This window comes from Miniopterus natalensis, chromosome 5 (assembly GCF_054644295.1).
Source record: "Miniopterus natalensis isolate mMinNat1 chromosome 5, mMinNat1.hap1, whole genome shotgun sequence".
NCBI classification, from domain to species: domain Eukaryota; kingdom Metazoa; phylum Chordata; class Mammalia; order Chiroptera; family Miniopteridae; genus Miniopterus; species Miniopterus natalensis.
In genome coordinates this window covers 83,365,885-83,609,677 of record NC_142085.1, presented here as the reverse complement: position 1 = coordinate 83,609,677, position 243,793 = coordinate 83,365,885, and the positions used below count along the sequence as shown (strand labels likewise).

The window sequence follows — 243,793 nt, the reverse complement described above, 5'->3', positions numbered from 1 at the left end:
GATATAAAAGTTGATATGAAATGTGATCTTCATTTAAATGAATAATCACCAGGCCTTAGGTATCAATGACTACATACAAAAAAACTGAATATTTTTGTTGGTTTTGCAGGTTAACCCAGTCAGATCAAATCCAGAACAGAATTACTACATTCAATTGTCTGATAAACAAGTATTGCAATTTCAAAAATATATATATTATACTATATAAGGTGCTTATTAAACAAAACAACAACAAAAGAATTATGTTCTAAACATATTCTTAATGACAATACATAAAATTGCCCCAAAATTTAGATGCACATATACGGAAAAACCTTTTTTTTTTTCCTTTGTTTTAGGCCCTCCCTGTTTCCCAGTCCTTTGGTGACCACTGACTGGGAATTAGAAATGAGTGAAATCCACTTTGTGAAATAGGCATCCCCACAGAAACCCTAGGAGTTTGGCTGAGTTATTGGCTAACATATCACCTCTCAATGGGGTTCAAATTGTAGACAGTGAGGTCACCGGAAAAACCAGACTTTCTTTTTAGCTGAGAAGAGGAAACCCACAATTGGTCTTGGAGAAGGCTGCCCTTGGCTGGAGGGAGACTTTCGTTTTTAGTCTATAGGTCAATAGAGTCCTATGGCTCAAATCTAGTCTCACTCTCCTGGCTTATGGAGTTTAATGAAATGAGCTCTGAAAAAAGTTTTGTGGGTTTTTCCCCCCAAGGCCAAACCCTTATTTTTGGGTGATCTCTAAATAACCAAGGGCATGTGTAGTCTGAGCAGGCCCCAGGCACCCGAGCAGGGAGTGCTCCTCTCCTCGGCCCGCGCCCTGGCTTCAGAGTGTGCTCCGCCAACTGTAGGGACACAGCTGTCCACTGCTGCTGCTTCCACTCAGGGCCACGTGGGGAAGAGAAGAGGACAGCCCCATGGGTCCCAGGGCAGCCCCCCAGTGCACAGTGGCACTCCTGGGGAGCTGCGGCCTGTGGCAGCGCCGCCCTGAGCCTCACGGTTTTATCCAGTGTCTACCCTGCTTTCCTCCCTGTTCTCATGCACATGTACTGTTTTAGCCCAGTACCCCAGGGCTTAAAGTGTCCCCAGGGTGCCCCCTCATTTAAAGCGCTTTTGGTCATAGGCTGGGCACTGCACACGCCCGATTCTCCTTGGGTTTAAGCTGCACACCAGGAAGCGCCAAGGAGCGCCCTCTGCTGCGCGAGACCACGCAGTCCTGAAGGCTGCTGACAGCCAGCCCTGGGGAGGGCTCTCTTTATAAACCAAAACCAAAAATAACAAGAATCTATCCCTCACAGGGACACTGGTGTATGTGGAGGTGACCTAACTGGGATCAACTTGCTGCTCTCCACAGATCCATGGGAAGCAAGAACTAACCTAACCGTAGCCCAGGACCTGTGCAGGGTGCGCTCAGCCTACAGAAGAGCATTCGGCAAATCTGAAGGCGCAGTGTTCTCAGCTGGTAACCGGGGGCCTTCCTTCCCGGGCATCTTGTATTCCTATAGGGGAAATAAATAGACAATCGCCGAATATTCAGCTATGGCCAAGCAACAGAGCAAAAGCTTGAAGGGGTTACTTTAATAAAATGACACGTTTCTATAGGAATACAAGAGGACGCTCTGGTAAACCCTCGAGCTAGCTTTCTCCGAGTCAGCAGTTAAAGGAGCCACTTCCAATTCTTTCCCGTGGCTTAGATTCATTAAAAAGTGCTTTGCAGAGGTGAAAAGTCCACTCTCCAGTCCTGGCTCTCGACAAGTAGCTTAAATGCACAGACTCAGCTGAGCCCCAGCACACAGACCGAGTTCAGTCATGAAAAGCTACAGGAATCCCCATGCTTAGTGATGTAGCAGAGGGAGGAAGAGAGCCCTTACAAAGAAGGTAGCCCTGGAACCCCTCTGGCCGTTCCCAAAAGAAGGCGTGCCACTAAGAGCTGAGCAAGCAGACGAACGGCCACTCAGAGTATAAAGCATGTGGTGGTTGCAAGCCGGAGTGTGTTCAGGAGCAGAATTTTGTTATGGTGGTTTATGAGGTGGGTAGAATGCTGCGGGGATTCTCAGAAACTTGGGGGAGCCAGGGAGCTCTCAGACTGTGTTGGGGAAACCCTCTGCCTCCCCACCGATGTAATATGTCTGCAAGGAATGCGGTAAAGTTGGGCCGGTGGCGGCCATCTGGTCCTGGTGCGGCTCCTCCATGGGGGTGCCCCCGCGGTTGGCCGGGGCGTGTAGGCGGTGGGCATCCAGCATCTCCAGCAGCAGATCATAGAAGGGCACCACGTTCTTGCACTTCATGTTGTACAGGTGCTCCATGCCTTTGTTACTGGGGGAAGACACAGAGAGGGCCGCTTTAGAACAGCGCAAACCCCGGCCCTCGAAACTCCCAGGCAGCGCGAGCAGAAACTCCAAAGACACGCGCCGACCTGCCTTCCTGTTCAAAGAGCCGTCTTAGGATGTGCTGTGCAGGTGGCCTCTGCCCGACTCGAGTGGGATCCTAATCCCTTCTAGTAGCATCACATCTCAACAGAGCACGTGAGAGAACAGCCCAAGCAGAGCGAGATTTTTAAATGTGGAAAACAGCTCAAGAAGTTCCCTTGCTTAGAACTTTCAGATGGCTTCCCATTTGACTCAGAATAAAATCTAAGTTTCTTTCCAGGCTCTACAGGGTCCAGCTAATGTGGCTTCCCCCTACCTGTCAGTGCTCCTCCCCTCTCTCTCCCCAAACGCGCACTGTTCAGCCAACTGGTTCTCGTGCTGTCCCTTAAAGACACTAAGTGCTGTCTACTTCCAGAATCAAGGTATCTGCACCTGCTGTTTCTGCTGCCTGGACTGCACCTCCCTCAGAACTTCAAATGCCACCCCCTCTGACAGGCTTTCTGCCACCCCGAAGGCAAAGGCCTCAAGTCCCTGGGGCTCCAACCCTCCCCTTTGATGTTACCCTACTTTCCTACCCGAAAGTCTTCTTTTCATGTATGTCTGTATTTATATTGATTCTTGATCACCCAAGCACACAGACACACACAGCATACATGCTGCAAGTTCCACGAGGGCAGCAGTGGCTCATCCTGTAGGCTGGCCGTGCTGAGGAGGTGGGAAATGCCCAGAAAAGAGGGAGTAAATGGACGTAGGGAGATGTAGGCACAAAGCATTTCTCCTTTTACCATGCTCCTCCTCTGTCTACCAGCCCCAACTCTGCTCTGTCCCCACCACACTACCAGGAAAAAATAGGACAGCTACTATCTATCTTGAAATTTTAAAAACTATCATGAGTAGACAAGACCGAGAGAATGTCCGAGAATATACTTGCATTTTCAGTAGGGGAAAGGTCAGCACAAGTTGGAGACTCGCCATGGAAACAGCATACAAGCTATTCAGGCCTTACAACTCAACACCCTAAAAAATGGGTTGAAGTGGCATTTGCTTGCCTTTTTTGTTTGTTTTCATTTAAAATGCCTTTAAAGTGAAATGCTCCTCAGCTCTGACACTGTCTTGCTCATGCAACCTAATGAATCACATTTACAATCAGATGAAATCTGGTGTCACAGTCTGAATAACAATATATGGCTGGGCTCAAGCTGAACAAAACAGAGTTCTGTGATTTAGATAGATTGTAATGAGGCACCAAAATGTGTGTGTGTGCACGCGTGTGCATGTGTACCAGCGAGAGAGAATGCTCACAGCTTTCAACCGAATAGCAACTTCTCCCCAGTGGTCCACACAATTCAAACAAGCTCTGAAGAGCTCTCTCGCTGCTGCTCCCTCAGCCACACGTTTCCAGTGAAACCAGCAAGGCCTGTACATTTAGTGCAGATATGTCTGTATTAATTAATTAAGCTTGCTAATGCTGAAAGGCAGTCAATAGATTTGAAAATTCGGCAATTTCTACTAACATAAAAATCCTCATCTACAATATATGGTTTCTACAACGTCTTTGAAATCCCTAGCTCAGAGTATAACCCAATACATTTCTTCAAGGAGACAGTTATGGTCTCAGCCAGGAAATCTGGCAGAGGGTCATGTGACTCTGGTACATTGCCTACTCCCCTCTTGGTAATATTCACCCAAAGAGACAGCTGGGAAAGGTATGGAAGTGTGTACTCCAAATGCAGTTGCCCACTCTACCTGGCGAACGCAGTCACCTGGCCGAACGCAGTCGCCCACTCTACCTGGCCGAACGCAGTCACCTACTCTACCTGGCCAAGGTGAGTCCCTCATCTGTGACACAGGGATTCGGCGGAAGTCCCTGAAAACAGGGACTACAATCGCTTTCTCCCAAACTTTGCCCAGGGGAAGCTATTATTTGGGAATTTCAAATTCATAGGGTAGGGGAAATACTCAAGTAATTTGTTCATTCACTTGTTCACTTAGTAATAATGCTGTGAGCATATATGACGTATAAGACTTCATATAGGGCACTGTGAGGGATACAAAAAAAGAAAGATACATTTATGTTCTCAAGAAGCTAACAATTTGCAAAGTTGTCTCCCAAAAGGGAGGCACCCGGGGCTTTACTGAACAAACTTCTTGTCATTTGACCCACAGTCTCAAGGTTCGAAAGCCCTTTAAAATTTAATCTGACCCTTTCAGGCCCTTCCCTCACAGCCCCTAAGGAAAGGAATCTCTTTCTTATTCCTAAGGTCCTGCCCAAGGCCATACATGGGTCCCTGTCCCCTTACTGTCATCACTTCATCTCATTTCTGCAGAGTGAAAACTCCACCACTTTCTTCATCTCTTCCCTGCAGGCCGAGTTTTTTCATGAGAACAGCATCCACTAAGCCTCTGACCAGCCAACTTACATGTCTATTTAGAATGAAAATGAGGCCACCTGCACCTTTTGTACCAGAGAGGCTCTATTTCCTCTGGTAAGGTCCTTCCTTAGCTCCAACAGAAAGTATTTATTGAGTAGTTACAGTGGGCCACGCCCTATGCTAGATGGTGCAGGGTACCCAGGGGACACAAGATGCACTGTGATAGCTGCCTCACAGGATTACAGTCTGATGGGGAAGAAAGAGAATGCAATGGCCAGTGACAACCAGGAAGAACAGATATAAGTCCCAGCGAGGTCGTAAGGGTCAGGAGATGCTTCTTGCAAGGAGCCATATCTAAGATATGACAGGTTAGCTTACTGTTCAGAAATATGCACTCCCTGTGCCATGTGTCCATGATCTTGACTTTGGGTTTCACCACGTGACTTGTTTGACCAATAGAGTGTCAGTAGGCATGACTTAATAAAAATATTAAAATGCACTTGTCCCACTTGGCTTGCTTTCTTACGCCTCTGCCACTGCTATGAAAACAGCATGTCCCCATCAACCTGTGACCTGTGGGTACAGGAGGGTAAGGAACAGAGGCAGCCGGCCAGCCTGCAGGCCTGCAGCTCGAAGCCGCCTCCCCGCTGGGCCCAGCCTCAGTCGGGCGACTCACAGAGGTGTGAGGGAGCCCAGTGGAGGTCAGCAGAGCTGCCCAGCCGACCTGCAGCCTGAAATAGACTCCCCCATGACTCAAGAACATAAACAGTTGTTTATGGCGAGAGCTCGGACTATGCAGGAAGCCCTACAAAGTTAAGGAGGGGCTAGAGCATAAAAAAGCAACGTAACAAAACAGAGATTTCTGCTTTTATCTAAAAGCAACAGGAAGCCATTTCAAGGTTTTAAGTAAGGAAACAACGTGGCCAGATTTGCTCTTAGGATGGTCACTCTCCATCCTGGGGACTGGATTTGAAAGGACCAAGACTGGAGGCAGGGAGAAGCGTTCGGTGGCTGGTGCAGAAACCCAGAAGGAAATGACGGTGGCTTGGACTAAGGTAGCAGCAGCGGGGGTGACAAGAAGAGATCTGAAAGGGATGAAGGCGTCAACACTGGCCTCCACGAGGCTTCCGGGCAGAGTCTCCCGCTTGGGATTTCTAAGCGCAGTCAGGAGATGACCCAGGAACTGCACTGGACGTGCGCAGTGCCTTCAGGGGATGGGACCCTCACCGACTGCCCCTGATTAGGCGGACACAGTGCAAGGCCAGCCTGCTCCCTCCTGACGTGCACACCGCACTCTCCCCCGTCAGGCCTCGCACACACCTCAAACTGAGCGTAAGCATCGCTCTCTCGGACACGAGCTGACGCCCGCACAGGCCTGAAGCCGCCCTGTCCAGCCTCCCAAGCACATGCCCAGTACATGCCAGGAACCGTCCACGTGCGCTCTCCGCGTCCAGCACCAGCCCTTCCTGAGCCGCCCTAAAGCCTAACGCCGTGCGGGGCTCGCTCTTTAGGCCTGTCCCGCGGGGAACCAGGACGCCTCACCTCATGTGCCTGATGTGGGAGAGGATGAGGAGGAGCTGGGCCAGGCGCCGGTGCTGCTGCTGCAGGGTCAGGCCTGCCTTGGCCATCAGATGGATCAGGGTGTCAGTGATCTTGTCCAGGACACGGTGGATATGGTCCTTCTCTTCCAGAGACTTCAGAGTGCTTGACAGAAAGGTGTAAACTCCTGAATGTGCAGAGAGAGAGAAACGCAGAGCCGATGAAATCTAGGCGCCAGATGGTGTGTGCGGAACATAGCGCTGAGCCAGCACCTTTCCCTCGCCCAGCAAGAGGGGCCTTCGGGGCCCATTTGACCCAAGAGCTATAAAACCCCTATGCGCACGCCTGTTTCCAGGGCTCCTCATCAAGGGTCCCGGGAAAGGCACCGTCAGCCTTGGGGCCCTAATGGTTCCATAGCCACCCTTCTCTAACTGGTTTGACCCCACACAAACTATTCTGTTAATGCTGAGGACAACCTGTGAGAGGGGCATCATCACTCCTTTTCAAATGAAGAAACCGAGCGCAGAGAGATGCATTAACCAAATAACTCAATAGGAGAGAGCAGAGCTGAGAATGGAGCCCAGCAAGCTGACTCCACGTCTGCTCGTTATAATGGAGACGCTCAGGAGACATGTGACCTCTCGATTTGCTAAGGGATTGACAGGTGATTTTTCCAGGTAGCACTTAACTCGCTGTTACATTGCAGGTCAGGTTTAGGGCCCCAGTGCTTTCCATCCTCAGCTGATTTATGATGGGCGGTGTAAAGGATGTTGGCAGCTGTTTTTCGCTGCCAGGCAGGTTTTCTCCCTCTTGCCTTTCGTCTGGCACTAGACCCTACTCCCTGGACCACACAGAGACTCAACCTATAGCCCACTCTAGTCTTCTGGACTAACAGCCCCGTCTCACAACGTCCACATACAATTCCAGATCTTTTTCTTTCCACTAGGATTGCTGAACTGAGAGGATGAGCATGTGGGACTTTGATGTAGTGGCAACTTCCTATAGCACATAGAGCTCCCATCTGCAGAACAGAGCATTCCAGCAACAAGCAGATAGTTGGGGGGGACGGGGAGGCGGGGATCCTGGTTCCAGTTACACGGTGCTGCTTCTTCCTACCTTTTTTATTTGACCTTGGAGCTTTCATAGTATCCTTCTAACACATGAATCCATAAGTTCCCTTTTTGCTTAAGATAGTGTGAGTTGGGTTTCTGTCGCTTGCAACGGAAAGAATTTGACTATTCAACTAAATTGTAAGCTCGGCCCAAGGATCAGAAGAAGGAGACCGGCAAAGAGGTGGGAAGAACGAGAGCAGGAGGAGGTCAGGATGGATCAGTCTTGTCTTGGGACCACAGGACAGATTTTCTATCAAGTAAATACGCCAGAAGATGCTCCATTCTGCCCAATGATCCCATCTTGCAGGAAACAGATGAGGTGATGTTTTCTCCCAATGATACGTGCTTAGCAATGTTTTCTCAGTCTTATTTCTATTCAGCCCACTGGCCCTCTCATAAATAGATTTCTTCTTCCCCTCCCCCCCTTGGTACCTTCAAGTTAAGGCTCCCAAGTTCATCATCCCTGACGTCGTAGTGCTAATGTGGGAATGAGTTATGGCTCACACAGCAGCCTGTAGGTTGGGAGCGGGGAAAACATTTACAAGAGGAACTCATAGTAAACAGAGTTGTAATTGCCCAGAATGGAAAATGGCTAAGGGTTAAACAAATACAGCAATGACAAAACCAGAATGGTCAGGATCTTGGCTTACATGCCATTGAATAGAATAATGTAGCTCTTGGTACCCAGAGGGACTTTGATCCAAAGTAAAGAGAGCACAGAATAAATAAGCAGCAGACATGCAGCAGGATAGAAAGGAAACTGCTGGATTGCTTCACTTATGTTCCATGTGGACAGTTGATAGAGAAAGAATGTGTCCATTAAAAAAGTAGGCAGATGTCCAGTGGCCTTGGGATTGGCCCAGATATAACGATGGCAGGGAAAGTGTGCACCACTGGTTTGGGGGTCCGGGGTGGCCTCTGCTGAGTCCCCATGACCCTGCCTCTCACCACACTCTATGTCATTACACACATTCTAGCCTCATGTCTTCCAAAGGCCCTATGTCTGGCTGATATCCTGGGACTCTGCCCAGGCCACAGAGCTGAGTTAATCCAACTTGAATGATGCATTTTCTATCAATTTCCTTTTTTTGTTAACCCAGGATGCTGGCTTCATTCACCAATAATCCCATTCTTGTTCAAGGAGCAAATGGCTTTGATGTCCCTGCCTGGGAAGGTGACTTGGGAAGGTACAGCACTTGGCTTTCCCACTCATGCGCACAGGGTTAGAGCAGAATGTGCTAGAATCTCAGACGTCCAGAGGGCCAGCATTGCACTGTGCCCTTTGCAAGGGAGTCAGTGCCTTGGCATCAGACTCCAGGGGGTGAAGCTTCCTTTTGGGCTGTTGATCCCCCCTTCCTCAATGTGAGTGCATGAGCACATCGATGCCTTCAGCACGCTATCCTGGAGGACCCACTGTGTGCGTGCACTGTGTTATACGATAAAGGTTCCAAGCCTCATTTTCTTCTGAGTGTTAATGTCTTAAGAGTAGATATTGCCTGTGGAGAAAGAATTTTCTTAACAACGACTCTTGGGACTCAAGCCATTCTCAGAAGGAGCCTGTTTTTCTAGTACAGTTTTGGCACCAATACAGCTTATTATCTCAGCCTCATCAGCAGATGCTCCCTAGCTGTGCAAATAAATATACTTAGAAATAGAAATACGGCCCTATCAAAATGCCAATAATTAACAACTGCAGCCACCATCCTTTTGGACTGTTGTGGCCAAATGTGGTCCACGGTTGCCCCTGAAAGAAAGAACAGAAACCCAAATTCCCAAAATGCTTCAGGCACTCTGGCAAGAGCAGAAAAGGAGCTGCTGGTCAATTCCACAACCCAGGTGGTCTCTGCCACCCTGGACGGCTGAGCCAGTGTTCCCAGAAGCACAGAGCCAGGAGCAGACACGGAGGACCTTCAGGAACATTCTTGCAACAGGCAAGCTTTCGCAACTCTCAAGATTGCTCCAAATCCCAAAGATGGAAAAAAACAAGCTGCATATCATTATCCAGTCTTCAAGTGCTGTTGGCAGATCTGAGCCTCTACTTCTTGTGAACCTCACAGCGGACATTGGGAGCTGTAGGAAGGGTCCGTGGAGGAGTCTGGTGGCGAGGAATGGGGCAGCGAGATCGCAGGGACACCCCATGCGTGAGATCTCAATTCCATTTCTCTCACTCTCTTGGCCTCACTGACACCTCTCATTCTGCTTGGACGCTCTCCTTCCTTTTTGCTCTCCACTCTACAGGAAGCCCCTCTCCACCCCTTATCAGTCTCCCAGGTAGTAGACTCTTCCAGAAGTGGGAGGAATGCAGGCCTGGACACTGCGGTGCACAGATGCACCTGGCGTGCCTGGAAGGAAGCGGCAGCACAACCAAGGGCGTCCAGCAGGCCCCGCCACTGACCTCCCCTGGGAGGGACAGCTAACTGCTCCTAGAGAGGTGGGGACTGCAGGCCCATGGCTTCCCAGATGCTCGAGGGCACGTTCTTCAAGCAAGGCCGCAGTGTTTCTTTACAGAAGGAGGAATGCGACTGTGGACCCAGGGGGAGTCCTTCAGGCTATGGCAGCTTGCCCAAAACGAAAGGAAATGGCTCCAAGGAAAAAGTGGTGATGAAAGCTCAAGTCCATAGCTGTGATCAGCCTGGACCAGAAAGCTGTCACTCAGCTGGTTCACCCAGTGACTCATGGGCAGGTCAGCCTTGCAGATTTCCTGGGAATGGCTTCCACAACCAAACAGTGTGTTTTTTGCTCAGAAGCACGATCAAGGTTGACAGTTCAATGAGCACCACATTTGCTTTGTGGTTCTCCTGTGACTGCTGTTCTTGGGGCCGGTACTGGCCCTGTGGGGTGTCGAACAGCTCATGGTCACCACAGCCACTTAGTGGGAGAGGCGGTACTGGGTGTCCTACAATGTGCGGGACAGTCCCAAACAGTGAAATGAAAGATTTTTTATTGAATGTCCTATTGCACCCACCCTATGACCAACAAACATTTGTAATGAAAAGTTTTGAAAAGCTTTTACAAGGCTGTACACAAAAGGCCCAGCATGCAAGTTGGCTATAGAGAGGGAAGCTTAAATGGAATGCATTTTTTCAAAATTCAGTAATTTATTAACTTCTGCAGGCTGCCAATTGAATGTATTACATAAGCGTCTCCACTATGCACTCAGTTGAAATCACTTCAGTGCAGTTGTGCTAGAAAAGCAACATGCCTGGTTGCAAATACAGAGGAGAGATGCAGGCTCTTCTAAACAAAATTAGAATCAACCACTATCCAACTGCAGACATCAATGAAATACTGTGTTCTGGCCTCCTACGTGGTTTTAAATAATTTTATATCATGCTAAGAAATCCACTTTGTGAAAACTGCACATTAAAATTGTTTGAGGGCTCTTGTCCATCTGCTTTATACTGACACTGTCTCCAGAAGTTTCCAGCACACTCCTTGATCACTCTTATGTCTATAATTGGTTGTTTTTTCCCAATCCATCATCTCTTCTCCATTGTTTATCTAAAGGATATGACTTTTATAAGTTCCAGAGAATGAATATTTGCCTTGAATACCATAGGCTATCTTTTTCCAAGATTTGTGATTCTCAAATCTGGTTCTCTCTCAGAACCTCCCGTGGAGTTCCATCCAAACCCGCTGACTGGCAGTTAAGAGTGGAGCTCTGTTATCTGTGTTTTCAGAAAATTCCCCATTGAGGATTCTGAGGCACAGCGGGGATCATGAATCACATGACCACCATGGTCCTTTACATCGTGGCCACTAAAATGTAAAATCTTGAAAACACAGACTGTGTCGTCTGTGAAAAGTGCCCTGCCGTGATGCAAAAAGACTCTGAGGATGTCTTCTCCATGCATTTCTTCATCCGTGTGGTCCTCTATGCTCTCCCCCCTTCCTGCTGACTGGCTAGAATGGAAGACCATGGGAGCCACCCAATTCAGAATCAGAGCCCTCATCACCCTGAGTCCCGAATGTCACATGGAAGAGGTTCTGACACTAACCTGTTCACGCACCCAGCACTGTTAAGTAAACAAGAAATAAACCTCTGTGTCTGAGCCTTTATACATTTTGGAACTTATTTGTTATAGCAGTAGTCTCACTTTTACAGAAGACAAGAAAGATTTTATGGTTTACTAATTGAATAAATAAATCAAGTTGTATAAGGAGAGATAAAAGTCGCAGGGATGTTTCGCATGCCTCCTTTGTTGCCATTTTCCACATTTATAAGCCCTTTTCCCCATTTCTAAGGCTTTAGGTTGCCTAGTTGACTTAGAAGTTATTTCCCTCCCCAAATATCAATGTTGTCACATTTTGTTAAAGAAACCATGATCTAGATTTTAGAACCGCCTCACATCCCCAGTCATGTTACAATTCATTCCAAATACTAACGTACTTAATAGCAACAGGATGTCGGAATGTTTAGTCAGTCATGATTCAAAGATGCAGCTCCCTGAGGATTTCAAGGGATTGCTCTCTGCCATGCAGGAGCTGACTTCTCATTTTTATGAACTGAACAAAAAGAGTGTTGCTTTCAGCAATATTTGTCCCTAGGTAGGAAACTTCTATTCTTCTATGGGTGTGTGACTATTTACCTGGAAGGCCAAGAACCTGTCCATAACCCAATCCTTGAACAATGTCTACTGTCACACTAGTATCTTTAAGACCACAAACTCATCCAAGTCCTCTTCTAAGTGGTCTCAGAGTGAGAGGGGTCATAGAGAAGATAAGAGCTCTTGCCAGACCCTACATGGGAACATGGTGGTTCTGTTTATTTCACTTCACCATATCCCCATGAGCATCCTCTTGGCACAGATGACGATGAAATCATACACTAATGATTCAGTGACATTTATCAATTTAGTACATTTTTTTAGCAAAATCTGCTAGATGTTCCAGAAGATAAATACTTGATACATCAATACATTCAAATTGACTCAAAGAAAAAAATCTCTTAATGATGATTTCAGGTCATGAAACAGATGAACTAATTCAACTGACTTGAGAAGAAATCTTAAATATGCACTTTGAAACAAATAACTTAAGTGGCTGCCATGTGTCTCACTTTTCTATATGAAATTGCAGATTTTCATTTTTGCAATAAATAGTATCCTAGCCTTTGACCTTTTAGGAAGCCATCATGAATCCATAGTTTGCTCAGGAGACTTATTTGTGCTCATTATACACAAAGAAACAGCCAGGGCTTTGATTTTTCCTGTTCCTTAAACAGGAGAACCCTTAGTAGGGTTCTGAGGTCAAGAAGGAGACACTCTAAAGGTTCACTGATGGGAAATGTGTGGCTTGTCTATTGCAGAGGAGTCTGTTGACAAGTTTTTATGGGGAACTCTTAGTTCCAGGGAGCTGGCCTGGTCTCAGGAGATCTTGAGGGTTGCATTTGTTCAGAAAAGGCAGGCCAAACCAGCCTGGGCGAATTCATGTCCCTGAGTCTCACCTTTTCTTGCCTAGCATTTCAAGGACAATAGAGCAGCATCACAGAGCAGGAAGCAGCTGACACTTTGGAGCAGATTGTATTCTTCTGAGATGACAACAAGATCACCCGTCCAATATGATTCTCTACCATCTACACTCTTCCCTGGCATCTGGGTGGACCCGTGACTTGCTTGTATTATAAAAAAGGGTCTGGAAGTGATGCTTCTATGCTTCTAATGGCCTGTCACACAAAGCCATGCAGCTTCTGCCTTGTCAACTTGGGCACTTGGTTCTGGAGCCTTCACCTCTTTCTAAGAGGGATAGTGGCCGAGGCTGTGTGGAAGCCCAGGCCACAAGGAGAGGCCACAGGCAAGCATCCCAGCTGACAGTTCCAGCTGATGCCCTAGCCAACAGCCAGTCAGCATCCATCACCAGCATGTAAATAAAGATGCTCCAAGATGACTCCAGCACACGACTATCAAATTACCCCTAATTGACGAGTCTCCTTATCTGAGGCCCCAGGCATTATGGAGAAGACACAAGCCACGCCCTCTGTGCCCTATCCCAATTCATGACCAACAGAGTCCAAACCTTTTCTCTTTTTTTGAGCTATTAAGTGTTGGGGTGATTCATTACACAGCAGCAGTGAGCAGAATACACCTGGACATCAGCACCGGACACTTAGAGAGGAAAATGATCCAGAACAGACGGACTGGAGATTAGACTCCTGATGTGCGGATGAAATCACATTTGGATGCTCCCTGCTCCACATGACGCACTCTCCTGCCTGCAGCGCCTTAGCCCGCCCCTGACCTTCACCCCTGATGCCATGGTAAGGGCTTGAGCCCATCCTGCCAATACCATGCGTAGTTAACAGTTCTCTTAAGAGGCCTTTAGCCTTAACCACTGCCCAGCTGATCATCAAAACACACAGATCTTCCCGCAGCTGGCAACCCAAAATATCTGCCCTCCCATTTCTCACCAGAGAATAAAGCACTTTGAATGTTCAGTTGCACAATCCTTATCAAGTCCCATTAGTGAGAAATAGACTTTGTAGAGATTTCCCTAAGAAAGTTTTTACGTTGAACAACTGGTCTAGTTATTTTTTTATTTTTTTTGAAAGCCTGTGAACCTTATAACGGAATGTGTTTTTCTCTTTACTTTGGCCAAGCAGAGGAAATTGAGAGCCAAATCTGTGGCCCACTCCTAGGAACTCTGCAGATGTACTTCTGTGTGCTAATCTGACTCTTGGATTTATTACTTTATTCATATTATTTTCACTTTTTACAGATTTTGTCAATTACTGGTTTACTTAGTAAGCCATTTCAAAGCCTTTGTGGGATAGGCAACATATTAATAAAATAATGAAAAAGACATCCTTCTAAGTCACTAAACAGTGTTAGTATAAATATAAATGTTTACAAACATTATTAAACATTCATTTGATTTAACCTCAAATCCAGGGGAAAAGATGACATAATATCTAAGAACATGGAATTGGCCTAAGTGCACGTGGTCACGTCGTCCTGAGTGGCATGGCACCGCTGAAATACCGTGATGTACAGTCCTTATCTCTAATATGTGAAGGCTACACCTTCTTTGTCCTGATTTGCATGTTTATCACCAGAGCCACAAAGTTTCAGACTTATTTTCCCCCTTTTCCCTAGATATAGAGTTGAAATGGCTGATAGTTCTGATTATTTTGAAAAATATAATTAGTGTCAACAATTGCTATTTCAGAGAGATAAGTGGGCATGTAGATTGCACATATATTATTTAGATATATCAGTTCTGTCATCTCAAGTAAGCACTGCAGTGCATGAAAACTTTGGAGCACAAGACTGTGACGAGTTTATCTCATTTTTCCTTAAGGAGAGAAAGGTTTTATTATATTATAATATACTATTATATTGCAAAAAGTGCACACAGAATCCCAGGATTATGGTTTTAAAGGGGGCCTTTAATTCATCTAGTGGTTTTCAAACCATATGGAGAATCCAAACCCCTTTCAAAAAGGAAGTGAACCGCATGTGAGACCCTCACCTATAAACTGGACCAAGTCAAACTTCTCTGATTAAAGCGTTCTGGCTGGAGTGGCTCAGTTGGTCGAGCATCATCCCATGCACCAAAAGGTTGCCGGTTCAATTCCCAGTCAGGGTATATGCCCGGGTTGTGGGCTCGATCCCCAGTGCGAGGTATGCAGGAGGCAGCCCATTGATGTTTTGCTCTCACATCAATGTTTTCCTCTCTCTCTAAAAATCAATAAAAAATATTAAGTAAAATAAAGAAGGAGAAATGGGAGTAGCTAGAGCCTGCTTACTTGGCCTCTCCCCCTCTGTCCCATGTCCCCACCTTTTGTTGACTTTGAGGCTCCTCTGGAACACAAGCCTTAGGCAGAAGAAGGTTTTAAAAGCCATTGATCTCCAGAGAATGAGAAGACAAGCCATAGACTGGGAGAAATATTTCCAAAGAGACATAATTGATAAAGGGTCATTATGCAAAACATACAAAGAACTCTCAATAGTCAACAATAAGCCCAGCCGGGCATGGCTCAGCGGTTCGATTCCCAATCGGGGCACATGCCCGGGTTGCGGCTCAATCCTCAGTCGAGGGCGTGCAGGGGGCAGCCGATCAATGACTCTCCCATCATTGACGTTTCTATCTCTCTCCCTCTCCCTTCCTCTTTCTGAAATCAATATATATTTTTTTAAAAAGTCAACAGTAAGAAATAGAAACAACTCAATTAAAAAATGGGCAAAAGACCTGAATAGACACGTCAGCAAAGAAAAAATATACAGGTGTGAAACAAGCATATTAAAAGATGCTCTACGTCATATGTCATTAAGAAATTGCAAATCAGAAACCACAGTGCGATATCACAACACACCTATGAGAATGGCCAAAATCTAGAACACTGACAACAATAAATGCTGGAGAGGGTGTAGAGAAGCAGGAAAGCTCATTCATTGCTTGCAGGACTGAAAAACTGAACAGCCACTTTGGGAGACAGTTTGGTAGATTCTTACCAAACTAAACATACTCTTACCATACGATCCAGCAATCATGCTCCTTGGTATTTATCCAAAGCAGTTGAAAATTTACTCTAAAACCCGAACGTGAATGTTGACAGCACCAATCTTTATAACTGCCAGAACGTGGAAGCAGCCAACACGTCCTGCAGGAGGTGAAGGGACATGAGTGGAGATCCAGTCCCTGGCATCTCACTCAGCACTAAGAAGAAAGGGGCTATCGCGCCGTCAAAAGACGCAGAGGAACCTTAAATGCACATTACTAGAAGAAAGCAGCCAATCTGGAACAAACCTATATACTGTATGATTCCACCTACCTGACATTCTGGAGAAGCAAAGGTACGGGGACAGTAAAAAAGGTCAGTGAAGGAGGAAGAACAGTGTGCGCAGAACAGAGGACTGGGGGGCAGTGACGCTGCTCTGTGTGATGCTGTAGTCACCGGTTCATGTCATTATCCACTTGGCAAAACCCACAGAATGTACACCACCAATGGTGACCCCTAAGGTAATCGGTGGACTTTGGACAGAAATCGATTTTTTAAATGTAGGTCCATTGATTGTAACAAACGTACCACTCTGGTACGGGTTTTTGACAGAGAGGCCTGCATGGGGGGGTAGGAGGAGATACAGGGAAACTCTCTGTACCTTTCACTCAGTTTTTCTATGAACCTAAAACTGCTCTAAAGAAATTAAGTCTATTAATAAAGTAATTAAAGTTAAAAACTTTTAATTAAAAAAAAACACACACCACCCCTGCTGATCCACTCCACAGTTTACCTCAGAGGGCCAGTGGATTCCAGAACTGGGCAGGGTTTCAGGCAGGGCAGCTGGGCTAGACTGGCCCGAGGTCACCCATGGTCAGTAAATAAGTGGCAGAACTGGAACCAGAACCCAAATATACCCCACTCCTGGCCCAGTGTTCAAGAGCTCCATGAAGAATTTCCTAACTTCAAAGTTTGTGAGAAACTAGAAATGACTGCCAATGGACTCGCCTCCCGAGATATTTGAGAAAACTAATAATTTTCCTGGAATGATTTAGGAGCAATCCAGCTTTTCAAAACAGGGCACAAGCTGGTGTACAGAACAGGCGTTCTGGTGTGTGCAGGCACCTTCTGAGAGTTTAATTACGAGCTTTCACCGAAATGTTGACCATGATTACTATTGTGTGGTGAGATTATGACTCCTTGGGACATTATTTATCTTGGTGATTTTCCTGTAATTTACAAGTTCTCTGACTTGGGCATGTATGGGTTTCATAATTTGGTCGAGGAAAATGTTATTAAAAATACAAAATCACATATGTGGAATCTAATGAACAAAATACACTGATGAACAAAATAGATCCAGAGATACAGAAGCATGGAACAGACTGAGGGATCTGAGGGAGGGAGGAGGGGGGACAGGAAGAGATTAACCAAAAAACTTATGTGAATATGCATAACCCATGGACACAGACAATAGTGTGATAGGCCTGGGGTGGGGGGGGCACTGAAAGGGGGGAAAAGGGACATGTATAATACTTTGAACAATAAAGATAAATTTTTAAAAATACACAAAGTCCCTTTAGTTCCCATCATTTCACGAGCTTTGTTAATGCCTGGACTGTTGGAAACGTAGTTAGTAAATGGCTAGTCCAAGGAACAGGAGCTTGCTTAGGGATATTAATTATTACTATTTTCATAACAATTATGTCATCGCTCAGGCTTTTCACATTGCTGAAACTCTTCACGGCTTCGAGTGTCGGCAGGAAATGGAGCTAACAAATTTGTTACTAAAGCTTCTGAGAATAATTTTCTTAGCTGGAGATACCTCTGACATGTCATCCACAACCTGAGCTACATATCTAAGTACAAAAGACCAGCTTCAGAGACTGACAATATATTGTCCCCACAGGACTTGCAGGTGGGATGCGAAGAAAGCCTTGAGGTTTCACTGGAAGGTGCTGAGTGTTTGGCTCTCACTCAAGGTGAAGTTTGTTTTCTCACTCAAAGAGCAGCATTTGCTGCACCAAGAGAAAGGGCAGATGCCTCACCCGTCAGGGTGAAAAGGAACTTTACACTCTGGGTTTAATTCATCACTGCTGTTGATGCCAACTTTAAAGAATAAATAAACCGCTCTTGCCCGTTCCCTCCTGAAGTCACGCTCAGCCATCCTCAGAGCTGCTTACTGTCCTGAGCTGGACCACGAAGCCCAGTGTCCGACTGCTCCCGACTGGGAGGATCTGGAGACTAGACTGCACTTGATCCCTGGGGCCTCTGTGGCACTAAACAGGATGCTCTTTGAGCCAGCAGCTCCTTGAACACTGGTCAAGGGCAAGGATGGAGCAGTGTCAGGTCACATGGTAAGGTGCTTCTTCCTGGCTCAGGATTGACTAGGAAAAGTCAAGTCAATCACACAAAGAACCCAGAGCAGAGGAGATCACAGGAGGAGCCAGGCTGTCCTTCCCTGGGTGAGCCTTTAAAGGGGGGTGCACTTCCAGCCATTCAACCTCTCGTCTGTCCTTTTGTAAATATCACCTTAAAAAAATCATCGGCAAAGGGCCTAAAGGCAGAAGGTAAGACAGAAAGTGCCAACCCACTGTGCCCCCTGACTGCTTGGAATCAGAGCATTCACCAACACAGTGTCTGTACAAGTCATAAAAGTTAAAATTAATATGACAAGCACCTATAAAGATAAAATAAAATTCTCAGGTGATAATTTGCTTCAAAAGGGTGTTTATAAAATGTTTATAATGTGGCCTGTGTAGAAATTCCTGCCGGTGGCTCTTCAGCTGAGGGCAGTGGGGGTCGGAGGAAGCTGTCTGCTCTCCCCTCTGCCGGCAGCAGGCTCCCTCCTCTGCCTTCCCCTGGCCATGATAAGCTTCCATTTATGCGAAGGCGTAGCCTGAAAAAGCTTTCTGGAGCAGTAAGCAATATGTATCAGGAGCCTTAAAGATATTTATACCTTTCACCCAGAAAATCTAGGAATCATATCCAAAATAATATCAAAAGTGAAGAAAAGGCATATAAAAGAATGCAAAACAAGCATTATTTCTAGTAAAAAAGGAAATCACTTGTGTTCAACAATATCAGATTTGTTATATACATGATGTTATACCCTCATGAATAATTATGGAGCTATTTAAAATCTTATCTTTAAAAAAGGTACATGTGTATAATCTTAATTAAAATGAATAAATACAAAGATGAATACATGCACACACGGCATGGAAAATAAAGGAAATAGAACCTAATAGGAACAGAGTGTTGAGCTAAGCAGGCACTGTTGTAAGAGCTGACTCCTGTTAGCAGGTAGGCACCGTAACATCCTCCATTCCACAGGCCAGGAAACAGAGCACAAAGTGTTCAAGCAACTCATACAAAGTCACACAACGCAAAAGTAGCAGAAAGAAAACATGAACTTGGCACTAGAGGCCCTTACGCTTATTCCTCACACCCTACTGCAGTAAGCTGCATCGAAACGTCCACCGGCTTGTTGTTCATTTCTTTAATAATGTATTCTGTGTTCTTAAATGATCTAGATTGTTGTTTGAAATCACAACTTCATTTTTTAAAAGAATAATTCCCTCTTTATACTTTCTTTATCTTCAGGCCATGAAGTCCTTGAGTAGACGCTGCCTTCCTAATCAATAACATTATCACTATTGGTATGACGGCTGGGTCCCCTGGACGGAGCAGCCCCTAGGCTCCAGGGGGCAGCCCATGTGCCTCACTTCATGTAAAACAATGCAGGAATCCTGCTGCCTCCCATTTCACAGATGAGGCAATTAAGACAACTTCAAGTTTCCAGCACTTAACACAATGCCTGGAAAGCAGTAAGTCCTTAATAAATGGTGGCTAAGCTAACACATAGTAGCTTATAAAGCCACGGCTGTCACTCAGTTCAACAGAGTATTACTCTCTTTCTCATATACCAGAGAAAAATAAAATCTGAAAAGTAGGTATCAAGTAAAAACTCAGAGAATAGAGCTGAGGCAGCCTCAACCTACAGCAACATGAGTCACCATGTGCCCTCTGGGGGAAGGTACTGAAGCTGATGCTGTACTCAGAGACACCCTGGGAGGGACAGGGGCAGGGGAAGATGGGACTCGGAGCAGGGAGTTTGTTTATGCACCTTTCTTTCCATCCGAGAACAGTCCGACGCAGCCACGAGCGGGAGGCCGGGCCCAGGGGTAGGTCTTCCAAGTGCAGGGGGATTTGGTTTGGACTCAAAACCTCACAGGACAGCCTGATGTTCCTGTAAGTGTTTCAGGAAACCATACATACTCTTTTACTTGTTCAATGAGTATCTTGTGGGGAAAAGAAAACACCATTAAAAACCAGTATTTTATTTCATGTCTGAGCTCAAGAAATGGGCGATATTCTGTTGTTGTTTGCCTATGGTTTTCTTTGGTGCAAGTGTCAACACACTTTTGAATGAAAGTTTAGTCTGCTGGGCTTCAGGACAGAGGAAGGGTGTCTAAGGCCCTTCCAAATATAGGGCCTGAGTGTAGTTCTGGTCTTTTTATTAGAACAGGGAGATCTTGACACCCACATCTTGGTAGAATATTAGACCGTTAAATATTTTCCCTTAAAAAAAAAAGAAGAGGCCATACTAGAGATGTAATATTAGCCTATGTTTTTAAGCTGCCTTGTTATGTCATAACACGCCGATCTGGTTGACAGGACTATTTAGAATTATTGTTTCCGTTTGAGGAAACAGGTGAAGACAGGCCCAGTGACTTGATGAGACCCTCACATGAGATCCAGGCGGAGTCAGAACTTCCTCCCTTGCCTGTCTCCTGACTCAAGCTAAGTCCCCCTGATCCTCCAGACTCAGCCGGCCATCAGTCCCCGTATTAGGACCGACTGCTGTGCCTGTGCCACACTCACTGCTCACCTTTACCACAGCCCTTACCGGGAGTAACCAAGGTGCCTGCTGAAGGTCGCGCAGGGGTCCAGCAGGCGCAGCAGAGGCTCCTAGGTATTTGGGGTTGATCCATGAGCCAGGGGAGGAAAGGGGATCTACTGTTAGACAGAGATGCTGAATCAGGGGTCCCACACGCTCTCCAGGGAGCCGGCTGGGCAAAGTTACTGGGGAGTGAAGTGTGTGAGACTCTTCAGAATTATTGGGAGATATAAAGAATTGTGGTCAGAAAAAGGTTCAGAAAAGGGGCAGATGTAAATATTCAATCCAGTTTGGAGGCCAAACCATTTACTAGAGATTATAGGTTTATCTTACTAAGCTCTGACTTGTGAATTTTTTTGAGTCATGAAAAACACTCACTAGGAGGTTGGTTCTGAACAGAGCAGATGCCGATGGCTTCATGAGGATCACATTCGGGTGTGAGGATGAGAAGCGGCAGCCATCTGAGGGCGGGGTGACTGCCACAGGTTCACCCCAGTTTTCCTTGAACTCAGACAATATTAAGGTTCAAATAACAATCACTTATTACCCACAAGATAAATCCTGCGCTAAAATATCTCTGTATGTAATTAAACGCAAAATAATAAAGTCTCAGAGGAACAGTCACAATCTGTATTGTCAGCATTACCCTGGAGTCCCCGCATATTTGTTGGTCCCAGCAGGAAACCTTTAAACTAAAAGCACTTCATTATATTGAAAAAAGGCATGAACTGACTGCATTTAAGCCAGAGCTTCTCAGGAGCTACGGCGACAGCCGTCACTGACTGACTCTCTGCTGTGTTCCATGAACCACATTAGACAGCCTAGACAGTTTCCCTTTAGCTCACAAAAACCCAAGGAGATGGGCATTGTTTCCCAGTGAATAGCTGGACAGTATCTAGATCTACAGTACACTGGAGAGGACAGCAGAACAGCCTGGGGACATGCAGACTTGCCAGGTCCCCCTGGTCATTTCTAGCAAATAAGCATCTGTTAAGAGACCGAATGGCATAATACTTGTTGACAGTCCACAGGCTAAAGCCTTCCAGAAATACAAAGAAAGCTTTAATGGTTTACAGGGAAATCAGGACATCCAAGCATAGAGAGCCAAAGCAGGTTAAAGGAAAACACGAGAAAACGAAAAACCCAGCTGTCATATATTTGCATATATTGGAATAAAGTCTGCAGTAGGGGTTCAACAAATGATGAATTATTAAGTAAATAAATGAAATCAGGCAACCAACTGGCCAAATGCTAGATCGTCTGGTACTGAGTGTAAGAACTACACCAGTGTAGAGAAGAAAAGCTCATCCTGGACTTGGGTAGCAGATTTCCTGAATGAGATGAGATCTGAGAGGGACCTCTTCCATGGCTCCAGCTCCCTGCCACACCCCCCCCCCCCAGCCTTCTCTATTGCGCTCATCAGCTCCATTCTCATTTGCCCTCCCCTTGAGCTCTGTCCAGCCCGTTCTGGGTGGCTTGAGGCTGGCACTGACTTTGCTACGGCATTTCTGGATCAACCAGGAATGCCTCTGTCCTTTGGTGGTGAGTGGAAACCAAACAGATTTTGTCCTATGGATGATTCTAGGCCTTCGCAAGCAAAGTGATAAACTATTCTTAATGAGGCAGAACTCATGACGAGTGCCTCCCACTCCCAAACAGCTGGGGAAGGGGCTTCCATGGAGATTTTGGCATTTAGGAGGCCCTCCCAAGACTTCCAGAAAAACATTCCTAGCAGATCCTCACAACTATCTTTTAACTCTAGTGCCTCTGCCCCAAAGCCAAGGCCTACGGGAACACACCCTTCTTAGACTCCAGTGACAAGGGGTCCACACAAACCCAAGGTTCTTCCATTCACTGATCTGGTTTCCCAGGGATCAGAAGCGTCTTCCAGCTCAGGCTTCCTGGATCATTTCCAGCCTGGCTTCTGTCAGAGATCCCTGGAATCAGGGCCACTTTGTACTGTGTCATGAGAGGTGATGATGGCAACCTCATCTGACTGCTTGCTTTTTTTCACTCTGAAGAAGGCTCTAGTGCCACACCATTCTGTTCCAGCCAGGTCCTCTTTATTCCATTTCTTAGGAACAATGTGAGATGCTAGGAGCTGTGCCCAGCGGCAGATGTGCCTTTGGGAGACACAGCTCACTTTGGGAGCGGGAGAAGCGACTTCGCTTTTTAGGGCCTGAGAGACAGCCTCTGTGTTGTTACTGCTCTCGAGCCAGCAGCACCGTCCTTGATAGAAAAGACCAGCAGCCTCCCGATGTCTCACGGAAAAGGCAGCTATTCAACTTTGTCAGTACAATGCCTTGTATTTCCAAAATAGTGTTCCAACCCTTCAAGTGCAAAGGAGCTCACAACAGATCCCGAGAACGGGCGGAACGAGGGAGGACCCCGCAGGAACGCTGAACTGATGTGCGGGAGTCACGTGGAGGGCCACATTCTGTAGGGGGGAACCCCGTTTTGAGATTCTGGTGCCAATCTTTAATAACAGCCCTCACTTTCTTGTGAGGGCTGAATGTTCCTTTCCTTTGGGGGTTAAAAGACACGGGTCTACAAATCCAAAATTTTGATGGCAAAAGTCTTCCCCTTTTTACATAATATTTAAAAAACACCCAATCATAGGGAGAGAACAACAATGTAGGAAAAAGCTATATGGATCCGAAGGAAATATTTTTGGTTACTAAGATCGCAGCATCTCCTTGTGTTGATTATACACCTCTGGCTAATTTCACTTCCTGCCTGGGGTATTATTTCCTGGAAACAGCGGGGAAACTGTCCCAGCTCTTGAAGGGCCAGCTTTCCCTGGAGTTAACAGACTGCCCACATGAAAGCCATCTGCATGTGCCAGCCTCCCCCCGCCCGCAGGGAGGAGCAGGTTCAGGACCTGGCACCAGGCAGCCGAGTGGCACTGCTCCCAGAATGCTCATCCAGTAAAGAGCCATTGAGGGGTCTGGACCTTTCAATGTACAGGACAAGTGACTAAAATGAAAAGCACAATGCGTGTGAGTGGAACCAGAAACTTGAATGGAGTCGCAATCACTTCCTTAGTGTAGCTCACACTATTTTTTTATGTAACTCCATTCCGTAATTCAGTCCTTGTCTAGTGTAATAGTACAGATTCCCATTTATCTGTTGGAAAGTGAGAATGGTTACTACGATGGCCACTGAGTGACACAGGTTACTAGCACTGGTGGGGGAGAGAAGTGGGAAATTGTTAGGGGAGGTGGGAAGGGACAGGCAATCGTCAGGAAGAGAGGAGGCATCTGAAAAGAGAAAGAAGTGCTGATTCTCTACACGAGATTAATACAAACTGTTGGTTCAGTTATTGGACACTTGAGATGGTACCTAATAGCATAGGAAAGGAAATCTAAATCAGGCCCTGGCTTTAGGCTTTAGAATAGCTATGACTTCCATGTAAGAATGAGGTCGGAGGCATGAAGTAGGGCCATGCATGGGGGTAAAGGCCCCGGTTAAGGGCATCTACAGTGCAGGTGACACCCAGTTGTTGAGTTTCCGGTCCCACAGACTGGAGATCTAGTGCTTAGGCCCCAATGCTGAGGGGACTGGGAGGACTCAGGGCCCTAGTTCAGGCTGAGTCATGGTTTCCCTCTGGGTGACCCGGAGTGACTCTTTATAAAACAGCCAACCTCATTACATAAAAATAAAATAAAAAGAGGCTACTCTCAGCTAAGCTCTCTCCAATGAATAAATAGGAGGGGACAGTTGAATTAGACACCAAAGACCAATGAAAATCTCCCTTTCAGCTGGACCAATTTCCTGCATTCCATCTTCCTAATTTTAGGACCAGGATTTGCTATCTCTGAGCCAATTATATTTTTCAGCTAATCAGTTTTGACCAAAAACATGGTCTGTCTCAAATAAACTTCTTTCCTTATGATCTTAACCTTGGAATTGGTCACAATTTCTCAACAGGGTCACTTGGTCTACTTGTTAATTATTAACAGACATATGCCTATATACATGAAACACTTTTAAAAAATCCTCAATATCTATGAAAAGATGCCATTTGATTCAATGCCCAGTTTTTGGTTTTCATTCATCCTATATGACCAGTGAGTAGTCTATAATGGCAATAGGTTATTTTAAATGTCTGTCAGTTGTTTCCTTCAATTTATGATTATGCCTTTATAGCAGGTAGTTTGTATCTGATTGAAAATACAAAGACATATTTATTTCAGTATTAAATTCTCCCATGTTATCAACTCACCGGAATTAAGCAAAATGATGGATTTGAGGCACACAAACTCCTCTCCCTGGAGATTCATCATGCGAAACCGAGACGATGTAGCCAGCAACATGTCAAAGATCTCCACCATGCCCTCTACACACTTTCCCTGGTTCCTATGAAAACACAGAAAAAAAGTATTAAAGGACAGAGAATCTTCCAGAAGGCATGATAAGATTCACATTCATAAAAATCTACTGGCTCTAAATATGTGTCAAAAAACCATAGCAATTCTGTTATGAAGCATGAACATTCATTTGAATTCTAGAAGGCAGGGAAAAAACATTCCCCATCAATAAATCATTTTCATTTCAAATTTTTAGAAAAGATGTACTGTTCAATGCTAATATGTTAATAGCATTCTTCAACCTATGGGTAATCAAAAATGATTAAGATTCAGGTAAATGATTTTGCTAATAAATATTTATTGATCTGCTACTATATTCTAGATATTGTGCTAGTTATGGGAATAAAAACAGGGCCTCTGCTTTCAGTATGTTCATGGCCTTGAAATAACACTTTATTGAGATATAACCACTTATTATATAATGCATTTAAGTGTACAATACATACAATTGATTTTAGTAAATTCCCAGAGTTGTGCAACTATCATTTGGTATTGACTTTGATGTAAGACGTGAGACAGGGATTCAGGTTACTATTCTTACCAGGCAGCTAGTTAGTTTTCTTAACACCTTTATGGGCTAAATCATCTTTTACACACCGACCTGAAATACGCTAGGTACTTCTGATAAGTGTATTTACTTCTTGCAACTGCCCTGTAAGGTTGATATTATTATTCCCATTTTCCAAATGAGGGATTAGGTCTCAAAACTATTACGTCAAACCACATCGCCTACAGCAGAAGAAAGAATCCCAGTGCTAAGATTTTCTTTGTCTTCTTTCCTCACTTCACTTTAATTCACCCAAAAAGACTTACTGAGGGCCCGTTATATACCAGGCTTTGTGCTAGGCGTTAGGCACAGAGAAGAAAGCCACGGCCTTGTTAATAAGGAGATCCAGGGCAGAGACAAGGCAGACAAAGAGAAAGACACGTGCAACACAGCGGGCTACATTCCCAGAAGGGGCCTAGAGAGTCTCCTCCAAGTAATGTCACTCTCTCTGGATTTAACCCACATCAATACTGAAGCAACTCTCATCACATTCTTAGATAAAGGTAAATGAGGTTTTATGTAAAGTGCTTAGAACAGTATGTGGCACACAGCAAGGTCTATATTTTACTATTAGTTACAGACACTGATAAATAGATCGATCCACAGATGCCGAGGGAGAGGTTGGCCTTTTTACCTGATGTATCCAGAAAGCAACTGCCATGGTATATTTTGCTTTGACTGTGGACATTCGGGTGCATGGAAGCTCTACATAAGCAGAGGGACATATTCAACGCCGTGTCACTCAAAAAGAGGAGTGAGACAGTGGTCATACCAAGGGGTAAGTTGGCCTTAATCAGAAAGAGAATACTAGAAGTGAGTTTTTCTTGGCCTGTAATTGAGTTGTGTTTTTTGGTGTGTTTTTTTGCAGTGGCGCATTTTCTTTCTAGTGAAAAAATAAACAAGGATAGGGGAAAATGTTTGGAGTATAAAGCTTTAAAAATAACAACTCACAGCCAAAATAGAGAAATGTTCCTTTCTCAGTGTAAAGTCGCTACTCACCCAACAGGCTGCACATCGGCAGGGGAGCAACTCTCAGTGTGGGAGGGAGCCTGCGCTCACCCGCTGGGAGCGAAAGGGCAGTTCGGAAACAGAGTGGAGTCTTCCCAGCTCCCCGCTCTTCTGGTCCCTTTTCAACAGCCCCTCACATTTTCTCACGAGAAGCTTGTTCTTAACCCTTCCTGCAAGAGCGTATTCTTCTCAGCCTCTCCTGCCTGGACTATTTCTCGCCAGCAGTCGTTACCTGCCCACAACACAATGCTTGCTCTTCAGCACAACCCGGGAGCCACAGACCGAGCCCGCAGGCATGGCGCATGCCCACAGCACTCGATTCGGTTCGCGGGGTGTGTGTGGACATGTGCGTGGGGGGGGCTCCTGTAGAGGATGCTGAGGGAGCGGACGTTAGGTATAGGTCACTGAGACATGGGGATAGGACGCTGGGGCTTGCTTCCAGGCAGAGAAGTGCTTCATGTTCGCTGCTGGGACTCAACTTCGAGGGCTCCTGGGGAATATGTATTCCCCTGAAGTGCTCTAAAAGTCCAGACGAACTTTATGCTGAGTCCATAAGAATGAACTCACTGCCCTGTCCATGGGAAAAATTCAAGTGGTCTAAACACTTCAGGCCATCCAATTCTGTTATTATAAATAAAAACTATGTTCTTGGTTTAACCTGATGATATTTTCGGTAAATCGCAGGCATGTTGCCTGCATGGAAATGACTGGCTGATTACCTGGTATCAGTAGGTCTCTCAGTAGAATGGTCACAGGGGAAAGCGCTTGCCATGTGAGCCAGTGAACAGATGGCTGGCACCGTAAGATTAGGGACAAATCTACATAGACCTTGCGGGTTGGACAAACACTTGATACCTGCCCAACACAATGAAACCCTTTACTGTCCACTGAGGTCATCACATATTAGGGTCAGGGATTCCTTTGCAAAGTGCTGCCAAAATAGTCTATTCTAACCTCAGGGAGCCAATCAGACTAGAGCATTAACTCAATTTCAGATGGAACGGACGAATCAACAGCATCAGAAATGGGTTGACTACTAAGAATCTGGCAGTAACATTACTAAGTAATGTTAAGATTTGTCCAAATCCGTGAGGTGCTCCTGGGGCTGAGAAACACATGGGGTGTGGAAGAGCAAGATTTATTTTTGAAGGAAACACAGCTTTAGTCATAGATCGGATTCGTTTAGCAAGCAGCCCAGCCCTGGACTCCCACTGTGAGACGTGACAGCCTGCAGACATGGACTCCTCCACCAATTACATCTGGTGTTCAGAGCACCTCAGAATCCCCTTGTGGGGAAACCTTGTTCTGCTCCTGGCCCTCTTCAAATGCAGTCCATTTGCACTTAAGCGATGGGGGGCAAGCAGGGTTTGCAAGAGCATTTGTTCATGCAATATCCAGGAAGTTTCTCCTCCACAGAAATGAAAGTGTGTTTTTCAATAAAGCGCTCTAATGAAAGTGTGCAGATAAAACCTGCCCTTGTATATCTTCAAAAATAATCTTACAAAATGTAAAGTTACCCCTTGGCCTCTCCTTATGGAAACAGGCAAACAAACAAAAAGCCCAGGAGATCAATATAATACATTTAATTTAGCTATCCTGAGAAAAGTACAGCATGGTTAGAAAAAAGGTTACAAATTAAGATGCTGTTTAAAATCAACAGTGGCAGGTTGAGTTGTATGTAAAGAGCTTCTGTATCTTTGCTACAGAATCTCTCAGCAAACACTCTGCAATGCTGTGAGTCCATAAATATCTGTATGATCAAGAGGTTTACATATATAACTCTTTGACATGTGGAACAAAATAACCGACTTTTGTTCCATAGATCGTCACCCTTGACAATGGAAAATTGTAAGCAGTATATCTTGAAAGATGCAAAATTTCCATGGCTGTGTCTCAAAGCTGTTTACTTGAGATAAAAGTGGTTGGTTGAGACTCTGGCACCCAACTGCCTGGGTTCAAATCCTAATGCATCTATTTAGCAATTATGTGACCTTAAGCCAATTCCTTAACTCTGTGCCTGAATGACCATGTAGACAGAACAACTGACATTGATTTGTAAGCTGAATAAGAAATAATTAAGCCATTAGAATATGGTGGTTGGTTGATTCAGCCGTTAACTTATTTGGATCAATAAAGAAGTGGTGCTGGAAGAAGGGGATTTCCATAAAAAACATTTACTCCCTTTATGTCAAATAGCAAGAAAGAGATATATATGGCAAGCTAGAGAGCTCTGTTACAACAATGCAAAATATCTGGTAAAACTGTGGTCTGAGTTAACTTGGACAGCTGACCATGGACCTGGAGAAGTGAATGGGAAGAGCGATAGTGGGCAGTGGACACTATGGCTGCCTTTAGTGAGGATTACAAGAAAGGGGTGAGCTCAAGCAAGAACTGAATGGTTCCCAAGCAGAAACTGAAGGGAATGGAAACATCCCAAAGATAAACAGTCTTCCACATTTGGAAAGCCAACTGCTTCTGGCCATGAACTATTAAGAGATGAAACAGAAAAGGGTACTCAGTATGAAAGGTTAGTAAGACTTCTCAGTTTACAAATTCCCTGTGTCCGGAGCCTCAGGTGCTAAAGGGTGACACCAACAGTGGGTAACATTCCCAGCTGAGCCTATTGTTTCAAATAGTCTCAAGATAGTCACCAATAAATCATGAGGGAGCGCCCACATGACAAAGAAGCAAACAAGAACGTCAGACTTGAGAACTGTGTCTAGGAAATGACTTTATTGTGTTTGTTTTGTTTTTTTAGAGAGAGAGAGGCAGAGAGAGAGAGAGAGAGAGAGAGAGAAACATCAATGTGAGAGAGAAACATCGATCAGCTGCCTCCTGGATGCACCCAACCAGGGATCAAATCAGCAACCTAGGTATGTTCCCTGACCCAGAATCAAACCTGAAAGCTTTTGGTGTACGAGATGACCCTCCAACCAACTGAGCCACCAGGCTAGGGCAAAGCTTACTATTTTTTTGAGACAATTATACTTCCAAAGAAATTATAAGGCTGAACTAAAAAACAAAACCTATGATTGTTCAAGCATCAAACTCTAAAATTTCAGCTGCTCAACACAACAAAAGTTTGTTCCTTACTCAGGTCAATGTCCAATGTAGGCACCTTCCTATTTAGGGACCCAAGGTCCTTCTGGCCTCTAGCTCTGCTCCATGTAGGTCCCTGAAGTGCTCTTCATTCAGACAGCAGGCTGGTAAAGGACTGAGCAGGCTCAGAATGTGACCAGCAGGAAGGGCTATGGACACTGGAGAGCTCACCAAAAGGACAGGCTTCCCACCACTCATTTCAGATGCAGCCAACGAGAATGGAAAGGAAGAGTGTCCCAGAGGTGAGTCCAAGGTTCATGGAGGAAAACAGAAAGTCCTTTCCCCGCAGACAGCTGATGTATGGACTAATGGGAGAAGCTTCAGGCCCCCCAGAGTGGACGCCTCTTCCCTCCGCCCAGCTGCAGTTCATAACAGCTATGAAAAGCGATGCAGCTCTTCCATGTTCCTTTTTATTGCAGCTATTCTACCCTAACTCCAACACTGGATATTAATTATACTTGTGAGTGGAGGCTGCCAGGCCAGGAAAGCCACATCCATGCCGGATGGAGTGCACCACACATCCCTGAGAAATCTGTGAGCCGATGGACTTGGAGCTGGGCGCAGTGACTGGATGCAACTTTGGACTCGTTCCCTTGGGGAAGAAATTGTGTGTGTTCTGTGTGAGGGAAATCGATATTTGCCCACCAGAAGTGAAGACTGTGGCAAAGACTGTTGTAAAACACATTTCCTTTACCTCCCAGGTGTCCTCTAGACATTTCCCAGCTTTCCCGCCGTGAAGGGTGGATATGTGATTGGATTCTGCCTAACACACAGTAAGTGCATATCTCTCATGCCCACCCTTTCCTCTGTGCACCTCATCAGCATGTAAACTTCGTGACATTGGACTAAGTTATTTGCTTTACATGCTAGTGTTCTTTAAAAATCATGAGCTATATGTCAAGGAGAATGAGCTAAAAGTATAAAAATAACAATAATAATAATAATTCACTCCTCTTTGAAAAGGTAGTGTTTAGATAAAGAATTATATGGAATATGGAATGAAATAAAAACCAATAGGAGAAATTTTAAGAATATTATCAGAAGATCTTCTTAGAGTTATTCTGACAAAAGGGAGATAAAAACCATGTTGTATGATTCATTTAGAAGGACTGGACTTCAAGTGGAAATGGCTTTTGGTCCATTACCTTGAGAAGAATTGCTATGAGGCTGAAAGCCGATGCTATCTTCGCTGAGAGTTTGAGGAATAAATGCATGGAGCAATTTAGAAGCATTTTAGAAATGTAAAATTCTCAGAAGGCACATCCCAAGTCAAGCAGACCTTGCTGAAGAAGTTGGGAAGCGTGACTGTGGGAAAAAAGTTTTCAGCTCTCTGCTTTTCTTAGCTTAAACCATGTTTGGCTTTGTTGTTGTTGTTGTTGTTGTCACTTGACACATAGAGGACTCAACCAAGAAAAGCCAATCAATATCAGTGGCCAGTAAATGGACTTCCAATAAAAGGAAGGAAAAGCTAAAAAGATTTTTTTCATATAAGAAGTTCATGCTCATTGAAATCAAAGAAAGGAGTGAACATTTCTCTCAGGCAGTGTCCTCAGGATACTTTCAGCTCAAGGAAAATGACTCTCCTTCAGAGACTTACCTTACTAACACACTAACTCACTGACTACTAAAGTGTGGGAGTGGCTGCCATAGGTTACCAGGCCATCACACATAGCAAAGTCCATACCCAACCCCTTTCCGAATGAAGGCCCTACCCATGCCCCTTCCCCGCAATCATGTCCAAATACAAGGCCAGAGGACTCTCATTTCCTCTTTCCCTCTCTCTACTGCAATCTCCAAGGGTGGACTTCAGCTTTGCAAAAATCATTGTAAGCCTACTTTCAATCCCAGCAACAGAATATAGATAATTGATACACCTTTTACTCACCCAGAAGGATTCAGACCCTCTTTGTTCACGCTGGTGCAAATAAAAATCACACAGGAAATGCTAGATTGGCCCATCAATGATTTGTCTGGATATTAGTGTCAAACATTTAGTCATCTGCTGGTCAATTACCTTTATTAAGCTACCTGTCGTACAGGAGTAAGACTCTAGGGAGCTCTTTGCTATTTACTTTTCTCACATCAGATGGTTAAGAGTCAAAACAGTTTTAAGCCAAGAGATATTTTATAATAAGTAGAAACAAGCCTTAATGTGCACTCCTTTCATATACTTTTGGGTGCTAAAGTGGTGAAAAAAGGAGGTTAGAGTTAGTTATTACAGACACTTCTGTCAGAATGCGTAAAACACACTTCTAGGTTTGAATGGTTTTGCCAAAGGGAGATGGAATTCTGCACTTCTATAGATAACAATGCACTTGAGGTTGCTTGTACAGTGTATATAGTTTAAGAGCTAAAGTCCCTAGAGGAAAATTGTCTAACGGTTGTGTTTACTCAAATATCCAACTGAAAAGAGATTTGATTGATCTTTTAAGATACATCAGATAGGTAAGACACAAGGAAGAGTGTCTCAGTTATTTGTTTTTCACTTGAAGGTTCTAGAATTATACACACAACGCAATTAAGTAGGTTTTCTTTACTACTTAGATAAGCAGATTCTGTTAACTGGAATGAAGACGAATGCACGAAGAGAGTGTTATGTTTATATATGAGAGCTGGGTTCTCACTTTTAATGATCAACCAGTGTTTCCCTGTAACAGACATGATTAATGCTTTCTCTATTCATTAACTCAATTTTAGTTATACACTATTTTTGAGTCAATTATATATGCCAGCCTCTGTGCTAGACACTAGGAACTCAAAGACCAGTTTTATTTGTTCATTCTGATATTCATTCAGTATCTATTTAGTGAGTGAGAATATACTATACTCCAGGCACTGAGTTAAGTCTTGGAAGTACAATGACCAAAGCATTTACTCCTGCTGTGTCCAGTTTAGTAGACAAACATTAACTATACTCACACGCACAAATGCACACACCCCAGTAAAATAAACTAAAACTATTAATTACGACAAATATCAAGAAGGAAGAGTACAGGTCTTACAAGACAGTTTAGTATATCGGGGGGACTATCTTAGAAATGGGGGAAGATGGTTTTCAGAGAAGGCCAAATTGAAGAGGTGCCATTTAATCAGAAACCGAAAGAACTAGGAATTAGCCAGGAAAATAACTAGAAAGAGTTTACCAAGGAGAGAAACAAATGTAGGTTTTGGAAGCAAGAAACTACTAGATAAGTTTGAAAAAGTAAAAGGTCAACATCCCAGAACTCCGGACCTTGCTGACCCAGGCACAAGTGGTCCTGGACGAGACTGAAGGCAGCAGCAGAAACAGGGCGGCCAAGCTTTGCTCAGGAAGGTGGACTTCATCCCCAATCCAGCAGAAGCCATTGCACTTTTCAGAGAATTCCTAGGAAAATTTAAGGGCAGAGTGACCAAGATTTGTGTTTTTCAAAGATCAGACTCAAGTCTCTATAGCAGGAAGAAAATAAAATTCACATTTCTTAACCTGGCCATTCCAATTGCAAAAATTTTTATGCACACAAAATCCAGAACAAAATGCACCATAAAAGTTGGTTTTATGGTACGGGAACAAAATGCACCATAATTAATGATGGCCATTGAAATGCCTAAAACAAACAAACCAAAAACACCACCACCACCTTCATTTCCCTCTCCTTTTACATAAAACCTTAATTCATTCCCTCTCCTCTGAGAGGATTGACACACATCCCACAGAGAGTATTAGAAGTCTAATCACCAAGCTAATGACCTAGGAATTCTTACAGGGATTTGAGAGCTACTCATTCAAGTAGGGTTTATCCAGCTCTGATTAGATCCCAAGCACTTTGCAGGTTAGTCAAGGTCCTTACTTTTCCTGGTACTTCCATTCAAGTGACTGTGACAGATAACAGACAAGTAATACATGAGCAAGATCGTCTCCGATTGGGATAGTGCCTTTGGGAAATAAAACAGAGCAGCAGGCAAGCTGGTAGAAGGGAAATTTCAGCTAACTTGTCCTTGAGGGAGGTGACACTCGAACTGAGGCCTGAGTGACAAGATATTCTGAGGCCATTTGGACTCCATTTGTAGAAGAAACATTTTAAGTGTTTTGTTTGTTTTTTTAACTAGGATAAGAAATTGATTGAGGTAGTTACTTCAATGGGTGGTTTAAGGCTAGGAAAAAAGTATTCTGGCTTTGAAATCCACTAAGGAAAACCAAGAAACGCATAGCCTCGAGCCAAACAGCCCAAGGAACTGGACTTGAAAACTGGAAGTCACCTGAACACTGCCTGCCTCTTAGAATCCCCAGGCTTTCCATGCTGAAGTTGGAACTACAGCCATTATGAGAATGACAGCTTTCCCTGGAAGAGATGCTTGAGAGTAGAGTCAGCAGAAGATGGCAGGATTTCTTGGGTTGCCCGGGAAACAATGCTACTTTATTGAATGCATCTTTCTGTACTGGGCACGACTCTTCTAGGGCTCTTTTGTTCCTCACTCTTTTTGTCTTTTCTTTGATTATGGGCAATCTTTGCCTTGAGCTAGCCATATAATTTTTGCTTTCTAACTTCATTTCATGCTTCTCAATCTAAGTTTTAATCAAATGAAACTGTGGATATAAAACATATTTATCTGAAGAGGAACAAACAATACTGAAAGCTGTTTCCAAGTGGATATGTATCTATTGAGTTATTGGCAGTTGCTTTTTGTAGTTCTTATATTTAGGTGCTGATATAAAAGTCTATTTTGAAATGTTTCTTTTGATTACGCTGACATCTGAATAGTGCAGTAATCTCGCACTTTGTAGCAACTGGTAGAATTATGTAATTTAAAGGACACTGTACCAGGAGGGGACTTGTCTTCCTGGCCCCGCTCTGTCAGGAGACAGCTGTGCAACCTTGGGCAAATCACTTAACCTTTCTGGAATTCCATTTTCTCATCTATAAACAAGGAGGCTTGGTCAAATCAATGGTATTTTTGGAAGTGGTATTCTTATGAAATGACATATGAACCAAGTGCACCCATGAGGGTGAGCAAAGGACTCTGAGGGTGTTCCAAAGACCCACACACCATCTTTTTTCCTTCAAGGCCACCCCTTAGTCACCTACCTGGAAGGACCCATAGAAGACAATGTGAAAATCACTGCCCTAAGTCTTAAATGCTATTTCAGCTCTAAAATAATGACTCAGTGACTTTATAAGTGCAAAAAGGCTAAGTCTCCAAAATAATACTTCACACGATCAACATTTTGTAGACTTACTAACATCTACAAGAAGGTAAAAGTATTCACTCATTACATTGAATTACTAAGCTCCGCTTTGGTGAACAAACTTCTTAAAATAATGTTACTCTTTTCTTAGCTCCAACAAAATCTCATAGGCTACGCTATGATACAGCTTAGCTCCACTACCAACCCTAACAATAACAGTGCTATGATCACAATGAAAGCTTATCCTTATTCAGTTCTCACTGTGTGCTTATAAATATGGTCTCAGCACTTGACACCTACTCGTTGAATCCTTACAAAACTCCATGAGAAGGAGGCTATTATGCTAGAGAAAGAAATCAAGGCAAAGAGAAGTTAAGTGCTGTGTGCTCCCACCCTCAGCCTGCCTAAAGGCCTCTCTGGGCCTCCCCTTGCACCCATGTATCAAACATGAGTGTAGAGATCTACGCCCTGGCTCATTTCCAAGCTGCTACTGCACTGGCTCTTTTAAAAGTCCTACAACTCTCTTTTCAATAAGTTCCAAAGTTTGTTCAATGGTCAAGTGCATGATGCCAGTCCTGGTACAAGATTCATGGACTGAAATTTCCACTGCATTTCCTTCCGTCTTCTTCCTATGCTCTGGGAGTAAACCATTCATCTGTGACAGTAATTATCCCTCCTGCTTCTCCACCCCCCCCACTGCCACTTCTAAGATGAGGCCTGAACTAAGTATGCCCCCATAGACAGCAGTTACCACCCCTACCCCCCACTTGTCACTTACCTATTTTTATTGACATAGTGAGCCATTACATTCATACAACTGTCTTCCCCACACCCCTCCAATACGCTCTCAGAGGACAGAACTGTATCTGATTTTTCCCTATATTCCTAATGCCTAGGAAAATGTTGATAATAATCACTTATTAATGGTGGAATGATTAAGCATTGAAATTGGAGCGCGGAGTCTCGATCCTGCCACTAACCAGCTTCATGATTGTAAGCAAACCCTTTTAAGGTTTAACAGCAATACACCTCACTTTCTCAGAGGAAATATGAACCTTACAATATCCATCTTAATATCCTCAAAAAGCTGTTCCGGGGATAAATGTGAGGAAGTGTAGGGTAGCACCTATAAACCACAGCATGACCATATTGTGGAATTATCTCGTCACTTAAAACTCGCCCTTCTCTACAAGTGCAGACTCTAAGGCTTTTTAAAAGAAATTCAGTATGAGAGGGGAAAGTAATAATAGCTCATACATGCTTATTAGAAACTGAAATAAAAATGGAGAAATAGTCACTGAGTTTCATTAACCTCAAAGGCCACGTGAATGTGCTCTACTCCACCCAGAGTCACGTGTCCCAGCATTTTCAGGAGAGAAAGAAGAGAGCATCTATGTGTTCTCTGTGGATAAATGTGTGTTTCTCATCACTCTTACCATGAAGGGCAATGTTTTGATTTTGGTTTTGCTGTTCATTTGATTTTATGCTCTCTCTCTTTCCAAGGCTTCAGGTCACAATAAGTACATATAGAAATTATAAATTTAGTCTAACAGAATAACACTATACTGGGCAAATGCCATTGCTCTAATTTACCAGAAACTTCTTTAAGAAATTAAAGTAGGGATCAAAGTATAATCCTACCATTTCATCAGGGATTGGCACTAGGACATATTATTCTGGAAACAACTGATGAACAAAACTTGAACCCATTTCTGGGCTTTAAGAAAAATATGTTTATCCTTTCTTACCCAACCCAGTGTTATTCCCAAGGACTTCATGCTGCACTCTGACCCCAGGCCTCAAGGATAGTTCAAGTTGATTCTGAACCAAGGTAAACAGGGTTCCTCCCCACGACCTGGAGAGCTCCAGTCTGCAGAAAGCTAATGAAGCTCTTGAAGCAGCCTGCGCCTCTTCCACCCACAGCTTATTGAAATGCTTTTGAGTCTTTTTGCGTTGCAATTACGTACTACAGAAAACTCAACCAACATCTATGTCAAGGATTGGGTCCATGACTCTTACTAAAACATTTCAATTCCATTTTCCTGAACATACAAACTCTAAATGCATCTGTGAGGGCCCTCCACAGTATTTCCATTTCACATTTCAGAAAACTTAAAGTGATGCAGGTTCCTGACTTGGCTGATGATGGATGTGAAGGGAAGGCCATTGTGAGATGAGTTGTTCTCTTTCATGACTGTATTTTCAGTGTAATATTTGGTTCATATAAAATAATTTTTTTCTCAAATAGAAATTTATTTCTGTTCATCTCTACTTAGAGAATTAATATTAAAACATTCAAAATTTTGAAACAAGGGACTTTTCCAGTCAATCCTGATAAAACAGGAATTTCTATTTATTAGAAGCAATATTTTTTGAATATTTCATCTAAATGGGAGCTCCAAAGTCCCCAAGCCAATTATGTTATATGAAAGCAGAGACATCTCCTCCCCGGGACATGCTCTGCTTTTCAGTGTTATTAGCATACTTTGAGGGATCAAGTTTCAAGTTTTTTTGATAATAAATATGTACTTTATAAAGCATAATAAAAATATCCACTTCTCCATCAACCTGCCTTTGTTTTACTTTCTTTATAAACATTTTTAATTTGAGAGAGATCAACTTTAAGTTTTTTTATACCTGTTTAAGACATAATTCCCAACCCTGAAATATACTTTCTTATCAAAGTTTTAGCTTTGCCTCTCAAGTGAGTCCGTAATTCACCTGGAATTAATTTTTTTACGTGCTATGAAGTAGGATCAGGTGGGGTTGTTTTCCTATGTAGATAACCAGTTGTCTCAGGACCAGTAATGTAATGGCTCTTCCTTTCCCTTGAAATCTCAGCACTCTCTACCATAGGTTAGATGCTACTAAATGTCAGTTTCTGAACTCTCTTTTCTATTTCATTAGTCAATATGCTTATTTCTATGCCAATACCACACTGTCTTACTTACAATAGCCTTATGACCACATAACTTAATTATTATTTTTTTACCCAATCTCTCTATTTTAATTTCAGTCTTCAGAAGCATTTGGCTATATATTTGGTTTTTTACCTCTACCATATAAATTTTAGAACAAACTCAGGATTTTGATTGGAAATGCACTGAATTCATAGATAAATTTGTGGAGAAAAAATTGATGTATTTTGAATAATGAATCTTCCTAGCCATAAACATGGCATAGCTTTCTTTTTAATGTTTTATGTTCTTAATGTCTTTCAATAAGGTTTCTAATTGTTTCTATAGAGCTCCTGCAATTTCTTTATTACATTTATTCCAAAATACATTATAGTTTTTGTTACCACTGTAAAAATATACATAATTATAAAAGTATACATACTTATATATATGTTCATTTATGTTCAGCATTTGTTGCTAACATAAAGACAGATTTGGTTTTTATATATTGATTAACTAGAACTTGTAAACATTCTAATGGGATTGAATATCAGAAAGATAATAAGGGAAGTTCTTACCTAAGAATGTTTTTTAATATTTTTTTATCTTTCAAGTACAGTTGACATACAATATTGCATGTTTCAGGTAAACAACACAGCAATAAGACATCTATACAACTCACAAAGTGACCACCTATAAGTCTAGTACCACCTGACACCACACATCATTACAATAGTGCGGACTCTATTCCCTAGGCTGTACATTATATCCCCATGACTATTTTTATAACTGGCGACTTGCACCTCTTAATCCCTTCCCCTTTTTCACCCATCCCCCCAACTCCCCTCCCATCTGGCAACCATCCAAAACGTTCTCTGTAGCTATGAGTTTGTTTCTGTTCTGTTTGTCCATTTCTTTTGTTTTTTAGATTTCACATGTTAAGTAAAATCATATATTTGTCTTGCTCTGTCTGAGCCACTTCACTCAACCAAAATACTCTCTAGGTCCATCCACGCTGCCACAGATGGCAAGATTTCCTTCCTTTTCATGGCTGAGTAATATTCCACTGTGTATATCTACCACTTCTTCTCTATCCATTTGTCTATCGATGGACACGTAGGTTGCTTTCATATCTTGGCTACTGCAAATAATGCTGCAATAAACACAGGGATGCATATGTTCTTTCCAATTAGTGTTTTGGGTTGCTTTGTATAACTACCCAGAAGTGGAATTGCTGGGTACTTCTTTGTCTCTTGTTATATACTATATAGTCTTTGTTTTAAGATCTATTTTGTCTAATACAAGTATTGCTACCTCAGCTCTTTTTCCACTTCCATGTGCATGAAATATCTGTTTCTATCCCTTTCAGTCTGTGTTTGTCTTTTGATCTGAAGTGAGTCTCCTATAGGCAGCATATGTAAGCGTCTTGCTTTCTTATCCATTCAGCCATCCTGTCTTTTGATTAGAGCATTTAATCTATTTACATTTAAAATAATTATTGATACGTATGTAGTTATTGCGACTTTATTTTTCATATTTTTTATCTTTTTTCTTCTTCTTAAAGAAGTCCCTTTAACATTTCTTATAATACTGGTTTGGTGGTGATGAACTTCTTTAGCTTTTACTTGTCTGGGATCTAAAAATGTTTTTAAATGGCAATATCAAGTCTGCCTAAATTGCTCATGGTAAAAAGAAAAGAAAACAAAACAAACAATAAAAACCCTTGAATTTTCTTATTTCATGGGACACAGCTGCTAAAGAATGAAAGTTAATCTCATGGGCTTTCTATGTGCATGACTAACAAAATGTAAAAACTGAGTAGATGATACCTAAATGGCTTCTTCTGAGTGAACTTTTACCACATACATAGCAATTGTCTATCGCTCCAAGAATCAAAATGCGTTTCAGTGAAAGAAAAGGGTCTTTTAGGGGAGATTAAAGATGACAATGGATTGAGTAGAAGCTACACTGACACTCTCCCAGGACCAAACTGGAATTACAACTAAAATATAGAAAAACCATCCTGAATATCAACTGCAACTGAAGACTAGCTGGAGAGCACCCTCATAACCAAGGAGGAAAAGTGGAGACCCCATAGAGACCGGTAGGAAGCCGGAGGCGAGAGGGCTGGCTGGGCTCCCACAGGCAGCAGCTGAAGGTCCGGAGGGATATCTCAGCTGTGGGGGTTCCAACTGAGGACCCTGGGGCCTAAACCCCAGGCTGGGTTTCCCAGCCCAGAGCACCAGAACTGAGAAAGGTGCCCACATAACATCTGGCTGTGAAAAGCAGCCAGGTTTCTGTCTGCCAGGGAGAGACGGGTGGAAATACAAACACCCTCTTAAAGAGTCAACGCACAATGTTTTTGTGTGCAGCTACTCACCTTGGGCTCCAGCAGAGGGAGGGCAGACTGGCCTGGAGCTGTGTGAGAAGAACCTAGGTTAGGGCTCTGGAGATAGAGCTCAGAGGGCACCCTTCTGGATTCCTGTGCCGAGTCACTCCCCCATACTGCAGAGGACATCTTTCTTAGGCAGACAATTTGCTGCTTTTGCCTGGTGGGGGAAGTAATTGCCCCACCCTGCTGGAAAACCTCTTGCCCTACGCAGTGGAGTTTCTAAAGCCTGAGGCTCATTAAGAGACTAATAACAACCACCCGCCCCACCCTGTGGAGTTTCTACAGCCTGAGGCTCATTAAGAGAATCAGATTAATCAGCCTGCAGCCAGAGGCAGACCTCAGGGTGCTTTGAATCTTTGTCTGATCTGCTTCGGGACCTGGGCCTTGGAAAAGCAGACTTTGGTGTGCATCTTGGTCCTGTCCAACCACACCCAGTCCCAGCAGAAGAGACCTTAAGCTGAGGGTTGTTGATAGCTCCAAACAGGGTACTCAGGGCCAGTCACAAACTGCATCTGACATTGGCCTGCACCAGAGACCCTCCAAAAATACTGAGTGTCCTAGAAGATCTACCTAATATATAGAAACGAACCCAAATAGGCCACCAAAATGGGGAGACAAAAAAGCCCCAAATGAAAGAACAAGAGAAGTCTCCAGAAAAGGAGTTAATGAAATGGAAATAAGGAATCTATCAGATATAGAGTTCAGAATACTGATTGTAAGGATGTTCAACAGCATGAAAAATGATATGGAAACTATGAAGGAAATTAAAAATGACATAGCAGAAATAAAGAATACATTGGAAGGAATAAACAGCAGATTAGAGGAAGCTGAGGATCGCATCAGTGAATTAGAAGGCCGGGTTTAGAAAAAATCACTCAATCAGAGAACCAAAAAGAAAAAACAATTAAAAAACAAGAGGACAGTTTAAGGGAGCTGTGGGACAACATAAAACATGACAATATTCACGTTACAGGAGTGCCAGAAGAGGTCAAAAGTAAGCAAGGGTTAAAGAACCTGTTTGAATAAATAATGGCCGAAAACTTCCCTAACCTTGCAAAGGAAAAAGTCACACAAGCTCAGGAAGCAGAGTCCCAAGCAAGAAGAATCCAAAGAGGTCCACGCCCAGACATATCATAATTAAAATGCCAAGAATTCAAGACGAAGAGAGAATATTAAAGGCAGCTAGAGAAAAGCAATCTGTTACCTACAAAGGAGCTCCCATAAGGCTGTCAGCTGATTTCTCATCAGAAACTCTACAAGCCAGAAAGGAATGGCATGAAGTATTCAAGGTAATGCAAAACAAGGATCTGAAACCAAGACTACTCTATCGAGCATGATTATCATTCAAGAGATGGTGAAATAAAGAGCTTCCCAAACAAAAAGAGGCTAAAGGAATTTAACATTACAAAACCAGCATTACAGGAAATGTTAATTAGAAGTAGAAATAGAGAGAATGAGAAACATAGGCATAAAGAAAGAAAATGGCAGTAGATAAGTATCTTTCAATAATAACCTTAAATGTAAATGGATTAAATCCCCCAATAAAAAGATATAGGGTGGCTGAATGCATAAGAAAATATGACCCAAATATATGCTCAAATATATGCTGTCTACAAGAGACCCACCTCAGAACAAAAGACACACACAGGATGAGAGTGACAGGATGGAAAAAAAGTTTTCCATGCAAATGGAAATGAAAAAAAAGCTGGGTAAATTTCAAAAAGAAAAAGGAAAGGAAAGAAAAAAGGAAAAGAAAAGAAAAGAAAAGAAAAGAAAAGAAAAGAAAAGAAAAGAAAAGAAAAGAAAAGAAAAGAAAAGAAAAGAAAAGAAAAGAAAAGAAAAAAAGAGAAAAGAAGAGAAAAGAGAAAAGAAAAGAGAAAAGAAAAAAGAAAAGGAAAAAAGAAAAGGAAAAAAGAAAAGAAAAAAGGGTCTTTTAGAAGTTCCGTCTGATGGCTCAGTCTTTCCAGTGAGGGATGACGCTGTGTTTATTTATGCCCATTTTCAGTTTAATTCTTTGTTGGTTGTTAGTAAAAACTTGGTGTGGCTGAGATCTGTGGTTCACTTGCATCTGCTTTGACAACTCAGCCTTTGAGGTACTTCTATCTACAAACAGATGACAGCTGTAGACTAATATTTCGGAATGAATTACAGATACCAAAGAAAATCGTCAAAGCTTTGGAAGAGTTGCACATTTCAGATATGGAAAATTCAGAAATGATATGGTCAGGAGCAGAAAAAAACAAAACAGGAACTGAGGTTTTTAGAAATAAACTTGAAAATAAAGGAAAAAGGTTCAGAAACATGGACTAAAATAGACAGGATATAACATCAAATAGACTCAATGGACAGCATGGTGAGGAAATAAAGGATGGAAGGACAAAGAGTAAAGGAATAAAAGGATTTAAGAGAAAGTCATAAATACAGAGAACAATAAAGGGTATCCTTTGTGTATATAAGTGGACACCTAAAGACTCAAATCACAGCAGTATAGCAAAACAATTATTTAAAACTATAAATCAAGAGATTTCAATCTATGTATTCAAAAGACATACCATGTACCTAGGGAAATGGACATAAAATGGTCAACACAGAGACATAGCTTAATTAAATTATGGCAATTTAAGTCTATAAAAAAAATAGACCTGTAGGCATTCAGACAAAAAGTCTAAATCTCTAGTAAGAGAAAGAAAATCAGACTGCCAACCAACTTCTTGACAGCAACATTTCATACTAAAAAAAGTGGAGCAATCATTTAAAAATACTTGAGAAAAAATGTGAGCCAACAATTTTGTATATAGCCAAATTTTCACATAAGGATATGAAAACATTTAGACTAAAAAAAAAAGTGTCCTCATGAACCTCTCCTGATAAAAGAAGCTCCAGACACCAACCAAAAAAGAGAGGGGAGGGGGGAGATCATCAGCATATGGCTGAGCAGGTAAACATTAAACAAATTTAATGATAGAGTTAACTCTAAAAACTGCACTTAGGGGTGACAAACTTTCTTATGAATTTTGATGCAAAAAATGACAATAACCTTCATTCACAATAGAAACTCCTAATACTACAGAAATCCATAGAAATTCTTGTGACATGAATATATAGAAACAAAAAAATGGTGACCACCATTTGTGATTATTTTTATAAGGTACTTGAGGTATCTTTCAATGCAATTAGATTAAAAACACATTTCGATGCTTAGGGATAGAAAGGAAGAAGTTAAACAGTCTCCACTGCCAGATGATAAGATTGTGTATTAGGAAATCCCAAAATTAATAAACTAAACAACAAGAGGATTTAGCAAAGTAGTTGTCTATACAACAACATGCAAACAGCAATTATTACCTACATACAAGATGTGCACTTATATATGTATATATATAAAATATGTAGGCTTAATCTTTAAAATACATGCAAAATATAAGGACACCTGAAAAGGCTTCTAAAAGACACAAAAAAAGATTTGAACAAACGAAAAGGCACATCTTATTCTTGGATAGAAGATTCAATGTAGTAAAGATAATAATGGTCTCTAAGCCAATTTATATTTAACATGATCCCAAGAAAATTACCAACAAACTTTCTTATGGAGTTAATTCTAAAGACCTCATGGCAAAAGAAACAAAGAACCTGTATAACCCTAAAAAATCAAAAGGCAGTACTGGAGAAATATGTGGAAAATAAATATCTGTCCCATTAATTAACACACAATTTAAAGCTGCTATAAATAAAGCTCTGCAGTGTTGATGCATAAATAAACCTTAGCAAATAATTAAAATTTCATAGAAAGACTTAAGGTTATAAAGAAATTTAGTATATGATTAAAGATACATTTTAAATCACTTGAGAAAATATTGACTTTTTAGAAATGGCTTTGGGAAACACAAAAGCCACCTGGAAAAATATATGTCAATCATTATTGCACACAGTATATCTAGATAAATTTCAAATATACCCAAAATATAAGAGTAAAAAGTAGTAGAAGCAAACAGAAGTGACTATAGTTATAACTTGGGGACAAACAAAAACCCTTCTAATAAAAGGTTAATATACTTCTGCTATAAAACTTAATTTACAAAAGCTTTCTCCATGGCAAAAGTCTCCATAAACAGTTTAAATGCAAATGAGAAATTGAGAAAGATATTGGCAATTTATATTGAGAAAAGTTAGTCTACACAGAGCTCCTAAAAGTCAAGGGGGAGAAACCCAGAAGTTAGACGATATATTTTGTTATCGTCATAGGACAAGACTGAACAAACCCACATGCCATCAATAAGGGATTCTACCCAGTGGAATAAAAAATAATCATGCAAAGGAATAAGGGAGATCTTTACACACATGTGTGTAGTAATCTTCAAAACAATATACAGAATATTGTATATAATATATTACTTTTGTATATGGGTGGGGATATGACTACATACAAGCATACACCCATACTTCTATCCACCATATATAGCCAATCTTAGTTGAAGTGTGACATTGTAGGGGGCAGCCAGTGGAGAGTAATGAAAGTTAGACTCTCTGAGTACATCTGGTCATAAAGTTTTGACGACTTTGGAAACAAATATTTTACATGTTCAAAAAAATTAAGTAAAAACTATAAAAATGGAAGGCAAGTTAGAAAGAATGATTCTTACTCTGTATCAAGTTGGTGACATAAGCTCAGAGGGAAGGCAGTATTTGAACCCTATTTTCAGTGGGATATAGTGAAAGACAAATGGAGCTACTTAGAAATCTTGAATTATATTCGATGGTCTGCTTGTTAGTAGAAAGACTGGTATTATTTTTAAAATGTTTTCATACAATGTAAGATAATCAGAGTAATTATGGTGTTAGAAACCAATGTTTGAACTGCAAATATTAGTACAAAATAATATGGGTTTGTGTGTTTTAAAAGTGTTTATACCCTAATTTAGCCCATTAAAAAGGACAAGAAGCAATGGCAACTCTAAAGTAGTGAAAACACCAAGTGCCACGAGTGAGTTCTAAATACTAGTTTCTCTGAAATAAATGAGTACCCCTTGTAGAAGTGGCTGGTTCCAGCTCTGGGGGAGGAAATTTACAATACGAGGGTGGGAGATGCCACTGTGCTCTTTAGCAAGGAGGCATCGGGGACTAAAAGGCTTATATCCAAATGACATGGAAGTCGACATGAAGGAACTCTCATTAGCCAAGGATGGAACAACTTGGGCATCCAAAAAGGATAATAAATCGATTGATACACACTAAATAGACAAAAATCCATGAGCTCATAAAGCCACTAAAAATATTCTCCCTGGATACCTCTGGATGGAACTAGGGCATCCCTCCCCTTTACACAGCTGCTCTCAAGGACTAGAACTCCACTGCTGGCTACTGGAGATCTCAGAAAGCCACTTTATATTTCCTTTCTCTGGTTTCCCTACCTATTTTCTCTTTCATACAGTATGTTTTTATTCAACACATTTACACTCTTTTTTCCCCCCTACCTATTTACTAAAAATGTTATTTTTAGGGACAACAAGAATCTCCTTATTAACAAATCCCTTTCATCTCACTCCTGCCCACCTCTCCGTAGTGTTTGTTATAATTCACTGTCCTTTTTCTTTTGAAAGCTAACTCTTCCTTGGAATCAGATATGTTGTGCTCCTGCTTTTCAAACAACTCTGCCTTAACCCCAAGCTGGGAATCTTTTCTACTTATAACTCCCACGGGTCAACCATCTTCTCTCAGCCCTTTGGATGCCTCTTTCTCCACTGCCTACTTATCGCATTCATTGCACACTTTGAACTCTGGAAATGACTCACATCTTTTATTTCCAGATTTTATCTACATCTCTGTTCTGAGCTCCAACGTTCTGCTGGACAGAGCCTTCAGCAGATCCTCCGTGTAGCTTAAGAACAACTTGCATGAGGAAAAACTCATCGGATTTGCCCAGTATCCGCTTTCTCCTGTCTTCTTAATTCTTATCTGTAGCACTGCCATCCACTCAAGACCACAGACCTTGAGACCCGGACCCCACACCCTACCCATAGTGAATTATGCGCTCACTCAGGCTCTGATCCTCCCAGAGCCTAGGGTGGACCGCGTGCAGTCTCACCTGCACGTGGTATTAATCTTGTCCCCATCAAATCTGGAGATACAAAAGAAGCCCTTTCCTTACCAGGGGTATGCAGAAATCTTATCATCATAACGTGTTTGCTGCATCCTATTTTCCAACAGTAAAGTCATGATGGAGCTTAGACTCTGTGCCAATGATGGATGGTAAATATTTCAACAAGTTAAAAAACAGATTCTCTGTTTTGGCATAAAACCAAAAATAAAACTGAAAGTGTGTTGCTTACATCTCCTTTCAATTTTATACAATGAAAACACAGGTAAAATAAAAATAAGAATATTTAATGACTTAAAAATGCCTCTAAAATCATCAGAATTCCAATGGCATTTTTCATAGAAATAAAACAAACAGTAACGAAATGTATATGGAACCACAAAAGACCCTGAAGCACCAAAGCAAGCTTAGAAAGAAGAACAAAGCTGGAGGGGCCATGCTCAGGGAGGCATAACACTCAAAATCTATAGCTTTGATTACTATTACAAAGCTATAGTAATCAAAACACTACAGTATTGACATAAAAACAGCCACATAAATCAATGTAACAGAATAGAGATCCCAAAATTAAACCCTCATATCTTGCCATGTAATTTACTACAAAGGAGTCAAGAATATACAATGAGGAAAGGACAGTATCTTATATATATGTGTGTGTGTGTGTGTGTGTGTGTGTGTGTGTATGTTTCTAAAATTGATTTCAGAAAGAAGGGAGAGAGAGAGATAGAAACATCAATGATAAGAGAGAGTCATTGATCGGCTGCCTTCTGCACGCCCCTGCTGGGGATCAAGCCTGAAACCAGGGCCTGTGCCCTGACCAGGAATCAAACCTCCATATCCTGGATCCTAGGTTGATGCTCAACTATTGAGCCATGCCGGCCGGGCAAAGGACAGTATCTTTAATAAATGATGTTGGGAAAATTGGGCAGCCATATATAAAAAAAGAAAGAAAGAAAGAAAAAGAAACTAGACCACTATCTAATACGATTCACAAAACTTACTCAAAATTGAGTAAAGACTAGACCATAAGACTCCTAGAAGAAAACATAGGCAGGGAGCTCCTTGACATTGGTCTTGGCAATGATTTTGTGAGTTTGATATCAAACGCAAAGGCAACAAAAGCAAAAATAAACAAGTGGAACTACATGAAACTGAAAAGCATCTGCACAGCAAAGAAAACCATCAACAAAATGAAAAGGCAACCTGCGGATGAGAGAAAATATCAGCAAACCATATATCTGATAAGGGGTTAATATTTAAAATATATAAAGAATTCATGCACTTCAATAGCAAAAAAAGAAGAAAACACAGAGGATCTGAAGAGATATTTTTCCGCAGAAGAAATACAGATGGCCAACAGGTACATGGAAAGATGCTCAACATCACTAATCACCAGGGAGCTGTAAATCAAAACCACCATGAGGTATCACCGCACACGTTAGAATGGCTATTTTCAAAAAAGACAAGAAATAGAAGTGTTGGCGAGAATGTGGAGCAAAGGGAAGTCTTGCCCACTGTTGGTGGGAATATAAATTGGTGCAGCCACTGTGGAAAACACTATGAAGGTCCCTCAAAAAATTAAAAATAGAACTATCATATGGTCCAGCAATCCCACTTCTGGGTGTTTATCCAAAGAAAACAAAAACACTAATGTGAAAAGATCTATGCACTCCGTGTTCACTGCAGCATTATTTACATTAGCCAATACATGAAAACAGCCTAAGTGTCTGCCAAGGAATCTACACATCAATCAGACGCGGTGTATACGAGATACAATGGAATATTATTCAGCTATAAAGCAGCAAATCCAGCCATCTGCACAACACGGACGGATGGACCTGGAGGGCGTTATGCTAAGTGAAACAAGTTGGGCAGAGAAAGACAAATAACGACCTCACTTATATGTGGAATCTGAAAGCAAACAAAACAAGATGAACTCATAAACACAGAGAAAAGACTGGTTCGAAAGAGGCAGGGGTTAGGTTATTTTATAACTTCTGGTTATAAAATAAATACGTCCCGGGGATATAATGTACAGCATGGTGCCTATCATTAATAATACTTTATTGTGTATTTGGAAGTTGCTAAGACAGCAGATCTCGCAAGTCCTCATCACAGGAAAAAGAAACTGTAGCTATTTATGGTTGTTAACGAGACTTAGTGTGGTGACCACTCTGCAATATATATACAAATACAGAATCATTATGCTGTATGCCTGCAACTAATATGACGTTATATGTCAATGATATCTCAATTTTTAAAAGGAAAGTGACAGAGAAAGATAAACCAGACATGAGTGATGTGGGAACAGTGCTTCTGCTTGAGTTCATTTGTATGCTGATTTTCCTTTACCGCTGGACAGTAAATTCCCTGGGGACAGGCCTGCCTCCTACACATCACTCCCCGTGCCCTTCAGTATCATGCAGAAGCCTAGAGGTACGAGAGCACTCAATAAATAACTGTTGAGTTGACTGAAACTGAATCCTGACTAACACGGGCTTGAAGGTGGCCATCTCCCTTTAGCGCTGATTTTGATGGCACTCAGGAAAACCAGGGAAGATTTTTCCAATGCCAATGTGGACAAGCGGCTATGATTAAAGCAGATACGCAAGGTAGGTTTCTTGATTATCCCTGCGTAGCATGTGTGACTAAAATAATATTATTTTAGAATTAAACTGTCAAAATATTATTTTGATTATATTTTAAATTAAGCTGATGGCTCACTGTGAATATCAGGGCAAACACAATAATAATGTGGTGCATAAAAATGTAAGAAAAGTCAAATTAACCTCCTACACAGGACTAATTCTTCACTTGGAATCATGCCTTTTCCTCTGGAGCAATTTTATGTTGAGTGGATCCTTACTGTTCACAGGCTTATTGCTCTTGAGGAGTTAAAGACCTGTGGCTTACCAAGCTTTATAAAATAATGCTACCTAATTGCTTTGGTTTTTAAGGAGAAACCTTGGTTTTGATGTTTTGTTTTTCACTTTTTCCAGTAGATCCCCTACAAGCGTTTCACGACTGATGGTCTTCTTGGTCAAATTGATTTTTGCTGAAATTCCAATATGTGTGTCTGTGTGTGCTTGTGTGTGTGGGGGGGGGGGGGCGGGGTATTTAATATATTTGTTGATATATAATTCACATAGCACAGAACTCAACCATTTAAAGTGTACAACACAATTGGGGTTGGGTCCAATAGATATTTGGATTCATTTTCAATCAGAGGAAGCAGCAATAATGGCAGCTTGGCTAATTTTTCCCTTCCTCGGGCCTCGGTTTTTCTCTATGGCTTCTGGTTTCATTTTCCCAAGCTTTGTCAGGACGCTAAACCAAACGCTTGTAGGCATCACTCAGCTGGCACCCGCCGTTGGGTCACTAGGGCTCAGCAGCAGGGGGAACCAGTGGAATACACAGCAGCGACACCCCCTCCCTGCCGCCTTCTGCTCCTGCAGGGGCGGACAGAAGCATGGAAGAAAGCCGGCGTGACCGCATGCGCCGAAGGGATGGAAAGCGCTGCCTTCCGGCTCTTCTTCACCCATGTCTATTCGGCAGGAGGAAAGAGGTTAGGAACAAGGTCCCTGAGGTATGAACGGGGTGAACCAAAGCGCCTCTGCGACCTTATGGAGGGGCTCCAGCAATGCTACTGAAGTAAAGAAAGTGTCCCCTGCCCGGGGCTGAATGGGGTAACCCCCCCCCGCTCCCCCAGCTACTGCGACGCTCCCTTCCAATGGGCACGCGTTTCTCCAAGGGGAGAGGCCTGAAAGGCAGTGTGAAGGGAGGGCCTTCTCTTCACGCCTGAAACCTCTGGGGGGACCGCAGTCCGAATTCAGCAGCTTCCTGCGGAACCTGATTGCTTTACTCTGCCAGGTGAAGAAGTCTGCAAAGAATTTGCATCCAGTTTTACACAGAAAAAAAAAAAGGTCAATTAAAAAAGAAAAGCCAAGCTCTGGCCGGTGTGGCTCCTTTGGTTGGGTGTCGTCTTGAGCACCAAAAGGTTGCCGGTTGCATTTCCAGTCGGGGCACATGCCCGGGTTGCGGGCTCCATCCCCAGTGGGGGCGTGCAGGAGGCAGCCGATCGACGCATCCCTCTTGCATCGATGTTTCTCTCTCTCTCTCCCCCTTCCTCTCTCTCTAAAAAATCAATAAAAAATCTTTTTAAAAAAAGAAAAGAAAAGCCAATAAAAGCACTGCTAGAATCATGGTTTTATTTTCATGTTTTTATCCTCATGTTTTTTTCTGAAATATTGACAATAAATAACCTAAAATGACAATGCCCTTTCTTCTAGAAAATGACTCTTTTAATACAAAGTAAATGTATCATCTGAAAACAGTCTGCTACATGGTGGGAGAGTAGTAAGAGAGGCGAAAGATTTGCCATGCAGCCACCCGTTTCCCTCTTGGGGGGCACCTTTTCCTCTTACATACCCACAAGTTCAAGAACTGTCTGCCGTCCAATTCCATTTCCCACAGGCAGAGCCCCCCCGGGGGGGTGATGCCCTCAGCCAGACTAGGCAGAGGGAATGTTCTGCTTGTCGAATCCAGCCCTGCCTGTCAAATGGATAGGCCTTCCTCTTCCGAGAGTGAATGGGGGTCTAGAGTGGTTGGCCTTTACCGAGAAATCCGCAAATACTTCTCAGAACTTGCTAGCACGGACGGTGCCTACCAAACAGAATTAGACCCTTGCAAACCGGGTCATTTTACTGAACAGGCCATTTACAGTATTTCCTCCAGCATCACCTCTGCCTTCCAGCGATAGCAAACTTCACTCCTGCAAAAACGGAGACCCCCACGAGGAACGATCTAAGTGGAGCATTTTCGCTTCTGTTTTCCGTCTATGTTTTTCCAGTGTGAGCACTCAAGCAGGACTGAATGAGGAGGCGTGTTCGGAGTTGACACAGAGGACAGATTTTCTGTTTTCTGTGCCAAAACACACCAAAGAATTAGGTGCTAGGATGGAAAAATAAGTTCTCTCCGCTTCCTGATTGCTTTCACAGGCCTTCTTATTGTCTTTAACTTTCCTCTTGTAAAACACACACACATATTAAGAGAAATTACTGGTTTCTTTATTTATGCCTTATAATAACCTTTATTTCTCGGCTGTCACCGGAAGACATGACTGCCTTACTTGACTGGAACTCACTGCCCCGGGACACAAGAAAGAACTGGAAATTGTGGGTAGACCAAGCATGGCGAGGGTAAAATTAGCTTTCAAGCATGTGACTACCAGGAAAGTTATAAGCTGCCAGAATCAAGATATCATGGGTTGTCATCAGGGAGTACATCAAGCAATAATTCTTTTCAAATGGGCTCAAGATAGAAATTATGTCCGCTGCTCACAGTTGTGGAATGGCAACCCAGGAGGCTTTTCTGTTCCTGTAATCACTAAGCCTCACTCGCCAGTGCTAACATTTGAGTAATTACAAGGAAAGGCTGGGGTAAATCTGGTTCTTCTGATGGCCTTGGTAGGAACAAACGCCTGGATTTGCAAAGGTTTGAGAGAACAGGACAACATTATATTTATTGATCTTTGAGAGAGAGAGAAAGGAAGGGGGAGAGGGAAAGAGACATTGATCTGTTGTTCTACTCACTCATGTATTCATTGGTTGCTTCTTGTATGTGCCCTGACCGGGCACTGAACCTATAACCTTGGCATACTGGATAGTGTGCCAACCAACTGAGCTACCCTGCCAGGGCTGAGCAGAACTTCATAATAATTAATCACAGATAAAGCATAAAGCTCTGTCTCCAGTCAGCAACATCGGTAATCGTGGATGACAGGACTATTTGACTACTTCTATGCAGATGTAAACAGTGACCAACACTTGTACAGTTCTCGTGTACTTAAATAAATGTTGTTGTGACTCTGCTCCATGGGGGCTGGCAGGCGTAGGGAAGGCCAGAGAGGGGCAGGAGATGGGGAGGTGGTGTGGCACTCTCAAGTGAGGGAATGCACGATGTCTCCAGACATTTCATCGTGGGCAGCCGGGCAGTCCTGGACTGCTGAGCAGAGGGAAAAAAGTTAGCAAGAAACAATCAGAAGATAGTCATCTCCCATTCCAGTTGCCATGTGGCCCCAAAGATAAGGTACAGCTGGAAACAAAAGGCTGCAGAGGCAAACCAAGAAAGGCATCGCGGGACTGGAAAGAGTGCGAAGGACATGTGCACAGGATAGGACGCAACATGAGTGTGCCACAGCCGGGTAGAGCTTGAGTTGCAATCCTGGCTCCACCATTATTAGTCAGCTTGATGCTTTCTGCAAGTAGCAGAAACTTAGCTTCCTTTCTGGTGAAATGTGAATGGCAAGCTTCCGAGGAGCGCTATGCTGGTCGATGAGATCATGTATGCAAAGCAGTTAGCGCAGTAGCTGGTGCCGGGCAGGGGCACAGCCGCTAGTAGCTGCTGGTGAGTACCGTCTAATTCTATCACCCTGAGCAATGACTGAAAGACAGAGGACAGTGGGACTCACATCCCAAGCAACCCAAATAGGATACGTTAAATAAGGCAGCACGTTTGAGAAGTGAATTCATTTTCTAAAATACACAAGCAGCCTCTATGAATTCACAGAACTGGAGAGGCTTTCAGAAGCTTGGTCAAACTTCCTCATTTACGGATGGGAAAATTGGAGAAGGAAATGAAAAGGCTATTGCTGTTTGGATGTACAGGGGCCAAAAATATCTTTTAATTAAAGGAAGGTTAGTCATCATTTCTTTTATATAACACAAGGTGAAGGTGGCGTTAGAAAATTACAGTTCATAGTTTTATAAGCACACACACATATATATACACATACATACATACATATACATACAAACAGGTTCTAAGTATTTTCGCCGTAAAAATAGTAGACTCTGTATAAATATACAAATGCATATATACCCATATTTCAGAAATAATAGAGCTAATCTGGAAAGACGCCTAGCAGAAAGTTATTCATAGCCTCCACTACCCAAGTTCACCCATTTGTAGAGTAAGCATACCCGATAAAATTCTTGGAAGCTTCATGGAGTCCTGAATGGAAGAGCTTCAGGAATAATACAGGGACTATAAAGGTTGTGCTTTCCCCAAACTACCACCGGGTCACTCACCTGTCCAAGAGCAAGTTGGGAGCAAACAGCAGCTTCCCCGGGTGCTCCATGGAGCGCCAGACAAGACCAATCATCAGGATCTCTAGCCAGGCACATTCCAAAAGGTGGACCTGGTCATGGAGGGTCAGATCCACAAAGCCTGAAACAAGACAAGAAAGACCCTGCTGACTTAGAATACAAAGTAGTCACTGCTGGTGAAAGGAACACAACCAGGGATTTGAACTGTTATGGTCTATTTTCTATGAGCCCTCACTATGAGCCAGAAGCAATGCTAAGTGCTTCTTGTGCACAATTTCTTTTAATCTCTTATTAACACAACAACTCTAAGAGGTAGGAACTGATGGGGTTACCATTTTACAGATAAGGAAATACATGTTCAGAGAGCTTATATAGTTGCTAAAGTCAGAAATGGGAATATCATCTCCAGAAGCTATGCCCTTGAGCACAATTCACACTATCTCTATGAGCTGCAATTAATTATAGACTTTGGATCACAAGACCTAGTAAATCCAACCACACAAATTAAGATATGCCAGAATCGCAGAGGCATTAAATTAACAAGATGTCCACAAAGTTGGCTGCTTTTAAATAAGTTCCCTTGCTCTTTTCCCCTGAGGCATCCCAGAGAGTCTATTTCCTTCCTCGCTCTCTCTGCCCTCAACCTTTGCTCTCTCTGGTCCATGAGACTGGCTCTAGGAATAATCCCAACTTTCTGTGCCCTCGTCTTCATTTTCTCTTCCTAATATTATACTTTTATTAGCTACCTATGCTTATTTTTATTAAAAAGCCAAAATATAAGTTTATTTTCCCTAAGCAATCAAGTATTGATAGTTTGCCTACTGGGTGTTTCTTTTGGGGGAGTGTCTTGGGGCTATCACAGGATCAGCATTAAACAATTAGCTCATCATTTCTTATATATTTAAATGCCATCTTTTACATAATCCTTACTGCCAAACAGGTGATGTTCCACGTAGGCAAACATATATAATGTAAGCTAGAGAAAGGCCTTAGAATCTGTGACCCCTCCAGCTCTTATCCCATAATCAAGCCTCTTCAATTCTATTTTTGAAGAAATGCTGAAGTTCTTCTTCTCCTTCCTATATTCCCACTGTTACCATATTAATTCAATTCACAAGAGTCTCTCACTTTTTTGTCTGACTTCTTTAACTCAGCAAAATTATTCTGAGACTTATCCATGTTGTTGCACAGATGAATAGTTGACTCTTTTCATTGCTGAGTGATAGTCCACTGCATGGATATATCTAATACATAAATACAATTTGCTTAATTTTTCATGGAACATTTGGGTTGTTTCCAGTTTGGGGTTATTATAAATATAGCTGCTAAGAGCAATCTATGTACAACTTTTGTATGGACATGTCTTCATGTCTCGAGTAAATACAGGGTGGGACAAAAGCAAGTTTACAGTTATGAGAATGCAAAATGGAGTTTATTCTTGTATTATTATTTATTAATTATTGTATTATTTTCCATATGAACTACTGTAAGCCTACTTTTGCCCCACCCTGTATTTAAGAGTATGATAGCTGGATCATAAAGCAGGTGTATGTTTTTAACTTTCTAAGAAACTGCTAAACTGTTTGCAAAAGTGACTGTTGGGTCGAAATGGACTAGCCTGGCTCTGGAGGAAACACTGCTGGAGGCAGGAGGAAATGCTTGGTACCCAATGTCCACTGGGATAAACCCCTCCAGGGAGCAGTACTGATCGGGAAAGCTCTCAGGGAAGCTTTAATTCTCTAATATTTCACCCCAGTCTTTCGGGTGAAGTCTCATAATAACAATGTAAATTCACCCTGTAAATTAAATTCATTTTCAGAAATGTTAACATTCAAAAGTGAGGTCTTTTCTTTCATGACATTCACTGTTTGGGGTGGAAAAAATGTAACCATGTGATCATTTCACCCCTGATCAAACCCACATAGTGTCTCTCAACACCCTCCATACACCTGGAATAATCACACAGGATGAGATCTGGGGTTGTCACTCGAGAGAACTGCAGCTGGCCATGGAGCCAATCGGTTTGGGAAAACCAAAGAAGCACTTTCTGGTGGCAACCTCAATATTACACTGAATCATACTTTTAATTCCCACTTCAAAACTTCAGTGCTGTTTCAGCCAGACAGTTTTAGTGGTCTTTGGATAGCCTCAGGAGCTCACCATGACCATTGCCCCATGCAAGTCTGGCGATTATGAAATCTGTCTGAAGTACGTCTGTTGGTAATAATTTTCAGTCTGAGTCCAGCAGAACTGCCGATCCTTCTGATGCAGACCTCTCAGAAAGAAATAGTCTGATTACCTTCCCTATCTGTGCATATTGTCTGCAGACAAGCGTTAGTGTGTCTTACGACAGCGTCCTCTTTAAGTTCCTAGGGGGAGCAAAGGAGACTGTCAACCTCGATGAATGTGAGGGTGACTGACGGAAGTTAATAGAGGGAGTGTCTGCTTTCTTCCAATGTAAGAAAGGCCTCAATATTATTTTCACCACACAGGAGCTAAATACCCTTTAGGTGTGGAAGAAATATCCATTAATCCTCCCAATTTATAACCAATGAAGACAAATAATACAATAAATTTCAAACAAAATTATATTGGGCCAACTAACTACCTATAGACATCAAGTTTCAATCCCTTGACTGATTTTCCTTACAAACAGAAAGAGATCTAATATGCAATTTCAACTGATCCGCTGTGATAACTTAGAGATAGTCAACAATGCCTCCCTCGTACACTTGAAAGTGTTGCCAGTATAAAGGTGGGAGCTAGCAGCATCTATAGGGTATGAATAGAGGCATCAGTGACAGGTGACACAGTGAGAAGTGACTCATCCCCCTATCACTTAGGGACTCCCATCTTAGACAGTGACAAGGGGGCTGTATGGCTGTGGAACCCACACCAGTGGGACAGAACACATACCTAAAAAGTAGTAATAATAGTTGATTGAAACCAAGTGAAATCAGATACAAGGAAATCTCACTTTCTAAAACTTTTTTTTTTTAAAAAGTGAACATGGGTATTTTTTTCTAGTCTTACTTACAGGTCCAGTAATAGAGTATCCAGAGATAGAATATTCTGGAAACAACAGACATGCCTCAAATCCTACTTCCCACCCCGTGTGGGCAGCGATCGTCCACAGAAAAGACCCTCTGTGTACATACAACCACTCATTCCCAGCCTCATCACCAAGGAAAGGCATCCTGCTTCTGTCCTCCATTAAAGAATAATTGTACTTCCTTAAAGATTTTTAACTAAGTTTTAACTTGAAAGGAGCTCATGTCACGTCTTCCCCCTCCCCTTGGGCTTGGCCAGGCCCTCAGCCCTCTTCCTCCCTCTGCCAGGGGCTGCCATACAAACTGCTCAGTTGGCCTGGGCCCAGGGAAGATCCTTAAAGCCTCACCCTCTCTTGCTGGGTGTGGTAAGGGGCTTAGAAACGATGTCGAAAGGTGTGCAGAGATCCTTAAGCAAAGTGACTAACATAATGTAAAAGCCTGTAAAGTTCTGCACTGCTGTGGAGTAAGAGATAAACCAGAGTGGCTCTTCAATAGAGGCATGAAAAAAATAGGCACTACAGTAATGATATTTCTTGTTTGCGTGACATCCAATCCATAGAGATGCAAACCAAAGTAGAAACCCTGTAAATAAAAAAAAAAAAAAACTCTCCTCAGGGAGTGCTATCTACAAAACTAGATGCCAGGTGGTTGGTTCCCTTAGTAAATCCACTGGGGGAAAAATACTAGTTTCCTGACCTTCAAAAAAATTAATTGTGTTCTGTCTAAAGATGACCCCAATGTTCTCCAAAATGTCATTTATGAAATTGCCCAGTGCATTCCTACTGCGTTGCCTTAACTCAATGGAAGACGTAAATAATTCAGCTTTTTCCCCAGATGTCTAAGACTCTGCAAAGGTAGAACAAGTTTAAAAGAAGGAAGGAGGGAAGGAAGGAGGGGAGGGAGAGAGGGGGGACGGACATGAGATTATAGCATTGTCGGCTACAAGCTGACTGAAGTGTGGGATCCCTGGGAGAAAGCCTACCGAAGAGAGAATATCAGAACCACCTAGAACCCAGTTCAAATGCTAAGCAGCCTTCTTAGCCTCCATTTTGTAATTTTTTCCTTTTTCTACAGAAAATAGGAACTTAATGCCATACTACAGACCATGCATTCCATGATGTAGTGGAATATGACCTTCCCCCATCAAATAAATCTTGGATTTTCGTTTCTTTTCTTTTTTGATCTTTATTATTGAGAGTATTACAGATGTCCCCTTTTTCCCCATTGCCCCGCTCTACCCGGTTCCCGCCCCCCCACACCATTGCCTGTGTCTGTGGACAGTGCGTGTATGCATGTAAGTTCTTTGGCTAATCTCTTCCCGCACCCCGTCCCTCTGAGATTTTCTTTCATATGCAAGTCCCATTGCAGAGAGACCCATTAAAACCTCGATTCCCACTCTGTAAGACTTACAGATGTCTCCAATAACGTAAGAGCATCAAAATATTCTTCTTCAAGAAACAAGTTTAACCCATTTAAACAAATAATGTCATGTACTACTCTTACCAAGTATGTACCACCGCTACAAAATAAAATAATGGTAATAGGGTATCACTAGTTTAGAAATATTGTGAGTCACAGCGCAGGAGCCGTGTCTATCCCGGCGTCCCTCTACTGTAGTGACGGGCAGTGTGCGCAGGCTCCCTTCTGGCACAACACCGCCCAGCCCAGGCTCTTAACTAAATATCCACCTTGCCAATACCAAGCAGATGCTTTCTTGAGGCTACAACAGTCCCCATCCTCAGGCTTTATTACACAAATACCCCTTAGAAAGATGATCGTGTGTTGAAACAATTACAGGTATGTTCAAGTCACCTCCCAAAGTAGGACTTTTTGATTGTCTGCAGGGCACCTCCCCCCAAAAGGAATGAGAAGGGTGGAAATATGAAAAGACTATGAACTGATAAGTCAAGCAGACCCCGCCTGAAATTCTCCTCTGGCCCGTGACCAGTTACTTAAGATTTCTGAAAGCCCTTCCATCTGTACAATGCAGATGGACTGACCTCTCACTAGGGTTACTGTAAAAATAAAGCCGTTAGCAGATGTCCCTGAGTACCAGAGTCACTACTCAATGAATATTAGTTCTCAGCTCTCCTTCATCCAAACAGCCTCCCTGCCGCCCAATAGAAGAAAGCACTGCTTTTGCAAACCAAAAAGGGAAACGTTGTGTTTTAAAATATTTTTGATCTAGAACTTCAAACTGGAATTGGCACACTGTTTGCCCTGACTGAGTCATGACTCCACGTTGTTTTTTCTGTTTACTGTTTTCTTTTTATTTATATATAAGAATAACCCAATAAAAGGATAAAAGACTTCCTGGACATCAAACAGCTCTTACAAAACAACATTTTAATGATTTAAAGTGGAGAGAACAAGAGCATGTGGATTATATTTCTCCTAAAATACATACGTGAAAAAACGAGGAAAAAGGCACGTTTGGAGTTTTATTACACTCAAGCATTTCAAGATGTTTAGCAAATCCAGAATGCAGCTGTAGGCTTCCACCCCCAGGATAAATGATTGACAGTTTTCTACTAAACTCAGCAGAATTGCACACGTTCGCTGCCTCTTACTGCCTTGGGGCAGAGAGGAAACTTGCCCTGTGGCGACCACCGGCCTTGGGAAATAAAGCTGGGTTCTCAAGATGAGTGCTCAGCACTGAAAACCAGGCGTAAGTGAAGAACTGAATGTGACAATATTCAATGGTTTAAAAATATGTCACATTTAGTATAGTTCACAGCCAGCTAACTGAGTCAAGACTGAAGAATTCAGTATAAAGGTTTTAAAATAAACAAAGGTACCGATTTTTACAATGAATGGAGCACACCACAAATACCCTCAGAAGGATGAATCTGTGTTGAAACCATTGCAGGTGATGAAAGTCCTGATAGCTATACGGATCCACAACTTGACTGCCAGTCTTGACTGTGCACCAGGGTACCGTGTCTGGTGTATATTATGGAGACGTTTCTGCCATCATTACCAATTTCTCCAGACCAATGCAACAGAGCTTCATCCACCTTACCCTGAGAATTATTTTTCCCTAGACAGCTTCAATGGTGCTGTTTCTATGGCACATCCAAAATAAAAACTAACACGCTGTCTGCGGTCATTCTACTTCCCCATTTTTATCCAAATGAAAGAGAAAAACCAGCAGAGAGCTTTCTCGGAAGGGGCTGAGAGAGATCCCGTGTCTCTCTTATCATGCATACAGGAGGTATAATCTAAATGCTGACGACCGTCTTCCCTCTGAAAGGGTCTTAGAGACAATGACTGGCCTACTCATTGCAGGCTTACTCATGAGGAAGGAAATCCAAAGCCAAACTCGTTTCAAGTTTATTCAACTGTTGCTTGGTTTTAAAACCCCTCCCAGGACTACATTAAAAAACCAGACTCCTGATAATATTCCTGTAAAAAATTATTAGACTAACCCACAGAAATGTATTCAGACTCCACTTCATAAACTTCCCAGCAGTTTTTCCTGTTCTAGACATCAGCCCACAAGCATTGTTTAGTCACCCTACATGTACTTGTGTGTGTGATATATTGCCCATCCGTCAGTATTTAATTATGTTTACACATCAATGCATAGGACATAAAAAGAGTGAATGGAAATAAATTTTCTCTGATTCACAGAAATAATTATAGAATGTCTCTGACTAGAAACTAAAAAACAGAGCTACTGTATATTATTAAAGCACCTCAAGATTTTAAGGTTTAGAATTATGGATTATAGCATAAGTAAAATAATTATAATACGAAGGAGGAAATTATTCTTGACTTTAAATATGAACTTCATGAAATGTTTCCTTAACCTTTATTCAGTGCTTCGATTTACTGGACACCTTTAATGGTTAGATATGTATTTTCTTATTTTTCAAAGTCTGGATAGATCTTAATTCCAATCACAGCATGTATAAACTTGTGAAGTGCTAAATAACTTTCTTTAAAATATATGTTCTCAGTCCTGGCCAGGTGGCTCAGGTGGTTGGAGCATCGTCCTGTGCACTGAAGGGTTGCAGGTTTAATTCCCAGTCAGGGTATATACCTGGGTTGTGGGTTCAATCCCCAGTCAGCACATGTAACTGATCGATGTTTCTCCCCCTCTCTCCATCTCTCTCTCTCTCCCTAAAATCAATGAATACATCCCTGGGTGAAGATGGAAAAAAAAAAAGGAAAAAAATATGTTCTCAGTTTTTGTAGTAAATTCATGAGAATATGCTACTGCATCTTTTGTAAAGGGGCAGATGAAGGCATTAGGTTTCATCTCTCATATACGCCTTCATTTATTTGGCAAATTTCTCCCCAGATTTAGTAGCAGGAAACGGTTTTCTTCTCCTAAAGAATGCATGTGCTCCTTTTTGTTGGAAAGTAAAAACAACAGAGCTTACTGAGCACAGATCCTGATAGTGTTCAAAAGGAGTAACCATTTTACCTGTTTCCTGGAAAATTACTGCCTTCCGCCTACATTTTCCTGACCTCACTTTTGACTGTACTGTTGAATGGCAAGGCCCCGCCTATCAGGCTTTGCCAAGTAGATGGGGGATAAATTATTAAAATGTACCTATTTGTGCGCATGCATAAGTATCCTTTCTTCCCCCCTAACAACAAGGAAGGTATGTGACGACAGGTGAGGAAGTACTTTGTCAGGAGAAAAGAAATGATCCCCCAGCTATATGTGACTCTAGAAGGGAAAATCGGTCAGGACTTTCATATATGAGGACAAGGCTTGGGGATGAAACAAAAGTCCCTCAGAGAAAACAAAGCAGATGGCAACTCCACCTTGTTACCAACCCCATCTGTATTTCCCTCGGAGCCGGGCTTATGAAGACATGGTTGTCATGACGATAAGCATTTGAGAAGAGCTCTGGAGAAGCTGATTAATTTGAGAGTGTCTCCTGCTTCCTCATTTTCCAAACACACAAAAATACCCAGCACCCCTACCCATCAAATAAGCAATTCTATTCCTCCTTGTATTGGCTACAATTACCCTATATTGATATTATAAGATCTGCACACTCTCACGTCAAAACCCCCCTTTACTCCGATACAGCAAGCTCGAGGGTAAACTAGTCCTTTATTTTTAATCAGCAAAGGCAATATTTCTGTGTGAGAGCTCAGAAAGAAAACAATTTCAGCTTGAATAAGAAAGGGGGGGAAAGCAAAAGAAATTATTTTTCAGTTTCTGAGAGTAGATTGGCAACTACAGAAGGAAAGAAATTATTAAGCTATAAAGTACTTAAGATTGCCCTTCGACGTGCTCATCAAATGGGCAGGAAGGCCAGCCCTGCGGAGCCATTTGGGTCCCCTGATAAAGAGCATGGACCAGCTGCATTTGAAAAGTCAACAAGCACTTGTACCTTGGAACATACATTTTTTCCTGTCTACCTAGAATCATACCTACAGAAGCATTTCAAATACTATTGTCATCAGTCTGAATTTTCCAGATAACTGTATGCTCCCAGTAAACACTACAAATGTCATCATCGACACAAAGACCTAGAGGGGAGCAGACAATCCCCTTTTTAGAGCACGACCCCCAAACCAATGGACAAGGATGCTTTCCTCCTACCTCGACCCAGCTCAAGTCCCTCAGTACAAGGAAAATGGATGACTATCTTACAGTTTTAGGGAGTGTTTCCTGAAACACACACACACACACCACACACACACATTTTATTTTAAAGCTACAGGAACACCCACCATTGCCAATGACCCCGGGACACCTAGTTCCAGAATGAATTAGGAGCTTTTAAAAGAGAGGCATATCCTCCCATTGTCTTATTTAAATTCAGAATGTTACAATGTGAGTTCTACAAGGCAAAATCACCAAGATGTAAAAGAAATGCTGAGTATTCAATACTTAACACTTCCGCTGAGAGGGCAAGGTCCAGGGCCCTATAGCAAAAAGGGGTAGGGCAGTCGGTCTGGGGTTGGTGGGGGCCTGAGGGTCTCACCAGTGCTGAGGTTTATTTGGAAAAGTCTGCACCCTGTCTTCTGGTCTCCCCACAACTCCCCACTTCCCACACTCCTCCCTCTTCTACCTCAGATCTGAAGTCAGTGAACATTGACCTTATATATACCATTGCAGAGAGAGGCCATAGGGTTAGAAAGCCACAGAGTATTTTCCCTTCACCCCTGGTAGAACCTTTCATAGGCACAGCTAATTCTGCCAGGACATTAAATAACCACTCTAAAAATAGAGTAGGTAGCTAGGTGAGCCTGGAAGAGAGATTCCCTAAATGCCTATTACCTTCAAAACAAGAACTAGTCCATTTCTTGCCAGCTCAGCTTGGCTTGAGTCCCCTCAATAATGTTGACTTCCTAAGGATTACAACAGGAACTACAAGAATGTTTCTTAATAAAAATTAAAAGTAACTACATTGGTTTTGTAGGGCAGCTATAACAAAGAACCACAAACTGGGAGACTTAAAAAGAAAAGAAGTAGTTTGGAAGCTAGAAGTCTGAAATCAAAGAGTCAGGGGAACATGCTCTCTGAAGATGCCAGAGGAGATTCTGTTCCATGGCTTTCTCTCAGTTGCTGGTGTGCTGGCCACCCTTGGCATTTCTTGGCTTATAGATGCATCATTCCAATTTCTGCCTCCATCATCACATGAAGTCCTCCATGTGTCCCTGTGTCTCTTCTCTCTTTGTTAGGACACCAGTCATATCAGATTAGGGCCCACACTAATCAAGTATGACCTCATCTTAACTTGATTATATCTGCAAAGTCTCTATTCCCAAATGTGGTCACAGTCACAGGTACTAGGGACTTCGAGATAGCTTTGAGGGGATGTAACTCAACCCATGATATTAAGTAACTATAAACATTTTACCACTTATGTGGCCATGTTCAATATTCATCAAATATTTATTGAGCATCTTCAATATATACAAACCTGGCATGAAGCTGGGTACAGTGAGTACAGAGATAGAACAATGTTCTGATGCTCAACAAGCTCATGACACATAAGAGGAGAAAGGAAAATAAATGTATGATAAAAATGACATGTGTTGAGTGTCAAAACACAGGGAAGTGTCTGAAGAGCAGGCACTTAAGAAGAGGTTACTCCTTGGGGGATTATATATGCCTTTCCCTCTTCCCAGGACACTCTTCCAAGGACTTCAACTCTCAGCATCAAGATCAAGTTCTGATTCCCTTGGTAGCTCTTATCTGTGTCTTTTTGGTTATTAGTATTTCTCACAAGATTGGAAGCAGACTGAGCACAGGGGCTATGTCTTGATAACACTGTATCTGCAGTACTTTTATCTGGCTGATAAAAGGCTCTTAATAAATATTTGTCTAATGAATGGGGGGGGCGCTAAATTAACAAATGAGTTGAAGATGGTATAAATGAGTCATCTGCTGGAGTTGAGTGCAGCAATTTGAAGAGCTTCCTGAAAGAAGGTCTCCAGTTTCTCAGTGAAGGAGGTAAGGTCCTCCACTGAGAAGGGTAAGGCGGTGATAAGATAGGGTGTTAGGGTAGCATAGTGCAGGATTAAAGTAGTTGCTGTGGGAATGGGAAGAAAGCAAGAGTGAGAGAGAGATTGAGAGAGTCAGTGCATCAGAGAGGCAAGTAGAAAATTGGGAAACTGAACTCTTAGACTTTCCAGCCTTTCTAAAAATGTCTAAATATGGTCACAGATTAAATATTAATGTATCTTTCCCTTTAACTGAAAAATTGTCCTTTTGAGTATATTGTCATTTATCTTAAAAACTCAGTATCATCTAGGCATAGATCCATTTTTTATAAAGCAAGAATTAAAATTTAAATACCCAATACATTTGTTCCTTACATAGAATAATATTTAACAACACTCATAAATACAGTACTCTTTGGAGTACTTTGAAGCATAAATTACAGGAAAATTAGTTGCTTCTCTATTCTGAACATCTACTATGTGCGGGCGCTGGATGTTAGGGACAAAAACTTAATATGTCTTGGTCTCTGACTTCAAAGCTAAGAGAAAAAGCAGTCCAATTAAAAGAGGATTGGAAAATAGTATCTAAGACCACACTGTTGGACTACACTGGGCTCACTGGCAACTTACAGGACTGGCACCTAATCTGAGTGGAAAGACTTTCTCAGACCTCCAATCTGAGTCTTGCTGGCATACTCAACGGAAAGAGAGGCAAAGCGCCTGACCAGCGTGGCTCAGCAGTTGGGTATTGACCTAGGATCCAGGAGATCGCGGTTCGATGCCTGGTCAGGGCACATGCCCGGGTTTCGGGCTCAATCCCCCAGCAGGGGGCGTGCAGGAGGCAGCCGATCCATGACTCTCATCGTTGATGTTTCTCTCTCTCTCCCTCTCCTTTCCTCTCTCTGAAATCAATAAAGATGTATTTTTAAAAAAAATAAAGAAAGAGAGGCAAAGCTACAGAGGGACCAGAGAGTACAGCAGGCAGCTGAGACATGCAGGGGAAGGTGGGGCGGGGAGTGGGCAGAGGAAGGAAGTGGGAGCCAGGTGGCGCTAAGCTTAGACCTCACCCTTGAGACGACCAGAAGCCACTGAAGGATTATCAAGCTGCGAGTCTTAACCAGAGTGGAGGCAAGGAGAGTGAAGAGAGAGACCCACTGATGAGGCAGTAAAGAAGGTGAATTCATCCGATTTGGCAACTGGTGAGACGGAAAGAGAAGAGAAGCCCAAGGTCCCCGAAGTATCTGGGTGGTGGGCTCCCCTCAGAAGAGGTTGCTGGGGGACGGCAGTGAGCGCTGGGTTGAACACGTTTAGTCTCAGCTCCGAGGGCATGACCATCTAGAGAAGTTCAGCCGATTGCTGAGCCAAGGCTATGAAGCTGAGCGCCTTTGGGGGTTCGGAGGAAGTAGGTAAGAACTGACACTATGGGGACAGGGAGTATCAATTAGAAGGTGTATATCTACAGAAAAGACAAAAATGTCACATGAAAAATGCCATTGCATCAAAACAATAACCACTTTTTCCGTACTGAAAGCAAGGAAGCGATAACTTAAAAACAAAACAAAACTAAACAAAAAACCTTTTCCCCCCCAAAGGCACTATTTCTGACATTAAAAAAAAAAAAATACAGCATGAGGCTGGCATATGCTTTTCCTTCTTTGTACTCATTATGTCCAAAGTTGTTAAACAGATGTCCTGGAAGGGAAAAATAAACATCTGTTATTTACTATTCTGAAAAAGAGCAACTCTGACCATGTATGTGATTTTTTTTTACCAAAAGCACTTCCAACAGTAAGACTTCGTAAGCGGCCTAAAAAGCACAGCTTCCTGGCCGTTTCTGACTGAGGGGCCACAACCCGTCTGCTGGCTCACACTCAGGGACGAGCATGGAAAGGTGGCCTGTGTTCTTCTTCTTCAGTCCAAAGGGGCTGCTGCCTGCTGTGGGGAGAAAGGGCCCAGCCCCCAGGAGCCTTCCGACTCCTACTCTCCCTCCCCACTCGCCTCCTGAGGGTGCCAGCTTGGGGCTGTCCACCGCTGTGCCCAGAGGGGGCCCCACAGGGCCACGGGGACAGTTTTCCCCACAAACTGGTAAGCAAGGTGTCAACCTGGAATGAAATTTGAGGAAAATAAAACTCAAAATTATTTTGAGTTTTCAGAAGTAAAAGAATTTTGAACATACTTATTTTTTTCTTTATTTTTACAAATTAAAATTAAAAAGAATATCCATGTACACTAATTTTGAGTTCCCCTAGTTTCCAACCTGTATTCCAGTCATAAGCCCACAGGGAAAGGTTTGGGTTGTCGGCGTTTAGTCTCTCTCTCCCCATCACCCCTGAAGCAGTTAGGAAACCCAGCAGGGAGCAACGGGCCGACATCCCTTGCCGCACTTTCAGCGTCTCTAGTGTCAATGGTCAGGTTCTCCAATCAGCCTCCAATCCAGGAGGAGGGGGTAAGCCAGGACTGGAGATGGGCATGGAAGTGGCTCTTCTGGTTCCAAGAAATTGTGCTTATCAGCACAGACCTGGCTGACATTTACTAAGGAAAATATAGTCTACCTTCAAGATTGTAAAGTCTCTTGTTCTAAATATTTCCAGTCACAAAGGAGAAAATCTTGGGATCACTAACAAAAACAAAACAAACCTCTCTCACACACACACACACACACGCACCCACACACACAAACCAGTGGCACATACGCCAAATTAAAAGCAAGGTTTGTGCCCGGCCGGGCGTGGCTCAGTGGTTGAGCATCGACCTAGGATCCAGGCAATCAGGGTTCGATTACCGGTCAGGGCACATGCCCGGGTTGCGGGCTGCAGCTGGTCAGTGACTCTCTCATCATTGATGTTTCTAACTCTCTCTCTCCCTCTCCTCTCTCTCTGAAATCAATAAAGATATATTTAAATAAATAAATAAATAAATAAATAAATAAATAAATAAATAAATAAATAAATAAAATAAAATAAAATAAATAAAAGCAAGGTTTGTGAATATGACATTTTCACAAGTGAGCCAGAGAGGAGTGGCTATCTTTCTTGGGTGCGAGGACATACAGATGCCATCCCTAAAGCGGCATATGCTCCAATTCTTTCCGTGATGACAAGACTAGTGATGGTCCTGGAAGAGAATGGGCTGATTCCAGGGAATCCCGGATCGTGCTGTTTTGCTCAGGCAACGTTGGAAGGAGGAAAAGCATGAGCAGAATCACTACTTTTGAGGGAGACCTAACTATGTCCCATATCTATATAAAGAGAAAAAGGGTTGTTGGCTACCTTCTTAAAGTTCTACCCGACTCAATGGGATTTTTAACTTTTGTAATGTAGAATGAGATACAAAGAAGATGCAGAGTGTGGTGGAAGGGACGCTGGGCTTAGCTGAGGCTGGCTTTGCCACTTAGAAGTTATGTGACATTGGGTGAATTATTTCATCTCTGGTCCCTAGCACAGTGCCTGCTCTCAATGTACGCTCTAAGAATATTTTCAAATGAATGAATAAATTCTCTGGGCTTCAGTTATTTCATCTGCAAAATGGAAGTGATAATAATATCCTTGCAGTATGTTATGGTGAAAACTAAAAAGTATATAAAACTACAAATTACATAAATAGCCTAGCATGTTGCCCGAAAAATACTGGAGGTCAACAAATAAATGGTAGTTATCACTGCTTTAGTTCCTTTTCATGATAAAAAGTGCCCAATATTATGCCGATGACCAATTTTCTTCTCACATCCTCACCATGAATTTCACCACCTAAAATTTATGGGTTGAAATACATTCATGACCCGGCTCTTAAACATTTTTGTTCCATTTGGAAGTCTGGTTAAATCTATGGACTCCTTCTCATAATAAGAATCTAAGTGCATCAAATAAATTTTTTAAATCACAAAAATGACACCAATTATACTGAAGTCCAGTTCCCTTTAAGAACTCCGTATGTTCAGGAACCCCAGGTTAAGAACCACTGATATGGGAGGCAGAGTCAGCGACCTCCAGGTGATCAAAGGCTGCTGGTAATTTCACACACACCACATTACAATACGGAAATCCTCTCCGCCTCCCCACTCCGTTTGGAATGCTTTCACAAACTCACTGAAGAACAAAGAGAATATTGTTAACTGTCGGAATGCTTTGTACATAGGAGACAAAGAGATTTGGGGGGTAATTCAGATCTAATAAAACACTGCTATTTAAGAGCAGGTACAGGAGTTGGCCTTAATGACTCACCTTCAATGATTCACTTCATACGCTATTAAGGGAAATGGCTAATATCCTTACTTAACTAAAGCATGCCTGTGAAAATCCATTAGGATTTGAAGACCAAAAGTAAATGGCAAGTCTTAGAAATAAAGAGATTATTAATTTAATGAATTATAAAAGGACTTTGAAATATCAAAAAACACATTTATTTACCTTTAAGAGATTGTAAGAACTGTTCATGAGAAGTTATGCATGAAATAGGTAAAACCTCAAAAATATACACTTCTATCTTTCAAATTTCTCATAAAGATTTACAGATTGTGAGGTTTTTCTCCGGTGGCTGAATATAAACGGCCAGCTGAGAACTGGCCAGGAGGACTGGGACACCCACCCACTCGGTCATTCGTTAACTTTGACATTATGAGGGGTGGTCAGAATGGAAGAGGTAAGAACTGTCTACGCAGCCCACTTCCAAGAACTTCTATACATTCTGACCAAGGCATCTCAGATATCAGTAAAAGTCAAATTTTAAGACTAGAAATTGATAGCAAAACCAAATAATCTAAAAGGCGCATGGCTGCGTGAAAGGAGCCTGCCAGGGGTGGAATAAGAAAGTAAAGAACACCTAAACTTCAGACCGGAAGCCGCTAGGAAGAAAGCAGGTCTCAGTCACAAAGGCATGAAGCGTCCTCCCTCGTCTAAGAATTCACTGTGCTTGGCCAAGCTGACCATTATAGTCTCTATCTAGAACCCGCAAGACTGTACGTGGGTAATGACACACTTTCAGAAAAGACGCAATTGGTAGACGGAACAAGGGCCCTGCCCCTTTGTCAGACTCTCCCTAGTTCTAGAAGATGCCACAGGCCCCGTGCGTGACTTACTAGGTCCTCTCCAGTTCTGGACTCACTGGAGAGGAGAACCCGGCCTCACCCGTCATCGCTTTCCTCAGAGGCCAGGAGCTGTGCTTTTCAAGAAACTGAGATTCAGAAACGTTCTGAGTGAATGTTTGCAAGGAGCTAAGAATAAAGAGAAGAAAGGGGCAGGTTAATGCTGATTTTATCAGCGCCTAAAACATCCGAAGGGTGTAGCTTGCTAGGCTGGGCTCATTGCTTCCCACCGTGTGTAAATGGTATACGTTTGCACATCAATTTTACCCAACCATGTAATATCCCCCAAATCAGGCTGCTTCAGAAAAATAATAAAGGTAAAGAGATAAATAACCCTACACAGAAAGCCTAAAAGAAATGCATCTGAAAGTAAGTAATTTTCCTAATAAAACACTAACAAGGGACAAGAAAAGCTGGGAGTCCTCACATCACTTCTGGGAGACCTCAGGGACACCTCCCAGCGCTCCATCCCTCCCCTTGGCTCTCAGTGACTCATTGTCCAGTCTTTCAGGAGCATGGCACCTCTAGGGTTTTTTCATTCCCTTTACTGCTTTTATTTCTTTGGTTTTTCCTGTCTGATGCTCCATCCAATATAGTTTTAGCAAAGTGAACCTGATTTAAATTTTGAATGCTAACAAAAATTTCAAATCACTTCAGCCCTGCTAAAAGCACAGTCAATGTCAAGAAAGAGGCAGAAAGTGGAGTGATGGTTTGTTGAGAAATAGCGGAGCTTCTTGGATCCATCAGCTTCCAGCAATCATAGCTATTCTGCACATTACTTCTCAGGGTGCCTTTTTCTCTGATGCATCAGTATTAACAGTCATAACGGGTCAGACTTGTCCATTTGAAGTTAACCCTCTGGGATACTTTGTGTCTTCTGCCTCATTCTGCAAGACTGGGACTGAGACTGAAAAATCATTTTTTTTATATCAGTATAAAAAGCATTCTAAATTTCCTAAGGTTGCCACAAAGAAAATATCATGTAACTTGAGCACAACAGTTTGCAGTTACCTAATGGCTCAATTTCTGTTTCCTGAATGGTCTACCATAGATCATTTCATTGATTAGTAAATTAGATGTTACTTGAATGGATAAAAAAATAAGTAAATACATGTTGAGAAAACTGAGAAGCCAGATAAACAGTAGCCCTCTTTATCCACGGGGGGCATTCCCAGGAGCCCAGTGGATGCCTGAAACCACAGGTAGTACAAAAGCATATACACAGTTTTTTCCTGTATATACACACCTATGATAAAGTCCAATTTATAAATTATGCACAGTAAGAGATTAACAAAAGCAACTCATAACAAAATAAAACAATTATAACAACATACCGTAATAAAAGTTATGCGAACGTTGTCACTGATTTCAGGGAATCCCTTGCCGAAGCCTTCGCTGAGGCTCAATGATTTCTGGCACAGCATGTTGTTGTCCATCAGATGTTTCTGTTGATGTTTCCCACCCACGAACTAAATGCCTTTTCCAGCCTAACTAAGTGCTTATCACACACTGTGGCTATAACTGTCGCAGTTCAAGGAGGGACAACAAGACTGGCACGAATTTCTTTTTCCTTCACAGCGTCACGGACATAAGATTCATTCTCACCAAAGATCTCACCAACCTCAGCATACAACTGTTTTTCTTTCCTTATGGAGTCGAGAACTTTCACCTTTTCACTAAGGAAGCACTTTAGGCTTCTCTTCGGCATATCCGAGCTGTTAGCACCACTACTCTTGGGCTTTGGGGCCGTTAGTAAGTGAAATAAGGGTCACTTGAACACAAGCACTGAGACCCTGCAACAGTCCCCCTGATAACCAAGACGACTACGTGAGTAAGGGGCAGGAGTGTCCACGCCATGGATACGCTGGACAAAGGGATGATTCATATCGTGGGGGGGACAGAGCTGGACGGCTCAAAGTTTCACCATACTGCTCAGAATGGCACACGATTTAAAACATACGAATGGTTTATTTCTGGAATTCTTCATATAATATTTTCAGACCATGGTTGGCCATGGGTAACTATAATTGCAGAAAGCAAAGCTGCAGATAAGGGGGATACTGTATATCAATACTGATTACCCCCAGAGACTGACCAAAGGTAGTACTATCCACTAAGCTTGGGCAAATCAATAAACAGTGAAATGCTCTTCGCATTGCACGTTTGTTTTATTTTGTCATTTTGTCAGGCCTGGGAAGGGCATTTATAGAGAGAGAGACTGTGCTTGATTGTCACAGTTTCTTACAGCCCATTTTGCCAGCAGGGATCAAGTATTAGAATAACACCTTTTGATGGGCTGGAAACTTCTTGTCACTTTCATCTCCTTTGTCCTTAATAGGTCATGAATGGCTCCCTACCTGTTTGAAAAGACCCAAAACATCAGTTTTTCTGTACTTTAGTCTGAGTGTGATACTTAGGGATTTGCTCAGACAAACCAATACATCATCCCTCAAATATTTACTGAAGAACAAGGCACTGTGTTAGGGACTAAAATCAATGCACTTTATTTTGTATATTGAGATGGACCTCAAAGTTCTAAATTTGCCTTCTATGTGCATGTATTTTACTCTATTGTTAGAAAGTAAATGATATATAAGAGTTATTTAACACAATCTCATATTACAGTTATCAAAATAAGGCACTAGAAGACTTGGCACCCCATCCAGAGGCACAGCCTACAAACTTAAAGAGTTTTGGAGAGAAAAATCAGTGGGGGACAAGTGTATAAGGCAGAGGGGTTTGGCACAGCCCATTAGACATGGTGAAAACATAAGGACATAAATGAAGGCAACAGGGCAGAGGAGGGATGCATTTTCTGCAGAGGTGGAAACATGGAAGCCACACAAGTAGAGACATGTGTCTGGGCAGAATACATCTAGAGGACAGAGATGGTTGCTCTGGCTGAAGCACAGGGGGTGTAAGAGAAGGAAACATTTGCCCAGGTGGAGTGGAGTCTACCTGGGGAGAGTCTTACTGCCTCGCTGAGAAGCTTGAATGTAACTCCGTGGCAATCCAGCCATGGAGAGCCGTGCATAGGCTTATGTGGAGTTAGGTTTTATTTGTTTAGTACTTTATGGTGTGATGTTTATAGATACAATGATATACTATTTCATATCAGCCTCATGAGGTCAGAGTTATATCATCTCCCATTTTAATGATGAAGAAATGAAAGAGGAGCGAGTTTAAATTACTGTTGCAAAATTACATAAGGGACTAGGCCTTGAGTTCAGGTTTCAGGGTCAATGTTGTTTCCTCAACTATTGTCTCAAAATATCTAAGTATGGTGAGCTAATGTAAGATAAAAGAAAAGAACTTAAAATTTTCTAAATATTTGTTTAAAATGTCTGAAATTTCATCATGAATGTGCATTAATTTGTAAGAACAAAAGTGATACAAACAGTATATTTCCATAAGAAATGACGTGTCTTATTTAATAAAGAAAAGCATCCCCAACTCTGAGATAAAGAAGCTGAATCATAGGAATAATCCTTGGAACAGGAGCCCACCAGGGCTCAGGTTGTACGACCAAAGGTAGACTGCAGGTACTGGAGTCAGACTGTCTACCCAGCACAGATTAAATATCATTTTGTGTAAAAAATTCTGCATTTCTACATACAGATTTTAGCCTGGCTTCAAGTGTCAAAATTGATTACCAAATTTGTTATTTCTAGTCTTTTGGTTCTAAAATTGAATTCTGCTGATATTATTAATTATTTCTTCATAGTTGAGTCTGAAGGCCTTGTTAGCATTCTATGAAAAGTTTATTTCATCTTAACTCATATTTCTCAGAAGACAAGAGAATTTTATGACTAAGGATAAGTAGCCTTATTAAAGACATCCAATGAGGAGACAGACACACAGATTAGATTTAGGAAAAGCTTCCTATAACTGGAAGGATGAAGAGACATTGAAAAACATAATCAAGGATGGCAGTGAAAGTCTCCTTTACTGAATATTTTACATAGACAATTATCTGATAGAGAATAGCCTTGAGAATCTTTCTAAATACACCAGGCTTTTCTTGTCTGTGTTTTTGTTCTGTTTTTTCGTTTGATTGTTTCTTTTTATGCCTAATCTTCAGGGAGCGTAAGTGTAGATAGGGAAAATCTACAGAGTCAAATGAGCAGAAATCAGCAGGTGTGGGAGTTTACTTAATCCTTAGTAAGGGCTCAGAACTGCAAAATAAGCAATACACTGAGGACTCTATAAGGGTCTCAGCCAGCAGCTGAAATGAGTCATCTGAAAGTAAATTATCTTCTGTTTGTCTCAGGGTGGACAGGTCTAACATCCCAGAGAGGTGACAGAACAGCAGCCACTCCCAACATCACCCAAGGTGTTCCAGTAAAAGAGCCAAAGGCAGGAATAGAATTTGGCTCAATCCTGACGGACAGATGACCAGATGCCAAAGGAAACCTTGTATGGGCCGTGCCACCTTTGCCAATCACGGGCAATGATAAACAAAACAACAACAAACAACAGTTTTTTACTTTGAAAACAACAATTTTTTACTTTGCTTACAGCTTAAAAAAAGTCTTATTCACAGGAAATCTTGAAGCTGACAAGCTGAGATCTGAGCTAGAGAAGCAACAGCATGTTGGCTCGCCCAGGAGCACATCCACATCCACCCCTCTGACGTGGTGAAGACGTAAACGAAAACATAAGGACATAAATGAAGGCAGCAGGGTGAGGAGGGGTGCATTCTGATATAAGGAGTGGGTTTGAACCAGGTCTCCGTGGCTTCTAATCCCAGCTCTCGCCCCCTCTTTTTCTCTGGTGTCTACACGTCAGCTTGTCCTTATGCATCCCTTGTATGGGCCCAGGAATGATATTTACACTCTAAGCTACTTGAGCTCAGGGACCATATCTATCTAACTGAAGCCCAACACACAGCCCATGCACCACATATAATGTGCATTCAATAAGTTGCTGCTGCACGATTAAATGAGTGTACTCTTGCTATTTCACATACTTTCAAGAGATCAAACTGGAATGTCCTCCTTCCACCCCTCTACTTAGCAAATTCCTACTGGTTTTTCAAGATCCACTTCAATGATTCCTTTCTGAACTCCCCAGAGCTCTCTGCTCATGCCTCTATTATAACATTTATCACACTGAGCTTTAATTCCAGAGCAGCACTGTCCAATATGACAGCTGCTGGTCACCCATGGCTACTGAGCACCTAACTGGTTAGTGTGACTAATGAACATAATTTTACATCTTACTTAGTTTTCATTAGCTTAAGTTTAAATAATAATACTTTTAAGTGTATATGGAACAACTTGGGAATGTAAATCTTCTTTTTCAACCCTAAAATTTATGAAATCTAAATACAGATCAAATATCCTCCATGAAATTTTAACATCCAAATTGAGATTATTTGTATTGTAAGTGTAAAATACAAACCAGATTTCAACAACTTAGTACAAAACAAAGAATGAAAAATAACTGATTAATAATGTTTTATATTGATTACATGTTGAAATGCTGATATTTTGCATATAGCAAATTTAAAAAATCATTAAATTTAATTCCACTTGTTTCTTTTTACTTCTTTAGCATGGCTACTAGATAATTTTAAGTGGCCCAGGTGAACTGAATGATTTCTTTATTGGGTAAGCACTGTTCTAGGCATTCTATGAACACGAACACTTTCTAAATGCTACTCATGGAGTTAAGCATTTTATGTTAAACCTACCTTATCAGTAAGAAAACAGAGAAGCCTTAAAAAAAAAAAAAAAAGTCATGTTGCATGCCCAGGAGTAGGTTCGAACCAGGTCTCAGCAGCTTCCAAGTCCCAGCTCTCACCCTCTCTTTTTCTCTGGTGTCTACATGTCAGCTTGCCCATTAGACTGTGAGCTCCTCTAGGCCCTGCCTTTGTCATATTTATTTCTTCACCAACTTTGACACTGTAAGCAGTCAATAAATTTTTATTGAATGAATTGAACAGGATTACCTATGTAAATATATTTGTAACACATAAAGGAATTCATATAATGTTAAACTTAAGTTCAACAATATATAGAGCATAAAAACACTTCTGGTTTGCTGGAAAACACTACCAAACCCCTTAGTTGTGGTGTGTACGTTGAAGAAAACGTGTTCATTATGACCATGAAGATTTTAATGACAAAGGGTCAGGCTCCTGAGAAACCAAATGGGGCAAAGAACAATGTCTGCCAAGGGAGGAAGGAATATCAACTAATTGATTAGTTAGTTAATTCATATTTTTACAGGCATCTAAGTTTTTGAAGTTCAATATTATTGAAGTTGCTCAAATTAGAGCAGCAATAACTTTGTGGGAACAATTAGAATAATTTTATATCCTTGGGTTTATAGTTCACAATAGGCTTTTTAATAGATGTAATAGACACATATTTCTCAACTCCATTCTACTGGCCCTGGCCTGTCACTAAGGAATGTCTTATGTTAAAACATGGATTTGTTTTATGAGGAAAAAAACAAGCTCAGGCTATATGGAAAAAGGAGACTATTAAAAACAATAATCTTGATATTTCCCTTAGATTGAAAGTTTCTGTCATACTCTTTTCTTTATTGTCATTTACCTATGAATAAATTCAACTCAACTCCACCCAAACCGGCCACTTACTGAGCGAGGTGACAGTTATTAAAAAGGGAATAAGACTATCACGTACATTACAAAGTGTCCTCCTGACATTTCCGGTACCCAACTGGCACCATACACAGTTATTACAATATTATCAACTATGTTTGTTTAACCACTATGCTGTATGCCTGAAACTAATACAAAAATATTAAATGTAAACTACAATTGAAAATATTTAAAAATAATTTGGGGGCAAGAGAAACAAAGGAGAAAATAAACAAAAGGGACTGCATCAAAATTAAAAGTTTCTGCACAGCAAAAGAAACCATCAACAAAACAAAAAGGGAGCCCACTGTCTGGGAGAACATATTTGCCAATGACACACTAATAAGGGGTTAATATCCAAAATATATAAGGAACTCATACAATTTAACAAAAGGAAGACAAACAATCCACTTAAAAAATGGGCAAAGGGCCTAAATGGACACTTCTCCAAGGAGGACATACAGGTGGCCTAGAGACGTATGAAAAAATGCTCAACCATCGCTAATCATCACAGGGATGCAAATTAAAACCACACTGAGGTACCACCTCACACCTGTCAGAATGGCTCCATCAACAAATCAATGAACAACTTGTGCTGGCGAGGGTGTGGGGAAAGGGGAACCTGGTGCACTGCTGGTGGGAATGCAGACTGGGGAAGCCACTATGGAAAACAGTATAGAGGTTCCTCAAAAAATTAAAAATTGAACTGCCATTTGACCCAGTGATCCCACTCCTAGGAATATATCCTAAGAATCCTGAGACACTAATCAGAAGGAATGTATGCACCCCGATGTTCATAGCAGCACAATTTACAATAGCTAAGATCTGGAAACAGCCCAAGTGCCCATCAGTAGGTGAGTGGATGAAAAAGCTGTGGGGGAGAGAGAAACAAGATGGGGGCGCAGGTAACAGCTGCACCCGCCGCCCCCCGCAACCACATCAAAATCACAACTGAAACACAGAACCACCATCACTCAGAGCCTCCTGAAATCTGGCTGCACAGAAGCCCCACAACCAGGGAGCTGAAGCAGCACCGAGACCGGGAGGAGGGGCGGAGACGCAGGCGGATCGGGGCTGGATCCCGGAGACTGGGCCGCAGGCCCACACCCGGTGCCACGGGTTAAACCGGGGAGGGAATCTCGGTGGCGGAGGTTTCCCAGAGGAGCGAGGGGTCCCAGCCCCATAGCAGACCCCCAGCCCAGGGCTCCAGGGCTGGGAAGAGATGTCCCCACAACTCCGGGCTGTGAAACCAGCGGGGACTGCGGCTGAGGGTCGCGGAGGCTGCGGGAGCCCCAGCAGCTCCTCCTAAAGGGCCCGCGCACGGACTCACTCGGACGCTCCCTCTGAGCCCAGCGCCGGGCAGCGGCCTGAAAGGACCTGGGACACTCGGGGGGGAACTAACCTGCCTGAGATCCCGGCGAGAGGTGAAGGGGCGGCTTCCTCCCAGGCAGAAGGGCTGGCAGAGGCCATGGCTCCTTTGGCGAGTCCTCCCCACACAGCCGGCAGGCAGGCGCCATGTTTGAGTCGCCAGCGCCTGACGCACACCCTTGGCCCCGCCCCGTGATTCCCGGAGGCCCCGCCCCTCCCCACCTGCAGCTCATCCAGGCCATTTCCAGGGGCTTTTCTGTGCAAGTGGCCTCTGGAGCCTCATGCTTAGGACTTTCCTAAAATCTCTCAAACAAGCAGCAGCTGCCCCATACGGCTTGATAAGCGGCCCCAGGCCTGGCACTAGCGGCAGCCTGCACTGGCTCATAGCTTGGCCTCTCCTGGGCACCTCCAAGCCCAGCACAAGGAGCAGCCAACTACAGTTTGCTGTGTAGCTCATGCTGGGTGGCCCTGGGCAGGGCACTGGCACAGGCTGACTTTGCACCTCCCAGGAGGCCCCAGAGACAGTGCACCTGGTGGTTAGATACAACCACACTGGATTACAGCCCTACCACATCCATGAGGGACACTCAAGGGGCGCACTCGGTGAACACCAAAGCTCCACTGAAGTAAATCCTGCTCCACAGGGGTGTCTCCAGCACAGCAGCTCTTCAGCTGTAGCTGCAGCTGGTCCTCACAGCTGATTGGCCTGGGGGTCAATTCCTCCCAGGGATGCCAACAGCAACCAAGGCTCAACCTCAACAGGACAGTGCACACAGCCCACACAGGGGAGCACCTAGAAGGCCCAGCTCAGGTGACTGGGGAGGCTGAGCCACTGGGCCCTACAGGACACCTACTACACAAAGCCACTCTACAAATTCCAGGAGACACAGCACCTCTACCTAATACATAGAAACAAACACCAGGAAGCAGCCAAAATGTGGAGGCAAAGAAACATGTCACAAAGGGAAGAACAGAAGAAATCTCCAGAAAAAGCAACTAAATGAAATAGAACCAAGCAAGCTACTAGACACAGAGTTCAGAATAATGGTTATGAGGATGCTTAAGGATATTAATAAGACTATTAAGAAAACAAGTGAGACCACCGATGACATAATAAAGTACCAATCAGAAATGAAGGCTACACAAACTGAAATGAAGAATAATTTACAGGGAATCAACAGTAGAGTAGAGGACACTGAGAATCAAATCAGCAATTTGGAACATGAGGAAACAAAAGACACCCAACCAGAAGAGCAAAAAGAAAAAATCCAGAAATATTAAAGTAGTATAAGGAGCCTCTGGGACAACTTCAAGAGGCCCAACATTCGTATTATTGGGAAGACAGGAGGGGAAGAAAGAAACCAAGAAATTGAAAACCTATTTGAAAAAATAATTACAGAAAACTTCCCCTACCTGGGGAAAGAAATAGACTTACAAGTCCAGGAAGCACAGAGGGTCCCAAACAAGAGGAACCCAAAGGGGACCACAGCAAGACACATCATAATTAAAATGCCAAAGGTTAAAAACAAAGAGAGAATCTTAAAAGCAGCAAGAGAAAAGCAATTAGTTACCTGCAAGGGAGCACCCAAAAGACTGTCAGCTGATTGATTGCTCAACAGAAACCTTGTAGGCCAGAAGGGAATGGCAAGAAATATTCAAAGTGATGAAAAACATGGAACTACAACCAACATTGCTCTACCCAGCAAAGCTATCATTTAGAATTGAAGGTCAAATAAAGAGCTTCACAGATAAGAAAAAGCTAAAGGAGTTAGTTCATCACCACCAGACCAGCACTACAGGAAAAGCTGAAGGGTCTTCTTTAAGAAGAAGCTAATGAACAAAAGAATCTGACAAACTAAATAGATCCAGAGACATCGACGCATGCAACAGACGATCCTATTTCAGAGGAAAGAGGGAAGGGGGGTGGAGGGTGGGAAGAGATTAACCAAAGAAGTTATATGCATGTGTGCATAACCCATGGACACAGTTAATAACTGGGTGAAGGCCTGGGGAGGGGGTGGGAGAAAAGTGGAGGGGGTCAATTGGGGGGGGAAAAATGGGACACCTGTAATACTCTCAACAATAAAGATAAATTTAAAAAAAAAAAAGCTGTGGGACATACACACCATGGAATATTATGCAGCTGTAAGAAATAAGGATCTCTTATCCTTTGGGACAGTATGGATGGACCTGAAGAGTATTATGCTAAGTGAAATAACCCAGGCAGAGAAAGACAAGTATCCCAGGATCGCACTTATATGTGGAATCTAATGAACAAAATAAACTGATGAACAAAATGGATCCAGAGACATAGAAGCATGGAACAGACCGAGGGATCTCAGAGGGAAGGTGGGGGTTGGGGAGTGGGTGGGAAGGAAAAAAGAAAATAAATAAATAATAAAAATAATTTTTAAGAATAAATTAATTTTAAAAAAGTGAATAAGAAACTCCTCCAGATCACTGTTTAATCATTTCTTTTCCTTCTTTCCCAGTCCTGAAAATGAGTCATTTCTTTAGAAATGGCAATATGGGGGAAAAAACCAAGTTTGTAAAGAAGCAACCTTAAATGCGAGGATAGAGTAAACAAGAAGACTAGAATTACTGTACAACTACAAATAGAAACTAGAACATGCTGTGCAGGACATGAGAAACGAAGCATAATTCTAGAGTTCATGGGCTGGTCATTCTTTCTAATCATTAGAAAACAAAATTAGTCTCCTGCTAAGACACCTGCAGCCATTTTAAAACTTCAGATGGTTCCAGTTTGCAAAGTTCATCTATCTGAATTTCTTTTGGGCAAGATAACCTAGACATGTTGGATAGACAGACTGTTGGTCTAATTCTGTCCTTAATGCCTATCGCAAAGGGAAAAGATCTCAATAGTAGTTAACTGTGCCAATTAATTATCTATTTTTGTCACCTATCTAGAAAAATATTTTAGACTATTTAGACAAAAATAGTTTTTGTCTCCTATTTAAGAAAAAATACATATATTCTTTCCTTCATTGCTTCTCGCCCTCCTCAAAGTCAAGAAATTGTCCTTGAACAGAGGCCAGAGTGAAAATTATTCAAATCATTATCGTGGCACATCAAAGAGAGAAGAGACTGGGAAACTAATTGCAACAATTTCTTTTGAACCCTCTAACAAGTGCTTTAACTGGTGCGTAGGAGTGTCAAAATCCAAGAATGCAAAAGGGGAGGACTTTGAAGAAAGAATACAAATTGGAATATGGCTGACCACTTGAATTTATTTTCTTGTCTAGTAAAATTAGCTAGCAGTGTATTCCAGGAAAACCCATCACTTACCAACCAAAGGGCTTCCTCACATGCCCCCTCCCTCCAAGAACCCTTTTCAAACGTGACAGCTAAAAGTATAGTATTTGAATATTTCAGCTTCAGGCAAGCAAATAGTGAATAAAATAGCTGTCATAAAAAGAATTATGAGAATTCAAAAATCCTCAACAAATTAGTTATAAAAGAAATGTGCCTCAACATAATTAAGGCCATATATGACAATTCTAGAGCTAATATTATACTCAACATGAAAGGTTAAAAGCTTTTCCTCTAACATCAGAAATAAGATAGAGGTCCAGCTTCATCCTTTGGAATGTGGATATCCAATTTTCCCAGAACCATCAATTGAAGAGACTATCTTTTATCTATTGAGTATTTTTGGCTCTCTTGTCAAACATTAGTTCACCAAATATGCATGGTTTATTTCTGGGCTCATTCTCACCACTAATTCAACATTGTACTGAAAGTCCTAACCAGAACAATCAGGCAAGTCAAAGAAATTAAAAGCACCCAAGTCAGAAAGGAAGAAACAAAATTGTTTCTATTTGCAGATGATATGATTTTACATAAAGAAAATCCTAAAGGCTTTGCCTAAAAACTGTTAGAAATAATAAACAAATTCAGTAAGATTGCAAGATACAAAGTCAACATACAAAAATCAATTGCATTTCTATACATAGACAACAAACTATATAAAAAATAAATAAAATAAACCTATTTTAAATGGCATTAAAAACTTAAAATACTTAGAAATAAATTTGGCCAAGGAGGTGAAATATCTCCACACTGAAAACTATAAGACATTGATGACAGAACCTGAAGAAAGTAAAAGAAATGAAAAGATACCTCATGTTCATGAATTAGAAGAATTAATATTGTTAAAATGTACATACTACCTGAGCTATAGAGAGGTTTAATGCAATCCTTATCAAGATTCCAGTGGCATTTTTTAAAGAAATAGAAAAAACAATTCTAAAATGTACATACAACCACAAAAGATCCCCAATAGCCCAAGCGAACTTGAGAAAGAAAAACAAGGCTGGAGACAGTCCTGATTTCACTTCCTGATTTCAAACTATAATACAAATCAAAACAGTAATTAAAACTGTTACATAGACTAATGTAACAGAATTAAGAGCCCAGAAATAAACCCATGCATATTTGGTCAACTAATATTTGACAGAAAAGCCAAGAATGCTCAACGAAGAAAGAATAGTCTCTTTGATTAATGGTGCTGGGAAAACTGGATATCCATATACAAAAGAATGAAACTGGATCCCTACCATACATCATTCACAAAAGAAGTTAACTCACAGTGCTCAAAACGGATTAAAGGCAATATGTGTGTATACATACACATGTGTATATGTATATATAACACACATGTATACATATATAATTTAATATTATTCATCCTATAAAAAGAGGAAATCCTGACATTTGAACAACATGGATAAGCTTTAAGGCATTATGGTAAGTGAAATAAGACAGAAAAAGACATATACTATATAATCTGACTTATATGTGGAATCTAAAAAAGTTGAATTCATAAAAACAAGCAATACAATGGTGGTTAGCAGGGGCCAAGGAGTGGGGAAGTAAGGAAATATTGGAAGGTTGGATATACAACCTCCCAATTCTAAGATGAATAAGTTCTGGGGATCTAACATACAGTATGGTGACTACAGTTAACAATACTGCATTGTATACTTGAAAGTTACTAAGACAGTACATCTTTTTTTTAATTAAATTTTGTGGGAAGACAGTAGATCTTAAATGTGCCCCCCCCACACACAAAGTAATTATATAAAGTAATAGAAGTGTTAACTAACCTTATTATGGTAATCATTTCACAATATTTCAAATCATCATATCATACACCTTAAGCTTATACAAGGCTGTATATGTCATTTATATCTCAATAAAGCTGGAAAAAATAATCCAATTTTTAAAAGATGGGTAGATTTTATACTTTTCTGAAGTTATATAAAAAGGGGGAAATTTTATTCACATGAAAGTAATTTGGAACAGTTTTTCATTTTATATCTCAAATTACTGCCGTTTATTTTCTGCTCAATTGTGTATCTGAAAAGATGAACCTTTAGCTAATATTGTTAGAGTTATTACGCATATAGGAGTATACATTCAAATCGTGTAGAAGGTATAAATAAAAAGCTAATATCTCCGAGCCCTACTCCTCAGAGGTATCACATGTGACCATGACTAGTTCTGGTTCTGGGAGTTATTCACAATGCATCTAAGTTGTTTATTTAGCTCAGAAAGGGCACACGCTCTGAATGCTTATTAAAAGCTTGAACTGGGTATAAAATGGTGTGGTGAACTGTGTTACCTTAACTAAGAGGAACTGCCCCATCAAACCTTTTGGAAACAGGCTTTATTGAAATTTTCCACGGAGAGCTCTAAAATGCTGATCTTTATATAAAAGTTGTTTTTAGTACTGGACACAACCATAATAAACAGCTTCACTGCAACCATCACTAGACATACATTAAAATATTCAGGGAAATCTATGTGAATAAACTTCATGCCTTGTAAAACCTGAAGAACCTTTTAAATCAATGTGATGTTAGGATGTTTCAAGAAATAAATTTGCATTAAGGCCAGCTCTATCAGAATTCATGAGGGTTAGATTGTGGCATAAATGTGCATACTATAAATGCTGCAGGAACACCGAGAAAAAACATCTCAGAACGGATAAATTCCTTGGATGTACTGTTACCGCCTCATTATTCTGGGATCATCATGAAAGCATTCATTAGCACTGTCCTCTCTTACCTTTCAAGCACATAGCTGAACTCAATCAGAGCATGTTTCCTGGCATTAAAAGTAAGAATTCAAGTAAGAAAAAAAAAAGTTCTATGAGGATGAGGCAAAAAATAAATAAATAAAAATCAGCAACTGATTAAACTAAGCCACTGTGAAAATGTTAAGTTGAATAGCTGGCTTAGTGTTGGATTCAACTCCCCGTCCCCACTAAAATACAACTGACTGGTTGACTCAACTGTTTTACTTTTCAATTAATATAGATAGTAATTCAACTTGGCCAACCATCTAACCAGCAGAACAGAATCTCTCAGCCTCGGGTTATGACGCTATCAAATAACAGGCAACCACTCTTCTGTGGGCTACCCTCTTTTTCCCATTTTTTTAAAATAAAAGAATGACGTTTATTTTATTGAGCATTAAAAATTCAAAATCTTTAAAAAAAGAAAGAACTCTTTACAATCCTTAGGCTGGTGAAAATAATATACAGATCATCCCCATGCTTGAAACTACTCAGTGTAATGTTATGCCCATGAGGCCAAACTGGGAGAACTTACTAGAGACTGAACTATAGAGCCAAGCACACTGCAAATTTTCACCGTGCCTTTGGAGTTAAGAAGAGGCTCTTTGGTCTCTGCATTATTCAAAAAGACCAGATTTCTCTCTACTTCAGATTACAGATAGGATATAATGACAGGTTATCAATATCAAGTGTGATAGCTAATTTTACGTGTCAACTGACTTAAACCAAAGCGCCTAGTTGTTTGGTCAAACACTAGTGTAGATGTTGCTGTGAAAGTATTTTTTAGATGTGATTCACATTTTTAATCAGTAGACTCTGAGTAAAGCAGATCATACTTCATAGTGTGGGTGGGGCTGGTCCAATCAGTTGAAGGCCTTTTGAGCAAAGACTGAGCTTTCCCTAAAGAGGAAGTCTGTCTCAAGACCACAACATAGAAACCCCCTCTGAGTTCCCAGTCTGCTGGCCTGTCCACAGATTTTGGAATTCTAGCACCTACAATCCTGTGGGCCAAATTCCTTAAAAATAAGAAACGCTCAACAGGTAAGTAGGTAGGTAGGTAGATGACAGAGAATAAATACATCCCGCTGGTTCATTTCTCCAGAGAATCCTGAGTAATATACCAAATTGGTATAGACTTATTACCTCTTAGATAAAGACTTTTATTACCTAAGGGGATACTAAAAGGGAGCTGTGGAAAAAGTCAAGGGGGAATTGACTGAGCACGGTGATTAAAGGAGCTCCAGGGGGGAAAGGAGCAGCAGTGGAAGCGGCCCCCATCCTGTGTGTCCCCTTCAGCCGGGAGCTGTGTGCCCTTCAGTCCCGTGGGTGAGCTTCTAACGCTGGGCCAGAGGCTGTGCGGAGGGGGTGCGAGGGATCGGGGGGTGGGTGCCTCACAACCGTGCCAGCCGAGTCAATCATCCACGAGACTTGGTTAAATTAGCATCATACACTGGAACTTTGTGAAAACCTAACTACGCTTTACGTGCCCTTTGACCTCACCTCTGCCCTCCCCCACGGCCACCCAGCCCAAGTGATCTAGAAAAAGCCCTTGTAAAAAGTCTCGCTCAGCAGAGCAGAGGAGAGAAAGAAAGACTGGTACATCTTTCCTTTACAGAAGGAATGAGCCTGCACCCAGAAAACAAGCACCCAGAAAAGGGCAGTGCCCCAGGACAGGGCGCAAAGAGAAAGCAGTGAAGTTGGCATGGAGTGTAGACACCCTTACACACCTCTTCGAGTTTCACCAAGTCCACTGCTTCTCTTAAAAATTTTTTATTTCACATGGAAACAAAGACTAAGATGTTCCCAAATGACGGACTCATAACTAACAGCTGCACAGTGATTACAGTTTGTAAAGCACATTCATACAACCTTTATCCACACAGCAGTCTCTAAGGTTGACAGGTCAAGTCCTATTGGTAGTCCCCCTTCATCGCTGGGAAAACTGAGGCTCAGTGTGAATTTAATTTGCCACAAAACGGAGCTGGAATGTGAACCCAGATTTCTGATTGCAAGTCCCAGGTTTTTCACTCTCAGTTTAATATTGTTACTATCAACATTGGTGTTCACTTCTATCAGTATATCGGTGACATGTGAACTCCGGCAGGCTAAGCTCTCTGTGACTCAGTTCCCTTAGCGTAAATGGAGATAATAACCGTGCTTGCTTTATAAGTAATATAAAGCATTGAAAGTGCTTAGCAAAGGGCCTGACACATAAAAAACACTCAATCAGTGTTAGCCACTATTATCTCAGTGACTAAACGCAATGGTTGTGTCATCAGTTTAGCCATTTCCTGCCCAGTAAGTTTTAGAAAAATATAGAAAACACAGTAGCATCTAATAGACACAGCACGTTGTGTTTGCTTCAAATCAGGCGTCAGAAAACTACAGCTCAGACCAGCCTCACACTTTCTCAATAAAGTTGACTTGAACACAGGCCTCCCCATTCCTGGACATATCATCCATGGCTGCTTTTGTGTCTATAGCAGAGTTGAGTAGATACGACAGAGGCTGTGTGGCCCCATGAGACCTAAAATATTTACTATCTGGCCCTTACAGAAAAGGTTTGCCAACCTCCGCTTTAAATCAGTGATGAAAATGGAAACCAAACAAACGAACAACCCCACAAGGTGAGGGAGAGGGAAGTGGGGACACCGGAAGGGTCTCTGAGCCATCTGTGAATCAAGGAAGCCACAGAGCTGGTTTTCCAGTTCTGTTTTCCAATCAGGAAACATTCCCTGAGTATTTACAGCATGCAAAGCTTCACTTTCTACCAACAAGATGCACTCATTAGCCCTCCTACAAAATTTTGTTTTGTTTCCAAAAGCATTTGGAAAGTTATAGCAACTTACACAATGACTTTCTGAGCACCTGTTTCTTAAAGAGTGGAGAAGAGAGGACCAGGGGTGCTGGAAGCAGAGTAGGTACTCAGGAAATGATAACACTGACAGCACAGTAAGAGCTTTGTGTATCCTAACACTCAGTGCGGGGAACCACTTGGGGGAATTCCCTGCTGCCCCCCAGAGCAAGGTAGCTAGTTCACCCTGCTGACCCTGCAGTATGGTTAGCCAAGTCATCCAAATGAGAGCAGTCTGAAAATCCAGATGTATTCTTTAGCTTGTTTACAACCCAGGCAATAGTAAACCAGCATACACTCAAACCCAGACAGAACCCAGCAGCTCTACCACGTCCTGCCAGCTGCGTATTCTTGGCAAATTATTCAAATTCTCTAAGCCTGTTTCCTTTTGAGAAAAATGAAAATAAATACCTACCTCACAGAGTTGTTTAAAGATTAAATGAGGTAATATGATGGTTGTTATTACCATCTGTTTTTCCATGAAGACTATTACCGGCACTTACAATTTAGCTAACCATACTCACCCCCAGATTAGAGTCTCTACTGGACAGGACAAACAAATGATGTCACTTCAATATAAATCTAGTCAACAGGCATCTATGGATTATCTATGGTGTATGAGACACTAAGGTAGGCACTACATGGAGCACATAATGAATGAAATGCGCGCAGGAGGAAATAAGGCATATCCACACAAAAATCTGGTTCAAGTGAACTATCTTATAATAAAAAATAAGCAAACAGCTAAACGGAACTAAAGATTCTTATCAGGGTGAGGAATGTCATAAAAAAGTAGCATTTAAGCTTGCTTTGGAGAATCTAAAAGCAGAGATGGACACTCTAGGGGCAGGGAATGGTGTGGGTGAAGACAGAAAAAGAGAAACAGAGTGAGTTCAACAGAACAGGAGGTGGTACCATTGGGAGGGACCTGAGGGCGAGGAGACCAGAAGAGCATCGCTAAGCCAACACAAAGGGCCGGCTGCCGGGCCAAGGGCAGGAATGCAGGGTCTCTGGTCAGCTGGTCCGTGGTTCCCCATGTAATCCGTTACTGATAATAACCTGTGAACGATTCCCTCTTACATATAACTTAGAGGAGATCCAAGGCACCCTCCGACATAACATTTCTCTCATTAACTTGGATCTTCTTTCTAGAGTGGGAGAGAAAGGGGACAACTCCCTGTAGGTACCAGGGCCGGGCCTGCCCCATCACCAGGCCTATCTTCAGGAAGCCCAGAAAGAAAACGCCTTGAATGGATTGGCTTCCCTACAAATTTTGGTCTGTTTTCATAACATTTAAGAATGCATGGACATGGAAGCGCTTCTTACACGTGAGTGTGCTTGGCCACACATGTTATGACAGAGAGCCTGAAAGATGAGGGGGGACAGCAGAGTGCAGGGACAGGGCAGGGACAGAAGGAAGCAAGCCTTCGTCAACTTCCACTTCTCACTAGCTGCCTGTCACTGGCCTTCCTCCCCCTTACTGACGGGGATGCCGAGCCTTGTGGGGCGCATGCAGAGGACAGGGGAGCCCAGGCGGGGAGTCAGCCTTCGAGAAGCATCCAATCCAGCCAGCATCAGAGCCGTGTCCTGGAACGGCCTCTCTGGGGCACAGGGGTAACTAATGAGAGGCAGAAACCAACCAGAGGCAGAGGGCCGACAAGAGCCTAGTACAAGAGCCCAGGACTGTGGGGGCTGAACAGCAGCAGTGTGACTAGAAAGAGGGGAACTGTAGGAGAGAAAAAGAATAAATTAGTTTAAAATTAGGGAAAACAATTAGAAATTTTATTACAAAGCCAAGTAAGGAGGAAAAGTGCCACTAACAAAGCAGAGAACAGGACTGGGGGAGCGGGGAGAGACAATGAGTTTAGTTCAGTTTCATTGAGTGCCAGCAGCCTGAAAGGAGAGGCTGTCTCCCCTGGAAACAGCCAGAGCTGCCCCCTGCTGTCTGGGGAGCTGGGGCTGGGCGGAGAGGTAAGGGGGAGGGCGAGTCACTTCCCGCTGAGTCAACATTTTAGTGCTACTGTTGACATGACTGGCCCTGCACAGATTCCTGCCACAGCCGCTGGCACGGCTGCCACCACCCACCACTTTGCTGCCTGAGTCTGCTGGCACAGTTAGAGGAGGGGAGCCATGGAGAAGTTCTGCGTGTGTGCGCGCGGGCGTGAACGCGTGAGTGCACATTCCCTTGCAGGGGCCCATGCCTGCTGTGTATCTGAGCCGCTCACTTACAAAAACATTTCAAAGCATCTTGGAACATAGAGCTTCATGTCGTTCCTTCCTTCCACATGAAAATATAGTCTGGTTTTTGATAATAGGTTTATAAAGGCTTGACTCTAGACCTAAACATTAATTATCTAGAATAATAAAGTTCATGAGTCTTTATAAATATTAAATCATATTGAAAATAAATCAGAGGGGCCCTGGTTTAAGAAGAGGAACAAAACACACCCATGTGCCCCCCTTCTCCCCCAAGGTAGACAGCAGATGGGATGGACTGGCACACAAATTAGAGCAGAAGAAATCACAACCCAACACACCAGAGGAACCTGGGTTCTTTCTAGAAGCCCAAAATTCACAAACTCAAAGACGCCTGCAGTGATTATCAGGGTAGTTCATTAAAGAACTGCATTCAGAACAGCTTGGAAAACCATGTCCCTCCCCCCGCCCCCAATAACCTTTAAGCTTCCACCCAAAGCCTGAACTCTGCTTGCTAAAAATGTGAGTGACCTGAATGAAAAAGGTTCCTGTCAGGAGTTTTGATGCCAGAGAGAGACTAAGAAACTCTAGATCTCATCTGCAGACAGAGAAAAGAAGTCAAGAAGGCAGCTCTGACCAGGACCTCACAAAGAGGAAGTCTTCTCTAACATGACCTGGTCCCAGCCTGTCCCCCTGAGCACTCCCACCCATCAGCCTGGAGGTTTGCCAGAGCAGGAATGATCCATCCCTAACCCAGAAACAGAGCGTGGCCCCTCGTGTGGAGAAGCATTGCAAGGAAACAGATCCCCACAACCACGATAAAATCACTGACCAGCTGCCTGTTCCAACCTTGACTCATGCTAATAAATATGAACATTACAAACAGACCACAGTGGACCACGTGGATGTTTGAAGAAAACCCAGAGCCAAAAAGCGATGACAAAAGATGACCAAACAGAATTAATGAGCCATGAAAAAAATAAAATATAGATCATTCTGAGAATAGAAGAGTACTTGAAAAATTCTCCATTCTCAAAAAGATCTATATCCATAAAACAGGAGAAGATTGCAAGGAAAAAGGAGTATAGTGGGATTGGATTTTTCCCCCTTCACAGCCTTTATTTTTCTCATCACTCTTGAAATAAGGGAGTACAAAGCAAGACTGAGAATGCAGAGCTGAGTGATGACAATATGAAATAGGGGACTGCTGATCCTACTACAAAGAGCGATAGCAAAATGAAGTTGGACCTTCAGGGTGGTGATGAGAGTAAGTGTGGAGAGAGTAGGCGATGTTGAGGGAGGTGATGATTCTGAGCATCTAGGGGACTTGAGGAGGACAATAACAAAATGTTTGCCCCATCACATTCTGTGCTCAGAGTGCACTCATAATCAGCTATGGATAAGAGTGAGTTAATTCTAGGTATAGCAAGATATAAAAATAGGGTTTCAAAAAAATAGAATAAAGCAACAAATTCTTAAAAATTAAAAGTATGGTTACCAAAATTGAAAATTAAACAGATTAATAAAGTTGACATGACAAAGATCTAAGAAGTGGCGTCCTTATGTTTAAATGTAGTGTTAAAAGGTACAAAATAGGAGAGAACCTCAAAGACATGGAAGATAGAGCAGTAATCCAATGTCTATCAAAAAAATTCAAGAAGGAGAGACTTGAGACAATAAGGGGAAGAAGAAAACCAAAACTGAACATTCTACCAAGCTGAAGAAAGATGAGACTTTAATGAAAAGGCCTACTGAAGACTTTTGGAATTAAACAAAGGAAATGCTCACACCAAGAGACATGTTAGAGAAGTTTTATCATTCAGAGGAGAAATAATAGAAGGAAAAGCCAGGTGACTTCAAAAAAATAAGACTCAGACTGAAAACAGAACTTCTCTTTAGCAGCAACTAAGTCTAAAACACAGTAGAGTAGTATCTTCAAAGTTCTGAGGGGGAAGGAATTCAAACCTAGAATTTGATACTTAGTCAAAATATTAACAAATATGAAGGCAAACTTTTTGGACATATGAGAGATCAGAAAATGTAGAACCCTCCTACCCATTCCAAAAAATTACCCAAGGATATACTCCAATCAAAAGAAAAAAGAAAAAAAAAAAACACAGGAGAGATTGATCCAAAATAAAAGTCGTCTATGCTTTGTAAAGTCTTCTTTGAGATTCATTGTATAATTCTAGTAAGTAGTATTTTACACAATATTTTTGTGCATGCTAGTTGTATAGTCAACTTTTATTTAAAACATGAATACATTTTATAACTATAGAGTAGTAACTGCAAATCTTAACAATCTTAAAGCTAAAATATAACAAAAAATTAGAAGGTGGAAAAAATAAACAAATAAGTAAATCAATTTACAGAGACACATATATTTAAAGGAATAAAAATGTTTAAAAACTATAGCAATTTAGAAAAGTTCTTAGAGATATATATCATGGCTTGGAAAGACAGTCATAGTAGATTATGTGAAAAACAGCAAGTTGTAGATCAGGTGATATATGATCCCAATTGTATAAAAGTAAATTATGTGCATATGTGAACATGCCCAGAAAATATCTAGATTCGTGAAACTGTTTAACAATGTTTATCTACTGGGGAGTGGTTTTAGAGAAGTAAAACAGCATAGTTTTTGCTTCTTAATTTATAAACTTCCTTATCATTTAGATTTTTTAAACAAGCCTGTTTACCATAAAATTAAGAAAATAGACTATCATCTGTTACTCCTAAACGAGAATTCAATCTCTGCATCTTTATAGAAAGTCCTACAACAGTGTATGATTTAATTATTAGGTTGACTTTTAACAGAGTGCTTGCCAAGGCAACATTTATCTCTAAATGGAAGTACTGACTGCACACTATCAAGCACCCTAACAATTTCATAATGAATGAGCTATTCTGTTTATTTTAGGGAAAAAAACTAAACTGTATCTGTAAAGGAATTATCTTCTTTGCATGTTATTTACACACTTCTTGTCCTACCGTCTAAAATTCCTAGCCTGAATTGACACATCCAGTGGTTTAATTGGGTAGGGATTGAAAGAGAATGTGTCTAATTCATTTCATGTTGCTTTTCAAACTAGCCATTAATGATTGGAGGATCCTGTCTGCATCCAGGGAAACAGTACATCTGCCTTTTACTACGAGTATAGTCAAGAGATCATCCGAGACTATCTAGAGGGACTATCAGGTACCACAACTTTGATTTCTGAAAATCAAAACTCAAAAGCCTGCCTGAAAAGAAAACGGCAATATGTTGATTTCAAAATTTGTCTTGAACAAAAGTAATTATGATAAAATGTTATGTTCAGTATTATATAAATTGGCTGGGGTGGGAAAAAGTGTAGCAGAAATGGAGTTAGTGATAATTCAGCTAAAAATGCCTCAAAAGAACTTTGAACAAATAGCCACAATGAGTTGTTCTAAATATCACTAAACTACAATGAGTTATCCTAAAAAATGCTCAAGACAATAGGATTCTCTGCACTGACTCTGATGAATATCAGAATTCTCCACAGATTCTATTTGCTTAAACTCACCTAGGTTATTGGCTACTAAATCATGTGGTAAAAATGACAATTTAAACTTGAAGTAGTTATTAAGATCATTTATGTATACACAGTAGAGCAAAAAATGAAAGATATATTTTATCACAGTCCATTGTTATGCAAATGAAAATCTGGTTAATTAGGTCCCTTATTTTGAGGATCATAAAAATAGCAACATAATGATGTGTGAGGCTCCCAAGCCTGGTCTAAGACAAATTTTAGAATGTTTTCTACAATATTTTGAGAAATGCAGCATCATTGACTCAGGTAGAGAGAGTCAAGTAGAGTTAAAGGACAACTTTCATTTGAAAGCATAGTTTTGACATTTGTTTTTTAAAAATCCAAGTTTCTTCACTTTATTGTAAGGATTCATGTATGAAAGCAAGCATTGAAACTTAAAATTTTACTCTGCCAATGAAAACCATTATCAGGTGGAGGCACTTTGGCACATAATACATTTTGAACTTGTAGCATTTTTTAAACTTGAAAACAGAAACCAAAAGGATGTGGAAACCCTGTGGCCAGTGCCCCTGCCGGGGTCCAGTCATAAGAGAATTCTTCCAGCAGAAAGTGGGAGGAATTTCCCAAGGAAACGTGGAGAACGCTTTCATCAGAGAAAAAATATCTAAAAGGAAACTATGTTCCTTTTACCTCTTGTGGAAGAGTCTAATATTCAACTTCCAAAAGAGTTGCATCTTTTTAAAGATAACACAGGGGGGAGAGGGCAGAAAAGAGTATTAGTGAGAATCAAGGCAATGGCCCCTCAGGACCCCAGGATGGCCCAGAGGGGCCAAGTACCACACAGGCACTGGCCGTGATGTCAGGGCTTCGTTCCAGGTACCGCTCCAGATCCTGGAGGTGTCATAGTGAACAAAACTGATAAAAACGCCTGCCCCAGGAGAACTCACAGTCTGCCCGCTCCATGGATTGATAAACATTTGAAAACATAGTTCATACATGTGTAAGACATATAATTCAATGTTTTGTGCTCACACAAAGTAGTGGACAGCTTATATTAATGCATGTTTTCTAATCAGGGGCAATTATCATCTCTTAGGGGCAAAACTTAGTTGTAGGGGATCAGAAACGCTTAGATATTACATGGTTTGTGGTCTTCCAAAGCTCAAGCTACCAGATGAAAACTTCTCCTTTTTAAAAATGTATCTTTATTGTTGAAGGTATTACAGATGTCCCCCTTTCCCCCATCGACCCCCTTCTACCCCTCCCCCGCCCCCCAGGCCTTCAGCTTAGAATTTAATTGTTCTCACCAAACTGAATTAAATTAAATTGAATTTTTCTACTGGGGGACAATAATAAAAAACATAAAATAAACCATTGAGACACCTAGTGAGACGGTGCCGAGCGCCCTGGGAGCATGGGTCTCAGCCCCGCCGCTCGCGGCCCAGGAACTCGCGCGGCCGACTGTGCGCCCTCTGAGGGCTGCGGCCCCCAGAGCCGGTCACTGGGCCGGGCCGCCCACAGCGCAGCGGGGCGGGGCCCTTCCGAGCGGGCAGGCCGGGGGGCGGGAGGGCTGCAAGGAGCCTGCGATGCTTTCGCCCAAGAAACGTTTTTTGCAAAAGGAGCAGCTCAGGGGGAAGCCCGCGCCGAGCGGCGGGCGGGCAGGGCGCGTGCCCGCAGCAGCGCCCCCGCAGCCCAGAGGCGGCGCTGGCACCGGCGCCCGGGCCTGGCTGAGTGAAGGCCCCGCCCCGGGCACGGCTGGGGCACCGCCCGCGCCACCGAGCAGGGAGGGCCCGAGGGGCCTTTCCGCTGCCTCGGTGCCCAGGCCCGGCTCCCCGGGGCGTTTACACGGACACGCAGGGGAGGGTTCCCCAGCCCTGAGACTCGCTCCTGGCCCGCGAGCCCCCTCGCGCTCCTCTGCACCCCCTTCCGCCGCCCCGCCGACGGGGCGCCCCTGCCATGCGTGGGGATGCTCTAGCCACACGCTCACACCCACTCACACCCACACCCACTCACACCCACTCACACCCACACTCACACCCACTCACACCCACACCCACTCACACCCACACCCACACCCACCCACACCCACTCACACCCACTCACACCCACACCCACTCACACCCACCCACACCCACTCACACCCACCCACACCCACTCACACCCACACCCACTCACACCCACACCCACACCCACTCACACCCACACTCACACCCACTCACACCCACCCACACCCACTCACACCCACCCACACCCACTCACACCCACCCACACCCACTCACACCCACACTCACACCCACTCACACTCACACCCACTCACACCCACCCACACCCACTCACACCCACCCACACCCACACCCACTCACACCCACTCACACCCACTCACACCCACTCACACCCACTCACACCCACACCCACACTCACACCCACTCACACTCACACCCACTCACACCCACCCACACCCACTCACACCCACCCACACCCACACCCACACTCACACCCACTCACACCCACACCCACTCACACCCACACCCACTCACACCCACACCCACTCACACCCACACCCACACTCACACCCACATTCACACCCACACCCACTCACATCCACACACACCCATGCTCACACCCACGCCCACACTCCCACGCCCACACTCACACCCACATTCACACTCCCACACCCACACTCACACCCACACACACTCCCACTCACACCCACACCCCCACACTCCCACTCACACCCACACCCACACTCCCACACTCCCACTCACACCCACACTCCCACACTCCCACTCACACTCAACCACTGTGTGTGCCCTCGGTGAACAGCAGTTCTCCCCAGTGTGGCTTTTGTGTGACTTTCATTTTCCGGGATTCTGAGTGATTTTTCAAACGATGATCTATCTGTGACATATGTGTTGACATGTATTAAGCCAGAATATTCATTAAAGAGAGTTTCCAATTCTCTAATTATGATTTGAAGCGTATTATTACAGCAGAGACTCTTATTTGCCCACCAAATTTCTATTTTTTGTTATTATTATTATTATTATTATTATTATTATTATTATAGCTCAGATTTTATTTTAGGTGCAGTGTGCCTAGAGTCCAGCTGTTTCCCAGAGCCCCCTGCAGCCAGATGGAGCCCATGCTCTGACCTTGGAGACATAAGAGAAAGTGCTGAGCAAGGTTTCCGGGAAGGCGCTGACAGGGGCTGTGTCAGCAGGCGGTGTCCCCGCTGACTTTCCCCCTCGCACTCGCCGTGGCCTGTGCAGCTGCGGCTCCTGAACTCCCGCAGCCACCCTGGGCCAGGGGCCGGCCTTGAGCACGCAAGCCCTGGGCTAGGGCAGGGGCAGAAAGTCAGGAGGCGCTCGGACCGCTTTGCTTGCGGAGCTGCTATCCTGCTGTACAAATTTATCTTATGTGAGGGCAAGATAAGCTTTGTCCTGTTTAAACCGCTACTCTTTGGGGGTTTGTTGTTATATGTGGTTGATTCTAATCCTAAGATAGTTATGTTTGAAATAGGATTTCTTCCCAACAGACACTGTTTCTTATGGCTATATTCTTTCTTATTTCATTAAAATATTCGTATGTATAAATACTTGAAGCTTGTAGGATAGCTTAAAACATTTAAGTGTAGCCAAAATCTCTAGTTTTTAATTAACTCAGAAAAATTGGCAGGAGCCGATATAACTCAAGAATATTTTTTCTTAATTGCAACAACATATAAAAACAAAAGCAAAGAAATGACAATCAAATCTCAATTAATTTAGATTAGTGGCAATAAGATTATTTGAGAAAAAAGATATAAAAGCATAAAGACATCACATAACACAAGTAAAAAGAAATACATGTGCTGAATGTTTAAAATGCATTTTAAATAGTTGTGTTTAGCCTAGTTTTGCAAAATGCCAGGTTATCTCATGATTTTGTTGTATAGTTATATAATGGTCATAAAAGTTAAACTCAAAATTAATTATATCAATAACTTCAAACTAAAAATGTATAAATCAAACTATAAAGCAAATAATATTAGCCAATACTTATTGAAAGCTGATTATGGGCCAAGGTTGTCCAAAGACAGAGATCATGTTCTTAATCATTCTAATATACAGACCCTCTCAATGTCTATGTCATATGGCAGGAGAGGGGGAGGAGAGGTTTTTTTAAAGTTCTAACAGTGATAAAATACTACAGCTCTTTTAAAATGCACAATCACTTTTTTAGCCTACTTTAAGAGCTTCACATAGGAAAGCGCTCTAGAACTGAACGTTTCCCTAATACTAAACTACTCTATTATTAACTTCCCTCTGCCTCAGTTTACTCATCCACAAAAGGGGACCAAAAAAGCACTCAGCTGAGTCCATACAGGCAAAATGCTCGCAACAGTGTCCGACTTAGTTAGCCACTATCTGCCAAATGGGCCAAGCATCGCAGCTGCGCTCGCATTCCTCTTGCGACAGCTCGTATGGTAGAATGGCAGTTCCTTGAAGGCAGGGACTTTGTCAGTCTTGTTCTAGAGTATATTCCCACTCATGGAACAGTACTCAACATGTAGGAAGAACTCATTAAATAACTGCTAAATGAATGAAACTCTTTGTGCTCTTAATATAAAGGACTATAGGAGCCTAAGGTAAACCTGTTTCTATTTCATTATTCCACAGCACTTCATTGATTTATCGATTTACCTTCTTATAATATGTTTATGTTTATAATCTTACCTAAAAGTCAAATTTAAAGTTTTAGATAAGAGAAATGACCTCTGAATTTAGTCACTTTATCTATTACTTTTTTGCCATGCAATGCCTATTTCTTTTTCATATATCTTACATAAAGCATCATACTCCCTCTTTTATTGTAGTGAAATATAGATAACATGAAATTACCCTTTTCACCACGTTTAAATGTACAGTTTAGTAGCATTAAATACATTAGGACTGTTGTGTAGCTATCGCCACGGGCCATCTCTGGAATGTACTTCCTTTAGAAAAATTTGGTTAACTAGGCCAATAATAACCATTGCTCCAGTTTTCCTGATCACTTTTATACTAAAGATTGTTTTTCAAGCTTTCTTTTCTGCAAAGCCGACCCACAAGTGTTGGAGGGGAAAGTGCAAAAGTTCTTCTTGTGTATTTGGGAACAGCAAACCTTAAAACAGCTGATCAAAGGCAATACCCCTCAACTCTGGGAAGAGAGGGAAGGGAAGCCTGGTATTTCCTCTTTCTGTCCTATTAACGTTGAATAATAATTCACTCTTACCAGCATTGGTTTTTCAAATCTTAGAAATAAGAAGCAAAACATATATGTGTGTGTGTTATATGTGTATGTGTGTGTATATATATATATATATATATATGTATACAGGACAGATTAATCATATTATATAGTCACTAATATAGATCAGGCAATTCTATAATGAGAATAAATTACTAATTTTCTTTTTGATTTCAGAATTGGGCAGAATAGCCAAAAATATAATCAATGGTCATATCTATCACTCTACTCTAAAAGCTCTTAATAAGTAGTGAACCTGGAAGGTTAACTATACAAGATGTCTTAAAAGTACTTCTGTAGGATGCTGTTCAATGAAAGGACTGAAACAGCTCTGCAGCCATCTGTACAAAACAACATTGGAACCACACCTCATACTGTAAACCAGGTTGAATTCAAATGGATCAAAGATATAAACGGAAAAAGGGAAACTATTAACCTGCCAGATGAAAACATTCCTTGGTGAGTTACAATTTTTTATAGGATACCTGCCAGGTAGATGTGTGGAACTGTTGACATTCTAAATCAACTTCAAAGCCAGGAGTTCAGTGAACCACTTGGGCTGGCAAAGGAGACAATATTCAGGAGTAAATGATTAGCCCAGCCTATATTAGGTGAGCCAAACTTTCCTCTTTAAATCAAAAGCTCCTGATTTCTTTTGCCTCGAAAATACAAGCACTTTTTATTTTTGGTATAATTTGTATTAGTTTCCCAGGGCTTTCATACAAGGTACAAACACTGCTTCAGAACAACAGAAATGTATTCTCACAGTTCTGGATGCCAGAAGTCTGAAATCAGGGTGCCAGCAGACCCATGCCCTCCCAGAAGGCTCTAGGGAGCTCCTTCCTTGTCTCTTCCAGCTTCCAGTATTTGCTGGCCATCCTTGGTGTCCTTTGGCCTAGAGATGGATCACTCCAGTCCATGACTGCCTTCTCCCTGTGTTCTCACATCATCTTCTCTGTGTGTGTGTCTGTCTTTGTGTCCAAATTTCCCCTTTTAATAAGGATTAGGCTCCACCTTAATGACCGAATTTTACCTTGATGACCTCTATAAAGACCCTATGTCCAAACAAGATCACATTCTGAAGTACTAGGGGTTAGGAGTTCAGCACAATTTGGGGGGTGGGACACAACTCAACACACTTCAATAGTAATATGTCTGTTTAACACATACATAGTTACAAAATCACTGGCATTCTCCATGCCAAATTCCTCCTGAAAGTAGCAGAGCCACAGGCCAATGTTCTCCGGGGGACACCCAGCACCACACACTGTCCACTACACTCAAGATGAACATGCAGATTCTGAGGCCCATACCAGACTCACTGAAACAGAACCCTGAGGGGGCAGGGCAAAGAAGCCCAAATGGGGTATTTTTCTCAAACGCTCTCAAGATTAGAAAAGAATTATTAATAGTCTTTGGGCCAACAAGCATCTAAGGGCTTCAAAGTTTCATGGGAAAGAAATATCAAGTAAGTATCGGCTTTCCCTGAGTTTCAACCAGAGCTTCCCCAGGAGCTGACTTGGAAACAGAACACACCAAAGACATTCTGCATGGCCATCCCGGGGGGACTGCCACCACTGCTCTAGGGTAATTCTACCCCAGTCTCAAGGCTCTCATTATAAAATGGTGGCAAAATCTAAACTGCTAATCTGACCCTTAAACATACACATCTGTCATCTCTTCAGGATGCCCCCCAGGCTTTCATGTCACATTCTCTTTCATCACCATGCCGCACTGAAACAGGCTGGGACACCACAACAGCCTGAGAGCAGGGTTGGCTGGTCTCATTACAGGTTGGGAATCAGAGTACTGGGTAGGCTTGCCAAGTCCCTGAAATCTGCAGGAACCTCCCAGAATAGCATGTGTTCCTTGAAGATGCTCCCAATTCCCACATTGAGGCATGGTGCCCTCTCTCTGCCCCCTTGTCCCTACCCATTCTAAGTTTCAAATTACACTCACTAAGTGAAACTAACTTGCAGCCAGCCAGCTAAAACCTTTTAAAGTCCTCAGAACTCAAGCTCTGTACATGCCTCTGGATATTGTTCTGTCCCTTACAAAAGAAAGTTTGGAAATGAGCCTCACTAAGGCAACGGCTGGAGAGGTCAGAGCAGCAGGTAGATTCTGAAGAGAGGTGAAAAGGAGTAACAGTGCAGCCTTGAAGAACACTTATACTTTATAGAAAAATTGAGCTCTGGCAGGGCTCAGAGATTTCTTAAAATCAGGAGATCCAAAAGTCACCTTTCACTTATTCATTCATTCAACAAGCCTTTCCTGGCTTGGCTCACTGTTCATTTGAATGGGGACGAGTAGTGGAGTCAGGAAGCTAATTACTGGATTCCTGGGAAACAAGGGAACAGAAGAAGCTTGAGCCCTGAATGACTAAGACAAACACAAACCCTCAAAGTCAACGCGAGACACTTCTGAGCAACCTGAGCGTGGGCCTAGTAGGAGGCATGTCCAGCAAACAGGGGTCCTCTCCTCCTGGGGCCAGCGCTGAGCAAGGAGGGAACCCAAAGCCGCACAGTGGGGAGTCGGGGTTAAGAAGGAGGGGGGCCCTTCCAGCGTTGAGTGGAGAGGGACTTGGGCAGGAGAGGGGAGGAAGGTCATCGAGTTTGCCACTAAGAGAGTGAGGAAGTGGTTACAGTAGCACGCTTCTCGTGACACTGAGCTCAACTGTCCCTTTCCCTTGATTTCCCTTCCTGGGCCAGCAGCCTCAGCGCACCCTTGCAGATCTGCACCAGTAGCCACTGAGGCCGCCAGGCTTCCACTTATCAGTGTTTAAAAGGCAATATGGGTCCCAGGGCTAGATATTTATCCAAATATTTACTTAAATAGGTAGACCTTGAACACAAACTTAAAGCATGAAATTGACCTTGAGGTATGTAAAATTATGGTGAATTTTGGAAAAGGCATAATTTTTCATAAGTCAAGTAATAGTTTTGTGACAATTCAAACTTCTGGGGGGAAAAATCAAATGTACTTTCATTACCCCGAAACTGAAAATCGGCCAGTCAATGATTCAATTGAGTATGACGTAGAAATTAAAAGTATAACAACTTTGGTGTCATATATGCTTCCCCTTTTGACCTTCAGCTAAATGATGTTACATTTATTGAAGAGTTTCACCATGTATAGTTTAATAGTATATTAAGATTTAGGAATCTAACTCCTTTAAAACTCAATCTCCATTCATGGATCGATTATGTAAAGTGCTTTTAAATATTAACAAATTTCAGAACAAACAATAAAGAGAAAAGCCTTCTCTATAGCTAGATATCACATAGCAGATACGTAACAGATCTTATAAAAAAAACACCCTTACTATACTTTAATTAAAAAGAGCTTTACTGCCCAGCCAGGTGTGGCTCAGCGGTTGAGCGTCGACCTAGATCTAGGCGATCGGGGTTCGATTCTCGGTCAGGGCACATGCCCAGGTTGCGGGCTCGATCAATAACTCTATCATCATTGATGTTTCTGTCTGTCTGTCTCTCCCTCTCCTTTCCTCTCTCTGAAATCAATAAAGATATATTAAAAATAAATTAATTAATTAAATAAATAAATAAATAAAATAAAAATAAAAAGAGCTTTACATTCCAGAATTGGAAAAAAAAATCCCTTGTCAGAGCTGGGTAGGCAAGTTTTAGCATTCTTATTGCTGCTGTTATTTGTAAATTGCAAAGGAGGAAAAATTAATTTCTTGATGGGATCTTTAACCAGGTCAAATATAAGTACTTTACAATTGGAACTTGACTATCACACTTGCATAATATATTTTATCATAATGCTCTCCACATCTTGATTTAAGTAAAGAGATATATCAAGTCAAAACATATGCCCCAGGTATTAAGAGATTAAAAAATTCAACTTATAATCATCAACATTTGAAAATTCTGACAAAACTCTATTAGTAAAAACAAGATACTTTTAGAGCTACTGAAATAGTCCAATGTGTTATTTTTATTAAAATTCATCACGCAAAATGAAGTCAATTAGGGGCTCCAGCCCAAGGTGGAGACATAGGAGACTTCTGAATTCACATCCTCCCACAGACATAATCAAATCTATAGCTATTTGCCAAGAAATTCCCTCTTTAAAAAATCCAAGAAACTAGGTAAGAAATTTCTAAATATTGGGCAAGTGAGAAAATAGCTACGTCGAAATGGGTAGGAAAGACTATAAAACACACTCTTGCCATAAACTCCATCCCTGGTACAGTGACATACGATCAGGAAAGAACTCACAAACCCTAGCTTCTTCCTAAAATGAAGGTTTTGAGCCCAACATCTAGCACCTAAATTTTTAAGACTTCCACTCCTAAAACACTTAGCTCCAAAAACCAATGGGGCTTGCACCCATGAGACCCATAGGACTATAGTGAACTATAGTGTAGTAATTTTGGTGGGGAAATCACTTATAAAGGTGGAGCAGATGTAACTGAAAGAAGTATACAAAACATTTCATCTAACAGCAGCAGAATATACAATCTTCTGAAGCACACAGGAAGCATTCTTCAGTATAGATCACATGTTGGGATACAAAAAAAGTCCTAAAATTTAAGACTGAAGTCATATCAATTTCTTTTCCTATCATAATGGCATGAAACTAGAAATCAATTACAAGAAGAACTGAAAATTTTATACGTGTGGAGATTTCTGAACAGCCAATGAGTCAAAATGGATTAAGCATTTTTATGTAAGACTTGAAACTATAAAACTCCTAGGAAAAACATTGGGAGTCAGCTTCTTGATGTTAGTCTTGGAAATACTTGTTTGGATTTGATACCAAAAGTGAAGGCAACAGAAGCAAAAATAAACAAATGGGACTACATCGAACTAAAAATCTTCTAAACAGCAAAGAAAACCATCTACAAAAGGAAGAGGTAACCTAAAGAATGAGAGAAAATATTTTCAAATCATATATCTGATGATGGATTAATATCCAAAATATATAAAGACCTCATACAGTTCAATAGCAAAAAAGAAATAAATGAATTTTAAAAACTGATTAAGAAATTGGCAAAGAAAATGAATAGACAGTTTCCCAAAGGAGATATACAAATGGCCAATATGTACACGAAAAGGTGCTCAATATCACTAATCATTAGGGAAATACAAATCAAAACTACAATGAGATAACACCTCACACCTGTACAATGGCTATTATCAAAAAGACAAATAACAAGTGTTGGCAAGGGTGTAGAAAAAGGGGAACCTTGTATGCTGTTGGTGGGAATGTAAACCGATGCGGCCACTATGGAAAACAGTATAGAGGTTCCTCAAAAATTAAAAGTAGAATTACTGTATTACCCAGAAACCCCACTTCTGGGTATGTATCCAAAGGAAATGAAAAGGGAATATCAAAGAGATATCTGCACTCCCATGTTCATAGAGGCATATTCACAACATCCAAGACATGGAAACAACCCGTGTCCGTCAACAAGTGAGTGGGTAAGGAAGCCATGGCATATATACATAGAATGGAATATTATTCAGCCATGAAAAGGAAGGAAATCCTGCCATTTGCGACAACATAGATGGGCGCTGAGGGCATTACACGGACTGACATAAATACTGCATGGCATCACCTACATGTGAAATCTTTTTTAAAATCCAACTCATAGAAATAAAGAAGAGAAAAGTGGTTGCCAGGGGTTCTGTGATGGGGCAAACAGGGAGAGATTGGCAAAAGAGTGCAAACTTGCAGCTGCCAGATGGAAACAGGCTAATGCAAAACACCGCAACTATAGTTGATGACCCTGTATTGTATCACTGAAATTTGTTAAAGAGTATAACTTAGCTGTTCCCTCTCTCACACACGCACAAAAAGATAAATGGGTTTCATTAACTAGGTGAGGGAAATCCTCTTACAGTATATATATGATGTACACTTTAAATATCTTATAATTTTGTCAATTACACCTCAATATTGCTGAACTTCCTAAAAAATGAAGTTAATTCACAATTTCTGTTATATTGACAGACATTCTGAGGATTATCTAAATGTCCAATGCAGGTTTTGTACCCTATAGCTAATTCCAGGTTCTTCTAGAATTGACTTTCTTGCTACTCTTGTTAACTAATGTTATTTTCTATTCCTTCTTTTTAAAATGACTATTATTGTTCTCAAATTATTACCACATAAATGTACTATTGTCTATATTAGATTTTCAGTGTGGGCTATTTTTTAAATGGCAGATGGTGTCTGAATGTAGAAAAGCTTTTCAAAATGTGACTTCAGCAGTTTTTCTGAAAAGTTTAACAATCATCTTCAAATTTTGACAGAAGACTTTCTTCTCTCTCATTTTTCACCCTTTTAAAATCAATGACTATTTTTATTCTGCTTGGTCGGACAAATAGGCTTTTGATTTACAACAGCTGTATCCTAACAGTACACACACACATATATTTTCTTTTTGCCTTTATAAGTGCTTTAAAACCATCAAGTAACAAGATGTAGCTTGGTCCAAGGATTTTGAAATCATTCAGGTCTTTCAAGCTACAATAATGAAGTTATAGAGTGGTTTTACTACACGTCTCATTACTACAAATTTGCTTAGTTCTAGGTTTAACGATGAGATGGCTAAGCATGGACATAATATTTTCCTTCCCTTTATTTCTGTCTCCATTTTATTTTTAAACTCAGAAGATTATTGTCATAAATTCTTTATCCACTGGCAATGTATTTGAATTTAATTTCAGCTGTTCCAAATACCCTTCAAATTTTTGTAATTATAAAAATGTCCTGATGGGAATCAACTGATAACTATAAAAAATATATATTTGCTTTCAGCAGTGCTCTGGAACTAATATTGCTAAGGCTTCAGGAGGGAAAATATATGCTCTTGTGCAATAAAACTAACAGTAACCAAAAGCTGACTCTCAGGGATAAGGCCAGTATTATTATTTATTAATTTTTCTCTTCTCCCAAAGTATGTAAAAAGGCAATAATGAATGTTAGGATAAAATCTATAAACACACTACATTAAGATTCCAGGATCTGCTTATTACAGATCTGCTTCACGCGAGAAGGCTACAGTAGGCAGGTGCTTAATAAAACCCTTAATTCAAAGCTGGCTGGAGCTTTTGTTAGCCAATCGGACCGACTTTACATACTAAACATGCCTGTTAACCCCACGCTGCTATATGCCCAGACTCTACGTGGGTGCCCTCTGTCAAGTTTGGGTCACAATATATGGCTCCTTATTCAAAGAACCGCATGTTAACATGTGTTTCTTTCTCTAAGGCCAGGTCTATGTTCACTTGGCCTGCAACAGATTGGTGAACTCTGAAATGCTAATAAGAAGCTCCATATTTATTTAGTTTAATAAAAAGCATCCTGTGCTTCGTAGGTAATAATTAATTCCACCAACAAAAAGAAACCAAATGAGACAATCTGTCTAAATCCATTGCTGATTTGATCTATAAGACCAGGAAAAAGATTTAACTTCCCCTTGCCTTGAGTCATCTGTTAGCTCCTGAATGGATATGTTGGGGCACTGGAGGAGGTCCCTTCCTACTCTCATTTCTTGTCCCTGAATAACAAGAGTGACGGTCAAGTTTTACAGGAAGGCCAGCTCCATCCGAAAGAATCAACTGAACGGCCAATGTCACTTCAGCCACTGTATCTTTCTACAGGCTCATCTCAGGAACAGGGTGGGAACCTAATTTGTCTATTGTATTACGTTTCTCCTAAAATATTAAGACTAGAGAGTTGAGTAAATAATTGGCAGTCAGTAAAGAAAACTACTATTATCTCTTTAGTCCACAAAGATCTTAAAGGAAAAAAAAATTAAGGTAAAATTATTTATTAATAATTGTGGTTTTCTGAACAAAAGTCCTCAATATTAAAAATGTATAGATCACAGATCATTTAACATTAAAAAATGTTGACACTGTCAACATATAATATTAACCATGTTTATCAGATAGTGTCCACCCCACATCTTTTGGTGAAAAACATGGGTTAAAAATAATGTCAGGTTAAAGACTTTAATCTTGCAGATTTGTATTTTAAAACATTATTTCCTCATTTCCAGGAGAGTTACAGTGTACTGATGCTAAAAATCAACAAATTCTGATGTAACTTTGAAATCAGATAACAAGCTCTTGTTTCCCACTGCTTCCCTCCCCTGTGACATCGCAGCCAGTTCGTGAATAGTCACTGACACGAGAAACAGAAAAGTCGAGCTTCGTGCGCTTACCTGGCACCCTCTTGGCCCAGTTGATCATGTGCACCAGCTCCCTGTCCGCGAGGTTGGTGAGCAGGCCCATCATCGAAGCCTCGCTGAAGGGCCGGGTGGGGTCGTACTCGGAATAGATTAGGGGGGGCTCGGCCTCCATCAGGGCACTGACCATCTGATCGGCCGTCAGGGATAGGGCGGGGCTGTTCTTCTTGGTGTGCTTGATCAGGAGCGGGCTGGGCCACAGGCTGGCGGCCCTCACGTCTCCCGAGGAGCCCGCTTCGCTCCTGCCCTCCCCGTCGTCTCTTTGGCGCTTGTGTTTCAACATTCTCCCTCCTCTCCGGTCTTTCCGTATCCCTGATAACACAGAGGAAAACGCAGCTTATTCTTTTTCACATGCACACTTTCATACCGAAACCTTCTTCATTACTAACAACCTTTTATTCTATTTAAAGAGACGCTTTGAGGCACAGGTATGCTGGTAAGTGTTTGACAACCAGCTGTTCAAGAAAAAAATTTTAAAGGCTTTGATTTGTAGCCTTCGCCAATTTCCATTGTGTAAATACTCCTTCCATGGCAAATTTCAAGCTACTTGTCTGACATCAAGCAGCTTACAAAACTCCTGAAAATTGAACAATAGGCTTTTGTGAGCCAGTACAAACTGGCTCTGACAAACTCTGTGTGTGTGTGTGTGTGTGTGTGTGTGTGTGTGTGTGTGTGTGTGTGTGTGTGTGTATAACAGACGCTACAAAAAGAACAGAGTTATAATTAGTTAACCTTGTAATATAGCTTAGCAGCAAACACTGCTTCTGCTATGACTGTTATTTAATAATAAGTTAATGCAACAAGGAGCTGGTTCTTTGAAAAGATTAACAAAATTGACAAGCCTCTGGCTAGACTCACTAAGGGAAAAAAAAGACTCAAAATCAGAAATGAAAGAGGAGAAGCCACAGACACAAGAGAAATACAAAGGATCATACAAGAATATAACAGACTGTATGTCACCAAATTCAATAACCTAGAAGAAATGGATAAATTCCTAGAAATATATAACTTTTCCAGACTGAATCACAAAGAACTGGAAAATCTAAATAGACCAATCAACCATGAGGAAATTGCAACAACTATCAAAAACCTCCTAAAAAGTAAAAGTCCAGGACCAGATGCCTTCACTAGAAAATTCAACTAAACATTCAAAGAAGGTTTAATACCTATCCTTCTCAAATTCTTTTTTTTTTTTTTTTAATATATCTTTATTGATTTCAGAGAGAGGAGAGGAGGGGAAGAGAGAGGGATAGAAACATCAATGATGAGAGAGTCATTGATCGGCTGCAGCCCACAACCCGGGCATGTGCCCTGACCGGGAATCGAACCCCGATCGCCTGGATCCTAGGTTGACACTCAACCGCTGAGCCACGCCCGGCCAGGCTATCCTTCTCAAATTCTTCCAAAAAAATTAAAGAAGAGGCAATGCTTCCTAACACATTTCATTAGGCAAACATAACCCTGATACCCAAACTTGGCAAAGATCACGCGCGCGCGCACACACACACACACACACACACACACACACACACATACTACAAGCCAGTATCTCTGATGACTACAGATGCAAAAATCCTAAACAAAATGTCAGCAAATTTAGCAACACATTAAAAAGACAATACATCACAATCAACTGGGGTTCATTCCAGGGCTACAAGGATGATTCAACACACACAAATCGATCAGTGTGCTACACCACATGAAGAAAATGAAGGGTAAAAATCATATGATTATATTGATAGACGCAGAATAAGCACTTGACAAGATACAACATCCATTTATGATGAAAACACTCAGTAAAATAGGAATAGGAGGAAGGTACCTCAACATAACAAAGACCGTGTATGACAAACCCTCAGCTAACATCGCGCTCAGTGGCGAAAACCTGCAAGTGCTTCCTCTAAGATCGGGAACCAGACAAGGACACCCACTCTCACCACTGTCGCTCAGCATAGTTCTGGAAGTCCTGGCCAGTGCAGTCAGGCAGGAGAAAGGAGTAAAAGGCATCCAAATGGGAAGGAAGAAGTAACGCTATCACTTTTTGCAGATGCCATGATTCTTTATATAGAAAATCCTAAAGATGCCACCAAAAAACTATTAGAAACAATAAACAAATACAGTAAAGTTTCAGGATACAACATGGATGAACAAAAATCCATTGCCTTCCTATGTACTAACAGTGAAATTTCAGGAAATTAAAAAAATAATAATCCCTTTTGCAATTGCAACAAAAAGAATAAAATATCTAGAAATAAACTTGACAAAGGATGTGAAGGGCCTATAAGACTTTAGAAGAGATTATACAAAAAAGCTACAAGACTTTATTGAAAAAGAATGAAGAACACAAAGAAAGGGAAAGATATTCCATCTTTAAAGGTAAGGACAGGTAGCTAGAAAGTTAATGAAACAAAATAAAATGTAGTATTACCGCCAACTTTAAAAGGTCCCAGTGTCATGCTATAGACAATCTAATTTCCAGAAAAAGAAATTTGGACTCAATTCAGGTACTACTAGTGAGAGTTAACAAATTTGTTTATCAAAGTATTTGTCCATTTGGTAAAAATCTGCCCAATACTTACAATGCACAGATGATGCAGCGGTAAACAAAGACAGATCATGTTACCCTCCACTAAGTTTTCAGCTTGGAGGGAAAAGACAATCGAACGTTATTGAGCATTCATTGAATGAATGAATGAATGAATGGTCCATAACATTCAGGATGAGTAATACAACAGAAGGGATGAGTAATACAAGAAGGAGACGAAAAACCTTCCCTAAGAGATGAAGTTACATTTGAGCCAAATCATGAAATTTCCTTTCCTGGAGAAATTTATAAGTAGACTAGCAATCAAATAGTTTAGATGTAGTACTACTTAAAGCAGAAAGTTGAACCGCCACACCTCTTTGAGTCTCACAAATATGTGATTCAAGTTGTTAAACATAAGTCAAAAATGACCATAGGTTTGGGATGTAGGACAATAAAATACAACTGGAGGGATGGAAGAGAGAGTTGAATATTTATAAAATTACCCAAGAGTCATTCAGTTAGCATTAACAAATGTTTTCTGTAATTTAACCCCAGGAGTGTTATATGTTTCAAATATCAAAGTCCCTTTAAAATGTACAAACAGAACAAAAATATAAAATGGTACATATTATATGGCCAACTGCACATGACAGGATCCCAGGAATGGCTCAGTGAGCAGGCATCCTTTTACTTGTAAGTAGTAACCATCACATTACCAGTGACATACCAGTGTCATTACCAGTTATAATATTGCACAAATATTTTACAGTAGTTCAAAACAAATCAAACTGGAATTGAGTAGAGGAAGGTGAAAGATGACCCAACTTCTTCTATTTTAGCCTAGGTTACATGAGAATTGTTATTCAGAACGTCTGATTACTAGCTGTGTCTCAGTTCTTAGTTATATAAAGAGATGGGACATAAAAGTGGCATGCATAATTAAAATCCAAAGATAAAATTAAAAATTCATTCTCTCCTCCTTACCAAGACATCTTCCAGTATTGCTTGTAGAGCAGAGACACAAATTGATATGTATTTTACTTAAGCTCATTTCCCTTTACCTAACTTATTTTAACTATCAATGAAAAAAAAAAAATCAAACTACCATCAGTTCACAGAGCAAAGGGCAAAAACCAATTAGCTTAAATGATGCAAATACTAAACAGACAGCCTCTTGATAGTCAAGACATTTATTTGTAGCAAATAGCATTTTTTGCTAATAATGCCACATAAACAAGAAGTATTGTCATTCAGTACACAAAAATGTCATCTTCTCGAATAGTTAGGTAAACTATTCAGCAGTGCAACACAGCTGTTGTGCAACGGGTATGCTAGTGTTCACACATTATTAGCTCTCAAGTTGTGTCACTCATTAGACAATATCGGCGTCAAAGCACATTGCTTAATTCCCTCTTTTTAAATTTTTAAGCTTACAATAATTCAAGGATTGCCCCATGGTTTCATGTGAGAGATTGAAAAAACAACTCTCTCTCATGCAGCAAGCCCAGCATACGTGTGAAATGCACCAGTTTTACATGCCGTTGGGTGAGGCTTCTCTAATAGCCTCGTCACCCCGTTGCAAGGGTTTGGAGAAGCTGAGTAGAGAGCCCCCATTTAGGAGCACTCAGTGTGAACCTGTGTGATTCCAATCCTCTAGGAAGTGTTAGCTTAAGGGAATTTTGTTAAACTGACAAACCCAGGCAATTGGACTGAGAATGAAAGGGAGGGAGGTGGCCCACAGGGCGCTCTCTAGGGAAGGCCTCTGGAATTTGGGAGGCATGCGGCGACACAGCACAGGGACTGACTGAGTCCTTGCAAGGAGACAGAAGCTGAAGACACTTCAACTGCTTCAACAATTACGTTCTGACCCTAAAATAAAAAGATCTGTCTTAATGTATCAAACCAGGTGTTTTGGAACACAACTTCTAGTTACTTTAGAGTTCATTTCATCATTTCTTTTTTCTTTTTCATTCTTTATATTCTTTGGCTTGGCCATTGTATCTCAGGAAAATTAATATACTACCTGAATATTCATTACTTAATATAATTCATTGGATGATTTGCTTCTAATGCATTCTACTTTTTAAATTCTCTTTTTTCTGAAATGACCTTTTTTCTTCTTAATACTATGTGCCTCTACAAGAAGCTAGTACGACTTCAGTGAAGTTATTTTTCCAGTTCCCTAAGACTACTTTAACATACTGTTAAATATTTCAAACACTTGCATAATAGCCTTTGTTTTGTTTCTCAATAATTCCGCATTATTCATGAGATACCGAAAAGCCAGACAAAGTGATACACTAAAAGCTTCTAATTCAACGTGTTGAAGAAAACAGGAGTGCTGATTAGTTAAGAATTAAGTAAAGGTAAGAACTAATGAAACTTGCTCTAGGAAATTCCCTGTCAGCTCTATTTCGCCTTCAAACACTAGCAGTGAATCCTATAAGGCAGGAACTGTTAGGTCCCCCATTTAACAGAGGAGAGAAGTTTAGAATAACTATCAAGCCCAAGGTCATGCCAAGGGCAGGACCTAGGTGAAACTTGAACCTAGGTGAAATATGTCATTATTGATTATTATTAACATTCTCCTAGCCTCTGAGCGCATCGGGTTAAGGGCACTGTGAATTACCCAGTTCGTTTTACTTAATGTTCTTTCCCTTCCTCTTTCACACCCGAAAATTCCCACAACCTAGAATATCCTCAGGGTCTTTCTTTAGTCCCTTCCTTACGGCTGCCATCCTAGTTCCCACCGCCAACCCTTCTTGCCAGCGTCAATGCCACAGCCCCTAACTTGTCTCCTCGCCTCCCTTCCACCTCCCTTCCAACCCAATCTACTGCCAACTGGTTAATCACACCCTTTGATCCCCTATTGTCTAAGCCTCTCGAGGACTTTCTTAGCCTGCAGCAGGGGCTGTTTAGCGGTGCTCTGAAGATGCCTGTGTCCTATGGGGGCATCACAGCTGGTGCAGTTGGGGGCATGTTTTTATATGTGGTGCTTGTATTTGGATGGGGGAATGAGTAGTAGAATTTAATCTAAGGAAGCAGTTTTTGTTACTCAGCTCCAGTCATACCAAGGCCCTCCCCGTGACCAATCATGTTACCCAAGCCCAGCATGGGTTCTCCTTGGTCTCAGGCCCCAGAGCTGCGCTCCTATTTGCTGTGACAATAGGGCCTCAGCAGCGATGGAAGGGAGCAGCTGCAGCAGTGCGACTGCAGAGCACTTCATTAATATGCTGGGCATGCCGGGCCCACCGCAGAGCATGTGCCCACGAGTCCACAACAACCCACGTTCCATCTGCCCCGTTGAGCTGATGTTGTCTGACCAAAGAAGAACTTGAAAACACAACTGCAGAATAACGTAATGATTCTTCTCTGCAATTAGTATGTTTTATAATCAGGAAAACAAGGCCCATATGTGTTATTGTTTTTTAAATTAATTCTTCTGCAAAGCAAGTGCATGGAGAGTATTAATCTCTCTCTTTGCCAAATCATAGTGGAAAATTATAATCTACTTGGATGATATTTGTCTCAAATTTACTTTTAAAATAGATTGCATTGTTCTTGTTCTGACTTGTTCTACTGTTGTAAAAATAAATAAATAAATATATATATATCCATTGTGGAAGCTGAAGCCACCGAAGAGATAGCCCTCATATAAGAATGCAGTGTTCTGGAATTTTCCCAGAAGTCTAGGCAGAGAGGGAAAATCAATCACAGATTACCACACCTTAAACTGCATGTCAAATCCCACTGCCTTATCCCAGCACCAAAACCAAGAGTCAGAGTCCAAGTCAAGTAAGGGGTAAGTCACAACGCACATGTGTTCTCAATGACACACATTTTGACTTAGAAGTATAATATTCGCTCTTAAAACTACTGTGCATTTTAATAAAAACTGCTAATAAAACTTTGCTTCTAGAGACAGCTGTGGCAGGCTGTTCTATAAGAATCTGATTTATTAATAAAATTTACAGCGTGAGGAGAAAAGCAATACTTATTTTTCTTGCCTGGCTCAGTTCCCCTGCAATATCTTAGTGATGAGTCTCCTGCTGGCAGGCATTCTGTAGTCAAGAGGAAAAAATAAGACACTGAGGTTCAGCCTGTGGAGCTCTCTCTCTCTCTCCTATTCCTTAGCACTTCTGTAGCTCAGACTCACAGTTTTCCTTCTCAAACATGTAAAAGAAACAGTTTGTCTCCCCACCTCCCCATGGGTCTCTCCTTCATCTCATGCTGGTCAATGCAGAGTTAGATACAAAGTCCCTGCTGTCTCGAGTATGGACACGAATGAGTCCTCCCACCCTCACTTGAGTCACCAACAACCAATTACATTCTCTTGAACCGAAGTGCCTGCCAGTGGGACAGTCATCATACAACAGTCCCACAAATGGGTCACAAGCGAGTTCACCCCAGCAAGAGCTTTAGCAAATCCTCAAGTGGGCACATGTTATATTTCTCCAGACTTACAAGGGGTTATTCCTTTGTATAAACTCTCATTTGTAAACTTTGTCACCCTAAATATGTTAGAGATCTCTGATACGCCCTATAACCCCAAAACCCAGTGCTGGGTAAATTAGGGGCTCAATAAATACATGTTACACAATGAATTTATGTCTTATCCCTGTGGCGATCACAAATCATTGGGGCTCCTTTCTTAAAACATTAAGCTGAACAAGTTCTAAGACTAGAGAGTGACAAAATTCAAAATTATCAAAAGCCCTAATGATTATGAAGTTCTACCACCTTATTTTAAGAGAGCTCAGCAAAAGGAAATATCTCATTCTTATCACTGATACATCAGGCACAATTCTATCTCACCACGCTATGCCAAAGGAGTTCCCTATTCCTCCAATCCAGAAAATTCCTCTCTCTGAAACATGCCAAGATTCCAAGTTTTTCAACGATAAGGGCTGTGCCTCATTCTTTGTATCTCCCACTAGACTTAGCTCTGCGCCTTGTAAATAAATTAGCTTTCCAAGGTAATGATCAATGAATGTTTTATGTACTGAATTGAACCAGCGCCTTTCAAAGAAGGCAGCATTCCACGGAGGGCAGTCGCATTATGCCAGGGCCAGCCTCTCCTCCACAGACTCTCCACTTGCCTTTATTCCCACTATATTTCAGTATTAGCAACTCCCCATTCAATCCAAACAACGCAGCAGATCTATTGTACTGCGATTTATTCCTGAATATCAAATCTCTCGCCCCGTCTCATCTGAATTCCATTATTCACTGTACAAGTTCTTTTCCACTTTAAAAAAAAAAATTAATGCACCTCGATGCAGGCAGCATGTCCACATCTGTTCACTTCACCAAGTACCAACTGGATCCTTTGCTCACAAGTGCCAGAACTGAAATCGTATTGCAAATATGTTAGGCAAGCTGGTTATCAAATGTCAAATATTAAGTATATGCTGCTCCACAGCACATGTCCTTCAGTGGACAGGTGCTTAGCAACCTGACCCAACTACTGGTTTCCTATAAAAACCTAGATTTTACTGCTGGAAAGGGGGAAAGAGAGAGAAAGAGAAAGAAAGAAGCCTGGGGTCAAAGTACAAAAATTGATGTCAGTAATGTCTAAAAGAAGGTAGCAGAAGAAACTCAAAAATAAGCTGGCCAGGATAGTCTTAAACTCAGATAATATACAAGGGTAACCTTTTAAAAATCTGTTAAAACAGTTGAAGATTTAGGGAACTCATCAGTCATGGTTAACAGTCCAATCATGAGTCAAATTTACAGAATGAGGTCCATGCCATCATTTGATTCTTTGAAGTCCTAATACCTTGTGAATATAATTATGTAGTACATTTACACAATGGAATGCTACTTGGCCATATTTAAAAAAAAGGAAATCTTACCTTTTGCAATAGCATGTATGGACCTAGAGAGTATTGTGCTAAGTGAAATAAGCCAGTCAGAGAAAGACAAATACCATATGATTTCAGTTATATGTGGAATCTAATGAACAAAATAAACTAACAAACAAAATACAATCAGACTCATAGATACAGAAAACAGACTGACAACTATCAGGGGAAAGGGCTAGGGGGCTGAGTGAAAAAGGTGAAGGGATTAAGCAACCAAAAAACACTCATAGACACAGAAAAAATATATAATTAGGTGGCTTCCTGGCTTTGCACTTATTGCACCTGTATCCCTCTGTAAAAGCCATTCATTCTGCCTATGTGTAGTCGAAGTCAGAAATTATAATAAAGGATAAAGGACTGAGAATCAGAAGGAAGGCTGTAGCCCAAATGGGGGGAAAAAGATGCTCCTATTGCCATAGTTTAAGAGAAAACATCTAGACTTTATTCATACTTCACAGAATTCTAGGTAATGAGTACATGTTCCAAAGGGAGATACAGGTGAAAGGCTGATGAGCGGATCCCAAGCTTTCTTGGTGAAAGGACTTTTGCCCATTTTTATGAAGGCTAGTGCCACATACATAATTAACCTCATCATTTTTCAAAATTCTTGACAATGGGGTGTGTGTATCTCTTTCAAGATTACTATATTTTTGGAAATGGTGATGGTCTATAAAATATATTGTTATTGTGATTATAGGTCTCCAACAAATAATCCGAAAACACCTGTTTAAATTAGCAGGGCTTTGATTCCATTCAGAAAGAAGCTACTCGGGTTGAACATGTGCACTTCTGGGTTTATTCATAGGGATACCCCAGTTTCTCAGGCCCCAAGCCTTCAGGAAAAGGCTTATGTAATCATTACATTAATGAAAACTGCCTGAATGGTCTGACTGAGGAAAACGTAGAAGAAATTACAAGCAAGGTGATGCACTTGCTTTGTAACTGAATTAGAAATATTTGAAAGCTAGAAAGAATATTTAGCTGAGAGTTTATTAGATGGGATATTCAATCTAACACATTCTTTAGAGATGATACCAAGGTTTTTGTTGGTAGATGAAGTGAAGGCAAGGTTAGCTACCCAGGTGGCATATTTATTCAATAATAATAAAAAATAAACTGATGACCAAAAGAGAAACAGAGGCATGGATGTGCATGGAACAGGCTGACAGCTGTCAGAGGGGAGGGGGAAGGAGGGACCAGATGAAAGAAGGTGAAAGGATTAGCCAAAGAACATAAATGCATGACACACAGACACAGACAATAGTGTGAGGATGGCCAGAGGGAGGGGGGCAGGGGCTGGGTGGAGGTGGGCAAAGGGGAGGGGAAATGGGGACATATGTAATAGTGTCAGCAATAAAAATAAAGTTTAAAAAAAATAAATACTCATCCCACACACACACCCAAAAAAAGAAAAAAAAGTGTTCTCTTGTTGACAAGGCCACATCTAGGCTGAAGCTCACCTGTTGTATCCTGAATTCAAAGCAGACGAGAGAGAATTGTCACTGTGGAGGGCTATTGCACTATGTCACGTAGAGATGGATCTGCATATCATTTCATTGAAACTTTTGAGATACTCGCCTAATGAAACGCTCGAGGAGGTAACGTGGCTTAGCTCAAAGGCCACAGTTGGGGACTGACAAAAAATGAGAAGTCAAGACTGCTAATCCCAATGCCCATGCCCTTTTCCCTGCTATACTGTTCCTAATACTAGCATGCTTTGTCAAATTTCTAATAAAGTGGTGATTCACCTTATCCGCTTGCTGACCCAGTGCACAGGGTATGCAGGTTCCTGTTATTATTTCTTGGTATTAGGTTCATTATAAGCTGTTTTACTTCAGCTGCATAATACAGTAACCTGAACATGCTAGAAAATTATTTCGCAATGCATGATGATTTTTAACTCATTCAGAAGTTACACATTTGGTATCATTAAGCAGGATGGATAGTCAGTTTTAATCAATAAGCAGATGGGTTTTCAATACAGCAATATATATAGATGACAAAGTCAAAAGAAGACTCAAGTCTTCTTTTAATGAAAGATTAGACACGAGTACAAAGGATAGCCTGAGAAGCTCAAAGAAATCATAAACCCTAAATTGCAGGGAATGGAGCAGAGTAAAAAGTTTCTTACAGTAGAAAGAAGAAAACGAAGAAAATTGGCCCCTGGAAAATGATGAGAGAATTGGAGACAGGGATAAGGAAATGGCAATTATTTCCCCCATGACTTTAAAGTGAAGGGATAGAACACAGAGCTCCTGAAACTAAAGATTTTATTTTTCAGGGAGACTGAACATAAAGATGACATGTAGCTGAGGAGAGAAAAATTTAAGTTTGATGAAATGTCCTAAATGGAAATAAGAAAAATGATGGGGGGTGTCCAAAAATGCTACTTTGAAAATTACAAGATTGCCACAACTTTTTAAAGTAACCATTTTTGAACAAAGGTCCTGAGTGTTAAAAGAATTTTTTGGTGACTTAGTGATAGGTATCATTTTTGGCTCAGTAAGTAAAAAGAAGATCTAGTATGCATTATTCTGCTTCATAATATTATAATTTTACAAAATCTGAAATATCACACTGGGAAAGACTCGGCCATCTTTGTGAGAACAAAATTAAAACTGAAGATATATGGACTAAAATGAAAAGAAAAAAAAAAGATCACTTTGGTTACCAGGTCCTATCAGAATAAGTTGTTCTATTTAATCTTCTTAGGTATTCTATTAGAATAAGCTTCCTAGAGTTACTATCTGTATATTATAAACTAATAATTACAATTATTAAATACAATAACGAGCTTATATGCGAAAAATATCAGTTAAACTGTCATTTTAATACTTCTTCTTTGTAACTATGATTGTCATTAGGGTGAAACTTAACAGAATGAACTTGTTAAAAATAAAGTGTATGCATCTATGAAATCTTAATTATAATTACATAGTCATTTCTGATCGTTTTCAATAGCTCTTGGCAAAGACAAATGAGCATAATGAGTCCCATTAGTGGGCGGTGGGTTCTGCTTGCATGTCGGGGGAGGACCCGAGAAGCAGCAGGAGAGCACATGGAGCGAGGCCCTGGCCACGCGAAATCCGCACCGGGTGTGCGCAGGGGCACCGCGCAGTGCCCGAGGCTGCAAGTTACTTGAGAAAGGGATTCTCACCCGAAGTCAGTGAATACTCAGCTGGCAAAGGGCTACTTTGAGCCTTTTATCGGTAAATAGTGAGTAAAATGGCTCCTTTGAGCTTTTTATCAGTAAATACTCAGGTAGTAAAAGGGCTCCTTTTAGCTTTTGAATACATGAAAATGATATTAAGGTCAATATTCTCCCACTCCTAATGTCCCTGTTCTCATAAGACTGCAGGATGTTTACATTGACATGATATTGGAGCATGAGCTCTGTCCCTCCCTGGATTTCACAAATGTCATGGTGCAGGGCAGTGCCTGACACCATGTTTCCCTTTGGTGGGATCAGAAACCTTGGGACTATTCTCACCAGCTGTTCACCTCTCCCATAAAACAATATAAGTTTCAGAGGGGATAATCTCCAGGATTAAACTGTTTTTAAATGGCACACACAACAAAAAAGGGATTGAGGCGCCGGTACAACACTCCACCAAGGGAGATCGGTTAAACAGGCAGGCCAAGCAAATCACATACAATTAAACCAGTCTTCCACTGAAATTAACCAGGGCTCATCGCAACTGAATTTAAGCATCAAGGGATTCATAAAGCAATTTCCAAATGTTTTAGAGGATACAGCACAGCATCTTACAGCCACACAGAATGCTTTGGGGTTCCCTCCCCAGTAGGGTGTTCCCTGAGTGTTAGCTCAGCGGGATCCTCGGGGGACGGAAACGTTTCCTGGCTGGGCTGTGCCCTGTGCGAGCTGCTGGCTGCCTGAGGGTATGGAGCACTCGGATGCGGCCAGTTAACTGAGGAGCTGGAGTTATGATATTATTTAATTTTAATTCATTTAGGTTTAAATGGCCACCAGTGGAGCGTGCTACCCGTTGGGCCATGCAGTGGACTAATGGACAATGACTGAGTGATATCCGATGATGTGGAACGGTGCCCAGGGGTGACAGGTAGCAGCCATCTCAGTGGGGCTCAGTCTGGGCCCACACTGGACTCAGGTGGGGAGTCTGGAGCAGTTCTGGGATGCTCCCCCAGAGAGTCTAACCTAAAGGATTTGGGGGGGGGGCAATGGAAGCAGCATCGCTCTCTCTAAATCATAACAATACATGAGCCTAAGGCGAGAAGATGCTCCCGGGACTGGATTCCAGGCCTGTGTTCACCTGACCTCGCTCCCGGTGGCAGCCGTGAGTGGGGAAGGAGCCGCGGCCAGAGTCAGAGCAGGCCACCAAGGGAGACGGCGCAGTTTTGAGGCCTCTGGTTGAGTTTCAGAGATTTTCAGAGGGATATAGGAAAATGAAACACGGGAAAGATACAAACATGCGGGAAAACAGGAAAATTACCAAGCGTGATAAAGACTATGAAACCCATAACAAGTGAGCCGGCTAACACAGTTATTGAAAATATCAGAAAGAAAAGCCTTCAGTAACTCTACTTTCCCTGACTGTGTCACTCAAAATACCTGAGATTAGGATAAACATTTAATTCCATTGGTTAGCTCCAGGGATAGACTTTTCTATAGGATATAGCATTGACAGGAGAGCTGTATATGTTTTTGTTTGTATATCTCTATTAAGAAAAAATATTTAAGCAAACACCCCCAATAGAGGTACCTATTTTCATTACACCAATATACTAGTATACTAAAATATCTGTGAACATAACACATACAACCTGAAATAAAATTTTCTTAGTGAGTTTAAATAAATAGGAAATTATATTATTTTCTTCCTGCACTTGAATAGATTGTGTCACCTGCTTTGGAACCTACTTGGAAAACAACCACTATGCAATTTGACAGGAATATTTAGAAATTGACCCATTAACTATCAACTCCTTGTGATCGATTCCGATAAGATTTTAATAACCATTTCACAGAGAGACAAACTGTGGCACAATACAGGTCTAGAAAATGAATTCAGTGCTCTCTCTGTGCAGACTCTCAATGACCGGTGAAGTCTCATCACTACTGTCAATTTAAAAAAGTGAGTGCTACCTATTTGGAGCACAGCAAGTCCAAGGGGAAAGACCCATTAGGGCTTGGCCTCGATCGTTTTCATATAATTATTAATTGATTATTCTCAATACAGGATTTGCAGTTGTCACTCTAGCATCTAACTCTTCTGTGTCCAATCTAGTAGCCACCGGCCACGTATTGCAATTAAATTTCATTTAAGTTGAATTTAAAAGTTCCCCAGTCACAGAGCAACACTGCAAGTGCTCAGTAGGCACAGGTGGCTGGCAGCTACCAAAAGGGACTGACCAGAAAGGTCCCCTCTTTGCAGAGACTCTACTGAGCACGCAGCACCGGGCATGCGGTACAGCCTTCCGGAGCTGTCAGAGGTGAGAAGGCTGGTGCTGCCAATGGGACATGCCAATAGTTATATTTACTACACTATCATTGGTCACAACGCTCCTTTCTTGTTCTCTGCTGCCATGTTCACAGCCTCCTGCAGCTGGATTTGTCTGTGGCCTCCACCTACAGAACAGTCCTGCCCTGGTCCCAGTCCCACCAGTGCAGAGAAAGACGGGACGTCACCATTCCTACTCATCCATCTGGTGAACCTTATCACTAAGTCACACCCAGCACGGCATCTACTGCACACCCACGCCCACCCGGAGCCTGGGCGGGTAGCTGTGTCATTCACCAAACGCCCCCCGTCCCCCCCCCCACCTACACCTCTGCTTCGGGGCTCCACGGGCCAGGTTCCAGCTCTCATCCTCCTGCCCAAGCTTCTCAGAGGCCACTCTCAGCCCTGAGCCCACTGGTTGCTAGGGACCCATTTATGACATTGGCCCTCGTGGCTTCTGGAAATGGACACCATCCTCAGGACCCCGCCTGCGGGTAGGTGGCCTGTCCGATACTCCGACACTGGCTCACGCAGTGGCTCCATCTGAACACCCTCCTGGTGGCCAAACGCAGCCTTCTTTCTACCCCAGCAGATCCACTGTCTTGAACCGATACCACCTTCCTGAAGCCAGTTCACCACTCTCACTCTCCCCTGAGTCCTGGCCTGGGGTGCTCTGCGGCCTCTCCCCCAGCTCGAGTCGGAGGCGCCCTGTTATGATACAATTCACTTGAATGGCTAGCAGATGTCGCAGGGAGTCGGTGCCAATGCCGCGGGGTTTTTCCTTTGAGTTTCACTGCCCTGTAATGGGAGAGGACCCACGACCTCGGTGTCATTAGCACCAAGCTCTCACCAGCTGTGCTAACCCATCTCTGAGTTTCAGTGGAAGTTTAAGGTCACAGAGATCAGGCTGCCTTTCTTCATTGTGTTCTCTGGAGATAGGGTGAATTACCTTGATTGCAGAAGTCGCCCAAATAAAAATATTTCAATTTTGCGATTTTTGGAACAGTGTGTACTCCTAGCGGCTGTGGGGCAAGCGATCAGAATGGGCGACCATGGGTCAGTTACAAAGCCTGCTGAAAAGAACCTGATGGTCGTGGGATGTCTTGCTGAGAAAAAAATGACTTTAAACATAAAAGCATCCAACTCTTTGTCAGCCATTACCTTAAGAAGGCACAAATAAAAGAAAAGAATGGGACACAATGTATTGTTTCAGCACAATTTTTTTCTCAACTGTTTGGAAGCTTTCATTGTTCGTGAAATCTTTGTTCCTCACCTACCCCCACTTACCTTCAAGAGGGCCTGAAAACATTCTGATAAGGAATAGAAAAGTTCACTTTTTCTCAACAGCTTCCTGAAGTGCCTCCTGAGTGAAGCACACTAACCTTTCGGGCTTCCGTTTTAGCAAGTTAGTGGCTTTCGTGTGTCCCTGCCATCCGCAACGGTGGCTGCCTTCCATCACCAAAAAACACAGATACGACCATCAAGCACAGCGATTTCTAAGAAACGGGTCCTTTGCTAATGATATTCCAATATCATGACCATGACGTCAAACAAGCTCACTCAATGATATTCCTGAGCTCACCTAAAATATAGTGAAGTGCCAAGTGGGGAATAAAGGAAGGAGCAGCGTGAACCTGGGGGGCTAACACAACAACGCACACGGTTGCCCTGGAAGGTCGCTGCTCAGCCTCGCTCCTGAAACAGGACGAATCACACAAAAAAGAAGGACCATAAAGAGAGTTTCCTAAACATGAAAGAAATGAAGGAGACGCTCAATTTATATAAGAAGATCAAAGCTGGGGTTTTTTTCATTCATAAATAATTCATGCACATGGTTGAAAACAGAAAATACAGAGAAGAAAAAAGTAGAAAGTAAAAATTATCCATAATTCCCTTACCCAGGGCCAACTGCTAGAAAACCCGTTGCCTGTGCTGCCAGAATCATTCATTCATTCATTTGTTCGTGCTCTTCTTTATGGCTCAAGATAAGCCTATATAAATTAAAATGCTTAAGTATTATTTGTAATCTGTGTAATAAATATTTCTACTTTTTAATGTCTGCACAGTGTTCTTTTATATATCATGATACCTGAACCAACCACTGGATTCATTTTGACAACATATATCAAAAGTCATAGGAAAAAATGTTTACCTTTTGACTCGGTAATTCAAGTTCTAGGAGTGAATCCTAAATAAGTAATTATTGTTTGTAAAGATTTAGCAAGAAAGTCATTCACAGTCTTGTTTAAAACGGTGAAAATCAGAAACAATGTAAGTACTACAGAGCTAATCAGAGAGATACCTTGTAGGAGGTAAATGATGATGGTGAGGGCTGGTCACTAACGGGATGGCAGGTTGATTAACTCACTCAGGGTTATAGATTTAAAAGAGAAATATAGTTAAGATGATTTTATTTCCCTGAAGCATAAAAAAATCTACATTGCACATAGAAAATAAATAGACTGGCCATTTAAAACAAGAAAGAATATAAATACCAGTAATTAAGGAAACAATTAAATAAATTATGGTTTGTCCTTACTGGAATATTAATGTAGCTACCCTAAAAATCATGTTTTGAAGGATACCTACTGGCATGGGAAAATATTAAATGAGTAGGCAATGTAATCCCAAATTTGTAAGTTTTCAAAAATATATGATATCTGAAACAATCAGATCATATAATTTTTAAAAGAAATGTCTTTCAAATATGAGTAAAATGAGATAACTATAAATAATTTTTAAATATGCAAGACCTTTTGGAGAAAATTAAAAATATTATTGAAAGTCATTTAAAAAGACCTAAAATAAATGAAGAGTTCTATAAGTTAATGGGTAGGAAGACAATCATAATGATGTCAGTCTTCCCTAAATTAATTTATAAATTCAAAGCAATTTCATTAAAAGTTGATTTAACAATTCCTTTGGAAGCAAAAATAGCCATAAAGAGCCGAACAATTTTGATGAAGAACAAATTCCCCTTCCAGAGGATGATAAAGTCAAAGTAATTACCAAGGTATGAAATTAAAACTGCGATGTTAGTGAAGGCCTGGCCCAGTAGAGGGAAGAGAGCAAAGAGAACTCAGAGTCAGATTCGCTCATCTAGAGGAACCCTGTGCTTGACAGAGGTGGCTTTACAGATGAGTGCGGGAGGGACACATTCTTCAATGACCAGCTCTGGGACACTTTGTTTATGCTGATGGACACACATAAAATTACATTCATGCCTCATGTCATACACGAAACTCCCTTTCAGCTGAATAAGTAGTAAAATGTGAAAAAGGAAAGCTGTGATACTTTTAAAATAGAATGTAAATAAATAACCTTATGATGTCCAAGCAGGGAAGGATTTGCTAAACAGAACTCAAAGCACAAATGAGTTCTGATAAAGAAAATATGATAAATTCCACAACTTAAAAATTCAGTTTTTCTATGAAACATGTGACATCATTAACAAACCAAAGACAAGCTACCTTCTAGATTAACCTATTTACAATACATAAATTAAAATTAAAATATATAAAAACTCTGAAAAATCAGTAAGAAAAGAAAACCCAATATCTCCGCATATTTCTCTTGATGCTGCTATAGTATTTGGACATAAAAATTCAGAGCTGTCCTATGTGTCTCCTTAAGGAATTTTTTAAATCCAGTACCTATCTTTTAACATTTGTCTAGTTCATTTTCATTAAATATTTAAAATGTTTCATGAGTCCTAGATAAAATTCACTATCAATTTATTTTTAATGGTAATTACGTATTTTTCATTTCCATTTCAGGATTTTAAACTATTTCTCTCCTGAGTCAAAATAAACCGTTACTAATACACTGCCTTAAAAACAGTCACCTGGTTATAGAATAGTTTATGCTTTTAATGTCTTCAGTTGATTAAGTCAACTCTGATTGTCATTCTAGGGAAAGGTACAGGGTTGATTGTTTAAGTTTACCCTTCTCGGCTTGTTTTATCACCGACGTGGGAAATTGTTTGACATATCTTAGTTCTCAAAGTCTTATGACTTTTAAAATACAGTGTCTAATTTCATCATTCATTTTACTTTCTAACATCAACTTTTTACTAATGTATTTATCTGTTACCCTTTAAATGTCTTACATCTGTCTTTAATCATCTTTTCAGATGTGGGTGTGGATCCACCAATGGAAACTGATTTAGGTTTTCTCTAAAAGTTTCAAGCTGACTCATGTTCACAGGGAAAACTCCAGCTTGAGCCAGGATCTTTCTGCTGTCGAGCAGAAAACTTAGCTTGCCTGTGAGCTAGGCCGACAGTGCTCATGGGATCTTGCTTAGATTTCTATATTTTCCTCAAAGCCTTATGCGCCCCAAATATGAAGAAGTAAACTCTTGGGCAACAGTTTAACATTTTACTTCCATCATGAAAATTTCTCTCTCTCTTTTTTTTTTTTAATGGAAAAGCAGATTCCACTAGTCTAGTCTACATTTCAAGATTATGCCCAAATCCTTAGTTATAGGACTGTGCCCTTTATTTATATTTCCCACTCACCCTATTATTATACCATCCTATTATGTGTTCAAGCCTATTTTTTCCTACTGTGAGGGCCACCAGTTCTGCCTGAATTATCATGAGCTCTTTGTGTAATTGAGGACCAACTAGGTTTTGTGCCAAACATCTCCGTGTAATTGCACCCAGTGTTCACTTCATATCCTTCACTGGTGTTCTCCGGGCCTCCAGCATTCCCGGCACAAGACCACCTCTCAGCACAACACCACCTCTCTGTGGTCAGCCCTGGCCTCTCTCCTGTCTGTCCCTTAGAGTAGCAGCAGCTCGTCCCTCCGGCTGCAGCGCTCTTTCGTGGCCATGCCCTTGCTGGCTCTCCTCCAGCCGGCTCTGCCTCTTCCCGGGTCAATATTCTTTCATTGGATCTAAATGCTTTGCTGGAGTAAACCAAGAAGTTTCCTGGTACTCACTCCCCTGCCTTCCCAATGGGTTAAATTGCAAAATGCACTCGACGGATTTCTGACAGATACGGGTGGGCACCTTTCTGACCCGTTACCACCATGAAAAGCCAGAAACCTAGATCTCTTTGGGAGTAAATAATGCATCCCTGTGAGGTGAGTCAAGTCCACATGTACTACAGTTAATTGTGGGAAAGGCTCAAGGAAATAAATGGTGAACTGGAGCAAATGGATCAAGTTATTCCAAAATCAATAAATAAAGCAAATGTGCAAAACTTACTTTTAAAAGAAAAATGTTTGTTTATTGAATTAAAACCAGAGAGAGGGTAAGAAAGAGAGAGAAAGAATGAAATGTGTGTGAATGCGTTAAAAAATTAAGCTAATATCTGCCTGCAAGAAAGAATACCTGGAAAATTTGCGATGAAACTGCCATACTACGACTAGTATTTTATAAGAAATCACACGTGTAGCATAAAGTGCATATTGTTGACCCTCCCACAAAACAATACAATAAACATAAACATATAGGCTAAAGGGGAAGGGGGTATTTTCATTCAATAGCTATACCTAGAACTTCTCAAAACAAATATCTATAAAAGTTTCAACAACCAACAAAATAGTTCATTTTATCTGTGTTACTAAATATTATTAAAACAATTCAATAATAAGAAAATAGTATCTTAATTTTGGAAATGGCTCTTTTACTCCTTTAAAACGTGCTGTTCTTTAATGTATAGCTTTATTTATTTGTTATGATAGTTGAAGCACTTGGTGTCATTACTTTTCATGCTAAATATTATATAATAAATATTCCACCATTCAATGCAGAGAGAGGGGGAGGAGGGATCACCAGGGAAGTGGCTTTACTTCAGTCAGGCCTAATCATGTGATCTGATGAACAGACTTAAGCCAAGGGAATGATTTAGCTAAACACCAAAATAAACCACATCATTTCCATTTTCTGTTATAAGAATCATTATCGATAACAAATATTTACCAAAAAAATCACTGTGCTGTGAATAAAGCATTATGACTGTTTCTATAGAAATTACAAACCTAACTGGATAGCTAAGAGATAAACATATTTTTTAAATATAATACTAAACTATTAGCTTGACTCAACTCTATGTGGCACGCAGATAAATCCTTCATCCCATTTAACTAAGTGTTGAATAAAGAAAGATGCATTAAATGCCATACCAGGCTGATGGCTGTGTGCTGGTGGGACAGCACCAGGCATGGGCACTCTGCCACTCAAGAGGCAGTGCTGGGCATGTGACTTGGTGATAGTACTGAGGCCACAGCTAAGTGGCTGGTATAGCTATGGGTAAGTGACAGCAAAGTCCGTACACAATTAATTCTAACAATAACAGAAAATGAGCAGTCAAATGACCTAAAAGTCAAAAATCAAAACTTTGTAGAGCAGGGGACATGCCAAAGATTAGAAATGGAAATGAGGCAGAAAACAGACTTGAAGGATATATCTGACCTTCAAGGGAGCTTAGGTCAAGCAGGGGTCAAAAACCCAGATGAGCCCTGGCCGGGTAGCTCAGCTGGCAGAGCGTCGTCTGACGCCGAGCTTGCGGGTTCGATCCCCAGTCAGGGCACACACAAGGAGCAACCAGCGAATGCATAAGTAAGTGGAACAGCAACTCCATGCTTCTCTCTCTGCCTTCCATTTTCTCTAAAAAATTTCAATCAATCAATCAATAAAAATTGAATTTAATTTTTTAAAAAGCCAAGGTGGCAGAAGCTGCTCTCTCACAGCTGGAACTGACCGCACACAAATGCACACAGCTTGTCCTCAAGCTGGGGGGTTCAAAAAGCTCGGTGCCTGCGTTAACACGGAGGCCCTGACGGCAGCCAACCTGACCTTCTGATTAACACCAGGAAATGATATCATACTATTCAAAGGGAAAACTGATGGTTTCTAGGGAGTCTTAAATGAGTTAAGGAAATGGGCTTTTAGTAAACAGAAAAATGTATTGCTAGTAAAGTATGAATGACTAACGTCGGGTTGAAGATGGCATAAAGTGACAAGGTGTGTTCTCTAGGCAGTGAGTAGACCTGCCTGCTACAGCAAAGGCTTCTTAGGAAAGTAGGAAAAAGACCCTGAAAAAAATAAGTGACTCAGAAGGCGTACAACATAGTGATTGGACGTTTTATAACTTACAAAGTGATCACCCCAATAAACCTCCTCTTTATTACTTGTTATAACCAATTTTCATGGAGGATTTGCCACAAGCTAAATACAATACTGAAAGCTATACATTAATTCTTACACAGCCTTATTAGGTAGGTATTATTATTACCCTCATTTGATAAATTAAAAACAGGCATTCGGAGAGGTTAAGCATGTTGTGCAAGGCCACACATCTCTAGACAGAGCTAAAATCTGAACCCAGATGGCCTGATTCCTAAAGCTAGAGACTTTAACCCAAGGCTGCACCGTATATGAAGAATACTACCTAACACTGGGTGCCAATTTGTAATGATCAAAATATAGCTCATGCCTTTGGTTCTCAGAATAGCCTGATGAGTCAGTTGGTGTTCTCACATAGGTATGTATCCTATGAGATGGGGACCCATAAAGAAAGGGAAATAAATCTAGGATGGACAGGGCTTAACTTGTCAACAGGACATAATCTCAAGAACACTAGCCAGAAGTTGAAACCAGGAGTACAAAGGGCCAGCCAGCAAACTTGAGCTTGTTTAGTCCCCGGGAGCACAGATATCAGCAAGGTTAAAACGGGTGGGTGAGCTGAGGCAGCTGGAATTATTAGGCCGGCTCTAATCCTAGGTCCCAAGGTAATAAAGGGATTTGGTCACCCTTCTATGTGAATGGCCTCTTTCCTACCTTTAGGTTGCCAGACTTTGTGGTTAGTCGGCGACCACATTTTACCCTGTCTCCCTAACACCTTCACATAGTAAATGCTCAGTAAAGGTAATTTGTAAATGATGAGATGAAGTTTGGACTTCACCTGGCATTTTTTATGTAAAATTTTCTAAATAACACTGCTAAAATTTTAAAACAAAATAAATGTAGTAACAACTAGTCTTTCAACACAAGCCTTTAAAGATATAAACACCTACATATAATTTTGTATGTTTCTCATGAATTTTTATTTGTTCAGTCAAGCTTAAACTAAACCACATGTTGCCTCTGGGTATGATCAGAACATTTTTCTCTATATAACTCCATGTTTTACCTTAGGATTTCCCTTAGAGTTGGCATATGTTTCTGTGATTTCCAAAAGTCTGACCACAAGTGTGTTGGTTTACACCTACTGGATAAGTTTTCAAGCCAACATCACCAGACTGGCTTATGTGATATTTAATCAGGAACTTCTCAAAATACACACTATCTTTTCAGCTTCCTTCTTTCTCTGTGCCACATGCAGAAACTAGCAAGCTACACCAGCTCTTGGGACTTAAGTCTTAGTCATGACTATACATTTCTAACAACAGAAAAGAGCGTAGTTATCTTCTCGAAGTCTGATCTCAACAAACTTCTTTTGAATTCTTTCTTTTATATGGCTAAATAATTTATAACAATATTATAGGCATCTGCTCATATCACTATTAACATCAAGCTCATTTTTATGACACTCCCCACTCAGAAGAAGTTCATTTTTCATGCCAATTAATGAAGAGAATAGATTTATAGTTTTATCCATTCCAATAGGCTTTTCCAGTTGCTAGCTGCTCTACAAATTTAGCTGGAAACATTAATATGATAGCTGCTGAGGTTGTGTGTTATATCCAGAAACTTAGATATACCACCTTTGATTTTAGATTCTGATCTTTCCACAATTAATCTAAACTTAGATCATAAAACATAAAATTTAAGATTTGAAAGATGCTTTTGAGACCACTGAGTCCTAAGCCCATATTTTTCAGAAGTGAAAACAGTGCTCACAAATATTAAGTGATCTGCCCAAGAGTCCTTGGGAGAGCCAGGCTCATACACTCCACTGTTAGCCAGGCTTCCTTCCACTTGACGAAGTTACCTTTTTTAATACCAGAATAGCCTAAACATTTAAAAAAGAAAAGGGGCTTTACAACAAATGCTGGAATTATTATCTAAAGATAGTGAAAACCTTTGGCCTGGAGGAGAAAATGTTCTTTTAAAATCATATTAAATAGTAAGTAATATTAAATAATTAAATATTATGTAATTCTTTCATCCATCACCCTTTTCATATTATTTATTATTTATATATTATTATTTGGGGACTTCTGCTGAGCTACTAAGCCAAATGCGTTCATTCATGTTTTTGTTGAAGAGTCGCATTTTGTGTCCACAATAATGGTTCCTAAGCCATGACTGTGGTCTGTGTGACACTAATATCTCACCTGTGCATGTTGCTATCTTTCATGATGATCTAAATCTCTTAGGTGAGACAATGCAATGAAAACAGCACTGAACCAAGGGTTAGGAGTCTCGGCTTCCTGTCTGAGCAGTTAACCAGCTGTGCAACTTGGACAAGAACAATGAGCTGAGAAACAAAGAAGTGGACAGGCTGACCTTTCATTCTTTTCAGCTCTAGACACCGTTTGTTATCCTGATCACAATCGCTGAGACAAAAATTAAATACATGAGAATTCATGAAGTCTCAGGATTACAGAATTCAAAAGCCGCAATTCACGCAATTCAGACAATTCAGACAATTACTGCCCCCAAGTTCTGCATTTCTTAAGTTCTCTCCACAGAAATGGTCCTTACATCATTTCAAGAACAATTTACTTTTATAAAAGCAGACTACAGGAACAAGAGAGACCCTTCTGAGATTTTTGCCTCGCCTTAAAAAACCGTCAGCATTTCTTCCGTCATTCAACCCAAGACATGGTCATCCTGGGAAAGGCAAATGAAGATCGCCCCTTCAGCACACTTCAGCATAAAAAGGGTAAGTCAGTATTCTAACTATAACAAATAAAAATAAAAGCACGAGTATCAAGTCCGTTGGTTCGTTCTGCGCAGCCTTGCGTCTCATGGCGCAGTAACCTGCTCTCAGGAGCCATGGTAACACACAGGCAAACTCGCACCCTCGGCCCGAAACCCAGCCTCTCTGGACCCAGCCCGCACTCTTCCAGAAGTACTGGCTCACTTCTACTCCTGGGCTTTCTGCCTTATTGAGTCCACTCATCACATAGATGAGAGAGGCCTGAAAATAAAGCACACGTCTGTACTCAGCACTCCGACACGAGCTGTTGGAACGCTACATAGGGCATTCTTGCCCTGATAAGAGAACAGGAGAAAATGAACCCATAGGTCCTGTCTGGATTTAAGAGTCTATGGCACCCTGTTTATTATTTTCTAGTCCAAAATCAAAAAGCGAGTATTTCTGGTTGTGAAAGATTACAAAAATAGCCCCAATTTTGCAGCCTTTGCCATATAACCGAAGCCCCCTCCTATGCAGACTAAGGGCTGGGCCACTTGACCTATGCAGGCCCCTGCATAGCATCAGATAATGTGAGCAAGGGCCTGAAGCGGGCTTGGGATTCGGGGTTTGCTTTCTCTGTGCCCCTGCCACCATCGAGGGAACATCCCTGGACTGGCCTATTGGTGGATGAGTGTCATGGGAAGCAAAACTGAGCCACCCCAGCTGCTCTGGCCCAAAAGGCCACCTGACCCCAGGCACCCGAGCAGGCCCAGCCCATCTCAGCAGCCCCTAGCTGATCTCCCTGACATGAGAATAGATTTGGAGGTGAGGCTCTGTTGTGCAGTGAAAGCTATACAGGTTTGAACTCCCAAGCAGATATTTTCCCTTAATTTGAAAGCCAGGACCCCTGACTCTCAACCTGTTCTAGCTCAGCGCGTCTGCTCTTGGGCATCTGCTCTGTCCGTGGTGTCGCAGGCTGCCCGGGACACGCAGGCACGGAGCTAAGTGCTTGCAGCACCTCCCTGAGCAGAATACTCGAGCACGTTTTATTTGTTTGTAAACTCCCATCTGGAGCTTACAGACAGCAAACTATAAACATAATCTAAAACTTAACGACAGGATGTATCAGAAGGTGGAAAGCTGATAGAAAAACAAAGAAGTCGAGTAGGATGGGAACACGGGAGATGGCGAGCACTGTGGGTATGTGGATGAAGCCAACTGCACTATTAAAAGGAATTGACAGGGCAAGCCTCATCGGTAATTGGTGTTGGATCAAGTAACTGGAGGGAGGTAAAGAAGAGAGGCACACAGACATGGGGGAATGGCATTCCAGAAAGAGGAAAGAGCTGGAGTCAAGACTCCAGGACAGGAGTGGGCCTGAGGGTCAGATGCCCAGGTGGTTAGGATGGAATGAGCGAGCGAGTAATGGGAAAGGAGGGAAACAAGGGAAAGTGGGAGGGAGGCAGGGGCCATGGGGCCTTATGGCCACTGTGATGACATGGGCTGAGTGAAATGAGACGCCACGCAAGGCTTTGAGAACAGACAGCGTATGGTTGGATTTCCATTTTTAACGTATCTGTAGGGAGAGCAGATGGTAGGTAAGCAAGAAAAAAAATCGGGTAGGGCTTCAGCAATAAACGGGGAGAAAGATGGTGGTGATTCACACTGGAGGGCAGCAGTAAAGGTGGAGATAAGTGGTCAGATTCTGAAAATATTTGAAGGTAGAGCCACTGTGATTTCCTGGATGTGAGGTATGGGAGAAAGGAATGAGCAAGGATCACTCAAACTTGGGGCTCATGCAATTCAAAAGATGAAGGTATTAGCAAAGATGAGAAAGGTTACAGATAAAGCCTATTTGAGGGGAAAGATAAAGGATCCAGGTTTGAACAAATTGAGTTTGAGATGTTTATGACACACTCAAGTGAAGAAAACACATGAGCAGTTGTACCTAGAAGCCAAGGACTTGACAGAGGGTTTGGGCTAGAGGTATAAGTGAAACTGAGAGTTGTCAGTACATAAATGGTATTTTAAGCCATGGCAACAGAGTATTACCAAGGAGTGGGTACAGAGAGAGAACAGCAGAGGCCCCTGGACTAAGCCTGGGGCCACTTTACCATTAAGAGGCCAGGACAGAAGATGAGAAACACATAAGGAAAACCTAGAAAGAGTGGCTTGTGGGACAGGAGGAAAACTCAGAGTGTATTGTCCTGGAAACCAAATAAAGAATGAACATTAACAAGGAGAGAATTATCCCCTGAGTCAAATGCTTCCAATCGGTCAGGATGAAGACCGAGAAGTGACTGCTGCTGGGTTTAGCTACCAGGGGGTTGTTGGTAACCCTGACAAAAGCAGTTTTCTTGGAGTGTCAGTAGGGCTTCAATCGTTGAATTGAGCTGATGTCGTCTACTCTGCCAAATTTGTAAGAAAGTTGCTCAATCTACATTGAGACATCTGAAGGTAGCCTGGTTCTTACGAGGAAGAAGAACTGGGCTGCCTGCCGTCATTTATTTTACATCTGAGGATAGCGAAGCTCATGAAAGTGGCCGTAGCAGGACTGCAAGGCAAACCGGTATTTAGTCTAGAAATTCCAAGCCTGAAGTCTTCCCCTTCCCACCAAACCAAACCGAATGCCAAATTCCTGCATAAGCAATCTACATGTTGGAAGTTAGAGAGTCTGAGGAAGATCCTGGGTTGGACTAATCCCAGGAGGGTTTGTCTAAAGCTCTGAACTTCCATGACCACTGGCCTACTGTTCACAACCTCATCTTTCAGTGCAGTGTCAACTTGTCTTCTGGATCTGTATTTGCCATTTCATATGCCAACTGTCCTCTTTGTCCTGTGAGGACATTGACAGAAGGGACTAGGGTCTCATTCATGCTTGCTCTCTCCAAAATAGCTTACACATAAGAAACCATGAACAAATAACTGCTTAGGTAAATTGAGTTTATTTATTAATTCATGCAAAAAAGTTTTTGAAGACTTACTTTGTGACTTGCTTAGTGCTAGATCAATAGGCGGAACAGAGAGAGCCCCTGTCATGATGGAGATGACAGACAGACACTGATCAACTAATAATAATAATGACGAGAGCTCATGAGAAGAGCTGTTTGCTACAAAAGGTAGAACACACGGAGCTGATCCAGTGTGAGGCACCAGGGAAGGCCTCCCTGAAGAGGAGACATTCAATCTGCCATCCAAGGCTGAAGGTGAGGGACAGACCCATGAGAGAATAAGGCAACCAAGGCAGAGAGACCAGCTTACGCACTAAGCTGAGAAAACACATCCCCTAAAGCTCATCTTAACTCCTGTATGCTCCTGAACTGCCTTGGCTCAGAACCAAATCTAATAATGATGTTGAGATTATCAGAGTGCAGTAGGCATCATAGCAGAGTGAAATAATGTCTTCGGGTAAGTAAATCAGGCACCCTAAGGAACCTTCAGGGCACTTCAATAAACTTAGTCTGCCTTGCCATTAAATCAGGGGTAGGTATGTGGTTCTTCCTTTTACCTGAAAATAAGCATTTGATTTCATGGATAGAGATTCAGTATTCTAATTGGTATCTAGCCTGGTGAAGAAACTGGATTCTCATTAAACCAGCAGGAAAATCGTGTAAAGATTTATTCATTCCCAGCTGTTCTTTCCAAATAACTTGAAGCTTTATGGTTAGTTGCACTTCCCTAAATAAGTCTTTATTCAGTGGGATTTAGGGAGTCTTTACACAAGGTGTCATGAGGTTATGTGTGGTATCCCATGTTGTAGAGAGTGTAACAAATTATATTGCCTATGGCAAATACTTTATACATATAATTAAAATGAGATGTGCTGACAGCTTATAGTTTTACAACTTTAAAGCTTGGCATAAAACTTATACCCATACATAAACAGCCAGGATGACACGTTTTCCTTAAATGCAGCCAGATACGGACAACCACTGAGGAATCTTTATGGAATATTGATATGTACCGAATTGTGTCCTCTGCTCCCCAAATTCATGTTGAAGCCCCAATCCCCGTACTTTAGAATGTGACTATATTTTCACATAGTGTCTTTAAAGAAGTAATAAAGATTAATTGAGGTCATAAGGGTGAGGCCCTAACCTAATATAACGGGTGTCCTTATAAGAAGAGAAAAGACACCAGGATGGGTGAGGTCATTAAAGGACACAGCGAGGAGGCAGCCATCTAAAGCCTTGGAAGAAAGGTCTTACCAGAAACTGAATTTTCCGGCACCTTAATCTTGGATGTTAGCTTCCAGAGCTGTGAGAAAATTAATTGCTGTTGTTTAAGCTGTCCAGGTTATAGACTTTGTTATGACAGACCAAGCAAACTAAAACAGCAGCAAACTAATACAGATATATATTTTGCAGTAATAAATATGCATGTACAATTATATGCGTGGGCACACAGACTGGCTGTGTGCACTTAAATTATCTAGAGTCCTATTTGAAAACAGTGGGAAGACTTTTATTATGTCTTTGCATATCAAAATTTTTGTTAGGTTAAAAATGAGTGTGCATAATTTATATGTATGCAGCCAGACCGTATCTGGATATTAATTAGGAAAAACAGAATTGTTTTTATGAGGTGGGGTCAATGTGTGGGTACCCTAAAAGAAAAAAAAAATGTTTTGGACATATTCACAAATTATTATTCCAGCTTTCAGAGAGAATGTACCAGACTGGGTTTAATCTACCTACAATCACCAAAGAATATTCAACTTGGACCCCATTGTTTCAAATTGAACTTTTTACATGTAGCTGTTATGCTCCTGTCACTTATCAAGTTACCTTAAAAAGCTTCTTGTGAGTTTAATTAACCCTGACTAATTCTCCAACCATACAAAGAAAGGCGAATTCCTTAAATACTTAATCCACTTATGACTCAAAGTATCACTTTCTGAATGTGGCTGTTAAATTTTTGGAATTAATTACCCTTTAAATTCAAGCTGCTTTCTCAGTCATTCAAGACATATAGTCACACCTCACATAATACGTGGATTCAGCATTTCACCTGTTCATCAGGAGGACTTATTCCAAATGCTGTATCACAATCTCAACATGGCAGGGCTTATTTCTGACCATGGGACCCAAGAATCTTGGACCATAAGTTTCGCAACAGCCAGACGCGCCTTCCTCCTGATCTCGTCTTGGTTTCGCTCGCTTCCCCCTTTGTCCAAGTATTGATGAGCTGGAGGTTAGCTGCCCTCTATCTGCGTAATCACTACTCTTTTTCATCGCAACTTTGTTCTTCTTAACTCATCCCAAGCCTTGTCTCCTTCGGAAAGCTTTTCCCTATTGTGATCAGCAGGCAGCCCATCATCCGTCCCCCCCAATCCTTGGTCTCATCTCGAACCACTAAATGCACCCATGACCTTGTTTTAATTACACACTTCCTATGTGTTCTTTCCCTGTATTTTGAAGGCTACCCAAGACTACAAGCAGCGTTCTTCAAGACTACAGGCAACCACATTTATGAAGCACCTACCCCCAGAACCAGACCCTGAATTCCCGTACAAGAAAACTGGAAGGTTGGATACACGAGGGGACAGAAAACCGCATGTACACAACACTCACAGCCACAAAGACCCCAGTACAGGGGCTCAGATCCTGAGGGCTTGTGATTGCTCAGTGCTCAGTGCTCAGTGCTCATTTCACAGCACCCGACACCATGCTAGATGCTGAGATTATGGGAGTTGCTGAATGATTCAGCTTCTAAAGGAAAAAGCTGCCTTTAGATTGAAGTTCAAATCCCCTAAGAGATTTTTTAGATTATAAATGAGTTATTTAGCTTTCATATGTACAAGTCTCAATTTAGGGGAAGTTTATTCTCAGACCCCATTCTCTAGCATTAGCAGTATAAACAGTAACTGAAGGGTATTTCTAGAATAACTCACTAAGCAGTCTTTGTTTCCTTCCACCACCACCTCCCATACACCTTTGATTTCAAATATTATTTACATGTAAACTATAAAACACAAAATGGAATGTGAGAATTTCCAGTTCAGCCACTTCCTATTTTTTAAAATAAAATGTTATAAAAATACTTTTGTTGCACAGAAAAATAAGAATAGGAAAAAGCTTCATTAGAAGAGAAAACACTAGACCCCCGACAGTTACTGGGGTAGAAAGAGCCAGCCCGGGGTGGCGGCCACGTGCCGCCGGGACCTACCGCCTTTCATCATTCCCACTTCGTAGCACTTGCGCAGTCGGCAGGCCTGACAGCTCTTCCTCCTGTTTTTATCGATTGTGCACTGGTTGGTGGCTGGACACATGTAGTCATTATGTCCTATTAAAAGCAAGAAGGCAGAATTAATATTTTTTTCAGGAAACGGCCAGTCACTATCTACAGTGAAGCTGTCTGGAGGGTGTTTGTTAGCTCAGCCCATTTACCTAAGTCTACATTCTTACACCTCTTGGGAAAATGTCCTGAATTTAGACTGAGATGATAGGTTACTATTTTTAAATGTGTTTCCCATTTGAAAACATAAATGGGAGGAGTACACATCCCACCCCCACCCTCTATCAGAGTCTCTACCTGAGTCTCTATTTCCCATTGACCGAGGGCAAGATGCAACATGCAGCAAACGCTTGGACCCCAGGACTCTATGTTCAGCTCGGTGTAAGGGTCAATCCCAGTTAGAGCAGAGGGGAGTGGGGGCTTTATAAGAAGTGTTGGCCCCATAAAACTTGGTTCTCCATCTTTAGATATACGTGATAAAAGCCATTGTACAAACAGAAGTCAAATCAAATTAACATCTGCATTTTTCAAATGTGTAACAGGAATCAGCCAGTCAGTCAGCAGGGTTACAAACTTGTAACTTTAGTAAGAGACCACACACCGCCTCAAATATCCAGGCATAGTGTTTTCATGACTGTCCAAATTAATAGGGACAAATTGAGAAATAATAGAACCAGAAACAAGTTTATCTGGGCAGATGTAAACTCTAAGAAGAAAGTGTCTTCTTCTGATACCTCAAAGAAACTTTTAGTGTCTGGTCTCCTATGGTGTTATATACATGTTGATTTATTTTAACTCTAAGAAAATGAATTTATATTAAGCTTCAGGAGAAAATAGTCAATAACTATTTGAACCAAAAATTACTTTGATTCACTCTTTCTCCCAAAGGCCAGCTGTTTTGCAAGCCACGAGATGGGAGAGCTGAACTGGGTCAGAGGCCAGCTGACTAAATGGTGTTTGGATTGGCCATCCCTTGTAGATGTGTATCTTTATAGAACCGCATGAAATTCCTGAACTAACATGTTTAACGCATAAAATTCTCCAGATTTGTGCAAATGAATCCATCCCTTAACGAGGTGAACAACAGACTAATGTTCCTAATACAAACCTTTTGCAACAAAATTGTTTTCTCCTGCCTGAACCACATTAAAATTTAGAATTTATAAATTGGCAACAAGAAAAAATTGATAGGTACATATTTGACCCATACAATGAAAACAAATTCTTCTTAACCAAACACCATTAACAACTATTTGTAAGTCTTCAACTTATATCAGAAGAAGGAAAACAACAAATATCTTTATTTCCTAATGAGTATAACTTGGTGAAGGTATGTTATTAGTTGTTAAAGCAACTGACTTAAGTGTCTTCAAGAAGAAATGTCTATTTAAATTTTATTATTTGGTCTTGTGAAAACAGTGCATGAGAAAACCCTTCAATTGAAGTGGAGTTAATTTTAAAAAAGCAAACACTGACAGCAATGCTATGAAACACATGGCATTTTTACTGAAGGGAATGAAGACTTCTGGGTGCCTGTGACCAGAATGGCCCAAAGGTTCCTCGTGCACAGGCCTCGATGAAGCATAGAAAGTGGAAGCCAAGACGTGAGGGTCAGGCGAAGTTTCAGAGAAATAATCACAATTTTCTTTCCCACCAAAAACTAAATCTACAAGGCCTTTGGGCCAATGTAGGGCTTGAATAATAGGAGGGAGAGAGCAAAGGAAGTGAGTGAAACATACGCAGGAAACTCGAAGGGTGGGGAGAGAGGGCCTCTTCGAGCAGGACCGGCAGGTAGTGCCCAGGCCCTGGGGCACAGCTTTTCCCCAAGCTTCTCTGAGATGCTTCCTCTTGACTTCTGTCCCTCCTTTTCTTCTCATTTCTCCTCTTTGAACAATGCTGTTTTTGCATTATTACCACCCCAGAGAAAGTCTGCATTTGTTAGTTGCAAAAATAAGCAACGAGCCAATATTCAGAGATTCAAAAGAAATACGAAAACAGACGTTAAAACAGGCAGGTGAGTGTGCGGAGAGAAAGGAGCTTTGTGCCCGGGGGTGGGGATGCTAACGGAGGCGGCCCCTCTGGAAGACAGTGCGGAGGGCCCTCAGGAAATCACAAACAGAGCTACCTTATGACTCAGCAATCCCACTTCTGAGTATTTATCCAAAGGACATGGAATCAGGATATTGAAGCGATGTCTCCGCCCCCATGTTCACTGCAGCTTTATTCATAACAGCCAAGGTATGAGAACAACCTAAGTAACCATCAGTGGGTGAATGGATAAAGAAGATGGAATTTAATCAGCCTTAAAAAAAGAAAGAAATGCTGTCATCTACAACATGGATGAACCTGGAGGGTATTATACTAAGTGAAATAAGTCTTTTCCAAGGCAAAATCAATTTTCTCTGGGTCCGTCCTCACTACCTTACCCCATACCATCTTCCCCCCAGCTTATTTCGACAGTCCACTAGGCCGTGCCCTGCCTCCAGCCTTCTCCTGCCAATCATTCCCCCCATGTTGCCAGAGATTTTCTAAAACCACACACCATCACGCCACTATCTTGCTTTAATATTCTGATGGTCGCCCGGCCGGCATGGCTCAGCGGTTGAGCGTCGACCTAGGATCCAGGAGATCCGGGTTCGATTCCTGGTCAGGGCACATGCCCGGGTTGTGGCTCGATCCCCAGTGGGGGGCGTGTAGGAGGCAGCTGATCAATGACTCTCATCATTGATGTTTCTCTCTCTCTTTCTCTCTCTCTCTCTCTCTTTCTCTCCCCTCCTCTCTCTGAAATCAATAAAGGTATATTTTAAAAAATATATTCTGATGGTCATCAGAGCCCTACGGATAAAATCTAAGTGCCCTAAGATCAGCCCTTATGGCTTTTCCTAGCCTCATCTCTCGCCACTCTAAGTCCCACCCAAGTTCTGGCCCTGTCTTTCTGTCCAAACGCACCATGCTGCTCACCTCCAGGACTTCGCACACGGCCTTCTTTCTTGTAGGAATGTGATTTCCCTACTCTTGGCCCAACTGACTCCTAGTCATCCTCCACGTGTGTCAGTCCAGATGCTGGTTCCTCTAGGAAATCTTTTCTGTCCCTCCAACAATGCCTAGCATTTGTCCTGTCACGGCGCTTACTACAACAGACTCAACTGCTTGTCTCAAGCCCAGGTCACTTTATGCTTGACAAGGGCTAGACTATATCGCTCTTATTTATCACCATTTATCCTGTGCCCCTTTCGTTCTCGAGCTCATAGTAAAGCTCAACAATTATTTGTTATCTGAACAAAATGGAGTCGCTAAAGCTCTGGGGTGCCCTCATCTCTCACCCCTCACCCCTCACCCCCGGCCCCATCTGTGGAGCACAGACCTCTTGAGGGGTCAGACTGGAGTTCCACAGAGGAAGTGATGATTGAGAAGATGATTACCCTGAACAAAGCAGTGGCCGTTACACCCCAGGACCCCAAAACTCAGGTCCTCAAGAGCGAGACTTGGTCCTAAGGGTAGTGTAAGGACCATGAAACCAGGCCAGAGATAGAGAGAGAAAAAGAGAGAGAGGAAGGAAGAGAGAGAGGCGAGTCTGCTCTTCAATATTGGATGGAGCCAGACATGAGCATAAAGGAGCAGCTCTTCACAGATGCAAGGAGCCAAGAAGTAAGTAATAACGTCTTGTATTACCCACGAATCATCTCCACTATTTTGATGCCTTGCTGGTTTTCTAATATAAGTGTATTTTATGATTGTCCCCAAATAAAAACACATATTCTAATCATTTCACAGCTTGTTTTTTTATAGAGATGCTTACCTGAATTAAAATGTTTTTTCCCTCTAACATTTCGGTTATGTATTTTAATATGGCTCATTTCACTAATGATGATTTACTTTCCTAGAATTTTAACTTTTATCGAAATTCTGCTTTGACTTTTCTAAAGTTCATCCCCACGAGGTGATTAATAACTCTTCATTCATCTCTATGCTCGCCTCTCTCACCAAAGGATAGGTTTAGCTGAGAATATAATGGCTCCGTTTTATTATTTCCCAGAGAAAATTAAGATTCTTATAAATGAGTTATTAACAACATCAAAGTTTTAGTAGGGGAAGAGGCGCATCTTGACTGAAGGGTTTCCTGTACATTAGACTTTATGGACTGTTTGGTGACTGATGACAAAGTACAAAGTGTGCTACTCGTGGCTTCATGGTTAGAGATAGGGATCCCCAAATATTTGACTCAATTGTATTACATAAATCTGAACATCAATTTACCTCAATAATGCCATTCTGCGATGTAAGTGTAGAGTGTCATTTTTTTTTTAATACTTTTAAATTGTGGAATCAGAAGTTGCACTTGAACTGTGCTTTGCAACCATTTCTATCTCTAATCGACGCATTTCAAAGAGCTCCGCTGGCTTGCGACACACAGGCGGACACACACACGGATTTACTTCCTGACCAAAAACACTCGGCATATATGACATCAACTCTTATTCTGTGATTCTTTTAACAAATGAGCTCAATAAAGACAGACACAGTAGTCGGGGCGGGGGGGGGTCATTAAAATGAAGGAGAATTTTATGAGATTAGACCAAAAGCCAAGTATGAAAACTAGTATGAGATTTTGCACCATTAAGGAAGAAACACCATTTCTTAGAGCACATACGAACATTTAGCTTACTGTTCAGATTTTTAAGGCAGGGAAATGAAAATGAATTCTCAAATTAAAGATAAATTAACTCTGCAATGTTTAAGCACCCACAAATCAAATAAAAGCCAATTTTAGCTAACCTCTCTAAAAGTCTCACTGGAGGTTTCCAACAAGGTAATATTTTATTTTCAAAGTCCTATTCTTTTATACCTGCTTGGCTACTTTTATAGTCTTTTATTAAAGGTTCATTGAATATTTGTGTAAAATTAACTCATGTTTATTAGAATTCAAAGTATCCAGGGGCTGCACACAAATAGTTTAAAGTGCCATATAAGATGTCAAAATCCATATTTCTTTCTACTTCTAAGTATCAATATGTATGCACATAGAGTATGAACTACAGTTTTAAATTCGGCATAAAGTCACAAGACCCTGCACAGATTTGGTCAAAAGGAAATCGGTGACATTTTAGTTTGATCAGGAACTAAATCACCTTTAGGTGTTAAGGTCCAGAAAACATGTCGAAACATAGCTTTGAGCCTAAGCAATGAGAAGATACTAAGGATCCGCTCATGAATTTTCCAAGCTCTGGTCTGTAAACTAGTAACTACCTCGACCTGAGTGGGAGCTTCCAGCAGAGGTTCCCCCTCAGCTTGTTCATGTCACACTCATGCTCACTTCTTGTCCGGGAGGCAACTGCTTAAGCAAGTCCGACAGACATTCTCTCTACTAAGAAAACTGACCTTCTGGGTACTGAACGTGGCGTGCCAGGTGTGTGATATACATGGATTATGAGCAACAAATTGCATTAATCTCCATTTCACAGGTACAAAACTATGATAAAAGCTAGAAACCTGCTCAAAGCCACACAGCAAGCAAGTGGTAGAGATGGGTTTTGAAGCATGGTCTCCCTCATTGCAGAGGTTAAACTCTTATGTATTCTAACAACCTTCATACATGGAGGGCCCAACCTGCCCGAAGGGCAAGATCTTCACTCAGGAACTGTATCTGCCTCCCAGAGGCAATGACTGTCTACAACTGGGTGACCACTGAGTGTCCCGCTTCTTAAGAAGTGCATGCGTAAGGAAGTAAAAAGTGAGGAACTAATAGTCAATGTCACTGTCTTCTATTTACTATACCTGTGAGATAAATACCAAGAATCCAAACCAATATTGGATTCTGTGGGCAATAAATGTTCACTTAGATCACAGGGATGAGTGAAAGATCCAGCTCTCTGGGACTCGCCTGTGTGAGGAACAGAAGCCTTGCTCTCCCTCGCACACTGAGAGACATGCTGGCTTCCTTCATGATCTCCATCTACTGCAACCTTATGAGGGATGCTTTATCTTGGTCCCGCCATGAACATTCATTTACCGTGATCCCGGGGAAGAGTGCTATGGGAGTTGCCTGTTAAAGCTGAAGAAATGGTCCAAAAAGTAATGTTGTTGGGGCCCACTAGCAAAAAGGAAAGGAAGACTGGGAGAGAATCTGTTGCAGAAATGCGAGTTCAAAAGATATTTTTAATGAAAATGGAAGTGTGTGATTTTCATTTAAAAATGAAGGATTTAAAGTACTAAGAAACAAAAAACATCAGACCAAAATACATACTAATCATCTCTGAGTAGTAAAGTAGGTGAGGCAGAGAGAAGATGCGAGGCAGCTTGAAAGACCTTTGCCAAATTCTTAGGGCGAGAGGGCAGGAGGAAGTCAAATGTTCTGGCGGTTTGTGCCGGAGTGTCTTAAAAATTGTTCTTAATATTAATCAGAAAGAGGATCTGCTTTGGGGAGGGGGGAGTTGGAAGGAGAGGTGTGGAACCATTGTAAGCATGTTGTGCTGGGAATTTCAGTAGCACACCAACAAGCAAGTACCCAACAGGCTATTCTGAGGCATGGGAGTCATGTCCAAATGAAGTTGGAGATCATATGATCCAGAAATTCCATGTCTGGGTATATGCCCAAAAGAATTAAAAGCAGAGACTCAAACAGATATTTGTACACCCATGTTCATAACAGCACTGTTCACAATAGTCAACAAGATAAATGATAACACATGGTACATACATCAAATGGGATCTTACTCAGCCTTTAAAAGAAATCAAATTCTGACACATGTTAAACTTGGATGAGCCCTGAAGATATCCTAAGTAAAATAAGCCAGGCACAAAAGGACAAATACTGTATGGTTCCACTTATATGAAACACCTGGAGTAGTCAAATTCGCAGAGACAGAGCGTAGAATAGTTACCAAGAGTTGTGGGAAAGAGGAATTTGGAAACTATTGTTCAATTAGTACAGATCCTGTTAGGGGTGATAAGAAACAGCTACGGAAATGGACAGTGGTGATGGTTATCGAACAATGTGAATGTACTTAACGCCACTGAACTGTACATGTAAAAGTTATTAAAACAATAAATTTTGTTATGTCTATTTTACCATGATTTTTAAAAAATGAAGCGGAAGGTAGAGGAAGCATCTAGATGAGGCAGGGCGGGAAGGAATCCAGGCTCCCCCCCCGCAGGTTTGCACATGTGCAGATTGCCTTCTGCGTGGCTGGGCCCTGGGACCGGCTAGGAGTGCTGGCCAGGTGGTGCCACAGACCAGGACCAAGCTCGGTGACTTTAGCCCTTTATCTCATCTCGGCATCCTAACTGATAAGCTAGGTTACTGCAATGTCCACGTTATAGAAGCAGAAATTGAGACTTCAAGAGATTAATTAACTTGCTCAAGGCTACTTGGCTAGTAGGTGGCAGAGCCACGATTAAAATCCAAGTCTGTCTCACCCTCAAGCCGTTGTTCCTCCGGGAACACCACAGCAGGGTTGGCAAAGTGGAAAGAACTCCGTAACTACGGAACCAGACGCCTAAGTGTTGTTATGCTTGGAACTATAATAAAAACAGGATTCCTTAATGTAATTACTATATCATATCATTGGCAGGGTATTTCAGAAGCAGTGATATAATGATTTCCAGAAGCTAACACTCCCATGATTAAAGATATGAGAAATGAACAACCTGAAATATATTCATCAGTACATCATGGCATAACATTATCAAAACCTTCCTGGAAAACCATTCAGCACATTCCAGCATAAAACAGAGAAAGAGAAAGTAGTAGAAAGCAAGGTATTGATGAAATAAATAAGGAATTTACATTCTGTGAAATAACAATTAGTGTAATATGTTTGGAAATAAATTTTGACTCAGATATTAAAATGAATATTCTCTGATTTATAGCCAATGTAATGAGCCAAACAAAATGAAACCGAATTTGGCTGTCTCACTGAACACATTCCTGAAACTCCAGTGAGGACGCTGAGTGTGCCATGGTTTCAACAATTTCACAACCACATCTGTACATAGTGCGTACAAATAAAACGGCATGACGACCATGTGTCCCAAATTGTGTCTTCACAGCTCGTCAATTCTAGCGTAACTTATCAGTGACACCACCACCTTCAATTGGCATTTTACCTTTATTTTTAAGTGAAACAGAAATATTACTTGCATCAAAGTATATTTTTAAAGGAAAACAATTTAAAGGAGATCTAGGAAGGATAACTGTCTTGGAGATATTTTTTCCTCAATGAAAATGAAGTAAAGAGGAGATCCTCTATCCATCTGCCCTTGGCAGACCCCGGTCTGCTAAGAGTCTTGGCCAGGGCAATGACACGATCCCTCCCCCGTCCAGCCTCACTCGCCAGCTGCAAAACCACAATTGTTTTAAGCACCTGGCACAGGATCAAACCAACAGCGCCAATAAAAGGAAACATAATGCAATCAGTGACCACCATCTCATTGCACTACCTGAGACAATGAACCGTGTTCAAGAATGCCTCTTAGGGCTCAACAAGTAGCAAGTGCTGTCCCACAGCCCAAGAAAGGACTTTCCGAAATTGTCCTTCTGGGACAATAGGTAAGCATCAAAGGAGAGCAGTGTGACAATTGGTGCAATTAGCTCATTTCTAGAGCCCTCCCCTTTGCTCTGTTCAATTTTTTGCAGGGGATTTTCCAAGCTTTCTTTCCACCTGGAGTCATTTAAAGTCTGAACACTGGTGTCCAACAGCAATAAGAACAACTTCAAACTGTCCTTGTCAAAGCTGAAGCAGCGAGTAAGAGGACAATGAATGGTCAGGCGACCAGAGCAAGGGGGTAAAGCTCAGAGGTCCCGCGCAGAGCTGTGATGCGGGCCTGGGCTCCGAGAGCAGCTGACAACTACACAGCCCACCTCCGGCTGCTGGGCCACGCGGTGCCACAGGAGAGGGGAAGACACGCTTCCTAGGACCCGTGTGATGCGGAATGTGAATGCCCCTCAAGCTGCCACACCCGAAGGTTCCCTTGCAGACTTTTGGGTTTTGTCCATCTTCAGGAGCCCTCCAAAATGAACCCCCCGGCGAAGTTCCTCTCCGGCACCCTGACAGAAGTGAGGAGAGGAGGTGCAGGAGCTTCTGATTCAGTGGTCTGCTGGCGCATTTAACATGAGCTCAGTCATTCTTTTTTAAGTCCACTTCGAAAGTGAGGAAATAAACCCAAGGACAGTCAGACTTAGAAATAACTACTAGTGAACTTTCTCAACTTGAATAATAATGTGTCTTAACAAGTAAAAATAAATGGCCCTGGCCGGTGTGGCTCAGTTGGCTGGCATCATCCCATGCACTGGGAGGGCACCAGTTTGACTCCTGGTGAGGGCACATGCCTGGGTTGCAGACTTAATGCCCAGTGGGGGACGCAGCCAATAGATGTTTCTCTCTCTCCCTCTCTCCCTCTGTCTCTCCCTTTCCTTTCCTCTCTCTCTAAAAAAAAAAAAAAAAAAAAAAAAATCAATAAAAATATATTTTAAAAATTAAAATAAAATAAAGTAATTAATTAATGGATATGGGTTTCATTCATTGTATTGCCAATGAACCTTTACAGGATGGTTCTTTGAGCAAATAAAACCTATGCATAAGAAGAATTGTTTTATATTTATTTGACATATTTGCATGGCAAATTTAAGCCAAGGGAGCATAGAAAATCTCATGCAGTTTTGTAGTCCTAGTGGTTGGGGACAGTTTCTTCAACACATGCTGTAGTAGCCCTGCGGCCTGGAGAAGAGCTGTGTGACTGTTAGAGGCTCAGGAAATGAAGGGGTGGGAGGCAGAGCGGCATTAGAATCCGCATCGCTGGGCACCCAGGCGGCTCAAGTCTGGGTGGTCACACTGCCCTGCGGGGAGAACGCTCTCGGATGGGCCACTTCCCGGTGCTTGGAGGGAGATCCCTCTTTTTCCAGGGCGTTTGGGCTTCTCGGTCTCCATGCTTGTCCACATCACATTCTAGCTGATAAGAACAAGAGTCCTGAAAAATCTAGAGTTTCCTTTTCCTCTCCTGTCCAGAACTAGCCTCAGGAATGAAAATGACCTAACTGCTTGGCCTGAACAAGGGGCTGGATGTCTTGGCCCCAGGTCCTCAGCCGTAAAAGGAAAGAGGAATCTGCTGATCACCAGGACCCATTCCAGTCCCAAACTTCAAGCATTCTCTCTTCTCACTGAGACCCACCTTTCCTCTTTATCTGGCTTCTTGGGGTGCCACACTGGCATTTTTTACTGCTTCCAGAGCACTTACCTCTGCTTGTGGTCCCTGCACTAAATGGAAGGAATTCGGCTTATTGAGGGATTGTCACGGCGTCGGGAGGACTGACTTGTCCTTGAGTCCCAGGCTCCATGTGACCCTGGGTGAACCAGGCAGTCACTCTGGGCCTTTGGATACCTCCCCAGTGGCTACTCTGAGGCCCAGAGAGACAATATATATAAATGCTTGGTCAACCATAAAACTTTGTGCCAACAGAAGGTACTACTATGGACTAATATACAGCCATTAAAAATGAGACCTGTGTGTACTGATATGGAAAAATCTCTGATGTATGTTATTAAGAAAAGCTAGACACAGAATGACGTATAGAGTATAAGGCCATGTATATTACCGAAATATACATACCTATATATGTGTAATTTTTGGAAGAAACTGTTAATAGTGCTCATCTCTCGGGAAAAGAAGTGTGGATTTTGCCATGGGATCTGAAGTCCTTAACTTTTCATCTTGTGCTTTTTAACAGTTAACCATGTATAATAGCTTTTATTTTTAATACTCAAAAGAATATCTTAAAAATGTCTAACCAACACCAGCCCAGCATGAACAATGTTCATTTCTTTTCTGGTTCTGCTCCATTATCCCGCCCTGGGGTTAGTTCTCTCTGCTCTGAAATCCACAGCGTGGGCCATAAACTGAACCACCAGGACTCTGTTAAGCCAGAGGAAACGGCTATGTTTTTCTAATCAAGGCTCAGTGTGAGCTGCTTTTCAACCTTCAGGTATCGCAGCAAAGAACACCCCAACAGCAGGCAGAGGCCCCAGTCTGTTCCTGCTCCTGTCACAAAGCCATCCCGTGCATTTGTCGCTCTCCTCCTGGCAGCACCCGTTGCGTTCCGCTGACCCAAACCTCTATCTCTGACCCAAACCTCTACCCTTCATCCCAGGCCCAACTGGATAAAAGCAAGCACACGGGGTGTCTGGGCCCTGCCCAATGCATAAGAACATCGCATTTCCCCTTAGCAAGCAGGACCAACTCCAGCCAAATCTGTGTCCCCCTTGTCTTGCCTGTAAACCTAGTGGGACAAGGGGCCAGCTATGGCCAAGTGGCAGCCCTCACTTCCAGTGTCCCTTTTAGAAGCACCCTGTCCTTGGGGAAGGCAGGAGAGCACATGGCTGAGAGTACACATGGGCTCTGTGGTCTGAGCAGCCAGGCTCCATGCTGGCTTTGCTCAGTCTCCTCACGTGTATGACAGTAATTGCCAGGCTGATTTCCTAGACTTTTGTGGAAGATTAAATGACATGATGCATTTAAATCCCGGAACAGAACCTGGTATAGGGCAAGGACTCATTAAACGTTAACCACTGCTGATATTAGGTGCTAAATCTCCGGGCCGGCAGAGCTCAAATTGGTAGGCACAGCACTGAAATGACAATACCCTCAACCCAACCTATGACAACCTGTCATGTTCTTAGCAGTTAAGCAGTCCTTTTTCACCCTGAGCTAATTCTCTCCAAATCGTGTAACTTGCTAGGCTACATTTAGGCAGGCAAGTGTAAATCGTCCAAAATACTTCATCTCATCCAGAAAATTCACTCCAGTCAGCACAAGCCCAACTGTCAGAGCTGGAAACTATATGAATGCTTGAAAAAATCAAGCAAAAAATTTAAGAAAAATAGCCAATTACTCAAACTTCTTAACAAAATACATTCAAACACCTTCTTAAACAACCGAGAATTCCAACCTAATTGTCCAGGAGCATGGGAAAGTCATAACATGCCTCTATGACAAGAGCTAAAACCCAGACCAATAATTCACTGCTGGGCCTTCACATGAACACAGCTGCCTCTCCTATCAAGATAAAGGACAAAAGTTGCCCGGTCGGGCGTGGCTCAGCAGTTGAGCATCGACCTAGGATCCAGGAGATCGGGGTTCAATTCCTGGTCAGGGCACATGCCCGGGTTGCGGGCTCGAGCCCCAGTCGGGGGCGTGCAGGAGGCAGCCGATCGATGACTCTCATCATTGATGTTTCTACTCTCTCTCCCTTTCTCTCTCTGAAATCAATAAAGCTATATATATTTTTTTAAAAAGATAAAGGACAAAAGTCATCTAGAGTCCGAAGTAAGCCCCAAACTATTAAACCAATCTGACTCCAAATCCTGACTCAGCTCCCTGAATGATCCTGACTACTTACAGAGGAGAACCGGAAAGAGAAACTGTATTTTATTTATCAGAATACATTTCAAGTGTTAATTTTGGTATAATTACCTTTTTGTTTTTTATATATCTTTTTTTTTTTTTTAAATATATCTTTATTGATTTCAGAGAGAGGAAAGGAGAGGGAGAGACAGAGAGAAACATCAATGATGAGTCATTGATCGGCTACAGCCCACAACCCGGGCATGCGCCCTGACCAGGAATCGAACCCCGATTGCCTGGATCCTAGGTCGACGCTCAACCTCTGAGCCATGCCCAGACGGGCTATATATATTTATTGATTTCAGAGAGAGGAGGGAGAGAGAGAGACACAGAAACATCAATGATGAGAGAGTCATTGATCGGCCGCCTCCTACCGGCGATCGAGCCACAACCCGGGCATGTGCCCCAACCGGGAATCGAACCCTGATCGCCTGGATCCTAGGTCGATGCTCAACCACTGAGCTACACCCAGCCGGGGGGTATAATTACCTTTTTGAAATCTCTTTTGATTAATCACTTTGTGCCAGTCCAAATTCCCATCTTGCAGCGGCAATTGTAAAGGTTATTGTAAAGTTGTTTTTCTAAGTTACTACAAAATACTAGCTAGCTCAGAAGCAGAGCCCACTCTTTGGAAAGCTCTCCTAGAAAGAGATTAAATTCTTTGGTACCACTCTCAAAGGCAAAGCAAGACTGGAGATGAACTATTTAGACTCACCCCACCATAAGAAAAAGTCGACTGCAATAATTTATACACCCAACAAGTTTTCATTTAAAAAGTGTTTGCCTCTAATTCCATACTATGGAAGTTAAACACTATTTTTTTTTCTTTTTAAATATATTTTAAGTAAGGGAAGTCTAGCTAAAATTTTTGCAAAAAGAAGTGATGTAGCAGTAACAAAAATGAAAAGAACTCACTTATTCAAAGAAGTTTGAGTCTCCTCTACACAAGAAGCTATATACTTGATATCCTAAGAGACCCCAGGATGCACTGTGCCCACTCTCCGAAGCCTGACATTCTCCATAAGGCAGAGAAGCATAAGAAAGAGGCAGTTGTCCCGTCCCCAGGGATGTTGGCAAAACTCTGTCTTCTTCTGGTTTTGTAGTAGAAATGTCAACTGATTTTCAGGTGCTGGTTATAAGAAAAAAAAAATCTATGTTTAAGAAGTAAGGGGTAAAGATCAATTTAGAAGCAACATAATGAAATGTTAAAGTGTTCGCTCTGCTTAGCTTCAGGGCAGAAAGCTGTCCTAGAGGACACTCCACAGAGTCAACTGGAGGTGATGACGGCCGTGACCCTGCAGAGCGCCCGCAGTAGGTTCCGCGTGATCTCTAATTACTGCACCAACCCCACAAGGTAGGAGTCGCTGCGCATGTCTAATTGAGGAAGCGGAGGACTGGGGACATCAGGTAGAGTGGACAACAGCGGGGTATATGGCTCACAATGACGTTCTCTTCTCTGGAACAGCCCCCCACAGGGTGAGCCCTCAGGATCACCTCTGAAACAAGGCTCTGCCTCAGGCCGATGGCCATTTGGTTCAGCGGGGTGTCTCTGACCAAACCTGGGCCCATCAGAGTCCTTCCCTAGGATTTGCCAACTGGAAGAATGTCACAGGATGCGAGGTGTGGCACTGTTGCCAGTCCCGCCTCCCACCTTTGGGAAAATGCAGGTTTGCAGAGAGCATGAAGCTGGCACGCAGAGGAATCGAGGCTACGCTGGGGTCCTGACAGGCTCTGGGTCTCTGGGCCCAGGTCACCGAGGTCTGGCTGCACCCCCAGCCAAGACACTCAAGAGTCCTTCCATCAAAATTCATTCCCCAGCCCAGGCCACCCCTACCCCAAAGCTGGTATGAGAAATGAGAGGTCATAAACACATGAAATAATTTTTCTAAGGCTAAACACAGTTGATAAGCATAATAGTGATAATTAATACTTCTGTAGCGAGTTATAGCTTGTAAAGCAGTTTCTAATGTAATATTCATTTTTATTAGCTACATTTTATAAATTGTGACAAAATATGATGCAGGTTAAAAATACAAAAATGCATTGAGGGTAAAGAATCTTGTTCTATTGTCTATACTGTAAGTGATGAAAGTTGAAAAAATAGGTGAATGACAGAAAAAAAGAAATGTTAATGAACACGACTCCTTCTGGATCTGCCGACACACGGGCAGGTAGGTAGGAAGCAGACGCCCCGTGACGACCACTCCTCTGAAGGCTCCCGTAGAAGAACGTTCCCGTAACCTGACTCGGAAGCCTTTCTAGAAGAGTTCGCCTCCCTTCACTGGCCACTGAAACAAAGCCAGTTTTGGAAAACATCTCCACCAAGTCTTGCAGAGATAAATCAACCCGATCTGTTATTTCTTGGTAAATGGTTCAGTCTTTAATTTCTATTCCTGTCATTCAAATATACTAAGTATTTAAATGACTTCAGGCCGTGAACTAGAAACCAGAGCAACCCCTAACCCAGTCAGGGTCCTGCGCAAAAGGGCACCAGACAAGGTGCGACTCTGGTCTTGTTTCTGTTTAAAATGCGAAGCTACCCTCCTTAGGGGGGAAGATGAAACAGTTGAAAGTAACATATTAATTCACAAATCACACACTAAACACAGACAGGAGTGGCTCGCGAGTCCAGGTGGAGACCCGGAGCACCTCAAATTCAGTCCCCAGGCCTGTTGCTCAGGGCTCCAAATACATCATTTAAAACATTGTTTCCAAGCACCGGCCTCACTCTTCTAGTCATTCTGACTCAGCATCTCAGAGTCACCCCCTTCCTGTCCCTCACAACCCAATCTGTTGTCACTCGCCGCCAGCTCTGCTTCCGAATCAGCTGCTGCCTCTCCTGGGGCAAAGCGCTCTTTCCGCGTGGTGCGGGCGGCCCCCCTTTACCAGGCCCCAGTTCCATCCAACTTTCCTTACCTCTCACCCGGCTATCTCAGTGGTTTCTTGGCCCCAGCGTATTTCACCACGCACACACAAACTACACAAGAGCAGAGGGTCTCACTCAGGAGTACCAGCAACAGCAGCACTTTCAAAGAGCTCCCTCGCCAAAGAGATGCAACAAGGGGCTCTGAAAGAAAACGGAAAGGCCTCGAAAACATTTAAAATTAATTTGGGTCAAGGAGCTCCACCATTATGAGAGTCGGGTGAGAAAATTTAATATCTCTAAAAAGAAAATCGCTGAGTCACTCTTTTGACATTTCGAAGAGTTAATGCAACAAAATACTTTGTCTCTGCCCTGAGGCAAGAAGAAAGAGCTCTTTCTAGGGGCTCATTATCACAGGAGATGCCCTGCATCATTGCGCCTGATCTGGGGCAGCCACGAGCCCCCAATACAGAGCTCAGGACTCCTTGGGACTTCAGACGGCTCACCCCAGAAGACCAGAGTGCCAGCTCCTTGTCTCTGGGAAATTTCTATCCCAAGGACTTCTGTAAAAAAAAAAAAAGAACCATTACAGTGATTTAGTCCATTTTGGACAAAGATAACTCTTCGCTATTGATTTTTCCAGCTGCTTTAATAAGACTTTTCTGCCCTTTACCCAACTACTTTTCAGAGAAAAAAAAATACAAAATTTCTATATGAAGAAACAGGAGCAGAATGAATTGCTAGAGTTCATGTCATCAGTCGCTTTTGGTGCCGTTGGCACAGGGAGTTATGGCAAAGTGAAACGATCAAGGTCAAGATCAAGTACTGCCTCCAGACCGCTCAACGAATGCACGCAGCCCCTGTGAGCAGCACACTCTTCAGAGGGGTGCGGCCCTCACGGCAACAGAAGATGCAATGCACTCCTTTCCTGAGAGCTTGTGGTCAGGATGTGTTTTCTCAACCAGGGGACATGGAGGACCAGTACCACCATTGTCATGTCCTCAAATTTTACCCCCTTTCAAACTGATCTTTATTCTTAAACAGCCTGGGATATGCTGACTGCATAGTCCAGTGCCTGAGCCGAAAAGCTAAGACACCAAGGGGAGAAAACATTCCAACTCAAAGCTCCAGGAATGTCAGTGGCTGTCCAGCCATACTCAAATCAAAGCTGGAAAACTCTTACTAATAATAGTTGTCTTGAGTGATTAAATGTTCAGATCTTGATTGAGTGGGGACATCCTTTAGGACTATAAAGGAGACCTGTTATGTTGTGGGACTTCAGAAATCTGAAAAGGAAGCTAAGAGCTGCTGCCTCTGGACATCAGGATTGCAACTCCTCATTTCAACAGGGTTTCAGCTCTATTACCATGCAACTGTGATCAATAACCGATGACACCCAAGTCCCCCCCCCCCCCCCAAGGCTGGCTCTTCCTCCCAGGGACGTGTGGTTGGGGTAAGCAACCACTGTTTGGCCATATGACTGAAATATTTCATCCTTGCTGGTTTAGCCAGCTGCTCTCAAGACCTAGAGTCCTGGTGGTTTCATTAGCACAAGGCCTTTCACCTCCTCTGCTATAGTTTCTCAAGCATCAGAAGGAGAAATACTTTACTGGCCTCGCTATGCAATGTCTACCTGATGCAATTTCACTTGGGCTCATGAATAAGAAAATAAAAGCTGCACTTGAGTGCGAACTTGTCCTCCTGCAAACACGGAATAAAGACGTTTTGAAAATAAGGCATGAAGATATGCTAGGCACACAGCAATCTTTCTCTACTGAGGAAAGAGGAAAGAAAATAGTAATGTGGCATTCATCAGTTGCAACATGAATTTTAAAGTAATGTTTTTATTATACAAGTAAAAGATGCTTATTGTGAAAAAAATTAAAATGTAAATAGGCAAAAAAATAAAATTTAGCCATAGTTCTATCACTCAGAGATAGTCACTGTTAATATTTTTGCAGCACATATTTTCAAAGTTTGTACATACTTCTTTCCCTCTATATGTATGTGTGTGTGAATATGCATATTCATGTATGCATCTGTGTGTGTGCTTGCATGTCTGTGTGAACACACACACAAGCACATAAAAGAAAACGTTTACAAGAAACCCTTAATTCTAACTCAAACTCTGTCTCCTGTCTTGTATTCGGAAAAAGTGGCTACCTAAGCATTTTGTGAGCAGTATACGGTACACAGGGCCCTTAACAGTCATATTTCTAAGAAAAATTTATCCAAAACTAGGATTGTGACTCGCTGCCTTTACTTGGTTCAGTAAGGTGACATGAGAACAAAGGCAGGGCAGCCTCAGCCCCAAAGGTGAACTAGCACACACCCCCTCCGGCTCCTCCCTTGGATTTACAGTAAGTGAGCAAGGAACATGGCCAGGTCGGGTGGCAGAGCGAAAGAACCCATTTCTGGGATCCGAATTTCATATATTGCTATTATCTCATATGCTTACATCAGTTGCATCAACAATATCAACCTGAAGATAAAGTATTATAGAGACACAATAGGGGAAGAGAATTGAAATCCTTCAAGCACCCTGTTTGTAGTTGATAAAAGCCCATCAAGCCATTTTCTTCCTTCTCTGAGATCAGATTTACTGCCACAGTTTTAAAAATTAAAGGATGTATATCAGTTTATATTCTACTAATGGTCCCCATCATGGGAAAGTTTACATCAACTCTTGGACGTGAAAGTCTCTAATCATTATTTTAAAATAACATCTTTTCATACATACCTCAGAAATTTAAAGCCAGAAAAAAATCAAGAAAATTACAAACATAAAAATTATGGAGTCTACCTAAATACATCTTAGCTTGGGACCAACTATTTTCTTCCACATCAAATACCAAGCACATGTACCTCCATAATAGCTACGTTATATGTTACTACAGAGGAACATTTCTAGATTTCTATTAACATCACTCCCATGTCCAACTTCAAAAATAAGTTGACATAGCACATTACTCACATCCTGGAAACAATGTATTATCAACCTCTGGATACATAACAGACTTATTGCTAATGATAGTATTACAGATATGTACATGAAATAGGTTTTTAAAATATATCACTAATCGTCAAGAAAACCATGCTCTTTTAAAATGCTATATGACGCTCTACGGTACTGAACATTCAGAAGTGAGCAGCAACCACTAACAACAAATCATGGGACACTTACAATGAAGTGGAACTGTGTGCCTGGTCCCCTGGACGGGCACCAATTTAAACACCATCTCCTGCATGATGTCTTCAAGTACCTGCTTCCTCCTGTCAACTCGTAACATTAGCTTTGTCCCTTTAGACCACTTTAAGGCATCTCTTATAGTGCTGAGCTTAACTCTTCTATGGTTTAATGTGTATTCACAACCCTCTCATTTGTATACAAGCTGAGTCCTTAACTGGATTTGGGGATTTGCATCTTCCTTAGTGCTAAAATACAATGACCGTTCCATCAATATTTGTTGCATAAAAAAACCTGTTTTTAGTCCCTGAGCTCAGAGAGTTGGCCCTCTTTGAGGGGGAGGCTGTCACTGGCCCGGGGAGGTCTGTGGGCATGGACACGCGTGCTGAGGAGAGACAGACAGCACCCCCGAGAAGCCAGGTTGGGTAGTGAGAAGGGGAAAGAATGGCATGGGCCAGAAAACACAGGCCGAGGGCCAACAAATCCATGAAGGGCGGTGGGGACACAGAGCAGATTCGCTGGATAGGAATGGAGACCAGCGCAGGGGATGGCGATGGATGGGGTCGGGGGACAGGCGAGCGTGGGGCCGGCCTGCAGGAGCAGGAAGGGCGTGCTCGGGGTAATGCACATCAGAAAAAATAATAAACGAGGAAAGCATCGCCTTGGTGACTATAACATGCCATCGTGGCGCTGGTTGATAGTAGTGGCACAGGCATGTTTTATACCTTCCTATGACCTGAAGAGAAACCAGAGTATTATTATACCTTTAAATGAACTCCCTTATTAGTAAGACTGAAGTGTCAAAGGAAGAAAATAATGAATCCTGATGCTCTCAAGAACTGTAATTTATCTCCTCTGGTGGATAAAGCAAACAGTGTGCAAGCCACTTAATGAATTACACCAAAGTGGCACAGCCGTTCTTTCAAGTCATTGTGCTTCTGCCTCAGTCAGGGAAAAAGACCTTCCTGATAAATGCAGCCCAGCAGCCCAGCCCTGGGGATGATTTAAGACTCTCTCTACGCATTCACTCTGCTTCCTAATCCATGATTCTGAAACTGCCAAACAGGCCAGGCAGAGACAATACTTGTTTAGATAAAATTTAAAACCCATATATGCTTTTTCAAAGAAAATAGGGGGACCAGTATCTACTGCCCAGGAAAATTGTAATCTAGTAACAGGTGGGGGCCTGGGGTGGGGTGAGGTGCGGTGGGGTGCGGGATGGGTGGAGGGAACAAAAGGGGAGGGGCTGGAGGACACCTGTAATACTCTCAACAAGAAAATAAAATAAAAAAGAATAAAATTATCTTCTTTGTTCCTTTATTTCTTAGCAACCGGAAAGATAAATATTTTCATTTCCGCTAAAGGAAGGTGGAAATGCGGGGAGATCATAGGAGCTTTCCCTGCCACAGCCTCTTCAAAAGCAAAGCATTTCTTTCCTTTAAAAATATCGAATCTGCTCTGTAACTCACATGCGAGTGGAGCATTAAAGTAACAGCAAGAAAAAGTTGTACAAAGTGGGTGGTGGGCTTATGAAATAGATTTTTCCTGCCCGTTGTGATGTTTTCTGGTCAAAAAAGCCAGGCAATCAGGTTACAGCGTAGCCTGTACACACAGTCCTGAAAGGGGAAAGTAAAATATAGGGTTCAGAGGTGCGCAGCCTACACCCCAAAGTATCCTTTTCTTTGAATGAGCACCAGCGAAGCAGGCCATTCGCTTTTTAAAAGATACAGCACATTAAAGGTATTAACAGCAGCTTTCTACGAAGGAGAGACACTCAGGCAGGACTAGGCCACGGGCCGCCATTGGCAGGTCCGGTAAACACAAAGTCAGCACACTATTTTGAGGGCTAGCGGGTGCCCTTTGAAAATGTGCCCATTAAAGGCTATCTATATTTTTCGTGCAAAATTATTGCCACTCATAAGAAGGGCTTTCTAACGGAGTTGTTGATGAGCTTCAGCACTACATACGGGCTCACACGCTGCCACTTTCATGGAAATCGTCAATTCCATGTACCACTTAGTTGGGAAACTGGAAATTTAATTTCAATCAGATGAACAAAAAATGAAGACGAATATGCTTGAAGGGGATAGCATAAAATCGCCGGCGATTAAAAACATTTGGAACCTTTGCGTACCCTTCAAAGGCATTTGTTGCCATGGTTTTTAAAGACCTCTGACAGCTTCAGCTGTGTCCACAAGAGCTGCCAAGAAATAGGGGTTCTATACTGATTTTATTTGTTAGATGTGTTTTGTCCTAATTATCCCCAGGATAAAGATTACTTGGCCAAAGGCAAAAAAAATAAAGAAAAGAAAACAAAGAAGAGGAGGAGGAACCACCACTGTCAGTTCGCAGGTGGAAAGACCACGACTGCGCTCCTCCGAGGCCCCCTCGGGCTCGGGCTCGGGCTCGGGCTCGGGCTCGGGCTCGGGCGCGTGTGTGCACACGCATCTCATTCGGGCCCTGCAGCACCGCAGAGTGAGGAGCGCTTACAGCTCGTAACGGGGGTGGCAGACCCACGTGGAGGGAGGTGCTCAGGTCTTGACCTTCAGGCTGGTGCGTTTCTTTTTCTCCGATGAGAACCGGGGGCCAAACATCTAGCAAATTCACCGATCCCTGGGAGAAGGGCTTTCCTTTTACAAAGTTTCCTCATAAACGCTTCCTTGTGAAAATGACACGAGAGCTCCTATGTGTACACACGAAAACTCTTCTGCCTTTCAGCCTCAATAGTCTTATTTCTCTGTTGCACAACATGCGTGTTCTCACAAGATGGAGAGTGAAAAAATAGAAGTAGAAATAATGGGAGGAATAGGCCAGCTCTGGCTCAGAAAAGATGTCTATGGACTTCCACAGTATGAATAATTTGAGGAAAAAAGCCTGATTTTTTTATGAAAATCATGAAAATGCTTATACTTGCTCCTGCCATTTATTACTTATACAGTTTAATGTGTTGGTACCAGCATGCTCTCTCTTAAGTTGTTAAGTTCCTGGAGACCCGCATTTGGCCCTGTTGGGCTAATTTATGATTTTCCTGTTTAGAAGGGCATTGCATGTGCACTTTTAATAATAAGAGCATTTCTTAAGGTGTTGGTAAGACCCAGGGAACTCCTGTATTATTATGAGAAGCAAGGGGAATTTTTGGAGTTACTTTTCCATTGTTAATGGACAATGTCCAAGAAGTATTTAAACCATTCTTTTCACCAAGTGTCTTTTTTTTTTTTTTTAATTCTTTTTTTATTATTATTACTGATTGCAGAGAGGAAGGGAGAGGGAGAGACAGACAGAAACATCAATGATAAGAGAGAGTCATTGATCGGCTAGGGATCGAGCCTGCAACCCGGGCATGTGCCCTGACTGGAAATCTTTGGTTCATAGGTCAACCTCATGGTTCACAGGTCAACACTCAAACACTGAACCAAACCGGCTAGGTTCACCAAGTGTCTTTAAAATTCACTGAAGAAACTGATTCAACCCTACCCCCACCCCCAGACTGTTTGCAGAGAGCTGATTCTGTCTCTGTACCTTCTGGATAATTCTACCTCCATATCCAACTATCATGTCCAACTCAGTGTATCTAGAATTGCACTTATCCTTTCCCCCCTCTAACTGACCTTCCTCTTGATTTTCCCAGTGGAGGTGACGATACCACCATTCTCCCTCTGTTTTTGAACCTCTTGAACTCCTTTGTTACCCAGCTATCCCATAATGAATCATCTTAAAGTACTGTATATTCTTTCATTATAATTCCCCAGGTCACAAATACCAAAAAGTCCCATTTTTTAGTACAGCAGATTTCAGAATGACACCCAAGATGTGGGTGTTGCAAGCAGAGTGAAAAGTGGAGGCATGTGTACGAAGGTCCTGTGGAAGGAACAGGGCTGGTGCGTTGGGGGAAGAGAAAGGCCAGTGTGGCTGGATTACAGCGAATGGGGGTGGGAGAAGTAAACAAGGGTAAGACCATGTAGAGCATCTTAAACCATAGGAGAGAATCTGGACTTTAAGTACAATGAGAATTTTAAGTGCAAGACAATATGACTTGAATAATATATTTAAAAGATCTCTCCTGCCATTGCATGGAGACCATACTGTAGAGGGGCAAGTGTGGAATGTGGAGCCACATCCCTGAAAGGACTCCTGAGATAAAATAGTTCCATAACGAGAGAGCAGCTTCCACTTCTCCCTCCCCATCCTCCTCTGGCCTCTTCCATTCATGGGTGCACATGTCAATCCAGAAGGTGACTAGAAATGGGAAACTAAACGTAAGAACTAACCCATCATGGGTGAACAAAGGTGAGTCTCTATGCATAAAAGAGCTAAATTCTCTTTTAATGGAGCTCTACAAAGCGAATGGAGCCAGCTGAATGGGCCTAAATTTCTTCAGAAAATAAGTTTCTGCTTACTGCTGTAGCAGTTAAAGGAGCTATCCAGGGTGCTGGACTGTCTCACCCTGATGCTTTCTATGGTCCAGTGGATCAAGCTGTCACTTATCCTTGTTGAACTTAAGGCGCCCACTACATTGAACCATAACCAGACCCCATCCTGAAGCCATGTCCGCCTGGACGTAGCTAAACTTTAAGCCAACACCTGTCTTGGCCATGTCTGTTTGATCTAATGTTAAGCATCTTCTACATACGCCTTAAGGGAGATCATATGAAGTAGCAGCATAGCGAGGGGGATATATATACATATGTATATGTGTATGTATATTTTATTTATATATATATATATATATATATATATATACACACACACACATATATCTATGTATGTGTGTGTGTGTGTATATATATATGGGCTTGAGCCTCCACTGTGGCTCATGACCATTTGAAATAATATATAAGAGGAGCAGTGAGCTCAGTGGGGTCCTTTTTCTTGAAACAATACTCAAAGGTTGTACCTGGCCGCTGAACCAAATCTGCTTATGTAACTCATCAAGAGCCTCTGCCCACAACACATCTTGAGAAACACAGCTTCTCCACCTGCAATGATTAATAAATTCACAGAATATCCAATTTCATCCCTCTTCCTTAAGTAGCATCCTTGACATTGCTTTGTTTTTAAAAAAGTGTGTTCAACTGGAGGCCATTACTCAATTTCTTGAGTAATCAGGTTTATACACCAGGTAGCGGATGAAAATGTGATGCTTTCAAGTCGAACACTTTACCTCTTCAGCTGAAACACTTAGAGCACTGGAGTAATCTGATGGATACTCACTTCTAGCTCTTCTCTTAAGTAACAAGAAAAACAGGGAGAGCTAGGGCATCTTCAGAACTTTCTCCCTGCATGCCAGGCCCTTCACTGTCCTTAAATAGGCTTGAGGGGCAGTGTAATTTATAAAGAGCCAGAGAAGTTCAGTAAAACTTTTTAGCCACAAGTTTTCAAGGCTATGCTGAACAAATGGGACTAGAAGCCATTAAACTTGCTCTGGTATTTCCCTATTATATATATGAGCAAATCCAACACATGGACATGCCATTAAAGTAAAAAAGAAATAAATGACTTGGTTTTTACAGTTTAAGGATAAACACATGGGCCAGAAATGTCTTTGTTTAATCTAATGGTAAAATTATTTCTTGTTAATTTTTATTCACAGAACTCCCCAAACTCCATCTCACCTCCTGGACTTTGCTCCTATGCTCATTCCTCTGACTGAACACTCATCTGCTCTTTCATTTTCCTCACTCAGCTCAACCTCCAGGCCTAATTTTAAATCGGAAAACCTTCTCAGAGCCTGACTCCACCTCCATGAGGACTGAGTGAAGCTCGGACTCCTGTAAGACCCTGCACTCACCCTCTGCCTGGCACCTGGCACCTGTCACACGGTAACTTAATTACTATTTATTGGTACATTTCTCCCACTACTGTACAAGCTCTATGAGGGTAAAGACCATGTCCTATAATGCATCTCCAAGGCCTTGCACAGTGCTTTGCCTAGTAGAGGCAACTGATGAACAAACAAATGAATATAAATGAATGAGTGAATTTAATCGTCTTTAAGGTCCCTCTCTGTCTCTAAAATTTAAAAACCCTGCCTTGTTTCTAGGCTTCTTCCAGAACTTTGAACTCAAGATTCATCTCATTGAAAAAAAACTTTACATGAATGACTTCATACCATGATAAATAACAAGTAGAAATTCCATTTTTGTGCAATTTATATAGTACAATTTATAGTACAATGAAATTCTACTATTTAGTCTGTATATCCAAGATGGAGATATGATATGTATTTTACTTATCAAAGAGTAAGCAGAAATGTTTTAAATATTTAAATTTGAGTTAATGCCATGCCAATAAAATAGTTGTTTTCATAAGCTCATATTTCCTTCATTGATTTTCTTTATGTTATTTGTGTGTGTGTTTTCTGTTCTTGATGTCTTAATTCTTTGAGACAATATTAAGTGTGTGTGTTTTCTGTTCTTGATGTCTTAATTCTTTGAGACAATATTGTTTGATATGAAGTTATGTAGTTCATTCCTAAATGCTGAATAAATATGACAAAAATAATCTGTGAGAACACTGCTATTGTTACTTGAAGGAGGATCATTTCTACTTTCAATCTTGGTAATTTTACATACGTAACTGACAATATTTTCTCCTCTTATATTCATCTGTTGTTTTCCTTATCTTTGTGATACAGTAGCACTTTGTCTATACTGAGTTCCTCTCTAATTACATCATGAGAACAAGTACCTTGGCCTTCCCAGGAAATTTCCCAAATAAATTCTAGTGTTGTGGGATTATAGATTGTGTCTTATACACATTTTGATTTTACTCAGAACATCTAGCATAGATGCAGAGTAAGTTCTCAGTAAACATGAATCAACATTAGATTTAGAAACCATCCATTCAATCAAGGGTCAGCAATTTACGGCCCACAGGCCAGTTCTGGTCAGTTACCTATTTTTGTATATAAAGTTTAGTTATCACATACCATTTACTTACACATTGTCTATGGCTCTTTGCAGGCCACAGTGCCAGAGTTCAGTAGCTACAACAGAGGCTGTATGGCCTGCAAAGACTAAAAGAGTTACCATCTGTTCCTATACAGAAAAACTTCGCTGCCTAATGCTCTAAATCATTTTTCCTGCTGAGGAAACTCAGTCTCAGATAAACAACTTGTCCAATTTTACAGCTGAACCTACCCACTAACCCTACTTCTGTCAAAGGATTTTTCACCACCAGGTTCAATGCCTGGGGAAAATAATGGTATTTTAGATTATATGAAATCAAATAAACAGTAAAACTACAAATAAACCTGACTGGCAAAAGTCCTTAAAGAGTTTATATTAACCAAAACCAAAATATAAATATAATTTTTCTAAATTAAGATAGTATTAGCTAAATAATATATTGTTATATATACACATGTATATTTTATATACACATGTATATTTTATATACATACACATGCATATATAAATATACATGCATATATATGTATATATAAATATACATGCATATATGTATATATAAATATATGTAGATGTTTACTTATGTATATATGTTTCTATATATAAAAACAAAAATTTACTATCAGAAAATATCAGTAATTTTATTAAAGTCCAACAACAACAAAAAAAGTCCAAGTCTTACAGTATTTTCTAAAAGGTATTGAAAGTAATAATTGTCAAAAGAAATGCTTTTAAAAAGGACCAGGTTGACTTCACATACTACTCTATTAGATACGAAAAGCTTTAAAAAAAAGTATATCTTACTGGCAACGGAAGGAAAAATAAATAGTGTGTATCAGCCCCGAGCACGGCAGCGGAGAGCTACAGCAGAAAGTCCACGAGAATCATGCAGACTCCACCAGAAATAGTCCTAGTATTTATTTACTAAACTTGGCTTATTCTGGAAAGGCAAAGGGAGAATAGCAGAGGAAAATGCTCCACTGTTATGACAAACAAAGGATCTTTAGCATAGACATTTTACATAGTAAAAGCGATTGCTTTTCTCCCCAGGGTGCCCTCTAAATGCAATGATATAAACACCCCTGGAGTAAAAATTAAGTGCAGCTCTATTTGGTAAACTACACACAAGAAAAGTATCAAGGCAGACAGGCAATTAAAATGTTGCAGGTAGATACTTAATAAGTGTTTGGTGCAGTACAGTTAGGCACTCGACCCTATGACAGGTCACTAGTTATTGTCTCTTCTCGTTTTAGCAAAAGGTCGTGTCATCTACTGAGATAACAAAGATGGAAGAAGAGCCTTAAAGGGTTTATACTAACCTAACCCAAAACGCAAATACAATTTTTCTAAATTGAGATAGTATCAGCTAAATAATATGTTGTTCTACGAGAATTGGTCTGGAGCAAAGATCAGAACAGACCGCTCATCTGACAAAGCCAAGGTGGAGAGGTAATTATGTATAGCCAACTAATATTACACATCATAGAAGCCTGGTTGCCGGCAACACATAAATACCCACCGGCCATCCCTCAGTCAGCGCACAGGCATCTCTGAGACCCAGGTGTTGAAATCCTCGGCCTGTCGAGCCGGTCGAGACTGTCCGGATCTTGCCAAATGGGCGAAGCATAATAACTCCGCCCCAGCGGCCTGGAGCTCCCGTCTCTTCTACATGTTTCTACCACAGACGCTAGTGGATCTGCTGAGTGTTAGGGTTTTGTACAAGTGGCCGCTCATATGCCTTCCTTCCTCTGTTGCTTCCCATCTTGGGATTAAAAATGGAATATGTCGTTTTCAACACACTATTACCTTGAATACTTCTCTTGAAGAAGGCCTTACAGCCCTCGCAGGACCAGACTCCGTAATGGTAGCCCGAGGCGTAGTCGTGACACACCGCACAGTAGCGCGTCTCCTTGGCGGACTCCACAGCCACGCTGCCCTTGTCACCGCTGCTGGCCAATCTCTCTCGGCCACCCTGGCGCCGATTATCTGAATTTGGCCTGTCACAGAAAGAAAGAAGTGAATCCATTAATGTTAGAAAAGCAAAACATGTACTCTCTCCTCTCCAGTCTAAGAGGCTGGGGCATGCAGCAGATCCACTTTATTCTGACATTTTGAAATAATGAATCATAATGTAAGCTAATCTTCCTTATCTCTTGCCGTCTGCCGCAGCAAAAGGTGTTTGCCTATCATATTAACCTTGAGGGGAAATTGTCTATTGCAAACTTGTTTAAAAAAACAGGCTGCCTACACCGGAATATATTATCCAGAAAATGACAAGATGAAATTAGCTGGTTTCTAATAGACTTATTCTTTTTTCCCCCAGGGATCCACAATTAACTCAGCACCAGTGGAGACCAACGCTCATTCCGATTCTAGACCCTTCCAATTCTAGAAGGGTCTTTAGAAAATAGAGACAAAGCATCATACAGCTGGGCATATGCAGCTTTGATGAAATGATGCAAAATATGGAACACATGTAGAAAAAAAATCCGATTTTTATGTCATCGTTAACAGGTACCCCTGGTTATCGGTTTTTATAACTTGACTGTTATTGAGGATACTAGTGAATATTCCTCTGTAAGAACACGCAGAATGAAAAGAGCAGAACACTGATGATTACTTCAACCTTTAACGGTTTCATGAAGGAAGCATGTCCCAGAAAGAAAAGTGAGAACTGGCAGTCAGAAAGTTCTGAGAGAACCAAGGAAATAGAAAGTAAGATGTCTTAAGGAAGTAGAAAACTTGGCGATCAATGGTGCCAAATAGGACAGAAAAGTCCAATAAAACAAGGACTGAGAGAGTGAGGTTGGATTTGACCAAGAGGACACTTAGTGAGGAGTTGTAGTAGAGAGTGTGGACACGAGCAAAAATCCAGTGGGTGGGAAAATGGATGGAATGGAAGAAAATGACAGCGAGGAGAGGCCGTTCATTTGAAAACCTGGGAGAATGGGAAGCAGAAGACAGGGTGCTCGCTCAAGAACATAAAGACAAACAAGGAACTTTAGGATGAAAGAGACCTGAGAAGGCCTCATGTAAACTGAAGGAATGGGCCAGGAGAGGAAAGGGTTGAGGGTACAGAGGGGAAAGTAGGGATTAGGAACAGCCTTGTTGAAGACACCTTGAAGCCTGGGGGCAAGGTAAGAAAAGTAGTAGGAGAGACTAACTTTGCATCTCTCATCCAACTGGTTTAGGAGCAGAAATCCAGGATTTGCCATGTGCAACTAAATAAAGGTGGCATAAAAGAATTGGGGGTATATGTCCAGAGCCCAGCACAGGGCCTGGTATGCAGTCAGCACTCAATAAATATTTCAGTGAATGGACCGTGTCCCAGGGTGTATGGGCAGGGAGAGCCAGAGAAACACAGAGATGCTGAAAGAACAGATGGAGGAAAGGTCCCTATGATTAAAACAAAAAGCCTAGGATGGGATGAAGTGTATTAGTGATAGAGCTTCCAGGGTCTCTTGGTTAAGGAAGCTCCTGCTTCCCGTATCCAGTCCCCAACCAAATAACCAGACCACGCTGACTCTCACTGGTTGACCCCTTTATAAGCCCCGTCTTCCGTTTTAGCTTGAATTTATAACACTTTCCTGTCCTGCTCACTCATTAGTATTTTCCACAATTTTGTGCTGATGGTTCTCAAACTACACTTGCCATAAAATTCACAAAATACCAGCTTTTGGGGTTGAGCGTGTCTGACTGCCATTTTTCCCCCCATTCTAAATTACTTAGCTCTTAGGTTGGCAGCCTCGAAAGAAGTCCTTTCTTTTTTAATCTCCCTAGAGAGCACTGACTTTCCATTTCCAAATCTAGCTCATGTTCTGTAACCCATGTCTTTCCATTTCATCACCATGCTGCCCAGCTCCTCCCTATTCCCATCAAGCTCAATTTTTTTTACTGTTTGTTTACTAATTTCTTATGCATGAGTCAAGTCCATAGAAAGAAGCTGTAAATATTTACCTATAGAAGCTGAGTGCTTTGGGGGTGGAGAGGGTGGTGAGCAAGCATGACATTGACAGATTCAGCGTTTTATAAATCTTATTAAGTACTGTAGCCCCAGTATCCAGCTCAGTGCCCAGGACAAAGCAGGTATTTAGTACATGATTGCTGAATGGATGAATGAATGGATGAATGAATGAATGAATGAATGAATGAATGAATGAATGAATGAATGAATAGTATATGCATTGGCAAAATTTCCAAGATGTCAGGTATCTCCCACCCAGTCCTGCATGATGAAATACTACATTTTCTAAAATTGTGGTTAAGATAAACATAACATAAAATGCATCATCTTTACCATCCTACAGTGTATAGTTCAGTAACATTAAGCATATTTACATTGGAGTGCAACTCATCTCCAGAACTTTTCCATCTCACAAAACTGAAAATCTATACCCATTCAACAACTCCTCATTTTCCTCATGGCCTCCTGCCCCAAGGCCCCTGGCAACCACCACTGAACTTTGTCTCTGTGCAGTTGGCTACTCTAGATAGATACTCATGGAAGTGGAATCACATAGTATTTGTCTTCTTGTGACTGACGTGTTTCACTTAGCATGATGTCTCCAAGGTTCATCCAAGTTGCAATATGTGTCAGAATTTCCTTTCGTTTTAAGGGTGAATAATATTCCTGAATAATGTTCCTTTAAGGGTGAATAACATACCACATCCTGTTTGTCCATTCATCCAGCTATGGACTTGGTTGAGTTGTTTCCATCTTTGGCTATTGTGATTAATGTTGCCATGAACACGGATGCTCAGGTATCTCTGTGTGACCCAGCTTTCAGTTCTTGAGGATATATACCCCAAAGTGGAACTGCTAGATTATAAGGCAAATTCTGTTTTTAATTTTTTGAGGAACCGCCATATTGTTTTCTATATGGCTGCACTCTTTTACTTTCCCGTTTCCAAGGGCTCCAATTTCTCTGCATCCTTTATTTTTTGTTATAGTCTTTTAAAAAAAAAAAGTAGCCATCCTAATGGGATGGGGTGATTACAGCAATTTAAGGTCACCTTTTGCATAAATTCCTCTCTTACCAGCCAGTCCTAATCCCCACACTCGAAATAATTTATCCCTGTTCTAAATTCAATAGCAGGTTTTTCCTCACTTTCTGCAACTTGCTACCCTACTCCTTCAATTGTACGTTCTCCTGGTTGCTGTCTGCTAAGGTTCCTTGTGCCTTACTCATCTTTGGAACCCCCAGTGTGTACAGCACAATAGACTCTCAATAAGTATTGATATCAAATGAATTAACCAATGACTGAACCATTGAATTGATAATTTCACAATATAAATGAAATAAGGGAGTACTGTTTTTTAAAGTATTGGTGAAAGATGTAATGGAAAAGCCTGTTTTCCCCAGATCTAGCGGAGATGTTTGCTGTCAGCAAAATGCCTTTTGCCTACAGTTTATTTTTGAGATGGCTCTGGGATACTAGAACTCCACTGCAGACACAGGGCATATACCCAGAAGGCACCCAAAAAGAAAAGTGAGGATTACACAAGCCATATTTCCTCCCATGAAGCAACTTTCTTATCCAACTTGGAAACTCATGGATCTAACACTGTCAGTTATCACACTGTCAGTTATCAAGTTAGCCCAGTCCTTCTCTATGAAGACACCCAGAGTGTGACGTCATGAAGATGACTGTGACACAGGTCAAGCTAAAAGGCAGTTGAGATATTCTCATTGGTTGCAGAGCCCTGTGGCACCCTGAAATGTGTTCAAGTTGTCCTGAGTATCCATTAGGCCAAGCTAACTCGGCACAGCTGCCTCCAGGTAGAGAACTGTGTCCTCAGGATGCAGACTAACTTGGCCTAATAACCTGTAATGGAAAGGAACAGAGTGGGAGGGGTCCATGTCTGCACCCAGAGTAAGCCACAGGGTAGGTCAGGCACCAACCTGTGGTCAGGTCAGTCCCCAGGGATAAGCCTTTAGGGGTCCTGGACTCATCTCTTCCTGTTGCACTCTACCTGGCCTGGCCTGAGTGCACCTGTCCTACACCTGGCATCTTTAGCTTCACATCTCTTTGGCAGAAAGTACTTACATCATATTAGGGCAATCTTTCTTCCTCTCATCCAGCCTCAGAGGCCCTTTGGTTTCTCCTAATTTTTATAGGACCAAATTAACTACTTTAATTTTCATGTTCTGAAGGTCTTCAGGCCCTGTCTTCCTAATGAGAGGTTTCAGAAACCCTAACCATGACCTTACCCCTTTATTCTAAGTGAAGATTTAACTAATTCTTTAGCCATGTTGCTATAACATCTCCCTCTCTGCAAAAATCTTATCACTTTCTCACTGAATTGACACCTCATCTTTATAGTTTTCATCCTGGGCCCTTTCTCATAAGGCTCAAATACGACGTTGACTAGTTTATCAGGCTGTGTATTAAGAGATTAGATGTTCTTCAGCCTTACAGATACCTTTGAAGATTCTCCAAAAAGAACTAGGGCAGAAACTTAAGCAGGAAATGAAGAGATGTTTTGCATCAGTGACTTAACACAGAGATGTTTTGCATCAGTGACCTAACACAGAGATGTTTTGCATCAGTGACCTAACACATCGTAACTCTGAGGCACACAGGTGGCTGGGGAACGGAGTAGTGACAGACGACAAAACAGGCCACCACTGCCCCTGTGGGAACTGGACACTCAACCGGCTCAATTTAGTTCCATTTTCATTCCATCAATTGACTACTAAACATTTCCAAATGGATGCCCCACTGATAGCAAATACTTAATATGATTAAGAGGGATGTCTGAAGGCATTCAAATTGAGTCCCAAGAGTGAACTCTCTTGAACCAAGTAAGAGCAGACCACAATAAAAAGTATCTGCCAGAAAGATTTTCATTAATCAAAAGGAAAGTTTGAAGCTCAACGTAATCAAATACTGTTGTTTTTCCAACCGTAAATCATAGTATCAACCATCCAAAAGCATATTCCCCTGACTAGCCAAGCATTTTAAAACAATTTTAAGAGCCTTGGTTTCTAGGGAAAATATTTTTTGCAAAGCCAAATTAAAAGAACCAACAGATGCCCAGCCCCTAGAAATGTGGTATAATTACCAGCTGGTGGATAACTTCATGAGGCTCCCTCACCAAATCCAGTCCCCAAAGTGACGTCCACTCAGTTTCCTGCACCTTCTATGCATGGCACTTACCATGATTTCCAGTCCCATATCTGAGTGATTATTAACAAATATACGTTCCCCCTAATAAACAGTAAATTCCACCAAGGCAGGGACCATCCTCATTTGCTTCCAATTTAACTGACACACAGTAGGTCCTTGATAAATGTTTGCTAACTGTATCTCCTACATCTCATCCATCATCAATTATTTCTTCAAAACCCCATGCCGATCCTTCTTTGCGTTTTTGGTTTTCATCACTCTTGCCTGAGATATCAATACTCCACGTCTGAATTACTAGAATTAGTCTCCTGTCTCCCTCCATTCCTCAAACCCATCTTTCAGCCACTGCCAAAGAAATATCATAAAATACAACACTGGTCTTTCAATAGCTCCTTCTTGACTTTATCTGTGGATTCTTACCTTTTAGGGGTGGGAGGGAAAATTATGGATCTGTTTGAAAATACAGCAAAAACTCGGAAACTATCTTTTCTAGAAAACGCACATAAAACACACTCTCAAACTTCTGCCTACAATTTTAGCAGCGTTCTAAACTGGGAGAACTCAAGTTCTTTAAGAAATTAAGCCCAAATTCTTGAATTCTCCGCTCCAACCGGTATTGCTCTCTTGGCAGCTCCCTGAGCAAAACCTGAACAAATCCACCTCTGAGAATTGCTCGAACTACGCTCCCCACATAATCACGGTCTCCCATCATCTGTATACAGCTCATCTATCGTGTATAACCAAGCTTCAGTTCTCCATCACCCATAGGCTTATTTTAAGTATATCAACTTGTACTGATCAAACTTTGAATTCTTACAGCACTTAACGTCTTCACCACTCTTCCCGACACCTCCCTATACACTGGCTTATGTTTATCTGGCAACTGCTCACCCCGATTTCCCCGGCAGAGGTCTCTTCCTGCGCCAGGTTCCTAACTGACAGTGTTCCCCAGGGTGCTTCCCTCGGCCCCCAGCCACCCTCAGCTGACATTTCCCCTATGTGGGAAGCCGGGCCCTGTGTGTGGCCACACCCAGCTGCCATCCCACTCCCCCCTCCTGGACGTCAGGCCTACATGCTGATGGCCCACTCTGGAGTGCCTCCAGAATAACCCAGAGAAACCTCAAACTACGCTCACTCTCTTTCCCCAGAAGCCTGCTTCCACTCCTGTACACCCACGGTGGCCCTATGGCCCCTCGGCCCACCGAGGCATTCAAGCATGCTTGTCCCCCTGCCTGGAACGCCCTTCCTCACCTCTGACCCTTCCTATTTATCCTGCAGTTCGCAGCATAAACTTGATTTCCGCCAGGGAGCTCTGCTGACCTTCCTGAGCTAAGTTAGATGCACCCTGAGCTCTCTCTAGTGAAGCTGAGGTCTTTTCACTCCCTGTGGTATTGTGAATTATAACAAGAAATATATATATGCTCTTTATCCCTGTTTCTTACACGGAGCTCCTTAGACCCTTGGAATTTCCTAAGCTATGAGAGAGACGAAAGTCCCTCTCTCTTGTTTTTTTAATTCTCACGCCCTTATACTGGTTAGTTTTTTGTTTTTTCTTTATAGCACTTACAGCTCCCTGACATCGAACCACACTAACTGCTTGTTTTATTGTGTGTCTTCCCCACTGAAATGTAAGCCTCATTCCCCCAGCCCCCCGGAGGAAGCCTGGCGTAGAAATAATGGTTGAATAATCAAGTGCATAAGTAAATAATTGATGCGATGGACTAACATTTTATTGTGCTCTGTTTAAGTATCTGTCTGACCCCACACACCGCAGCCTCCACCAGGCCGGGGACTGTGGTCTCCCAGCTCCCTGCTCAGCACGGCCAGACACGCAGTTAAGTGATTAATAAATATTTGCCATCTGAGTGGCTACACAGACATGGAGAGTGTTCTTGAAAGTCTCCCCACCTCCATGCCTGCACACACCGCAAGCCTGTCCCCACCCCACAGCAAGAGCAAACAGGCCCCGTTTGCAATCCTTCATGTCTCCTCAACATCTCTGCTAAAGCTTCTTGGTCGTCTTTGGATGATAGACCTCAAGAAAATACCTTATTCTGAAGTCTCTTGGGGAAACCGTTCATAAACTTCAGGAAGCCCAAGGTTTTCCTTAAGGTATTCTTGGGCTTCCTGAAGTTTATGAACGGTTTCCCCAAGAGACTTCAGACTAAGACCCCCCAGCTAGGGGAGAAATGCAGACTCCTTAACATCAGCCACTGTGACCCGGCTTCTGACCCATCTCCAGCCCTATCCCTCCCTCCGATGGGTAATTTCATGTGTGACCCTTCCCCAGCCACTTGTACATCCTTGGGCCTTTGCCCACACTGTTTCCTATCACGGCCTAACGTGTGAAAATGCCCCGGTCCCAGGTAGCAGCCACTGACTTTCTCAACAGAATCCACATGTGTTCCTAGAAGATCAAATACGTATTCTGAATCCTCACTCTCACCATGTGTGCTCACTGTGAGTCTCCAGGAAAGAGATCCTATTACGGTCACCTCTGCTTCCCAGTTTCCAGCACGGTACTGACAAATAGTAAGCATTCCATAGCCAACTGTTAAATAGTAAGATTATATGTTCCATATTGCATGTCTTGCTCCCCAGCTAGGAGGCAAACTTTTCAAGAGTATGGAAACTATATTCTAAGTATTTTTGTATCGCCCCCAAAGCACCTGGTATGGCACTTTGCACAGAGAACATGTCTAATAAATACTGACTGGATAAATTAATCAAAAAAGAATTAAGACTAACTTGCAAGAGACCCAGCTGAATCTCTTGCCGTAAGGAAGGCTGTATCAGCGTGGAAGTCCGTTGACGATGCCCATGTATGTACCAAGGTGCAAACCGATCTGAACGTATTTTCTTGTGTGCCTCTCTCTGCTTTAACTATCAGTGTCTGAGTGGGCGTAAAGCTACAGGTGGTTCGTGGCTATGACCAGAATTCGCCTGTGGGCATTTCTACTCTCTGTGCAATTTTGTATTTGGATTTTAACGTGATCTCCATTTAATTTCCATGGCAGTAAATAGACGTTCATAAAAAGAGTGGGCAAGTTGACCTAAAATGGTAGAGTGTAGAAAAGAAAAATCTCGAATCTCATTCTTAGAATAGCTCGAGTTAAACGATTCCTGGGCCAGTTTGAGGCAACCCTGGAAACCATGTTATAGTTAGAGTCTGGGGTTGGCAAGTGAGAATTATTTTCTGAATGACAAAAATAGTCCTTTCAGCTCTTTGGAAATGAAAGCCTCTTGCTCCTTTACACTGCTTATCTGAAAACTTTCTATCTCTTGCCTCATGTTATGTATCCAGGGAGTATAATTTGTATTTACCGTCTACTGCTTAATAAACAGAGGCAGATAACATTCTTCTCTGAGGTGCAAGAGAGAATGTCTCCAAAAAATGATGATCTGTGCAGTTCAGGGCAGTGTCACAGGGTATCTGGGGAGAGACTTGTAGCTGCTATTTCAGCTTCTGGAGAAGTTCAGACCACAACCCTGGACTTCAGGAAAACCCAGTGTGACCCTTGGTCTAATGAGATAAAAGGAGCTGGGGGAGCAGGCAAGCAACTTTCGCACTCAATTGTTGGTTGTGGTGGGCACCATTTTAAGTGCTTTATATGTAATTAGGTCATTGAACCCTCACAATGACTCAGGTTACGGCAGTTGTTTGAGAAATGAGGTAACCAGGGTACAGCAAGATTAGGCAACTCAACAAAGTCACACACTGAAGAAGTTGCGAAGTCAAGGACTCAGGAGGCCTGCCCCCAAGCCCAGGCTCTCACCAGAAAACGAAATCCTCAGAAACTCCACCCAAAGGCATCACAGACCAAGGGCAGTGCATGCCACATCTGGGAACCAAGTCATTACCTGAGACTTCATCCCTAAACTCATCCTTGGTAATCCCACCTGAAATTGTCTCCAATCATTCATTATACTTTTTTTAAGGGGAAAGCGAGAATTCAGTTTCTAGTCCAAAGATTGAGGATGGTGGTTAGTGCCAGGAAATGGACTTAATGAAGCGGATAGTCATACAGGAGAATGGCTTGATGAAAGTTTGAATATTTCCTAAAGGTATGATTACAGAAAATACCTATTTTAACTCACAAATAAGCAGAAAATGCTGTGTCATTAATGTTCCTATACGAGAGCTCTGACATTCCTTTTGCACAAAGAACACCAGCATTCGCCATTCAAAACTTAAGGCTCTCTGCAAAATGTCAAGAGGTTTTCCCACTCACTTAAGAAAACTATCTTCGCCCCAAAATACAAGCAGGTATTGACTCTCTAGACTAATGGGGAAAATGAATAGCCTGGCATAAAGTTCCCTAAAAATGCCATTTAGTCAACACCTTTTATCTTTGATCAGTTACTAACATGTAACCAAATGACCTGATGTGAGCTTCACCATGTCTCTTTTCTCTACAAACCAGTCTGTGGCAGGTGCTAATGGACAGTGAGGACAAGAAGCCCCACAGGATGTACAAGAAATAAGGCACCTGGGTGACACAAAAGAGGCGAGTCAAGAGGCCGCTGTGGTTTGACACCACACCTTTGTGAAGCAAGTATCATTTCTAGTCTAATTTCCACAGAAAATATGACACGATCATAGGAGAATGGTAATTGACTCATATGCGGAATGTTAAGAACTGCATTCGTCCAGTCAGCAGCATTGCACCAGCATCTACTTACTGCGAGCCAGGGAGCGACATCCCAGGACAAAGGACAGATGGGAAAGGGGAAAAAGAGGGGGGGCCGTGGGGAGGGGGGCAGAACAAAGAGAAGGGGAGCCTCTGCCCCGGGAAAACAGGACTCGCGAAGGAAGACTCGAGCCTTTGGGAAAAAGCGCTGCAGGCTGAGCTCCAAATACCAAAAGAGATCCTGCTCCAGGCCTGGACTCCGGTCTGCTTTTAAGTGCAACCCATAAATCACTGGATTTATGATCCCACTCGAGAGATAAGGACAACATGTCATCACATAAAAACTCCACACAAACACATCCAGATTTGCAAATGGAAACTTTTACTTACGAAAAGCATTTGGGAACCTGCATGTCATTAGGGATCGCACTGCTGCAAATGCCGTAAGCTTCGGGGTGAAACAAGGGAGGCAGGGCACTGGGGTGGGAAGGTTCTAGGCTGAGTCACAACTCCAGGATTCTAGACAAAAAGCCGCCAGTAACAGCTGCATGGCTTAAGTAAGTCCCCAAGTCTCGGTTTCTTCTCTGTAAAATGACAAGCCCCAACTCTGCTTTCTAAATTCCTTTCCAGCTCTACAGATGTGTGACCGTGATTCTGTCCCATGCGTCCAACCAGCAAGAACATCTGCAGCCAGCTGGGTCTCGGGAGTGCACAGCCTATTTTTTCAAACTCCTTCCCAAGAGCAATAAAACGCCTAAAGGGGTGAGAGGGGAGAGGTGGTACTTACTCTACGGCACTTAAGACTCCTCGGCACCCTGCTCATGACCGAGTAAAGGTGCCAAGCGCCCATCCCATCAGGGGCAGCGGCCAGGGTTGCTGCTAGGCTTCTAACTGCTACGGTGACGTTCCCACAAAAACGTCCCTGCTCTAATATGAGGCATGAGAAAACCTGAAGGAAAAAGAAAAGTCGAGGGAGGAAGATATTTCCTTAGTTCACTGAGCTCTACCAACAACAGCTGAGGGGGCCCTGCATGGAACACACGCTGCGAGGGGAAGGGCGAGGCGAGCAGCAGGCCGGGCCCAGGCGCCCGCCAGGCCGCGCAGAGTCCAAAGCCCAGGAGCGGTGCTGGGCTAGGGCAGCCTCGTGCGCTGTGCGACGGCCTTCTGCGCGAACAGCTTCAGCCGTGACAAGGCCGAAGGTTCAAACGCAATCGGCGACCAGAAATGCCAACACCTCTGGGTAAGCTCTGGGGGTTCCCTGCCATGCCTTTGCTCCCCTCCTGCCTTTGCTGCAGGCGTTTCCTGCCCACAGCTCCCTCGCCCAGCCCCGGCGAGCCCGGAGAAGCCCTAATCACACTCACACTCAACTTCTCCACTCGGCCGCCTCTATACCTTGTACCACATCTTCTCGCCCTCCCCCCACCCCCCTGGACTGTATTGCAATGAGTGGTTACACAGGTTCCATGTCCCTTGGACTGCGGAATCCTTGTGAGCAACATCTAATCTATTGGAGGCAGCCAATAAATCTTTCGAATGTGTTTAAGTTGAATTCCATTCAGTTGAGTTATACGGAACTAGCTCCACCATGGCCTTTGAAATAATGGAAACTACCCTGAGAGGTTAGTACATCAGTCCTGACATGTAGACAATTGCCTGACCAGATTTCCCATAGACAAGGAGAGAGAATAGAAATCTCAAGTGTGGATAAGTCACTCCCAGTTTGCCAGAACTTTCTAAACCACTATCTAAGGAACTTTAGACTATGTCACTTACCATGTAACTTGATGCCACTTTGCCTCATTTGAAAATAGAAGTAACAGTATTTTACTGGAGAATTGATGACATTGAATAATGTTTATGGAAAGAAACTAAAAATCCTGAAGGCAGTTGCTAAGTTAATCTTTAAAACCTATTTTGAAGTATGTACATAGTAATCCTCCAATAAGCGATTGACACTGAAAAGGGTTTTAACTACTGTCCAACCCTTGACTCCTCTCTGACACGCTACATCACAACTGTCAGAAAATCCATCACTCCACCTTCAGAGTACCTACCAACTCAAACTCTTGATTTTTTTTAAAATCTTAGCTTTTAAAATATGATAACAATAATGTAGTACTATTTTAAAAACAGTCTTCACCCTTTAGAAATGAACATGGAAATATTTACAAATAAAATAATCACTGTCGAAGCTGGGTGATCAGTACATGAAGGGTCGTTACACTACTTCATTTCTCTAAAGGTCTGAAAGCTTTCACAATAAAAGTCAGATCAGGTGTTTCCTCTCTTCAGAACCCTCTACCGGGTCTCCAACTCCTTTGGAGTAAAAGCCAGAGTCCTGACCATGGCCTACAAAGGCCCTCCTCTCCCTGAGCCCTGCACACCTCTCCAGACTCCCCTCCCCCTTCTTACTTCAAGCCAGGCGTTCTGGCCTCTGTCTTACACATACTGCAGGACTGCTCCTGCCTCAGGGCCTTTTCACTGCTGTGGGCTCATCCTGAAATTCTTTTTACTGGGATATCCCCATGCTACTCTACCCCTCCCTGTTTCAAATCTTAGCTTAAAGGTCACCTAGTGCTTAGTCCAAGTGCCTGAAACAGTGCCTGGCATAGAGAAGCTGGCCAATAAATATCTGTTGAGTAAACAAATGAATGAATGAATGAACAGGGTCAGCCATCCAGTGAACCTAGGTGGAGGCTTTACATCAATAGGGTGAGGTAAGAGCATGCCAGCGGGTTGCACTGGTCTCAAGACCAGACCACCAAACAGTGATTTCAATTATTTCTTAGACCAGTTGTCCAGTGGAAGTCAGCAGTGTTCTAAAGCCTAAATCTCAAGTACCCAGGATGCCCACCAGACCCCGGGCTGACCCCCACTCCACCAACATCAACTACCTGATCAGCCATCATGATGGACCCCTAGCCTGCACCTTCCGAAACATAGTAACACGCTTGCAGACCAAATCCAAGGATTGCAGACAGCCCAGCAAAGGCCTGCCTGCCCTGTCGCCTCGTCACTACAGCGGTCCCCACACAGAGTTCAGACTACTGACACCCGAAGCATCCGGCTAAAAAGAGGACCAGGGCTGGGGTCCGAGGTCACAGCAACTCTCCAGAATGAATTTGCTATAAAAATCTTCCCAGGATTGGTTCATGTGCACAATCAAAAAGAAGGTTGTAAATTAGAGTTATGAGAGAAATTTTCAGATGATTTTTTAAACTATCTCATATTGACAGTGACATTACTAAAAAGCCCAGAAACGAAAACAACCAAACAGAACCAGCTGCCTTGCTAGTCTCTGGAACCGTCGGCGCCGCAGGCCTCCCAGCCCAGCCCGGCGTGTCCTAGCTCTGCAGCCACGCAGCTTGTCGCCCCCGGACGGCAGAGTCCAGAGCTCCTCTGGCTTCTACACAGCATCCTCTGACGGCTTCGTCTAGATGGTGGAGTCAGAAGCAACCTGAAATCTCTGGGGGTAGGGCTCAGATTCCCACCCCTACCCCGCTTCTGCTATCTTCTACAAGAGCTGGCCTTGGTATTCCTAACTCTTCCGTTTAGCTCTGAAACGCTCTTCCCGATCCTTCTGCTCCAGTTCCATAAGGCGCGAGCCTGCGATGAAGCCGAAAGCGCTCCCCCAAACCACTGCCCTCCATCCCCAGGGCCCTGCTCAAGCCTGGCTCACTCAGCCGTCAGCCAGTGGCCGTGGCCGTCACCTGCTGAAGTGACAAGTTTCCCAAGTGGCTGAGAGCCCTGGAGAACACGCTCTGGCCTTGCCCCAACCCTTCCGGCCGCTGTGCCTTGGAGTGTGACTCTGGGAGTTCTTCAGCGTCCTTGGGTTAGGACTGAGTAAAAGGAAATACTTCTGAGGACTTGGGGATTCTCACTCGCTCCATTCGCCACGGTCTCAGCAAAAAGACATCAGACAATTGCCCCCCAGAAACTACTTAGAGACATAGAGCAATCCGGCCCATCCCTACTCAGATGGCTGGCGCATCCCTTATCTCCCCGACTCCGGGCATCTCCGTTTTCACACCTTGACTTCTTAACCAGCCCCTGAATCCGGGCAGTGAGGATCCCCCACGACATGCCCCAGCCACCAGCCCATCTGCAGCCAGGCACCGGGCCCTCACTAGGTCCCTGGCCACACTCAGGCTCTGTCGGGTCACCGCTCCAGCACGCTGCAGACTAGAGGTGGGGGGGGCGCAGGTCCATTTAGTGTGTTATCTAGATTGGGGTCCCACTTTTTTCTAAATCTTTTACACTTTAGGAAGCATTACAGAGAATCATTTTTCTAAACTGTTGTTTTCTGAAATCCAATAATACTGCAAAGATAGGAGAATTCCCCCAAACAACCAAGAAATGTGTTATTTTTGTAGCACTCACTGTGTTACTCACTCAGAGAAGTTACCTAATTAGTAGCTCTGAGGACAAGGTCTCTGACTAGATTGTACCCCTGAATTTTCTGCTTATGCAGAATTATAACACTGTAATATTCCAGTGTAATATCTTCCCTGTACTTCAATTGTCTGTCTTTTCAGGTAATAGAATGAACAGCTAAGTCATTCTGTGTTTACTTTAAACCTAGATCCTGAATTGCAATCAATAATGATAACAAAAATAAGTGGGCCAATTCGACAGTGGTATGCTTCCTTCCCTGGTGGGAAGAGGCAGGCTGGCATCTGTGTGCTAGCTGGAAGGGGAGGCCAGAAAAGATAACCTTCAGGCTTCAAAAATGAAAACACTGTAAAAAAAAAAAAAAAAATGAAAAAGAAAATAGAAAGAAACACAGTTAACAGTGAGGCAACATGGTTAAGGCTGCCAGATTTAACCAATAAAAGTGCAAGATGCCCAGTTAAATTGAACTTCAGATAAACAACAAAGAATTTTTTGGTATACTATCACATGGGACTCACTTATACTAGAAAATGCTTTGCTATTTGTCTGAAATTCAAATTTACCTGGGCATCCTACATTTTATTTGGCAATCTGAACTATGATGCTTTTAAAAGAAGGCTCAGGGATGCATCAGCCCAGCAGGAATTGGAGTTGTGTTCAGGACAGTGGGACAGGTTGATGACCACAACTTAACCATGTTTTTCTTGTCAAGAGACAAAAGTCTCTTTTGGACAAAATTAGGCAATTTTTAAGGTGTGTTAACTCTCAGGCCAAGGAGATGTCACATTGAACACCCATTTACTAAAATTACCTATAAATTTAAAGACTCAGGTACCTTCTGATTCACATTGTTTAGGTCACAGTGGGTACCACCTGGCACAGCACCATGAGGCTGTGCCTTCAACTGATCTTTCTCACTTTCTGTCTGCCTGCTGTGGCTCTGCTTTGTGCAGAGCCAACCAGAAAGCTTTAGCTTAAACTTCGAGATGATGAAAATGGTCATCTTCCAAGGAGCAATACTGACTTGGGAGAAGCTGCCGCTGGTCTAATCCTTTCTGCGTTTAGCACCTCCTGCCTGCAAAGTGCCACCAGCATGTGGACCATAGGGCAACGGCCTCTCAAAACAACCCTGTGGTTATTACAACATTATTGACTGTATTTCCTATGCTGTACTTCACATCCTGTGACTATTATGACTATGTATGGTGCCAGGTGGGTACTAGAAATATCAAGGGAACACTTTGTAAAGTATGTGATTGTCCAACTGCTATGCTGTACACCTGAAACTAATACAAAATAATACTGAATGGCAACTGTAATTTTATTTAAAAAATTAAAAATTAAAAAAAGTTAAATAAGTACAGGGTGAGGCAGAAGTAGGTTTATACTTTTCATATGGAAAATAATACAATAATAAATAATAATACAAGAATAAATTCTGTTCTGCATACTCACAACTGTAAACCTACTTTTGCCCCACTCTGTAAATAAATAAAAGTAATGGCAAGAGGAAAAAAATCATTTCGGTAGTTTTGTTTCCAACTTCTCAGTGGAAGTCATTTTGCTGAGGGGCTATTGATATTTGTTGCAACCAGAGAAAATATATTTTGGTCAACAATTTTTCACAAAAGAGAAAATAAGTGGGAAGGGCAACCTCAAGAAGTCTATACTAAGTTTTACCACCGCAACTGTTTTTCTTTCACACATATAAAAGTCACAGAATGTTAATAAAAGCATATTTAATTCTTATATGCTCTCCTTATAGTGTTGCAAATTATAAGATTAGTAATATCTCCTTTTACTTGTCAATTTAAGATTCTGACAATTCTAACAGTTTTTCAATGCATTAGTAAAAATGAAAGTGAAAAAATATTATAGTTCTGTTTAATTTTAAATCTTATCCTGATAAATATAAATTTCTACAGCATAAGTGCTGTCAAATCAACTTGGTTTAGTACGGTTATAACCATCAGCCATGCCCCTCTTTAACACATGTATCAGGAACATTAATTATACTTATGACACATGGTTCCATTAATTGACATTCTTATTAAACATGCATTTCATTTCCTGAAACAATATTAAACTACAAGAGGAAAAATTTAATAGTAAACAGTATATAACCAACATAACTAGCCTCAAAGAAGACACATGTTTTCAACATAAGGGCCATGTTACAAAAATTTCTACTGTAACCTGGCTGCTGGATCAAGCACAAATTGAATTATTATTTTTTTAATTTTTCCAAAACTCAAGGGAAATATCTCTTACGAAATAATGCAAGTTCCATTTTCACATTGGAAATTGCGGAATAAAAACAGCACCTAACGGCTTTAGAAATCTGAAAGCAGTCTGCATAAGTCTCGAGAAAAATCTGGTAAAGTAATTCCTAACCTTTAAGCCCTGGAAACAGAAAGAAAGAAAAGAAAAACAAGAGTCGAAATCTTTAATCCCAAAGTAAACAAGACGTGTTGGAACTGAGAGGAATCCATCTAAATGCAAGTAGTATAGGAAATAAGTTTCCACCAGATCCCTGTAGCTGAAGTGGGAAACCAGGGTAAAAAATGTTCACAGGGCCCACCCATCAGTTAAACAGATGGCCTATCCGGACAGGCGTGGCCGGTGCATCCACCTGAGTCATCACTAGAAGGTCCTAGTGCTCAGCATCAGGCACCCCTTCCTTCCACTTTGCCTGAGCTTCGGGTCCACACGCCAGAACTCCAACACTGAGCTCAGCGTGGCCTCTGCGCCCTCAGTGAACAGAGGCTGGTCATGCCTCCATCTGCTAAGCATGAAGCAGTGGGCTGGAGGCAGACGTAGGGTCTAGTCCTGCCCCTGCCTGCACTAGCTGGAAAACCGTGAGAAAGTCACTTCACCTCTCTAGACTTCAGTTGCTTCATTTGGAAAATACAGAGGTCGGAGCACATCAGGCCTAAGGTCTCTTCTAGATTTAAAATACTGTGATTTTGATTGCAGATTTTATCTGCATTAAAAAAGGATTTGACCAGAGGGACACTATAATTCTATCCAGATTTAAAATTCTTGGGTGGGTTTCACATGCATAAGGTTGCTATCAGGGAGTCTTTGTAGGATTTTATTTAATGGTTCCTTCTGATATTAGAAGGGAAAACATCCCCCTACTTAATGGAAAATTGTTTAAACATGTTTTTTGCAAGCATCATAAAAATAGCCATTTTCCATAAAACTAAAAGAAGTAGCCTCGGGACAGAGCCTAAGATTAAATCATTGTCACAACTGGCTCTCATCAATAATAAATCAACAAGTGCTGGCGAGGGTGTGGAGAAAGGGAACCCTGGTCCACTGCTGGTGGGAATGCAGACTGGTGCAGCCACTAGGGAAAACAGTATGGAGGTTCCTCAAAAAATTAAAAATAGGAACTGCCTGATGGCCCAGGGATCCCACTTCTAGGTATTATTAAAGTTTCTTCTCTGATTCTTAACAATTGCCCTTATTTTGTTAAGTGAACAATGTGCTGTATAAATTACTAAGCATTTATTCTGTCCAAAGAGCTGGGCTGGAACCGCAAGAAGTACTGGAGACTGAGACTCAGCCTCTCTTCCCACCCTTGCCTGCCCTTCTTTGCCTGGCCAAATCCCTCCATGAAACCTTTTTGGACCTCTGTGTCTCCAGTGGTCCCTTCTTTATCACAATTCTTATTCCACTGTGTTTGTTTGTTTGTTAAAAGCAATTTTTCCATTGCTTTTTAGATAGAGTGGAAGGGAGGGAGGGAGAGAGGGGGGGAGGAAGGGAGGGAGGGAGGGAGGGAGGGAGGGAGGGAGGGAGGGAGGGAGGGAGGGAGGGAGGGAGGGAGGGAGGGAGGGAGGGAGGGAGGGGGAGAGAGAGAGAGAGAGAGAGAGACATCAATGTGAAAGAGACACATTGATTGGTTGCCTCCTGCACACGCCCCGACCAGGGCTGGGGAACCAACCTGCAACCCAGGCATGTTCGAGTGACAGGGAATCAAACCCACAATCCTTCAGTGCACAGGCCAGTCCTCTAACTACTGAGCCACACCGGCCAAGGCTTATTCTGCTGTTTTTTAATTGTCTGTACACTTGTCATCTCCCTCACTAGACTAAGAGTGACTTCACAATAGAGGTGGCTAATCTCTGTACCTACAAGTCAGTACCTGATTCAGTAAAGCCTGCTGAGTGAGTGAACAGATACATTCATTAACAAATCCATTAAATTAATCTATAAAATTAATGAAATCTGCTAAACAGATGAGGCAGAGAAATCTACCTACAACCATAATGAAAGGCATTCTATCGTGATTTCCATGGTAGAGGTGGCATTGGGGTTGAGCCTTGACTTCTGGGCAGAATCAGCCCAACAGAGATGAGACAGGAAGGAAGAAATGGTACATGTTAGAGATGGAGGCGACTCTGAGAACAGAAGTGGAAAAGCACCATTTCAATATGGTTTGAATGAGAGCTTCATGGAGTAACAGGAGTAGGTTAGTTGGAATCGAACTCCAGGGGCTTTGAATGCGACACTACGGAACGAGCGTGTGTCCTGTGACTAGTGAGAAGCCACTGCAGGCCTCTTTAAAAAGCAGAGGAAGGACCGACTCAAACAAACACTTTGGTATGTCAAGTATGCTCTGGGAGAAAACCAAAAACTCAGAGTCTGAAAGCTCAAAAGCTGAAAACCCAGTAAGGACCCTATTACAGCAATAAGAGAGAGTAGGCCATGTGTAGAGAAAGGAATCACATGAGAGACGTTTGAGAAAAAACTTCTTGTCTGTGTTTTTAAGATGTGCTAGAAAATGACTGGTATTGCATCTCTGTGAACTGCAGTGTTCAACAGCAAAACACTAGGACCTGTGAGCGCTCCTACCGATTACCTGATGACAGCTAGCCGTCTCCTGTCAAATACAGGCTTTTTCGAAGAGGCTTGGATTCCTTATAGAAAAGCAACTTTGGTTTTCATCGATCACAATTGCTGAGCATCAGAAACAAAGAACAAAGAATCGTAGAGCCCTTGACTAGTGAGTTGCTAGTCTCTCATTGTGTGGAGACTGGAACCCGGATTTCAAGTCCTATGAGCCTTGGAGGAGAACCATGTTCACTTCTTACTACAGAAGTCGCATGCATACATGTCTTTAAGACTTCAAAGACTTGCTTTTAGCTGCTGATTCTGGGCAGAGTAGCAGGAGGAAAAGAGCAGCCTTGAGAATTCAGCAATGTGGAGAAGCTTCACCGAACCGTGCCCTGGGCTTGCGTGCCGCGGTGGAGTGCCTGGACGCCTGCTTCCCCCATCAATAAGTGAGTCTTCTAAAATGCAAAGTGGGGCGAGGACGCATTAAAAACAGCACACATCCTATGTATGGAAAGAATCATGCAACTACTTCATGATGGAAAGACGCACATGAGGAAAGTTATAATTAAGTCCCCCCCATTAAAGACTTCAAGGAACTTTCCAAACACACAACTGAAAATTCTGTGCAATCAATCAAATGTACTGATATTTAAGATTTTAAAGTTTCATAAACAATAACAGAGTCTGGTAAGGGGCAACTCTCTGGAAAGCTGAAATAAAGAGAACCCTACTGGGGGAAAGTTCAAGGGCTTCAATTACCTGCAATTATCTAAGCATGTAACAAAAACCTAAACTATGCCAGCTGATTGGCCTAGGCATATATTGCCATCCATGTTTTAGGTTATCTCCCAATTTCATCTTCATATCCTATGGCAAAGTCTGCAGTCTTATATTTGTCTTCAATTTGTCTTCTTTGTATCTAGTCAATATCCATGCAACTGTCTACTTCAAATCTTATGTTGGAAAGACGTGAAGTAGAAATAAATGTTACTGTCATCTTTCTCCTCGGCACTCCTTTTACCCTCTGTTTCTGATACCCAAGTGACACCTTCTCAGACCTCTCCAAACTGCATGGCTCCATGCTTAAAAATGAGATACATGGTTGGAGGGAGATTAAATGTGATCACATTTAGAGAAATGCTGTCAGACTGCAAATCAGTGGACTACCTGGGGGGGGGGGGGGGGAGCGGAAAGCCCAAGGAGTTTTTTGTTTTGTTTTGTTTTTCTAAATTGCTTATTCCCACTTCAACCCCTGAGCAATTATCAGAACTGCTCAGATGTGGCTTGGGTCCCAGTAGTTTTTTAATCATCTGGATGATTCTGAAATCATCCTTGATTCTAATGTGCAGCCAAGGTTGAAAACTCATTGTTGCAGATGATCTATAATTGTTAGCTTTCATCTCTCATCCTTTCCCAGTTCCTTCTCCCCAAACCACACAGAAGTTCCCTCCTCGCCCTGTGTTCCCTCATCGCTGCTTTATAAACTGCTTACATTAGTTTCAACTACTTCCCTCAGAGGGATCACTTCAGTCTGCAGTTCTCAATGCCCCTGACTCCTTTTGTTGATTGATTGATTGATTTTTCCTTATTTGGAGTTTATTACCATTGCTTTGTTTTGATTTTTTAGCATAGCACCTAGCATATATTAAGTATTTCAAGAAATAGGAGCTTCCTGCTTTCTTTAGGAAAAATTTAACTTCTAATTGCAATAGAATATTAAAATGTGTCCCTTGAAGGCAAAATAAGCAAATATAGGGAAGTTACAAATGTTCCAGGTTCTTAAAAAGCTCTCACGTTCACCTTCTTTGGTGTGTGGCTGCCTACTCCTGTCTGAAGAAGTAATAACAAAAGAATGACTTGCTGGGTCCTAGGCATGTTTTCAGCCCTTGACATCTACACATTTCTTTAATTCTCACAACAATCAAAAGATGTAGGTCCTATTTGGATTGACATTTTATAGATGAATAAACTGAGGCACATCGAACCAGAGATGACAACTAGGCAGGAGCCAACCAGAAACATAAGCTGCCTGGCTTCCCAACCTGTGCTTTAATCAATTCTCATGATCAGCGGTAGTTATGTTCTATAAAGTGGTCACAAACACTGAGTGAGTGAATACTGAGCCATTGCCCCTGGGGGAAATACAGGGTTCGAGCCTCTAGTCATAGCATTTTCATCAACCAGTCGATACATGGCCTTGTTGTCCGTGTGTCTGTTGAAAGCCGTCTTATATTGTTGACTCATCAACACTGAACTCACGGCCAAGGGCACTCATGCATGAATGAAGCTGATCTAACACATGTATTTTCTCAACAAGACACATCACAGCCTTCCTGCGCTTAGTAATACTAGACAGCATTTCAGTGCTACACGTGGGGGTTATTTTTAAACAGCAAAATCACCCTACAAAAAGCACAAGATGGAAAAAAAGTGGCACTAAGTAGACCTCAAACCGGACACTTGTTTACAGTAGGAGCTGAAACCAGGAGGCAGAGCGTGGCCTTGTTTGACCTCAGCTGGGGACATGCACACTGATGACTCAGATCTTTCACCACTCTGTACATGTCAGTGAATGACCGAGAAAGTGTCACGAATGTTGATATGGGGGTTGCAAACGAATTTTAGAAAGTAGGCAGATTTGTAAATACAGAATCTGGAAATAATGGGAATGAGCTGGACTTGCATGTCCTGGGAATCCTTCTTTCTCTTTTTAAGAAGGGAGGGGAGATTCCCAAATCCCCCCCATTCTTACAATTACAGCTGAACATCCCTCCTGAATGGCCTCCCTCCCAGCCAAGGGACCTGAGTGGGTAAGTGTAACTGTGCTGCCAGCCACCACCAGCAGCAGTCATCCAACTCACAACTCCTCAGGACTTCCAGGTGCCAAGTCCTTTTCTGGGGCCTGAGAGAAATGCAGAACTGAGGCTGATGGTCTCTGGAAAGAGCTCAGGGTCCCTCCTATGAGAAATCAGAGCAGTCTCCCACAGTCCCACATGTTCTCTTCAGATAACTAAAGAAAATAACTTCTCAGTGTAACTAAATTGCCTCTTGTACTCAACCTGGAATGTACATCCTTTCTCTCTGAATTGCTTTAAATATTCCAACAGAAATAAATCCAACCATTTGTAAGGTCTTCAAAACAACAAAAGCAGGAGTCAAAGTTAGCATATGAGACCCTCAAGGGCCATTGAAATCAGTTATGGTAATGACAGTTGTTGCCTTGTGAAAGCGTTAACAAAAAAATAATAAAACCACTTCAAATGCCTTCATGATGTAAGTAAAACAAATCATGGACACACCTACATTTCAAAAATGAGTGTTTCTGTGAACAGAGTGGAGAATTACAGTCGGCGTTAAGTGCCTCGGGCAAGTTCTCAGGCCCTGAAACCTGGGAGACAGCAGCCAAGAGAGCCCTTTATCTCCACACCAAATACACGCAGAAGGATGAGGCGCTAGGACCTCACCCACTCAGGCCACAGCATTTCCTGGCTGCTGAACCGCTGGAATACAAAAATGCATTTTATTTCATCTATGCCACGCAGGAGCCGCACAGGTTGGAACAAGGGAGCCAACGAATGAATGAACGAGCTGTCCAAGCAACTCCACGAAGTGAAGATTTCTTCCTGATTTTGTTTGCGTTAAGCTTCTATGCTTAGGGGCGAGAAAAGAAAATCATTTTTTAGAACTTTCCCTGTAGTTAATGCCCCTCTGGAATGTGAAGGCGTCGTCTTACACCACTGGCCGCCCGCGCTGGGTAGGCACTCCGGTGAACCCTGTTTCAAATTTCATTTAAAAAAAAAAAAAAAAAACAGATGAAAGGGGTCAGTAAAAAAATAAACCAGAAAAGACGGAAAGGAAAATCTTGGATTACACAGATGGAGCGATTAAAACGAAGAAGGGAAAAGGAAGCTGGATATGGACACGGAGGCCGAAAAGAGTTCAAAGGGTCTTAGAAGAAATCCAGAAGCTCCATGTCAGAAATGTGAGTCCAGGTGCCTAGGAACGTGCCCGGGAGTTGGTGCCTGGCACACACGTGGCTGCCAGGGCCCTTCCCATCTGCGGCCGCTGCGGGGGTCGGCGGGATGAGCCGCACAGGCGATGCTGGCCCGGCGGCAACCAGGCCGCGGGGCGGGCGCTTCGGGCCAGGCCTCGGGGCGGCTTCAGGGCCGGAGTGAGAGCCTGAGGCCAAAGGGCAGAGGCCTTTCGCTCTTCTTGTAGTTGACAGCCTGGGGAACTCTCAAAACCGCAACCACATATGAGGGTACTGCGGGCTCGTTTATAAACGCCTCGTCCTCAACATTTCTTTTTTTTTTTTTTAAATATATCTTTATTGATCTCAGAGAGAGGAAAGGAGAGAGATAGAAACGTCAATGATGAGAGAGTCATTGATCGAGCCCGCAGCCCAGGCATGTGCCCTGACCGGGAATCGAACCTTGATCGCCTGGATCCCAGGTCGACGCTCAACCGCTGAGCCACGCCCGGCCGGGCTCAACATTTCTTAATTAACTTTATTAATTTTAAGTGGACTATAATTTTCCCAAGTGTAATTCATAAGAAATCCAGAGAGTAGAAAATGACCAGAGTAGCCGACTATCTCATTAAAGGCGACGCTTTTGATGATAGTAGATGTTATGGAAGCAAATGAAGGATACAATTTATCCCTTGACAAAGTTCAGAAGGAAAATGAAAAAAATCCTGGCTTGCTTGGCTGTTTCTTTTTAATTTTCTGTGTACAAATTAGAGTTACTTATTTGACTTATGGTATTCAATTATTGATAATATCATTACTGAAACTTTTGACAATTTACTTAAATTATAACTTCACAAAAATGCGAAGTACATTAAAAAGATTTGATTTCTGTATAGGATAAACTTCTCCAGCTACATAATAGGTATCCAGAAATCCTACCTACCCACACAGACACCAACACTTCATTGCCACCATCATCATCGTCACCCCACCATCATCCTCATCATCCTCATCATCATCGTCCCACCATCATCATCATCATCCCAACATCATCATGATCATCATCCCACCACCACCATCATCATCATCATCCCACCATCATCATCATCCCACCATCATCATCATCATCCCACCATCATCATCATCATCCCACCACCACCATCATCATCATCATCATCCCACCATCACATCATCATCCTCATTCTCACCATCATTCTGGATTCCATGTCACTTATAAGTGCCAGTCTCACCCTTTCTTAGTTGACCTCGCTTCTTGAAATTATTACTTTATTAAAATTACATAAAATGCTGTCATTTGGAACCAATATAGTTTTCTTTCTATTCTTTGTATCTTTAATAGGGCCTAAGTATATACCCATAATTAAAAGCACTGCTGATTAAGGCAAATTTCCCCCATAATGCTTACTAATATTCTCTAAGGTTACAGAATTCAGGAATTATGGTTTCTTCCCTCATGAGTTTGAGAATCTCATAAAGGTGCTTCCCTTCACGTCCAGCCCACTTAAATCCTCAGATTTCAGAGGACAGGGTGGATTTCAGAGATGAGGTAGGAGGCAGCTCAGACACACTGTTTTTAAAATGACATTCTCCGTCAATTCATTGGCGGAGTTTAAAATATAAAATCAAACTTCTCGATGACTTCAATGGAATGTCTCTTTTCTATGAAACCCCTCACACTTTCACTCTGGTTGGTTTGTTTCAAGTGGCTGAGTTTGGGGAATTATAGAGCATCTTTCTCTGTCACGTGCATTTTGCTACCAAACAGTTGTGGCCACTGTTTTCATTTCTTCAGTAAGCAAACTGAGACTTGGAATTAAACTAAATGACTTACTTGCCTCTATCCATCCAATGTATCCTGAGAAAGAAGGGAACACAGCTCTCCCTACTGTGCTCTTCTAAAGTTACATTAAAAATAATACTGAAGTCACAGGGAGGCAGTAGATGTATTATTTTTTATACTGAGTATGCATTTTAGAAAAAATATATAATTGAAGTTCTTATATTTGCTTGTGTACAACTCTTTTCACATAATCAGGGTCTTGACTTTTTAAGAATGTATCTATAAGAAAAATATACTTTCTTTAAATTTTTTATTTATTGATTTTAGAGAGAGAGGAAAGAAGAGAGAGAGTGAGAGAAAACATCGATTTGTTGTGCCACTTATTTATGCGTTCATTGGTTGATTCTTGTGTGTGCCCGGACCAGGGATCAAACCTGCAACTTTGGTCTATGTTCTGACCAACTGTGCTACCGGGCCAGGGCAAGATAAATATTCTTTTTTTTTTTTTTAAAAGATGCACTACCTTTATTTATTTATTTTTTTAATCCTCACCTGAGGATATGTTTATTGATTTTTTTTAAGAGAGAGAGAGGCAGAAAGAGGGAAATTGATGTAAGAAAGAAACATCTATCAGTTGCCTCTGGTCTGGGGATTGAACCCGAAACCTAGGTATGTGCCCTGACCAGGAATCGAACCTGCAGCCTTTTTGGTGTACCAGACAATGCTCCAACCAACTGAGCCACCTGGCCAGGGCAAGATGAATATTCTTTATGATAGCCCAGGCTGCAAACAAATGTCGCAGATGGTGATAAGATTTGGCTTAAAAGTTTAAGTAAAAATTTAATAAAAAATTATTTCATATTATCATCAACCTATATTTACAGTGAAATTCCTGACCATTTTAAATCTGTTCTTTCCTACTATTTCCTAGCTTACAAAAGTACCAGAACAATTATTAACGTGTGAATAAAATAATAAAATATCGAATGCATGGACAGCTTCTGTACCACTTTCACACACGCTACCTCACTTGACAAAATTACAAATGTCTTATCATTAACAGAAAGTTGAACATCTTTTATAGCTTTTCCTGACATCTGTTATTCCTGCCATTGTCAGTTTCTTGCCTCTGACTTTTATACCCTTGAAATAGTAAGAAAGCAAAATGCCGAGCCTGAATATTCCCTGAATATGAACGTCATATCCTAAATATATTCACAAAAATAATCCAAGGACCCAAATTAACTCACTGTGGGGGAAAAAAAAAAATTAGAATCAGGCCCAATTACCCTTCAGAAGCTTTCCACCAAACAGGCACAAGCCCCATGGAGTAGGTGAAAATGAAATGGGCGTTGGAGATACGACTCCGTCTTCAGCCGAAAATGCTCTCATTCTCCGGGCAAAATGTGGCTCCTTAAACTATTCTTAGACCAACTCAACGTGCCGGCTGAACAGTAACGATTTAAATAAATGGAAAAAGGAAGAGCAGAAAGGAAGGGTGCTAAAATATCACCGAAATAGAAGGAAAGAATTATTGGGAACTTGAAAATTAGCCATTAAAATCTCTCCTTAGAGATGAGCCTTGTTCCAAGTTAAGAAGTAGTTTTAAATGATCACCAGCGAGCAGTCACGCAGCCAGGGCATCGTGCGTGAGTGACTTTGATGCAAAGGGTCTGTGCAGCTGTCAAATAATTTGGAGATGTGGGCAATATTTACCCTTTAAGAATATTGAGTAATTAAATGGAAATAAGCATGGAGTATTAAATACCTCATTAGAATTTAAAAAATCATAGTGGATATAATTAAGTTTCATCTTTAGTTTCGTCCAACTTTCCTAAGTTGTCTGAGCTCTAAAAAGGAACCCAGGATAAGATGAATCCCAGTTGCCTCCATCATGAAATTGTAGGTCAGACCCATCTTTCGAAGTCACAGCTTGCCTACTTATAAACATTCCCTCTTAATGACAATTGGCAGGGATATGTGACAATCTTTCTCACATTATTACATGCCCAGGGCAGTTTTATCTGTTACATTGCTTCGTCCATAGATACAGCTGCATATTGCAGCCACTAGAAGAAAGTAACCATAGCATCCCTATGCTAAATAAGGTGAACTTCGCATAAGTTCTCAAAAAATGGTAAAGTTTAATCTAACTGACCTAAAGACATCAACTAATTTATGGGGGGTGAGGGGGAAATAAAATAAAAGGAATCAAAAGAGCTTTTTGGTTTGTGCAAATAAAATAGCCAGGCATTTACCTGAATTTTTTTTTCTACTGAACATAACATTTTAGGCCAATAGCTTTCAAATTTCTTTGGCCTCAACCCCCAGTAAGAAATACATTTTACATCACAGTCGGCACACACACAAGCATGTATAATTAAAAGAAGTTCTCAGGAAACAAAACCCACCCTACTAAATATTATGCATGCTGGTATTTTCTATTATATTCTTTTCCATTTTATGCCTTAAAAAAAATATTCTAGACTCACTACACTGATTTCATGATCCTCTGGGTCATAACAAGCAGTTTGAAAACGCTGTTTTCAGCCCCCAAAACTTTTGATGACTACTGAAGAAAAGTAAAGTCTCCTAAAAGGGTCTAATCAATTCTTTCCTTTTACCCTGTGTTTTTCAAACAGGAAAACTGGAAGGGGGGAAATATTAAATAATATTTAATAGTAACATTCAATAAACACTCGCAAAGACCCTTCTCTTCCTCCCTGGGTAATAAGATGCAGAATTCAAACGAAAAAGAAAGGACGTTATGGGAAACAAACTACAAAGGAAAAAAATCACTCGAAAACTGAATTTCTGCAAAGAATCCCGCTTGTGTGAATTTTTTACTTTTTTAAAAAAAGTTCCGTGTCATTTTTTTATACTATTCCGGAAGTGTTCGAATATCTTCTATTGCAAAAAATTTAAAATGGGGCACATCATAGTGAAATAATTTGCCTCTGGGATGATGAACAGTTTTGAAAAAAATGTGGTCCCCTTTTCATTTGACCACGCTCACTTTGTAATTATCAGCAAGGCAGTAAATAATCCACCGAGGAGCAGTCTCATTAGTGCCCATTGAAATTCAGTGGCATTAATTTGCAATAAAAGAACTGAAAATTAATGGAAAAGAAAATAGTTTCTGGAGTCCATCATAAGGTTACGGAATTCGCATCGGATCAGAGCCTTCCTTCGCGTCAAGGAGTTTTAAACTGTGTGTGAATTAGATGGAATCGCTATATTTTGTTCTAATACTTTCTTTTTTAAGTGGGCAGCATAACCGTTTTTGTTTTTTTTTCTCTCTCTCTTTTCATTTTAACCCCGAAATAAAACACGTGAAATGAAGTTGAAATATGCTTTGTCAAGCTTTGCTCCTTTTAAAGTTTTGAAAGTTTCGCCTGCTGCTTGTCTTTTCAGCAATAACTCGGGCTGGGCGCGTTTGGCTGTGGGATGCGCGCCCATCCTTGGAGCGGCCTGAAGGATACCGCGCAGGGGCAGACACCCCAAGAACCTGCCCTTCAGGGCCCTCTGGGGCCAACCTGCACCTTCCTCCTGCGTTTGCCGCTTTGAGCATCTCTGGAGACAGAGCACTGAAGAGAGATGGTCCCCAGCCTGCGTGCAGAGGGTCTGGGCGAGCGGAGGCCTCTGACAGCTGCGCACCCAGGCGGCGCCTAGCTCAGCGCCCAGCCGCGTGGGCCCCGCAGGCCTCCCGAACCCACTCCAGGGCACCCCCATGCCGTGGGGCCCAGGGCACAGCTATTCACCAGAAACACCCCTAACCCCTCCCCCCCGGGTCCCTCAGGAAGAGAAGGGGGACACTCTCCACGGGAAACTGGGAGGGCGGGGGGCGGAGGCATGTATATGCTCTACCAGGGGGAAAAATAAGGGCACAAAAATGTGCCACTTAAGTGACAAGTGGCCCTGCGCGCCCTGAACTGCCAGCGCTCCTTCCCCGGCGACGGCGAGGGCAGGAGGCGCGGCGCTCGGCCGCCGGGCATTTCCTGCGCGCTGGGCCTGGACGGGGGTCAGCGGGCAGGGGGTGTTCCTCCCACGCTCCTGCCTCCACGGGGCGTGTTTCCAACTCACAGGCGCCTGTGAAGTCCTGGCCGTCCTAAGTCGTGGCCAGCAACCTGCTCCGGCAGGACCCAGCCGGGTAACCCTGAACCCCGCAACCGGAGACCCTCTCCCCTCCTCCGTGGCGCGCGAGGGGGGCAGCGGACGCTGGGAATCGCTTCCCCCCAACACCAACATCACCATCATCATCACATGCCCAGTCCCAAATTCGAGATGAAAGGAAAATTTCTGAGCCCATTAAAACAAAAATGTTAAATAATTGTAATAAATAAAACCGAGCTCCCCGAACCCCAGCCGCCTCCGGCCTGAAATACCAAAGCGGGACGTGTCCTGGGGACTCAAAGCGCCCTGTGTTCACTCGCTTTGGGGTGTTTCTCCCCGCCAATAACTGCTGCTTTGTAAGGTTTTCCAATATTTGTTTGGTTAGGAAGCACACGGGGTTTTTCGGATCCGACTCTCCGGCAGACAGTAGCGGGGTGGAGCATTTTTTTTTTTTTTTTTTTTTAGCCGCCAGGATAGAGAACTTGACTCCGCAAAGCGAGGTCCACGGACAAGCGCGGGCGGGGCTGCGCGGAGCCCTGGGCGGCGGTGGCGGTGGCGCGCCCGCGGCCCCGGCTGCGGGCTGCGCGGTGCCCGCCCGCCGCCTCCCCGGGCCCCGCGCCCCCTCCCCCCTCCCCCTCCTGCGGGCTGCGCGGTGCCCGCCCGCCGCCTCCCCAGGCCCGCGTCCCCTCCCCCTCCTGCGGGCTGCGCGGTGCCCGCCCGCCGCCTCCCCAGGCCCGCGTCCCCTCCCCCTCCTGCGGGCTGCGCGGTGCCCGCCCGCCGCCTCCCCAGGCCCGCGCCCCCTCCCCCTCCCCCTCCCCCTCCCCCCTCCCCCTCCCCCTCCCTCCCGCGCGCGGGCGGGCGCGCGGCGGCCTCCCCGACGTGGCCCCGCAGGCGGGCGGCGCGGGTACCTGTAGAAGGCGGGCGGGCCGGCCTCGCGCACGGCGTAGGCGCCGGGCTCGTTCTCCAGGTAGTAGGGCACCTGCTGGCCGTGGGGGTGCAGGAAGGGCGAGAGCTGCGGCGGCGGGTGCAGCAGCACCAGCGGGTTCGGGGACACGCTGTTGAGCGGCGGGTAGCCCCCCAGGCCGTTGGCCCCGAACGCCGCCGCCTCGGCCCCGGGCCCGTAGGCGAGACCCGACTGGCCGTAGACGGGCGCGGAGGCGGCGGCCGCGGCGTTGAAGTCGTAGGCGGCGCCCTCGGGGTAGCTGTAGACGGCGGGCTTGCCGCCGTCCGCGTACACCTCCCCCAGGGGTCGCTCCAGGGGGATCTTGAGCTGCGGGCGGTTCAGGGGCTCCAGCTCGCTCCCCTGGATCTGGTGCAGCAGGGCCATTCCGGACGCTTTGGTGTGGAGGGTCATGGTCATGGTCAGCGGCCGCGGGCAAGGTGCAGACGGTCTCCCCGCGCGGCCGAGGGCTCAGCAGCCTACGGGCCACCTGCAAGAAGAGGACAGCCCGCGGTTAGAGGCGAAGCGGCGCACGTCCCGCCGCCGCGCTGCGACTCGAGCTCGGCTCAGTCCCGGAGCCGGCGCGTCCCCTGGATCCCGGAGACCAGACACCAGCCGAGCGCAGCCAACTCCCGGGGCTCCGGGGCTCCAACTTTAAGTACCGGTCTCCCGGGCTCATATGCATTACAAAGGTGCTGGAAGCGGGCCAAGGACTGTTACCTCGCGCTGACATTGGCTTAAACATCACTCCAGGCGCAACTCGTGGTTTTTTGGGGGGGGGGGGGTTTGGAGAGACCCCCAGAGAGCAGCTTCCCTGAACTTGACTGGTCGCTGCTGGATGCGGGCTGAATTTTACTGCCTGCCGGAGGGTGGAGGCGCAGAGGGATCTCCTAAAGGTGGCCCAGGGAAGACAGTGTTTGAAATGAACTTGGAAGACTAATCCAGGGGCCGGTTTTCTCGAACGCGCTGCCTTATGTGCCGGGTGCCAGACTCCAATCTATCTCTGTTTGTCTCTCTTGCTGTTGGATTCGCTCTCCTTGTTGGCTGGAAAGCTGTAGTGTGTACATAAGAGTGACCCTGGGGAGGACCACTCTGTAACCGAGATATGGAGATAGAATGGGGTGCGCGCAGCCAGCCACAGACAGCTAAATTTAGCAGCAGCTGCAGGGACCGAGAGGAGGCATCTGGGGCAAGGGAGGCGGAGACTCAAGGTGTTCATATAGGAAGAGCAGTATTTTGCAATCAGGCGAAGGCTGAGGGACCTGTTTCCTCGTGCAAAGTTGTCCCAAAGTGGCCCCTTCCAGCCACAACCTTCTGTGATTCTCCCAGCCCGACTTGCATGTTTGGGTTGGACCACTGTGTTGTATTTGCTCCCATCAGGAATCCTGTTGTGAATGATGATTTACAAAAACCTCTGGGTAGGCGCACACGAGTGTTCATGCCTTTCACAGGTTATACAGCTAAAACTTCAGAAAACTGAATATGAAATGCGACCTTTTTATACAAAAGGTAACCTCAGGTCATTAACCACATCTTTGGCAATTATGTCACACTGTTGGTCTACCCACAAATTTTAAAATGCAAGAATACATTTCTGTTCTTTAATCGTACAATTGGACCTTCTCAGTTCACATGGGCTGGGACATTCAGAATCTAACATCCAGAAGAAAAAAAAAATAGAGAAAAGTTTTGAACTGAATTAAAAGCTAAGGCACACCCACCATATATATGGTGATATATATGTATACACATACACACACACATAATATTATGCTCCTATAATCTTGGATAGTTAGTACTTTTAAAAAACTTCCTTTGCCCCAGTCCAATAGGCTGATACAACTATTAATACTTTGCTTTAATTTCTATCCCAAACACTCAACGTAGTACCTAACAAAATGTTCAGGCCATATATTATAAATGTCAAGATTGCTGTTACTAATGGTAATATTTTTGGATCTCTGTATACTAATAAGTACACATTTCACCTAATTATAAGAACAGACAGATCATTTGGAGACAATATGCAGATGTAGCTGATTTAACATGAAGCCAAAATTGAACTTGGCATCAATAACTATAGATCGTAAGCAAAGAAAGGGTTAACACCACATTAAGTGAATCACAGATATTTCTCTTTATGACCAGCAACCATTACTTTCCAAAGCAATTTTTTTTTTTTGCAGATGATTTCGTTCCCGTAAATCACACTTTCAATTTTCAAATGTCTTTTTTTAAACCCATGCAAAAGCACTTCATAGGGCTCTTCACCAATCTGAATCTGCCAAATTCTATAGAAATTACACAAAGAATCCTACAAGTCCTGAAAGCAAACGGAGATGCACACAAAAACCCATGGTAAGCAGCAGACCCTCGTCTCCCTGCCAGGATACAGACACTGGCCAGGAAGGTAAGTTGCTTTCTCAAAATGCGAAAGCTGCGAAGAGAGAAAGGAAAACAATCCTACCCTGCTGGATCGAGCGCATCTTTCCAGAAGGGTTCCATGGGCTCGCAGAAGTCAAGAGCCGAGGACAGTGAGAGGGAAGGGAGGAATGCGCGTGGCTCCGTGTGTGCGCGAGGCAGAGCGCGTGTGGATGCTTGTGTGTGGAATGGCAGGGATTCGGGAAGCAGCCAGTAGGCAGGGCACTTGGCAGCCCCTCCCGCAGACACCGAAGCGGGGCTGCTGCTCGCAGCTAGATGAATGGCAGGGAGGGCTGGGCAGAAGCCTGCTGTCTGCTCCTGGAGAGCAGGATGGCACAGCCCCAGTCGGTGTTCTTGGGGGGAAGCAGCACTCCGGCCCCCTTTGCTCTTTACCCTGGGAGCCTGGAAAGTGACCCAGGCTTTCGGCTGCCACCCTAAGCAAGAGGGAAAACAGGCTTGCTGTAAATCATAGGCTCATGGCGCAGAGAGTGCCAGTCGAAAGTGTATGGATATCAAGTTTACAGAATGTGACACGGGCGGTTTTTCCTAAAGAATATAATTTAACAATAAAAGCCTTCTGGGATGCACTTGGATCGAGTGCCTTGCTGGCCCCAGCCCCCAGCCTCTGAACAGACACACTATTGCCATGCCTCCGATTGCACCAGGAAACCAGACTTTGGAATAAATGTTTTGGCATTCTAGGGATGTGTTTCCAGCTGAAATGTAATACTCCTCCACCTCGTTAACCAAACCCACAAACCTTTCCACGAATGGCTCAGATGACTGCTTTCTGTAAACATATGAAAAAAATATATTAAAAGTTGGGGTATGAAGATAAGACAAAGGTGGGTACCTTTGTTTTAAACCGATTGTAGGCTCTGTGACTGCAGTGGCACTGATCGTGGGGAGGGGAGTCTCTCCTTTCCCGGTGGTGCCCACGTGGATCTAGCCGGTCTTCAACTTTTCTCTTGACCGTGGTACTGAGACCCCACAATAAGGTGTTCCCAGGGTGCCTTTGCCCAGGGTCCCAGGACTCGTGACTCCTAATGGAGATTCTGTTGCCAGACATTAGTCATTGTCTTGGGTATTAAATGACTAATCACAATGCCAGGAGTGGCCAGTCTCTGGCCCTGGGACCCCATGCAGTTACAGAGAGATTTATGAGCGGCTCTTGAGACCAGTACAAAGAAACAAGTAAAAAGTTTTAAAAGTTACAAAAATGTTAGTGATGTCATACTGCAAATATATATTTCCTGCTATGAAAGACCTAAAGTATTGCAATGTTGGAGCACAGAAGCCCTCGCTCCTCAATCAGCACTAAAGACAAATACTGGAAAGAAAGACAGTTACTCCTTTAGGTGACAGTGGGCACCCTGACTCCCCCTTTAGATGAGCAATGGCCACCCGTGCTCAAGGTCAATCCAAAATAAACAAGAATGCACAAGGGGGAGGAGAGGGGAAGACAGGAGGGAGGAAAGAAGGAACATTGGAGGAAGGAGAATCACCAATATTCTCCCTGAGTAGAGGAAGGATAAGAGGCCGACAGACTCCTGAGTGTGGAGACTAACAATCAAAATGCCCAACAAGGCAGCTTTCTTGAACATTTTTTCTCCATTACAGTCTCTTCCCCTTCTTGGTAAGGTTTGTCCCCCGGCTTGGTGACAGTGGGGACGAGGGGGAGTGCCGCACCTTGCCAGCTTCCTTCCAGCACTTCTGGCTCTCTCCAGGCTCCCCCTCTACGCTGTCCTGTGCATGTGCTCACCCCGGCTGTGACTCGAGGGCACACGGGTCAAGAAAGGTCAGGTGTCCTTCTCGAGCTCCCCCTCGGAGTCTATCTCCAGACGCACTTTCCTAGTGGTCTCCTGGGCATTGCCGGCTTGTTCAAAACATGATTCATCTCCCCTCCCCCCCAAAGCATGGTGTTCCTCCCAACGAACCCAGCCTGTGAACAGCTTCCCTGTCCCTGCAGTCCCCAGATGAAAGCCTCACGGTCTTCCCTGAGGGCTCCCCAGTTGCTGAGCGTCCTAGCTGGGCCACCTGCCCTTTGCTCTGCCCCTGTCACCCTCCTTCGGGCGCTCCAGTTTGTAAGAGCCCGTGGTGGTGGGAAGAGCCTGCTACGGACTCTGCCTCTTCCCTGCTCCCACTCCTCCCTAGATCCTGCTGCCTCGTATTTCCTTGGTGTCACTGCTTCGGGATCCACCTTCTTTGACCTGCTCCACCCTCGCCCCAGCTCATGCTTCCCCAGGAGCTCGGGCCCCCCTTTCTTCCCATGAATGAATCCTGCCCAGTGTATCTGCTCCATGTGCAGCTGGTCCTTCAACCAAATGCAAACTCGAGACTCCAAGCGCTCAGTGCTTTCCCGATGACCTTCTCTCTGCCCCTGACCCCACCCCACCCCCAACTTTGCTGGCTTGTCAGGGGAAAGCATACGACTTTCGAAGTTCTAGCCAAAATGCCACCATGTCCATAATGCCTTTCTTATTCAGAGGGAACTTCCTCTCCTCCGAACTCTCATGGAATTTCTCATGCATTTATTGCATTCTTTCCTGAATTAGTTATTATTATACAGGGTGGGGCAGAAGTACATTTGCCTTCGTGAGTATGCGAAACAGAGTTTATTCTCGCCTTATGATTTATTAATTATTGTATTATTTTCCATACAAACAACTGTAAACCTACCTTTGCCCCACCCTGTATTTGTCATCCCCTCACCCTTCTCAGAAGCCCCTTGAGAACAGGGCATGCAGAGAGCTATTTGGGGATTCTTTGAGCTCCTAGCACTGCGTCCGGTCACATGAGGTCATTGAAGATTGGCTAATGTATGAATCCAAATACTTAAAAGAATAAAATAATATTACATCTACCTGGAGAACCATCTCCAAAAGCTAACTTTCCATGTAATGTTCTACCATTTTCAAAACCGTTTTTGCTAAAAAAAAAAAAATTATCTTTGTACCCTCAAATTGACTCAGGCCATAAAGTCAAAATTCAAATTCATACTATCTCAAGGATTAAGCCTGCAATTCTTGGCAGCGTGATTCACAAGAGAGCCCTGAATTTTTAGTTCAGAACCAGATAATACTATGACCAAACATAGTTTCTGCTCTAGCTCCATTAAAAGCTTTTTACATTTACAAAAACATTATTCCTCCAACAGAAACATGAAAAAATAAATGTAGAAATGTTTCCAAAATAGTTTATACTCCTAGAAATGGTTCCTCCACTCTGAGACATGAAGGTCTAGCTATTATTTTTATTATAAATGCTGTTTGGGAGCTTGTCCTACTGCATTTATTTGACGCCATCTCTTTTCCCCTAAAGTGGAAGAAAAATGAAGAATTTCCTTTTCATTTTAAAAATAGTTTCATCCTATTTGTTTGAAGGGCTTTTGATTAGCTCATAGACTTTTCAACTGACCTTTGATTTTTGCTTTATGAGATAAAATTTATATGCAGTGACGTGTATATCTTTCGTATAGAATTTGATGGATATGCCCATATGACAACCATCTTGGTGAAATCATAGAGCATTTCCATCACTTCGAGAAACTTCTTTCATGCCTGTTCTAGCGAACCCCTAGCCCCTACAGGCAACCACTCTTCTCACTTCCATCACCACAGATGTAGTTTGCCTCCCAGCTGAGTGGGGACCACATAGACCCCATGTCCAACCAATGGCACAAACAACCAGGTACTGGGTTTGTGGCTTTGCCAGGGCATCAAGGTACAGAGATATCCTTCTCTCAGTCACACCCCTCTACTGGGAATAGCGCCCTCAAGGCCGCAGAATTATTCTAACAGTCTTCTCTTTTTCATAATAACAGGCTTTACATGATCAAATGTTACCTAAACCAGCAAAGATGCAAGTTAATAACAAGCCAAATGGAATCAAATTCTTAAACAGCCTTTTCTTTCCACCCCCACTTCAAAAAATATATTTTTTTAATGATTTAGAAGCCAAGAATCAAACCCAAGATCCTTACTTTCTCAAAGCCTGGGACCTTGATGCTATTTCCTGGCTTCTACCCAGGGCTTGATGGAGATAGCTTGAATTTTTGGTTGTCAAGCAGAATGGATACTCTTCATTGTGAAGCGATGAGTGGTTCAGATTTAATTTACCAGCTTAATAGAATTTAGTAGCTTTCATCTTACATTTTCTTTAAAAACTAATTTTTTTAATATTGTGGAATCTTTTTATATAACTTATCTATATTGCATGTGGCAGAAGACAATTTAGAAAGTATTTTCACTATAAGTGCCACGCGTGATAAAAGAATTCCAATTATTTCAATTATTATTACACTGTGTGCCTCTTCCTCCCTTTATCTGTTGTTTACTTGAGGAATCTCATTGCCAGCTTTGGGTATTTTATTTCTCTGTAGAGAGCAATATCCAAATCCATGTTGATTCAAATAGTCCTATCTATTTGAATAGATAGGACTATTCACACACACGCACACGTAATCAACCAAGAACCTACTTTGCCCAAATACAGAACCAACCCTAGTCAAGTGGTTAAAAAAAAAAAAGGAGATTCATACATTTTAAGCCTTTTCAGGCCTTTCTTCTTACTGGTTAACAAACTCATCTGGGTAACTGACTCCCTCCCACTCTCCCTAACCACCCAGGGACCCCCATGCTAGCCAATGTCCCTCTCTCCCCCTTCTCCAACCCCCTCAGTTACAATCACATTCTCTCAAGAAAGTGATACATTTAGGACTATGCCAAGGAATGACTCATTTATTCAGTTCACTCAAAAAATACTGATTACCTACTATTTACGGTGAGCATTTCTTTTTTTTTTTTTCCTTAGTATATTAGTATTCTGCTGCATCACAAACTGCCACATATGCCCAGTTTAAAACAACATATATTTATTATCTCACAGCTCGGGTGGGTCAGGAGTCCAGGCACAGCTCAGCCTGATCTCTGCCCAAGGTCTCACAGGCAGCGGCCAAGCAGTCAGCCAGGGCTGTGATCTCATGTGAAGTTGGGGTCCTCTTCCAAGCTCGCAGGGGTTTTGGGAGAATTCATTTCCATGCAGCTGTAGAATTTGTCGTGGCTTAGTCCCTCAGGGATAGCAGGAGACTCTGTTTGTAATTTTAAATCATTTTTATTTTTCAATTACAGTGGACATACATTATTATATTAGTTTCAGGTGCACACGCCAGTGATTAGACATTGCATAACTTACTAAGTGATCAACCCAATAAATCTTGCACCCACCTGACACCATACACAGTTATTAGAATATTATTGACTATATTTGCTATGCTGTGCCTTACATCCCCATGGCTATTCTGTAACAACCAATTTGTACTTCTTAATCCCGTCCCCTTTTTTACCCATCCCCAACAACTCCTCCCATCTGGCAACCGTCAAAATGTTCTCTGTGTCTATGAGTCTGTTTCTGTTCTACTTGTTTGTTTATTTTGTTTTTTTAGATTCAATTGTTGATAGATATGTATTTATTGCCATTTTATTGTTCATATTTTTTATCTTTTTTTTTCTTCTACTTGAAGAAGACCCTTTAACATTTCATGTAATACTGGTTTAGTGGTTATGAACTCCTTTAGTTTTTTTCTTACCTGGGAAGCTCTTTATCTGCCTTTCGATTCTAAATGATAGCTTTGCTTGGGAGAGTAATCTTGGTTGCTTTTCATCACTTTGAATATTTCTTGCCAATCCTTTCTGGCCTAAAAAGCTTCTGTTGAGAAATCAGCTGACAGTCATATGGGTGCTCCCTTGTAAGTAACTAATTGCTTTTCTCTTGTTGCTTTTAAGATTCTCTCTTTGTCTTAAGCCTTTTGCGTTTTAATTATGATGTGTCTTGGTGTGGGCCTCTTTGGGTTCATCTCGTTTGTGATTCTCAGCACTTCCTGAATTTATATGTATATTTCCTTCACCAAGTTAGGGAAGTTTTCTATCATTATATTTTCAAGTAGGTTTTCAATTTCTTGCTCTCTTTCTTCTCCTCCCAGCAACCCCATGAAATGAATGTTGGTATGCTTGAAGTTGTCCCACAGGCTCCTTACACTATCCTCATTTTTTTTTTTTAATTCTTTTTTCTTTTTGCTCTTCTGATTGGGTGTTTTTTGCTTCCTTATATTCCAGAGCACTGATTTGATTCTTGGCTTCATCTTCCCACTGCTGATTTCCTATTATGGGAATTTCAGTTAGTGTATCCTTTATTTATGACTAGTCATTTTTTATGCTGTTGAAGTTCTCACTAAATTCATTGAGCATCCTTGTAACCAGTGTTTTAAACTCTGCATCTAATAGATTGCTTGTCTCCACTTTGTTTAGTTTTTTTCTGGTGTTTTGTTCTGTGTGTGTTTTTTGTTTGGGACCTGTTTCTTTGTCTCTTCATTTTGGCAGTCTCCCTGTGTTTGTTTCTCTGTATTATGTAGAGCTGCTACATATCCTAGTAGGTGTTCTGTAGGGTCCAGTAGCACATCCTCCCTGATCACTCAAGCTGGGCACTCAAGGTGCTCCCCCATATGGGCTGTGTACACTCTCTTGGTGTAGTTGAGCTTTGATTACTGTTGGCACGTCAATGGGAGGGATTTACCCCCAAGCTAATCAGCTGCAAGGACTGGCTGTTACCATGACTACTGTGGAGGATCAGCTGTGCAGAGGTGACTTGTGGAGGTGGCTGGATGGTGGTGCTTCAATGTGGTCTGAAGCTGTACACTGAGTGCACTGGCTCTGGGGCCTCCTGGCAGGTGAAAGCCAAGGTCAGCCACCACCTGTGTTCTACCCACGGCTACCAGGCATGAGCCACAAAGCTATCAGCAGATGGTTGCTACTTGTGCTGGGTTTGGAAGTGCCCAGGTGAGGCCAAGTTGTAAACCAAGACCAGCTGCTGCTAGTGCTGGGCCTGGGGTCATTTAGCAAGAGATATAGGGCATTCTGAGGCCAGATGCTGCTTCTTTGAGAGATTTTAGGAAAATCTGAAGCATGAGCCAAGACAGGCCATTCCTATGGGAAAACTTCTAGATACCCCTTGGGTGGGTCAACAAGTTGGCTGGGATGGGGTCTCAGGGAATCATTAGGGTGGGGCTAATCATTAGACTGTGGCCTTCTAAGAAGAGAGAGAAGCTCTCTCCACTATGTGAGGATGCAGGGACAAGACAGCAGTCTGAAAGCCAGAGTGAGTCTTCAATAGAACTTGACTATGCTGGCACCCTAATCTCGAACCTCCAGCCTCCAGATCTGTGAGAAAATAAATTCCTGTTGTTTAAGCCACTGAGTGTTAGCTAGGTTGATGGAGAGTCTCAGATATGGTAGCCACCTGCCTGCTCTGTGGGGGGAGGGTTCATCAAAGAAACAATGGCCTCTGCCAGCCCTTCTGTTTGGGAGAAAGCTACCCACCCCCAGCTGTCTACCTGATGCCAGATGATTCAGTTCTTCCCCCTATGTCTCTGGTGCTTTTCAAGCAGCTGCCCCAGTGATGGAGCTCAGAGGATGTGAGTCTGATTAAGTCAATGCATGGGCTCTTTAAGAGAAACTGCCTGGGACTCCAGCAGCCTCCACATCACTCAGCTTCAGTCCCCACTGGTTTTTACAGCCAGAGTTATGGAAACTTTTTTCCTGGCACTAGAACCTTAGGCTAGGATGGGGGCTTGGGTGTGATCTGGGACCCCTTGCTTCTCAGGGGGGACCTTCACAGCTGAGATATTCCTCCCTATTTTTTCTGCCAGATGTGCGTATGGGACCAGCCCATTCCTCATGTGCTCCCCTCCTCCCAGTCTCGATGTGGCTTCTTCTTTAATTCCTTAGTTGTAGGACTTCCATTTAGCCAGATTTCAGGTGGTTCTGAATGATGATCGTTTGGTAATTTAATTGTAGTTTTGATGTGGTTGTGGGAGGAGGTGAGTACCACATTTACCTATGCCACTATCTTGATCAGAGTCCATGAGACTCTCCTTTAGCACAACTCTTTCTAAGTATTTGGGCCCTATCTAAGTTAGCTCAGACTTACATAACAAAATACCATAGACTCAGTGGCTTAAACAACAGGAATTTATTTTCTCACAGATCTGGAGGCTACAGATTCAAGATCAGGGTGCAAGCATGGTCAAGTTCTAGTGAAGACTCACTCTGGCTTTCAGACTGCTGTCTTGTCCCTGCATCCTCACATAGTGAAGAGAGCTTCTGTCCCTTCTTAGAAGGCCACAGTCCTACTGGATCAGGGCTACACCCTATGACCCTATTTAACCTTAATTAACTCCTAAAGAGCCCATCTCCACATAGTCACATTGGGAATTAGGGCTTCACCGAATGAATTTTGGAGAGACACAATTCAGTCTATAGCAGGCAACCCAAAATAAACCAAACATCTCTGCCCTCAAAGAGCTTACCTCTAGGAGCTTAGTGTTTAGTCCTATGTTAATGTCCTCACCTCATCAGCCTCTTCTGAGAGCATCTCTGCCTCTCTCTGCCCTCAGGTGTTGGTATTCCTCTGGGGTCAGCCCCTAGGCCCTCTTGTCTCCCCTAAACTTCTGCCTCTGAAGGATCACAACCACTCCCAGGGTTCTAAGTTTCCCCTGTAAACTTAAAAATACAAGTCTCCAGCCAAGACGTCTTTGCTGGCCAGGAGATCCACATTTCCAGATACCCATTAGACATTTTTACTCGTATGTTTACTCACTCAATGACATTAATGAAGCAACTATTACGTGTTAGCCATTTGAAGCTCAACTGATCCAAAATTAACTTATCATTCCCCCAGACCTAATTCTCCCTCTGTTTCCTATATTAGCAGATCGCACCGCTGTTCAGTAACTGCAAACCAAGAAAACGCCAGCCTTCAGCATTGGTTTTCTTTCTCATTCCCTTCATTCGATCAAATCGTGTTTTATTTCTGTTTCCTTGATCTCACTGGGGTATACTCCCTTTTCTCATCACCATTATTACTTTATGCTCTTCTAAAACGTGCCTCAAGCCTTTTTCTTCCACTGTTTATTTTTCACCTTGCAGGAAGAGTAATCTACCTCAAGAGCAAAGAATTCAAATTATTATTCTCATTTCTCCAGAATCCCCACCCACCTGCCACAGGTGCTGTCCTCCTGACATGTTGAATCACTTCAGGTTCCTCAAACCCTCCAGACTCTGAGTCTAAATGTTTCCGTATGTGGTTTACTCTGCCTGGAAACGTCCTCTCATCCCTTGTGATCTGACTTTTTCCTACCCATTCTTTGAGTCTCCTTTGAGACATCACAGCCACCAGGAAGCCTTCCTTGATTTCCTATTGGTTTTCTCTCCTATGAATGCCTATAGCTTTTTGAAAATCCTCAGTAATGGTTCTTATTATGCTGTTGGAATTTCCTGTGTATTTCTCTGTATCTTGCCACTAACCTATAAATTTTTAAAAGGAAACACAGAGACCATTTTTTCCCAAGTCATGAGTCCCTTACTTAGTACAATGTCTGATGCATAGTTGGCCCCCAGTAAATATTATTGGAATAATGAATGTATAAACCCCTGCAAGATGTGCCATTTGCATTTTTAGCTGACTTCCTCAATAGCTTAACACAAAAGGGGCGAATATAATGACTAGAATGCAGAACCAGAGCCTAGAGAAAAATTGGAAGCAGATTCACACTTTCTAGGGCAACCCAGATTTCTTACCTTATGATGAGCTATGAGAATTGACAGCCTTTTTATTGTCAAGTCCAATTTTTTTATTGTATTTATGAAGAAACTGAGGCCCAGAAAGGCATAGGAGACTTGTCAAATGTTATACTTGCTGAAGGTCTAGTTCAGAGGACCTGGACTGGAATCTGGGTCTCCAAACATAGAGAGCAGCGTCCTTTCTAGCCCAGCCCCAGTCTCTCCATGTGGATACTGCATTCTGTCTCCTTTTCGTATGAGCCATGATCAGCATAATCAACATGTAATCTTGGTGGCTCAGAAGGCCATTCTTAGTCTTAAAAATCCCCAGATCTTTGGAAAACACAAAACACTTTCACATTTTCAAATCACTAATAAATAAATTGAGGAAGGGCTTGAGAACATAAGTTACAAACATTAAAACAACTGTGTTCAGAGAAATGACTTGTCTTATAAAACATGGAGAAATAAGTTATCTCCCTCCCATTCATTACTCCTTGGAAGAGCGTTCATTAAGGTCTGGCTTTTATATCCATATCATTTGAATTTACCTTTCTAGCTAAAAAACAACCCACAAATGTTAAATCCTTTCTGTATTTGTTAATGGTACAAAGTGGCAAACATAATACCTTTAACCAAAACAATTAATTGCTTCACTTTATTGGATGCATTTCAATTTCCAAGAGAATCTATTTTGAAAGACATTAAATGCCTTTCTATTTTGCTAACATACTCATCAAGGAAACCACTTTATACTAAAAAAGTGCTAGCCTCCTGAAAAGCCGTAGCTTCTTAAGAGAACTGTAAATATTTGGGGGAATAACATTATAAACACTCAAAAACTCAGAAGAACTCGGTGGCAAACTCTTGGTTGATTCTCAGATAAAGACATTACTTTAGTGACATTTCCCAGCAGCCTTTTTTTCCACCGTAAATACAAAGAAAGGAAATAATTCCACAAACTTTTATGCCAAATGCTAATAAATGGCTAAATTGTACACAATGTGACTTCCCCCCTTCTTTCACCCTGTCCTCAATTTCCTACCCTCCTTTCTCTCTGGCTGTTCCCCGTCTGTTTGCAAGCCTGCCCCTTCTCTGAGGTCTTTGCAGCCAGCCCTAATCAACATAAGTCATAGAACTGAGACCCAGAATCCTAATCAAAACTCACAGCAGAAAAGAATGCCTGCACAGCCAATTTGTTCTCTCTTATGTATGTATCCTCAGGTCCCTTGGCGTCTCTTTTCAGCAGCCCCAATCACTGACACCTCTTCTTCAACACAACCTTCTCACGCCTCCATTGTGATGGGGTGCCCAGATTTCAAGTTGGGTTGGTGGGGAAAACTATTTCTGTTCACTCTGAGCTAGTTCAGTATGAGCACGATCATTAGTTTTGGAGACTTTTCTTTCAGATTAGTTCAACAACCACCAAATCATCCCAAAACATCCTTTTTCTAGAGTTACTTTTTAACTGATGCCTCTAAGCCTTCTCAGAGGCCTAAGGTAAATGCAGTTGACATTCATTGAGCATCTACCACGTACTTTACAGATTTTATTTCATTTAAAATTTTTATTTTATTTATTTTCAAATATATAAGGCAGTTTGTGTTTTAAACATCAAAAGACATTTCTGAAGCCATATTGAGAAATCATCTCCCTCCTCCCCTTTCCAAAGATATTTCAAGTTTTCTTCCAAAGATATTCCAAGCATATAGCACTCGCTCTCTCCCACATCCTTTTTAAAAATAGTAATATGTACCCTGTTTTGTGTCATGTTTTTTTGTTTTCATCAACAATAACACTTAGATATCTTTCTATTTTGCTACATAAATATCTTCCCTTTTTTATGACTGCATAGTATTCCATTGTGTGGAAGAACCATAATTTATTTCACCAGTTCTCCATTAATGGCAATTAAGGTTCTCCCCAATCATTTGCAATTATCAACAATGCTACAATTAGTAACATTGTACATAAGTCAGTTCTCGCAGGAGTAAATATATGCATGATGAATTTTAGTAGTTGTTGCCAAAATGCCCTCGATAGCAGCTGTATAATTTGAACACCCACTCTCCATGCACTTTTAATTTGAACTTGCTAACTGTGATGGAGGCTGAGCATCTTTTCACGTTGAGTCTGAATACTAGCTCTACCAACTAGAGGTTGTGTGAATTGGACAAATTAAAGGCTTTGGATCTATAAAGCTGGGACAGTTCCTAACCCAAAGGTTATTGCAAAGATTAAATGCAATAATGCAAGAAATGCATATTCCTCTTGCCTGTCTCCACCATTATTTTTCCAGAAGCACAAGCTAAATAATACACTAAAGGTAACAAAAAGTTTGATAAAGGGCAGAGTAGTATGGCCCGAAGGTTTTTTGTTTTGTTTTTTTAAATATGTTTTTATTGATTTGAGAGAGGGGGGGGAAGGAGAGGGAGAGAGAGAGAGAGAAACATCAATCAGCTGCCTCTTGCACACCCCATACCAGGAACGGAGCCTGCAGCCAGGGCTTGTGCCCTGACCTGGAATCGAACCAGCGACCTTTTGGTGCCTGGGGTGACGCTCAACCAACTGAGCCACACCAGCTGGGGGCCCACAGGTTTTAGATGAAATAAAGAGCTGCTGTTGAAGGCATGCTTACTTACTTCCATTCCAAAATAACAGTTTACTTAAGACAACATCATTGAAATTCCGTACAAATCAGGACTGTTTCCCTGAGGATAAAAAATAACCATACACAGTGGCACCTTAGATGTGGCATAGAACATTAACACCAGAAGCAAGCTATGTATACTTGAAAAACAGAAACTCACTATGGCTCCAGTGTGGTTTTGGAATAAATTGTTGAAATGCCAGATTTTACCATTTTACAATGTTTTCAGACCCATTGCAAACCGCCTTCCACGGTGCCCGCTGAGGCATTGTACGGCACAAGTAAATATCCAACATCAGGTTTAAACCTCTGTAAATAAGTGGTAGGTTGTTGACAAAATCTTGGCTGCCATGTCAGGAAAAGTGCTGCAGCCTTCATAAAAATAAAGGGAAGTATTTTGAAGCAGACTGTCAAAGATCGGGAGTCCAGACGCTTTGATGCACAGCTAAACTGTTTGGGGCGCAGACAGCAAATGTGCCCACAGTCTCATTTGAAACCCCTTTATGAACAAAATCATCAGTAAACTTGAAATCACAGATCACCCAATTTTTTTCAACCATCTCTTTTAGTGTTTCCCTTGATTCCATATTAATAAATATAACCACTAGAATTAGAGATTGTGGGTTCCAATAAGAGGCAGGAAAGCAATGCTTGTGATGTGATCTTCAACATATTTCTGATGAAAGAAGAGGTTTTATATTTATAGTTTTTCATTTTTACAAAAGAAGCCAAATAGTTGTTTTTATATTAGAAGAAAACCCTATTGTTATGTATTTATAAGTTTTCTGATCCATATCATAAACATCACAGGTTTTATACAGAGTTCTTTCCACAGTTAAACATACTCTATTCTGAATTTTTAGAAATCAATTATGAGAAAATTAAATAGCTTCTCATTAAAGATAACATCCTATTCCCCTAATATTTTTTAAAAAAGGGTTTTTATATTACAGGTACATGGATCTAAAATTAACAGCTTAACCAAGTAGATTTAATTCTCTGTGGGGAGTGGGTAGTAACTTACTACAACAGGATTTTTCTTTGAATTACACATGTTGTTTTAGTGTCATGTTTCTTACTAGCTTTTGAGATGCTTGCAGCCCTAGCACACTGCCTGCACATACTTGGTGCTCAGTAGATATATTGGAAGAGAATGAATGAATGAAATTACTCCTTGTTGTCTAGTTTCATGTAGATAAAAGGCTTTTTCAATGTTTTGCCTATTGTTTTGAGTCATATAGTATTTACCAGGTGTTCATTACTATCAGAAATATAAAATAATATCCATTTCTCCAGAAGCATAGGGCAAGAAGACATGTTCTCATCAGCAGATGCCCTGAAAGCCACGTGTCTCCAATGTCCCAGCCTTGCCCTAACAGCTCAGCATAGGCTCTTAATGCTACTTGGTTACACTGAGTCTCCTCTGAGATCCTTGAGTCCCAGCTCCATCCACAGTATGAACTTCTCCTCATGACCCCCAGGAACTCTGTTATATGTGGCCCAGTGACCACAGATTCAGAGTCAAGAGATATGAACAGAGTGGATTCAAGGTCCCCCAATACCACACAAAGAGCAATGGGTCACCTGGCTTGGAGGTCCTCTCTCCATTCATGACCAGATGTAACAGTTCTACTCAACTACCGTCAACCCCTTGTGATCATTCATAGCATTCACTACTTATATTGATACCTTTGGGAAATCTCATGATATCCAATCTTATACGGTCTTTTATACAGTCCAGAAACTATAAAACCAATTGTCCAAGTAACATTACAAACTCCTTGAAGGTGGAGACTAAGTTTAGGAATCAATTCAGGATGATGCAATGGAGACTCCTGGTGGTAGAAAAACTGGCCTCATCATTTCAGTCATTTTATTAATGGAGCTAAGTGATTTGATGGTCAATAGGTTAAAAAGCTGAACCACAGAAAGTTAAAATGGAGCCATTTAGTTCGAGTGTTGGGCTGAGATCCCTAAATATTAGATTAGATCACAATCCAAACCAAAGTCTAGGCCACCGTGAAGCATTTAAGATGAAGGAGGAAGGAGAACAGACAAATGTCCCACGTAAAATCCAAATAACGTAGGTACATACGCCACCCCCAAGGGGAGGGCATAACTCCCCACGTGGGCTCTAAGAACGCCCTGTGCACAGGGACTTCCTTCCAAAGGATATGGTATGGAAGGGAGGTGAGAGAGTACCCTTACAGGGAAGAAACCTGACAAACACCATCTCAGCCACACGGTCAAGGTCAACGTCAATAGCCATAAATCATGTTGATAGCATATACCCTTGATATGATGTAATGAGAATAGCATCTCACCTCTGTGTTCTTCCTTCCCCCCAAAAAACATAATCCCATTCTAAGCATTAGGAAAACATCAGACAAATCCCAATTGAGGTACATGCTACAAAACACCTGACCAATATTTTTTTAAACTGTCACAGTCACCAAAGAGAAGGAAAGTCTCAGTGTTACAGCCAAGACATAAGAGCAAAATGTCATATGGCGTCCTGGATACTGAAAGAGAAGGGTACATCAGGTAAAAACTAAGGAAATTACTATAAAGCATGGACTTTAGTTAATATATCAGGATGGGTTCCTTGATTGTAATAAATAGGCCATAGCAATGTCTATGTATTGTCACACTGGGTGTTTCCCTGCACATCTCAAACTGTTCTGCAATAAAATGCTTATATAAATGCACACATAAAAACGTGTATGAAAAGGGAAATATGAAATTACTTTCCAACTAGACTCATAAAGAGTTCCTGACTCCACTTCCTGTTAGACTGCTATGGAATGGGCCCACTCGGGTTGTCTACACCCAGGGTTCCTGAGGCACCCGCCGCCCCAAGAGGGTTTTCTCTACCCGTCTTGCCCGGCACAGACCAGCAGCCCCTAAAGGCCTGATCCAGGCGGCAAAACAGCCCACAGCTCCTCAGGGAGGGAGGAGGGAGAGATGGACAAGGGGCCCCCTGCCTTTGTGAGAACCGGCAGAGAGGGTGTCCCTGGTCCAGGCACACAGCCCCATGCAAAGGTGCTTTAGTTGGGGACCAGATTAGGGCTGGATGTGAGCCACCACTTGCCCCCTCGGCCCAGCACAAGTTGCTGCGCAAGCCATTGTAGTGGCCTTTGGGGACGCAGGATGACATGCAGTCTGCTGCGGGGTGACTCAGGAAAGCCATGGGCTGGAGCACTGAAGTCAGTCCGTGTTGCAATAAAACTCGTGCAAACGCGCCACCAGCTCAGCAATCTCAAGTGTCTTAGAAAATAAGGTTACGTTTTATTTCAAATTTCAGTGAGTGGATGTAGGTTATTGGGGGAAGCATGGACGGGAGGGGGGCAGCAACGGAGGGGTAATTAATGTTTCAGCTGCCTTTGATTTACCCTCAACGTTTTCCCACACTTGGTCAGGTCTAATTGTCCATTTACACGTTCCCTTCCTGCGTTTAAAGAAGTGACTGCCTGGAGGAGAGCCATACGCCAGGGCAGCGTGATTTCTAGAAGGCAGCCAGCCTAACAGACAGTGATGAAATGGGCACTGCCCCCCGCACTTCTGAACTGGTGTGCACATTGCTGGAGGGAAGTATGCAGGCGTTTATCAAGAGTCGTACTCATATTTATACTCTTAAAATTGTTTACCTTAAGGAACTAATCTAAGAGACACACTAAGACAACAAACAGAGGTGTTCATTGAAGTAGCAATACAAACTGGGAAGTAAACTGAGAAAACAAGTGTCTGTTCATGGGGAAACAGCTAAATAAACCACGATCCATGAAGAAATTCATTTATAACATTCAATTATGATACTATTCTTAAAAATAATTTGTTCAAAAATGGACTCACTATTTTATATAAAGTGAAAAAAAGGCTTATAAAAATACACACAATGCTTGTCTCTTTATATTTAATATTTCCTGTATTCATCTTTCTAAATGAACATACACTATGTTCAGAGATTTTAAAAAATCAACAACTGATAAATGTCTTTATTTTTTTTAACATCCCAAACATAAAGAAGGAAGGTTAAGATTAAAGTTCAAGTTCCAACAGGTTCCTGGTTGACCTTCAGTCAAGTAAACTTTGAAGTCATTTTTGAAACAAAGGGTTTGACCCAGCAATCCAAGTCCCCAACTTTTCATAATTCCATGATTTACATGACCTTTTATACGCACTTCTCTAGCATACTACAGTTAACAAAGAACTCTGCCCATATGTAGCTCATCTTTTAGAATTTTAGTTGTCATTTCTTCAGTGCTATTTACCTCTGCGTCATACTCTTGTTTTACAAAAGAGTAGCTGGTAGATCAGTTATACCAGCTACTCTTAAGAGCTCTCCCATTTCCACTAAAAATTTAATTTGGAAAAGATATCCTATCTTGAAAAACGTATCTTTTGCACAATACTGTTGAAACAAATAATTGTCACTGTTTATTAGGAAAATATTTTATTCTAGTCCATTAAAATAAAAAGTTAAAGTCATTCTGACCTGTGTGGTACAGAGTCTGGGTGTGTGGCAGTGAGCAAACACGTGTTGGAAACAGATGAAACATAAAGAAAGGAATGGAAACGGGGGAGAGGCAGGACGCAGGAGAGGAACCTTCTGGAGCGGGAATGAGCACATCCAGGTCCTGGTTTCTGTCCTTAACCATCTGTGTGCCCTGACATGAAGCACTTCAGCTCGTAAGAGGATTGGTTTCCTCATCTACAACATCAAGGGGTTATAGTAAAATAATCTTCAAGGATTCTACCACATATGAAATTCTACTTGCAAAGATATATTTTTTTAATGTATAGTTTTAAAGAGGGGGAAAATATGTAGTTTCATTAGTATTTACATCCTACAACAATGACCAAAATCTGAATACTTAGGAGTCACTTATATTTACTAACTTTATTACATTTTGATTAAAAATCCAGTAAAAAAAAAAAGTGAGATAATGTCTAGCTGGAAATTTCTACTACGCTATGATTATATAGACAAAGTAGCAAAAAAAATTTTCAAGACCACAAAATGGTAGAAACTGACCATGGGTCAGTAGTTTCGTCCCAAGATTTTGATACCAAAGGCACTCTTGAGACATGTTGAGTGATCTGAACACTACTAACCAGTGGCGTCACACATAAGCCTGAATTCTGCCCAAGTCTGAGCTTCACCTTTTCGGAAAGTACAGGGCAAACTTGAAAGTCCAGTGGTTTGCAATCCTGGCTACACCTTAGAAACATGAGAAGAGCTATTACATAATATTCCCACCCAGACCCCACCCCAGACCCATGAATCAGAACCTTTGGGGGAGTTGGCCGTAGGTATTTCTTTAGACTCACCCCCCTGAATGATTCTAATGTGTTGCTGGTTGAGAACCACTGGATTATATAATGAAACACATAAGGAGAAGGGAGAAACGAGAGCTGCCAACATTCAAAAGAAATTGGAAGGGCTTCTGGGAGCAGCCCACAGGTGCACAGGCCTGTGTCCGCGCCGCGCACAAAACACGAAGCAATGGGCTGACCCGGGAGGCTGCAGGGGAAGCTGAAAGAATCCAAGATGCACTGCTGCTGGCGGCCTTCTGAGGGAGGTGGGAACGTCTAAAAAGTAGGCCAGCAACAAAGTCTGTCTGGGGTGGCTGCTGTCAGGATGTGGATTTCCTGGCTTGCACAATCGGTTGGACGTTTTAAGCACTCACGGTCACCTGCTTCCTCAGCCTTAGTCATTCAGGCCTCTGGTGACCTCCTGGGATCCCTGGTCCACCCAAGCCCGTCCTTAGAGTAACGCCTTTCTAACCACAGCCCTTGCTCTTTACACCATCGCTGTCAGCAGTTGTGTCCATTTGTGTCCAGAGAAATCCTTAACTGCTAGTGTCACCTCTTCTCCCCAGTTTCCACGGCCGCCACCCAGCCAACGCCCTCATTGGAGGCTGGTGAAAGGAAAACCGAACCCCAACCGCTGCGCCGACGGGCCCCCCTCCGGCTTCTCCACTCAACCCCAGCTTCCCCGCGAGCCTGCTTACCCCTCTCAGCTGCCATCCTCAGCACCCAAAAGCCATTTGGGACCCTTTGGGCCTCTCACGTAAAACCTGCACACCTACCTGCCAGCCCAGCCCATCAGCCCAGCGTCCTATTCCTCCAGATTCTCGTTTCTACAAAATTCCTTCTCCAACCAAGGCAGCCTGCGGCCAGTCTTGGGAACAAGTGTTTTCCCCTGGGCCTGCGTAAGTGAAAGCTTGTTGCTGTCTCGCCTGCCGTTAACAGCCACCGGCACTCACGGCTCTACAGTTTGCTCCAGCTGCCAAGCCTCCCTTCCAGTCTGTTCCCAGAAGGACAGAGAAAAGACAGCCTCTGCTTTGTATTGCTCATCGTAAAATCGCTGCAAGACCATTGGCCTTGACCCCCAGTCCCTTCCACCCTGGACTGAATTCCTGAGGCTCCTTTTCCTAGTGTTTCAGCACAGTGGTTTCTGATTGCTTGTCCCAGCCTCTTTCAGGGGGGCGCTGCCTATCTCCCCAAGCTATTCTCCACTCCTCCCCTATGTTCTCCAGGCCTCCGGCTAATGATTCTGATTCCTGCTGCCAGACCCAGGCTGTCTCCTTCAACCTGCATTACCTATTCCTTCCGGCCTCCAAAGCCTGAACCTTTCCACTGGTGTCTACCATGGTCCATCCACCGCTCATCCTGTTCCCTTGGCCTCCTGCCGGGACTTGACAACCTTGCACAGCCATCCTTACCACAACTGACTTAATGACCACAACTCCTGCTGCCAAATCATAAACATTCAGCACATCTCCTGGTGACCAGACCCGTGGGCCTGACTTCTCTTGGCCTGCCCAGCCCTGGTGCCATCTGAGACCCAGTGTGACAGAGCCGGGACATGCATCCCTTGCAGGAGACGTCGATTCTCTCTGTGTCTGCTCTAAGCTGTAAGCTCCAGGAGCGCGTGACCGGCTAGTATTCATTCCTGTCAGTGAGCAATTCTGCTGGTTTAGGTAAGTCTGTTCCACAGGACAGGTTGCTCTCCTTTGAACATCCATTTATTGTCCTGCCTCTTCCTTTTACCTCCCCTGACACTTCAGTCTTTGCCCACTGGCAGAGTGGCTGCCGAGAGAGTAGTCATGCAGATAACATTCTGAAGTTTGACCTTTCCTGAAATCAAAGGGATACATTAGGCTACACATTGGCTCAAGGGTCACCCCAACCCTATTATTCCATTATCTCCCTTAAGCAATAGTGAGGGATAAGTCCATAAAAATGACACTATAATAAAGTCAGTGACAAAGCAAGAGAGAAGAATTTGAATAAATGTATTGTTTAGTGGTTTACAGTGACTTTATTTAGTCCCAGGTTTTTTTCTACTCACCTAATCAGCTAATTCTGTTAATATACCAATAAAGGTCTAGAAAGGTTTTGGCTTCTTTTAGTTTCACTTGCAAATGTTCACCATGGATGGAAGACTTCTCCTACATATAGACTGTCTAAGCTGATCGTGTCCAGTCACTCATCACAGACTTCTGCAGATGGACACTGGTGGTGAAGAGCAGTGACAACCCGGCTCTCCTAACGCTGCACAAAACCAAGCTGCGAGTCCGTCACAGCAGGTACGAGTTCAGGCACTGGGGGAAGACCACCACGCAGTGCCTCTACCCATCAATGAGTAATCGGCGCCCAGCGATCCAGAAACTGTTACCCATTCTTGGCATACGATTCCTTGTTCAGGGGCAGATAGTTCAAACAACACAACTTAACTTCAAACAAAATGTCAAAGTTATTCATTATCTCAGAACAACCGTTTGTTCCCCCCATGCACCAACGCCATTGTTTTCTGTGAGATGCTATACTTCCCAAAGTGGCACCGTTTAGCGTGATCAAAGGGAGCTTATGAAAACAGAACAAAAGCAATGAGTGACGGTCTCTATCTCTGATTGCTAATAAATTTTGCCAGCCAGTGAAATGGTTTCAATCCAGCCTCTTTGCAACGTGAACCCAAACTGGCCAAATCCTTCCAGGAGCCTTCTCATCTCCCCAGTGGCAATGTTCCTTATAACAGCCCTGCTTAATCTAACTTATAACTTATCCCAACTCTACAAATACCTATTGGACACCCACTTCATGCAAAGCATTGTGTTCTGATCTGTTTCTCACTCTCATTTCAAAAAGCTTTCTCTTTACCAAAAATGTTAGGCATGGTTATTTAGTTGAAAGCCACCTGACACCATAACATTACTGATAAAAAAAATTTTAAAAAGCAAAAGAAACTCAACCTTTGAACTGTACCCAAGGATCAATTTTCCAACCGAAACCTCCACAGCCCAATCATTTGGCAACCGAGGAAATGAGAGGGTTTTTTAAAGACAATTAGACTCTGAAAATTCTGCTCTTGCCTCTGCAACAAGAAGGATCTTCCCCATAAGTCGGTGAAAAGGAGAAGATGCCTCAGTTCCTACTTGTGCAAAGACCATGAAGCAAGGAGACACCTAGCTTTCCTGAGTCACGGGGCTGCCTGCCAAGAAGGCCACCTGAGTCCCCTTGTGGGCTTCTTGCTCTCATTAGAGAGACTTCCTTTCAGTTAGGACAAAGTAAAGGCCTCGGGTGCCTCCCAGCAGCTGCCTTCAAACAGATATTCTAGCAAAGAGGATTATTGTGCATCAGCAGGCTCTTCACTTCTATCAGAATGAGTGGGGATTATTCCAGAGCATTAGTGTATTCACAGATGAAAAAGTGTATTGCTTGGCTAGGGCTGCCATCACCAAGTACCACACACCTCTCCCAATTCTTCTGGTGGCTTGCTGGCAATCTTTGGGGGCCCTCGGCTTGTAGAAGCATCACCTCGATCTCTGCCTTCATCTTCACGTGGCTTCTCCCTGTGTGCATGTCTGTGTTCAAATGTCCCCTCTTTATAGGGACGTCAGTCATACTGGATTAGGGCCCATCCTAATGACCTTATTTGAATTTCAATACCTCTGGAAAGACACTATATCCAAATAGGGTCCCATTCTTCCGTCCTGAGGGTTAATACTGCAACGTACCTTTTGGGGGTCACAACTCAACCTATCACAGAGAGATCTAAGAACCTGGAGGGAAGGATGTTTAATAATCCAAGAAGCAATCGATCTGAGGTGCAGTCAAATGAAGATGAGGGTATTTTAGAAGAGCTGATGGAAGGAAGAAGACCACTAATGCCTTACAATTTGTCCACTTTACAACCACTCAGAGCTTTTATCGCTGTAGCCTTCTCATCAAGCAGTCATTTAGCATTTGCACATATATTATTGAGGCTGCCCACCTGATAAGAATACAAAGTTTATGCTCGTGGATTTGCAGATCTGGATTCTTCAGCTGGCAGAACTCAGTTTTGAATCGCTTGCGCATGTGGAGGTTACCGTGTAGCCATCGTCTCTCTAAGCCCCTCTGTCTCTCTGGCTTCATCACTCTCCAAAAAGAGCCTCTACTAAAAATCCCCTGAAAACTAGACAGTGTCTATTTGGTAAAGAGTTGAGCGTCTGCCACATATTTTGCTAAATCTTGCCTTAAAAATTCAAATTAAAAAGGAATCCAAGTCTAGCTGTTGTCTTGCACACATCTGTGACCACACAAAATCCAATCTACCCTTTGTTATATGATGCAAAAGATACTGCAAAAGTTAATAGCAACTTTTTTTTTTGTATTATGCTGTGATAGAATCAAGGAAGTGCAGAAAGTTTCAGAGAGGTGCCTGGACTTGAAGGGCCACTCCTTCGTGACATTTGGGTGCATGTCAAAGTGCCCAGTACAGTAAAGACCCCTACAGACGCCTCACTCCCTGTGGTTCCAAATCTCCCTCCTGCTCCAGCTTGATAAAGCAACTGCTACAAAAGCCCGGTTTCCCATGGGCTGCACTGCCCTGTTGAACTCCCACATTCCTCGGTTTACCTTAACAATCACCACGTAGCATTTGTTATTAGCAAAACCAAGACGAGGAATTTAGGCTGGAGGTGGGAAGGTCGAGCTGTTTACTTCATTAGAAAAACTGACCCTTCCTTTACAAAGCCACCTCTGCAGGAAAGCAGGGGGTTCTGATTCAGCAAGAGAAAATAATAGTCAGGCAGGGCAGCGACAAATTAATTAGTTAAACCTAGTCCGTTCCAAGTAATTTCTTACTCCCTGTAGTTATTCTGTCAGTTGTTTTTGTTTTAGGTAAAAAAAAATAACACTTGCTCATTTTTAAATATTTGAACGATATAAAGTAAGCAGCATAATATAAGACATGAAAGTTTCTGCTCACTTTTCCGGATCTCACCCCAGAGGCCATCGCTGTTCGCAGTGACACGACTATCTAGACATACACACGCATGTGTTACTTACACAGTTGCTTATGCAAAAACTAGCATTTATTTGACATTTGAACTCACACTTGTCTTTTTTCACTCTGCAATATGTCGCAGACTCTCCTCGTGTCATCCCACGCTTCTTTTGGAAGCACACAGTTTTATTTTTCGGTCAGCGACGGCGTGACCGCCTGAGCGCGGGCCCCGGCCGCCCGCCCGAGCCCAGCTTCCTGCCCTGCGCGGGGCGCAGCTTCCAGCCGGGCGGCGGGCAGGTGGCGAGGCCAGGGCAAAGCTGAGGGCACGGTATTGCCCGCGCGTGGACCAGGGGGGATTGCATTTCTTCCAAGCGCCCAATTTTTCCTCTAAGAGAAGATAAACGCTTTCAATTACATGAATTCCCATCAGGCAGACAACAATGGCACGGGCGCGACCCCAGAGCTCGCGAGCGATACCAGGCGTGTGCCAGGCGGCGCCGGACAAAGGGCGCCGCTCTGCTCCGGGCTGAGGTGGGCAGTGCGGCTCGTCGCCTGCAAAGCGCCGCGGACACGCATTCGCTGGAAACTTTAGGCAAATAAGTTACACATCATCTCCCAGCGATTTACAGTATTTCCGTAGAAAATTCTAGTATAAGCCGTGCTGCAGGCGTCTACGCCTGGGCCGTCTTACTGAGCTGGGTGTTTCCTTTGTATTTCGACTGCGTGTGTTTTTTTCTTTTTGCCTCTCAAACTTTTCCTTCTTCCCCTTTATCTGAACACTTCTCCTCTCTTCCTTTTTTGCTCAGAAACAACTGCAATAGTCAAATTAGTCATCTCCGGATCTATTTTGAGGTGCAGCGATTTCTAGAAAGAGTCTCCAGCTCTCCAACCTTCTTTTGCCTCCCATTATGACAGAATAGCTTTTTAAAGAAATTGACTCAATCAAATTTATAATAGCAAGATTACATGCGCAACCAGTCAGTTACGCCAGATGCATTTTGCCTAAGATCCTTTATATTGGCTTCATTCTTCTTTGCTCTGAACATGTATACCAATCACCTCTTGAAAAGAAGCGGTCAGGTTTAGGATTCTTTTTCAGAGAATTTAATTTTAACTTTTTTTGTTATAGCTATCCATTATATTTCATTATAGTTATGTGAAATTAAATATTACAGTTAAGTTATATATTAGTTACATATCAATTCTATTTAATAACTGGAACATTTTATAAAACAGTCAAAATTATGCCTGGTTTTGTTAATGATGACTATATATATATATATATATATATATATATATATATATATTTTTTTTTTTTTTTTTTTTTTTTTTTTTTAACAGTGGCACTGAAAAAGAGTCAGCTGTCACTGTCACTAACATCTTTTTTTAAATTGATTTATTTTAGAAAGAAGGGGAGAGGGAGAGAAAGTTTAGAAAAATATCAATGTGAGCAAAACATCAATTGGCTGCCTCCTACACACTCCCTACCATGGATTGAGAGTGTGCCCTGACCAAGAATTGAACTGGTGACCTTTTGGTACACAGGATCACACCCAACCAACTGAGCCACACTGGTCAGGACGTGATTATTATATTTTTAATGCTGCATAATAAATATTTCTAGAGTGTTTTACCCTAATTTAATAAATATTTATAATGAAATCTCTTCCAAGCAAAAGAGTTTTTCAACTTTAGCTGCATTAACATTCTCAGTTCAGCTCTTAGAAAAATGAGGCAAGTATTGTGTAATATGGTCTTATTTACAGAGAAAAAATTAAGAGCAAATATTGCTAAAGTGACTTGTCGTGAATCTACTAGAATGTCACCACATAATTTAGATTCACAAACCATCTGAGTTGGTTGCTGGGCAAAGAATTTCTTTCTTAACTCACCTATTATATAAGCCTGTGTCCCCACTGTCTCCTATTTCACCCAAGCTAATATAGCCTGAGTTCTCTTATCCATCCACAATAATTCTCTTTAAAACCTTTCCATAGACGATCATGTCATCCTACCTTATTAAGATCTTCCTTTCTTATTGCTCAAAGAAGTCTTAAAATCTTATTTTCTCTGCAGCTTATTGATTGATGGGAATGTAGACAAAAATATCTAACTTTTCATATGACATTTTCACATGCACTGAAAGTTGTGTTCCCTGGAGATCTATATGTCGGGGGCTTACTCCCCAGTGTGTTGGTATTAGGAGGTGTGGGCCCTTTGGAAGCAATTAGGGTTAGATGATGTCATAAGGATGGTCCCCTCATGAGGAGACCAGTGCCCTTTCAAGAAGAGGAAGTACATGAAGAAGAGGTGATGTGAAGACAAAGAGAGATGGTGGCCATCTACAAGCCAGGAAGGGGGCCTCGCCTAGAACCAAATCTGCCAGAACCTTGATTTCAGGCTTTCCAGACTCCAGAACCACGTGCACATGGTGTCTGCAAGCATGACTTTGACTGCAAAGTCAATGCCAGGGATCCTGAGGATCAGAATAAGTTTAACAGGAAATCATTACTTCCAAATAGTGATTGCACCTTGGCAAAGGATGAAGTGAATATTTCCTTAGATTCCCAGAGACTTTCTTTCAATAGTGTTTTTGTTAATAGATGGATTTGGTTAGATCTCTTCTTCTGTGATTCTAAGTCTTCTTGGAGAGACGCCAGCCCTGCAAAAGAGGACTTCCAAATGCAGATTGCCCAACGACGTCTTGGCATAACCACTGACAATTTTGACATTCAAATCTACCTAAATATGTAAGGTGGTATCAAGGTAATATAATGTTCCAGAAGCTGCAGGATTGGTATGCAAATTAGCATACATTAAAGCACACCAAATTACTCTTATCAGGAAAATGGACCCAAATATGGAGAATTATGTTCTTTCCACATGGCCCAGAAGCTCCTGGACTTACACTCTGATGTTAACTAGAAGACCAGTGACTAGCCCAGCTTGTCACTGCAGAGGTTCTTTGACAAAGGGGAAAGCACAAGGCATACAAAAGTTTGTACCATCCTCCTTGCTTTTATGAGAGTCAGGCTAACAATTTTTTTTTTTTTTTTTTGAGGTTATTTCAGACTTAAAGGAAAGGTTGCGAAGAATAGTATAAAATAGTCTCATACATGTCTTACGGAGATTCCTCAAACATTAACATTTTATCACACTTCATCACTCTATCACCTATCTACTTTCATTCTACCCTCTATCTATTTTTTCCTGAGACATTTGAAAGTAAATTGCAACATCAGTATGTATTTTTTTAAAAAGTAATATATTTCACTTCATCACAATACTCTTAATCAAAATCAGTAAATTCATACAGATACAATATTGTTACCCTTGCAGGCTGACTGAGATTTTGCCAGTTGTCTTACTAATGCCTCTGGTCACACTGGCATTTACTTGTCATATCTCTCTAGCCTTTTTTTAAAAATATGTTTTTATTGATTTTAGAAAGAGAGGGAGAGAGAGAGAGAGAGACATTGATCAGTTGCCTCCTGAATGCTCCCCAGCCGGGGATAGAACCCGCAACCTGGGTATGTGCCCTGACCGAGAATCGAACCAGCAACCTTTCAGTGCAACCAACTGAACCACACCAGGCAGGGCTCTTTAGCTTCTTTTAACCTGGAACAGTTTATGATCTTGACAGTTTTGAAGAGTTCTAGCCAGCCATTTTTGTAGTATGTCCCTTAATTTGGGTTTTTCTGATATTTTCTTTTGACTGAATTCAGGTTATACGCTTTTTTTCAGGAGCACCATAGAAATGATGTTATTGTTCCCTCATATCTGGAAGCACAATGTAAATTTAAATTCGTCCCATCACTGGTGATGTCACCTTTGGTCACTTGGATAAGGCATGTTTGCTAGATTTCTTTCTCTCCATTAAAGTTACTATTTTCCCTTTCCAATTAACAAATAATTTGTGTGGAGGTACTCTGAGACTGTAAAGATATCCTGTCTCTCATCCTAGTTTCCCTTACTAGTTTTAGCATCTATTGATGATTCTTGCCTGAAACAATTATAGCTCCATGCTCTCTACAGCTTAACCTCCTTCCTGGACACAGCCGGAATGCAGCTCCCACCTGGCGCGCCTCCTCAGGGGGCCACACAACTAGTCCCAGCCCATAAGGCAGGACTGTAATCATACACACCCCTTCCCGGTTTGGCCCCCAGCGTCGCCTAGTATCCTGCAGGGCTTTTGCTTATCAATTCATTGCATGTGTAAAATCCAGTAAAGGACTCTGAGAAGACTTTGGTAATTGCGGAGCCACTAGAACCTTAGGTGTATACCATTAGGGGAGTCTTGTGAATGTGAATGCAGAAAATCTATCTTTATTTTCACAAATTTTTAACTTGGACTGAGCATGTCCTTCATTTGTGAATATGGGCAACAATTATGATAGTGTTAGCAAAGAGTGTCTCTGTCATCAATAGAAATCATAGATACTTCATATCGCATTACACTCAATTCAGATATCTTGAAATATATTTACCTACCACTGATTTGCTATTAACTTTGAATTTTAGTTATTAGATCTGCCTCTACATTGTTTTCTTTTCTTTTTAACATTTAGAAGTATTATTTTTTAAATGTTATGCCATTTTTAATTAAAAAAAAAACACTTATTCATAAAGAGAGGTGCACCCCTATGTTCACTGCAGCATTATTTACAATAGCCAAGACGTAGTTGATGATGAGATGAAGAAAATGTTGCACATATATACAAAATGGAACATTACTCAGCCATAAAAAAGACGAAATACTGCATTTGTGACAACTAGGATGGATCTTGAGAGTATCATGCTAAGTGAAACAAGTCAGATGGGAAAGAACAAAACCATGTGATTTCACTCGTGTGGAACATAAAACAAAGAGCAACAAATGAACAAGCAAATAGAGACATTATTCTTAGAAGAGGCCCCAAAGTGTCACTAGACTGCTAGAGGGGTCGGAGACATAGGGTAAGATGAAGGGGGCTGACCCCTGAGCCACCGCTAGGCGGGGACACCCTGGGAAGGGAGGTGGAGGGTAAGCCACAGAGATTTATGACATTTGTTCAACGAGTTCCATATTCTGACTAATAGAGGGGAAAGTCACAAACTCGGAAACCGGTTTGCATGGGAAAGTAATTGAAGCCATGGGCTCGGATGTGATCCTTGAAGGGGAAGAAAAATAGGAGCCAAGTGCTGAACTTTGGGCAACTGTAACATTTTTAAAAAATAAAAATAAAAAAAGGTCAACGAAGGACATGGAAGAATCATCTGGACGGCAGAAGAAGAACCAAAAAAACATGGCACAAGAGGTTATATAAATGACGCCGTGTTTTAACGTCTCAGCTGTCATCACGGAGGATAAGTCCTTAGGTGTAGTCTCTGTTTTAAAAGGTACTAAACAAAACCACTTCAGTAGGTTTGCTGAACCACGCTGCCTTTTACTAGCTTTCCGCGCCTATAAAAAATTGCTATTCGAGTAAAGGAGGTAACGTGAGCACACATGTGCCAGAGGACCCGGGACAGCCCCGGGCATGTGCCTGTCGCTGGACAGAGTTAGCTCTTCTTTCTCCCCAAACTTCCCCTCTGCTCCACCTTTTCACGGAATATGTTAGAGTTTACGATAAGAGTCAAAGAGTACATTAAGAAAACTATACCATCTTTAGCCTAAATTATAGGTACTAGTCATTATACAAATTAGTATAAATATTTTAGCTATAAAACTAAGCAATATCATGCTTAGGATTTAAACAGAAACTCAATATTCTATTTGGTAAACAGACTGAGTGATAATTACAGAAAAGAGAGGCTGTGGTTTTAAAATGTCAAAGAGAATGAAGAAAATGCACCCCAATCTGGGGGGGCTCGTAACAGAGGGTTCTCGTGAGCTCTGCAAAGATGGGCATCGGCCCTTGGGAAACCCAGCTCGAACCCCTGCAGCTCCTGTTGCTGGCTTCTCATGCTAAGGGCATGCTCCTTGATCACAGATGCAGCGTGGACGGGGAGGGGGCAGCTTCCAAATGTAAGCGCATGGACTTTCTGTAGGTACATAAAACGTTAGCTACATCTTATTGTCAAGTTCTTTACACACTGGATATGGACGTCATTTATAAAAGTAGTGTGAAGCCCTGAGTGCATCCTAAAAAATTCAATTACAAAGTCAAGCGAAAGAGGAAAAAAATAGATTAACACGGCCAGGCTATGGAAAACACTGAGCAAACAAAAGCATTTTGTTAAAAAACCTTTAACTGCATTTCTTGCTCCTCTCATCTTAGAGAATATTTTCTCTTACCCCAAATTGGAGAATGGGCACTTGTCCAGACAAGAGGCTACGCAAGTGTTTTCATAATCAATAGGCATCTATGCAGAATGTCAACAGAGCTGAAAAGATTCCAACCTATGCTACCAAAGAGTTTTCCAAGAAATTGCCTCTTTCTATGAAAAGCGCCAGAATCTGGGTAACAAGTCCCAGCAACTCCTCCCCGACAGTTTCAGGAACCAAGTGCTGCCACCTACAGGGAGCACATGGAACTAATGCCTGCAAAGAAGATGGAGAGTCTATGGGGTTTAAAGGCAGTCAGCTAAACTGAAAAAAAATAGTAATCGAACGACAAAAGAGTAATAAACGATGCCGGCTTTGAAATTCATACACTAAATATATTCTGCTTCTTCACTACTCAATAAGACAGCCCCTGGCCGTATGTGGCTCTCAAGCACTTGAAATGCAGCTAGTCTAACAGGGGAATGGGTTTTCCTTATTTCATTTCATTTTAATTCATTTGATTGATTTAAAATTTAAAACTGACACTTAATGACTGGAAAACTAAGTTTGTTTGTAACAACTCTGGTAATATGAATCTACTTTTTCAACTGTAAATTTTAAGGTATCTACATAGCTTTCAAATATTTCTGATGAAAATTTAGTATCTGAATTGAGACGTGCTGAAGGGAAAATCAGACACAGAATTTCCTCAACTTAGTACAAATCAAAGAGAATGCAATCTCTCTCTTTAATAAATTTTATATTGTAGCTTTGAAATTATGATATTTTGGATATATTATGTTAAATGAAACGTATTATGATTTATTTCATTGGTTTCTTTTTTACTTTTTAATGTGGTTACTAGAAAATTCTAAATGAAACATGTGACTCACATTATATCTCCATTGCACGGTGCTCTTGTAATTGATTTAAAGGCCGAGAGAGAGAAGTAAATGTGTTAGGTATCTACAGAATTACATGAAGTGCTATATTTTAAAATGTTTTTATGTCCTATCTGACCCCAAGATTATTAAATCTAATAATAAAACTATAGAGCAGACACTGATACATGTATGAGTTAATATTACACAGTTTTTAGAGGACATGATCTGATTATCTTCAACGACCATCGTTGTGACTGATAAATATCTAAAAATGGTGAAAATTTTCATCTGGATGACTGTAAGTACCTATCACCTCTGTTATGGTTGATGGACTGGTGACAGGAACCAACGATTTTAAAGAAATCCCCATGCTTGTCTCTGCTTCTATTTAACTGAATTTCCAGCAGTCTATGTGCAGAGCGCGTATTTCAAGGACTCCGCCTCAGCAGTGTCCCGCCCTTCATGCTCGTGAGCACAGGGCACAGACTGCTCTCTGGGGTCCCACCCTTTGTCTTTAGCTCCTGGAGCAATTCCTGGGATGAGCACATCGTCACTGCTGAAGAGAGACAACTCACACCTCCCCGTTCCTTCTTTTCTACACTCCAGCTTTAAGATATTCTGCTACTCAGCCGAAAGAAAACAAAGCAGGCCCATAATTCAGCCGGCATATACTCACACACAGAGGGGGCGTCCCCAGGACTGTCCCGGTTTTCGCATTGAAAGTCCCACCCTCCGGGAAAACAGGACGGCTGGTCACCCACTTGCCAATCTGACCTGTTGCTAGCAAAGTAACAGAGACATGTCAGCACTGCTACTCTTAGGATTTTCCCTTTAGCAGAGATCCAAATAAGTTTCATTAAAATGTTTTTTCACAGCCCACATTTCTTCATGCAAAGCGTGTGACATATAAGCACCTTGGAATTATGCACATTTTTCTACGAGGAAAAAAGATGTATTTTCATTCACCTCGCCAATATCTGTCCTCAGTTCCACAGATGGCATAAGAGTTACTGTGTTTGATTGTTGGAGAAATGTCACCAATGAAGCACTAACTACAATGCATTTCAGTCGTCGCCCCTCTATTTAAACCAATCTTCATACTCTGGCTCCCTTCTCATAAGCAGAGAAAGGATTCCACTGTTTTCCTGCCATGAATAGATCCCACGCTCCTCAAAGTTGCAGCATTTTTGCAACAACACCTGTAAATTTGTCTGAACATTTCTAATTAAATGCTGTAAGAGCAAAGGTCAGGTGGCTTTTTGTTGGTGATTTATGTTGATATCCAGGAAATGACGATCACTTGGTGTATTTCTAGCCACCCACTCATCGTAGTAGTGGCCCGTCCTGCTGATGCAGCCTCCACACGGTGGGCAAGAAAAAATCGAATAGCAGAATCCCAGCTGCTGCAAACAGAGACCACACTGATTAGGTCAAAACGGAGGGTATCCAGACATAATGTTTTAGTAATAGCTGAAGGCTCCGTGAAGGAGCACTCAACCGGGAATTTCTTTCGCTCCAAAGCCAGGGCAGCCAAAATTCCCATTGCTGCAGAGCAGCTCGGAGGCAGATACTGCTGGGCAGAGAGAAAGCGCTTCAAAGAGTTGCCCCTCCATTACTTGAATGGAACTGGACAGAAGTTTTAAAAAGAAATAGCTAGAACTATCCACCAAAACTGTAGATTGAAGTCAGCTCCTTAAGCAATTGCAAACAAATCGAATTTTCTCCCTCATTAGCAGAGTAGCCCACATAAAAGGAAAAACTTATCTGAGGTGAACAAAATCCAAAAGGAGATTGATTGAAAATGAGAAGTTGGGCAATTAAAAGAAGAAGGCCCAGATTTAAAATACAGCAGGCCATTTTCCCGTTCGCCACTTGGAGCTAAACAGTCACCAGCCCTCCCTGAAGGACTAGAGGTAGCACCAGGGCCACGATGTTACCGGGGCTGTACACCAATTGCTGGGGTGTGTGTGTGTGTGTGTGTGTGTGTGTGTGTGTGTGTGTGTGTGTGTGTGTGTCACTTATTTGTTTATTTACAAAATCTTAACAAGTGGCACCTTGCAGAAGGAGGGAAATTCTCTTTGCTAAGAAAAATTGCTCAATGGCACGTTGGGTTGTCTCCTGGAAACTGGTCTTCACGCACTGAGGGCTGTGCCAGTCTTACCTCGATTTTACGTGGTCGGGTGATCCTGCTAACACCTTGTTCGAACATAAGCACATACGCTTTGGTGAAAGTGTTTTGTAAATTGAACGTAGCTTAATATACAGCATAGATGCAGAGGCATTTGAGCTTTTACAGACTTTATAACCTTCTGATTTCTCCCAACCTTTTCTGGTTCTAGACAAAAGTTCCCTGAAGGACCAAACATTCTGGTGATCGGAGGAGTAAAGTTCCTCTTCGGTGAGATGGCCCCTGAGCAAGGACTGTTCCTACTTGGCCGTGCCACTTGATTTACATCATCAAACACATCTGCAAAGTGGAATCACAATGTTGTGCCATTTTTATTTAAAAAAAAATGAAGATGTGCCCCAAGATCTCCATTGTCTAGATATCAGCTGCCAGATGGTGTTCAGCAGTTCAAAGCTCCACCTCCATGGCATTGCAGGGTCGGCAAGCCAAGGAAGTAGTCACGTGGCTTAAATTCCTTGGACATTTAAATACAGTACAAAGGACCTAATTTATAAACACAGTTTTAAATATGTTAGCAGAACCTTGTTGTCTTATGCAATGGAAATCACAGGAATCTTCTGGTTTTATTTTGAGTTCTCTAGACCATAGCATAGGTCATGATGAGTTTGCTTTTTGGGTTTTTTGGATTACTTTGAAGCTCATAACAGTTTTTATTTTTCCATATGATCAAAAAATACCGAAAGGCTACTTTGAGAAATAACTTCATGTTATTTCTTCATTTTGAGAAATAACCTATTTGTGATTTAATGATGTGAATAGCTGAGAGACTGATTAGGACAGGCAGCTTTTGGTACCCAACTCTAACAGCAATTCAGTGGAGAATCTTGAGAGAGTCACTGCCCATCATCACTTTTCCCCATCTGTAAAATAAAGGTTGGGTTAGGTGTTCTCTAAAGTCCCCTGGAGCTCAGACATGCTGACATTTTATGAGTCTAAATGTATCATTATTGTTGCTTCTGTTGAAATATTCTGAAAAAAATTACAAAGAACAAACTGGTTGAAAACTACTAAATAAATGCCTAAAATAGAAAAGAAGAGATAAGTATATTTTAATCTCCATTGATAAAAGGAGGTCCCCTGTGGCACGTATAATAAGTAGTTAGCTTCTTACCATCTGTTTTGCTACCTTTGTTTAAAAAAACACATACTATAATTAACCAAATTGCACAAAAGTTTCTGATAAAGTTCTACCACTCAGGTGTTTCTAAAGGCTAAATAGCCAAGCCATGAACCCACAAGGAATTCATAAGGCATCAACACTGAACTTCAAATTCCCAGTGATTTTGGAGATTTTTGCAAAGCTTTATATTCCTAATGTTTTACAAGCTACCTTAGACTCTATAAACTACCGTGTTTCAGAAGACAAACCGAGGTAAATGCCACTCTGCATCTAGCCCTAGAAATGGCCTGTTTGGAGCAGACTTTAATAGATTCCTCAAGGTCAGATCGCTCGTTGCCTTATTACAGGAAATGGATGAAGTCATTACTGGCTTTCAGTTTGTCTAGAAACTACCTGCCCTTTCCGTGGAACGCCCCACACTCCACCGGCTTTTTTTTTTTTGCCTGCTTGGTTGTGGCACCTGTTCCCAGAATCAAAGTTTGCATCTTAGTTCTCATGAGACACGAAGAAACACGTGGGAGAAGTCCCAAACGAGAAGGCACCCCAGGGAGGGCTGCTGCGCCTGGGGGAGCCCCCACCTACTGGGTCCCCGGTAAGGAAACAGCAAATATAAAAGCCCGGGAGCCCCCACCTACTGGGTCCCCGGGAACAGAGGCCAGCCAGCAGCCACGAGCTCGCTGGGCCAGGGTCCCCGGCCCGCTCCAGCCCTGCCCTGCTGGCGACAGCATGCCTCCTCGGGACCCTCGGGGTCTTGCTTTCAACCATTTGGGGTGCAGCGAAGGCAGATGAGAAGGCAGGCCAGAGATAAGAGAGATGGAAACTTTTAATATGTCCCTAAAAGCCTCTTTATAGACATGAGTAATAAAAAGATTGAGGCCAGCAAACGTATTCAGCCTTTCCACATTTTCTCTAAACAGTTATAAAACGGAGAGTCTTCTAAGGTCAGAGTTAAAGCAATACAGCCTTGTTTTTGTATTGTAAATGGTTTTTAATGGAATGCTGAAATAGCCTCGTGCTCGTAGGAGGTGCCCTCAGGAGGAGTTTCGGTCTGACTCGGAGGGGATAAGGGACCCACCAAGTAGGCGGGTGTGATCATTTGATGCAAACTCCCACCCTAATGCCAAACACGGCTCTCTGGCTCTCTGGCTCTCTGGCTCTCTGGCTCTCTGGCTCTCTGGCTCTCTGGTTCTCTGGCTCTCTGGCTCTCTGCAGCTCCTCCCTCACCACACAGACTTTGCTTCCCAGTCAATCAAGGAATGATATGCTGGGAAATCATCTAATTTATTTTGACCGATCAAAATTTATTATTCTGAATTCACTAAAAAGCCATTCATCGAATGCCTACTATGTGCCAGACACTGTCCTAAGTACTAGGGATGCAGCAACGGGGGCAAAACCAAGAACCCTGTCCTTGCAGAGCTTATATTCTGTGGAGGCAGACAGAAAGATACATGAGTGAAGTGCGCAGTAGGTTAGGCGGCGATGAAGAGAGAAAACAGTAAGGAAGGGGGTGCAGTGAAGCAGGGAGGAGGGAGGAAGATGCAGGGACATAGGATGGTGAGGAAGGCCTAGCCCCAGGTGAAATACAAATAATGCCCTGGAGAAAATGAAGGGCAAGCCATGGATCTGAGGAAACAGCAAATATAAAAGCCCTGGATCAAAGGCATGTCCCAAGCATGCAAGGAACAGGAAGGACGTCAGTGTGCCCGAGGGAGGCGGAATGAGCAGAAATTAGCAATAAGATGGAGAGGTAAGGATGGGTGGGGGCAGATGTGGCTTTACCAGTACAAGGGCAGGCCACTGGGAGGTTCTGAACAGATCATAACAGTACAACTTCCGTTTTAAAGGACAGAGCCGACTGCTCCTGAGCAGGAAAGTCAGAAGTGGGAAACCAGCAATAAGGCTGCTGTAACATTCCAGGCAAGAAACGGTGGCAGCTGGTACCAGGGTCATAGAGATGGCAGTGGCAGAAAGTGATTAAATTCCAGGCGTATTTTTATGCTAAAGCCAAGAGGATATTCCAGTGTTTAGGTTGGCAATATGGAAGAAAGGAGTTAAGAATTACTCCATGGTATTTGGCATGAGACTTGGAAGGAAGGATTTGCCATAAATCAAGATAGGACCTGCTGTGAGATGAGTGGGCAGAGTGGAGATTGGGAATTCGTTTTCAGTCACGTTCAGCTGGAGACGCCTCGTAGACATCCAAGGGGCCATATCGAGCAGGCAGCTGCCTGGACAAGTGTAGAGTTCAAGGGAAGAGTGATAGACGGCATTTAAAGCCATGTCACCAGATGCGATTGAGACAAAGGAGAGAAGAAACCCAAGGACAGGACCCTGGAAGCGCCACCTTTGAGAGCTGGTGGAAATAAGAAGCTACCAGCTAAATAAGACTGAGAAAGAGGGGCCGAGGCAGAAGGAAACCCGGAGAGTGGAGCGCGGTGGAGGCGAAGGGAGGTCTGGAGATGAAGGGAGTGATCGATCTAGTCAAATGTGGCCGACGGGTCTAAAAATTTAAGGACTGACAACTTTGTGCTTAGCAATCATCCCAAGTAAGGTCAATGAGGACTAGTTGCTGCTGTAATATGGCCACTAGCCTGAGCAAAAGACATCAATCCTTTTTTAGCTAAATAATTAGACCTCAGGGGAAAAATGAAAGTTATCATCTTTAGTGGTCCATTGTTTTATAAATATTACTTTAGAGAGTTTTATTTTCTCTCCAATGACAGGCAAACTTAATGGTAACACTTCTGAGCTTACAGTAGTAGGAGGTTTGATTTTATGTGAGGCCCAGATATTGTTTGCTTTCTGGCCTCAGGAGGAGACAGAGGATATTCTTTCTTAATGAAAAATAAACTTCTGTTCCTCTTCCAGATCATACCTGGAATGCAAAAATGTATCTTTCTCTTGGCTCTCTTGATTTCGGTTTTGCTTTCCATGTCTTCTCGCCTTCCTGCCAATTCTGAAGGTGTTCTGCTTGTGTGAGCAACTCAGCTCTCTCCCGCTTCCCATCCCCTTGCAGCCCCGGACTGTCTGCAGATCCTCGCTCTGCTCTCTCACGGTCCATTGGATCTCGAGCGTCATAAATTCTACTCACTCCCACCGCAGAGACGCCAGGCCACCGGCAGAACACGACAGACTCTGAGGACAGGGCGCCAGAGGAGAGAAAGGCAGGCCAGGGCGTAGGGCAAGAGGGGAGGAAAGAAGCCGGAGAGGCCTGAACTGGCCACGTGCTTCCATTCTATTCCCCAAAAACAGGTTAAGCCAGAAATTGCAGGACTTAGAAATTCCAGGTTGATAAAGTCTGGCCAAATTTTCACCTAAATAATTTCAAATATTTAATAAGTAAACCCTGTGGTGATATCTGCGCACCTCAACTGATGATACTGGCTGAGGACGACCCCATCAAAACTCAATCCAATAACCCATTTTGCAAATAAATTCCTCTTTGCATACTTTATCCAGGCTGGTTTGTGTGTGTATAGAAATTGCCTAATTCTCAGCAGTTGGCAGTGCAAACCCAAATAGTGATGGCTCGTGGAATCTTCTTGCCATGATATCACAATTCTAACTTTAAATGCATCAACAGTTGAAGATGCCAAGCAGTTAATGAATATGTTAAAAACCGCAATATTTAATTAAATTTATTGGGGTGATATTAGTTAATAAGGCTATGTCGGTTTCAGGCGCACATTTCTATGATACATCATCTGTATATCGCATTGTGTGCCCACCACCCAAAGTCAAAGTATCTTCCGTCGCCATGTATTTGACCCCTTTACCCTTGGTTACCTACCCACCCCCCTTCCCTCTGGTAATCACCATATTGTTATCTGTGTCTATGAGTTCGTTTGTTTGAAAACTGCAGTTTTAATACTTTTCTTTTATTAATTAGGATGCATCTCAGAGTATGACCAGCAAATCAAACTTACTATATGTTTCACATTAGAATTGTTTTGGTGTTCTTGGCACTTTTGAAAGAATTATGACTGAAAATAAAGGACAGTTACACCCTCCAGTTGCAATGAATTAATGTTTTAGTCTATTAGTCACATTAGCAACCAGTAGATCCAGAACATGCTGAACTCAACAGATGTCTTTATCCTACAATATCTTTAAAAAGAGAAAAAGCAGTAAAACACAAGGAAGGAACATTATACTGCCCAGAATGCTCAAACGTATTTTCTGAAAGTAAAATATTTGCAGGAAAAGGGTATCAAATGTTAAAAAATAAATAAAATGCAGACAACACTTTAAAATAAGTACTGTGTGTTGAAAATAACTTTTCGATAGTATACCGTATCCCTTCCATTACAGTGAATTGGGCACCTTGAGAAGTTGAACTTTTTTTCCTGTGTCTTTGCAATTTGGAACTGTTATTTTTTCTTGTGCTTAATGCAATTAATTTTTTTTATTTACTAACTGTTATTTTATTATCCTGATGAAAAAAGTTTTGCAGAAAATCGTGGAAAATACATAGGGAGCCTGTGGCAATATTATAAATTTCTAAGGAAATAACTGCAATATTAATACGAAATTCAAAATTTGGAAGTAGCCCAGGCCGGGTGGCTCAGTTGGCTGTGGGTTCAATTCCCGTTCGGGACATGCCTAGTTTGGGGGTTCCCCCCAGGCCAGGGCTCATGGGAGGGGCAACTGATGGATGTTTCTCTCTCTCTCTCTCTCTCTCTGAAAATCAATAAAGACATATCCTTGGGTGAGGATTTTAAAATATTGGAAATAAACTGAGAAAACAATATTTTAAAATAATACAGCTTTTAAAAGGTCACTGCACGTTTCCCTCTATATCTAACTCAATATTCATAATACATCTCAGAATTCTTCCATCTTGCCATTGCCAATTTTTCTTTATTCTCCCCGAGTATAAGATTTTTGTTATTTTTAATAAAGCTACATTAAGACTCAGCCTCGAAAGAGGTTGAATTCCTAGTAACTTGCAGGTGCAGGGCACTTACTGCTAACTGGCCGTGGCTGCTTTTACAAATGTGGCAGCTGTTAAAGCCACCGTTGCTGTAGGGCTGTCTCACCACCGCAGGGCACACATAGCCGTGCCCCTCTCCTCCACCAAAGCTGCAAGAGCCAAACTTGCCCACCAACTGCAGAGCCAACCCCTTCTCTAAATGCACAGAGACAGAAATCCTACAGGGCCTCCTACAAGGCCACTGCAAGGAAAGGTGGGCCTCCTATTGCATATTAAGTCTTCTTATTATAATATGATTTCAGCGCAGTATCTTCCAATTATAATACATGGTTTCAAGCCCCGCACCATGCAGAGAGAGCTACAAAATGGATCGCTATTAGCACCTTCCCAATTATCTTCTCTCCATGCGCCATCCGACTGCCAGACTGTAGTTTTGGAAACTGCTGTGAACTAAGTTATATCTGTGTCTCCTATCATCATTTGTGTTTATGTAGGATGTTTGTCCTGAGAAAACGAACAATACTTTGTTTAAATTGGACCACATTTTACCAGTGAAGTAAAACTTAACCAGGTGAGTCACCTGGTTTGAATATTAACTCTTTGCACTTTTTTCCTAAATGTACAGTTTCAGTGTGTTCTACCAATACTCTCCAACAATAATTTCACAAGATATTCAAGGCCTGACAGAAATGTTCTTTGGGCATCGCTGCTCCCATTCATAGTCCAAGACACTTTCTGTCCTATTGTCAGTGTTAGACATATTCTAGGGGGGTAAGTTGGGTTATTGCAAGGGAATTATTGAAAACAAATGAAGAGAGAAAAACCCAGAAGTAGTGACTTTAGCATGAGCAAACTCTTAACTCCCAAGGAATGAACTCCCTGGCTGTATTATTATGGACTGAATATGCATAAATAGGACACAAATCAGCATGTGCTTTTTCCTGCTGCATAGCTCAGACCCCACAGATCATGGCCCACAGGAAATCCCAGTGGAGATCCTTCCCCTAAAGAAGTTAGTATTACTCATTTTGGGAATACTTATCCAGGGTCATGTGGCAAAGTCAGGGTCAGCCTAAGACTGAGCCCACTCATGCCGACACTAGAGGATTATCATGTTTCCTTAAAGATCTCAATTGCCTGTCAAAGGCTGTTTTAAGTGTCTGAAGACTGGTGCTGAGACCACGCACTCTATTTAGGCTGTGGTTCCGCAAGATTTTCTGCTCTTACTGCATTTCACATAAAAGCAATTTTTTTTCTCCACTTGGGGTAGTTTTCAAGGTTTCTCCTCAAATAAATCTTGGGCTCCTGGAACAAAGCTCATAGAGGCAGGAGGAAGAGTCTGAACTCTGCCCTTTGCTTTCTAGTCGAGAAAATGGTGTTTTTGAAAAAAACAAAAGCACTGCCGTAAATTAGAGCTGATTTCCAGAACAAAGCTGACCTGCTCGGCAATGACTTCGCAAGTCCCATATCTCCAGAAATTGCACATTTGATGCCAAAATAATAACCCTGTCCGAGAGAGTCTTGTTTCAGGGTTAGCATTCCGAAAGAAGAGACTTCCACTTCAAGAAAAGCAGGGCCTGCTTCTCGCTCGGAAGGAGAGCCGCTTTGGGAAGCTGAGCAAAATCCCACCTGGTCCCCTAACGTGTTTCCACTGGAAACCTGGGAAATGCTCATCAGAGACATTCCTCTGCTGGTCTAAAAGAAAACTACGGCTGCCAGGGGAGGGCTGGCTTCAGGGCTGCTGGGAAAAGGTGAAGGGATTGAGAAAGACTCATAGACACCAGAGGGAAAGGGGAGGGGGGTAGGAGGAGGGACAAGCGGTGATGGAAGGAACTTGACTTGGGGTGGTGAACAGGTGATGTATTATGTAACTGTACCCCTGAAACTTATATAATTTTATCAACCAATGCCATCCCAATAAATTCAATAAAAAACTAAAAAATAAAATAGAATGAACGAAAGCTACAAAATATCCCTTTTGCAATCCCTACCCGGGAATAGGTCAGTCCACCTAGAAGACTGAAGGCTCCTTGATCAGGGGACACTGACCCAAATCTGGGCAGGGTGGGGGGAAGAAAGCAAACTGCACGCCTCCTCCTCGCCCACTGTTGCCCTAGATATACTCTATGAACTGTCAGCCACCGACTCCCCATCAAAGTCTGAACTGCTGAGAACTATTGAACAGCACGGATGATCAGGAACAGTTGCATGGGAATAAAAAGAATCAAGTATTGATTACAACGTGGATGAACCTTGAAAACATTATGCTAAGCGATATAAGCCAGACACAAAAGAACACATACTGTATTGTTCCATTTATATAAAAATGTCCACAGTAGGACTCCACAGAGACAGAAAGGAGTTGAAAATGTTCTAAAATTAGATTGCAGTAGCAGTTGCATAACTCTGTGTATAGACTAAAATCCCCTGAACTGAACACTTTAAATGGGTGAATTTTATGTTATGTGAAATATATCTCAATAACGCTGTAAAAACAGAGCTTTAAAAATACAATCACATACATTACTTTATCCCACCTTTATACCCATCCTGAGAAATGATGGCTGTGAAGAGCGAATGAGATAATACATAGGACAAAACACAGAAAAGAAAAACAGCAATTACTTTAAAATTAAAGAAAGTCTATAGGCATGAGTAGTGGTCTGGGGATTTACCTCTCAGAAATATTTCTGTAGTAAAAGAAAAAAACGTACTAGGGATTTGGGCCTCCCACAGCCCATCTGCCCAGTCAATGATTCATTCACTAAGGATTCTGACAGTCACCCAGGAGATGTCTGTGACTCACTCCCTGAATCTCCTGGTGTTCCCTGTGCATTCCCAGTCTAAGAGCTTTTGAGGTACAAAATGTTCCAGCCATCCCTCTCTCAATTCACATACTACTAAATGACCAAAAGGAAAGGGGGTTTCAGACCTTTGGTTAGTCTTCATTTCAGAACCATTCAGTAAAGAGAAAATTCTATTTTTGCAGATGACAACTGATGTCTAGGATAATACAAAGAATGTAGAATAACCTAAGAATTCATGGCTGGCATTAGAAAATCAATAGCAAAATTGTGTATAGCACTCTTTCCACAGGAGGCATTGTCCTAGTGAGTTGCATATATTAATTCATTTAATTGTGACAACAACCATTACCAGTTGTGGTTTACAGATAAGGATCAGAGGCTCCGAGTAGCTTGCTCAGTGTCACACAGCTAGTAAGTGGCAGAAACTGGACCGGCACCAAACACTTTCCCTCCAGGGTCCCTGCTCTTGACCTTTTCTACCTGCTCCTTCTCAAAATCCCAGTCTGATATCTAAAAGAACTGCAACAGATCATGTTTTCTGTAATAATATCTTTACTCAGAGTAAAACTTAACATCGAATTCAGACAGTCGCCCTCATTTGTACCTTTCGCCACCTTAGTCTTCCTCACCCAGACTCGTTTATGCTGCAAAAGGCCACTGTGAGTTCACGGCTTAGTAGAAGCATGCTGCTTGGAAGAGCACTTAGAACATTCTACTTAATATTGTTACTTTTAGAATCAGCAGAAAACCTTGCAAAAACTCCAGCTTATAATCTCTTAAATATTTCAAATTTTACTTTATTCCACGTTGCTAAGAATAAAAAAGCAAACGTGAAGATTTGAAAGAAAATGAATGAAAAAATAACTAATCATAAAATTCTTATAATGGAATGGACGACTATTAATGTGGCCTTCCAAATTAATGAGGGTGAAAGAGCCTTTTTATTATTCATATCCTTATGCAAAAGCAAACAAACAAATTGGTAAAAACCACCTCCCCGTTGAGGCGAGACTTCTGCAATGTCACCGCCTACGAGAGGGCCATTATATTTGGACACTTGATCATAGATCTACAAGCAAGGTATATTTTTGTACTAAGTTGGTAGAAGAAGAGTCAGCAAAAAATGCTCTAGTGATATTCTGAGAGTGATACAGCACAAAACTTCAATTAACCTGTGAGAAACTGGTGATCAGGTTGGTCCTCCTTAAATGAGAAATCTGCTGCTAGGATTCCAAAGTCTCAAATATCTGCGGGACAACAGGGGACTGATGAAGTAGTCTTGGCAAAAAGAATTACCCACCATGAGCATCGTAACAGCACATTATGCTGAGAAACCTAGTCCAGAACTAAGGAGTATAACCTGTAGGTGCTAGATCTGTTCTATTAGCTATCAGCCATCCCCAGAACAACACCATCATGGGAGATAGGATTCCTGTCTACTGAAAGAATGGCCAAAGCATATCATGTGTCTGCTTTATAAATGTTTTATTTTAGTCAACTTTTATTAAATCATCTAACGGCCCATTAGGACCTAGACTTAATTTCAGTTTACACTACTTTCTTCTGTCTTTTTGGAGCTTGGATTTGTCCCCATATGGAAAAAAGCAAGCTGCCAAAAAATGCAGCAAGAAGCCCAGATTTTGCCCAGGTTTGAGACCCCCTCCCCAGGCAGGGCAGGAGTGATCAGCTGGGTCAGATACCAGGGCGGCAGCAAGCTCCAGGTGGGGTTTTGTCAGCTAGAAGCCGGACAGCTCCTTTGAAGTTCTCATAAATTAACCTTGCTGCAGCAGCTGAGGTTGTCACAACTTGGCATGTGAAGCCATTGGCACAGTCTCCAAAAACAGTTCAAGGGAAAATGCCCTTCAGTGACCCCTGGAGCAGTAGCTGCCACTCTGGCCTTGGCAAATCAAAGAAGATGAAACTCGACTTTGGATTATGCCTACTTTTTTTTCTGCATCTCTCATGTAAATGATAACCCTTCTCATCTCCTCCCAAGCAGTCAGGTCTTTTCCATGGCCAACAGCCTATCCAAGGAAGCCAGGGAAATGCTTCATTATTTAAATACCAGTTTGCCTTCCCTTAAGTACCCTTATGTTCCAAAATAACTTCTCAATCCCATTTCGGCTTTGGTGTGAGCTGAAGTGTTACAAGCAAAACAACCTGATTCGAGAGCTTCAGACTAAGTTAGAAACTAACTGAACCACCTCCCAGTTCTGAAATGGGAAGGGTAACTCTGTTCATCCCAAATGGATATGTTATCAACAGCACGTATGGAAGAAAATAATTGCATAGGGCGAAGGCTTCCAGCGGAGGACAGAAGCACCACTGTGGCTCCAAAACACCAGGCCCAACAGCCTGGCCCTTCCCTTCGGGCAGTCGGCCGCATACGGCCTGGGCTTCTAGAATCCAGCTTGAGGAAGGAAGAAATCCTAATACCCGGGGAAGTAAAACTCGTCATGGCATCGTTGTTGGTTTTTTATCGCCTCCTCAGTTCCTTTTTTCTTAATGTGTTGAGCATATAATGTACACTGGCTAAGGGAAAGGATCCTGGACCCCAACAGAGGGCTCGCTTATTCCCATTCTGCCTCGTCCTAAATCAGGGTCTTTCCCACAGAAAATGGGGGATAACAGGAACCTCTTAAGATCATTGTGAGAATTAAATCTAACTTACGTGAAGTGTACCTGACCCACAAATATGCCTAAAACACAGTAGATGATGATGATGATGATGACAATGGCGACAATAATTAATGGTTAATTCTGCTATGTGTGGCCCCAGGTGCTGGAAATTATGTGTATTCCTCACCACAAATAGCACACAATTAAGCAGAGGAGACAGACCTGTTGCTGACTGAGTATAGTGCACAGCGGTGCCTTGTGTTTGATCTGGGTTCAAGGTGAAGCAGAGTGTGGTGGCCAATAACTGCTTGGGTCCAAATTCTGGCTTTGCTGCTTCCTAACTGGGTGGTCTTGGACAAGTGACTTAGCCCTTTATGCCTCAGTTTTCTCAACTGTGAAATGGAAGTAGGAACAGAACCTGTCTCACTGGGTTGTTGTGGAGAGTAAGAGAGTCAGTGTGAGTAAAGTGCCTAGAAGTATACGCTATATAGTAAGTGCTCATAAATGAATATCTGTTATTGTTATCTGGCTCTTTTCAGGCCCAGGAGGAGGTGAGGACTCCAGGATGAAGGAATAAGAGGAACAGAAGATGCTGACCATGGAGGGGAAAGAAAGACTGGAGCACAGACTGTGTGGTCAGACAGCCCTGGGCGGTGCAGCTGGAGAGGGTAGGCTTCCAAGGTCAAAAACCTTCAGTTCTTTTATCCAAAAGGCAAGCACCCCTTCAATCTCAATGCCATGGCCCACACTATCTGTCAGGGGTCATGGTTAGAGTAGCCACAGTCTGCAAAACTGGATCTGATGGCCAGTAAAAAAGACCCTCTGCCCCAAAATATGTCCCCTGCTAACCTTTCTGTGAACCCAGAAGTCTTTTTCATCATCGAAGGTAAGTCATTATATCCGAAAAATGATTTTAAAATGCCATAGGCCAACTAAGAAGATAACCAAGTTGAATTAACACCCACTAGCACAGAATCATGTTACACACATCCCGTATAATTATATACACACAAAAAACCAAAGGAACCTTATTTCCCCACATGCAAACCCTGTCCTTTTATTTTCATTTTTGTTTTCATGAGACAAAAAGTCACTTCAACTCGCAAACACAAGCCAGTTCTTAGTTCTGTGGAATGACATTGGCAAGGCTATGAAATCACCTTTTACCTTTCTGATTAAAGGGATCACACATCATATATGACAAGATATAGGTTAGTTCTTTATTTTAGTTCAATGCCATACATTTTACAATGTAAATTAACTGCATGGTGAGACTGATACCCTATTAACAAGCTGGCTATTAATAGTGGCAATTTTATAACTGAAATAAAAATGTTATCCTAGAAAAGATGCATAGATTCCTAAACCTCTATTATAAAAAGTTTCCAATTATAAGTTGAAGAAACTTACATTTTTAGATTTTATCTTTCCAAAAAGAAAGAAAAGTATGAAAAGGCTTTCAGAGTAAACAGCAGCCAGTTAATAAGAGTGGAGAGGACAGTTCTGGGCCCTTCTCTCATTGCTCATAGTTCCACATTCCCTGTCTGTTTCTTGTCTTCTACTTCGCAGTGGGCCCATTTCATTCTGACCAGCAGTTTCTTTTTCGGATTAGTTTGAAAGCAGCATTTTCCACTGATGTAGATGCCTGCCACAGCCTATCAAGACATAACCATAGTTTAACCTCTCTTACTCTTGCAACTGCATAATGAAAGTGGTAATGCAGACATCTTGTTCTGTCCCACTGATGAGAGGAGGGAGAGTACAAAGGTTATTAGAAACCAAAGGCCTTGCAACTCAATTTCCCTGTGATCACATGGCTATTATTCTATGAAGTCAGGATAAAATTTAATCAGTATTTCATCATCGTAAACCAGAGAGTTTCTAGATGTCTTATACAAAGATCTAAGGGGGGTGGAGCAGCAATGACATGAAGTAGTGGAGACCTGGTGGCATCTCAAATACCCTCTCATGTGGCCCTGTGGTTGGCCTCTACATGGGCACTGCAAGTAGCTGTTCCATTTCCACAGTGCTCTAGGTACTAACCACGCCCAATCCTTCTAAGGATTTTTTCTTTTTAATTTAAAAGCATATCTGCACCTATGGTTGTTGTTTTTAATCTGCTAATCAATTTTCCCAGAGCAGAAGAAGATGGTACAAAGCCAAGTGTGCTCCTCACCCTTGGGTGACACACAGGCACCTTTCTGGAGAAAAGGGGTAAAATTTCTTTTTATGATTACTTTTATACAAAGATCCTTCTAACTGCAGTTTGGCTAGACAGAGAAAATTGAATCTATTTAATTTAATGACCTATTAAAAATTGTGTGAAAGTGGTCTCAGAGATAAGAGGAAAAATTTGGATAAACGTTTCACCAGAGAAGACTTGCAGGAATGTCTTTAGTGCCACACTTGATGCTGGCAATCATCCTATCATCACCCACCCAGGAAAAAGGGCGCCTAGCTCCTCGGGGTGATGTCAGTCCTTCGGTGTGAGAGGCCACCCCCCATGATCTACTGGGCTAGAGTAGACTCCAAATCGGAAGTGATTAATTGTGAAGACTCACATTTGTTTGTTAATGATTCAAGGTCAAAGGTGGATCGGAAAAGGAGAGATATCAAACAGGAGGTAGTGATGAAGTTAAATGAGACGGGTGGGGCAGGTGATGGCCATAGGACCTGGCGAAGCCGAAACTCAAGCCCCTTTGAGAAGGAGGGCACATTGGCTGTGGAAAATGGAAGACTAGACCAGACCAGAAGAGATGGCCAGAGGGCAAGACCTAGGAATGAGCTAGACCAGGCCAACAGTGTGAGGCAGGGAGCTCCCATCGAGAGTGATGGGTGCCCGGCCAGCGTGGCTCAGCGGTTGAGCATCAACCTAGGATTCAGGAGATTGCAGTTCGATTCCCGGTCAGGGCACATGTCCTGGTTGCGGGCTCGATCCCCAGTGGGGCGCGTGCAGGAGGCAGCCGATCAATGACTCTCATCATTGATGTTTCTCTCTCTCTCCCTCTCCCTCTCCCTTCCTCTCTCTGAAATCTATAAAGATATATTTTTTAAAAAAAGAGTGATGGGCAAGCAGGCAGGATGCAGGGTGGATCGGGCAGATGGTCAGCGCCAGGGGCTAAGGCAGCAGGGAGAGTTACTCCAGTAACAGGTGAGCGGACCAGGATGCGGGCCCTGACTCTGGGGAAAAGGACAGGAGCGAGGCAGGAGCCCAGCGTCTGGGGCCTCGGAGATTCACGCCTGGTGCGCACAACGGGAAGAGGGGCCCAGGAGCCGGGCCAGGGGCGAGGCAGAGGCGCGTGGCAGAAACCGAGAAGGAATCGGTCACTAGGCCTCGGGCCGCTCAGGGCAGGGGCAGCAACAAGACTGACGTGCGGAGCCACAGAAGGGATTTAGGCCACTGCAATTAACCCAGCTAGTAACACCCGGAGAGGAGCGGGGGAGGCCAAATGTTATAGGCGCGTCAGGAAGCTGCCGCTTTACACTTCCCTGGGAGTCACCGGGCTGGGTGACGGGACAGGACAGAGGAGACAGATGCATGGCCAGTAAAGTCAGGGGCCTAGAGAAGGCGCTTGCTGTCAGTCACACCCGGGAACAGGTCATTGGCCCCAGTGGGCATGGCCACTGCAAGCCCACTAATAATTGAGATGTTTAATGCCCTAAACACAAGAGTTCTATCTATCTATCTATCTATCTATCTATCTATCTATCTATCTATCTATCTATCATCTATCTATCTATCATCTATCTATCATCATCTATCTATCTATCATCATCTATCTATCTATCTATCTATCTATCATCTATCTATCATCTATCTATCATCATCTATCTATCTATCTATCATCAATCTATCTATCTATCATTTATCTATCTATCATCATCTATCTATCTATCTATCTATCTATCTATCTATCTATCTATCTATCATCATCTATCTATCTATCTATCCATCCATCCATCCATCCATCCATCTATCTATCATCTATCTATCTATCTATCCATCCATCCATCCATCCATCCATCCATCCATCTATCTATCTATCTATCTATCTATCTATCTATCTATCTATCTATCTATCTATCATCTATCATCTATCTCGGCTTCTCTTGGTTCCTCTTGGACGGCTCCTGGCTCATGGGGCTGTCTCGCTCCTGCTTCCTGTAGTTGCCCACATGTCCCACAGCCATGTGGACCCCACACACTACGGACTAATGGACTGCAACTAGGCTGATGCTGAACTGGACCCGGCTGCAATAAGGAACGGAAACTCTGGACACTGGCTTTGCTCTTAGCTCTGCTGAATGCCCAGTTACACTTCTTCCAGGACGGGACTAAGGGAAATGGGACTTTGGAAACCCGGGGATGTAGTTCCATGCAAATAAAAATCACTCATCCTTCCATGCAAGTCTCAGAAAATTCTTTTTCTCAAGATATCTTAAGAACCTGGTCCCCAGCACTCAGTGGGGAAAGGGATACCTCACTTCCCCCAGTAACAGAATGATCCCTAACCATGGGGAAATCTTAATTCCCCCTTTACCACTTTCAACCTTGCCACTGAAAACTCTGGAACTTTGGGCAAGCTACTTGACCTCTCAGAGCTTCAGTTTCCCCATCTGTAAATAGACCAATAGGACCTACCTCATAGACTTGCTGAGAGGTTTAAATAAGACAATGAGTGAAAACCATTTTAGTGCCATGTCTAGCAAATGGTGAGAATCAACACATATCGCTTAACTTTTCTTTACCTTGCCACTCCTTTCACTTTATTCCTATTAAACTCTAAGTTTTTTAAAGATAGGTGTAAGCCTTATTAATTCCCCTGTGTCTCTTACCCGGTTCCCACCAGAATGCCAGGGACTACAGGCCCCATATGCTCCACGGTGAATTCACTGGCAAGGAATGAACAGTAAAAGGGAAGCAGCATGGCTGTGGAATATAAAGGTATTCACGGCACACCTAGTAAGATCTTTCTTAGTTGCTGGACATCAAACAAATAAATACTTTCATCTACAGGCATTTTTAGCATCACCTTTTCTGGAATATACCCTGTATTTTAGTACTAAGTTTATGTAGCATCAGTTACATCTATGGTCGTTGAAACCCAGTAGAACTCCAGAGTGAGGAAGCACTTTTGACATTCTCTATGGGGTTCTAGAGACAGGGTGGGACTGTCCCAGAGCACCAGCAGCCATTTCTTGGAGGCCAGTGGGATGGGGAAGGAACGAGGGGAAGGGATTTAAGGAGGAGGTACGGCAAAACAGTGGAGTGGACAGTGGATATGCCCCTAATCTTGATTACGGTGATGGTTCCATGGCTATGTAGATATGGCAAAGCTTACACTTTAAATATGCTTAGTTATTATGTGTCAATTATACCTCAATAGAGCTGGATTTTAAAAATTATTCAAGGTTTTGGATCAGAACAAAACTTCAAACAACGACTCTGCCTTTGGTTGATGAAAATCTTTCTGATAAATAAATTCAAAGATTTCTCAATGTTCAGTAGAACTTGCCATAAGACATCAGAGTGGATTTTTTTCAATAACAATATAACATTGTTAATAGCTGAAATTAAATCACTCGCTACGGTCTGAAATGATCTATGCCCTTTACTATGTCGTGTGAGCTAATGCTCAGTATAAACCTATGATGTCGCCAGAGCTTCATCCTCATTTATAGAGAAGCCACTCGGAATGAAGGTCATTTACCAAGTAAGAGCAGAGCCGGCATTTCAGACCCGGCAGCCTGAGTGCAGGGCCCAGGCTTTGGTCACAGAGCTCTGCTGCCTACTGACTGGACTTTGAGGAAAATCTTCTCCCATTGAGACTGTCAGTCAAGGGCCTC

The 243,793-nt window shown here is 42.4% G+C and overlaps 1 protein-coding gene across 3 annotated transcripts; it reads right to left on the bottom strand.

The window, feature by feature from the left end:
• Positions 1–1,483: 1,483 nt before the first annotated feature.
• ESR1 (estrogen receptor 1) lies at positions 1,484–192,666 on the bottom strand. 3 transcript variants are annotated; one of them, XM_087817203.1, is made up of 8 exons: positions 192,153–192,666; positions 162,165–162,361; positions 134,942–135,058; positions 105,066–105,401; positions 53,385–53,523; positions 24,951–25,084; positions 6,277–6,460; positions 1,484–2,309 (listed from the first exon to the last, which is right to left on the bottom strand). In XM_087817203.1, exons 1-8 carry the CDS (start codon positions 192,602–192,604, stop codon positions 2,075–2,077), a joined length of 1,794 nt encoding a protein of 597 aa, XP_087673329.1. In that variant the 5' UTR covers positions 192,605–192,666; the 3' UTR covers positions 1,484–2,074. The 3 variants fall into 3 exon arrangements, with proteins under 3 accessions (XP_087673329.1, XP_087673330.1, XP_087673331.1); XM_087817204.1 differs by having other exon boundaries at positions 162,171–162,361; XM_087817205.1 differs by having other exon boundaries at positions 134,945–135,058; positions 162,171–162,361.
• Positions 192,667–243,793: the final 51,127 nt, after the last annotated feature.

Coding starts and splice junctions, on each gene's coding strand:
- ESR1 (XM_087817203.1), bottom strand. CDS start 192,604: ATGACCATGACCCTCCACACCAAAGCGTCCGGAATGGCCCTGCTGCAC. Junction 53,524..105,065: donor CTGGGCCAAGAGGGTGCCAG/GTAAGCGCACGA, acceptor GTCTTGTTTCAG/GCTTTGTGGATCTGACCCTC. Junction 2,310..6,276: donor TCCCACATCAGGCACATGAG/GTGAGGCGTCCT, acceptor GTCTTCCCCCAG/TAACAAAGGCATGGAGCACC.